We start from the raw sequence: 243793 nt of genomic DNA, 5'->3' as shown, positions 1-243793 counted from the left end.
CCAGCCACATTTCATCTTCAAAGCCCTTGCTGATGGAAGGAGGTTTTCACTCAAATCTCACGATACATGGCCCCATTCATTCTTTCCTTTACACGGATCAGTCGCCCTGGTCCCTTTGGAGAAAAACAGCCCCAAAGCATCATGTTTCCACCCCCATGCTTCACAGTAGGTATGGTGTGTTCTTTGGATGCAACTCAGCATTCTTTGTCCTCCAAACACGACGAGTTGAGTTTTTACCAAAAAGTTATATTTTGGTTTCATCTGACCATAAGACATTCTCCCAGTCTTCTTCTGGATCATCCAAATACTCTCTAGCAAACTTCAGACGGGCCTGGACATGTACTGGCTTAAGCAGGGGGACACGTCTGGCACTGCAGGATTTGAGTCCCTGGCGGCGTAGTGTGTTACTGATGATATGCTTTGTTACTTTGGTCCCAGCTCTCTGCCGGTCATTCATAGGTCCCCCCGTGTGGGTCTGGGATTTTTGCTCACCGTTCTTGTGATCATTTTGACCCCACGGGGTGAGATCTTACGTGGAGAACCAGATCGAGGGAGATTATCAGTGATCTTGTATGTCTTCCATTTCCTAATAATTGCTCCCACAGTTGATTTCTTCAAACCAAGCTGCTTACCTATTGCAGATTCAGTCTTCCCAACCTGGTGAAGGTCTACAATTTTGTTTCTGGTGTCCATTGACAGCTCTTTGGTCTTGGCCATAGTGGAGTTTGGAGTGTGACTGTTTGAGGTTGTGGACAGGTGTCTTTTATACTGATAACAAGTTCAAACAGGTGCCATTAATACAGGTAACAAGTGGAGGACAGAGGAGCCTCTTAAAGAAGAAGTTACAGGTCTGTGAGAGCCAGAAATCTTGCTTGTTTGTAGGTGACCAAATACTTATTTTCCACCATAATTTGCAAATAAATTCATAAAAAATCCTACAATGTGATTCTCTGGATTTTTTTCCCTCATTTTGTCTGTCATAGTTGAAGTGTACCTATGATGAAAATTACAGGCCTCTCTCATATTTTTAAGTGGGAGAACTTGCACAATTGGTGGCTGACTAAATACGTTTTTGCCCCACTGTACGTAAGACAAGTCATCAGAGATAGGGTACGGTGAAGGAGTTGGCGACTGTAAAAAGGTAGCACGGATTTGTATGCCATTTCTGCTCCAGGCAACATTGTACAAGATCACCTTCTCTACGTGGCTTGTCAACTGATACAGCCTCGCCTGTATGTCCCCTTAAAATTCATCAGCTTACAGTATATCAATGAAATGCATCAGTTTAAAGTGTATCAATGAAATTCTGATAATGAGTGGAATATTGTTATATAAAACCCAGGTATTTCAGCAGTGCATTGTACACTACACTGTAATCCAAATGGTAGAACATAGAATAACTGTTTCCACTTTGTCTTATTGAAGCACACTGGCTGATGAGAATGATCCGTATTATTTTGTCAAGGTATGCGTGAAGGGCTGTAGGGAGTCAGGCGCAGGAGAGCAGATAGTTGGTAGTAACAAAGAGACTTTTATTTGGCGAACCAAACGCACATGACACAAACGAACACAAAATATAAAATACGGGCTAAACATAACCCTGCGTGACAGCCTAAAGTGCGCATACATGAACACAGAATAAACAATACCACACAAAGACATTGGGGAAAACAGTGGGTAAATACACAACACATATCATGAGGGAAATGAGAAACAGGTGTGTGGGAAAACAAGACAAGACAAATGGAAAATGAAAAATGGATCGGCGATGGCTAGAAGACCGGCGACGTCGACCGCTGAGCACCGCCCGAACAAGGAGAGGCATCGACTTTGGCAGAAGTCGTGACATATTTACAGCCACATCCATTAGAGGATTTGGTTTTGCCTTCCAACATAAATGTATGCCAAAAATATAGAAATGGACCGTGTTCAGCACTTATCAAACTATATATACTGATAACTGATAACTACTGAACCAAAATGATGCAGTGCCTAGTATATATAGTAGGCACTGCATCATTTTGGTTCAGTAGTTATCAGTTTTGAACCGTTTTTATTATTAAGTGAAGTTGATTGTATTAACAACATTTTACATGAAAATCCTATAAAAAGCGAATATTTCATTTTGAAAAGCAGATGCTTAGATTCAAGTTGAAAGAGGGATTTGGTGCAGTGAACTAACAACTAACTCTCACCCCCCAAAAAACTTTAACAGTGAAGATTGCCAATGCCCAATACAATCAGGCAAGTGTTAATCAGGCATGAAATGTTCTTGGTCTTGTACAAGGGACTGTTCCCAGTGAGAGTGGGTTAATGGGCCATATACTGTATGCAAGTAGACTTAACTACATCCAGATGGCCTTTAGCCAAAACATATCCTGCTCCATGAACTTCTTGCTTTGGTCGCTATGCAGCACGACCGATTAAGCACATACACCAACTTCTTTAGAAATGATGATCTAATCAACATTGCTTTTTTAAACCAACGACTTTGAAATGATGTACTCTTTCAACTACACAAAGAACAACTTCTCAACGCAGGTTCTGTGTGAGGAGTCAACGTGACGTTTCATAGTATGTGGACCACTTTCACCCAACTATTAAGGCCAGGGATGTTTTCTTCAATCCTGTGCTCTGTTCTTGTGCTTTCCTCCAGTCTGGCTCTAAAAGCCACCTCACTCTCTCTCTGCCAGACATTCATTATTGTGGGTAGTGCACATTTGGAAAGTTCCCTGTGGTTTCCTAAGGGTAGAATACTATCCCCATCCACCATGAACAGGAAAAGTGGTCAATTATGCACTACAGGCAAATTTAACACCGGTAATTTGATGTAGCTCTATTCTTCGTCTCTTATCGCCAGGTACAGAGATGCCCAAATCTAAGGCACAGTTGAAAGCAATGTGTGTGCTGGAGCAGAGACAGACAGACTGGATGTGTGGCACTAAACAGTTATTTGAGGGAGTCACATTTTTTAAGAAATTTATTTTTTAAGAAATCTAACAGGCACTTTATTAGGTGCCTGTTAGATGAACAGTGAACCTTCTGCACAATTATTGAAGCGACAAAGAGCGATCTGTAGATTTAGGACAATTATTATAGGGATTAGTATAATCATCTGTGTATTACATTGACATAACCAAAGTAGCGAGTGATCACCAAAAATATGTTGTTATGTCAGCAACATATGAGAAGTGTTGTCTCAGAACAGCCTTTGGAGGACGTGCATGTAAAGTTGACAAGAATAGGAGGGAACGACCAGCAAACTTATTGAGCAACCTAGACTGGATCTGCTTTGACAGCAACAGAGCTGAAATGGGAACACACAACAGCTAAGACAGAATAATGAAGTGACAAGGAAAGAATAGTCAATAATGTGGGCGGTCTGTCTGACCAATGCATTATTCACTACAACGCCTACCTACCTGCAATACATGACCAAAAGTATGTGAACATCTCATTCCAAAATCATGGGCATTAATATAGAGTTGGTCCCCCATTAGCCGCTGTAACACTCTTCTGGGAAGGTTTTCCACTAGATGTTGGAACATTGCTGCAGGGACATGCTTCCATTCAGCCACAAGAGCATTAGTGAGGTTGGCACTGATGTTGGGCGATTAGACCAGGCTCGCAGTCGGTATTTTGAGTTGTTCAATGGAGTTGAACAACTGTTGCCACAAATTTGGAAGCACAGAATTGTCTAGAATGTAATTGTATGCTATAGTGTTAAGATTTCCCTTCACTGGAACTAAGTGGCATAGCCCGTAACATGAAAAACAGCCCCAGACCATTATTCCTCCTCCACCAAACTTTACAGTTGGCACTATGCATTCGGGCAGGTAGCATTCTCCTGGCATCTGCCAAACCGAGATTCGTCCGTGGGTCTGCCAGATGGCGAAGAGGGATTCATCACTCCAGAGAACGCATTTCCATCGCTTCAGAGTCCAATGGTGGCGATCTTTACACGACTCCAGCTGACGCTTGGCATTGCACATGGTGATCTTAGGCTTGTGTGCAGCTGCTCGGCCAAGGAAAGCCCTTTCATTAAGCTCCCGACGAACTGTTATTGTGTTGACGTTGCTTCAGAGGCAGTTTGGAACTCGGTAGTGAGTGTTGCCAGCGAGGATTTTTACACACTACGCACTTCAGCACTCGGCGGTCCGATTCTGTAAGCTTGTGTGGCCTATGACGGTGCTACAGTGAAAGTCACTGAGCGCTTCAGTAAGGCCATTCTTCTGCCAATGTTTATCTATGGAGATTTCATGGCTGTGTGCTCGATTTCATGAGCTGTCAGCAACCGGTGTGACTGAAATAGCAGAATCCACTAATTTGAAGGGGTGTCCACATACTTTTGTATATATAGTGTACCTTCCCTACCTGTGTACTTCTATTTACTTAGCAGATGTAAGCCATTGCCCTAGGAATTCCAAAAAGAATAAGAGGATACTTTGAGTGATATCTTCCCGTTGAAAATGAAATGTGTTTGTTCGGTAATGAATAAAGCATGTGCTCATCAGAGAAGAAGGTGGGGATGCTGAAAAATACTGAAAGAAACATGAGCCAAACATGAATAATTAAACTAAACCTTGACATGTGAAGTCATTATGTTCTGTTGCAGACTCTTGTATGGCAGTGTGCAGGATGTGTTTATGTTAACATGTCTAGAAAATGCCTTGACCTCTCTCTGCCCTGATGCTAGAGTCAGTAGGTTCTGAGGAACATACAGTGGTTCTCAAGCAGTTATGTTTTTGAAGTGTTGAAAAGTACCTGCCATATGTAAAACTAACAGAAATGGCTGAACAGAGAATAGTTGAGTCCATCGAAAGAGAACACAATTGGCACCAAACAGGGCTGTATAGAAGAATCAATAGGACATTTCTGTGGACAGAAAACTGGCGAGAGAGTTGAATTAGTCAAAGTGCATCGACACCCCCAAAAAAACGAACTTGCTTTGCTGAGGGGATTTCTATGTTGCTGATAAGCCCAGCATTGCATTGTCATTAAAAAGGTGTTTTTAATTCGTTTGGAGGATTGGACCAATTTCATTTAACCATCAAAAATCACCACACCCACTGCGACACATCTGTTGTCAAAATGCAACCGCTAAAACATATCTGAGACCAAAGTGTTTTTGATATATGTTGTTATTGAACCATCATTACTGAGCAGGTGCATCCAGCACTGATATCAGGCATTGGACAGTACAGGCTCTGATTAAATCTCAATTACAGATAATCCCTGTGGTGGCTGATAATGGAATTTCAGATGCAGGGAACTTGGCAATCAATGTGGAATGGTCACCATCAGAGAGTTCTGAGAGCTCTTAAAGACATGGAATGAAATTGGATTAGAGCAACAGTTACAACAATAAATCAGGATAATGAAAACAGGGCCGAGTCAATTTAAGGAAAATGTCATCTCCATTGGCTAATCATGCACCATTCTTATCGTAACATTTCCAATATGGTTGAATACTCACCTGATTTATTGTAGTTTAGGTTAATCTAAATATTGATTGTTATTAGGTGGGACTTACGAAGCAAAAGTCCAAACTTTACATCTTCGTCATACTTCTTCTTCTTCACGCTACTCCTCTTACACCATTTAAGCTAGAAACGCCATTCAAACTTTAAAACCTGTGGACCGGTCTGGATTGATTTGCTTACATTTACATTTTTATATATATCTATTTATTTAAAAAAATCAATTTAACCCCTTTTTCTCCCCAATTTCATGGTGTCCAATTGTTGTAATACTATTTCTATTTTTTGTAAACTTTTACTTTACTTGTCACGATCGTCGTAAGAAGCGGACCAAAGCTTCGTAAGAAGCGGACCAAAGCGCATCATTTTAATGGATGACGAAAACAAAGTAAACTGAACAAAACCATAAATGAATAACGACCGTGAAGCTATATACCAAATGTGCTGACACAAACAACTAACATAGACAATCACCACCACCCACAATGACAAAACAGGCTACCTAAATATGGTTCCCAATCAGAGGCAACAACTAACACCTGCCTCTGATTGAGAACCATATCAGGCCAAACACAGAAACAGACAAACTAGACATCCAACATAGAATGCCCACTCAGAAACATACAAAGCAAACTATGGTCAGGGCGTGACATTACTACATTCCTAAAGAAAATAACGCACTTTTTACTCCATACATTTTCCCTGACACCCACATTTTTTCGTTACATTTTGAATGCTTAGCAGGACAGGAACATGGTCCAATTCACCCACTAATCAAGATAACACCCCTGATCCTCCCTACTGCCTCTGATCTGCCTCTGATCTGGTGGACTCACAAAACCCAAATGCTTCTATTTCTATTCAAGTACAGTGCATTCGGGAAGTATTCAGACCCCTTGACTTTTTACATATCTTTTTTAAAACTCTACAGCCTTATTTAAACATGGATTAAATTGGGGGGGGGGGTTCCGCCTTTCCGCCAATCTATGCACAATACCCCATAATGACAAAAAAACACGTTTTTAGAAATGTTTGCACATTTATACAAATAAAATAAAAACGAAAATATCACATTTACATAAGTATTCAGATCCTTAACTCAGTACTTTGTTGAAACACCGTTTTTCAGTGATTACAGCCTTGAGTCTTCTTGGATATGCTTCTTGGACAAGCTTGGCACACCTGTATTTGAGGAGTTTCTCCCATTCTTCTCTGCAGATTCTCTCAAGCTATGTCATATTGGATAGGAAGCGTTGCTGCACAGCTATTTTTAGGTCTCTGCTGCAGAGATGGTTGTCCTTCTGGAAGGTTCTCCAATCTTCACAGAGGAACTCTAGAGCTCTGTCAGAGTGACCATCGGGTTCTTGGTCACCTCCCTGACCAAAGCCCTTCCCCCCTGATTGCTCAGTTTGGCCTGGTGGCCTACTCTAGTGGTTGGGGGTTCCAAACTTCTTCCGCTTAAGAATGATGGAGGCCACAGTGTCCTTGGGGACCTTCAATGCTGCAGACATTTTATTGGGCAAATGCACACTGAATACAACAGGTGTAGATTATACTGTGAAATGCTTACTTACGAGCATGTTCCCAACAATGCAAAGATAAAAAGTAAGACAAATATTTGCTAAATAAAAAAGGAGATAGTAACACAATAAAAAGAGTAACGAGGCTATAATGTGCAGGAGTACGAGGTAGTTGAGGTAATTGAGTTAGTACAGTAAGTTCATGTACATATGGTAAATGTGACTAGGCAATTGGGAATATATAATGAACAGAGTAGCAGCAGCATATAGCATATAGCATTCCTAGGCCGTCATTGAAAATAAGAATTTGTTCTTAACTGACTTGCCTGGTTAAATAAAGGTCAAAATAAAAAAATATGTGAGGTTTGAAAGTGTGTCTATATGTAAGTGTGTGCCGTCAATATGCATGTGTGTGTGTGTGTGTGTGTGTGTGTGTGTGTGTGTGTGTGTGTGTGTGTGTGTGTGTGTGTGTGTGTGTGTGTGTGTGTGTGTGTGTGTGTGTGTGGGTAAAGTCAAGTGAGTGTGCATAGAGTCAGTGCAAGAGAGACAGTGCAAAGAAAATAGATAAATAAATACAATATAAAGGGGGTCAGTTTCAATAGTCCGGGCAGCCATTTGATTAATGTGGTGATTTGGTGTAGCAGGCCAGTGGGAAAGTCTCCAACTCAATCAGTCATGATCAACAAATTGAGATACAGAGAAACAATGATATTGGGCAGACACACAGTTCCCTCTCTGCAGGCTGCAGATCGAAGAATATGCTTTTTTCTCTCTAACAGTATCTATTAACTAATTCACTGGCATGTTCCTCAGATTCTAACCTTTGTAAAGCAATCCAAGTCTGTTTGCTTCAGAAATATTCCACATTGATATGAGGTAGAGAACTAATTCAGATATTAGAATGAAGTATGTATTTTTATTGATGAGTGCACTATTGTGGAAGATCAATCAATAGTTGTTATTTTATCAGGTAAGTTGAGTGAGAACACATTCCCATCTAGGGACTGACCAGGACCAACCCTGCTAGCTTCAGAAGCAAGCCAGCAGTGGTATGCAGGGTGGTATGCTGCTGACTAAACCATGATGTAACAACTCATGAATACTCTACAAATGTTCTGCAATTACGTATTTTCAACAAAAGAGCATGCACTTATCATGAGCAATTCCCTGATAGTACAACATGGAGAAAAATCTAGAATAACGCGTGAAGCAGAAACCAAATCTCACATGTACTAGTGTTGCACCCTTATGAAAGCCATTGACCTGGATTACTCAACATTCATCTGCAAAAAAATGCATAAAATATCAATCTTAACCGCTGAAGACTGAGGATGTGGAAGAGGGCATCTCCAAAGCAAATAATTAGTCTAATGTAATGTCATAGACATGATCATATGCAGTTGAAGTCGGATGTTTACATACACTTCGGTTGGAGTCATTAAAACTTGTTTTTCAACCACTCCACAAATTTCTTGTTAACAAACTATCGTTTTTGCAAGTCGGATAGGACATCTACTTTGTGCATGACACAAGTCATTTTTCCAACAATTGTTAACAGACAGATTATTTCACTTATAATTCACTGTAGGTCAGAAGTTTACATACACTAAGTTGACTGTGCCTTTAAACAGCTTGGAAAATTCCAGAAAATTATGCCAAGGCTTTAGAAGCTTCTGATAGGCTAATTTACAATTGGAGGTGTACCTGTGGATGTATTTCAAGGCCTATCTTCAAACTCAGTGCCTCTATGCTTAGCATCATGGGAAAATCAAAAGAAATCAGCCAAGACCTCAGAAAAAAAATTATAGACCTCCACAAGTCTGGTTCATCCTTGGGAGCAATTTCCAAATCACTGATGGTACCACGTTCATCTGTATAAACAGTAGTATGCAAGTATAAACACCATGGGACCACACAGCCGTCATACCGCTCAGGAAGGAGATGCATTCTGTCTCCTAGACATGAACGTACTTTGGTGCGAAAAGTGCAAATCAATCCCAGAACAACAGCAAAGGACCTTGTGACGATGATGGAGGAAACAGGTACAAAAGTATCTATATCCACATTAAAAAGAGTCCTATATTGACATAACCTGAAAGGCCACTCAGCGAGAAAGAAGCCACTGCTCCAAAACCACCATAAAAAAGCCCGACTACGGTTTGCAACTGCACATGGGGACAAGGATCGTACTTTTTGGAGAAATGTCCTCTGGGCTGATGAACAAAAATTGCCGTAATAACCATCATCATTAAACAAATCATGAAAATCCAGACAGAAAATATTTACACAAGAAGCAATCTAATATCACACAGTCAAACTCTCAGTCGTTTAGTTAAGTTCACCATTCTGCGATTCTCACTGTTGAACATCGCATGGCATTTCAACACAGCGGCTCTTTATGTCATCATTTGATCTGATCAGTCAATGCCTATTTTTTTTCTAAAGTAATCTAGTATCATTTCATTTCAATCCAATAAGCCAAAAATAAAACTGTACCAATCTTCATGTTAAATTACTTAAACTACTTGCAAGTTGAAGAACACCATCCCAACCGTGAAGCATGGAGGTGGCAGCATCATGTTGTGGTGGTGCTTTGCTGCAGGAGGGACTGGTGTACTTCAGAAAATAGATGGCATCACGAGGGGGTAAAATGATGTGGATATATTGAAGCAACATCTCAAGACATCAAGACATCAGTCAGGAAGTTAAAGCTTGGTCGCAAATGGGTCTTCCAAATGGACAATGACCCCAATCATACTTCCAAAGTTGTGGCAAAATGGCTTAAGGACAAAGTCAAAGTATTGGAGTGGCCATCACAAAGCCCTGACCTCAAAGCCCTAGAAATTTTGTGGGCAGAACTGAAAAAGCGTGTGCGAGCTAGGAGGCCTACAAACCTGATTCAGTTACCCCAGCTCTGTCAGGAGGAATGGGCCAAAATTCACCCAACTTATTGTGGGAAGCTTGTGGAAGTCAACCCGAAACGTTTGACCCAAGTTAAACAATTTAAAGGCAATGCTACCAAATACTAATTGAGTGTATGTAAACTTCTGACCCACTGGGAATGTGAATAAATAAATAAAAGCTGAAATAAATCATTGTCTTTACTATTATTCTGACATTTTACATTCTTAAAATAAAGGGGTGATCCTAACTGACCTAAGACAGGGCATTTTTACTGGGATTAAATGTCAGGAATTGTGAAAACTGAGTTTAAATGTAGCTAAGGTGTATGTAAATTTCCGACTTCAACTGTAGCTTTGAAGGCCTCTCTACAGGGCTTCCCTATACGGAGGGCAGGCGGTGCCTGGGACGTAATGGTGGACTGAATCAGCTATGAAGAGTCAGGCAGTGCTGGAATGAAACACTAATTAAGAAATGCAGTCGTGTGTGCAGGCGGAACTAGTCCTAGCTCTGCTCGCAGCATGCCAATGAAGGCTGGCTTACCTCTCTGTGATCAGGTAGCTCACCAGGATCTAATTAGACCATCTATCTGCAAAGGGAATGAGATTACAGGACAGTGCTGGGCACTGCGCTGCATTCGTTACGTGTCGCAGTAAAGGCAGGCGTGTAGGTCATAGCTAAGTCATTACGTCTATTCAAATTGATCAAACTCTGACACAGCGTATGAATAGAACAATAAAAAGACGACATCAAGCAGATAGCTGCCTATAGTGTTATATTCTGTAGCCGATCCACTGGAGACTGTTTTTATGAGACTAACGACCAGAAAACCACTTCATGCTAGACGGATGAATTACTGTATTTATCAGTATCTTTTCACAGTTTATCTCGTCTCCAAATGGCCATATTCAACATTTAATCCACTCTTATGCTAACGGACTGTCAGATGCCTCAGGTCATCCAACAAAACTAACACCCAGGATGCAATGAAGATTCTGACTGGTTCAGCCAAGAAACGCTGGCGAAGCGCTGACATTCATCACGCCAAGGTGGCATCCGCATCAGCCTGTATCAGTAATTTCCTATAACCTACTGGACAGTACCACATCTTCTCACCTGGAAATTGATATGCTGCAGGAGAGTTGATGATCAGAGCCAAGGAAATTGTGTTTTCATGGTTTTTCTCTAACAAAAGGGTGGACTTTTCAAGACTGCAATATGTGTCAACAGTTAAGCACAGCTGCAACTATCAGTGTACTACATGTGATGAATAGCAATATATTATATAATCTAGCTATAATGGCTACAGCCTTGGGGGGGGGGTCAACAGTAACAATGAACCATCAACCTTCAGGGCCCCAATGTCAGTGTGCAGGTCTGCCCATTGAGTCTGTAGTGATAGGATTAGCTAAGAGCCTACAGGGCCACACTGCAAGTAGCCCAATGTCATTGTGAGAGAGCCTGACAGCCTCTGGCTTTGTCCCAGATGGCACCCTATTCGCTATTTAGTGCACTATTTTTTATCAGGGCCCTTGTCAAAAGTACCGCACTAAATAGGGAATAGGGTGCCATTTGGGATGAAGCCTCTGATTCCTCTGCTCCTCGGGACACACTGAAAGGATCCTCACAATGCCAAGGAAGCCAGGCCAGCCAAAATAAGACAAATCTATCAGTCTGCCTGGAATAATGCAGTGTGTGGCAAGGCCAGTGAGCCGCTGTGGAGGTCAGTGTTCCTGTTGGCTTCCTGTCTGTGGGAGACGGTTGAGCAGATCTGGATTGGAATCTCTGATGCAGGGCGGTGGAAACGTGAACCCCCTCCCCATGGATCACCGTTCCTTTTCTTTTGGTGGCTGTGTGACACACTTCACAGTTTCCTCAAAGGTTTTCTTCTTACATTGTATTTTTCCAACAGAACTGAGCGGTAGGACCGTAGGACCCGACTACTTGGCTGTGATGGCGTGTACAGTACAATATCAAGTAATACACAAGGAACGACTGATTCAATACAAGTCTATTTTATTGTAGTGCTCTTCGGCTCCAACATATTTAAGAGGAAGGAGAATGGAACATGTATAACGAACAGTTACTACTCAATACTATCGTCTTTAGACATTATGAAAACGGTCAACTAGCAAAATGTGTTTAGTTATACAAATACTTCATATTTATATCATTTCAAAAAATATAAATATATTTTCCCCCAAAGTAACTACAGTTTGCTGGTTAGCACTATGTAAATGCATTGCAGGTTATGAATGTTAAAAATATAACAATGCTTATGGTGGCTTGTTATTTTGGAACTTAGATCATACTGCATGTAAATAATAGGTAAACATTGTGACAGCCCCACCCTATTTCTGATGTATTTGATACATTTACTATACACAAATAATATAAATATAATCTCATATAATATAATACTGTCTAGTACCCTACTTCACCCATATACCCATTTACAGTAGGCTCTCTGTGGAGAATATGGCCTCAACAAGCCCACGTCATGCCGGGCTGTCCTTCACATGCATCTCATACAAAGGCATATACAAACCATACAAAGCCATTGTCCACTATTCTACTGCTATAGTTTATATATCCACTGTTCTGAAAGCCTAAGGGAAATAGCCACTAACTTAGCAACCATATACATTAGAATTTCCATAATCAAATGCATTATTAAAAAAATGAAATAAGTGCTTTGGGGGAATGTCCTTGTGAGACCTTAGCTCAGATATTGTCCATTTGAAATGTTCATCCCATTGCATGGGCTCCTCTTGATGTTCAGAGTCTCTTGGCCTATCAAGTGAGGATAGAGGCGGGACTTCATTGAGCGTCGTCGACTGTTCCCGGTTGTCTGGTGCTCTTCCTCATCATCTTCCTCCTCCTCAGCGCTGGATGTGTTGCCATTGACCTCAGAGTCCAGATCATTTCTGTTGGGCTCGGGGAAGCTGTCATTCAGGTACTCAATTTCCTCTACACAAGGTGGCTCATCATCCTCGAAGCAGCTGGAGAGAGAAGAGCATAGGATAGGATAGGATAGGATAGGATAGGAGAGGAGAGGAGAGGAGAGGAGAGGAGAGGAGAGGAGAGGAGAGGAGAGGAGAGGAGAGGAGAGGAGAGGAGAGGAGAGGAGAGGAGAGGAGAGGAGAGGAGAGGAGAGGAGAGGAGAGGAGAGGAGAGGAGAGCAGAGGAAAGGTGAGGAGAGGAGAGCAGATGAAAGGTGAGCAGAGGAGAACAGAGGAGAACAAAGGAGAGCAGAGCAGAGGAGAGGAGAGGAGAGGAGAGGAAAGGTGAGGAGAGGAGAGCAGAGGAAAGGTGAGGAGAGGAGAGCAGATGAAAGGTGAGCAGAGGAGAACAAAGGAGAGGAGAGGAGAACAAAGGAGAGGAGAGGAGAACAAAGGAGAGGAGAGGAGAACAAAGGAGAGGAGAGGAGAGGAGAGGAGAGGAGAGGAGAGGAGAGGAGAGGAGAGGAGAGGAGAGGAGAGGAGAGGAGAGGAGAGGAGAGGAGAGGAGAGGAGAGGAGAGGAGAGGAGAGGAGAGGAGAGGAGAGGAGAGGAGAGGAGAGGAGAGGAGAGGAGAGGAGAGGAGAGGAGAGGAGAGGAGAGGAGAGGAGAGGAGAGGAGAGTCAGTTAACCAAGGAAATGGATGGCTTAATGAAGGGAGTGGAGCAGAGTACAGTAAATCAATAACTACCGTTTTGGTGATTAACACCACCAAAAGCTTCCATACATTTCCATCTCCTCTTACACACTGTGACATGTCAGTTCTACCACCTTGCTTCACAGCACAGCCATAGTTCCCCAGTCATTTCCAGTGAGCCTGAGCTCATTGACATCCTTGGCATGAGCCACAGACTCAGGCTGTAACTCATTCATATCCTTAGAGGGGTTATTACAGACAGAAGCAGGATCTGAGTACTGCAAAGCGAGCATACACTGTAGTAAATGCTGTGTTTGGATTGGATGTGTTATCATTGAGATGTCTGATTAGACAACACAATATGTAGTGTCGGGAAAAACGCCACTACTTCCTCAATATCAGAAACGTTGTGTCCAAAAACCACATTAGTGTAATGCTGTTTGAGATTATGCTAGTTGCAATGCAAGCTGAGGTCATGCTGCTGGATTGGTGTCTGTGTGTCAGTGGAAGTTCCTCAGAGGAGGAAGGGGAGGACCATCCTACTCAGTGATTTCAGAAAAATTAAATAGTGAAACATAGATAAAACTATACTATACTCAATCAATTTTTATAGCTACTGTTTACAGGCCTCTTGGGCCATATACAGCGTTCCTCATTGAGTTCCCTGAATTCCTATCGGACCTTGTAGTCATAGCAGATAATATTCTAATCTTTGGTGACTTTAATATTCAAATGGAAAAGTCCACAGACCCACTCCAAAAGGCTTTCGGAGCCATCATCGACTCAGTGGGTTTTGTCCAACATGTCTCTGGACCCACTCACTGTCACAGTCATACTCTGGACCAAATTTTGTCCCATGGAATAAATGTTGTGGATCTTAATGTTTTTCCTCATAATCCTGGACTATCGGACCACCATTTTATTACGTTTGCAATTGCAACAAATAATCTGCTCAGACCCCAACCAAGGAACATCAAAAATTGTGCTATAAATTGACAGACAACACAAAGATTCCTTGATGTCGTTCCATGTCCTTGATGTCTACCCAAGGACGCCAGAGGACAAAAATCAGTTAACCACCTAACTGAGGAACTCAATTTAACCTTGCGCAATACCCAAGATGCAGTTGCACCCCTAAAAACTAAAAACATTTCTCATAAGAAACTAGCTCCCTGGTACACAGAAAATACCCGAGCTCTGAAGCAAGCTTCCAGAAAATTGGAACGTAAATGGCGCCACACCAAACTGGAAGTCTTCCGACTAGCTTGGAAAGACAGTACCGTGCAGTACCGAAGAAACTTTACTGCTGCTCGATCATCCTATTTTTCTAACTTAATTGTGGAAAATAAGAACAATCCGAAATTCCTTTTTGATAGTGTCGCAAAGCTAACTAAAAAGCAGCATTCCCCAAGAGAGGATGGCTTTCATTTCAGCAGTGATAAATTCATGAACTTCTTTGATGAAAAGATCATCATTATTAGAAAGCAAATTACGTACTCCTCTTTAAATCTGCATATTCCTTCAAAGCTCAGTTGTCCTGAGTCTGCACAACTCTGCCAGGACCTAGGATCAAGAGAGACGCTCAAGTGTTTTAGTACTATATCTCTTGACACAATGATGAAAATAATCATGGCCTCTAAACCTTCAAGCTGCATACTGAATCCTATTCCAACTGAACTACTGAAAGAGCTGCTTCCTGTGCTTGGCCCACCTATGTTGAACATAATAAACGGCTCTCTATCCACCGGATGTGTACCAAGCTCACTAAAAGTGGCAGTAATAAAGCCTCTCTTGAAAAAGCCAAACCTTGACCAAGAAAATATAAAAAACTATCGGCCTATATCGAATCTTCCATTCCTCTCAAAAACTTTAGAAAAGGCTGTTGCGCAGCAACTCACTACATTCCTGAAGACAAACAATGTTTACGAAATGCTTCAGTCTGGTTTTAGACCCCATCATAGCACTGAGACTGCACTTGTGAAGGTGGTAAAATGACCTTTTAATGGCATCAGACCAAGGCTCTGCATCTGTCCTCGTGCTCCAAGACCTTAGTGCTGCTTTTGATACCATCGATCACCACATTCTTTTGGAGAGATTGGAAACCCAAATAGGTCTACACGGACTAGTTCTGGCCTGGTTTAGATCTTATCTGTCGGAAAGATATCAGTTTGTCTCTGTGAATGGTTTGTCCTCTGACAAATCAACTGTAAATTTCAGTGTTCCTCAAGGTTCCGTTTTAGGACCACTATTGTTTTCACTATATATTTTACCTCTTGGGGATGTCATTCGAAAACATAATGTTAACTTTCACTGCTATGCGGATGACACACAGCTATACATTTCAATGAAACATGGTGAAGCCCCAAAATTGCCCTCGCTAGAAGCATGTGTTTCAGACATAAGGAAGTGGATGGCTGCAAACGTTCTACTTTTAAACTCGGACAAAACAGAGATGCTTGTTCTAGGTCCCAAGAAACAAAGAGATCTTCTGTTGAATCTGACAATTAATCTTAATGGTTGTACAGTCATCTCAAATAAAACTGTGAAGGACCTCGGCGTTACTCTGGACCCTGATCTCTCTTTTGAAGAACATATCAAGACCATTTCAAGGACCGCTTTCTTCCATCTACGTAACACTGCAAAAATCAGAAACTTTCTGTCCAAAAATGATGCAGAAAAATTAATCCATGCTTTTGTCACTTCTAGGTTAGACGACTGCAATGCTCTACTTTCCGGCTACCCGGATAAAGCACTAAATAGACTTCAGTTAGTGCTAAATACGGCTGCTAGAATCCTGACTAGAACCAAAAAATGTGATCATATTACTCCAGTGCTAGCCTCCCTACACTGGCTTCCTGTCAAGGCAAGGGCTGATTTCAAGGTTTTACTGCTAACCTACAAAGCATTACATGGGCTTGCTCCTACCTATCTCTCTGATTTGGTCCTGCCGTACATAACTACACGTACACTACTGTCACAAGACGCAGGCCTCCTAATTGTCCCTAGAATTTCTAAGCAAACAGCTGGAGGCAGGGCTTTCTTCTATAGAGCTCCATTTTTATGGAATGGTCTGCCTACCCATGTAAGAGACGCAAACTTGGTCTCAACCTTTAAGTCTTTACTGAAGACTCATCTCTTCAGTGGGTCATATGATTGAGTGTAGTCTGGCCCAGGAATGGGAAGGTGAATGGAAAGGCTCTGGAGCAACGAAACGCCCTTGCCGTCTCTGCCTGGTCGGTTCCCCTCTTTCCACTGGGATTCTCTGCCTCTAACCCTATTACAGGGGCTGAGTCACTGGCTTACTGGGGCTCTTTCATACCGTCCCTGGGAGGGGTGCGTCACTTGAGTGGGTTGAGTCACTGGTGTGATCTTCCTGTCTGGGTTGGCGCCCCCCCCCCCCCCCCCCCTTGGGTTGTGCCGTGGCGGAGATCTTTGTGGGCTATACTCGGCCTTGACTCAGGATGGTAAGTTGGTGGTTGACCACCCTCTAGTGGTGTGGGGGCTGTGCTATGGCAAAGTGGGTGGGGTTATATCCTTCCTGTTTGGCCCTGTCTGGGGGTATCCTCGGATGGGGCCACAGTGTCTCCTGACCCCTCCTGTCTCAGCCTCCAGTATTTATGCTGCAGTAGTTTATGTGTCGGGGGGCTAGGGTCAGTTTGTTATATCTGGAGTACTTCTCCTGTCCTATTCAGTGTCATGTGTGAATTTAAGTGTGCTCTCTCTAATTCTCTCTTTCTTTCTCTCTCTCGGAGGACCTGAGCCCTAGGACCATGCCTCAGGACTACCTGACATGATGACTCCTTGCTGTCCCCAGTCAACCTGGCCGTGCTGCTGCTCCAGAACTGTTCTGCCTTATTATTATTGGACCATGCTGGTCATTTATGAACATTTGAACATCTTGGCCATGTTCTGTTATAATCGCCACCCGGCACAGCCAGAAGAGGACTGGCCACCCCTCATAGCCTGGTTCCTCTCTAGGTTTCTTCCTAGGGTTTTGGCCTTTCTAGGGAGTTTTTCCTCGCCACCGTGCTTCTACACCTGCATTGCTTGCTGTTTGGGGTTTTAAGCTGGGTTTCTGTACAGCACTTTGAGATATCAGCTGATGTATGAAGGGCTATATAAATAAATTTGATTTGATTTTGATTTGATTTACTATCTTCACATACCGCCAAGTAACTGATTAGAACACATTTTTTGCAATGAAGGTCTAGAGTAGCCACAACAGCACCCTCCAGGGCAGCACCATGATGTAGCCGTCTCCTCTGGGTACGTTGACTTCAATACAAAACCCAGGAGGCTCGTGGTTCTCACCCCTTTCCATAGTCTTACAGAGTAATTATCACAGTAATTATCCGTACGACATCCTCCAACCTATCAGAGCTCTTACAGTATGAACTAACATCTTGTCCATCCAATCAAATGATCAGAGAATTAATCTAGTACTGAAAGCATAAGCTACAGCTAGGTAGCACTGCAGTGCATAAAGTGTGGTGAGTAGTTGGCTCAAAGGGAGAGAAGAGTTTGGAACAAATTAATTTCTTCCAAAAATTAGGGAGAAGCAGCAGAGAGAGAGAGAGAGAGAGAGAGAGAGAGAGAGAGAGAGAGAGAGAGAGAGAGAGAGAGAGAGAAGAATTTGAAAGAATTTGAAAGAATTTGAAAGAATTTGAAAATGTGCAGTTTTGGCAGCCAAATATGTGTCCTCCTGCCACAACCTGAGGGACAGCCAGTGAGAAGTGCTGAGTGAGAAGTAATGTCGATAATATTTCCCGTTATGTTTTGTCTTTCATACTCTGTCATCTGTCTTCTCAGTCATATTGACACTGGTCTACTACCATTGCTTTAATGTATTGTTGTTCTGATTAATATTGTTGTTGTTAATGGTAATCCCATGTCCACTACTACTATTATTATTGCTGTTGGTCCCACCATTTATATATATATACATATACAGTATATATATTTTATATAAATATATATTTTTCTATATGTATAATTTGACAATGTAAGTAATAATGAACTTGCCATGTCAATAAAGTCAATTGAATTGAATTGAGAGAGGGAGGAAGAGAGAGAGAGAGAGAGAGAGAGAGAGAGAGAGAGAGAGAGAGAGAGAGAGAGAGAAATCCATATCAGGGGATATCTTTTCATGACAAGTTTTTAATATTCTTCAAAATATTTAGAGTTTTGTGGATATGCACCATATCGTGACAAATTCTGAATCCAATTGCATCTTGTGGACATACAGTATGTGATATTGGAATAACTTCGAATATCACACATGGACATTTCCTGTGTCCGGATTAGGACTCATTCAATATCCTGAGATATATGACATCCTATTTTCTCTCATCATGTTGACAAATACTGACTGTATAGGTCGCATAGCTGTGTTTTCTCAGCACATTCAAGATATGAAGCGATATTGTTTCCAGATATGCTTCTCTTGGCTGAGGTCCATATCCTGATCTTGATATGCTTTTTGATGTGCTGAAAATAAGGACTATTTCTGATGGAGTTCTGAGTTTTCAGCACATTATCAATAATTTGACAAACATGAAATCCATATTTTTCTTTCATGCACAAATAAATTCTCGATTCCCTCTGGCTATCAAACATGGTATGGCTGGATATAGACTCCTTAGATATCCTGAGATAGGCCTATGTGGACATCTTGTTTTCTTTATAAGATTACAAGTACTGACAGTTGGCCTACATAAACTCAACAAAAAAAGAAACGTCCCCTTTTCAGGACCCTGTCTTTCAAAGATAATTAGTAAAATCCAAATAACTTCACAGATCTTCATTGGGTTTAACACCGTTTCCCAAGCCTGTTCAATGAACCATAAATAATAAATTGACATGCACCTGTGGAACAATTGTTAAGACACTAACAGCTTACAGACGGTAGGTAATTAAGGTCACAGTTATGAAAACTTAGGACACTAAAGAGGCCTTTCTACTGACTCTGGAAAATACCAAAAGAAAGATGCCCAGGGTTCTTGCTCATCTGCATGAACGTGCCTTAGGCATGCTGCAAGGAGGCATGAGGACTGCAGATGTGGCCAGGGCAATAAATTGCAATGTCCGTACTGTGAGACGCCTAAAACAGCGCTACAGGGAGACAGGACAGACAGCTGATCATCCTCGTAGTGGCAGACCATGTGTATCAACACCTGCACAGGATCGGTACATCCGAACATCACACCTGCGGGACAGGTATAGGATGGCAACAACAACTGCCCAAGTTACACCAGGAATGCACAATCCCTCCATCAGTGCTCAGACTGTCCGCAATAGGCTGACAGAGGCTGGACTGAGGGCCTGTAGGCCTATTGTAAGGCAGGTCCTCACCAGACATCATCGGCAACAACGTCGCCTATGGGCACAAACCCACCGTCGCTGGACCAGACAGGACTGGCAAAAAGTGCTCTTCACTGACGAGTCGCAGTTTTGTCTCAACAGGGGTGATGGTCGGAATCGAGTTTATCGTCGAATGAATGAGCATTACACTGAGGCCAGTAGTCTGGAGCGGGATCAATTTGGAGGTGGAGGGTTCGTCATGGTTTGGGGCGGTGTGCCACAGCATCACTGGACTGAGCTTGTTGTCATTGCAGGCAATCTCAATGCTGTGCTTTACAGGGACAACATCCTTCTCCCTCATGAGGTACCCATTCTGCAGGCTTATCCTGACCCTCCAGCATGACAATGCCACCAGCCATACTGCTCGTTCTGTATGTGATTTCCTGCAAGACAGGAATGTCAGTGTTCTGCCATGGCCAGCGAAGAGCCCGGATCTCAATCCCATTGAGCACGTCTGGGACCTGTTGGATCGAAGGGTGAGGGCCATTCCCCCCAGAAATGTCCGGGAACTTGCATGTGCCTTGGTGGAAGAGTGGGGTAACATCTCATAGCAAGGACGGGCAAATCTGGTGCAGTCCATGAGGAGGAGACACACTGCAGTACTTAATGCAGCTGGTGGCCACACCAGATACCGACTGTTGCTTTTGATTTTTATCCCCCCCCTTTGTTCAGGGACATATTATTCAATTTCTGTTAGTCACATGTATGTGGAACTTCTTCAGTTTATGTCTCAGTTGTTGAATCTTGTTATGTTCATACAAATATTTACACATGTTAAGTTTGCTGAAAATAAACTCAGTTAACAGTGAGAGGACTTTTATTTTTTTGCTGAGTTTAGTAAATCTTCTCAGCACATACAATGCATATGCTCTTGACTAAGGTCCATATCAGGATCTTGATATACATTTTGATATTCTAAATAAGGACAAATCCTGATGCTTTTTTGAGTTTTGAGGCTAGCTAAATAATTTGACAAATATTTAATCCATATCATTCTTTCAGACACTAGCTATACTTTCAGTATTCCCTCCGGATAAAGTTGCACACAAACCAAAAGCTAAAAGCACTGTAACTGATAGAATTCCAATAAGTAAGTAAATAAGTAAATAATGTAAAATAATGAAATTGCCTACACTTCAGGATTTTTTTTTTTTTACCCCCAAGGAGACCTTTAAACATATTTTGTATTCCTGATTAATATAAGCTAACTCCTTTATAGCTTGGCTAGCTAGCTTATTCTAGTTAGTTTTCTTATCATGAATGAAGCAGGTAGAGTAGCTACACTATATATACAAAAGTGTATGGACACCCCTTAAAATTAGTGGCTTTTTCAGCCACACGTGTTGCTGAGAGGTGTACAAAATTGAGCACACAGCCTTGTGATCTCCACAGGTAAAATAATTTGGGAGCTGGACATTTCATGATTTGGATTCAGCCCATTTTTATCAGAATTACAAGGATTAATATTACATATCATGTAAGGATATCTATTGAAAGTATATCTTTTTTTATATATGATCAGGTGATGACTACAGATATGATGCATTTCTGAATATATGCCTAAGTATAAAGGCTTAGATAATAGATGCACTACACCTGCTCGTTGAATATCTCATTCCAAAATCATGGGCTTTAATATGGAGTTGGTCCCCCTTTGCTACTATAACAGCCTCCACTCTTCTGGGAAGGCTTTCCCCTAGATGTTGGAGCATTGCTGTGGGGACTTGCTATAGCAGTAAAGGGGGGACTAACTCCATATTAGTGTCAGATATCTGGAAACATATCGATAAATATATTCCCTGATGTTGACCTTTTTTGCAGTGTTTGTTATTTACCTTTCACTTACTTAGCTAATGCAGCTAATTTAGCCTACTCAATAACCTGACCCAAATAGAGAGGAATGCTATTTATGTTAGTTAGCTTGCTAAGGCTATCCAACACTACAACTCTTTCAAATCAAGGTAATCTTTCGAATTTATACATTTATTGCCACCGTGGATCACCGGTGTAACAGCTAAACTGTTTACTGTAAACTGTACTGTGTGATTGCACACATGGATTGGATTGTGGGATTACTAATGTGCTAGTTCTAGTTTGTTGGCTATAATGTTAATATGGTGACAACGATGTCGGCTGTGTAGCGATTAGCGGTTATGGTATGAAGGTTTGGCTTGGAGAGGTTGGCGCCTGGTCACAGACAGCTGTTGGTTAGAGGAGGAGAGCACATAGAATTTTACAATGAGCGAAGGGATGATTCAGTACGTGGCTGCTGAAAGTAAACTGTGTGTGCCGGTGATCAGGGGTGTATTAATTCAGCTAATTCTGTTGCAAAAATTTTCATAAGCAGAAGCAAACAGTGAATTCTGTGTTTGGGTGTTCAGGGGTATATTCATTTGGCTGATTCTGTTGCAAAATGTTTCTTAAACGGAAGCAAACAGAACGAAACAGGGAGGAACCTACCTGAATTTGTCCAATAGAAACTAATAATTAATCAAATTAAACCAAACAAAATCGTATTTTATTTGATCGAATCAAATTGTATTCATCACATGCCCCAAATACAACATGCGTAGACTTTACAATGAAATGCTTACTTATGAGCTCTTTCCCAACAATGTAGGGTTAAAAAGTAAGAGCATTTGCAAATACATAGAGAAAATAGTATCACAATAAATATCAATAATGAGGCTATATACAAGGAGTACCGTAGAGAGTCAGTGCAAAAAAGGGTAAATGCAAATAGTCCGTGTAGCCATTTGATTAACTGTTCAGCAGTCTTATGGCTTGTGGGTCGAAGCTGTTCAGGAGCCTTTTAGTCCCAGACTTTCCACTCCTGTACCGCTTGTTGTGTGGTAGCAGAGTGAACTGTCTATGGCTTGGGGGGTTGGGTCTATGACCATTTTCAGGGCCTTCCTCTGACACCTACTGGTATAGAGTTCTGGATGGCAGGGAGCCTCGCCCCAGTGATGTACTGGGCCTCCCACATCACCCTCTGTAGCGCCTTGCAGTCTGATGCCAAGTAGTTGCCATACCAAGCGGTGATGCAGCAAGTCAATATGCTCTCAATGGTACAGCTGTAGAACCCGATAACCCGATAGGTTGTGTCAGCCTCGTCGTCGGTGATCAGGCCTACCACCGTTGTGTCATTAGCAAATGTATTAATGATGGTGTTGGAGTTGTGTGAGGCCACGCAGTCGTGGGTGAACAGGGAGTACAGGAGGGGACAAAGCACGCACTCCAGTTGCAGAGGGAGGTGTTTAGTCCTGAGTTTAGGATGAGCTTGGAGGGCACTATGGTGTTGAAAGCTATGCTGTACTCAATGAACAGCACTCTCACATAGTTGTTCCTTTTGTCCAGGTGGGAGAGTGCAGTGGGAAGTGCAATAGCGTCACCTGTGGATCTATTGAGGCAGTATGCAAATTGGACTGGGTCCAGGATGTCTGGAATGTTGGTGTTGATATGGCCATGACCAGCCTTTCAAAGCATTTCATGACTACAGATGTGACTGTCACAGATGTAGCTACACCTCAGATCAGCTAGATGCAGGCAAGAGTCACCTTCATTACTCCAATATGTCTCTCGACCTGTGCACCTACATTATAAACTTTCATTCATAGGCTAGGTTGTAGCAACCTCATGATGGGTACAGGGCAAATTTGAGTATCATGTAGTAGCCTAAACCTATCAATGTTACATTGAACTGGGTGAATGGAATATGAATGATAGTCATCCAATATGCTGTAATAGAAATACGGCCATGCTCATAAAATAAAATTACAAAAATATCCTCCCTTATCTTGAATGGAACAACCTGCTACTGCTGTGAATGTAAACAACATTACCTGTCAAGTTATTCCCATTTTGAAATGCCCACATTAATGCATGCAGAAGCCCATGGTAATCGCTAACGCATAGGCAAATTGTGTTGGCAAAAGTGTGTGTGCAGGCAAATTGTCATTTCTGTGCCGGTTGTAAAGGTGCCAATTGACTCCACCAGCAGTTCAGATGTGTGAAGGATGCTGTGACCTTCAGATAGCCCAACCCTTGATTGACAGCAAACATAAAGCCCTTCTACACTAATCAGATTAGAACACACTGGGATCCACTGGGGACGAGGATGTGACAGGCACACTGATTTACACCTTCTCCACACACTCACCTCTTTATGTGCGTGCATGTGAGTGTGTGTGTTTGTCTGTCTGAGTGCTTGTCTAGTTCTGCTCTGAATGAGAATTAAATAGAAGATAACATATGGTACTGTGATGAGAGGGGCTGTCTGCTTCTCCTAACAGAAAGCAGGATGATTTTTGGTGGGGGAGGAGGGGGGTAATTTCTATTTTCCAAGAGGGCATCAAGAGTGGCAGGGGACCTATGCTTTTAAAACCTGCCGCTTTGAAAAGTAACACTACAATTTTGGAGTTCCGTGGTTGCCATGGCACCGTGAGGTCGCCTTGGCAGAGACCTCCTGTATATTTTATAGATAGCCAAGTGTGTATAGATCTGGTCTGGATTGCATCTATTTGTTTAATTCCCGTGAATTAATGGCAAAATCAGCTTTCTCACGATAGCTAGCTATCGATGCTATCAAGTTAGCTATCTAGTGAATTTTGATTCTAATACACCAACCTATTTTGGGCGGGGGGGGGGTTCTACTACAATGAGGAGGACTATAATGCATGGTGAGCTAGCATTTGCGATTTCATCGGTCAGGAGGTTTGATCAAGCCATGTGGTTCCTTATTGCATAGAAGTTATTTAGATCGTCTGGTAGTCTCGTGTCACTGGGCAGCTCTCGGCTGTGCTTCCCTTTGTAGTCTGTAATAGTTTGCAAGCCCTGCCACATTCGACGAGCGTTTGAGCCGGTGTAATACAATTTGGTATTAGTCTTGTATTGACGCTTTGCCTGTTTGATGATTCATCAGAGGGCATAGTGGGATTTCTTATAAGCTTCCTGGTTAGAGTCCCGCTCCTTGAAAGCTGCAGCTCTACACATTAGCTCAGTGCGAATGATGACTGTAATCCATGACTTCTGGTTGGGGTATGTACGTACAGTCACTGACGTCCTCGATGTACTTATTGATAAGGCCAGTGACTGATGTGGTGTACTCCTCAATGCCATCGAAAGAATCATGGAACATATTCCAGTCTGTGCTAACAAAACAGTCCTGTAGCATAGCATCTGCTTCATCTGGCCACTTTTTTATAGACCGAGTCACTGGTGCCTCCTGCTTAAATTGTTGATAGTAAGCAGGAATCAGGAGGTCAGATTTGCCAGATTTGCCAAATGGAGGGCGAGGGAGAGCTTTGTACGTGTATCTGTGTGTGGAGTAATGATGGTCTAGAATTGTTTTCCCTCTGGTTGCACATTTAACATGCTGATAGAAATGAGGTAAAACGGATTTAAGTTTCCCTGCATTAAAGTCCCCGGCCACTAGGAGCACTGCCTCTGGATGTGCGTTTTTCTGTATCCAGCTCATTGAGTGCGGTTTTAGTGCCAGCATCGGTCTGTGGTGGTATGTAGACAGCAACGAAAAATGCAGATTAATTATTTTTAGGTAAATAGTGTGGTCTACAGCTTTTTATGAGATACTTTACCTCAGGCGAGCAAAACCTCAAAACTTCCTTAGATATCGTGCACCAGCTGTTGTTTACATATATGCAGAGGCCCCCGCCCCATGTATTACCAGAGGCTGATGTTCTATCCTGCCAGCTGTATGTTCTTAATGTTGTCGTTCAGCCACGACTCGGTGAAACATATAGTAACGTTCAAAAGTTTGGGTCACTTAGAAATGTCCTTGTTTCCCATGAAAACATACATGAAACGGGTTGCAAAATGAATAGGAAATATATTCAAGGCATTGACAAGGTTGTAAATAATGATTTTTTAAATTTAAATAATAATTGTGTCCTTCAAACTTTGCTTTCATTAAAGAAACCTCCATTTGCAGCAATTACATCCTTGCAGACCTTTGGCATTCTAGTTGTCAAATTTGTTGAGGTAATCTGAAGAGATTTCACCCCATGCTTCCTGAAGCACCTCCCACAAGTTGGATTGGCTTGATGGGCACTTCTCATGTACCATACGGTCAAGCTGCTCCCACAGCAGTTCAATACGATTGAGATCCGGTGACTACGCTGGCCACTCCGTTATAGACAGAATAGCAGTTGACTGCTTCTTCCCTAAATACTTCTTGCATAGTTTGGAGTTGTGCTTTGGGTCATTGTCCTGTTGTAGGAGGAAATTGGCTCCAATTATGTGCCTTCCTTCTTCAAGATCCCTTTGACCCTGTATAAATCTCCCACTTTACCACCACCAAAGCACCCCCAGACCATCACATTGCCTCCACCATGTTTGACAGATGGCATCAAGCACTCCTCCAGCATCTTTTCATTTTTCTGCGTTTCACAAATGTTCTTCTTTGTGATCCAAACATCTCAAACTTAGATTTGTCTGTCCACAACACTTTCTTCCAATCTTCCTCTGTCCAGTGTTTGTGTTCTTTTGCACATCTAGTGATGGTTGCTGATAATGGGCCTCTGTACGCCTATGTAGATATTTCCAGCTACAATAGTCATTTACAACATTAACAATGTCTACACTGTATTTCTTTTTTTTCTTCTTTTTTAAAAATGTTACCCCCTTTTCTCCCCAATTTCGTGGAATCCAATTGTTAGTAGCTACTATCTTGTCTCATCGCTACAACTCCCGTACGGGCTCGGGAGAGACGAAGGTCGAAAGCCATGCGTCCTCCGAAACACAACCCAACCAAGCCGCACTGCTTCTTAACACAACGCGCATCAAAACCCGGAAGTCAGCCGCACCAATGTGTCGGAGGAAACACCGTGCACCTGGCGACCTGGTTAGCGTGCACTGCGCCCGGCCCGCCACAGGAGTCGCTAGTGCGCGATGAGACAAGGATGTCCCTACCGGCCAAACTCTCCCTAACCCGGACGACAATTGTGCGTCGCCCCATGGACCTCCCGGTCGCGGCCGGCTGCGACAGAGCCTGGGCTCGAACCCAGAGTCTCTGGTGGCACAGCCCTAGACCACTGCGCCACCCGGGAGGCATCCTACACTGTATTTCTGATCAATTTGATGTTATTTTAATGGACAAAAAATTTGCTTTTCTTTCAAAAACAAGGACATTTCTAAGTGATCCCAAACTTTTGAACTGTAGTGTATACTTTTTTTTTTGCTTTCTCTTGGGCTCCCCACTGGCCTGGGCCCAGGACCTTTAGCCCCGTTAAGCTCCCACATTAACACGGCCCTGGGTAGAGTACCTATTGGTGATGACCATTTCAATGTCCACAAAGCAGTAGTTATATAGCAGGGCAGAGATGTAACCCTTGGCCACAGTAATGATCTCTAAGGAAAGGTAGGTCGAGCCACAGCCTGTTCAACCCGCTACCATCCAGAAGGCGAGGTCAGTACAGGTGCACCAACGCTGGGACAGAGAGACTGAGAAACAGCTTCTATATCCAGGCCTTCAGACTGTTAAACCATTTTCATATCTTTCTTTCAGAGGCCAATGTCAGGGCCGCTGTGGCTAAGGGTTACGTGTCTGCCCTGTTGAAGTTGTATGAGGACTGGCATAACAAGGACCAACATGAGACCATCCCCAGCCGCCTGGCCCTGCTCGACTGTCTGCACCAGACCACCCACTGCAATGTCTACACTGTATTTCTGATCGATTTGATGTTATTTTAATGGATTAAAAAAATGTGCTTTTCTTTCAAAAACAAAGACATTTCTAAGTGACCCCGAACTTTTGAACGATAGTGTAAGATATTACAGTTTTTAATGTCCCGTTGGTAGGATATACAGTACATGCTTTCAGTTCATCCCATTTATTTTCCAGCGATTGAACGTTACCTAGCAGGACGGAAGGCAAAGGCAGATTAGACACTCATCGTCTGATCCTCACAAGGTACCCTGCTCTTTTCCCGTGAAATCTCAGGTTTCCTTCTCCAGTCGGGTGTCTGTAGTATATCCCTCCCGTCCAAGTCAGTGAAGAAAAACTCTTTGTCTAATCTGAGGTGATTAATAGCAGTTCTGATGTCCAGAATCTCTTTTCTGTCATACGGTAGGAGCAACATTATGTACAAAACAAGTTACGAACAAAGCTAAAAAACAAACAAATTAGCATGGTTGGTTAAGAGTCGATAAGACGCCAGTCATCCCCTCTGGTGCCATCTTACTTAAGCAGTTTTCAAAATGGATAAGATATACTTTTGCATGGATTTTTCCTCGCTGATTTTTCATTACTTCTTTCTTATTTCTGTCTTCATCCCTTTCTTTGTTTCTTCATCTCATCTGTTCATCTCGTGAGTTGATTAGATGTGAAGTAAGGGGCAATAATGAAGGAGGATGTTAGAGCTCACTGCTAACAGCAAGCCCTGCCAAACCCCACCTGAAATATTTCCCTTAACAAACGCCTACTCTAAAATCCAAAACCTGGAGTTTTTAATGGAGGAGGCTCCATTAAACTCTCTCAGGCATGATGAAAACGACTACATCGACCATGATCCTTAGCGATTTGTTGGTGCCATTCAGCCCCATTCAGCAATATGGCGGCTTCAAATTCAGCGCTACGACTACATACTGGTTTATGGTATACTCAAGTCATGTGAAATACACAGCATTTAGATGAGCATACCCTCCCTGCCTTTTGTGCAGTACAAATCCAGAAGAAAAATGTAATTGCAAACATTGACAACAATCATTTGGCTATAGATTAAGCATGAGCAGCAGCTGATTCCTACAAGTGATCAGTGATAGCAGTTTGTTAACTCTGTTGCTGTTGTAGCCTCTGAAAGTCCCTTTAGCCAAAGTCTTACGCCTTTCCTCATTTTCTCATTTCTTCCCTGCTACCCCTCAGGTTCTTGTTGCCCAGAAGCTGCCTGGCTGCTGCAGTGAGTCAGTAACACAGTAGCTAGTCCAATGTTTACAATTCAAATCCTATTAGCCATGTTGTCAGGAGTGACCAATCGACCGTGAAATCATCATTAACACAAAGGTACAAAAAAAAGAGAGTGGGGAAACAAAACAAAACAAAACATAACAGGCCAACAGATTTATCATTAATAGTTCTGCTACTGGCTGTGTTGGGGAGAAGTTTGCTCGGAGGGCAGCTTGTATGAACAGTATGTCGAAAGTGGTATGCCCATCTACATGAGATCATTACCATAGTGTATCCTCACACATTAATGAATCATACTAAAGTGATTGCTCTACCTATGTCATGCTATCATGTTCTGTTTCATGCCATTAGATCAACAGATACCTACTCCAATGGCATAAGAAAAGGTTCAAAATGGTAGTATGTCTGTGAGCAGTATACGTTGGTAAAACATGATTTGCACACAATCTCTCAGCACAAGGAGAACACACATGAGACCAAGCAAACAATGGACACACAGTGAAAATCCTTTCATCGGTTTTATAATTATGTGCAAATGCAATCTTAATCGGATTATTCATGTCATCCATTCAGCCAGCCGCATTGCAATCAAGCACAGTGATCTGGAGAGATAGTGCAACCTTCATTACTGTACACACAATGGGCTGAGAGAGAAACAGACATCTCATCCCAACATTGCCTCCCCTGACCCCAAGAATAACTAATCCAAGGTTATTACCATTTTCCTTCTGTTTCTCTCTATTTCCCTGATAATGAAAGTTAGCAGTCTAGGCTGTTAACAACCTCGTTTCTCTATTAGGAAAAGGATTTAAACTTACCCTGGTCTGTGGAAAGAAAATATGTTGTTTCTGATGTATTTTAATCAAAAGCCTGCGGGTCAGGATGGAAACCAAACAAGCCAGTCATTTCATTTTCAGTGTAAGGCTTTTCACAGAGCAGTGGGTCAGGGAGCACATAATGCACTACATCGCAATCAGGAATTATATTCAATGGGGAAAAAAGTGAGTACAACTGGCTGTTGGAGTTGAATATTGATTTGAAAATGTATTTTTCACGGTGTCTGTAAGTTTGTCTTTCATATCAACATATTCAGAAAGAATAAGCCATCTTCTGATGTTCAAAGAAGGCAAAAATAAAATCATTATAATGAACTCTAACTTAACTCAGCCCAATGGTTCAGTATATCACCATTTACTGTAATGGCTAAACATACAGTACTAGTGTAACTACCCCCCCCCCCTTGTTTTTACACTGCTGCTACTCGCTGTCACTTTACCCCTACTTACATGTACAAATGACCTCGACTAACCTTTACCCCCGCACATTGACTCGGTACCGGTACCCTCTGTATGTAGCCTCTGTATTGTTATTTTATTGTGTTACTTTTTATTTACTTTTTTACTTTAGTTTATTTAGTAAATATTTTTGTTATCTCTGTTTCTTTACCTGTATTGTTGGTTAAGGGCTGTTGTATTCATCACATGTGACAAATCAAATTTGATTGAATTTGATTAACACAATCTGTTTAAGACTAGAGAAGCACCACCCATATCATCATCAGTAATAATGCTCTGACAGCAGGGGAGTAGGAAGTGTGTCACAGCTCGTCTCTTCTCTTCCCAAACTGTCGAAAATTTATTTTCTGCTGTTGGTGTGAGAGTAATTACTCACTGATCTCCTATTAAATCAGACACACTCAAGTCATGCATGGTGATTATGAGAGCTTATTGATTTGTGCTGCGCCACTCACCCATCAACTTAATTCATTCTAAATGACTTATTAGCTGCCAATAGAAAGGTAAACTCAATATGGCACAGAGTTAGTTCAGTTTTGTCATTGCCGTTTTTTATTAACCCACCACTGTCAAAACCCCAAAAATGTGATTTTGCTAAAAGAGAGGTTTAACAAAATGACAGGGATGTTTCCGAGTAAGCAGGCAGTTGGACACGTAGGTTGTCGAACATTGTTTACCTGGGGCGCCAAAAATAGTTTTAAAGTTACTTTGTGTCTGACAATTTATTTTGTACAGCACAAATTTTTTATTTTAACAATTTTATTCTAATTCTACTTAAATTGTCTGTATCAACGTGTCTGCAGTATTCTTTATCTCTAATTACTCTACAGCAGTAATATTGTGATTTATATGCATGTGCATTCCTTCATTATGTTGAATGCCAAATAAGTTCAGTTAAACTGTTAGAGAGATTAACAAACAGCAACATCCATAATTACTTTTCAAATCCCTTCTTAGACACCAGTGTCACAAGTTCTTCATATAAATCGGCTGATAACACACAATAGTTTTCAGTGGCGAATCACACAAATCTGATATGTTACATCAGTCCAGTTTGGACAATCAACTGAGTGGCAGCTGTTCCAGAAATGTTTAAAATGCTCCACAACATGTAAAATGATAATCAGCTGTATTGAAAATTTTAATGGCATTTGGCGGAAATATGCTCAAATCTATTGATGAAAATACCTCTCACTTCCAGGCCCAGGCTCGTGCACAGAAAGAGGTATAAGGGTGCATGATCACCTGCCCTTTTGCCCTCCTATGAGATAAGTTGCCTTTTCAGATTGGTGGCGTTTTTATGAACAATTTATTTTATTTAACTTATTTAACTACTTTATTTATTTTTTATTTAACTTCTTAGTTGAAAGAAATTGCCCATCAAACTAGCTAATTTCAAATGTTCGAATCTTGGAAAATTCCCCCTCCCAATCCCTTTCACTCATCATGCAGGCAGACACTGCCAGCGCAGGAACGGTAGTGTAGTAGTGGCTACCTTTGAGTTGCATGTGTCATTTCACGGTCAGGAACATGGAAGGCTTCAATTAGACTGTTAGTAGGCCTAAGAGTCAGATGTCAGCAGCAGAACAAACTCCAATCACGGGTAAACCTAGTTAGATTGTTTCAACAGAATAGTTAACTAGCTAGCTAACTAGCTGATTCTAGCTGATAGCTGACCAGTCTTTGGCCCTCTTTGCCCTCTCTTTGAGCAGTAGGCTATAAGCTTACTTACAATTGGATGATGTAATGTCAGGTATGATTCAGCGAACGCAACAGCCAATTGGTGGAGGTCCAGTGTGCCCTTGACCTTGAGCCAAGACTTTCTAGATGTGAAAAAGGTGAAATCAATGCTGGAGCTAAGCAAAACAGAGTTTAGTGTCGCTGGCCAGTTTCTACAGACTGAAATCACCTGCTCTGGCTCCAATGAAGACAAATGGACTACACTTGATATCCTGCTACAATGTTTTGGCCATCTCTCCGCTATGCAACATATGCGACCTGGCCAAGGCTTTCGACTCTGCCAATCACCACATTCTTATCGGCAGACTCAACAGCCTTGGATTGTCAAATGACTGCCTTGCCTGGTTCACCAACTACTTCTCAGACAGAGTTCAGTGTGTCAAATCGGAGCGCCTGACCTCTGGCAGTCTATGGGGGATGCCAGAGGGTTAAATTCTCGGCCAATTATTTTCTCTGTATACATCAATGATGTCGCTCTTGCTGCTGGTGATTCTCTGATCCAACTCTACTCAGACGACACCATTCTGTATATATCTGGCCCTTCTTTAGAAACTGTGTTAACTAACCTCCAAACGAGCTTCAATGCCATACAACTCTCCTTCCGTGGCCTCCAACTGCTCTTAAATGCAAGTAAAAGTAAATGCATGCTCTTCAACCGATCGCTGCCCACACCTGCCCGCCCGTCCAGCATCACTACTCTGGACGCTTCTGACTTAGAACTATTATTATTATTTCCGGCGCCTACAGAGATGGCCGCGTTCCTAGGAAACGATGCAGTATATTGTTTTTTTATGTGTTATTTCTCACACTGTTACCAGAGGAAATCTTAGGTTTTATTACATACAGTCTGGAGGAACTATTGGATATAAGAGCAAAGTCAACTCACCAACATTACGACCAGGAATACGACTTTCCCGAAGCAGATCCTCTGTTTGGTCCACCACCCAGGACAATGGATCGGATCCCAGCCGGCGATCCAAAACAACGGCGCCACAGAAGGGACAGACGGAGCGGTCTTCTGGTCAGGCTCCGTAGACGGGCACATCTCGCACTGCTCCCGAGCATACTACTCGCCAATGTCCAGTCTTTTGACAACAAGGTAGACGAAATCCGAGCAAGGGTTGCCTTCCAGAGAGACATCAGAGACTGTGACGTTGTTTGTTTCACAGAAACATGGCTCACTCGAGACACGCTAAAGGAGTCGGTACAGCCCCCTGGTTTCTTCACGCATCGCGCCGACAGAAACAAGCTCTTCTCCGGTAAGAAGAAGGGCGGGGGTGTATGCCTTATGATTAATGAGACGTGGTGTGATCATAGCAACATACAGGAACTCAAGTCCTTTTGTTCACCTGACCTAGAAGTCCTTACAATCAAATGCCGACCGCATTATCTACCAAGAGAATTCTCTTCAATCATAATTACAGTCGTGTATATTCACCCCCAAGCAGACACATCGACGGCCTTGAAAGAACTTCATTTGACTCTATGTAACCTGGAAACCACATATCCTGAGGCTGCATTTATTGTAGCTGGGGATTTTAACAAGGCTAATCTGAAAACAAGGCTCCCTAAATGTTATCAACATATCAATTGGGCTGGCAAAACCCTGGATCATTGTTATTCTAACTTCCGCGACGCATATAAAGCCCTCCCCCGCCCCCCTTTCGGAAAAGCTGACCACGACTCCATTTTGTTGCTCCCAGCCTATAGACAGAAACTTAAACAGGAAGCACCCGTGCTCAGGTCTGTTCAACACTGGTCCGACCAATCGGATTAAACGCTTCAAGATTGCTTCAATCACGTGGACTGGGATATGTTCCGCATAGCGTCAAACAACAACATTGATGAATACGCTGATTCGGGGAGCGAGTTTAGTAGCAAGTGCATCAGTGATGTTGTACCCACTGCATCTATTAAAACATTCCCCAACCAGAAACTGTGGATTGATGGCAGGATTTGTGCAAAAACAGAAAGCGCGAACCAATCAGGGCAAGGTGACCGGAAACATGACCGAATACAAACAGTGTAGATATTCCCTCCGCAAGACAATCAAACAAGCTAAGCGTCAGTATAGAGACAAAGTAGAGTCACAATTGAACGGCTCTGTCATGACAGGTATGTGGCAGGGTCTACAATCAATCACGGACTTCAAAAGAAAAACCAGCTCAGTCACGGACCACGATGTCTAGCTCCCAGACAAATTAAACAACTTCTTTGCTCGCTTTGAAGACAATACAGTGCCACTGACATGGCCCGCTACCAAAACCTGTGGGCTCTCCTTCACTGCAGCCAACGTGAGTAAAACATTTAAACGTGTTAACTCTCGAAGGGCTGCAGGCCCAGACGGCATCCCCAGCCGCGTCCCCAGAGCATGCGCAGACCAGCTGCCTGGTGTGTTTACGGACATGTTCAATCAATCCTTATCCCAGTCTGCTGTTCCCACATTCCCACCCTGTGCAACTGGGTCCCGGACTTCCTGACGGGCTGTAGGTAACAACATCTCCACCCCGTTGATCCTCAACACTAGGGCCCCACAAGGGTGCATTCTCAGCCCTCTCCTGTACTCCATGTTCACCCATGACTGCGTGGCCATGGACGCTTCCAATTCAATCATCAAGTTTGCAGACGACATTACAGTGGTAGGCTTGATTACCAACAACGACGAGACGGCCTACAGGGAGGAGGTGAGGGCCAGCATCGCCTCTTCAACCTCAGGAGGCTAAAGAAATGTGGCTTGTCACCAAAAACACTCACAAATTTTACAGATGCACAATCAAGAGCATCCTGTCGGGCTGTATCAACGCCTGGTACGGCAACTGCTCCGCCCACAACCACAAGGCTCTCCAGAGGGTAGGGAGGCCTTTACAATGCATCACCGGGTGCAAACTACTTGCCCTCCAGGACACCAACACCAGCCGATGTCACAGGAAGGCCAAAAAAATCATCAAGGACAACAACCACCTGAGCCACTGCATGTTCAACTCACTATCATCCAGAAGGCGAGGGCAGTACAGGTGCATCAAAGCGGGGACCGAGAGACTGAAAAACAGCTTCTATCTCAAGGCCATCAGACTGTTAAACAGCCATCACTAACATTGAGGGGCTGCTGCCAACATACTGACTCAACTCTAGCCACTTTAATAATGGAAGAATTTATGTAATAAATGTATCACTAGCCACTTTAAATTAATGCCACTTTATATAATGTTTACATATCCTACATTACTCATCTTATATGTGCACTGCTCAAAAAAATAAAGGGAACACTTAAACAACACAATGTAACTCCAAGTCAATCACACTTCTGTGAAATCAAACTGTCCACTTAGGAAGCAACACTGATTGATAATAAATTTCACATGCTGTTGTGCAAATGGAATAGACAACAGGTGGAAATTATAGGCAATTAGCAAGACACCCCCAATAAAGGAGTGGTTCTGCAGGTGATTAGCACAGATCACTTCTCAGTTCCTATGCTTCCTGGCTGATGTTTTGGTCATTTTTGAATGCTGACGGTGCTTTCACTCTACTGGTAGCATGAGACGGAGTCTACAACCCACACAAGTGGCTCAGGTAGTGCTGCTCATCCAAGATGGCACATCAATGCGAGCTGTGGCAAGAAGGTTTGCTGTGTCTGTCAGCGTAGTGTCCAGAGCATGGAGGCGCTACCAGGAGACAGGCCAGTACATCAAGAGACGTGGAGGAGGAGGACAACAACCCAGCAGCAGGACCACTACCTCCGCCTTTGTGCAAGGAGGAGCAGGAGGAGCATTGCCAGAGCCCTGCAAAATGACCTCCAGCAGGCCACAAATGTGCATGTGTCTGCTCAAACAGTCAGAAACAGACTCCATGAGGGTGGTATGAGGGCCCGACGTCCACAGGTGGGGGTTGTGCTTACAGCCCAACACCGTGCAGGACGTTTGGCATTTGCCAGAGAACACCAAGATTGGCAAATTTGCCACTGGCGCCCTGTGCTCTTCACAGATGAAAGCAGGTTCACACTGAGCACATGTGACAGACGTGACAGTCTGGAGACGCCGTGGAGAACGTTCTGCTGCCTGCAACATCCTCCAGCATGACCGGTTTGGCGGTGGGTCAGTCATGGTGTGGGGTGGCATTTCTTTGGGGGGCCGCACAGCCCTCCATGTGCTCGCCAGAGGTAGCCTGACTGCCATTAGGTACTGAGATGAGATCCTCAGACCCCTTGTGAGATCATATGCTGGTGTGGTTGGCCCTGGGTTCCTCCTAATGCAAAACAATGCTAGTCCTCATGTGGCTGGAGTGTATCAGCAGTTCCTGCAAGAGGAAGGCATTGATGCTATGGACTGGCCCGCCCGTTCCCCAGACCTGAATCCAATTTAGCACATCTGGGACATCATGTGTCGCTCCATCCACCAACGCCACGTTGCACCACAGACTGTCCAGGAGTTGGCGGATGCTTTAGTCCAGGTCTGGGAGGAGATCCCTCAGGAGACCATCCGCCACCTCATCAGGAGCATGCCCAGGCGTTGTAGGGAGGTCATACAGGCATGTGGAGGCCACACACACTACTGAGCCTAATTTTGACTTGTTTTAAGGACATTACATCAAAGTTGGATCAGCCTGTAGTGTGGTTTTCCACTTTAATTTTGAGTGTGACTCCAAATCCAGACCTCCATGGGTTGATAAATTTGATTTCCGTTAATAATTTTTGTGTGATTTTGTTGTCAGCACATTCAACTATGTAAAGAAAATTCTTTAATAAGAATATTTCATTCATTCAGATCTAGGGTGTGTTATTTTAGTGTTCCCTTTATTTTTTTGAGCAGTGTATATACTCTATAACATCTACTGTATCTTGCCTATGCCGTTCGGCCATCGCTCATTCATATATTTTTATGTACATATTCTTATTCATTCCTTTACACTTGTGTGTATAAGGTAGTTGTTGTGAAATTTTTAGGTTAGATTACGTGTTAGATATTACTGCATGTTCGGAACTAGAAGCACAAGCATTTCAGTACTCTCGCATTAACATCTGCTAACCATGTGTGTGTGACAAATAAAATTAGATTTGATTTGACCTAGATGTCTGGTTAGACTGTAAATTCTCCTTCCAGACTCACATTAACCATCTCCAATCCAAAATTAAATCTAGACTCCGCTTCCTATTTTGCAACTAAGCATCCTTCACTCATGCTGCCAAACATACCCTTGTAAAACTGACTATCCTACCAATCCTTGACTTCGGCAATGTCATTTACAAAATAGCCTCCAACACTCTACTCAGCAAATTGGATGTAGTCTATCACAGTGTCATCCGTTTTGTGACCAAAAGCCCATATACTGCCCACCACTGTGACCTGTATGCTCTCATTGGCTGGCCCTCGCTTCATATTCGTCGCCAAACCCACTGGCTCCAGGTCATCTATAAGTCCTTGCTAGGTAATGCCCCGCCTTATCTCAGCTCAATGGTCACCATAGCAGCACCCACCCGTAGCATGCTCTCCAGCAGGTATATTTCACTGGTCACCCCCAAAGCCAATTCCTCCTTTGGCCACCTTTCCTTCCAGCTCTCTGCTGCCAATGACAGGAATGAATTGCAAAAATCACTGAAGCTGGAGACGAAGTGGGCCTGTTTACGTATTTGGCAAGACAGCTGTGCATGGCTGCATCTCGCTGTAGCAGGATGTAGACTATGTTTTGGTTATTTGCCTTTTGTTTGCTGCATTTGTTTACTGTTAATGTAACTAGCCTAAATATAATGTAGATTGTGTCATATCTTTATCAATCGGATATGTTGTTTCCTAGGCCTACTACTGGACTAATGCAGTTAGATTCCGTTCACATTCGTTCGTTTCCATTTGCAATTGGGTCGGGAATTCTAAGCCAAACTGCTATTTGGTATTTTTGTTTGCATGCATGAATAACTAGCCTACTACTTTCAGCATTTAGTTTGCATTCATTTGGTATGTACAGATGTGTGTACGGCTGCAGTCACATAGGCTGTTTGTAATAGATTAACTGTATCAGAGATGGCTATGATAGCACTGGCGCATGGCATGTCTGAATGAACAACACAATGCATTTGTTGCTTCAAATCACCCAAGATATAAACATTTAAAGGTTGTCCCTTTTCAGGTTCAATTCAGATCCATGACTAAGAGGCTTAAGTCTAACACAAATAGCTCTCACACAGTGGGGAAAAAAAGGAGAGTTGAAGTCCCGCTAATAATTTAATATGCAGATTAAAAGGTGTGCGCAGTGTGTGGCATGTCAGCAGAGTGTGGTAGTCAGTGTGACGGCGGGGGACAGAGATTTAATCAGATACCCCCTGGGAGGGGAGAGAACCAGCGCTACGCCTCACAGCCAGCCTTCACGGGGCTCACAGCTCTCTCTGTCTCTCTCTGTCTCTCTGTCTCTCTCACTCTCTCTCTCTCTCTCTCACTCACTCACTCACTCACTCACTCACTCACTCACTCACTCACTCACTCACTCACTCACTCACTCACTCACTCACTCACTCACAGACACTTCATAAAAGAAACGCCTCCCCAATCCAATGTCCCCAGGATCACATTAGAATCAACACCACTCCACAGATGTATCTTTTCTACTTTTTGCATCTACAATCTTCTTGAAACATGAGAGAAATGCACTGTTAAGCATCACGCCGGGTAAGCAAAGTTTTAATGGGAGGTCTACATGTTTTTCAGACAAATTTTTGTGATGTTATGAAAGTCTGACAAACACTTATAAATATTGCAATGTGCATTTGAATAATTCTACAGTTGAATAAACTTGGTGAGTTAATCCTTCATGTTAGCCCAGTCTGCGTTCGATCCCTTACAGAGCACCAGTTAATTGGTTATCTGCAAAGGACCTCAGATTATTGATAAAATAACTCTACTACAGTAGAAATAGTTTAACAGGAAGGAGCAAGAGAAATAGGTAGCCACTAAGACCAGTCATTATTACGTGTTTCACAGTTACATAATTCATGCAAATTTACCCTTTTTTTTTGCAGAGAAGGTTTTTATTTTGTTTTGCTGCTGAGAGAGCGAGAGGTCACCAGAGGGAGAGGGAGAGTGAGAGGTCACCAGAGGGAGAGGGAGAGTGAGAGGTCACCAGAGGGAGAGGGAGAGTGAGAGAGGCAGAGAAAAAGAGAGAAAGAGAGGCAGAGGGAGAGAGGCCGGCAGAGGGAGGGGCCGAGAGTGAGAGACAGAGGGAGCGAAATAATATAAATGGATGAGTGTTACAATGCAACGTCATAGTTGAAGTAGCATCAATGAATTCATTCAATGACGAGACAGGAAACATGTACACTACATAGACAAAAGTATGTAGACACCCCTTCAAATTAGGGATTCTGCTATTTCAGCCACACCCGTTGCTGACAGGTGTATAAAATCGAACACCCAGCCATGCAATCTCTTTTTTTATGGTCCGGGGCTGTTTTTCCATGGTTTGGGCCCCTTAGTTCCAGTGAAGGGAAATCTTAATGCTACAATCAAATCAATGAAATGTATTTATAAAGCCCTTTTTAGATCAGCAGATGTCACAAAGTGCTTATACAGAAACCCAGCCTAAAATCCCAAACAGCAAGCAATGCAGATGTAGAAGCACGTGGCTAGGAAGACATCCCTAGAAAAGCAGGAACCTAGGAAGAAACCTAGAGAGGATCTAGGCTCTGAGGTGTGGCCAGTCTTCTTTTGGCTGTGCTCAGTGGAGATTATAACATTACATGGCCATTTAAGCCCAGATTGTTCTTCAAGATGTTCAAACTTTCATAGATGACCAGCAGAGTCAAAAATTACAGCGTACAATGACATTCTAGACAATTCTGTGCTTCCAACTTTGTGGCAACAGTTTGTGGAAGGCCCTTTCCTGTTTTGGCTTGACAATTCCCCCATGCTCAAATCAAGGTCCATACAGCAATGGTTTGTCGAGATTTGTGTGGAAGAACTTGACTGGCCTGCACTTAGCCCTGACCTCAACCCCATCGAACACCTTTGGGGTGATTTGGAATGCAGACTGCTAGCCAGGCCTAATTGCCCAACATCAGTTGGTGGCTCGTGGCTGAATGGAAGCAAGACCCTACAGCAATGTTCCAACATCTAGTGGAAAGCCTAACCAGAAGAGTGGAGGCAGTTATAGCAGCAAAGGGGGGACTAACTCCATATAAATACCCATGATTTTGGAATGAGATATTCAACGAGCAGGTGTCCACATACTTTTGGTCATGTTGTGTATCTCATTGCACAATCTGAATGCACAATCAATGTTGCCTAAATATATTCACCTGACTTGTTCCATCTGTTTGAAACTAGGCTTGCCAATGCTCAGGACCCTTGGGCCTCTGTCTTTGTTCTTTCCAAAGGCAGAGCAGAAGGTGATAGTCTTGCAACAAGCCCTACTAATGAACCTGATTTCAAAACAAGCAGTTTGTAAAGCACATCTCAGGAGTTATGAAACTTGTTCAAATGAATTAACGCTCATGAATATTAAGGGTCTGTGCTGGATTTTTTTTTTAGGAAAGCATGCTTATTCACACATCAAGACTGCAGAAGACAGTGGGAAGAACATAGGAAGAACATAAGTCGGAATGCAATTGAAATGACCACTATAGATCTGCTGGGAAGAGTGTTAATATTGTAGAAGACAAAGAGGAGAAGAACATTATTACTAATAATAATTCTTATTATTATGTGCTTGTTGTAAAAAATAAATTGCATTAGCCTATTGCTGTTATTTGTTGGGTCAAACAATACAATGCTTATCTTTCTAAAATATATTATAATCGAAAATGTAAGAATTAGCCTCCTTTTGTACCCTGTATCTGTACAGCAGTAGTAGCCTATCTATATAGTATACAAATAAATCCATGTCGATGTCAGTAACACGGCGCCAGCATATCTCTATCTTTCTCTCAGTCTCTCTAGGGCTATGCCTAAGCTTGTTTCTCTTAATATGAACTTCTTATGGATAGGGGGCAGCATTTTCACATTTGGATGAAAAGCGTGTCCAGAGTAAACTGCCTCCTACTCAGTCCCAAATGCTAATATATGCATATTATTAGTAGTAATGGATAGAAAACACTCTGAAATTTCTAAAACTGTTTGAATGATGTCTGTGAATATAACAGAACTCATATGGCAGGCAAAAACCTGAGACAAAATCCAACCAGGAAGTGGGAAATCTGAGGTTTGTATGTTTTCAACTCAGCCCCTATTGAATATACAGTGGGATATGGGTCATCTTGCACTTCCTAAGGCTTCCACTGGATGTCAACAGTTTTTAGAACATTGTTTCAGGCTTCTACTGTGAAGGGGGGCCGAATGAGAGGGGATTGAGTCAGAGGTCTGCCAGCATCCTCTGTCTCGTGACGAGCGGTCATGAGAAAGTTACCTCTCGTTCCATTGCCTGTTCCACAGACAAATGAATTCTCCACTTGGGACATTATTGAACATTTATGATAAAAACATCCTAAAGATTGATTCTATACATTGTTTGATTTGTTTCTACGACCTGTAATATAACTTTTTGGAATTTTCGTCCGACATTTCCGCTGGACTTGCCTGTGCCTCGTGAGTTTTGATTTGTTTACTAAACGCCCTAACAAAAGGAGGAATTTGGACATAAATGATGGACTTTATGGAACAAATCAAACATTTATTGTGGAACTGTGATTCCTGGGAGTGCATTCTGATGAAGATCATCAAAGGTAAGTGAATATTGATAATGCTATTTCTGACTTATGTTGACTCCAACATGGCGGATATATTCTTGGGTTCTATATGTCGTCTGAGCACCGTACTCAGATTATTGCATGGTTTGCTTTTTCCGCAGTCTTTTTGAAATCTGACACAGCGGTTGCATTAAGGATAAGTATATCTTTAAATCTATGAATAACACTTGTATCTTTTATTAATGTTAGACAGGTTAATATATATCTATTTTATATTAATATCATACAGTGGACCACTAAGCCTATAGGAAAGGGTCTATGCATGCAATGGCCTGATGCATTTAGCGCAACAAAAAATGTGTCTCTCGGATCCGAAACAACACGGGTCTGTTTGTGTCTTTTTCCCACTGTCCTTTTCGGAACAGGTCTCAGTTTTTTTAATTTATTAATTTATGCATATCGGGTAAGGTCTAAAAACCACAGATCCATTTCGGAACTGGTCCAACTTTTTTGACCTGTGAAGACATCTAGTTCCCACTAACCTGGGCCCTGATCTAGTATGCTTTAGTTGACTCTTCTCACCATCATTGCCATGCCAAACACATCCTCCATCAGGTAGGACTACCCAGTGCATGCAGCATACAATAGCTAGCCTGTCATCCGGGTGGTATTTGAGATGAACTCTATCGTATGTGTGAGCAAAGATGAAAGCAGTGCTATGTTCCCTAACATAATGTGCTATCAATAAAACAAATCATGAAACTGTAGGCGCACTGAAGTTTATACAGCTTCATGGAGAGCAAATACAACTAGGCTGTCTGATACAATTTTTCTCTTTATCATCCAAGGCTACTTTTCCATGACATCTTCTATAGGAGAACCCATGTGAATCTACAGATAACTACCAAAATAAAGGAAACGGCAACATAAAGTGTTTGGCAGCCACAAGATTCTAACAAGCGTCTGGAAAAAAAGGGTTTTGGACCCAAAAAGGGTTCTATCACTTGCTTCATATTGTATATGGCATTCCTAAATGTTCTATATACTGTAGAACCGTTCTTCTTCACTGAACCAAAATTGGTTCCATATAGAACCCTTGAGTTCCATTTAGGGTTCTACATGGAACCAGGGGTGGCAGATATGTGAAGCAAGCATAGAACCCTTTTTGGTTCCAACGAGAACCATTCTTCCACAATAAATTCCTAATGCAAATGGTGGTGGAAAACGCTGTCTCAGGTGCCGTTCCATGAATCTCCTTAGAAGTGTTCATTTGGGTTGAGATTTAGTGACAGAGACACAGACACCTTTAAAACCACCTATGTTGCTTTGAGACGCCTCTTTCAAAGTCAAAGTCACTGAGATCTCTTCTTCTAGCCATGGTAGCCAAAATAATGAGCAACTGGGCATTTTTTATCAAAACCCTATGTATGATGGGATGTTAATTGCTTTATTAACTCAGGAACCACACCTGTGTGGAAGCACCTGCATTCAATAAACTTAGCATCTGTCATTTACTCAAGTGTTTCCTTTATTTTGGCAGTTACCTGTAGATCTAGGAGAAGGGAACCTAAATGAAGAGGCTTAGGAGGATTCCTGAAGGCCGATGCTCAATTCAGACTGGACAAACCAGTTAATGCAGTTCATGGTAACCTCTAATGGAATGAGTTTCAAACTGCCAGAATACATGTTTTTCTTCTTCTTGCTTTGTTTGGGATTGTATGAAGTGAACACAAGCTGTAAGAATCTATGAAACTAAGCAACTGACAGAAATGTAATCAATCTGCCAAGTGCACTGTATCAACATTTCTTGAGCTCGCTTTGATACGGAAAAGAGAGTTAGCCTAAATTTGATACAATAACAGAGATAGTGAGATGTGTAATACAGTGCTTCTTATAACTAGTATATTAGACTGATACGATATCGCCTGTTTTTTATTTTTTATTCGGACCAAGGAATGGGTGATGGAGCACAAAGAAGGATTATGGTTGAGAAACAGAACATTACAGAAACCGTTTCTAATCTGAAGATGAGAGATCAGTTTCAGTAGTTAAGCATCTGCATCATTGACCAGCGGGGTGAAACTAACAACTGCACTGAACAATTCACTTAATTGATGAAATATTCATTTTTCAGGGCTGGATCTGGAAATATAAGCTAAACCTCAGGATCGCAGTAAGTAAATCATGGTAAACTGTTATTGCGTGAATTATGTTTGAGGTCAATATAATCTCAAGGGACATGTATTTCATAGAAATCACCATCACTGCTACTTTATGTATATATGTATTCCAGAAACGAAAAAGTCAGGTTTCTTAACAAATGCCAAATAAAACTACTGTTTATTTTCTATTCTCATTGAACACTTTCCTCCTCATTACTCCACCAAATACATAACTTTGAGTTTGCTAATTCATCTATAGACTTATCCATGGGCAGCTCACAAAGTTGTCTGCAATTTACCCAGTATTCTGGACAATAGGAGGAAGTAAGGTAAATACTGTAAGTGTGGTGTGGCTGCTCTGGGCCTGCATAATGTGACTGGTTGATGAGGGAGGGTGGCAGAGAGAAAGGCTTATTTCACAGCAAGGTGAAACCCATCTGTAGACAGCAGCTGTGTTGGCTGTCAGAGGAGGAATCAGATCTAAACTCCAAAACAATAGCTGGAGAAGACATGTCTTTCTTTATAAAGCACAAAAACAGACAACTATACACATACACACCAGTATATACACACACATACACAGACACACCAGCAACGGGTAATGAAAACCTTTTTAAACATGAAGGCTTAGATTGATTTAAGGAAAATAACAGGAGTATGGCATTGTAGATGAATCATGAACGTCACGATCTGAACTTTTAAACCTTTCATTCCCATCACAAGAAGTTTCATGTTAGACATTGGAAGGAGGGACTGAAACTCAATTATATTTCACTTCCAAGTGCAAGAAGCACTCCCAGGTGCGTGTAGGTTTAGGAAGAATTCGTAAAAGCAGTGGAAAGCATGGGCATACAAGCAAGAGAATATATTCAAAATCACCTTCATTCGCAGGAATTTGAATTGGTGAAATGATGCTGCCACAATAAATAGCAGACAGATGATAAACAGGATTATAAAAACAGACAATAAACAGGATATACAGACAGAAAAATTGACAGGAAATACAGACAGACGGTAAACAGGAAATACAGACAGACGGTAAACAGGAAATACAGACAGACAGTAAACAGGATATACAGACAGACAATAAACAGGATATACAGTCAGATGATAAACAGGATATACAGACAGGTGATAAATGGGATATAAAAACAGACGATAAACAGGATATACAGACAGACAAACATATGTAGAAGCAGAGTTTACACAAATCGACATGCAGTATTTACACTATGTACACTGTATATTTTATTAAGTATTTTTGATATGGAACTTTGCAATGTACAGTGAAAATGCTTGATGTGTTTAAATATCATTTGACAGTCTGCCTTTTTAGCTTGGCCTAATTTAAGACAACTTTGTTGACATTTCTGACATCCTTTGTTTTATCTTCATTGATTCATGTCTTTTACTGCCTTTTGTTAGTTTATCTTTCATTTTATAATTTTACTCTAAAGTGTGAAAAGAAAATGTGAAAAGAAAAATACAGTTGAATAAGATGTTAAATCTTGAAATGATGAAATGACAATTATAGTCATATGAATATAGATTTCAATAACTTAATAGTATACAATTCTTGTTAAGATGATTTTCAAATATGTGAACCAATTTCAAAGGCTACCATGCACAGGTTTGGAGAAGATTGCTGCTGAACTGATCGGGATGAATGAGGACAATGGCCAAGGTGTTAAGAGCTATTAGCATGTGTGAAGATCCATGTCCTTCCAGAGCTGATGACTCAGACAGGTGAAATTCACAGAAATTCCAAACTTATGACTGTTGAGATCTGTGTTTATCGTGACTTCTACTTGTCATGATTAGATTAAAGACATCTGGACACACATCTAATCACCCTGAAACAGGCCATTTTACACAGTGTCAGGTGATGTAAATATAATCATAATAATCGTAATTATAATAATTTGGTGGGTACTTATATTTGTCCTGTTTTACACATGAACAAGTGTGTATTATATGCATGTGTGAATTGTGAATGTTTTTTGCATATCCCAACTCCCCGTGAGACACCATCGAAGAGTGGGGTCACGGCCAGAGTCACATATATAATATGCAAATATTAAGGCCACCTTTTCATACTGTACTTTCAACTGCTCTAATGTTATTGTAAAATATGTTGAGTAAAAGGCTAACACAGTGGGACATGGTGTCCTCTCTCTACTACCACACTTGCATAATGCTCCAGGGAAGGAACTTATCAGAACTAGATCCTACTTTTTTAAGTAGTGATGGGTTTTATGAGTGTAAAAACATTTTATATAACCCCTCAAGAGAAAGAAAGAGTAAGAAATGCAATAATCCCGACCAAGTTGTCGATGAGGACAAGACGTACAGTAATAATACAAAATGTTCACAAAACAGAATTGAATTGAAGTAAAAAATCTATAAATCTATAGTGCAGGTTATAATATTCCATTCCATAAATCCAGACAGTAAGTGAATCTAAGACTTGTGGATGTCTGGAAAAAAAACAAGAGTGAAAAAAGGAAGCGTAGCCCTCCAAAATATAAAAAGTTCCTTAAAGCTGCACAATGCTACTTTTTGGGGCGACCCGACCAAATTCACATAGAAATGATGAGTTATAGATCTCTCATTCTCGTTGAAAGCAAGTCTAAGAAGTGGTAGATTGTTTCTATGTGCGATATTTCTATGCATTCTTAAGTTTAGTTTTTGCGTCTTTAACTTTTGGTTTTGTGAACCAGCTGAATATACACTGCTCAAAAAAATAAAGGGAACACTAAAATTACACATCCTAGATCTGAATGAATGAAATATTCTTATTAAATACTTTTTTCTTTACATAGTTGAATGTGCTGACAACAAAATCACACAAAAATTATCAATGGAAATCAAATTTATCAACCCATGGAGGTCTGGATTTGGTGTCACACTCAAAATTAAAGTGGAAAACCATCCAAATTTGATGTAATGTCCTTAAAACAAGTTAAAATAAGGCTCAGTAGTGTGTGTGGCCTCCACATGCCTGTATGACCTTCCTACAATGCCTGGGCATGCTCCTGATGAGGTGGCAGATGGTCTCCTGAGGGATCTCCTCCCAGACCTGGACTAAAGCATCCGCCAACTCCTGGACAGTCTGTGGTGCAACGTGGTGTTGGTGGATGGAGCAAGACATGATGTCCCAGATGTGCTCAATTGGATTCAGGTCTGGGGAACAGGCGGGCCAGTCCATAGCATCAATGCCTTCCTCTTGCAGGAACTGCTGACACACTCCAGTCACATGAGGTCTAGCATTGTCTTGCATTAGGAAGAACCCAGGGCCAACTGCACCAGCATATGGTCTCACAAGGGGTCTGAGGATTTCATCTCGGTACCTAATGGCAGTCAGGCTACCTCTGGCGAGCACATGGAGGGCTGTGCGGCCCCCCAAAGAAATGCCACCCCACACCATGACTGACCCACCGCCAAACCGGTCATGCTGGAGGATGTTGCAGGCAGCAGAACGTTCTCCACGGCGTCTCCAGACTCTGTCACGTCTGTCACATGTGCTCAGTGTGAACCTGCTTTCATCTGTGAAGAGCACAGGGCGCCAGTGGCGAATTTGCCAATCTTGGTGTTCTCTGGCAAATGCCAAACGTCCTGCACGGTGTTGGGCTGTAAGCACAACCCCCACCTGTGGACGTCGGGCCCTCATACCTACCACCCTCATGGAGACTGTTTCTGACCGTTTGAGCAGACACATGCACATTTGTGGACTGCTGGAGGTCATTTTGCAGGGCTCTGGCAGTGCTCCTCCTGCTCCTCCTTGCACAAAGGAGGAGGTAGCGGTCCCGCTGCTGGGTTGTTGCCCTCCTACGGCCTCCTCCACGTCTCCTGATGTACTGGCCTGTCTCCTGGTAGCGCCTCCATGCTCTGGACACTACGTTGACAGACACGGCAAACCTTCTTGCCACAGCTCGCATTGATGTGCCATCTTGGATGAGCTGCACTACCTGAGCCACTTGTGTGGGTTGTAGACTCCGTCTCATGCTACCACTAGAGTGAAAGCACCACCAGCATTCGAAAGTGACCAAAACATCAGCCAGGAAGCATAGGAACTGAGAAGTGGTCTGTGGTCACCACCTGCAGAACCACTCCTTTATTGAGGGTGTCTTGCTAATTGCCTATAATTTCCACCTGTTGTCTATTCCATTTGCACAACAGCATGTGAAATTTATTGTCAATCAGTGTTGCTTCCTAAGTGGACAGTTTGATTTCACAGAAGTGTGATTGACTTGGAGTTACATTGTGTTGTTTAAGTGTTCCCTTTATTTTTTTGAGCAGTGTACAATATTTGGGGTTATGGAAAATATATATCACAGCGATTTAGATGGTACAATGATTCTCTCCACTATCCATTTACATTGCTTGTTTGGTCACAAACTGATATTAGGCAAATTATTAGAATCTTTGCAACCAGGAAATGGCTGAGTGTCTCAAATTGTAATTACTGGAAAGCCAGCAACTCAGATGGAAACGATTATAGCAAGACAGTCAAGCCAATATTTAATTGGTGTATAGGTAAAATGTGGTTGAGTAAGTGGCCAAGATGGACCCTTTCCAGGCAATGGCTTGGCTTCCATACACTTTTAAAGATAGCCCTAGTACTGCTTAATATTATTTAACTGTACTTGGACCGTCTTTAAAAGTGTATCCACTATTAAATGCTTTTTTAAGTGCTTCATCATACAGTAGTATGTAATCAATGAACTCTAAAAATCACTGCTGCCTATCCCACCACAAAACATTTTTTCATTGATCCAATCTAAGCTTGTTTGATTGTGTTTCTCAGGGTCTACTCTCAGCGGCTCACCCTGCCAACTGGGCTGTGTGTGTGCAGTGTGTGTGTGCAGTGTGTGTGTGCAGTGTGTGTGTGTGTGTAGTGTGTGTGTATGTATTATGTGTGTTGGCTTGAGACAGGGGACAGGGGGACCTATGGACCATCAGAAAAGGACTTACTTGCGGGACTTGTGGTCTAGGAGGTTGTCATCCAGGTTGAGCAGGGTTGGCTGGCTGATGACTCTCCTGTTGTACAGCATGGTGTTCCTCCTCAGGGAGAGCAGCGACTGACAGAACTTCACCCCCATTTCCTCCAATTCCCCCGTGCCAGTCTGCATGCCCTAGAACAAACAAGACAACACAGACACGGTCCATTTAAAACACAATAACATCAGGATATGATATGACGTCTTTAGAAAAGCTTCAGGTCTTTCATTAGAAAGAAACAAGATAAAAAGCCTTCTGATTACTGGTATGTAAGCAAACTACTATTTTCCGGACAAGTAGGATTGCTTCAGCTATACATTAGCCTGGTAACTAAATTGTAATACTTCTGAGTGGGGCCATTGGAGTATTTAGCCTACAGTCCATAACCACTGAATGTGTTGTATAGAAAGCCTCTCTGGATAATTGTATTCATATCAAAGTAGCAACTGTCATGGAGAAATAGCTGTAATCTGTGATCTGCTCATTAACCTATCAGCTCTGAATACATAGAACTTGCACCTTCAGGACATTAGCTTTTGTAGGTTTTGCCTGGGAATCTCATAATGTTATAATGATTGCGGATAATTGCTCTACAGGCAACTGCACCTGCTTACTCAACCGTGTTATTAGCACATGCACATGAGAAGCTACTCCTCAAAGGGTTAGGAGAAGACCACCAGTAGCAGATCCCCAGAGGGTGTCATCCAACTGGGCTGTTTGTTTATCTTTTGGCTGTCACCAAACTGATGAAACGTGGCATGCTTTACAAAAGGACGTGGCTATGCAAATATAAGAGTAAATACGGGTGACACATGACATGATGATGACATGTTTTTCAGCAGGCTTGTGATCCTCACAAGTGACTCTCAGCCTGCTACAGCCATGTATCCATTTGGCCTATATGTCACCCCGCTCCAGCATAGTACTCAATGAGACTTCAGAATCACATGCTCTGCTCCGCATGCAGTCTCTTTAGAGCAGGTGTGATGTTTCCATCCACAATCGCCATAATGGCAAAACAAATAGTGTAGCAATTTTCCAGATGACTCTCCTCCTCTTTAATCCTGTGTTTAGGCCATGCTTTTCTTCCATCCAATATCCTTTTCTCCTCCCCTGTAGGAACCATGTCAGAGCAGATAAGTGGAATGCCTGCTCCGTGCGCCGCATGTGCAATGAGACAGGGTAGAGAGGAGAGCTGGAGAGCTGGGTGCTGGTCCCGCAGTAGCTCTGTGACTCATGGGAGGAGACTGTCTAAAGCCATGACACGGAAGTCTCATGGCTTGGAAGTGTGTGTGCGTGTGTGTTTGTGTGCATTGTGTTTGTGTGTGTTTCTGGATCCATACCCCCTGAGAAACACCATATATTGCACTAAGAAGACAGACCAACCTGTCAAAATGAGTGGTACATAGTGTGCAGGGGATAGGTGTTCAATAATTCAGAGTGCAGAAGAAAAGGTTTACATGTCCAGCATGCATAGAGCCCTGGCTGTTTGCTTGGGAAGGAAAATCAATTCTTCCCCTGTTTGCATTGTGGAGGCAACATTGACCATTTCAATTGCTGACTCTGCTCTCACCCTCCTCAAAATGTCAAACTGTTTGGCATGAGGATATGTCATGTAATTAAACCACTATTCCTTTTCTCATGTTGGCTCGTTTAAAGACTGATATGTGATATGGAAATGTGGGAATGTTAATTACACCTTTTTGGCACTAATGCTACGGCTAATGAAAGGAAGGAAGTATCTGATGCATCTGTGAGCACAAGCTGCTTCCTAAATGACACAATACCTTCTCTATCTGAGTATAACACAATAGAGCAATATGAACTACCCAGCAAGCCCCCAAAGGGCATAGTGTTTGGTTAATAGCTCAAAAAAAGAATAGCCTATGAGCTTCCAAGTGTCAAGTACAGATGTAGTATCATAATTTGAGCCAGTTTGCTACAGCAGGAAATGTGAATTATTATTTAGAATATAATTAATGGACAGTTTTTGTAGGGATTGGTACATTTTTCATTTGGCCAAATCAAGTCTGACATTTTAAAGTGGAAATTACTAAATGTAGAAGCCCTTTCAAACCTTGAATACACTACAAGTTTGCAAAAGAGTGCTCAAATGAAGGTCCTACATCTGTACATCAGAGAGAGAGAGAGACTTGGCTCCCTATATCCCCTTCCAGTTCAACTGCATGGTCTGGCATTACACTAATGGTTCACAAATCATTTAATTGTAATTTGTCATTTGATACATTTATTATCGACCAAGTGCCTAATAATGCCGTTGATATGGTGGCCCAGGGACTATACTAAACGAATACAACTATATTCATTATGCTGTCTCATACAGTAGCTATGTCTGTCCTACATATTTCATGGGGTTGTCTATCTATCGTACAGCTGGCCTGCAAACCTTCTGACACACCCCGTTGCTAAATAAAATAATAACAGCAAAATACTGCTAGACTTTAATGTTTGACTTTCTAAATAAATCTATGCCAAAGATCAGACAAATGGCAATAATAATTTAGCATTTGAAACAGTGCTTGAATTGAATGTGTTTTTCATGTGAGTTAACTCCAACCATGGGAACAGAGGGACCTCATTTGCTGTTTGAGGAGAGAGCCATGTGTCCTTGTCCCATGTTGGGATGGCTGATTTGTATAGCATATGTCCATAATTAGATGTGTGGGTTTCAAGCGGACGTTACGGAGAAACGCTTAAAAAGATCTTGTGGCTTTGATGAATCTCTTAATGAACTCCTAGCCATGCATACAGATCTCCATCATGTCAACATGACTTCTCCGGCCCATAGAGACACCATGGTTTCAAACCTCTACCACAGATTTCCCAACATACTCTGTGTAGCCTGTATTGTACCGCCCACTCGATTTACATTTCTGTGAACATTCCTTTAGGAGATATACGGTAACGGAGGATATTTCCTTCAGATTATCATTAGCCTCCTCTCTTTAGCCACTTGTAAATCATATCTCCTTTCAAGCCCCAGGAAATTAAAAAAGGGAGTCTAAACACAACACACACAAATATTTCCCTGCAATACACGATACAAAGCAAGCAGAGAGTCTGGAGCCTCTTGGTCCCTTGTTTGGGGAGTTAGTCTGTGTATCTAGTCCAGTGGTTCTCAATCCTGGTCCTGGGGGCCTTTGTTTTTGCCCTAGCACTACACAGCCGACTCAAATGATCAACTCATCATCAGGCTTTGATGATTTGAATCAGGTGTGGAGTTCTAAAGCAAAAACAAAAATGTGCACCCACTTTGGTGTGGGTGGACATTTCAGGACCAGGGTTGGGAAACAGTTGTCTCCTGATGTTGGTTAGCGTGTCCTTTAACCTCCCTGTAGAAATCACTGTCTATATCCTGTACAGATTGTGCCTTCCCACTGCGGTGGCCACTCATTGGAAACAACAACTCCCTAATGGTCTTGTTAACAGGTTCACGCACCTCAGTCAGTCCTCAAACAGAACACAATAGAACACAGGTTGGCCGGGAGTGTGGTAAGGTGAGTCCACCAAAGCGTAACACACACATGCATGCACACGCACGCACACACACACACACACACACACACACACACACACACACACACACACACACACACACACACACACACACACACACACACACACACACTCCCTGCAACACGGATGTAGTGCAGGAGGATGCTTGCCTGGGATTTGGCATTTGGTGCATCTTTTAAAAGGCTCTCTCGTCATGACTCTTTCATTTGATATTAGACCCTGATGAATATTGGATGGGTTCTGCCTTCCTCAGCGAAAGACTGACCTTCAGAAAATATATTCTGAGGTCACTGCCCTGGGGTTTGAAGTTGATGTGCTGGCTCTCTTGTCCTCTATATGTATGTGGTCCCACTAGGAAAGCTTATTCTGGGGAAGTATGACATCTGTAGTTATTAAACTCGGCTTTAGTAGAGCACCCTGTGATTGTCAGATAATGTAAAGGTGCCAAAAAAACAAACTTTTAAATTTCAAAATAAAAGCCTTTTGAAGCCCTATAAATGAAGTCATCTGCTTCTCCTCTTCTTTATTTTGGAAGCGTATTTAGAAGGAAGGACCATAAAAGAGGAAGACAACTGATAGTTTGTGAGGAAGCGAGAAACTCCAGAAACCTAATCAAAGTATTTTGTGCTCATTTATCTTGGCACTCGTTTGTCTTAATTGTGTCCTTAAGAAAAATAAGACTTGATTCGTTTAGGCGTAAAGAAATGATAACTCAGCAGACGTTCTTCCCCTCTAGCTGGAAATGCAAAGCTAAGGTGATTAGAGGTAGAATCTTTGTGATGCAAATTAGATTCCTTTGAAGATTTCCCTTCTTTTAGCGTAGACAGTCTTACGGCATCAAGCAATAGAAACCCGGTGTCATGGTGGGGAATGGAAAGATGGGAAGGGAAAAGTCAATCTGGCTTTCAATATGCATTTGTCCCAATTCACATAAGCAGTTTTTATGTTGTGGCTGATCTGAAAACCTCATATTCAACAGTTTGTACTTGCAGCAATAAGCACATTAATCTATTCATATTTTGACAGGCTATTATTATGAAAAACAAAGATAATAGATTAAACTGATAGGAGTTCAGTCCAAGGAATCCCCTTGAATTGCCCATACAGTTCTGAAAATAAAAATTCAAGACAAAGGAAATTCAGGATACCAAAAATTATACAAATCCATATGTGAATGAAGTACAGAATATTTTTGGTCACTGTTTAAAAATATTCTCCTACATGTAGAATAAAACCACTTAGTTCACCAAGCCTGCATACCAAACCCAGCGTATTGCTAACTCAGTGGTGAGCTGCTCCCATCAATGACCCAGTCTCTGATTCAGTGACTGTCTGAGAGGATAATTAAGCTTCTAGTCCCTGACGAATCCCACAGCCAATCCCACGTCTCACACAAGCCACTAATTGGCATGAATTAACAGTGAACTGAGGTCATTTCATCAGTGACTGCTCAAGCAGCACATAAAGAGCAGCAGAGAGAGGGAGATATATATATATATATATATATATATATATATATATATATATATATAGAGAGAGCGAGAGAGAGAGAGAGAGAGAGAGAGAGCGAGAGAGCGTGAGAGCGAGAGAGAGAGAGAGAGAGAGAGAGAGAGAGAGAGAGAGAGAGAGAGAGAGAGAGAGTCTGATGGTCTGCCAGACTTCTGACACGGCCTGACGATATTAGTACAGACTTTTTAATCAAGAAACATTCAGGCTTTTTCCCAACCCTAAAGTGCATGTAGCAAACATATGGCCCACCACCTGCTCACTGGGCCATCCTAATGAAAAGTCAGATTTTCTCATCCATTAGTCCATATCACCCACATTCAGCTTCTGATCTGATAACCAACACAGCAACACTTAGTGAGTGTTATTCTAGCCAGCTGGACTCAGTCTTCTAAGTCATTGGCTGTGCTATAGAGAGAGCATAGAGAGAATGGTTTCAAATGACTCTCATACAGTTGAAGTCGGAGGTTTACATACACCTTAGCCAAATACATTTAAACTCAGTTTTTCACAATTCCTGACATTTAATCCCAGTAAAAAATTCCCTGTCTTAGGTCAGTTAGGATCACCATTTTATTTTAAGAATGTGAAATGTCAGAATAATAGTAGAGAGAATTATTTATTTCAGCTTTAATTTCTTTCATCACATTCCCAGTGGGTCAGAAGTTTACATATACTAAATTCATATTTGATAGCATTGCATATAAATTGTTTAACATGGGTCAAACATTTCGGGTAGCCTTCCACAAGCTTCCCACAATAAGTTGGGGGAATTTTGGCCCATTCCTCCTGACAGAGCTGGTGTAACTGAGTCAGGCTTGTAGGCCTCCTTTTTCGCACACGCTTTTTCAGTTCTGCCCACAAATGTTCTATAGGATTGAGGTCAGGGCTTTGTGATGGCCACTCCAATACCTTGACTTTGTTGTCCTTGGGCCATTTTGTCACGACTTTGGAAGTATGCTTGGGGTCGTTGTCCATTTGGAAGCTTTAACTTCCTGACTGATGTCTTGAGATGTTTCTTCAATATATCCACATAATTGTCCACCCTCATGATGCCATCTATTTTGTGAAGTGCACCAGTCCCTATTGCAGCAAAGCACCACCACAACATGATGCTGTCACCCCCGTGCTTCACGGTTGGGATGGTGTTCTTCAACTTGCAAGCCTCCCTCTTTTTCCTCCAAACATAATGATGGTCATTAACGGCCATTTTTGTTTCATCAGACCAGAGGACATTTCTCCAAAAAGTACGATCTTTGTCCTCATGTGCAGTTGCAAACCGTAGTCTGGCTTTTTTATGGTGGTTTTGGAGCAGTGGCTTCTTCCTTGCTGAGCGGCCTTTCAGGTTATGTCAATATAGGACTTGTTTTACTGTGGATATAGATACTTTTGTACCTGTTTCCTCCAGCATCTTCACAAGGTCCTTTGCTGTTGTTCTGGGATTGATTTGTGCTTTTCACACCAAAGTACATTTATCTCTAGGTGTCACGCCCTGAGCTTAGAGAGACGTTTTATTTCTCTATTTGGTGAGGTCAGGGTGTGAGGCTGGGTGGGCATTCTATGTTTTGTATTTCTTTGTGATTGGCAGAGTGTGGTTCCCAATCAGAGGCAGCTGTCTATCGTTGTCTCTTATTGGGAATCATACTTAGGTAGCCTTTGTCCCATCTATGTTGTGGGATCTTGTTTTTGTACAGTTCTTGTAGCCTACAGAACTGTAGGTTCGTTTTGGTTTCACTTTGTTATTTTGCTGCTGGTTCTCATTTAATAAATATGATGACCACAAATTACGCTGCGCCTTGGTCTCATTCAAACAACGCACGTTACAGAAGATCCCACCACAAAAAGATCCAGCAGCGTTTTCTGGAGGAGTGGACATGGGAGGAGATACTGGAAGGAAAGGGTCCCTGGGCGCAGGTTGGAGAGTATCACCGTCCAAGGGAGGAGATAGAAGCAGCTAGAGGGGAACGGCGAGGATACGGGGAATTAGAGGAACGGCAACTATACAAGGGGTCACGGCACGGAAGCCCGAGAGGCAGCTCTCAATTTTTTTGGGGGGGAACAAAGGGAGATTGGCGGAGTCAGGGTTTAGACTTGAGCCAACTCCCCGTGCTTACCGTGGGGAGCGTGTGACCGGTCGGGCGCCGTGCTATGCGGTGATGCGCACCATGTCTCCAGTGCACAGTCACAGTCCGGTGCCCTATATTCCATCTCCCCGCATTGGACGGGCTAAAGTGGGCCTCCAGCCAGGACGAATGGTGCCGGCTCAGCGCTCCTGGCCTCCAGTGCGTCTCTTCGGCCTAGGATATCCTGCGCCGGCTCTGCGCACTGTGTCTCCGGTGCGTCTGCACAGCCCTGTGCGTCCTGTGCTAGCGCCCCGCATTTGCTGGGGGAAAGTAACCATCCAGCCAGGACGGGTTGTGCCAGCTGTACACTTGAGACCTCCAGTGCGCCTCCACGGCCCAGTGTATCCGGTGCCTGCTCCATGCACCAGGATCCAGTGCATCTCCCCAGTCCGGTGAGACCTGTTCCGATTCCACGCACCAGGCTTCCAGTAAGTCTCCTCAGTCCGGTGAGACCTGTTCCGGCTCCACGTAGGAGGCCTCCAGTGATGATCCATGGCACAAAGCCTCCAGTTATGACCCATGGCACGAAGCCTCCAGTGAAGATCCATGGCACGAAGCCTGCAGTGATGAGCCATGGCACGAAGCCTCCAGTGATGATCCATGGCACAAAGCCTACAGTGAGGATCCATGGCCCGGAGCCTGCAGTGAGGATAGTTGGCACGAAGCCTCCAGCGTCGATCCGCTGTCCGGAGCCTCCAGCGACAGTCTACAGTCCGGAGCCTCCAGCGACGGTCCCCAGTCCGGAGCCTCCAGCAACGGTCCCCAGTCCGGAGCCTCCAGCGACGGTCTCCAGTCCAGTCCTCCTGCAATGAAGGTCCCCAGTCCAGGGCCTGCAGAGAGGGTCCCCAGGTCTACCATACAACCAGGTCTACCATTTTTTTACGAGGTCTTGGCTGGTTTCTTTTGATTTTCCCATGATGTCAAGCAAAGTTTGAAGTTTGAAGGTAGGCCTTGAAATAAATCTACAGGTACACCTCAACCTCCAATTATCAAATTATGTCAATTAGCCTATCAGAAGCTTCTAAAGCCAAGACATTTACTGGAATTTTCCAAGCTGTTTAAAGACACAGTTAACTTAGTGTATGTAAACTTCTGACCCACTGGAATTGTGATACAATGAATTATAAGTGAAATAATCTGTCTGTAAACAATTGTTAGAAAACTGACTTGTGTCGTGCACAAAGTAGATGTCCTAACCGACTAGCCAAAACTATAGTTTGTTAACAAGAAATTTGTGGAGTGGTTGAAAAACAAGTTTTAATGACTCAACTGTACATGCGGTAAAGAGGGCAATGGAACGCAGACCTCGGGGGAAAGAACAAGGACGCCATTGGCGGCCATGAAAAAAAATTGTGTGGAAGAAAATGGATATTCATTGAATCCGTCATATACTGTATGTGGTCTAACTGGTCACAATGTGGTTACGAAAATCAGATTTTGATATACTGTATTTGGCTGTTTTTCGCTGCATAATATTTAGAAGTTGTCCTTTTCGGGTTTCTTGCCTGCTAAATGCTAACTCCCGTTCGTATAAGTTGGTAGCATAGCTACACACTTAGAAACAAAGGTTTTAAAAGGGTTCTTTGGGTGTCCCAATAGGAGCATCCTTTTTGATTCCAGGTAGAACTCTTTATAGCTTACACTGAGGGTTCTACATGGAGGCAAAAAAGGTTCTACCTGGAACCAAAAATTTGTTTTTCGAAGGGTCTCCAATGGGGACCGCCGATTTGTTCGAATTCCATTGGTCAGCATGTATTGCTGTCAAAATGTGCTTGCTCTATTCTACAGAGACAGTTCCATCACTTATGGATCTTCTAATCTCATTTAAATCAGGAATTACATGAAACCATGAAGGCAGTTTAACAGTAGATTTATTTGGTGGGGTGTCACGTTCTGACCTTTATTTCCTTTGTTTTGTATTTATTTAGTATGGTCAGGGCGTGAGCTGGGTGGGCAGTCTATGTTTGTTTTTCTAGGTTTTGGGTATGTTACGGCCTAGTATGGTTCTCAATCAGAGGCAGGTGTCATTAGTTGTCTCTGATTGAGAATCATACTTAGGTAGCCTGGGTTTCACTGTGTGTTTGTGGGTGATTGTTCCTGTCTCTGTGTTTGCACCAGATAGGACTGTTTAGGTTTTCGCACATTTATTGTTTTGTTAGTTATTTCATGTCTAGTTCCTTTATTGAAGAACATGAATAACCACCACGCTGCATTTTGGTCCGCTTCTCCTTCACCACAGGAAAACCCTTACATGGGGGTTAAAATAGAGGACTTGAACATGTAATCAACACCTAAATCCTCCTGATATACATATGAAAGTGATCTTTCATTTACTCAACTTTATTTCTTCATGCTCAGGAACACTCTTTATCTCATTCTGAAAAATCTATGCTATAGAAAGTTACAGCATAAATATACCATACAATAAGATATTACCACCAAGGTCAAGATTAACTGTGGGCATAAACGGACCCATGGCACTCATCTAAAGAGGGGAAGGTAGTCTGGCAATGTGCCCACCTATCCACTGGCTGCCTCTGCGGCCCAATTTAATGTCTCTTATTTCTGATGGTCTGAACATTATGTGTAATTTGTTCACCAAGGTTGTTTGCCCACACTGATGATCATAAGTGAATCTTCAGTACTTACTCGTAGTCGAACACTGTTTAAAGATGGATTGAAAAGGGTGAATAAAGGAAGATGATGTGGCTTACTTTTATGTTTATGTGAAAGAAGCATATATATACTGAACAAAAATATAAATGCAGCATGTAAGGTGTTCATGTTTCATGAGCTGAAATAAAAATCCCAGACATTTGAGATACGTACCAAAAGCGCACCAAAACCTCACACAACACAAAGCCACAGATGTCTCAAGTTTTGAGTGAGTGTGCAATTGGCTTGCTGACTGCAGGAATGTCCACCAGAGCTGTTGCCAGATAATTTAATGTTCATTTCTCTACCATAAGCCACCTCCAACAACTTTTTTGAGAATTTGGCAGTATGTCCAACCGGCCTCACAACCGCAGATCACGTGTAACCACGCCAGCCCAGGACCTCCACATCCGGCTTCTTCACATGTGGGATCGTCTGAGACCAGTCACCAGGACAGCTGATGAAACTGAGAACTATTTATGTCTGTAATAAAGCCCTTTTGCGGGGAAAAACTCATTCTGATTGGCTGGGCCTGGCTCCCCAGTGGATGTGCTTGGCTCCCTCCAAGGCCTACCCATGGCTGGCCCCTGCCCAATCACGTGAAATCCATAGATTAGGGCCTAATTTATTTATTTCAATTGACTGATTTCCTTATATGAACTTTAACTCAGTAAAAATGTTGAAATTGTTGCATGCTGTATTTATATTTTTGTTCAGTATATATATATATATATATATTGTATATAAGATAAATAAAGGTTAAATAATAACAATCAAAAATAATTCTGCATCATCGAAAATGCAGGCAAAATTTGTGAAATCACCAGGGAGACATTGCCTAGTAGCTTTTAAAACATGATTACAAAAAACCCCATGTGAACCAATCAGCAGTGCAATAAATGATTATTACCTTCTGCAGGCTATAATGAGGAGACAGAGAGAGGGGGAGGCTTCTCCTCCAATGAGATCATTACATGGGGGAAGTTGAAAGGGGGGGAAGAGATAGGTAGGGGATGTTTGGGGTAAGGTCAAATGGAGGGATCCATGGACACATGAGGATTGCAAAACCTATACTGTTATGCCAACACTTCCCTCCCAAGAAACTACAGTACAGCTAAGGTTAGTGGAATATTTGTCATGGGAGAAACATTGGCACAACTGTAGCTACATATTTTCTTCCATGGACCGAATAACCTTTACTAAGACATTTTTATTTCTTATTGTCTTTATAGGAGAACTACTGTTCAAAATCATAGCACGAGGAGAGTGAAAAGTTCCGCTGCTCATATAAAGACAAATTATTTATAGGTCAAAGAAAACTACTGTAAAAGTGGGTCTAGTTTACAGGCCAACTTTTTAAGACTACTTTAGGAGTGCAAGCCTAATTACCCATATTGCTTTTGGGAGGTGTTCCTTTCTCCCCCTCTTCATAATATATGAACCATTTCTTCTCAAGAGATGCAGCATGAGAAGATACACTAGTATGAGTCTTCTGTTGATATCCACTGTGCTTATTCAAACATAATATTTCTACTCTACTGTTATTTCTCAAAGGAGGTGTGAGTGTTTGTGCCTCAGGGAGGGAACACTGATTGTATACCACTACAATCCCAGAGGAAGCCAATGCATCGGTGCATTCTGAAGAGCTATCCTTCTCTGTCTATTTAGGACAAGGCACTTAAACCAATTATCTTCCACAGCTGACGAAATAGTCCTACTGCACCAACGTATCAATGAACTGGCCCCAACACAGACTCATGAAGCACATCGCAAAGAGTGACGTTGACTTCTACAAACATATACACTAAGCCAGGGCTTATAACAGCGGTCTCTGTGTGCCAACCTTAAAGACGCCCTGGTCACAGCCATTGTAGGTGCTCTCCATGGTGTAGCTCCGGAGCACACCCATCTCCCTCCAGACTACCACCCGGGCTGTGGCCTCTCGGGACTTCTCCACAAGGTAGTTGCAGCTGTTGAAGGAGAAGGCTGGGGCTATCCGGTCCAGAGTCTTAGGGATGGTCTGGAGACAAAGACAGAGCGAGAAGAAATGGGCTTTAATACAGATGCAGGGGTGGGTATTCTTTACACTGTTTAGCCCAAGTAACGTAGATAAAGAAAGGTTGATTACCGTCATGATTCATTGAAGCTCTAATAAATGATTGATAAAGGATTTAGAATATATACATTCATCGTTTTTAACTACATGACAACATTCCCAAGACACATTGTCTTCCCCCAAAACAAAGCTTGATACCGTAGCTAGGTAATGATGACCAAGCGTTAAAGTAATTTTACTTCAAATATCCAGTAATAGCTACCCTGTATCCTGGGTCCTCCTTCAGAGTGGCAGTATTGACAGCAGAACCTGACTGCCACACAGTCTCCTTCACACTACAGCCGTACAGGAACACATTCTTCTTCCGCGAGTGACCATGGTAATCACAGAACACCTGTGGAGGCAACATGACACAGCTGTGATGACGGCCCTGAAGGAACACGAGGTTTTGGGCGTCGTTGAACCTCATTAATCTAACGGGGATCACATAAATGACAAGGTTTTAAGGGCCATTGTGTGAGGTAATAACACAGGGGCTTTAGTACAAATGCAGTCGACTGTCTAGTCAAAGTGGGCATTAACCGCATCAATTCACGTAGAATACACTTTGGTGAGCAACATTTACAACAAAGAGAAGTCAATCACTATCAATAAATTGCATTAGGCACTTGTTTTGTTTAGTGATAATAATACAGTTTCACGCTCATAATTATTTGCAGGTACACTGGGTGATTACGGTAATAATAAACTGTAAATAACGGTTCAATTGATTTACAAATCGAGTTAATTATTTAATTATACTGCTGCCACACAATTGACTTGTTCATTTCCCAACACAGTAAAAAATTATCAAACCCATAGGTGAGAAGGTTTCTGATTCTTTACGTTTACACTGAGGCAGGAAAAGTCATTTAAAAAAAAACTTTGTTTCACTATGAACATTGATTTGACATAATTAACTTATATTTGGCATTTCAAGGTTAAAGACACGTGCAATGCATTTTCAGTTACAGAAATAAACCTGCCAGATTGTCATAATATAAATGAGTTACCTGTAACTGAGGTTAAACAGTTCTAAAACAGTTCAATCAAGTTTGTGGTAAGAAGGGCTGAGAAACCAATTCATGTGCTGTCTGAGTATTTCTGTGAGAGGGTGGGGTAAGAGAGAAAGAGAGAGAAAGTGAGAGAGTGAAAGAGAGCTATCTATTTGTTCTACACTCTTAGAAAAAAAGTGTTATCTAGAACCTAAAAGTTTTTTTCAGCTGTCCCCAAAGGAGAACCCTTCTTGGTTCCAGGTTTTGGGTTTTGTAAACCCTTTCCACAGAAGGTTCTACATGGAACCCAAAAGAGTTATCCTATGGGGACAGTCGAAGTACCCTTTTGGAACCCAAAAGACTGTACAAATGCTTGTGAAGTGAAGTGTGGAGCTGTTGAGTGACATGTCTGACCAGGGGTGTCTTGCCGATGCTGTTGAGGTAGTAGAGGAAGCCCTTGGCATGGTATATAGTAGGGCTCAGAACAGGATCAGGCTTCATCCACTGTCTGTTGAGATCTTCACCGTTCAGAGAGCAGCGGTGACTGTTGACAACACAACAGAGATACATACTGTAATGTATACTGCTGAGTCTTCTTTACGAACATAAAGCTCAACGCCGTTTCAGTGCACTTATCTGCAAAACCCTAACATGTGGTCATCCATACCTCAGGGTTTGCGAGATCAGCACATACAAACAATAGCGATCCGATTCGGTTTGATCTGAGCAGACCAACACAGTAGCAGTCAAGTTGAGTCAAGAGTGTCAAATTATACCCTACATTTTTAGGATTGTTTATGCAATACTGAATGTCTATCCTGTCTATCCTGCAGTGGGCATTGAATCATATGAATGACCTTTGAATGGAAAGGCATTATGTAGAGAGCATTTACAGTACCTGCTGAACTAAACACACAGCAACTCAAATCACATAGGGCCAAATCTGACTAGAGATCTGCACAGCACAGGAGGCTGGTGGCACCTTAATTGGGGAGGACGGGCTAGTGGTAATGGCTGGAGTGGAATCAGTGGAATTGTATCAAATACATCAAACAAATGGTTTCATGGTGTTTGATGCCATTCCATTTGATCTGTTCCGGCCATTATTATGAGCCGTCCTCCCCTCAGCAGTCTCCTGTGCTGCACGGGCAACTCAAGTGATTCAGAAATCTCCTATTAACGTCAATGCAGTACGACGTAAGATTTACACAAAATATCGAGGAAAGGTACAGTCTCATGTACCATGGCGAAAGTATCCTATTGCCATGTTCCTAGCCAGATGAGCATAGCCACAGTAAGATCTGTTTTTCTCAAATCGATAGTTATATGATGCTATAGTCTCAAATGAACATTTATGGTGAAACATGTATCACATCATTTATGATACCGTGTTACATTGCATTTAATGGTGATAACTATCGTCGCTGGCTTTCAAAGTAGCCTGTACTCATTTCCATCTCTCTCAGTCCAGATGAACTATACTGGGTAGACTCATCTGGGGAGTGCCACACTGTCAGGCAGTGCAGCTCTTAGGTTAGATTAGGCACTTCTGCATTTAGTGGCAGACGTTCACTAACACCCGCATACGGGCGTTTTCCGTTTCGAAGTGGAACATTCAGAACATTCTGGTAGAGCAACATGGAGCAGTTTGATTTAACGTTTTATATCATGCTCAATTTGAACATACAATGCACACATAGTAGGGGGGGGGGGGAACAATCTAAATTGTGCTAAATCCACCTAAATGATCAAACTAAATGGTAAACATAAAAACAATTCAGCAGATAACAGCTACACCAGAAGCAAAAACGTCATGTCTCGGTAGCCAGGAGCTTGATCATTTTCCATGACTTATGAGAGGGGCAAATGACGGGTGTTTAACGTGTGATTGCTTGCCAAACTAGAGGGCAGCCTTTCCAATCTTTACTGACAGCCTGTCATGGAGCTGCCAAGGCAGAGAACACTGACCTGGCAGGTTAGATGTCAATTGATTACTGAGTTCTGGACCCTCAGAACTATTGGACTGAGTGGTGAACGAGAACTGTTGGTTGGTATTTCTACAGCACGATTGCAAAACACACAGGGAAAAGGTGGAACAAAGTGGCACGAAGATGTTTATCTAGCCAATCCTATGCATTAAATGGGATCAAGTAACACTCACTAGTATGTTCCTTTCAGAGGAGGCTGGTGGGAGGAGCTATAGAAGGACGGCTCATTGTAATGGCTAGAATGGAATAAATGGAACGGTATCAAACACATCAAACATATGGAAACCACACGACTCTGTTCCATTAATTCCATCCCAGCCATTACAATGAGTCCTATACCTCCAACCAGCCTCCTCTGGTTAGTTTCCATACCTTATGATACTTCAAGGGGAATAAACGCGACATTGTTTTGTACACATAATGAAGCTACCAGTGAAGACCATGACACTGACTGTCTAGAGCAGAAACAGACCAAGGCCAGATTAGATTTGATATGACCAGCTATAATACCTTTGAAATACAGTATGCCCTGCAATAAGCTACAGGCTAGTTTTGATGCACCTAAATATTAGACATCAAAATCTATAGTCATCTCAACATAACAACCTAGCAGTTGAAAGGGCACCTTTCCAAGCTCTCTGGGAGCGACATACTCAAACTGACACTAACCTTTGGAGTGGACATCAACCAACTGCCCGTCTCTGTCGTAAAAGTTATATCTATTCACTTGCTGTACAGAAGACAATAATATCATGTACAAAATTATATTCAAACACAAAAAAAGCTTTGCCAAAAAGAGAGTAGACCTCCTGTTGAGGTATCGTTTCCACTTGGCGAATTATCCTTCTTGACATGCCTACTAACTTCTAATTCAATCTGATCGCAAAGCCTCTGTTGCCAGGCATCTTGGTAATCCACGGCCTTTGCTGAAAATGACACAGAAATGAAAGACTATAACTTTCAGTTTAAAAACTCTGCTTTGTTCATGACAGTAAAAATGTATGAAGACCTTTGAGTTCCCACTCAATGAGGAGCGAGGGCAGCAGAGCATTTTGTTTCCATTTACTGTGTGTTACAGTCTGACAGCCCGTCCCCGTTTCACAGCCTGCAAGATGTCCGCCGGCCATCCCACATTATGCTCACAAATTCAACAAACTGGATGACTAGGAATAGTAAGTGGGTGGGTATGGATCTAATACGTACATGTCATGAGAGTGACGGACATGATGAATGTAGCTCGATCTATCTCATCATAACGCACAGTATAATACATTAAAGCCAGATTTGTGAGCTTTGAATGTTGAACTCTTCATCTGAAGTACATTTTTCAATGCGTCTCATATTAACTACAGTGTGATACAGATCCAATATAGTGAATCTTTGCGCATGTGATTCTTTTGTTCCTCAGTCATTTCAGGTTGGGGATGAAAGAGCAAACTACCGTTACACCAGATACCTGACAAATCTGTGCTGAGATAAATTGTACTCCAGGCCTTCCTAACGTCTCCAAAAAACTTTGCCCAGATATACTGTATTTAAGTTCATGAATGCAGGACTGAGCTCCAACAGATTTTTACCCAAGCAGGAGTAATGTTCTTATAGCATCTAATTAGAAACAGAGTTGATCACGTGTGAATGGATTGGAATATAATGGTCATCTATACAACATCACACTAAATGAGTGTATCTCTCTGTGTGTGTTGGATGTGGGAGTCACTCAGATCTTTCACAGTAACAGCTGGGTCGTTCCACCAATTCAGTGCCTTTTGAGAAGTGTAACTTGGTCAAAATAAAAGTTTGATTTCACTTAATTTTATCTCACTTAACATTCTGTCATGTCCAACTTAATTTAAAAAAACAAGTTTCCCATCTCAAGACGTTAAAAGAAAATGACTATAGTAAATTGCCCATTAAGTGCCAAATAAAGTAACATGATTGACCATAACAGGGTTGATGATTTCCTTTTAAATCAGTCATGAATCCCCTTGTGACAGGGAATGGAAGCTTGTTGTGTACAACAAGGAGAAGAAGTGGCTGAAAATGCATAACATTGATCTTCAACTGACCCTAGAAATAATACTGATAGGAGACCTGGAGAGACCGGGTCAGTCAATTACTAATATACTAATAGTCTTTGTAAAAGGATTTATCTTCAACTCGCAATCTGTGGATTCTATTTGATTAGATAGATTGAAATTGTACGTTAAACATCACAGCATACTTGAAAGATATACACTACCGTTAGAAAGTTTGGGGACACTTAGAAATGTCCTTGTTTTTGAAAGAAAAGCACATTTTTTGTCCATTAAAATAACTACAGTGTAGACAGTGTTAACGTTGTAAATGACTATTGTAGCAGGAAACGGCCGATTATTTTATGGAATATCTACATAGGCGTACAGAGGCCCATTATCAGCAACCATCACTCCTGTGTTCCAATGGCACGTTGTGTTAGCTAATCCAAGTTGATCATTTTAAAAGGCTAATTGATCATTAGAAAACACTTTTTCAATTATGTTAGCACAGCTGAAAACTGTTGTCCTCATTAAAGAAGCAATAAAACTGGCCTTCTATAGACTAGTTGAGTATCTGGAGCATCAGCATTTGTGGGTTCGATTACAGGCTCAAAATTGCCAGAAACAAAGACCTTTCTTCTGAAACTCGTCAGTCCATTCTTGTTCTGAGAAATGAAGGCTATTCCATACGAGTTGTCCTTGATGTTGTCCTTGAGTTGACCCTGCCCTCTAGTTGTCCTTGTTGTTGTCCTTGAGTTGACCCTGCCCTCTAGTTGTCCTTGTTGTTGTCCTTGAGTTGACCCTGCCCTCTAGTTGTCCTTGATGTTGTCCTTGAGTTGACCCTGCCCTCTAGTTGTCCTTGTTGTTGTCCTTGAGTTGACCCTGCCCTCTAGTTGTCCTTGTTGTTGTCCTTGAGTTAACCCTGCCCTCTAGTTGTCCTTGTTGTTGTCCTTGAGTTGACCCTGCCCTCTAGTTGTCCTTGTTGTTGTCCTTGAGTTGACCCTGCCCTCTAGTTGTCCTTGATGTTGTCCTTGAGTTGACCCTGCCCTCTAGTTGTCGTTGATGTTGTCCTTGAGTTGACCCTGCCCTCTAGTTGTCCTTGATGTTGTCCTTGTGTTGACCCTGCCCTCTAGTTGTCCTTGATGTTGTCCTTGAGTTGACCCTGCCCTCTAGTTGTCCTTGATGTTGTCCTTGAGTTGACCCTGCCCTCTAGTTGTCCTTGATGTTGTCCTTGAGTTGACCCTGCCCTCTAGTTGTCCTTGATGTTGTCCTTGAGTTGACCCTGCCCTCTAGTTGTCCTTGTTGTTGTCTTTGAGTTGACCCTGCCCTCTAGTTGTCCTTGATGTTGTCCTTGAGTTGACCCTGCCCTCTAGTTGTCCTTGATGTTGTCCTTGAGTTGACCCTGCCCTCTAGTTGTCCTTGATGTTGTCCTTGAGTTGACCCTGCCCTCTAGTTGTCCTTGATGTTGTCCTTGAGTTGACCCTGCCCTCTAGTTGTCCTTGATGTTGTCCTTGAGTTGACCCTGCCCTCTAGTTGTCCTTGATGTTGTCCTTGAGTTGACCCTGCCCTCTAGTTGTCCTTGATGTTGTCCTTGTGTTGACCCTGCCCTCTAGTTGTCCTTGATGTTGTCCTTGTGTTGACCCTGCCCTCTAGTTGTCCTTGATGTTGTCCTTGTGTTGACCCTGCCCTCTAGTTGTCCTTGATGTTGTCCTTGAGTTGACCCTGCCCTCTAGTTGTCCTTGATGTTGTCCTTGAGTTGACCCTGCCCTCTAGTTGTCCTTGATGTTGTCCTTGACTTGACCCTGCCCTCTAGTTGTCCTTGATGTTGTCCTTGAGTTGACCCTGCCCTCTAGTTGTCCTTGATGTTGTCCTTGAGTTGACCCTGCCCTCTAGTTGTCCTTGATGTTGTCCTTGAGTTGACCCTGCCCTCTAGTTGTCCTTGATGTTGTCCTTGTGTTGACCCTGCCCTCTAGTTGTCCTTGATGTTGTCCTTGTGTTGACCCTGCCCTCTAGTTGTCCTTGATGTTGTCCTTGTGTTGACCCTGCCCTCTAGTTGTCCTTGATGTTGTCCTTGTGTTGACCCTGCCCTCTAGTTGTCCTTGATGTTGTCCTTGAGTTGACCCTGCCCTCTAGTTGTCCTTGATGTTGTCCTTGAGTTGACCCTGCCCTCTAGTTGTCCTTGATGTTGTCCTTGAGTTGACCCTGCCCTCTAGTTGTCCTTGATGTTGTCCTTGAGTTGACCCTGCCCTCTAGTTGTCCTTGATGTCCCTTGTTTTTTTGCATTGTTGATTTCTTTTTTCTCTTTTCTTGGTTGTTGGTGCATTGGAGGGGTTCTTGGGAATGGACACATTATTATTTATTTATTTATTTTTCTTGGGGGAGGACTGTGGGAGGGATCTCGGATGGTTGAGGGGCAGCTCTTGGGGAACTGTGGGGGGGAACTTGGAGGGTTCGGGGCCGCGTTTTCGGCCTTGTGGGAGATCTGTCGACGTGCCCTTGAGCAGGGTGTTGACCCTGGATGCTTCTGTGTGTCGCTCTGAATGGGAGTCTGTTGGATGACTGGTATGGTTGAGTGGCTTCAGTGCAAGTATATTATATTATATGTTTTGGATATTCAATAAAAAAATAAAACATTTTTTTTAAAGAAAAAAACATTGTTGAAACTTTTCTAGCCTGTCTGTCTATAGGTAACAGGGTTGATGTGTTATTCTAGCCTGTCTGTCTATAGGTAACAGGGTTGATGTGTTATTCTAGCCTGTCTGTCTATAGGTAACAGGGTTGATGTGTTATTCTAGCCTGTCTGTCTATAGATAACAGGGTTGATGTGTTATTCTAGCCTGTCTATCTATAGGTAACAGGGTTGATGTGTTATTCTAGCCTGTCTATCTATAGGTAACAGGGTTGATGTGTTATTCTAGCCTGTCTATCTATAGGTAACAGGGTTGATGTGTTATTCTAGACTGTCTGTCTATAGGTAACAGGGTTGATGTGTTATTCTAGCCTGTCTGTCTATAGGTAACAGGGTTGATGTGTTATTCTAGACTGTCTGTCTATAGGTAACAGGGTTGATGTGTTATTCTAGCCTGTCTGTCTATAGATAACAGGGTTGATGTGTTATTCTAGCCTGTCTATCTATAGGTAACAGGGTTGATGTGTTATTCTAGCCTGTCTATCTATAGGTAACAGGGTTGATGTGTTATTCTAGCCTGTCTGTCTATAGGTAACAGGGTTGATGTGTTATTCTAGACTGTCTGTCTATAGGTAACAGGGTTGATGTGTTATTCTAGACTGTCTGTCTATGGATAACAGGGTTGATGTGTTATTCTAGCCTGTCTATCTATAGGTAACAGGGTTGATGTGTTATTCTAGCCTGTCTATCTATAGGTAACAGGGTTGATGTGTTATTCTAGCCTGTCTATCTATAGGTAACAGGGTTGATGTGTTATTCTAGCCTGTCTATCTATAGGTAACAGGGTGGACGTGTTATGCGATCAATAATCTCAATCCATCGATTTTCTGTAAATTCACAAAGTCGATGACTGGCACTACTATCTTGTTCTCATACAACGTGTTTACTTGTAGTCTCACGCAGTCTGATATTTCTTCAGTCACCATTATAACAGATGTCAGGGTACAAAAAGAACCTTCATCTCTTTATAGCATTTGACGGAATTAATTTTCTAAATAAATGAAAAATGAAGGAATTCAAACGGTCTTTTTACTCCTGGACACAGAAGTCTACCTCCTGTCCTTTACAAACAAAGCAATCTGCCGCTGGGTCCACTTTACATCCCAGACAAAGACAGTTCAATTTAGTTTTGTTACAGGGAGTCGCCAGTTCAGGGGGATGAATAGATTTCTATGCCCCGTCTAATGGGGTTACATCCTAGTTTCACCCTCAAATCTCCATCAGACATAGATGTGCACAATGAGCATTTAGTTCGACCTCAAAGTCACTGCACCCCACCACGCCACAGATTCGGATTTAAGCATTAAGCATTGCCAGGATGGAAAATAACTGTTACTGTATCCCAGAGTTTATCATTTAAAACTAATGGAAAACATTGAGCAGATATTGGAGCTCTTATCACTATTGGGAGGGGGAAGCGCTCTGTCTGGCAGCACATGGGTGAGTCCCATTAACTGGTGGAATTGGAAAGTGGAAATTCATTTTCCTTTTGTTTGGAGTGCTCTGATGGCTTCACAGATAGAGGATAGAGGCTCAGGTGAGCAGGGGAGGGAGCAGCCTTGACACCTCCTCCCTCGCTCTCTCCGTCCGTGGCAACGGCTATCACTATGGAGGATGGGCTGGCTTTAAAGGAGATTGTAAATGTGGCTGACATGGCAGACCTCCCAGGAGAGAGTCATGGGTTCTTGGACATACTGTACATTGCGGATTGATCTGACACATCAATGTCCTGTCTGAGCTATGGAACACACATGTCACATGGCTCCTCTTCACAGGAGAAAGCATCAAAGGTTACACATGTTCCATCCATCAACAACACAAATACAGCCCACAGAGAGCAGAGCAGGAGAGAGGTTGATAAAATCATGCGATTGATGGTTGATGCACTCAAAGAGCACAAAATGCCATTTCATATTCAGGTCAATGAGAGAGGATACACTACATGGTTGGTCTCCCCTTTGCTGCCATTACAGCCTCCACTCTTCTGGGAGGCTTTTCACTAGATGTTGGAACATTGTTGCAGGGACTTGCTTCCATTCAGCCACAAGAGCATTAGTGAGGACGGGCACTGATGTTGGGCGATTAGGCCTGGCTCGCAGTCGGCATTCCAATTCATCCCAAAGGTGTTTGATGGGGTTGAGGTCAGGGCTCTGTGCATGCCAGTCAAGTTCTTCCACACCGATTTCGACAAACCATTTCTGCATGGACCTCGCTTTGTGCATGGGGGCATTGTCATGCTGAAACAGGAAAGGGCCTTCCCCAAACTGTTGCCACAAAGTTGGAAGCACAGAATCGTCTAGAATGTCATTGTGTGCTGTAGCATTAAGATTCCCCTTCTCTGGAACTAAGGGGCCTAAGACGACGCACCATGGAAAACAGCCCCAGACCATTATTCATCCTACACCAAACTTTACAGTTGGCACTAGCGTTCTCCTGGCATCTGCCAAACCCAGATTTGTTTGTCGGACTGCCAGAAGGTGAAGCGTGATTCATCACTCCAGAGAATATGTTTCCACTGCTCCAGAGTCCAACGGCGACAAACTTTACACCACTCCAGCCGACACTTGGCATTGTGCATGGTGATCTTAGGCTTGTGTGCGACTTCTCGGCCATGAAAAACCATTCCATGATGCTCCCGACAAACAGTTCTTGTGCTGACGTTGCTTCCAGAGGCAGTTTGGAACTCGGCAGTGAGTGTAGCAACAGAGACAGACCATTTTTATGCACTTCAGCCCTTTTCTGTGAGCTTGTGTGGCTTACCACTTTGCGGTTGAGCCGTTGTTGCTCCTAGACGTTTCCACTTCACAATAATAGCCCTTACAGTTGGCCGGGGCAGCTCTAGCAGGGCAGACATTTGTTGAACTGACTTGTAGGAAAGGTGGCATCTGGTGCCTCATTGAAAGTCACTGAGCTCTTCAGTAAGGCCATTCTGCTGCCAATGTTTGTCTATGGAGATTGCATGGTTGTGTGCTCACTTTTATACACCTGTCAGCAACCAGTGAGGCTGAAATAGCCAAATCCACTCATTTAAAGGGGTGTCCTAAATCTTTTGTGTATATATAGTGTGCATAGCTAGACAGATAAGCTACAACCATATAAATGTTGACATTTGTGCATCAACACAAGTCCATGAATAATGACTGTTTTTTCTATCACAGTATAGCCTATTCGTCACATCAATGGCCTAAAAATGATCATAGCTAGCTGGTATAGTATCTCGTTTGAAGGGCCTAGAAGGCTTTTACTCAACTTGGTGTTAAAAATTTAACATCGGGAGCATTCAACGTGTGGCAGGAAATCATCAAAGCTATGTCAACAATACCAACATTTCTCTGTTACTCACTCCAATTGTGGCAATCACATTTCCCCTGTTTGTCCAGTTGAAAGATTAATCAGCTATTCATCCAATGTTAAAACGTTCTGCTCAATGACTCAAATAAAAAGGTCATTTTAACCAAATTAATGATGTAATTGTGACGCTTAGTACGATTTGGATAAATAATAATGATCTGTCACCTCTGTGGAAAGCATAGACCGGAGCTGATTGGTTCTGACACCGTTGCCTGGTGCTTCATCCCTGTGATGTTGCCAAGGAGGGAAACTTGCATAACCAAATCACCGGAGACCAGGCAGGCCTACTGTATACAGGAAAAAGCATAAACCTTGTGTTCACATAACAAAAAAATTAGGTCATTTCTTACCTCACTGATAACAAACACCTGAAAATCCCTAAATCCTCTTTTGTATCATTTCCCTCCATTTACCTTGAGAGAGATAATAACAAAGCTCCTGCTTGTTACACAAAGCGTGTCCTTCCATAATATTGCCTGATAGCTTTAAACCATTTTCGACTCAGGCATTCATCTCTTCAGATGATGCCCATGGAAACCCTAACAGAACTCTGGCTGCTGCTACGTTCTGTCTGTGTGATTGACGTGTCCCTCGGGATGTCTGAGAGGAAAGACGTAAGTGCAGACGACAGCTGCTGGGAAGATAGTTAGTTTTGAAATGCTCTTAAATGCAAAAACCCTGCTCTCCGTTAAGCTAACGGATCCAGCATCTCCTCCATACCGGAGTTCAAAGCAGTCTCAGAAACCCTCTGAACCGCTTACTGACTGTCTTACACTGATGTACTCTGAGAGCCCAAATATGAAAATATCCTTAGAACTCATATCAGTTATATGCATCTATTCTCCACCATGGAGAATCATACTATTAGAAACACTGAAGCAAGTGGAGACTTACGACACTGGATCTTCAAATAATCTAGAACACCAATGTGACAACTATGCTGATAGGCAGTGCCAGGCAACCTCACTCAGCACCACTATGCAATAACTGCAGCAACACCCACATCATCATGTCTTATTGCTTTACTCTACAGCCATTTGGTCTACATCTTCTCCTGGAACTCTAGATTGGCTGGGCTGGTTCAGACACATTCACCCTGTCCGCCATTGCGCCTGTGCATTATTTACGAGTGACTGCCATCCCACAATCCACCACAACAAGCCTGAGTGGAGCGTGAAGCCAGCAGTTGAGTTGTGTTTCAAGTGCCTACTTCACCCACCCCCTCTCTCCTGGATGCTCTCTCTTCCTTTCAAATCTCACAGTGGATTTAAAGCAGGGTCTGTCAGATGTTTTGACGGAGCTTCTGTTGTGCATGGCTGGGTCGGACTGACTGTATTATCACCTGTGTGCAAAGCATAGAGATGGGGGATGGCTTTGTTTTGAATATTCATTTGTTTGCTTATTCGTGCCTGCTGGGCACAATCATTCTGCCGAGGGAAAAGTCATGGGAGGTTGTTAAGTATCTCCCTTGATGTGGAGCTCTGAGGAGAAGACAAAAAACATTTGGATTGAATATTCAAATAAACAAGACTCATTGTATACATTTTAAAATCCCATTCAAATGATGCTCTAATAAAACTGCAATCAGAACAGCTCATTATATTGCCCTGTTATATCAAATGTTATGATGTACTTTTGTCGAGTACGCATACAGTATAAATTGCAGTATACAACTATGATATGGGATTCGGAATAACATAATAAAATGGAAAACTAAAACATCACATTATTGTCATTATCTGTAAACTACCCTCACGTTGATAGGACATTAGATGAGGGTTGAGTGGTCCTCTCTGACCTGTGATACCGCAGGATGTGGCTTCTCTTTGTGTTATTCCAGACTGAGAGGGAAATGAACTGAACACAACATGAGCAGTAGCTTACTCTGGCTCTGGGAAAACACACACATCCTCATTTCAACACACATGGCCACCTCTAAAGACACACACACACACACGCACATACACACGCACACACAGCCTGTGTCTGAGTAACAAAAGCTGTTCCTCCTACCAATGCAATAGGAGCTGAAGGAAATGGGAGTGTGTCTCCGTTCTATTGCCTGTTTTTGCACTTGATTTGAATAGTCATGTGAATGAAGTTTCATTATCTGCTCTTCAAAGGCTATCCCATTACAGTCCCCAGGAAATTCCTAGCTTTTAAACTCACTTTGTTTATTCATATTTCTGTTCTCATTAATCTCGACATCTTTCTTCCAAAGGCAAAGTCAAACTGTTATTGTACAAATAGCTTCTTTTTTTTCTTACCACCATAATATTTTAAAATATGCTAAATGATTCATCTTCAACACTTCAGAATCCTCTCCATAGAATGGCTCTAGTGGCTGAGATAACATGCTCTCAGCAGTTGGCCAGAGAGCAGTCATGCATATTCACATGCCCATGCTGTTAGGGGCTCTGAAGACACCTGAGCAGGTCTGGGTCCCGGTTCCCAGTTGTGATGTAAGTTAAGCATTACGATGATCGTACCAGATGCTTCGTTATTTACGAGCCAACTTTCGAATATTGTTTCCTAAAGAAGCAGTGTGTCATTGCACCATGTGTCAATACGGATAGGATTGAAAGAAAAACAGTGCTGCTCTCTGATCATTTTTCTCCATTCAAATAGAATTAGAATTATTCAACAATACTGCCTACAGATCAGCTCCTAGAGAGATATTGCCACCTATGCATGGCTGCAAATATTGATGTGGATTATTCTAGTACGCACCCCATAACAATGCACTAAATCAGAGAACTGGCACATCATTGCGTACATGTTATGCTACACATCATGAAATATATTGAAACAAAAATGATAGACAGTAGCCGGGAATTAGCTAAATAGAATTCAATTGAATGAACATAAAATATATTTCAATGTGATCCAAATATAGGGCTATGTAGCCCTATAACTTACACGATCTATCTTATGCAGTCATCTCCGTTTTCATTTTAAGGATTGTTTTATTCTTCACTTTTTTGTAACAATTGCAAAGACATTGGCAACTTTGTAGGCTATTTGTAGTCAACTTCGTTCTGAAGTTATCGGTAGTCACAGAGAGACAGATAAACCTCTTGATTCTGTGTTTTGCTGATATAGCTTCTGTGTAAAAAGAGGGAAGGAAGATGGTCTGGCGGGTAGGAGCATTGGGCCAATAACCGAAAGGTTGTTGGATCGAATCCCTGAGCTGGCAAGGCAAAAGTCTGTCGTTCTGCCCCTGAGCAAAGCAGTTGCCTGGGTGCCGATGACGTGGATGTTGATTAAGGCAGCTCCCCACACCTCTCTGATTCAGAGGGGTTGGGTTAGATTTGGGAGACACATTTCAGTTGAATGGATTCAGTTGTACAACTAACTAGGGATCCTGGGGATCACCCTTTCCCTATAAAGTGATGGAGAAAAGCATCTAACAACACACTTAGTTGTTCTACGAGTGGTCTGAGGCAGTTGGTTAACGAAAAGGGTTTTCAAGTCCACATTTAGAAACAATGTTTTTGGGAAACTGTTAGGCTACTAAAGATACACCGTAAGATGGTTCTAACGATGATGTTAACCCTACGTAGGACCTGTATTGTTGCTGCTGGTGAGGTACGGTACTGCTGCTCATCTGAGAGCTGCTGTCGGTCTATGGCCCTCCACACAGCCCATTGACAACCTGTATAGAGGCCTGCCCGGATGTTAGCTTCATCAATTTTTTTTAACCTTTATCTAACTAGGCAAGTCAGTTAAGAACAAATTCTTATTTACAATGGGACTCCCAAACAAGGCCAGATGTGATGCAGCCTGGATCAGATAGCTGCATGGAGCCCAAGTAGAACCCTAAACATATTGTTTGTTGATGAGTATAAAAATTAATTTATGTTCCGTCTGTCGCAAAACTTTTTTGAGCTGGAGGGTTTTGTTATTACCCAGTTGTATGCTTTAGTTTGCTTTTGTTTAGCCAATAATTCAAATTAAAATAGGTGAAATGATTCAGGAAGTAGAATGAATGCCTCATTACAGAATATTAATATCCAGATCATTAAACATTTAAGTGCAAAGGCTTCAAAACTAGTAGAGGGGCTCAGCCTCCTTCCAGGGCTCTTCCCTCTGGGCTCGGTTCTTGCTGAAATAGAGGAGGCTTTGTGAGACAGAGAGAGTAGCTCTTATGATTGATCTTACCACTCATCAGAGTCTCTTCACTGAAATAAATATTTTGTGTGGATCTACAGTATGTGTCACAGAAATTATATAATTAATTTGTCCTGCCAGTCCTGGATGTTATGAAATAGACATTAAGGCTAAAGTGCACATTGTTAATGTAACAAAAAATAGATTTTAGATTATAATTTAGGGGGCTGCTAGACAAACCCTAATGACCTCTCTAAGGACCCCTATCTACCTTTACAAAGCACAGTTCGCTGTGAGACACAACAAAACCACGCATAACACTCTCTTCTCTCCATTAGAATGTAGTAAACATACACATGTCAGATTTTATCCTTGGCATCCTGGTGGTGCACGTCCCTGATGACAGAGCTCACCCTGGTGGTGCATGTCCCTAATGACAGAGCTCATCCTGGTGGTGCATGTCCCTAATGACAGAGCTCACCCTGGTGGTGCATGTCCCTAATGACAGAGCTCATCCTGGTGGTGCATGTCCCTAATGACAGAGCTCACCCTGGTGGTGCATGTCCCTAATGACAGTGCTCATCCTGGTGGTGCATGTCCCTAATGACAGAGCTCACCCTGGTGGTGCACGTCCCTGATGACAGAGCTCACCCTGGTGGTGCATGTCCCTAATGACAGAGCTCACCCTGGTGGTGCATGTCCCTAATGACAGAGCTCACCCTGGTGGTGCATGTCCCTAATGACAGAGCTCATCCTGGTGGTGCACGTCCCTGATGACAGAGCTCACCCTGGTGGTGCACGTCCCTGATGACAGAGCTCACCCTGGTGGTGCATGTCCCTAATGACAGAGCTCACCCTGGTGGTGCACGTCCCTAATGACAGAGCTCACCCTGGTGGTGCACGTCCCTAATGACAGAGCTCACCCTGGTGGTGCATGTCCCTAATGACAGAGCTCATCCTGGTGGTGCATGTCCCTAATAACAGAGCTCATTCTGGTGGTGCATGTCCCTAATGACAGAGCTCATCTTGGTGGTGCATGTCCCTAATGACAGAGCTCATCCTGGTGGTGCATGTCCCTAATGACAGAGCTCATCCTGGTGGTGCATGTCCCTAATGACAGAGCTCATCCTGGTGGTGCATGTCCCTAATGACAGAGCTCATCCTGGTGGTGCATGTCCCTAATGACAGAGCTCACCCTGGTGGTGCATGTCCCTAATGACAGAGCTCATCCTGGTGGTGCATGTCCCTAATGACAGAGCTCACCCTGGTGGTGCATGTCCCTAATGACAGAGCTCACCCTGGTGGTGCACATCCCTAATGACAGAGCTCACCCTGGTGGTGCACGTCCCTAATGACAGAGCTCATCCTGGTGGTGCATGTCCCTAATAACAGAGCTCATTCTGGTGGTGCATGTCCCTAATGACAGAGCTCATCCTGGTGGTGCATGTCCCTAATGACAGAGCTCATCCTGGTGGTGCATGTCCCTAATGACAGAGCTCATCCTGGTGGTGCATGTCCCTAATGACAGAGCTCATCCTGGTGGTGCATGTCCCTAATGACAGAGCTCACCCTGGTGGTGCATGTCCCTAATGACAGAGCTCATCCTGGTGGCGCATGTCCCTAATGACAGAGCTCACCCTGGTGGTGCATGTCCCTAATAACAGAGCTCATCCTGGTGGTGCATGTCCCTAATGACAGAGCTCATCCTGGTGGTGCATGTCCCTAATGACAGAGCTCACCCTGGTGGTGCATGTCCCTAATGACAGAGCTCATCCTGGTGGAGCATGTCCCTAATGACAGAGCTCATCCTGGTGGTGCATGTCCCTAATGACAGAGCTCACCCTTTAGAAAAGGAAAACCGCACACTCTAAAAGCTCAGATGCAATCATTTATTTCCCAACGTCTCGACATCAAGCTGTCTTCATCAGGGTTTCATGTGGAACACACTCCACACTGCCTGCCACTCAGAAGACCACCATGTCACCACTATGTTAATCACAGTGATGGAGCTAACAGGTCAAACAACCTTGGAGGCAAGCTGAGACCCTCCACCTGTTATCTTTCACCCCTCAGAACCCTTCCTCCTACTGAAACGGCTTAGCCGCAGGGGCACGTAGGCGATGGGATGGACGGGATGCTTTCTACAGCCAATCTGGAGGAGATGATTATGAGAACCTCATAGGGTGCTTGTCTATCACTCATGGTCTTATCTAGTGCATCTCTTTATGAAGTGCCAGTATGAAGTAGGCTGATAATACTTGTGTCTGTCTGCACGGACAGGACAAGTAAAAAGTAATACAAATGTGCTCGATATTGAATGTGTTTCTATGGAGTGTTGAGCAGTGAGAGCCAAGGGCGGGCGCTCTGTGGTATTGATGTATGTAAATGCTCTTGGTCTTCACTGCAGTAGGAGGACCATTGTCACATTGATTGTTATTAGCTCAATACCATATAGCAGCCAGCAAGGAACATTTACACATTTCTAGAAGAGTGAAACAACAACTTTGACTTTTTAAAGGTCAATACTCTAACCAAATGTGAATGCCGTGGATGTCTAGGATTCTGATCAGCATCGTTACTGCAGGAGAAAACACATGCAGAGGGATTATTATTGACTGATCACAGTCTCAGGGAAATCATGTGTTCCACTCGCATTTGGCGTCTGCACATTCCTCTCCAGTTGTTGCGCATATGTTTTCTCGGCCCAGAATAACAATGGTAGTTGAAGCCAGATACAGTAATCAGTTTAGTTAAAAGTCAAGAAAGTGTCGTCCCTCGCCTCCGAGTCTCACCAAAAAGAGGGGAATGGAATGGAAACTATGAGAGTTCTAGCATTCCCTGTCCCCATTCCATCAGACAGACAGAGTGCTCATCTCCTGTCCTGGAAACACATAACTAGGTAATGACACCACTGTCTCTGTCGATGTGGCTCCCGTATGGAAACACAGTCTATTTCCTTTATTTATTCCGCGTCTAAGCCTAGTTCTACCGAACCAGCACTGACCTCCACGGTCTAATTGGCCTGTTTCACTCTGAAATAACTTGGGCTCATCTGAGTAGTTCATTTATGCAGCATCAAATTGGAGCTTCGGAGGGAGAAATACATTGTGAATTGTTAGAGTGGCTGTGGTTTAGCTTGACAGACCAAGGGTACATAAAAGCGTATTCTGATGTTCCCGTATATGTCGAAATGAATGGCTGAGATGACAATCAGAGACCTCTCCTGTGATTGGGGCAGTGTTGTTGGCTACTTGTAAAATAGGTACTGTTTCAGACACAGAGCTAAAAAGATAATGAAATGCAGTTGAAAATTGAAATATTTTGCAGGTTACTGTTGTTATCCATATCAAACAAGCTAACATATTGCCTCGTGTTACACTTCGTAGTCTAATAAGCATTATACACTGGGTGGTTCGAGCCCTGAATGCTGATTTTCTGACGGCCGTGGTATATCAGACCGGCAGCATAGCCTAGTGGCTAGAGCGTTGGACTAGTAACTGAAAGGTTGCAAGATCGAATCCCCGAGCTGACAAGGTACAAATCTGCCGTTCTGCCCCTGAACAAGGCAGTTAACCCACTGTTCCTAGGCTGTCATTGAAAATAAGAATTTGTTCTTATCTGACTTGCCTAGTTAAATAAAGTTGTTTTTTAAATGTAAGACCATATACCACAGGTATGACAAAACATTTATTTTTACTGCTCTAATTACGTTGGTAACCAGTTTATAATAGCAATAAAGCAACTCGGGGGTTTGTGGTATATGGCCAATACACCACGGTTAAGGGCTGTGTCCAGGCACTCCACTTTGTGTCGTGCGTAAGAGCAGACCTTAGCCGTGGTATATTGGCCATATACCACACCCCCCCGGGCCTTATTGCTTAAATATCCAGTGGTGTGCATTAACACCAACTCTATCCCTGCTCATCTGAGTCATTCTCCTGTCTCCTGATTACGTACCTCCGAGGTAACTCTTGAAATCCCTCACCATCTAACACTATATGAGTCACCTGCTGAGGGACTTGCTTAGATGCTTGAACGAAACAGACAATTAGTTGGCTGCTGGTGGTGTAGGCATGTTGATCTACTTCAAAGTGTGTAAGGATGCATTTACTGTCTAGGGATGACGCTAGGTATGGAGTGAGTGAGTTGAGTTGAGTTGAGGTGAGGTGAGTGATGGGGATGAGGTGTGGAGGGTTGATTGTGAGTGAGGAGGGTGGTTGGGGATGACACCAGGTGGGAAGTGAGGGTGTGTGTGGGGGGGTGGGTGGGGAGGTCAGAGGTCAGGGAGCATGAGACAGATTATCAAATCACTAGACCACTGGACCTATTACAGGCCAAAACAGATAATGGTTCCAGAAAACAAATTGAATGCTAGAACACCACAGAGCTCTCCCTGGTGGGCTGTGCCCATTCAGGACGGAATATAATAGAATCCGCCACAGGAATGTTTACACAGTATCGTTGTTTAAGCTGTACACCGGCAAATTGATTCAAAACACTGGAAACAGCAGAGTCTACCTGTCACCGGTAGTATAGATTTAAACAGTCAAAAAAACCAAACACTGTGTGGTAAATGTTAACCATTGCAAAAAGAGCTACTGTGAGAATAATGCAATGTGAGAGCGATTGAATTGAGCCCTGAGACACTGACCAAGTGGATCTCATAATCAAATCAAATCCGATTGTATTGGTCAAATCCACATGTTTAGGAGATGTTATTGCGGGTGTCAACAGTAGTATCTAAAAATTCACAACAATACTTCTGTGAATCATGTACTCATGTACTTTTATGGTAGGATTATTTTGGTTTCTTAAGTATTTCATACAACTGCTCTGCTGCAGAACGAACCAGCAGACTCAGAAATGGAGAAAAGTGAGCCAGTTGTAATGGTGAGCACAAAGGTGTGCCCTTGACTGCCTTCACAATGATACCTCCCATTTCACGTACATTCTGGAATCTAATAGCTGTCTGAGCCTAACTTCTCCCTTCCTGCCTGGTCGTGTTAAGCCTTTGTAAATAGGGTCTGGTGCAGAATGCTGCTTTCTGAACTGCATGAAAGGCTTGGGTAAGCCTGGAAGTGGCCCAGTCATTTCATTCCAGGCACACAAAGCAATCCCTAATTTCTGAGACTGTGTAACCTCGAGCAGGAAGGGAATCAGTCATGTTGTCTACAGAATCCGTTATCTGCCACACCACTTGAATGTTATCAGAATGCATCTGGTAGTGTTTCGTGTCGGTTGGTTCCCTCTTAGGACTCTCACCACCAACATGAATCAATAAGGGCTAGGTAGCTAGCGTGAGCAAGGTGTATCTGTAATGGCCCGTCACTAATAGGGTGTTGTTGTAGTAACGTACATGTGCAGTACATCATTAACAAATAGATCACAGTAAAACAACCCATCTCCATGTACTTTGAAGCAATTCAATATACAGTAAAGATGATGAAGAGAAACGCCTGATATTCACTATAGAGTGGCTGGATGCATAAATGGGTGCATAAAATGGCCTCTAATAGATTAACAATGATGAGGTCACGGGCTTCATGGGCTCCCAGTTATGTGTGGTCCCCTGGGATCCCATTCCCAATGTCTTTGTCAATTTAATCTACTTCCAGGGCCAGGGAGGTTAACGTGACTTCAACACGCCGGCCCAGCCGGCGTCACAGCCAATGTTTCTGGGAGCACCCCAAATGACACCCTATTCCCTATACGGTACACTACTTTTGACCAAATCCCTGGTCAACAGTAGTGCACTACATAGGGAATAGGGTGTCATTTGGGGTGCACACACTGTCTCCAACCCTTACAGCTGACCAGCATGTAACACAAATCTGACATGCATCCGTTTAATAGCTGCCTCTCTGCTCAATGGTACAACCACTGGGTCTTGGCACAAACATACAGGTTGGACGGCGTTCAGTGAGGACAATGACTCTCTCTATCAACTCTGCTGTTAGAGGAATAGTGACCAGCAGATTTCAATGGATCAATCTCTCGATCTCCTCCAATCAACTGCAGCAAACTGGGATCATTCAGGGCATCCAAAGGCTGACAGATATGAAAGGTCATTGTAAGTGACCGATCAACTTCCCAAGATGACCTCGGTGAAAAACGTTTTCAATCAACCTGCTGGGTTGATTGTTCATTGCAACAACAGTGTATCTCTGCTCACATATTGTATTCCTCAATAGTGAACATGTTGACAGCCTCTCAACACATGACACTATGCAGTATGCTGTCAACACACGACAACACATGACACTATGCAGTATGCTGTCAACACACGACAACACATGACACTATGCAGTATGCTGTCAACACACGACAACACATGACACTATGCAGTATGCTGTCAACACACGACAACACATGACACTATGCAGTATGCTGTCAACACACGACAACACATGACACTATGCAGTATGCTGTCAACACATGACAACACATGACACTGAATTTAGGCAACAAATGTATCATCTCATCAAGCACCAGTGTCCAACTAGAGCTATAGTCACTTTTTAATAGTAGGTTTTTATACTGTATTTCTACCTTCATGAGGGCAGGAGATGAAGGCCATGGACAAAAATAACAAGAAGAGGTAGAAGTAATGACTCTGGGCAGATTCATGAAGAACCACTCTAATAACACGAACATTTCTGACGTACAATTTTATGTTTGCCCTTGCTACTATAGTAAGCACACTAATGAAAACATCAACTAATGGACAATGATAAATTGTGAGGCTTTTGTATTCACACTATTGTATTTCTCCATGACTCAAATGCCAGGGTATTGATCTGGACTGGGGAGGCATACCAAAGCCTGGGAGATAGTGACTCATTACCTCCATCCCCCACAGAAAGAGCAGAGGGGAAGGGCCTACTGATAAAACTGCCTCAGAGGAAGAAGAGAACCGTGGGTAAATCTCATCTGCTGGCCCGTCTGAGCAAGGTAGCCATCACCTGTGCCAGAGGGGGAGGAAGAGAGGATGGTATGGGGAGAGTGGACGGGCTTGGCTGTGGTCAACGTTAGCCTTGCTGTGAAATGATGAACAATGTGGATTCTCCTCATTCATCATGGGCCTGTCTCAATCCAGGCTACAGTGGTCTCCATAATACGTCAGTGTCGCATGCTGGACCACCCCCATGCATCAAAACATTTTAATACAGCTCAGCTCCATGCTTCCTCTCGTTGTTCATGGCAGGGAGGCTGGCTGACCCATGTACCTCTCCTGGTTTGATCAAAGACGGGTGGAAACCGTGACATGAATCTTTCATGTCTGCTGCTTTCTACACATATTGTAAACATGCATTAAAGAAAATTACAGACATACACATTTTTTTTATGATTTCAGAAGGGTAGGGTACAGACGTAGGATCTTAATTTGATCACCCTGTTGGAGGAGAACGTTTTAGTGTATTTTAGGTTTAAAAAGGCTTCTGAAGTTTTTAATTTCCACATTGAAATATCCGACTTGATTTTCCCTTACATTAAAATTATCAACCCCTACAAAAATGTCCATTAATTATAATAAAAATGAAGATCGTACACCTGTAGAACATTTCCTGTAACCTCTGAAGAGAAGCTGAGGCAGAACTAATGCCGGTACAGAGTTCTAGATGATGGAGTGTGAAAGAGTGAGGAAATAGACTGCTTTATGACAACAGAAGGCAGGTAGACACAACAGGAGACATTATAAAACACTATAAAATGGTACCTTGTGAAAAAGGACAATAAAAAGTACCTAAAGTACCACTCAACTTGAATAAAAATGTGTTTTTAAAGAGGCAGGTATACACAAAGAATATTCCTCAAGGGTTCTTTGGGACGTCATGGTTCTACTGTATGTGGAACCATAATGACCATAATGAAGAACCATATGAGCCGGTTAATGGTTATTTGCGGTTCAGAAAATAGTTATTTCTTCTTTTAGTGATAATTGAAATGTAGGGGCAATGGCAAAGCTCTTTTTGTGCAACCGTGAGTGAGAGTGTCATTCCAGTTGATGTGATCTGTTGTGTTACGCCATTGTATGTTAAATATGACAATGGCCAGTGATTGTGATTTTTGAAAGACTCAGATATGGCGTTGTGTCAATGGAGAACTGATGTCTACAACAGTGGTTCTCATTTCCCTCCTCAGGGACCCCCAGCCATTCCAGAGCTAGCACACTTGATTCAACTTGTCAAATAATACAATTATAAAACCTTTGATATTTTAACAATAGTATGGCTAACCAGCAAAAAGAACCCTGTATGGTTCTTGAATTAAAATGTAATTTGCAGAACATTTGAGATTGAGAAAGATTCTTTATAGAACCGTTCTCCGTAAAGGTTATATACTGTCACGTTCTGACCTTAGTTCCTTTCTATGTCTTTGTGTTAGTTTGGTCAGGGCGTGAGTTGGGGTGGGTAGTCTATGTTCTTTTTTCTATCTTTTATTTCTGTGTTTGGCCTGGTATGGTTCTCAATCAGAGGCAGCTGTCGATCGTTGTCTCTGATTGAGAATCATACTTAGGTAGCCTGTTTTTCCCCATTTTGGTTGTGGGTGATTAATTTCTGTTTAGTGTCTGTTCACCTGGCAGAACTGTTTTGTCTTCTCTTCGTTGTTATTTTGTGTAGTGTTCAGTTTTACCACGCCTCATTTTGCTCCTCCTCTCCTTCCACCAACGAGAAGCGTTACATATACAGAACCATTAAAAAGGGTTCTATACAGCATCAAAAGGGTTGTACCGCTATCATTTTTTAGAACCTTACGAGCATGGTTCTTTATAGACCCATCCAAAAATGGTTCTATATAGCACAAAAAAAAGGGTTTCGCTATCGCGACAAGCCAAAGAACTGGCACTATATAGAGCCATTTGTTTTTAGTGTGTAGAAACCACCTCTCTCCTAATGAAAAACACAATGACACAAAATGGCTCATACTGACTCCAGTCAAAGAAAAAATTCTACCTTGAGAATAAATGTTCTTTCTGTGTCAGCAATACAAATGGAATGGGGTCAGGCCTTTTTCTGATTCTCTGAGCTAGGGGCAAGATTACTCCTTGTTCAAGAGATGGAGCGAGAGCACCCTACTGAGTCTAATACTGGATACACTCACCTATAATTGAGGCAAACCGATGCTATTGACACAAAAATATTTTAAACCAACCTTGTCCCTGGCTGGCTGGGGTTAACCATCTCCCAGCTGGTCTGGTCCCTCACCCAGAGGTAGGAACTGGGAGGGATAGCATGGTTAAAGCCAGTTGAACAGTTATGGAAATATAACCATCCCTTCTCTGGGGCATTGGACTGTGCTCAAATGTGACCTCCAATGTCATGGTCACCGGTCCCACTCTCACTGCATGTAAAGAGGGAACAGAAATGTAAAAACTCAGTCAAAACTCCCATTTGTTTCATCCATTCATGTCCCTTGTGGCATTAGGCAGGTGGTCTAAGGGCCTCTGTGTTGTGGTGATGGCACCATTGACAATGAATGGTAGTTAAAGAGCTGCCTGGATGCTAACATTCTGTTCGAACATTGCAGGTGTAACGCTGATCAGATAAACTGCCAACGCTACTGTAGCACACCCCTGCTCTCCGCTACACTCATAGAAAAAAGGGTTCCAAAAGGGTGCTGTCCCCATAGGAGAACACTTTTTGGTTCAATAGAGAACCCGTTTTAGTTCAATATAAAACCTATTGTGGAAAGGGTTCTACCTGGAACTCCAAAAGGTTCTGCCTAGAACCAAAATGGTTCTACCTGGAAGCAAAAAGGGTTCTTAAAAATAAAAATAAAGTGTTTTACCTTTATTTTTCTAGGCAAGTCAGTTAAGAACAGATTCTTATTTACAATGACGGCCTTGTTCAGGAGCAGAACAGGGATTTGACCTTTCGGTTACTGGCCCCGCACTCTAACCACTAGGCTACCTGCCTCCCCAATATTTTTGTTCTTCAAAGGGTTCTCCTATGGGGACAGCCAAAGACCCCTTTAAGGTTCTAGATAGCGCATTATTTTATAGTGTTTAAGACAAATACATCAAGGTGAACATACAAATGAATTTTTCCTGACTGTGAAATGTCAATGTCGTGTTAAGGTCTTCAAGTCTGGTTGTGATAACAAGATGAACCACTTTGACAGGTTCTCAAATTTGGCTACAGGAAGTCGTCCTTCCCCAGGGGCTAGTTGATGCAATCTTCTGTTCCTTCATTCCCAAGGTCGGTGTTGGAAATTACAATCTGTTCACACCAGTCAGTCCCCACCTGGCTGGCAGAGTGAGAAACGCAGGTCACAGGTAGGAAGGTAAAGAAGCAGGACAGCATTCCCCTCCACGCACATCGAGTTGTTCTCCCTACATAATTATAGACCAGAGAGTTGTGATAAACATCAATGGTGGAGAGGAGACAGGCTGTCAAAGGCAAGATGTGAGACGCATCCTCAAACTTCTCAAATCAGCCGAGCTGAGACTAGGAGTCCCAGCAGTCAAAGAGACTTGACTTAGGAGGCTTGTCTTGGGTAAATCTCATCCACTAAATCAAACAGACTAAAAATAACATGTTGTCTTTCCCGAGCAACCCCCTGGCATAATGGAAGAATATTATCACATTTAAACACTTACACACACACACACACACACACACACACACACACACACACACACACACACACACACACACACACACACACACACACACACACACACACACACACACACACACACACACACACACACACACACAGGCTGTTCCAACAAAGTTCAATTCCCAACGTGTGCTTGTATCCAACACGTGACAACCCATGAATCTCTGGGATATGTTCTATTGAGTCGAGCTTATTGGTGATTTTGACTCAAAACGAATGTCTGCCTCTGTGCTACTCCACCCAAGCAGAGTCAGCAGCATTTAAAGTATCCAGGACATGTGTGGGTTGCCTTCAGAGCATGGCCAGGTCCGAATTCAAGTGAAAATTAGTACATGGGTCACAAAACAAGTTACATCATTAAAATAGGAACAAAACAATGTAGGAAAAATAGGGCAAAGAAAAATGCTCAGGCCGCCTGTGAAGACAGGATAGGTGCAGTACAGCGAGACAGCTGGAGCCAGGTCTAGAGCTGTATAGAGCTTGCTGCTCCAACACACACTCTCTGATTAAATATGTGGAAAAGCATTGTTGGGGAAGCTACTCTTAAGAAAAATATAGTTTATTTAACTAAAGTTACTTTGAAAAAGTAGTTTACTACATCCAAACTACTTTGTGAGAAATTATCATATATACTGTAAATCTTAAATGTCTTAGACTACAAGTTGCAAGAACAGATCACTTTTGGGTCAGATGTAGAATGTAGAATTTAGCCTATTAAACACAAAAACAATGTTTCAAGTGAGAATTAGGCAGGTCTGATGCCGAAAAAGAAAGGAAATGATTGCCTACTTCACCCATATGTTCTATTCTTTTTGCTAAGAAGTAGTTCTAGTAGTTAGCTACAACGCTACATGGTAAAACAGTAATTAACTACTGAAAACACTACATACTATAGATTTGAATTCAGTTAAACCAATTTACTACAAAATGTAGTTCAATTACTAGTTGAACTATTACTGAACAAAAATATAAACTCAACAAGCAACAATGTCAAACATTTTACTGAGTTACAGTTCATAGAAGGAAATCAGTCAATTGAAATAAATAAATTAGGCCCTAATCTATAGATTTCACATGACTGGGCAGGGGTGCAGCCTTGGGCGTGCCTGGAGGGCATAGCCCGATCCACTTGGAAAACAGAGCCACCCCCTGGGAGCCAGGCCCAGCCAATTAGAATGAGGTTTTTCCTGCAATGGGGCTTTATTACAGATAGAAATACACACCTCCCCCTCCTCAGACGTTTACGCAGGTGAAGAAGCCGGATGTGGAGGTCCTGGGCTGGCGTGGTTACACGTGGTCTGCGGTTATGAGCACAAGGTGCACCTGTGTAATGATCATGCTGTTTAATCAGCTTCTTGATATGCCAAACCTGTCAGGTGGATGGATTATCTTGGCAAATGAGAAATGCTCACTAACAGGGATGTAAACAAATTGTTCCACACAATTTGAGAGAAATAAGCTTTTTGTGCATATGGAACATTTCTGGGATCTTTTATTTCAGCTCATGAAACCAACACTTTACATGTTGTGTTTATATTTTTGTTCTGTACTCCTCAACACTGAACCCTAAGTCTTCATGTCTTCTATCTCCCACTAAAGCAGAGTATCAGAAGTGATAAGGCGCCGTGCAATGCCAACGTCTTTTATCATCACTCACAGAAAACGAATTCAATTTCAGGGACAATTAACCGCTCAGATCTAATGATGACATTTTGTGTCAAATATCTCAAAAGCTCAATGAGTTTTATTAACTGATGCTTAATTCCTTTAACGGAACACATTAGATGTAACAAAGGAACAAAACATCAAGCAATTCCATGGTGTGTGCATGGTGATGTTAGTATTTATGTTTTATTAGACAGGCAGCAGGTAGCCTACTGGTTTGAATCCCTGAGCGGACGAAGTGAAAAATCTGCCAATGTGCCCTTGAGCAAGGCAATTAACCCTAATTGCTCCCGTAAGTCACTCTGGATAAGAGCGTCTGCTAAATGACTAACATTTAAATGAGTTCTCATCTGGCAGTCTGAAACATTGAGCAGCATTCACCACTGAACACATACTGCCCTTGTCAACAATGGACCCCAATGTGTCATGCTCCAACCTCAAATGGCTTGTCCAATATGCTATATTGGAGGAAATCAATACTTCGTCTTTCACAGCGTTGCCCTCAAATGCCCAATTTCAGGGCGCTCTAAATGCATTTGCAAAACCTGTCACTGAAGGTATGAAAAGATACACTTGGTTTCCCCGTCTTCTCAGATTTCACACCAAAATGTCTAAGTAAATAGCTGCTTGCGCTGACATGCCCGGCTGGGCAAGCTACTGCTGCGCAGACCACCGGGGATTCCACACGAAAGCTGTCAGACAGTGAGTGTCACAGTCAGACATAGGGATGTGGCTGTGCATGTGCTATTCCTGGTTTTACACTAGTCGATTCCCTACTGACACACACTACTCTGTTCTCACCTCTTACCGTTTGGTCCCCTGCTAAATACAAGCAGCTAGCATACTGTCATCACCCTCTCTCTTTCTCTGCAATCAGGAAAATAACAGCAAAGCAAAAGGCTGTTAGTCAAAAAGTCAGCTCGGTTTACATCTCCCTCTCCCTCTGGTCAGACCAGCTGTGTGATGCAGATTGGGCTTTCAGACTCATAGCAATTATCATATCTGAAGACCCAATAATTCATGCTGTATGTGTGAGCTGAAAATAGCAGCAGAGACTCAAGATAGTGCACAGTGAAACAAGTTTGTGTTTGTGTTCCCCCGAACGGCAAACAACTTGACACCGCAATCAGTTGCCAAGGGAGATGGATTGTAAAAATGCAAGCGGAAGACGCATTTCAATAAGTCCCAATGTACAAGCCAAAGTAAATGTTGTGTCTTCACGGCTCGATGAACAAAAAAGGAAATTAAAGGATGGTTTAACATGGTCAGACAGCTCTGATCTCAGATTAGCTCTGCTTTATGTGTAGTGGTGAAACTGATAGAAGCAAATGTGATCTTTCAACATAATCGAATCACACTTTCCATTTCAAAAGGGTCATGGCACTTATACATGTATATGTATTCTAATGGTAATACCATATGAGTTTGGGGGATTTATGCATCCAACTTTTAGAAGACCCCTTAAATGTGTATTGTTGCGTTAAAAATCATAATCTTGTACTCTCATTTGCAGTCGCTAATACCTGGACACCGTAGAGAAGTGGGAATATCTTCAGACAACATGACCTACAATACCAAGTTGTTGTCCATATTGAGTTAATCTCTCTCAAGCCCCAAACAAGCAGTATGTAATAGGCTACAGTCTGATCAATGATTGTTCTGCTCAGGCTCACTGAGCACCAGCCTGGTGATAATGAAAATACTGCAGCTCTGACTGGGTCTAGTTCTTACATGGTGTCAGTAAGGAGTGAGGTCAGTGATTTGTACAGAGGGGTGAAGAGGCTTATCGATCACCCTCCAGTCCATTAATAAGACTACCAATATGACGCTGTTGCTTTTGTTAAGTACTGGTACCACTAAACAGATTTGCACTTACAAATGCATTTGATACAATGTAAAGCAAAGGGGCCAAACTCCAAAATGTATTTTCTGAGTTGGGACTTGACTCCAACCCAAACTCCCTTCCTGTTAATTCTTCTTTCTCTATTGACAGTATGACGATGCCACAGACTCACATGACATTGCATACCCACCGTGTCAGTAAGATAACCCTGTGGAAACCTGGACATACAGGTTAGCTTCCTGGACTGCCTAGCTAAATGGCTGTGTACTGGTTAACATGGAGGTTGACAGGTATGGGTCTGAGGATAGAGGTCAAAGGTTAGGGTGGGTGTCAGAGCGCAGAGTACGTACGTGCCGTTGATGACCCCGTCGGGGTTGAGCATGGGGATAATCTTAAAGATGTAGGCCTCCCTCAGTGCCTCAGCCACCGGGTCACTGCTACACAGAAACTCCAGGGTTCCCTTCATCACCCAGCTGGCGTTACTCTCCCCAGGGTGGACCCGTGCTGTCAGTACTACACACGGACGGTTACCTGGGGGAGGGATGGAGGGGGGGGGGGGGGGGTGGAGAGAGAGGGGGAGACAGGGTTACACAGTGAATGCTTGTCCACCAATGTCCACATTGAAGAGGATTAGTGACACTCTTTACAGTAAATAAGTAAATCCTCGAGCCACCACTTCTTCCACATTATGTTGGAGCAAGGCTCTCTACAAACCACGAATCCACATCTTAATGCACATGTATTGTTATGGTTTACTCAAAATGATCACCTGTCCTATTCAGTTTGCCTTGTTTTGAAAAAGATAATCACATTTCTGAAGCGTGTGATATATTCTGTATGCGCTTCTATAGGGCAGAATCTATACAGCAGGTCCTGGTGAAAATGTAGATGTTGAAAAAGAGAGGAGATGGATATGCTTTCAGAGGCACATATCATTTTAATTCAGCCTGGCAATTGCGGCCAAGGCTGCCACTCCACAAAAGACGAAGCCACGGAAGAGACAAATTCCTCTGACTCCTGCATTGATCACACAGTAATGAGTTTCTGCAAGTCCTGTAAAGTGTACACCCTCTTCATGCTTCATTCCGTTTCTATGTTTAATTGAATCCATGTGAGCATGAGCAATCAGGTTTGAGCAATAAGTCATTTGTTTTGTAAAACAAAATGAGATAAAGCAGCATTCTCATACTTTCACCTTAATTTAACCAGCCCTAATTTAGCTGTAGGCTGTCCAGTTCAGACAACAATGATATGTTGTGAGTGAATAGCCGAATGCATAACAATGCAGAGTGAAATGATATGATATATTTTTTTAAACACATTGGAGGGGAGAAAATGTCATTGCAAAGCTTACGATTTATTTGAGGCTTTTGCAAACTGAAGTAGATTGAATGTACAAAGGTGACTGAGCGGGAATGCAGGCATCTTGTGGAAGAGTCCAGAAGATATAATTAGAGTGATAAATATCACATCAGCCAATAGCATGGGGCTCCATTCCCTGCAAGAGCAGCCAGTTTGAGCCTGGAAAAATGTATAAATTAAATTTCGACTCAAGAAGAAGAAAAAGATTCCACAACTCCCTTGTGCTGTCTCTTTCATATACACACAATTTTGTGTGAGGTAGTGTGTGTGTAACCAATCCGTGTTGAGTGTTTGAGTGTTTCCTATTCCTCACCAAGTCAAACCTACGCTACTGAGCTGTGCTATCTTCTGATGGTACAACAGCATAAATTAATCAAACAAGCAGCAACACTAGGATGAACTCCTAACTGGAGAACCACACAAATGACAGGAGGCTCTCACACATTCCTCTCCAGAACTACCAGAACCGTAACCTTGATCCCATTTCCATTTCCATTCATCCTCTCTATTCAGGGCCTAATAACACTTGGCACATGTCAAGTAATAAAGCTTGGAGTGTTCTGAAAGGCATCAAGCGGTCGTCAACAGTTCTCCTTGCCAATCGGGCGCAAGCCAGGCCAAGCTACCTACACTCGCAGCAGTAGGTAGAGAGAGGCATACAGCCAGACCAAGCTACCTACACTCGCAGCAGTAGGTAGAGAGAGGCATACAGCCAGGCCAAGCTACCTACACTCGCAGCAGTAGGTAGAGAGAGGCATACAGCCAGGCCAAGCTACCTACCCTCGCAGCAGTAGGTAGAGAGAGGCATACAGCCAGGCCAAGCTACGTACACTCGGAGCAGTAGGTAGAGAGAGGCATACAGCCAGGCCAAGCTACCTACACTCGCAGCAGTAGGTAGAGAGAGGCATAGAGCCAGGCCAAGCTACCTACACTCGCAGTAGTAGGTAGAGAGGGGCATACAGCCAGGCCAAGCTACCTACACTCGCAGCAGTAGGTAGAGAGAGGCATACAGCCAGGCCAAGCTACCTACACTCGCAGTAGTAGGTAGAGAGGGGCATACAGCCAGGCCAAGCTACCTACACTCGCAGCAGTAGGTAGAGAGAGGCATACAGCCAGACCAAGCTACCTACACTCGCAGTAGTAGGTAGAGAGAGGCATACAGCCAGACCAAGCTACCTACACTCGCAGCAGTAGGTAGAGAGAGGCATACAGCCAGGCCAAGCTACCTACACTCGCAGCAGTAGGTAGAGAGAGGCATACAGCCAGGCCAAGCTACCTACACTCGCAGCAGTAGGTAGAGAGAGGCATACAGCCAGGCCAAGCTACCTACCCTCGCAGCAGTAGGTAGAGAGAGGCATACAGCCAGGCCAAGCTACGTACACTCGGAGCAGTAGGTAGAGAGAGGCATACAGCCAGGCCAAGCTACCTACACTCGCAGCAGTAGGTAGAGAGAGGCATAGAGCCAGGCCAAGCTACCTACACTCGCAGTAGTAGGTAGAGAGGGGCATACAGCCAGGCCAAGCTACCTACACTCGCAGCAGTAGGTAGAGAGAGGCATACAGCCAGGCCAAGCTACCTACACTCGCAGTAGTAGGTAGAGAGGGGCATACAGCCAGGCCAAGCTACCTACACTCGCAGCAGTAGGTAGAGAGAGGCATACAGCCAGACCAAGCTACCTACACTCGCAGCAGTAGGTAGAGAGAGGCATACAGCCAGGCCAAGCTACCTACACTCGCAGCAGTAGGTAGAGAGAGGCATACAGCCAGGCCAAGCTACCTACACTCGCAGCAGTAGGTAGAGAGAGGCATACAGCCAGGCCAAGCTACCTACACTCGCAGCAGTAGGTAGAGAGAGGCATACAGCCAGGCCAAGCTACCTACACTCGCAGCAGTAGGTAGAGAGAGGCATACAGCCAGGCCAAGCTACCTACACTCGCAGCAGTAGGTAGAGAGAGGCATACAGCCAGGCTGTGTGTGTTGTGAGTCTACTCATTGATATGGACCTGTGTTGGGCACACAGGCATCATCAGCCAAGCTGTCATACAGAGAATCGTTTGGAAATGTTTGTGTTTTTGTCTCTCTATCCACTGCTGGCTATCTGAGCAAACACCCTCAAACGACTGTTTTTTCTTTTTCAAATGTGTGTGTGAGTGCATGTGTGATTGTGTGTTTTCCTATGGGTGTGTTCATCTACAGAATGTTTCCTCAATGGCGTCTATACTCAACTGGCGGACCTTGGACCGGATCCGGACCCAGAACGGGATCAATACGGACCGGAAGTCCCGAATGTTTATATATTACTTTTTTTTTTACTCCGTCAGGCTTCGACCCCTGGTATCATATAACACACATAAGACATGGAAGAACGCATAGAATTGCAATAAATTCGCTTAAAAACAGCAAAGAAAATCTCTGCCCCATGCAAAATGTGTAGAATTGCGGGAAATTAGCTTAAAAACTGCTAATTTTTCTCTCCGCTAACAAGAGCGGTGTGAACAGTTTGAGGTCGCATGGGTTGCGAGGTGGGGGTTTGTTACTACGCTGATTACATTATCCATCCGGACCTTTGCCACCCAAGAAATTTGTGTGACCGGACCTAGTACTTGAGAACCCCTGCTCTGTGGTGTACATTTTGACAATGACTCTCCTTTAAGAGTAAATCCACATAGGATTCTAAAGCCTGGACCACTATAGAGTATGCATTTTATTTCATTGTGTTTTGCCTCGTAAGCTATCGTCGAGTAGTGTAGGCAACAGAAACACTCAACAAAGAAAAAACACTTTTAAAATACAATATCCACATTCGCCGTAAAAGCCCCTCGATTCAGTTAACATTAGCTTATCATTCACCACGACCACTTATCCTTACATTATAATGCACTTGACCGCAAACTGCACAATCATCATACTTCTCTAGGGCGATGAATTGCTATGAATTGACTGTACATTAGACTGAACTCGCCTGAAATAAGTGACTTGTTTGTGGAAATGTGAAGGTAACAAGTTGATGTTAAATGTCTGGTTGCCAACTCATTCCCAGGTCCTATCCTTTTCTCTATGTACTGAGTAGTGGTGGTTGTTGGTGCATCGAGCTCTCTGCTACTCACCCACTTGGACAGGTGCATCCGTCATCTCCCATGAGGCGTAAGTGGTGTTGGAGGCTCCATCGAGGGCTTTCTCACTGAGCACCTTGATGATTAAGTGACACACTTTAGTCCCTTTGGGTGACTCTCCAACCACTCTACCAGGTAATAAATCTGGCCCTGAAGCGCTTCCTTTTTAAAACAAAACACAGCATCAGAAAATGCCATATGTGTCCTGGTGTGAACTTCTTGTTACTGAGATGAAGACCAGCTGTACTCAGATGCTTTTGATACACTGTGTAAAGCTTGTCTGGGTAAAGAGTCTGGGTTTTTCCATTAGTACAATGGTCCCCTGTGTTGTGATTCAAAGCTATGTCATTCCCTATTCTCATAAGGATCTTTTAATATCAAACCACTCCATCCATGATGCCCCATCACTTGGGTCCACAATAACAGATCAAACAAATCCTAATACGAAAGACTGCAGCTTTAAAAGAGAGTTAAAAGTCTGGTCTTTCTCCTACGATCAGGTGGTTTCCTATGCAGGAAAAACCCCTGGTTATTAACAACATTTACATTTGAGTAATTTAGCAGATGCTCTTATCCAGAGAGACTTACAGTGGTGCGTGCATACATAACCAGACCTACGGTGACACGATCGTCACAGTTTCAGCCTCAGCAAAATAAAATCATCTCCAGATAGCTGTCGGATGCAGAAACTGTACTCTCAAAACATCCAGCTGGTATGTTGTGCACCACCTGAGGTGAGGAGGAGGCAACACGCTGTGAGTGAAAGTTGCTGAAACTTTAAATTGAAGCAGTCCCTGATCAAATGGCAGTTAGTGAGACAAACACGATATTGGCAGAGAGAGGCTGCCTGCCTCACGTACACATGTACGCAGAAGTACAAAGGGGGCCTTGAGCAATCAAAACCAATCTCTGTTATCCTTTCCTGTATATGCAAATCAGGTTTAATTAGTACAAATCAGGGTTGTCCATTTATAATCATAAGATGAATTTTCCCCGCAAAGCTTATGAAAATGCAGCTTTAATTTTCCATTTTATTAATTAAAAATGTTCCAGTGCAATTGCACTCAGGCTCATTTCAGAGGTTGTTAATTATCAAACATAATCTCAATTACCATGACAGTGTGGCTAAAAGCTATCTAAAGGGAGGTAATTTAAATAAAAAAAATCTCTCCGTGTGAAAGTGAAATGTGCCTGGTTGTTGGGACTGGGAGGCTTGTGTACCAATATCATTAGTCAGACTAGTTTCACTCCAATAGCTTCCAGGAGTCAGACCTCGACAAACTGTTATTGTTTATTTATCAGGGTTAAACGAGAGCCAAATCAGTTGAGATTGTACTTCATACCAACGTGTTCGATCACCAGTATGAGTTCAATGCAGTATGAAAGACACAATTCATGTCTGAATCAAGCTACAGGACAAGAAAAGGGAGAATAAATTGACCTATTCAAAGAGCTATTATAACATCGCCTAAAGCTTAGATCTGAGCCCATTTCAGCCATTCTAGAAAGCAGCATTCTGATTGAGTTCATCAGTCATTGAGTTCGTATGGTATCACTCCATTGTATACACCTTGAGAATGACGTTAGGACGGAAAATCACCTAAAGCATAGTACATTCAGAGAATGCATTTACTAAATTGCGGCACCAAAGTTAGTTCTTCAACTGCTGACTGTGGTGACAGTGTGTTTTGAGGGTGATGGGGGTGTCAAGTGGATCATTAATGTGATATCAAAGTAATTATCTTCACCTAATGTACCTCGACCAGGCTATCTGACCAATGGGGTGTGGTAAATGTGAGCGTCATGACGGACTTGTCAAATATCAGGAGACATACTGAGCATCAGAGAGCAGATGGTGAAAATAACAGTGTATAAAGAATGTATTGCAAACAGAAGGGACATTTTCTATTTAACATTCCAAGCTCAACAACAATACTGTGTATTTATTTACCAGTACATGCCTTAATTTGTTTCACAATTGTGCACATTTCAAACCCGATTTGATTAGATTGAAATTAAGTTTAAATCAGATACATAATGAGGCAGTAGTAACCATGTTGACAAAGACAAACTATTCTCACTCCTACAGTATCTTTCCCATAGATATAGAATGAATAGAATGGGCGTCCCCATCCAAGTCAATTATGGCATAATGGGTGGACTGGTGGCCATCGCGAGTTTACCCATAAGTGCAAAGCAGGAAGTAAAAACAGGAAGTGTACCCATGAATCTGACATTACACAAAATACATTCCATTGCATGAGTCACATCACTTAGCATAATTTGAATGAACATTTTACATTACCATGGAAATGATTGCATCACAATACCAGGCAGCCATTGTGAGCGTACCCATTCATTTACCAGTCAAATTGCCAGGGTCAGACGTTACAACCCCGTTCTATTCATTCTATTTCTATGATCTTTCCACCCACCCAAACATCTTTTTCCTATGGAAACAACTCTGTGTTTAAAGCTATTTCAGATTGGCAAACAAACAAGAAACCAATTCAACTCTAAACTCACTGCTATTTCTCACATTATTAACCCAGAATGTTTTTACAAGCATTTCACTACACCTGCAAAAGCATCTGTTAAATATGTGTATGCGACCAATACAATTGGATTTGATTTGTTTATAGTCATCAAGCTACTCTTATCGCCGGACTCTCCATACACAACCACACCCACACCCACACTTGACATGTCACAAAATGAAATGACCCTATCTCACTGTGACAGTCATCAATCTGTCTTAGGAGGAAACACAAAGCTTTATTACATTTAACACCAAGCAATTATTCATGACCTACACAAAATATGATAATGATTATATCAGATTACAAATTAGTCTTCATTTGCTTGTTGTGATGGGTGTGGGAGACAGCGGAGTATCATTGATTTAATATCAGCCCTAATGAAATAAAACCACCAAATGCAGCTGAAGTTATAGCCGACTACTATCTGCAGTGCAACTGACTTGCATAGTGTTAATTAGGGCATAATTATAAAACTAGTTTGCAGATGTGTTACATAACAAAGAAATTAAGGTGTGTACAGGAGTTAGAACCGACCAGCTGAAATGCCTTCCTCCTCCCCTCACAAGGTTGTCATGGGAGCACCACAAAACATTAACTTAATGTACTATAGGCCTTAATACAACTTAAAGGCACTAAAATGCAAAAGGGGCAGGTCCCTGTTTGAAAGACAGTGAATGACAGCACTCTTAATATCTCTAATGGGAATACGTCCATGGCGTTGCTGCTGAATCAGCCGATTACAGACTTTCCCGCCCTAACATGGCTGGATTAATGCACCGCACTGCAGAGTGATGTGTTAGTAGAGTGGCAGGGGGAGGACAAAATAACTGAAGATGCATGTTGGTAAACATATTCCTACTATAATATAGGATTTACATTAGGGAATGGGGATACTTAGCCAGGTGTACAACTGAATCCATTCAACTGAAATTTGTCTCCCAAATTTAACCCAACCCCTGTGAATCAGAGAGGTGCGGGGGACTGCCTTAATCAACATCCATGTCATCGTCACCCAGGGAGTAGTAGTTCTTGGGGGTTAACTGCCTTGCTCAAGGGCAGAATGGCAGATTTTTCCACATTGCCGGCTCAGGGATTCAAACCAGCGACCTCTCGGTTACTGGCCCCAACACTCTTATTAACCGCGAGGCCACATATCATGGTATGGTCATGCTGCACTGAGGAACAACTGAGAAGTTCTATTATTTGTCTCAGGCTGACAGAATGTATAGAGGAGTAGTGTATCTCCAGTCTACATTTAACTTGGAAGGACTTTATTTTAGGGGGCAACATTTAGTAACGCTATAATAGTAATGCTATATTCTAGGTGGTACAATATCAGCACTATTCTAGACAGGAGCTATTATTCAGCTTTTTATGTGACTTACTATGGTGTTATCTTTATAAGTAGCAGTAAACATAGCTAAGTAGCTACACAACCCTTTCATACTGTTATATTTGCAGCTACTAGTAAACAGAAGTAGCAACGCTAACCTCCTTTTGATCACCATGAAGGCAGCTGGTACCCAATCAAGGGTCACAATCTTTCTCCCTTCGAGGTTTCCACCGTCATCACGAATAGTACAGATCTGAGAAGGCCTCTACAGTCAACCATATGCTAGCAGGCTGGCTGTGGGGGGGCTACCCTAAATATTAATCAGCAGGAGCCGTCGGGAGGCTGGGGAGGATGGGGGTGATCGGCAGGTGGGGAGAGATGTGGAGGGATGGGAAGGCAGGGGAGGGTGGAGAGAGGCTGGTGGGGAGGTGGGGGGACCGGTGGAGGCTGGGGTGGGTGTGGGCAGGATGGAGACAGTGCTCCCCTCCCCGGTGGCACGGCCTTGGTTGTGTCCCAGAGCTAGGTCAGCTTGTCCCTCCCTCCGTCTCCCCACCCCACACATCCATCACCATCCCCCAGCCTCTGTGTGTCTCTATCTTTCTCTACCTCTTTCAAGCCAAGCCAGACACACAAGCTCAGACTGCTCCTCTCTCATTCATACAGCATCATCATCGCCTGTAAAGGAATCAGCCTAAACTTAATAAGAATGCCCAGAAGGCCATGACGAAAGCCCAGACATAAACACACTGTCCTTCAGCGGGATTACATGTCTCACTTCAAAGCCCTCTCACTCACCTTCTATCTGGCCCATTTGTTTGACTTGGATTCAAAGCAATGTAACTATGAGTGTTATTTATTTCCTCCTCTGACTCCAGCAGTACATGTATCATGTGGTGAGTTCAACAGTTGGCACTGGCAGTGAGTCTATCACCTTGCATTCTCCACATCACAACTCCAGCTCTGACAGGAGCTGTCTGTGTTATATCTGCTGCTAGGAGTTTCTTAGAGAAACTGCACTCTCTCTCTCACTCTCTCAATTGAATTTATTGACATGGCAAGTTAAATTACTTACACTGTCAAAGTATACAAATAAAACATTAAAAAAAAAATATATATATATATATATATATAAATGGTGGGACCAACAGCAATAATAGTAGTAGTGGAAATGTGATTACCATTAACAGCAACTACAACAACAATATTAATGAGAATAATGATACATTTAAGCAATAGTAGTAGACCAGTCTCAACATGACTGAGAAGACACATGACTTGAAAGCCAAAACAAAACTAAATGGGAAATATTATTGACATTACATTGCACTTTTCACTGGCTGTCCCTCAGGTTGTGACAGGATTTAGGCTTTTCACCCAATAAATATTTGATTTTTTTCTTCATCTTTTATATTTTCAAATTCTTTGTATTGAATTATTCTCTTAGGTCTGAGTATTTGTCACAGTGTAATAGGAAATGCAGCTCTGTATCTACCTCTCCCCTGGAGCAGAGTGAGCACAGCCTGTCCTCTCTGGGCAGCCAGGTTTGCCTGTGACGGCCGGTCTCTATAGCCAGACTGTGCTCACTGAGTCTGTACCTAGTCTGTGTTTTCCTCAGGTTTCTATCAGTCACAGTGGTCAGATAGTCTGCCACCATGTACTGTCTGTTTAGAGGCAAATAGCATTGAAGTTTAATTCGATTTCTTGTGTTGTCTTTCCAATAGGTGATATATTTTAATTCTTGCTTTGTGATGACTTGGTTAGGCCAGATTTCCAAGTGCTGTCCTGAGGCTCTATGGGGTTGGTTTGGGTTAGTGAACTGAGCATCAGAACCATGTTGCCTTGGGCTGAGGGGACTCTTCTCTTATTTAATCTCTTGACATTGTAGAGCTGTGTGATGGAATGTTTTGGGGTCACTTGTTTTTTGATGGTTGTTCAATTTGATTGCTATTTTTTTCTATTCGAATGAGGAGTGGGTTTTGGCCCAATTCTGCTCTACATGCGTTATTTTGAGTTTTCTTTGCACTTGCAATACAGTCTTGCAAAACTCTGCATGCAATATTTCGATTGGATGTTTGTCCCATTTGGTATATTCACTGTTAGAGAGTGGACCCCATACTTCACTACCATATAGAGCAATTGGTTCTATAACTGATTGGAACATTTTGAGCCAGATTCTAATTGGAATTTTGATTTTAATGTTCCTTTTAATGGCATAGAATGCTCTTCTTGCTTTGTCTCTCAGCTCAATCACAGCCCTGTGAAAGCTACCTGTGTTGCTGATATTTAGTCCTAGATACGTGTCATTTTTGGTGTATTCTAATAGAACTGTGTCCAAATAGAATTTATATTTGTCATCCTGATTGCGGAATATCATTATATTTGCTTTGATTTGTTTAGATTAACGGTGAGAGCCCAGGTCTGACAGAACCTGTGCAGATGATCTAGGTGCTGCTGTAACTCCTCCTTCGTGGGAGACAGCAGCACCAGGTCATCTGCGTACAGCAGACACTTGATTTCAATGTTGTGTAGGGTGAGACCAGGTGCTGCCGATTCTTCTAATGTTTTTGCCAATTTATTAATGTAGATGCAAACAGTGTTGGACTTATTGAGCAGCCCTGTTTCACTCCACGTCCCTGAAAGTATGTTCGCCTGTTGCCACATTTTAACCACACATTTGGTTTTAGTGTGCATTGATTTAATAATATAACATGTTTCCCCTCCAATGCCACTTTCTATTAGTTTATAAAAAGACCTTTGTGCCAAATTGAATCAAATACTTTCTTGAAATCTACAAAACACAAGTAGATTTTGTCTTTGTTTTGGTTTACTTGTTTGTCAATTGGAGTATGGAGGGTGTAAATGTGGTCTGTTGGATGATCATTTTTTAGAAATCCAATCTGGCTTCTGCTCAGGACGTTGTGTTCATAAAGGAAATGATGTAGTCTGCTATTTATGATACTGCAGATATTGCAGATACTGCAGATAATTTTCCCCATGTTGCAAATTCCTCTGTAATTATTTGGTCAAATTTGTCTCCATTTTTATAGATTGGTGTGATCAATCCTTGGTTCCAAATATCGGGGAAAATACCTGCAGTGAGGATAATGTTAAAGAGTTTGAGTCTAGCCAATTTGAATTTGTGGTCTGAATATTTGATAATTTCATTTAAAATACCATCAGCACCACAGGCCTTTTGGGTTGGAGCGTGCATCGTTTTTCCAATAATTCTTCTTCTGTAATTGGGGTATCCACAGGACTCTGAAAGTCTTTGACTGCTGATTCAAGGATTTGTAATTTTTGTTGTAAATCTTTTTGTTCTGGGCTCTTTGTTATATTGCTGTAAAGGTTTGCAAATTGATTTCTCCACATATCCCCATGTTGGAGAGCCAGTTCCTCCTGATGAGGTTTGTTTAATGTATTCCAATTCTTCCAGAAGTGGTTTGATCCTACGGATTCCTCAACTCCATCCAGCTGATTTCTTAATGTTCTGTTCCTCTGTTCTTAGGGTGTGTTTGTATTGCTTCAGTGTTTCCCCATATTGAAGGTGTATATTTTTGTTGTCTGTTCTCTGTGTTTTTGATTAGATATATTTCTCAATTACTTTCTTAGATTTTTGCAATCATTATCAAACCATTTCTCATTATCTATTATTTTTGGTTTGCTCTCATATTTATTTTGATTAGCCAAGGAGGCTAATTTGTTAAATATAAAGTTTATGTTCTAAATGGCCAAATGTACACCTTCATTGCTGTAGGAGAATGTTAAGGATAAAGAGTTGTCCAGGAGAGATTGTATTTTTTGGCTACTAATAGCTTTTTGGTAGATTTCTGTACTGTTTTCACTGCATCTATAGGCCTATTTAGTACCATGTAATTTATTGGGCCGTGATGCTTCATGGTTGGGTTCCGCTCTTCTCAGATACACTGTGATTTTACTGTGGTCTGAGAGAGGTGTTAGTGGGCTGACTGTGAAGGCTCTGAGAGACTCTGGGTTTAGGTCAGTGAGGAAGTAGTCTACAGTGCTGCTGCCAAGGGATGAGTTGTAGGTGTACCTACCAAAAGAGTCCCCTCTCAGCCTACCATTGACTATATATAGACCCAGTGTTTGACAGAGCTTCAGGAGCTGTACTCCATTTTAGTTTTTCACTTTGTCATAGTTGTTTCTGGGGGGGTATGTGGGGAGGGAAAGGTTATTGCTTCCTGGTAGGTGTTTATCCCCATGACTGTTAATAGTGTCTGGTTCTTCTGCTGTTCTAGCATTCAGGTCTCCACGTCGCCTTGGGCCTGAAAGTGACTCATCTCCCCTCTAGAATGGAGAAACTCTCTTCATTGAAGTAGGGTGACTCTGAGGGGGGAATGTATAAGGCGCAGAGGAAGACGTTTTTATCTGTAAAGATAGCCTCCTTGTTGATTTCTAACCAGATAAAGAATTCTCCTGTTTTGATCAATTCGATTGAATTAGTTAGTTCAGATTTATACCATATTAGCATTCCCCCTGAGTCTCTGCCTTGTGTGATTCCTTTTCATTTGGTGGATGGTAGGATTATCTTCCTATAACCTAGTGGACAGCCAGTGAAAACATCACCTCTGCACCATGTTTCCTGTAGTACTACAATATCAATATCATCAATTTCTTTCAGGAAGTCCGCGTTTCTGCTCTTTAGCCCAAAAGCAGAGGACTTCAATCCTTGTAAATTCCCCAATGCAATGTAAAAAGATTTCACAACAGTTTTTTCTTTACCTTCTAAATGAGACAAACACTCACAATCCAACAAGAACTATGAAAATAGGATTTTTCAATTAACGTAAACTCTTATGATGCAAATGTGATTTGTTTATCATTTAAGATAGCATTTGTGTCATGCCACTTGGATGGATGTAGTGTGAGGATGGTGGAGTTCTTGTGCTCATCTTACCATGACCCCCGGCCTATCACATGTTAGCATAGTAGACTCAGCATGTGTTTAATGTCACTCATTTGGTTGGTGGGGGCTGGGCCAGTTGCTCCTCTCACAGCCTGTGCGTAGCTCTGCCTGTGACTCCAGGTGTGGGTCTGCGGTGGGGAGGAGGGGGTTGGTAGGCCTCGTCTGGGTGGGTCTGAAGCTGGGCTGGGGTGGCCTGTACTGCGCTGGCTGTGGTGGGCATTGAGGTTGGCGGTGCTGTGGTCGTGGCTGGGGGGGTCCAGGGTGCTGGTCCGGGGTGTTGTCTCGATGATCTCGGAAGGGTGGAAATTGCTCCGCTGTTCCTGGGTGGAGAGGTCGGGCTTCGGTTTAAAGCAACATCCTTGAGAGTCTTGGCAAGGATGGGGACTGTCTCCCTGTACAGGTGAACATGGTCATAGAGACAGTTCAGATCGAGGGTGGGATGGTGAGCCAGGTGTACATTGGGTCGCAGGGCACAGTCCCGGGAGAGGCTGGCGTTTATTCTTTGGATTGTGGCAGGGTGGAAGTCCTTCCTCTGTAGAAGGGTTGACACCACAATCCTTGAGTTGGAGAAGATTGCAGAGGCCTTCTCAATCACTCCCAGTAGTGAAGTCTCCACCCTCTCCTGAGCACGCAGGTCGTTGCTTCCGGTGTGTATGATTATGTGGCTTGACGACCAGAGCTGGGCCTTATCAAGCAGCTCCATGGCACTCTGCGTTGTTGGGCACCACACCTTTCTCATTTTGTGTCTAGGGAAAAGTGTATTCTCCTGAACCAACTTCCCATTTGAGTCCATCAACAGGATGATGTCAGCCAGTGTTTCTTCTGGACTGGAGGGGGTAGAGGGGGGGCTGGTGGGTGTTGGAGCTGGGGTGTGGCTGGTCTGTTTCTTCTGGACTTGAGGGGGTAGAAGGGGGGGTGGTGGGTGTTGGAGCTGGGCTGTGGCTGGTCTGTGCCGGTGCCACTGTCTGTGGGAGGCTGGGGGGAGGTGTGCAGCAGGCAGGGCTGGGGATGCCTGGCTGGTTGAGGTGGGCTCCTCTGCTGTGTGAGGCCAGGTCATGGTGATCTAGCTTCTCCTGCAGCCTGTCCTCTGTTCTCTTTCTCTCCTGCAGCCTGTCCTCTGTTCTATTTCTCTCCTGCAGCCTGTCCTCTGTTCTTTCTCTCCTGCAGCCTGTCCTCTGTTCTTTCTCTCCTGCAGCCTGTCCTCTGTTCTTTCTCTCCTGCAGCCTGTCCTCTGTTCTATTTCTCTCCTGCAGCCTGTCCTCTGTTCTTTCTCTCCTGCAGCCTGTCCTCTGTTCTATTTCTCTCCTGCAGCCTGTCCTCTGTTCTATTTCTCTCCTGCAGCCTGTCCTCTGTTCTATTTCTCTCCTGCAGCCTGTCCTCTGTTCTCTTTCTCTCCTGCAGCCTGTCCTCTGTTCTTTCTCTCCTGCAGCCTGTCCTCTGTTCTATTTCTCTCCTGCAGCCTGTCCTCTGTTCTTTCTCTCCTGCAGCCTGTCCTCTGTTCTATTTCTCTCCTGCAGCCTGTCCTCTGTTCTTTCTCTCCTGCAGCCTGTCCTCTGTTCTTTCTCTCCTGCAGCCTGTCCTCTGTTCTCTTTCTCTCCTGCAGCCTGTCCTCTGTTCTTTCTCTCCTGCAGCCTGTCCTCTGTTCTTTCTCTCCTGCAGCCTGTCCTCTGTTCTTTCTCTCCTGCAGCCTGTCCTCTGTTCTCTTTCTCTCCTGCAGCCTGTCCTCTGTTCTCTTTCTCTCCTGCAGCCTGTCCTCTGTTCTTTCTCTCCTGCAGCCTGTCCTCTGTTCTCTTTCTCTCCTGCAGCCTGTCCTCTGTTCTTTCTCTCCTGCAGCCTGTCCTCTGTTCTTTCTCTCCTGCAGCCTGTCCTCTGTTCTTTCTCTCCTGCAGCCTGTCCTCTGTTCTTTCTCTCCTGCAGCCTGTCCTCTGTTCTTTCTCTCCTGCAGCCTGTCCTCTGTTCTATTTCTCTCCTGCAGCCTGTCCTCTGTTCTATTTCTCTCCTGCAGCCTGTCCTCTGTTCTATTTCTCTCCTGCAGCCTGTCCTCTGTTCTCTTTCTCTCCTGCAGCCTGTCCTCTGTTCTCTTTCTCTCCTGCAGCCTGTCCTCTGTTCTCTTTCTCTCCTGCAGCCTGTCCTCTGTTCTCTTTCTCTCCTGCAGCCTGTCCTCTGTTCTATTTCTCTCCTGCAGCCTGTCCTCTGTTCTCTTTCTCTCCTGCAGCCGGTCCTCTGTTCTCTTTCTCTCCTGCAGCCTGTCCTCTGTTCTATTTCTCTCCTGCAGCCTGTCCTCTGTTCTCTTTCTCTCCTGCAGCCTGTCCTCTGTTCTCTTTCTCTCCTGCAGCCTGTCCTCTGTTCTCTTTCTCTCCTGCAGCCTGTCCTCTGTTCTATTTCTCTCCTGCAGCCTGTCCTCTGTTCTTTCTCTCCTGCAGCCTGTCCTCTGTTCTTTCTCTCCTGCAGCCTGTCCTCTGTTCTCTTTCTCTCCTGCAGCCTGTCCTCTGTTCTTTCTCTCCTGCAGCCTGTCCTCTGTTCTTTCTCTCCTGCAGCCTGTCCTCTGTTCTTTCTCTCCTGCAGCCGGTCCTCTGTTCTCTTTCTCTCCTGCAGCCTGTCCTCTGTTCTTTCTCTCCTGCAGCCTGTCCTCTGTTCTATTTCTCTCCTGCAGCCTGTCCTCTGTTCTTTCTCTCCTGCAGCCGGTCCTCTGTTCTCTTTCTCTCCTGCAGCCTGTCCTCTGTTCTTTCTCTCCTGCAGCCTGTCCTCTGTTCTCTTTCTCTCCTGCAGCCTGTCCTCTGTTCTCTTTCTCTCCTGCAGCCTGTCCTCTGTTCTTTCTCTGCTGCAGCCTGTCCTCTGTTCTCTTTCTCTCCTGCAGCCTGTCCTCTGTTCTATTTCTCTCCTGCAGCCTGTCCTCTGTTCTATTTCTCTCCTGCAGCCTGTCCTCTGTTCTTTCTCTCCTGCAGCCTGTCCTCTGTTCTATTTCTCTCCTGCAGCCTGTCCTCTGTTCTCTTTCTCTCCTGCAGCCTGTCCTCTGTTTTTCTTTCTCTCCTGCAGCCTGTCCTCTGTTCTCTTTCTCTCCTGCAGCCTGTCCTCTGTTCTATTTCTCTCCTGCAGCCTGTCCTCTGTTCTTTCTCTCCTGCAGCCGGTCCTCTGTTCTCTTTCTCTCCTGCAGCCTGTCCTCTGTTCTTTCTCTCCTGCAGCCTGTCCTCTGTTCTATTTCTCTCCTGCAGCCTGTCCTCTGTTCTTTCTCTCCTGCAGCCTGTCCTCTGTTCTTTCTCTCCTGCAGCCTGTCCTCTGTTCTCTTTCTCTCCTGCAGCCTGTCCTCTGTTCTCTTTCTCTCCTGCAGCCTGTCCTCTGTTCTTTCTCTCCTGCAGCCTGTCCTCTGTTCTCTTTCTCTCCTGCAGCCTGTCCTCTGTTCTCTTTCTCTCCTGCAGCCTGTCCTCTGTTCTTTCTCTCCTGCAGCCTGTCCTCTGTTCTCTTTCTCTCCTGCAGCCTGTCCTCTGTTCTATTTCTCTCCTGCAGCCTGTCCTCTGTTCTATTTCTCTCCTGCAGCCTGTCCTCTGTTCTATTTCTCTCCTGCAGCCTGTCCTCTGTTCTATTTCTCTCCTGCAGCCTGTCCTCTGTTCTCTTTCTCTCCTGCAGCCTGTCCTCTGTTCTCTTTCTCTCCTGCAGCCTGTCCTCTGTTCTCTTTCTCTCCTGCAGCCTGTCCTCTGTTCTATTTCTCTCCTGCAGCCTGTCCTCTGTTCTTTCTCTCCTGCAGCCGGTCCTCTGTTCTCTTTCTCTCCTGCAGCCTGTCCTCTGTTCTTTCTCTCCTGCAGCCTGTCCTCTGTTCTATTTCTCTCCTGCAGCCTGTCCTCTGTTCTCTTTCTCTCCTGCAGCCGGTCCTCTGTTCTCTTTCTCTCCTGCAGCCTGTCCTCTGTTCTTTCTCTCCTGCAGCCTGTCCTCTGTTCTCTTTCTCTCCTGCAGCCTGTCCTCTGTTCTCTTTCTCTCCTGCAGCCTGTCCTCTGTTCTTTCTCTCCTGCAGCCTGTCCTCTGTTCTCTTTCTCTCCTGCAGCCTGTCCTCTGTTCTCTTTCTCTCCTGCAGCTCCTCTATTGTGGTCAGATCATTATTACTGCTCTGCCTGTCTTTTCGGATCTCTCTCACCTCATTTGTTGGATCAGCCAGCTCTCTCTTGAGTCCGTCTCTCTCTTGCTGAACCTATTTCCGCTGTGTTGCAAGGCTGCTGTCCTGCTCTGTCCGCACCTTGGTTAAGAGCTCCTCTAAGGTGTGGTTGTCTGGTTGCTGTTTGCTCACACTCTCCCTCAGCAGAACTACCTCCCCCTCCAGAACTCATCCCTCATGGCAGGCATGGTGGTGAGGAGGGCCTGAGCCTGCTCTGCACTGAGGGGGTTGCTCTCTTCCTGGGGCGTGTCTTCCACTATGGTGGGAAGAGAGGTGCTGGATGTGCCTTTTTGGGTGGGGATAGTAGGGGTGAGGGTGGTGCTGGTGGAGTTTGTCTTGTGGGAGGGAATGTCACTGGTGGTGTCCTTCTCTCTCTCCGCTCTCTCCTTAATGGTCTGAAAGTCTGTTTCAATCAGCCTAAGATTACCTTGCACCATGACAGTCCCAGTCTTGTAGAGGTTGATTGTTATCATGGTGCTGTCAGGGTCGTCTGTCTCTTTGACTTTCAGCTTCCACCCATTACAGATTCCCTCTTCTTTATGGATGGGTAGTGAGAGCAGACTGCTGAGCGCCATGCATTTGGCTGGTCAGTGAGAAAGATGAGATTACTCACATCACCGTTTTTGTAGAGGTCTGTGGAAAAGGGTTTCTGGCCTCCCCTTTAGTAGTTTCTGTTTAAAAGCTTTCCTCGTTGTGTCATTTTTGGCCTCTGGAGGGTAGAGAATGGATTCAGTGCTGAGGGGGAATGGGGACATGGTGCCTGTGAGCTCTGCTCCTACTGTGGCTCTGTTCTGCTGTCCCATTGCCATGGCAACCGGTTTGTTTGTCTGCTGCTGATGCTATATTGCTCTAATTTAGTTTAAAAAAACAGCAAAAAAGTGACAAATCTTTACACAAAAAAAAAACAACTGAAGATATGTTTAAAGTTAGTCCGTGCTCCTTTTTGGTTTACTCACTCAGTTCGGTTGTTTCATGTAGCTGTATTAACTCCCCTTGCTAGGTTTGTTCTAGCTCATTCTTTCTGGCTAGCTAGGTTTTTTTGTTGTGTAGCTAGCTAGCTAGAGTCAAAATTTCTTAACTTGAGGCACAGTTACTTTTTTTCTATTCTGATTGAAAAGAGTTGTTGTTCATCACTTCTTGTCTGGAATATATATCAGGAGCCCATGTTGAGAATGTATCTCTCTCTCTCTCTCTCTCTCTCTCTCTCTCTCTCTCTCTCTCTCACTGGACAAAGCATGATGGGCGCACACACACACACGCACACATGCATGCTCGCAAACATAAACACGCACAGCAAAGGTGCAGCGGGACATGGTTTTGTAGACTCACGCAGCTGATGCAAGTCCTTCCAGCTTTTGGAGGAGGGGCAGGCAGTGATAGTGACCAGGGGACAGGGGTTACCAGCCAGTGTGTTGCACAGACTCTGCTGGCGGAAAAACAACTTGCGAGGGTCCACTGACCGCTGCAGCACCTGCAGGTGACTCTGAAACACAGCGATAACCACTGGCCTGTTAAATAAACTGCCGTGATGCATGGGGTATAATGCAAATAGATCATACACACACATCCAAAATAACCACTCTAGACACATGCTCTGGAAGGAGAATGTCAAGACTACCTCAAGGCTGGTGTGGGTGTACGTACACACACACACACACACACACACACACACACACACACACACACACACACACACACACACACACACACACACACACACACACACACACACACACACACACACACACACACACACACACACACACACACACACACAGCAGGGTGTTGAGTGCTGTACCTGGAGGGCAGAGTAGGTGTAGGGGTAGTGATAGGCCAGGTAGCACACGTCTTCATTGTGTTTGAAGGTCACGGTAAAGGTCAGGGTGTAGAAGGAAGAGCTCTTTTGGCCTCGGCTCGGACAGAAGCTGTTTCTGCAAAAACAGCATTACTCAAGTTACAAAATGTTATGCCATTTGGAGAAGTCCACTGCAGGGGCAGTAACATTGTGTAAGCACTGTTAGCTACAGAACAAAGCAAACTCTAACAAACAAGCCATTAAAATCTGCTTGCAATGAATATCAGTAAGTATATAAGGGTGTGTTCACGCACCAAATGACATGGCAAATCTCACTCTTCTAGCTATCGTTAAAAAAGTATCTGCAGCCTATTTGAGTGATGGTAGCATAAATGTTGTGTTAGTATCCTCCTGTCACTCACCTGTAGTAGCAGACCTCAGTTCCAGTTCTGAGCCAGTTGGGTCGTCCCTCCAGAGCCTCTCTGACAGAGTACAGTACAGGCTGCATCCCTGGGGACAGACAGAAAGGCATCTGTTAGGTAACTAGAGACGAATGAACCGATTGATAACAATGCAACATAAACCACACAGAACGTTGCACCGTTAGACGGGGGCACACAGTACAGGGAGAACATACAGTATTATTTATTTATTTATCCCTTATTTTACCAGTTCACTAAATCTATAGAAAGTAAACTCCCTAAAGGACTTTTTTCCAATTACACATTTCTAGGGAGTACCATTGTGGCCCAGGCCCACTGCTGAGCTCTAGAACGGACGAGGATGAGAATGAAGGAGCCCTGTGTGTGGGGGACTGGGAATTGGCACATTGAGGGGGACTGAGGACCCCCAACGTGTGGACAGATCAACAACACAGGGGTCCTAAAATACCTAAAATACCTACTGACAATCCTCTACCTCGGTGCTTATCCAGTGAGGTGTCATTATACTGGCTATCTGTGCTTACCGTAGTTGAACTGGCTGTTGGCTTTCTCACAGTTGATGATGTTGAAGCGATAGGGCACGTTTGCCGCCATACCGCTGACCTCGAAATAGAACCACTGGTGGTGCTGGGAGCAGTTGGCGTCCGCGTTCAGGATCAGATCGTACTCGTGACTGAGGAAGAGGGAGGAGGTTGAAGACAGAGATTACGTATGAATCCCAAAAGGCACCTTATTCCCTGTATAGTGCACTTACTTTTGACCAGAACCTGTCAAACATAGTGCACTATAAAGGGAATAGGGTGCCATTTGGGACACACCCTACACCATGAAGAAAGAAGTCTTTCCCTCTATGTTGTATTCTAACTGTTCTACAGTGCAACGGTTTTACAAAGACTTAATGTATTATTCAAAGGAAATTCCAGTCCAAGTATAGACTAAACCTTTAATTTGATCTGAAATATGTCAACGGGACACCTTCCTTACAGAAGCAAAAGGAGAGGTTTGAGAGACTCTGTTTGATTTTCAATGCAGCGTAAATGAGCCCCGAGGGGAATGTGCTACTTGTAGTCAGGTCTCTGCCAGGAAGCAGGAAGGAGCTGGAACAAAGCGGAGAAGCGTACCTACGGACGTGAACGGCTTTGCGCAGGTTCCCGCACTCAAACTTGGAGAAGAAGCTCAGGGAGTCGGAGTGATCAGGAGAGCCCTGGGAGCTGGGGATGGATGGAGGGGGTACATTAATACAGAGTACCTGACTACATCAAAAATGACTAGGATGGTAATGGTCACTTTGAATTAGCTTTTGTACTTCAGTGACCGGACCCATCCATTATCAGTCTGACCAGATGCAGAAAATGGCACCTGAGGTTTCTCATTATGCACATAATCTAACAGAGTGCCTGGCGATGCTCTGATTATCAAGCATGCCGTAAGAACACAACACCAGCCAGGATGGTGTAGCTGCTCTTACAGTATCCATGCTATACCTCTGACATCCTCCATTACCACAGCACTTAAAAAGCAGTTCTGCAGTCAACTGACAAATCAAAGCAGGTGATTCTGCAGCAGCAGAGCCCAGAAATATCTCTACTCAATGTCCTCTTTCCATTAGACATCCACCTACGCACTCAAGTGTTCTGCTGTTTCAACATTTTTCTATGTAACAATCAAGATATTTCAGCAGAAATGTCCCCGTCTCAACCAACTATGGCGGACATCCATGAACAGTCCATAGAGGATAGGAACATATGATAACTGCCTGTGGAGAGGCGTGGCTTCCGTCCTAGAGAGAGTGGCTGATTTGTTAACACTCACCTGGGGTCCTCCAGGTCAAACACAACTTCATCAATAATGTCCTCCGGGTTGAGGAGACGCTGGACGTCCTCAAACACCTTCTTCCTGTACAGTACAGAACATGTTCACCAAGGGTCATACAGAATCGCATTAATTGCGTATGTTGCGTCAACTACTCTCTTAGATTTGCTGATAATGGCCTAAATATTGATTTATTACCATAATGAATTGTACAAATAGTACAGCATTTTGACATCTAAAGCTGATAGTCTCATTGATTTAAACAATTCCATTAGAGTTCATAAACCCTGGAAGTCAGCCTGAAGCGGGTATATACTGTAAATGTACACTGTGTACAAAACATTAGGAACATTAGTTGGGGCATGGACTCCACAAGGTGTCGAAAGCGTTCCACAGGGATGCTGTGCCATGTTAACTACAATGCTTCCTACAGTTGTGTCAAGTCAGCTGGATGTCCTTTGGGTGGTGGACCATTCTTGATACACAGGGGAAAGTGTTGAGCATGAAAACCCCGGGCACCTACTACCATTCCCCGTTCAAAGGCACTTCAATCTTTTGTCTTGCCCATTCCCCCATTGAATGGCACTCATACACAATCCATGTCTCCTCCCCTTCATCTGCACTGATTGAAGTGATTTAACAGGTGACATCAACAAGGGATCCCATAGCTTTCACCCGGATTCACCTTGTCAATCTGTGTCATGTTTTGTACACTCAGTGCATGTGGCAATTCGACTGGACATTTCTATATTTCCCCAAACTAAATCTAAAATGCCTCCAACCCCATGCAGACCTAGTTTCTCTGTGTAGTGGAGTGGTGAGTCAGCACAGCAACAGGCGTACCATATACAGGACTTCCTTTCTCTCAGCACTGTAGCTAGAGAGAGACTCTGTGGTGCACTTCACTCTCTCCTCTCCTCTCACTATCCCATCACCACCTCCCCAAGGTCCCTTATCACTCCCCAAATTAAGAGGAGAGGCGAGGGGCACAGAGGAGCACTGCATCAAACCGCCATCCCTTTCCTCCTCTCTCTCTGAATATAGAATTACAGGGCGAGGCAGGAGAAAAGTTTCCAGTGCAGCCACAGAGCCCTCCTTCATCCCCGTCCAGGGCGCTCTGACTCAGAGAACTCTAAACAAACACACCAGAGGACAATCAGAAAGGCTGGGAGATCACCGGGAGGCTAGGGGGACACAGGCCGCATGAAGCCTGAGGGTGTGATCTATCCCACCGGGTCCTGAGGGGACAGAACAGCCAGTAACCATCCCACTGAGTTAGAAAGAGTTCGAGAGAGGCTGAAAACACTTTCTCAAGAAAGCAGTGCCCCAGCGGACGGGATGCCCTTCAAATGAAATGAGTCGACTTGTTTTTTCCTAAAAATATAAACTTTAGATGTGTTTTACATTAGGGAAATCTCAATTTACATACACTTCTGGTGAAAGCTGAATGTAAAAGTATTTAAAAGTATTTAATGTGAACACAGACTCCCAAAAAGTAAAGCGCCTGACAAAATTGCATCTGTGCAACCTAAATGTCACAGACTGTCAATCACTTTAAGTCCCGAAAAATGGCTTTTGCAGAGAAGACACTAAATAGAGCTAACATAGACTTATCTCTTCCCAGGGTGAGCACAATGAACTGTGAAATGACTGAAATAAACTTCCTTTCCACACAATCTGCCATTTGCACCTTGAAAAGTTCTCCAAGAAAACAAGTTTTGGTCCGGGCAGCCGCCACATAGCCTAATTAGATTACTGAATAAGTGTTTAATAAAAGGTTGGCACTTTGGGATGCATTTGGGTTGACTGACTTCAGTAGGGAGCAGTAGAACGAAAGGGACTGACAAAGATCCTGTGCACTGACAAATTATACAGCTTGGCTGCTTGAGATAACGACACGTGAAAGGTGGGTACCTATCCATTATGGATTACACATGTCAATGACACTTAAGCGTTTGTTGAGACTCACAAATGATCCCAAACCTTCAGAAACAAATGACCAAAGCATTCTCATGAGAAGGATAAACAAACGTAATAGAATACAAAATACACTGCACAGACTGTCTTGCTTGTAAATAATGCCAAAATCAGATGTGGAAAACGTTTCAAGACGAGCTACGTCCTATCTTTCGGTGCATATTCTAGTGTAGGAAATGACATGAATAATGCCTTTGACAGGTTTGAGAAGTCTAAACTTCTACTGTGTTCTCAGCTCAAGTGTGAAACACTACAGGTCAAAAGAAATCTGCATTTAATATGCCGCTTCAATGACATGCTATTGTTTACAATATTTCCGGTATTTCACACTGAAAAAGAGACTCAGATGCTACAGAATAATTTGCCAGTTACAATCAACGTAACACTGTAATGCTGTAAGCCTATATTACTCACTCTGCAGAAAACAGCAGCAAACTATTTGTTTCAAGCACAGAAACATCTCCCACTGTTGTGTATGGCCCCTCTAAATGACTAACTATATTGACTACTCTGTAGTAGGGTGTAGAAGTATGAGCTCAAATATTCAACCATGAAAAGTGTACAGTACAGTAAGAGGGCTGGGAATTGCCAGGGACCTCACGATACAATGTTATGACAATACTTAGGTGCCAATACGATATGTATTGCGAATTTCACGGTTCTATTTTCTTGCGTTTCGATGTTCCTAACATATTGCCCCATCAGGTCTGCTGCAGAGAGACAAGAAAGAGCATGAGAACATTTGTTTTGATCAGTCAGGGAAATAAAAGGGCAAAAAACAAATTGGCTCCCTATTTAAAAAGAAGATGGAGAAGCTGTGAAGGAAAAACACTGGAGTTTTGGTGGAGGTACAGCCAACTAGAGCAAAAAGAATATTGCGATATTGTCAAAACAACACGATAATATAGGCAAAAATAACATCCCGATATGTAACTTTTATCGATTTCTCCCCCCATCACCAGTAACAAACCCGCTCAAACATTCCCAGAGTGCTGAACACTGTGTTCGTCTCAATGAAGGGAGTTAGACTGTTAAACCACTACAGTGAGGTGACCATCCGAGAAGACAGGGAAAATTTTGCCATGATTCTTAATCATGCCGGCATGTCTGTTTCTTCTCAAAAATTCTTCTAGCAATCACTTCCAGAAACCTGCTTCCATCAACCACTTTCCAAAGGTGGCATACACCAAACATGAAATCAATCCGAGACAATTGACAGGATGAATGCTATCTGTGCTGTGCCATCTGTGACAGAGAGGAGCAACAGCCGACAATACAGAGAGAGAAAGGAATCAAGACAGTGGGGAAAGCAGGAGGACCAAGCTTATATTTGACATCTTCCTTCCTGACATGCTTCCCACACGCTCCATAAACTCCTTCTTTAAATGGGATTTATGCAAATGAAGTGATGGGATGGGTCTAATGGGTTAGTACCACACTGAGACAAGGCCTCCCATCATGCCATGATGAATACATCAACATGGCTCGATCATTCCCACACTCATCAATCACTGCAATTTAGTTAGGGGGAGCCACAGCAGTGCTATTTCTTCTGTCCTCAATGGCATTTTTCCTTCAACTTACATAAATATAAAACCATTGGTTGACATATGGAGACATCTACCTACCTTTGCACATTGGGTTTCCTTCCAGCCATTGGCTCTTTACTCTGTGGGGGCAGATGTCCCCAGAAGTCAGGGAAGGCTAAGATGGAATACTCAGGGATGGACTTGGTGAGGGCTGCTGCTGCGGTGTACATGCGTGGGTCATGGTGGGGGATGCAGGCCCCGTGTTTCTCCAGCAGCCTGTCTACCATGCTAGGGTGGCTGTCCTGCTTCACACTGGCGCTAGACAGGAAGTGGCTGTGGAAGTCACAGGCCTGCAGATGGTTCTCTGGAGGTTCTCCTTTGCCATCCTGGTCTCCCTCTACTGTTGAGACTGGGTGCTCCAGGGGAGAATGGGACGGAGAATCTCTGAGATTTACTCTGGATCTTCCATCAGTCCTGAAGTCCTCATTGAGTAGACCCTCCTCATCGGAGCTTGAATCTACCTCAGAGTCCGAGTCCAAGTCCTGAAAGACATGGTACTCTGTAAACCTAAATGGGGTTAAAGGTGGTATGTTCTACCCTCTTCGCCTCTGGTTACATTTAAAGTGCACAACAGTCATGATTAGCTAAATATACTGTCATCGGAACAACTCAATGCAAATAATAAACTCAAGGGATCTTATCGAATGAAAAAGGAACATTCAAATGCACTCATTAGTAAAAACAGAAATACATCTTAAGGTCAATAGAACATAAAGAACACCTCTGATGGTGCCCCCAAGGATATATATTTAACGTCCCATTCCCAGTGACATCAAAATGGTGTTCAGTCCTTTGATATTGAAAGCAGATGAGGTCTAGCAATGACAGCAGCTGACAAGCAGAAAATATGAAGCATCATTGGCCCCATCCTTGGCCCCATCATTGGCCCCATCCTTGGCCCCATCATTGGCCCCATCCTTGGCCCCATCATTGGGCCCATCCTTGGCCCCATCATTGGGCCCATCCTTGGCCCCATCATTGGGCCCATCCTTGGCCCCATCATTGGGTCCATCCTTGGCCCCATCATTGGCCCCATCATTGGCCCCATCATTGGCCCCATCATTGGCCCCATCATTGGCCCCATCCTTGCAATTTCGCAACTTGAATATCAATTTAAAACCTATGCATAATTGTTCTACGGTTCCACAGAGAGGAGTCAGGAGACTCATTCCTTGAAGCTTGTGAAGCTGTAAGAAAGTCGATGTGTCAACGGCTAGTGTTCACTGGCACAGGCATTGATTAGCATGTAAAAGGTTAAGTAAAGCATGTGGGAATGTCTGGGAACCCAGATTTTTTTACAGTGTGTTCTTTGTATCTCATAAGCTCTAGCCCTCAGCAGTTATGCTAAACTTATGAGTTTGGGAGTTTTTTCAGTGTTTGCACTGCACACTTGCTGATTCACTTCATTTCACATCGTATTAGCATTAAAATCAGAGCTGAATACCAACGGATATGTACAGTATAATGCAGAAATGCATACTGGTTAAGAGTGTTGGGCCAGTAACCGAAAGCTTACGGTTTGAAACCCTGTGTCGACTAGGTGAAAAACCTGCCGATGTGCCCTTGAGCAAGGCACGTAACCCTAATTGCTTCTGTAAGTCGCTCTGGATAAGAGCCTCTGCTAAAATGTTTTGAAAAATCACTCTAGGCACTATGCAGTCAAAGCAGGGTAGTAGGTTTCAGGGGAAAAAGTTGACGGCATCATTCTTCTTGGGCTTTAATAATGCATGTTTGGCTTCATGCACTCAACAAAGCAATGTGTACCATGTGAAACAAAACTAAACGAAATAGCATATAAATTTGAACAGCTCGCTTTCTCGTAGCGCAGGAATAATGTGACTTATCCTTTTCATTTTTAATGAAAAAGGCCCCATAAACAAACCCTATAGATCGAATCTCTAGTGTCAATTTGATGACTGAATCCAGCAAATGAAAAGGGACTGTTGAAAACATGATTGTGCTGTTTGCAATTTCCAGAACATCATCATTAGAATCTCTCTTGATTAAACCGTCGATATGATGCAGGTGCAGGTTCGGAAATCGACGCTCACATTCTAACGTCTCATAATAATCAAAGCCATAATTAGAGGAACACCTGGGAGTTGTGCTGCAGTGAACGTCTTGAAGATCCTGGGATAGAAGTGGAGAATGGACAACCAGGGTCTCACTGAGGTGTTATACAAGCAGCTCTTATCAAAATAAGCCACAGTCTCCTCAGGCATCTGACCGTAAGGGGGAGAAAACCCCCCTGTCTGCCTTCCCCTCCCATACGCCAATACTACAGTCCCCAGGGCCGGGAAAGCATATGTCTTGGACTCGGACAAGATTAGAAAATATATACGGAAACAGATTGAGGATTTATAAATGAACCATGGTTATTTTACCTTGTGGTCACACGCTGTATCAACGTACTGTATGCCTATTATTGTGTTTTGTTTGATCATGGTCAGGTAGAACTTCAATAATGGATAAGTTATGCCTACTGTACATCGCCTGTCTAAGCATTGCAATGGTTTTCTCTTTTTGTAACACAACCAATCCTCAGAGAAAATGAACTTCCAGTGCTGTGTGTTCAGAGTCCTATTTCCACATAGAAGTCAAACTGTAAGCAAACGCGAACACACTGTAGTAAGCCAAACTAAAATGCACATCCAGTTCGTGGGAACAATGAACGTGGAAATGCATTCGACCTTTCTGTGTAATCTCTGCCCCCTCTCCGAAGAAGGGCATTCTGGGAATGTAACTAACCTAATTGTCTTGTTGTTTCAAGGCATGCTGAATTACTACATCAGTAGAGAGAGAGAGAGAGAGCCGCAAATGAATTGGGGAAGAAGTATTTTTCAGCAGAGGCAGTTAATCTTGTGATATTATTGAAATGAAGAGAGTTGCACCAGGAGGAGACACATTCCCACAGGCTTGTTGGCATTTCAATTAGCCTTAACTCAACAACAGTCTAAAGTCTACCACAATGTCATGGGGTATCACACTGCCTGACACATGTCAGTCAAGTTATAGGGGCAATTTAAATGCCAACAGCTCACTTGTGAAATTAGATACCCTATTAGTATTACCCTGATAACCCTACAGAAAATTGTAAAGAATAATACATGTTATTATTCACATCAGGAAATTTGACACAAATAGAATCCTTCTGCTCCCGAAACCCTGTTACCCAGAAGTTCCATAGAGGTTAATGATTTTGAGTGTTGCCCTGAGAACAATTTGCTTATCAGAGGATAATAGTGGCTGTCATACCCTGCTACCAGCTTTCAGCCTCTCACAGTCAGACCACTTCCCAGATTCTCTGGGTCTTGCTGAGTAGAAAACGTTTACCTGAGAAGTGGGGTCAGCACTTAGATTGACTTTTAGGATGGGCATAATGCACAGTCATTTTAGCAGATGCTCTTATCCAGCGTGACTTTGTGATTCCACACATTTTCATACCTGTCCCCCGTAGGAATCAAACCTACTACCCTGGCAATGCAAGCGCCATGGTTTACCAACTGAGCTACATGGGACACTCATCTAGTATCCACACATCTATCCACCTTAGGCTGGGCTCTTGGAGCCTTGCTAGAATCAACAATTGATTAAACACATTCCACAATGTACCAATAAATGAGTAGTTATGGATATAAACTGCTGAGAGTCAGTCAGGCATTTGCTGTGATGTGGTATTGATAACATCTTTTTTAGAGCATCAATGTCTGACACTGTACCTGGACTCCTATGGGAGAGATGGAGGGATAGGGCACAGGAGAACAATGTTTACCTGGAAGTCATGGTGGAGTTCAGGACACAGTCTGACGTACTGACCCAGCTGCTCCAGGGGCCTGTCAGGTTCTGGCCGGGATCGCAGCTTGTTCACGTCTGACTCCAGGTCATCATCCTGCCAGGGCGATACACACACATGCATACACGCGCACGCACGAACACACACACACACACACACACACACACACACACACACACACACACACAGACACAGAGCTGTAACACACATAGAGCTGGGTGATATGGACAGAAATCCATATCACGACAAAGTTAATGAAACATTAATAACATTAAAGGGGAAATCAGCAGTTGCATCATACTTTTTCTTACTTATAAATGAATGATATTTACCCATTGATTCTTGAAGAATATAACTTATACATGCCACATGAGCTTAGTTGAACTGACGTACCCCACTGTATAGCCTCGACATGGTTAAAACTATCATTTTGGTATCATGGACGGTCAGTCTTTGCATCCATAGCTCTGTCTTTGAATTTGAGAGTGGTTTCATTTCTCCAGCCCCAACCCCACCACTTTCTACTGAAACAGTGGTGGGGAGTACGCTATGTTATTGCTTCAACAGCTGATTGCCTCTTTAATGTGCACAACAGTTTAAAAATATATATATTACCCTTAAAACCACAACTGCTACTTTGAATGTTGTAGCTATCGATTGTCCCATTAACAATCACCCATAAATGCAAATGTATTTCATTTCAAACTTCACAAGTATTCAGTAGTTATTTATGTAAGTCACAACATGAGCAAAATTAGCTATAATCTTCATGTAAGAGACCGATTTTCGGGTTATCCTCCCAGCTCTACCGCCAGATCAGCACTGCACACAGACACACCTGGTGCAAACATCCATTAATCAGAAATACACTAAACCTTTGACTCTGGAACTCCAGAGGGAGGAGGCAGGTAAACAAACAGCTGGCGTCAGGCTCATCAACAGACAACAACAACTCCTCAGACACATACTGTCCTGCACTGAACAGTCCACTAGCAGCATGATAAACCCATTCACTCGATAGAGAGTTGGGCTATATCCGATTACGTGGGTGAGGCCATTTAAGGACAGTGTCTATCTGCTAAAGAGCCCTATCTCTGACAGTGTCCAGCAGCAGGGCCTGGATGCTAACCACTAACCAGCACACAGCGCTCAGACCTAAAAACAGCAGTAACTCAGTAAAACACAACACTCCTGCTGCTTTACATACACAAATGTGTCAGATAATAGATGTGGCTGCTGGTGTTTATCAGCATGCATCTGATACCCTGGCTTTGCCTTCCTCCTCTCCCTCTACCCACAACAAGTCGATTTTGCAACGTGCAAAATGTTGCTATTCACAAACAGCCACAGCCGCGCCTAGCCTAGCCCCTGGCCACATCAGATTAGGTCCATACAATGAAATGGATATGTTAGGAGGGAGGAGGATAATGTGGGCTTCAGTGTGTTCGAACCATAGACGTTAAAATCTGTAGATAGTGGCAGCGCTGACAGCATCCATGTCTTCCTATGGACAACTCCCAATGGTGCATGAAGTATGCACCATACTACCGGAAGTATTTGAATTTGAAGCACGCCATATTGCTGAATGGGGCTGAATGGCACCAAAAATGGCTAAGATTCACGGTGAAAGTGGCCATAACTACCAAAGGATCATGGTCGATGTAGTCATTTTCACCCTGCCTGAGAGACACGTGCAACGAGTGTGCATAATGGCGCGAGCCTCCTTGTAACCTGCCGGCCCGTGATTGGTCTGTGTCAGCACGTGGTCCTGTGTGATGACAAATATATTAGTCAGAATGGATCACTATTTATTTCAAAGCGAACTTTCAAATTATTCACCTTGGGTGATCTAACACATTTTAGATCCCCAAAACGGCCGTCAATTTATTCTGGCAATCATTATTTACATTTCTAAGGAGGACCAGGGCTTTTGGCACTGCCAGTTAGCCGACGAGCAGAGCGTGGGACTTCACGCTCCAGATCGAACACTGGGGGTTTGAACGAAAGCAGCGAGGTGGCATTGATTTCTGCCTCCATCAGAGGTCCTGTTATTGAAGTAACGTGAAGGCAGGAAGCAGTTCACGTCAAGCTCACGGCACGCACAGATCATCTTCCTTTTCACAAAGTAACGGATCAGTCAAATATACTCCCATTTACTCATTTAGGAAAAATTACAGAGGAAAATTGCATGTGTCAGATTGCGTCTGTGCGAGTGTGACTGGGTGCGAGTGCTTGAGTGAGTGAGTGTTTGCATGTGTGTATGTGTGCGCATGACTGCCGTGTGCATGTGTGTATTGCCTCCAAGCGAGGATCACAAATCACTCACATATTCCTTGCCGCAGTCAGCCTCTTCATTTTCAATGTCGTCGTCACTATCATCTTCGAAGCTGACATCTAGGGAAAAGAAAAGACACAAAGACGTAAATGTCAAAGGCTTTTGCACTATTTGTGTTGGATAAAAACAAACTGGTCCGCGAGAAATCTGTTCCTGTCTGACATGTGATGTATTTGTGCATGACTAATATGCAAAATGTGAAATGCACAGTACAGACGTGTGGCAGGGATCAAAGCAAACAAAAACCTATGACAGCTTCGATGTGTTCCTGTATCTTCTATAGCCTACAAAGTCCAATCACGTCTGTCTCATGTGGATATTACAGCAATGTGCCTGAACTTAAAACGCAAAAACTTGATCTTCTTTTGTTTCTGTAGACCTGTCAGCCTGATGTTCTAGTCTGCTAACTGGACTGGCAGATGAGAGAGGTGAAGTCAGGGCTATCTCAGCAGACAGATGAAAAGAATGCACCAGAATGAGCTAGGAACATGGAAAAATGAAATCTGCCTCGTAGCAACGGCGGCCATATCAAGGTATTTCAATTTGGAGGGTCATTACTGAGAGGGCCGTGTGGCATCGGTAGCTGCAGGGGTCTTAAAGGAACCATTGCCCTCTAGCAGATTTTAGAGGTGTGTCCCCGTTGATTTCACCGGAGAGACACTCCATATCAACGTTGCAGGCGGATCATGTTGATGTGCGGCACTGCAGACAGTATCCCATTTCGAAAACTGTCAAATATGTCCCTGTTGGTCCCTGTATATATAGATCTTCAAAGGCTTTACCGATATTTCTCACATTGTAAGAGCACGTGCCAGTTTGTAGTTCAGCAACACGTACAGTCATACATTAATGCATGGCGCATGCCTATTCTTTCCTGTGGATGGATCATCCTGTGCTCCATCCTGTTCTCACAGAGTTTCACTGCCGCCTGCTTATAGGCAGATCAGATGAAGTGTGCCTCATCACTAAGAGAAATGAGGTGGGCATCTAAAGAGTCTGCCTCAGAGACCCAGGGTTGCCACGGTAACCAAGCCTATGCTCGCTGAATGACAAACATGGCAGGAAGACTTTATCACTGCCGACCACTGCCAGTGTGTTCACAGTGGGATAATGTCGCTCATCATATTCTCGCAGTTACATCAACATTTTAAACATCACACGCCTCCCAGTATAGTATCCGAGAGAGTGTGAGACAGAGAGAGAAACAGAAGCAGAGAGAGAGAGAGAGAGAGAGAGAGAGAGAGAGAGAAGATGACAACAGAGATAGGCAAACAATACCTTGGGGTCCTGGAGCAGTGTCAGTAGGCCTCCCAGGCAGGGGGAAGGTATAAACACTCTGATCCGAGGTCAGAGGCAGGGGACATTTTGGATAGCACTTCCTCATCAGCTGGACAGCAGGCTCCACCAGAGATTCCAGACCGTTACTGGCCAGGCAGGTCTTCAAAACAGCAACACAAACAGAAATACAGCCACCTCCTACATATATTTAGGATTTTTTTTAACCCACATTAGCATGCATTATCCAGCATTACAATCAAGCTCTGTATTATACGCAAATAACTTGGCGAGGGCAATCCGAATTGCCAGGCAATACCAACTCCAATTATAAAAAAACATTATCATTAAAGCAATTAGATCTGAGAAATTACAAAGGAGTAAAAAAAAGCAATTAAAGTAAGGGATATTAATTATGGCTTATAAGAGTGACTGGTAGATTGTGAAGCTATGTGTGGGTATACCTGTGTGGTGTGGTAGAGGAGGCTGATGCCCCCCTGCGCCACCAGAGCGTCCCGGCCAGCACTGCAGTGGGTGGTCTGGTGCAGGCAATGGAGCAGGGCCAGGCGGATGGGGATGGTCTCATGGTCCGGGTCCTTGTTATGCCAGTCCTCATACAGCTTCAACAGGGCAGACACGTAACCCTTAGCCACAGCGGCCCTGACATTGGCCTCTGAAAGAAAGATATGAAAATGGTTTAACAGTCTGAAGGCCTGGAGATAGAAGCTGTTTTTCAGTCTCTCTTTCCCAGCGTTGATGCACCTGTACTGACCTCGCCTTCTGGATGGTAGCGGGTTGAACAGGCTGTGGCTCGACCTACCTTTCCTTAGAGATCACTACTGTGGCCAAGGGTTACATCTCTGCCCTGCTATATAACTACTGCTTTGTGGACATTGAAATAGTCATCACCACTAGGTACTCTACCCAGGGCCGTGTTAATGTGGGAGCTTATCGGGGCTAAAGGTCCTGGGCCCAGGCCAGTGGGGAGCCCCAGAGAAAGCACATTTAAAAAAAAATAAGTATACACTACCTTTCAAACGTTTGGGGACACTTAGAAATTTCCTTGTTTTTGAAAGAAAAACATTTTCCCCCCATTAAAATAACATCAAATTGATCAGAAATGCAGTGTAGACATTGTTAATGTTGTAAATGACTGTTGTAGCTGGAATATTTTATGGAATATCTACATAGGCGTACAGAGGCCCATGATCAGCAACCATCACTCCTGTCTTCCAATGTCACTTTGTGTTAGCTAATCCAAGTTTATCATTTTAAAGGCTAATTGATCATTAGAAAACCCTTTTGCAATTATGTTAGCACAGCTGAAAACTGTTATCCTGATTAAAGAAGCAATAAAACTGGCCTTCTTTAGACTAGTTGAGCATCTGGAGCATCAGCATTTGTGGGTTCGATTACAGGCTCAAAATTGCCAGAAACAAAGACCTTTATTCTGAAACTAGTCAGTCCATTTTCTTTTTGAGTATAGAAGGCTATTCCATGGCAGAAATTGACAAGAAACTGAAGATCTCGTACAACGCTGTGCACTACTCCCTTCACAGAACAGTGCAAACGGACTCTCTAACCAGAATAGAAAGAGGAGCGGGAGGCCCCGGTGCACAACTGAGCAAGAGGACAAGTACATTAGAGTGTCTAGTTTGAGAAACAGACGCCTCACAAGTCCTTAACTGGCAGCTTCATTAAATAGTGCCAGTCCCCAAGTCAACGGTGAAGAGGCGACTTCTAGGCAGAGTTCCGCGGTTGCAACACTCACTACCGAGGTTCCAAACTGCCTCTGGAAGCAACATCAGCACAAGAACAGTTAGTCGGGACCTTCCCGAAATGGGTTTCCATGGCCAAGCAGCCGCACACATTCCTAAGATCCCCATGCGCAATGCGAAATGTCGGCTGGAATGGTGTAAAGCTCGCCGCAATTGGAACCTGGAGCAGTGAAAACACATTCTCTGGAATGATGAATCATGCTTGACCATCTGACCGACTAATCTGGGTTTAGCGGATGTCAGGAGAACACTACATGCCTGAATGTATAGTGCCAACTGTAAAGTTTGGTGGAGGAGGAATATTGGTCTGGGGCTGTTTTCATGGTTCAGGCTAGGCCCCTTGGTTCCAGTGAAGGGAAATCTTAACCCTACAGCATACAATGACATTATGGACGATTCTGTCATTCTGTCATCTGAACGTTATGGCAACAGTTTTGGGAAGGCCCTTTCCTGTTTCAGCATGACAATGCCCCTGTGCACAAAGCGAGGTCCATACAGACATGGTTTGTTGAGATCGGTGTGGAAGAACTTGACTGGCCTGCACAGAGCTGTGACCACAACTCCATCAAACACCTTTGGGAGGAATTGGAACACCGACTGTGAGCCAAGCCTAATCGCCCAACATCAGTGCCCGACCTTACTAATACACTTGTGGCTGAATGCAAGCAAGTCCCCGCAGCAATGTTCCAACATCTAGTGTTAAAGCAGCAAAGGGGGGACCCAACTCCATATTAATGCCCATGATTTTGGAATGAGATGTTTGACCAGCAGGTGTCCACATATTTTTGGCAAGTTTCAGCACTCAGCGGTCTGTGAGCTTCTGTGAGCTTGTGTGGCCTACCACTTCGCGGCTGAGCCGTTGTTGCTTTTAGACTTATCCGCTTCACAATAACAGCACTTACAGTTGACCGGGGCAGCTCAATCTGGGCAGAAATTTGACAAACTGACTGGTTGGAAAGGTGGTATCCTATGACGTTGCCACATTGAAAGTCACTGAGCTCTTCAGTAGCCATTCTACTGCCAATGTTCGTCTATGGAGATTTCATTGGCTGTGTGCTCGATTTTATACATCTGTCAGCAACAAGTGTGGCTAAAATAGCCAAATCAACTAATTTGATTATATACTTTTGTATATATAGTGTATTTTTGTTTGTTTGGGCTGTTGTTTGTTTGAATTCAAGACCAGATTGAACTCAGTTTGTCAGTGTCAGTGTAGCCACTCATTCCGGTCAGTATGTGGAAACAAAAAAGATTCAGCTAATGCTTTCTGTCATGACCCTGCAAACAAATGTTCCCCATGTGTGGAAATGCTAAAAACACTTCTGCTCAACTGTAGCCTATGCCACATCACAAATGTTATTATGGCTTTATTATAAAGGGCCTTTTTGTGGGGGCTCACTGTAATCATGTTTACATTCTGTATTACCCACTTTATATGTATATACTGTAGTCTAGTCAAGGCTAAATCTATATAACTACTGCTGTACACACCTTTTCTCTTCATATACTGTCCATAATATCTATACACTCTAATTAAATATATATATGCACAAACACACACACACACAGTCACACACAAACTCTTTCCATGACATAAACTGACCAGGTGAATCCAGGTGAAAGATATGATGCCTTACTGATGTCACCTGTTAAATAAATAAAAAACTATGATCAGTGTAGATGAAGGAGAGGAGACAAGTTAAAAAGGGATTTTTAAGCCTTGAGACAATTGAGTCGTGTATGTGCCATTCAGAGGGTAAATGGGAAAGACAAAAGATTGAAGTGCCTTTGAAGGGGTATGGTAGTAGGTACCAGGCGCACTGGTTTATGTCAAGAACTGCAACACTGCTGGGTTTTTCACGCTCAACAGTTTCCCGTGTGTATCAAGAATGGTCCACCACCCAAAGGGCATCCAGCCAACTTGACACAACTGTGGGAAGTATTAAAATCAACAAAACCCTCATTCATATGGAAAATTTTGGACACCTTGTCGAATCCATGCCCTGACGAATTGGAACTGTTCTGAGGGCGAAAGGAGGGGGGTGCAACTCAATATTAGGAAGGTGTTCTTAATGTTTTGTGCAGTGTATACTCTGGACTCTGACATTGCTCATTCTGATAACTCTTATGTGTGTATTGTTATTGTATTGCTTGATATTAGTGTACTGTTGGAGCTAGAAACACCAGCATTTCGCTGGACATGGGATGACATCTGAACATCTGCGTAAGCGACCAATACATTTAGATTTGATTTCTTTAAATACAGTGCATTCGGAAAGTATTCCGACCCCTTCCCTTTTTCCAAATTTTATTAGGTTTCAGCCTTTTTCTAAAATGGATAAATACTTTTTTTCCTTCATCATTCTACGCACAATACCAGATAATGACAAAGCGAAAACAGGTTGGTAGAATTTTTTGCAAATGTATATATAAAAAACCTGAAATACCTTGTTTACATAAGTATTCAGACCCTTTGCTATGAGACTTGAAATTGAGCTCAGGTGCATCCTGTTTCCATTGATCATCCTTGAGGTGTTTCTACAACTGGATTAGATTCCACCTGGGGTAAATTCAATTGATTGGACATGATTTGGAAAGGCACACACCAGTCTATATAAGGTCCTACGGTTGACAGTGCATGTCAGAGATAAAAACCAAGCCATGAGGTCAAAGGAATTGTCCGTAGACCTCCGTGACAGCAATGTATCGAGGCACGGATCTGTAGCATTGACGGTACCCACGAACACAGTGGCCTCCATCATTATTAAACGCAAGAGGTTTGGAATCAACAAACTCTTTCTAGAGCTGGCTGCCTAGCCAAACTGAGCAATCGGGGGAGAAGGGCCTTGGTCGGGGAGGTGACCAAGAACACAATGGTCACTCTGACAGAGCTCCAGAGTTCCTCTGTGGAGATGGGAGAACCTTCCAGAAGGATAACCATCTCTGCAGCACTCCACCAATCAGGCCTTTAAGGTAGAGTGACCAGACGGAAGCCACTCCTCAGTAAATGGCACATGACAGCCCGCTTGGAGTTTGCCAAAAGGCACCTAAACATTCTCAGACAATGAGAAACAAGATTCTCTGGTCTGATGAAACCAAGATTGAACTCTTTGGGCTGAATGCCAGGCCTGAAATCTGGCACCATTCCTACGGTAAAGCATGGTGGTGGCAGAATCATGCTGTGGGGATGTTTTTCAGAGGCAGGAACTGTGAGACTAGTCAGGATCGAGGGAAAGATGAACGGAACAAAGTACAGAGAGACCCTTGATGAAAACCTGATCCAGAGTGCTCAGGACCTCAGACTGGGGTGAAAGTTCACCTTCCAACAGGACAATGACTCTAAGCAGGAGTGGCTTTGGGACAAGTCTCTGAATGTCCTTGAATGGCCTAGCCAGAGCTCGGACTTGAACCCGATCAAACATCTCTGGAGAGACCTGAAAATAGCTGTTCAACAACGCTCCCCTTCTAACCCGACAGAGCTTGAGAGAATCTGCAGAGAAGAATGAGAAAAACTCCCCAAATACAGGTGTGCCAAGCTTGTAGCGTCATACCCAAGAAGACTCAAGGCTGTAATCGCTGCCAAAGGTGTTCAACAAAGTTCTGGGTAAAAGGTCTGAATACTTATGTAAATGTGATGTTTCTGGGTTTTTATTTTAAACATTTGCAAAAATGCAATTATGGGGTATTGTGTGTAGATTGATGAGGGGGGGGGGGGACAATTGAATCCATTTCAGAATAAGGCTGTAAACATAACAAAATGTGGAGAAAGTCAAGGGGTCTGAATACTTTCCGAATGCACTGTAGTTGTACTATAGTATATATTTATTGAGCAGCTATGCTTAACAATGCATTCTTGGCCTATTTATCAAGCCCACTGCGGTAATGTCAAGGATCTTGATCCTATGGCCAATGAGTGTTATTACTTTGACATAGAGAACTGTCTTTCTTGAAAGATGTGGAATACTGCATAACACACAGCGTGAGATGTCATGGTTGGAAAAATACATACTATTGCATTCAGTATCTGCAGGGTAAGCTTTTATCACAGCTCTCTAGAGATTTTTCTACCTGGTTTAATAGCAGTAGAAACACCCAAGTGTCCTCATTTCCAGCCTCATTACAATGAAACACAACAGAATGAAATAAACTTGAAACGTGAAGCACTTCCTCCTGTTGGCATCACTTAACTACCTCTCTGAAGCCCCTCTACTTCTCTTCAGTTATAATTTGGCAAGGCCTAACAGAAGGCAAAACATAGTATCCATCATATGTCCTCCAGATAGGCTTGACTGCTAAATGGATTCAAAGTATTGAGGGAGTTTGCAAACCTTTTTCAAATATTTATTCACACGTGACCTTTGCATCAATTTAGGTATTAGACACCACCTTAGTGTTATAGAAAAAGCTGTGTTGCATTTCCATTTCGTCTCTTGTCTGTTTACTCTCTAAGTCTGGGTAAATGTTCACTACAAGCAGCTGTATTAGCTATTCATATTCAAATTGATGCCGGCTGGTGCTTTTTTCCTCCGTGTCATGCTTCACCGTGCTTTTATTCAAATAACACAATAAGAGCATGCATCATCTTGGCACTGAGAGGCCAAATGAACAATAGTATAATGAACTGAAGTGTCGAAGTCCGATAAAAACACGATGTCATAATGATGCATTTTTTTGGGGGGAGAATAGATGTGAAATGCAGGAAGACTGCTTCAAAAGGGATGAGATGAGAAACTCAATGAGACGAGGGCAGTTTGTGTTACAATGCATGTAGGCTCCGTGACGATAGCACTGGGTAGAACAACTCGTTAAGATGAAGAATATGGTAAGAAGTCCAACTGGTATGATAATTAAGGTCTAGTGAGTGCTACAACGGCTACATAATTGAAGGAAAGACTGTTAGTCTAGCCAGCACTTGTGGAATGAACATTTTATTCGTAATCTAAGTTTAAAGGCACAAGCTATATAGCAATACTCTGGTTTTGTTTAGTTTCTGTAGCTAGCTGCGTGTTCAGTCTGGATGGTATAAACAGAAGCGTAAGTACATCTACTATTCACAATGGCCGTGAGCCTTTCTAGTGTTCAGTGAAGGGGAGGACAATGTGTATACTCCCATTGACACAGCTTGCTGATCTTTTAACAGAATGCATCCTTGTATCTGATGAGGAAACTGGGGCCTGGCCAATACCAACGCCAGAGCCAGAGCTACACTGATAGAGAATCTACAGTGCCACTGCAGTAGTCCACAGAGGACTGAGCTAGCGTTGAAGGTCAACTTGACATGGGTACTGTGACGTATGCTGGACTGGGGCAGCATGGGAAGTGCTCAAGTGCATCTCCCCACTACAGTGTCTAACAGATGATCACAGGAGATGGAGTGTAGTGTGGGGATTCTCTCACTAGTGCAAGAGCTCCCCCCTCTCTCTCTCTGTATCTCACTCTGGCGAGCAGGTAGCCTAGCAGCTAAGAGCTTTGAGACAGTAACCAAAAGGTTGCGGGTTCAAATCCCTAAGTCAGCAAAGGTGGACAAATGTTTTGTTCTACCCTTGAGCAAGGCAGCTAACCCTGAACAACAACAGCTCCCTGGGTTAAAATGATGTAGAGTAAGGCAGGCTTCACATCTCTCTGATTCAGAGGCGTTGGGTTATATGTGGAAGACACATTTCAGTTGTGCAACTGACTAGGTATCCCCTTTCCAACTCTCTCTCCCTCCTATCACCTCGATCTAGCCCTCTGCCAAACACAGCTTTCTGAAATGTTTTTTCTTTGCTCTCCCATGGGACAAGAGATCCACTTGGGGTGAAATGCATGCAGATGTATAGGAGCGGATAGGTAGGTACTGCATACAACAAAGCTAATTCACATAACTCCAATCACAGCCACAGGGACAGGTATGTATGCAAGCAATATGTCTTGCTGTAGGCCTATCTCATTATCCTAGAAAGGTTTATAAAAGGTTTGGTTTTCTAATCATATGGGGAGAGTATCATTTGAATTGAGATACTGTGTCAGAACAGCTGCCCAGAAATACCACATCAACGCATAGACTATGCGTAAGAGTGGAAGCAGCTCAAGCCTAGTTGAAATGGTAAAACATTGAAAATAAAGCTGCAAATTTTTTTTTATCTGGGACCTTCCTTTTCACATGTCAAGCCATCATTTGATACAGAAATATATTCTAGCCTACGACAACTAAATGTGTAGCACTGACTTAAAATGCACAGCCAACTGATCGTCAAACCATACCAGGAAGAAGGAGGTGAATTGTTCGATGGTTATCGACTACCTCTGACATCCCCCTTGAGAGAACAGGAAACCAGGAAAGTCAACAACAAAAAAACATCACAAAGAGTAATAAAGCTCCCTGTGGACTGCATAGACAAAGAGCAGCGACTGCACACTGGAAATTGCTGCTGAATGAAAGAGAATTAATTGCACCATCCCCGCCTAGGCGCACATCTTTAAAATAGGCTTCAGAGAGAACCAGGAGCCTAATGTTATTCACAAGTAGAATCGTTCAGCAACTGCAGTGCATCAACAGGTGCAGAGCCTGTATACACAAAGAGAGAGCTGAGGAGCTGAGTGAGGCACAGAGTCACACTGCCACCCACAGGTAGACCAGAACACCTCTCCCTGGCTGTTAGAACAGCTCAGAGCTGAGCAACCTCTCCCTGGCAGATTAATAGCTGAGCTTGTGTGTTTTTCATGCCTTTATGCATTTTGAATGCCCAGAGAAAACAGAATCTTAATTTTGTTGGAAGGGGGGAAAAAATGCTTCCCTCGATGATTAAAGGAAATAACGGTTCTGTTAAAGCACACAGGGAGTAATATTAACGTGATTTTTAACATTTACTACAATATCAATAGCTAATATAGCTTGTGTTATGAGCAAATATCCAGTGAGGGAGATGTGATATTAAATCAGTGTCTGACAAGCTGTAAAGTTGTGGAGAACCTCTATGTAATCATGCTATACTGACTGTGATTGTGTTTCAACTGAGTGAATCCGACTGGGAAGGGGTGCAAGACAACAAATCAATTCAATAATTTCATGAAGATGATCACTCTGAGGGCTAACACAGACATGGAGATTGGATGTGCACTATTATCACCCAAGAAGATGTGAGCTAAGTGAAAATGAAAAAGACTTGATCCCAATAGCATTGCTTGTCATATATGCATATTTCACCAATGCCTCTGCTAGTAGAATTGCTAAAACTGGTAATACATTTCATATCCATATTCAAGCCCCGGTCATAAAACAACTTCTTGGGTACTACAGAAGAACAGTCTCCTGTGTGCTCATCATTTTGAAAAAAGTAAATTGCCTGGAATATTATCACAATTATGTACAAAATGGCACTGAGCTAATTCACAGCTGGCTTCCCTATATCACTAAACCATATTTTGTGTATACGCTTCTATGCTTGCATAATATCAATAGTTATAAAACAACAATGGCTCGTAAACAGACTCGATAAAATGACCACGTTTGACCAGTTAATTAAGGGGTTTGATATCGAGAGAATAGATTCATTGTGTGGTCAAAACAAAGCCTGTGGCACAGATCATCTGGCACATTACCCGGCTGGAGTCGAGGCTCTCCAACACAAAATGCCACTCAATATTCCTCCCCATTATGATCCTGATTACTCCCATGGCCTTGAACTAGATCATCTGAGACAGCCAATAGCACAGTCGATTGGGATAGAACTATTCCAGACTGCTAGTATGGAAGGTAAGAGTTTATAAAGGGGAAAAAGGTATGAGTGAGAGGGGCTGAAGAATACTTACTTGAACATAAAAGTGCTGCCAGTGCATCGATTGCTGCCCTGCGAAAGAAAAGAGAAGTCATTTTTACATACAACAGTGATTAAGGGGCTGCTCTCCTTCTGCAGAATAAAACCAAGAAGATGGGCACCTCTCCAATATCCCAGTCAGCATTTTATAGTTTACATAAGCTCAGAGGCACCTGCTTTAGTAATGTCGAAATCCCTGTCACTGCAATCATAAGCATTTATTACCAGCAACAGAACTGCTGATTCAGGGTTGCAGACATATATTCTGCCACAACAGTGTGAACATAGATTAATTATGAATGTGGTTCTCTCTACATCCACATAAATCCTAACGTATAGCCCCCTGAATTAGGATGATGCAGTGGTGTGTTCTGTTGATCTAGAGCTGAGGTGAAGGGCATAAACAAGCCAAACAAAAAACAGTGTTGCATGCCGTCGCTGGGACACAGGAAATGTCATGCCAGTGAATTGTTGTCTGTTGATTGTCTTTGATCCACATTAAGAGGACACGTCTCCTGTGACATGTTCCATTATTAAGGATCAGCAGTGTGTGCTTCCCCTCTGATGAGTCCACATCAATGCCATTCACACAGTGTGTCATATGTAGCCTATTAAATTAATCAGTTACCATGCTCTCAGTTTTCCTAATACGCCACACCGTCTCCCTGTCTCAGACTCAAACTGAAACAGTTTAACACAGGCACCTAGCAGTGCTGTATATTAAAGAGCCCATGGGGATATCTGATCGGAGCGGTGAAAACGAATTATCCGGGCGATTTCTTCTACCTCGAAATCACATGAAAAATGGGACTAATTTCAGCCTGTTTGAACAAGGGTCATAATAAAGTTGTTCCTCACAGCTGTGGCTGTTGTTGTTTCTACGGGGAATACAACATGCCTCTGGACAGATCCATGATCACACACACACACCCTCTCACACAGAGGTGATCCTCAGAGGGGGAGAGAGTCTTGTTAATTTTGTCCTTGAAAAGCTTCTTGGTCATTAAGGCTTAGCTCATAGCCAAAGGTTAGCCCTGCGGATCGCCTCTCATCGACTACAGCTTGTTGTGTTGAAACCCAGCTGGCTGTGACATTGTCAGCCCTCAGTAATGTGGTTGCCATGCAGCCATACAGCACTGGGGCTCTCCCTATGGGTAAAAAGTGCTTATGGTGCACAGTCAACACTATCGGCAACAAAAAGGGAAATCTGGATATATTGCGTTTTCAATACCATGTTGGAGAAAGGCTATGAGGCCCAGTTCACTACATACTTGACTGATAAGCTTCTTCCTATTCCAACATGTGAACAAATAATGACATGTGTCAGAATTCCCATCAGAATCCAAGCTGGGAGCAGGGATCTCTGGTGCTGGACTGTTGATAGCAGGCACTACTAACAAATGTGTGTGTGTCTGGGTGCGTGTGACTGTCGCTTGTGTGCCTGTGTTTGTGCTTGGCCTGTGTGTGTTCTCTTGCATGTGTATGTGTTCGACTGTGTGCGTTAGTGTTTGCAAAGTATTATAACATTATGTCAAATTGAGTGAGAATGTCAGGTGTTCAAAATACACCCCCCCCCCCCCCTGCAGCCAAAGGCGGTAACAATTTACTTTCCATTTTACTTTCCACAGAAAGTGACTGCCAATACATATGCTCCCTGCCGTGATCCAACTCCATTAAACATGAGTAACCTACTTCCCTCTAAATGAGCTGCAGTGGAAAGTTTTGATGAATGCAGGTTCAGCAAGTTCCTCCTCTGCCCGGCGGACTCTCGCTTTAAGGCACACATTTAATTACAAACCTGAGCCAGGCAAACGTATGCAAATTGTTCAATTTGTGCAGACACGAAAAAGGTTTCGCTTTTTCAGGGATTCAGTTTTTAGAAAATGTAAAACCTCTCTTGCTCGTAGAGGGTAAAACTATTTTGAAATAAGACAAAAATAATGTTTGAATCTATAAGCAACAACACACCTTCTGTTTTGGGCTCTTGGCTTCACGGTGGCACCACAGTAGGCCCATGCACTTTAGCAGTACTCCTGAGTGAGGCTATACTTTGTTAAATCATAAGACACAGTTAGCGTAGATAAATTAGGAATTGAACTGTCCAAGTATACTACACTCAAACGTATGTATAGTACGCAAGTTCATGTTGAAATTGAGTGGTGGTCCATAGTCTGCAGTCATGCAAAGTGATGACAGAGTGAGTGATTTTATAGCAGTATCTGTGAACTAGACCCACTGGGCGCACACTGGTTTAATCAATGTGGTTTCAACATAATTGGTCAACATGTTGTGATGTGGGGCAGCAGGTAGGCTAGTGGTTAAGAGGGTTGGGCCAGTAAGTGAAAGGTTGCTGGTTTGAATCCCTGAGCAGACTAGGTCAAATATCTGCAGATATCCCCTTGGACAAGGCACTTAACCCTAATTACTATTGCATGTCATTCTGGATAAGATGACAATACGTTGGATTTGTTAAGGAGCCTGTTGGTCCTAGACTTAGTGCTCCGGTACCGTAGATGAAGGGGAGAAGACAGGATAAAGAAGGATTTTTAAGCATTGAGACATAGGTTGTGTATCTTTGCAAATCAAAGGGTGAATGGACAAGATAAAAGATTTAAGTTCCTTTGAACTGGGTATGGTAGTACGTAACAGGCGCACTGGTTTGAGTGTGTTAAGAACTGCAAAGGTGCTGGGTTTTTCACACAACAGTTTCCCTGTGTGTATCAAGAATGGTCATCCAGCCAACTTGACATAACTGTGGGAAGCATTGTAGTCAACATGGCCAGCATCCCTGTGGAACGCTTTCAACACCTTGTAGAGTTCATGCCCCAACGAATTGAGGCTGTTCTGAGGGCAAAAGGGGTGCAACTCAATATTAGCAAGGTGTTCCTAATGTTTTGTACACTCAGTGTATATTGGGTGATTTAAATTATTTTGTAATTTCATATTTGATTAGGCATATTTTATTTGACCTTGGTTCAATGCTGACAGTAAAACGGTATTTTTCAATTAACAGCATTGTTTCAACATCATGCCATAAACCCAAATAAAGATTGAAGTAAGTAATAAAAAGTGTCGATAGATTCCTGCCTGAACAGTGACTCCGACTGGTATACAAGGGGTAATACACTGCAGTGAGAACAAGTCTACCATCCAGATGCCTACCTCTAAGTATCAAATCAAATCCAATTTTATTGGTCACATACACATGGTTAGCAGATGTTAATGCGAGTGACATTATTTAAAGTGACTAGTGATACCTTAATTAAGTTTGTTTATTTAAGTGGCCATAGATTTGAGTCTGTATGTTGGCAGCAGCCTCTCTATGTTAGTGATGGCTGTTTAAAAGTCTGATGGCCTTGAGATAGAAGCTGTTTTTCAGCCTCTCGGTCCCAGCTTTGATGCACCTGTACTGACCTCACCTTCTGGATGATAGCGCGGTGAACAGTCAGTGGCTCGGGTGGCTGTTGCCCTTGATGATCTTTTTGGCCTTCCTGTGACATCAGGTGCTGTAGGTGTCCTGGAGGGCAGGTAGTTTGCCCCCGGTGATGCGTTGTGCACACCACACTACCCTCTGGAAAGCCTTGATGTTGAGGGCAGTGTAATTGCCATACCAGGCAGTGATACAGCCCGACAGGATGCTCTCAGTTGTGCATCTGTAAAAGTTGTGAGGGTTTTAGATGACAAGCCAAATTTCCTCAGCATCCTGAGGTTGAAGCGGCGCTGTTGCGCCTTCTTCCCCACACTGTCTGTGTCGGTGAACATTTCAGTTTGTCCGTGATGTGTACACAGAGGAACTTAAAATGTTACACCTTCTCCACTGCTGTCCCGTCGATGTGGATGGGGGGGTGCTCCCTCTGCTGTTTCCTGAAGTCCACGATCATCTCCTTTGTTTTGTTGGCATTGAGTGAGAGGTTATTTTCCTGACACCACACTCTGAGGGCCCTCACCTCCTCCCTGTAGGCTGTCTCATCGTTGTTGGTAACCAGGCCTACCACTGTAGTGACGTGTGCAAACTTGATGATTGTGTAGGAAGCGTGCATGGCCATGCAGTCATGGGTGAACAGGGAGTACAGGAGAGGGCTGAGAACGCACCCTTGTGGGGCCCCAGTGTTGAGGACCAGCGGGGTGGAGATGTTGTTTCCTACCTTCACCACCTGGGGGCGGCCCGTCAGAAAGTCCAGGACACAGTTGCACAGGGTCTCATGCTTAATGATGAGTTTGGAGGGTACTATGGTGTTAAATGCTGAGCTGTTGTCAAAGAACAGCATTCTGACATAGGTATTCCTCTTGTCCAGATGGGATAGGGCAGTGTGCAGTATGATGGCGATTGCATCGTCAGTGGACCTATTGGGGTGGTCAGCTAATTGGATTGGGTCTAGGGTATCAGGTAGGGTGGAGGTGATATGGTCCTTGACTAGTCTCTCAAAGCACTTTATGATGACAAAAGTGAGTGCAATTGGGTGATAGTAATTTAGTTCAGTTACCTTAGCTTTCTTGGGAACAGGAACAATGGTGGCAATCTTGAAGCATGTGGGGAAAACAGACTGGGATAGGAATTGGTTGAATATGTCCGTAAACACACCAGCCAGCTGGTCTGCGCATGTTCTGAGGATGCAGCTATGTATGCCGTCTGGGCCGGCAGCCTTGCGAGGGTTAACACGTTTAAATGTTTTACTCACGTTGGCCACGGAGAAGGAGAACCCACAGGCTTTGTTAGCGGGCCGTGTCAGTGACACTGTATTGTCCTCAAAGCAAGCAAAGAAGTTGTTTAATTTGTCTGGGAGCAAGACATCGGTGTCCGCGACGGGGCTGGTTTTCTTTTTGTAATCCGTTATAGACTGTAGACCCTGCCACATACATGTTTTAGCCATAGAATTGCGACTCTAATTTGTCTCTATACTGACGGTTTGCTTGTTTGATTGCCTTGCAGAGGGAATAGCTGCACTGTTTGTATTCGGTCCTGTTTACGGTCGCCTTGCCATGATTAAAAGTTGTGGTTTGCGCTTTCAGTTTTGTGCAAATGCTGCCATCAATCCACGGTTTCTGGTTAGGGAAGGTTTTAATGGACACAGAGGTTGTGACACTTGCTAATAAACTCTCTCACCAAGTCAGCGTATACATCAATGTTGGTGTCTTAGGCTATCCGGAACATATCCCAGTCCATGTGATCGAAGCAATCTTGAAGCATGGAATCCGATTGGTCAGACCAGCTTTGTATTGACCTGAACATGGGAGTTTCCTGTTTTAGTTTCTGTCTATAGGCTGGGAGCAACAAAACGGAGTCATGGTCAGATTTGCCGAAGGCAGGGCGGGGGAGGGCTTTGTATGCGTCGCGGAAGTTCGAGTAGCAATGATCCAGAAAGCTACCAGCTCTTGTCGCGCATTCGATATGCTGATAGAATTTAGGAAGTATGGTTCTTAGGTTAGTTTTGTTAAAATCCCCAGCTACTTTAATGCAGCCTCAGAATGTATGGTTTCCAGTTTACTAGAGTCTAGGGAAGTTCTTTCAGGGCTGACGAGGGATCTGCTTGGGGGGGATATACACAGCTGTGACTATAATCGAAGAGAATTATCTTGGAAGATAATGCGGTCGGCATTTGATTGTAAGGAATTCTAGGTTGTGTGAACAAAAGGACTTGAGTTCTTGTATGTTATTGTGATTACACCATGAGCCGTCAATCATAAGGCATACTCCCCCGCCCTTCTTCTTACCAGAGAGATGTTTATTTCTGATGGTGCGATCCGTGAAGAAACCGGGTGGCTGTACCGACTGTACTGACAACATATCCCGAGTGAGCCATGTTTCCGTGAAACAGAGAATGTTACAATCTCTGACGTCTCTCTGGTTGGCAACTCGTGCCCAGTTTCGTGCATCTTGTTGTCTAGAGATTGGACAGTAATATGCTCTGAATCGGTGGATGGTGTGCTCGCCTTCTGAGTCTGACCAGTAGGCGGCTCCGTCTGCCTCTCCTGCGGCAACCATGTTGTTTTGGATCGGCCTCTGGGATAAGATCGCATGTCCAGGGTGGAGGTCCGAACAAAGGATCCACTTCAGGAAAGACATATTCCTGTTCGTAATGATGGTAAGTTGACATCGCTTTTATATCCAATAGTTCTTCCCGGCTGTATGTAATAACACTTGAGATCTTCTGGGCTAACAATGTAAGAAATAATACATTTAAAAAAATTATAACTGCATAGTTTTCTAAGGAACTGAAGCAAGTACCATGCTCAGCTTTGGAAACAAACTGCGCTCAATTCAGCTGAGCTATCATGTCAGCACATTTAGACATTGATTAGCTTCCATACAATTTTGCATATACTACCTAAATAAAATTGAATCATTTAAAGTACTTCCTATAAATTTTCTTCAACAATCTACATGTGAAAGTACATTTGAAATTAAGTTGCATTTATGAACGCTAAGTTCATCTGATTTACTGTCATTCATCCATGGTTGATTGGATCTTCGGAAGATTAGAAGTAGTTACCATTAGCACTATAAATAGAATGCCAAATTCATGATATTATTAATAAACTTTTACCATGAGTAAATCTTCAATAAACATTACACCTCTCGTGCGACAATCATTTATTAGGCCAAAGCCTATTGATAAGGACACTAAGATTGTTAAATATTGCCTAACCACAGAGAATAATTTACAGCACTTCAGCAGAACTTATGGTTAAATCTTGGGCTATAAATCATATAGAGTACAGTATTTGATTCACCCAGCACTTGGTTAGTCTCATTTTCAGTGCGATCTGATCCGTCCGTGATATGTGTAGTGCTTAGAGAATGCAACGGTGGGTATACTGTAGAGCTCTGGCTGTAGCTGTGGCATGTCTCTGGCACAGCCAATGACAGGTGGACATGATATACGATACTCACTTGACGGTGCGTTTGTGCCTCGTAGTGTGAGGGGGTATCAGTCTGAATATAACGTCCAGGCCTCGGTTTTGTCCCAGCAGCGTAGCTGTGGTGACTGAAAGAAATATAAATGCCATTGATAATTGCATTCAATGGCTAGTGCTAATTCATGACGTTTCTCCCTGTTCAATTCCTTACGAGTCCAGAGTGGAAATCTACTGGCTTCATGGGAATTTCAAGAGACTTCAACTTCAACCAAAATTCTAACTTCCACCACATAGTTTAGGTTTGCTTACTGACAAAACTGTTCTATTTACAGCGCCTACTGAAAGTCTACACACCCCTTGCAGAATCTTCCCACTGGGCACAGATGTCAGTTCATCGTCCAGTTTGGATTTACATTTGGTTGTCGACAAACGTGAATTCAAAGTGAAATCAACCAAAAATGTCACCTCGCCATTGGATTTAAGTTACAAGTTGGTTCAGCATAAACACATTGAATCTTTGGGTTGAAACAACGTTGAATCAACCAGTTTTTGCAGAGTGTGTTCACATTTGCTGCCTTAAAATGTTATCAAAAAGAGATGAAATGGTTTTCTTTTTTCCTATCAATCTACACAACCTAGTCCACATTTTCAAACTGAAAGTAAAATGATATAATGTTTCCAAATGATTAAGAAATACAAAATGATGATGCATGTTTTCACAGCCCAGAGTTAATATTAGTGGGAGCACCATTACAGCTGGGATTAATTCTGTAGGCCTATGCCCTTTAGCAGTACTACGAAGACACTACAGCCTCTCCTGAGTGAGACTCTTAGGACATCATATGTCCATTGTTTTTGAAAAATTGCTTAAGCTCTGTACATTTGGTTGGGAATAAGCGATGGGCAGAAAACCTTGTCTCTGATTTTCAGCTCATTTAAGTCAGGACTGAGATGAGACCACTCAGGAAAGCTCAACACCTCTTGGAAAGCCATTCTGGTGTGTCTTTGGCATGAACATTTGTGTAATTGTCTTGCTGAAAAATACAACTCCATCCCAGGGTTTCAAAAGACTGAGGCTGGTCTTCCTTGATCTTTTTACTGGGCTTTGCTCCTTCCATATTTATTTAGATCGTGACAAGCTCCCCAGTCCCTGCCAATGACAAGCATACCCTTAACATGATGCTGCCACCATAATACTTAAAAAAATACATATATCCATCATTAAATTCCCAAACAAATGTACTGAGCTTGAGCAATTTTGATGAATAAAAGGACATATGTTGCCTTAAGAGTTCAATTCTAACGAGAGTTCAATTCTAACAAGAGTCCAATTCTAACAAGAGTCCAATTCTAACAAGAGTCCAATTCTAACAAGAGTCCAATTCTAAATGACTCACAGCTACAATGGCTGCCAAAGGTGCTTCCACCAAGTGTTAACCCTGGGGTGTGAAGACACACGCAATCAATAGTTCCTCCTTTTGTATATTGTAGTAATTTGGAAAATGTCCTATCATTTTTCTTTCCCTTTGGATTAGGCTGGGTAGATCAATAGGGGAAAAACTCTAATTGAATCCCTTTCATAATTACATTTTAAGGCAGCAAAATTGGAAGATTGTGGAGAGTCTGGACTTTCACCAGCGACAGTATAAGCGACTCACTGACAGTTTACAGTCATCATAAAAATCAGACCTTGTGACCATGTTGTTTCATCATTTCACATTTCACTGGTCAATATTTGGATACAGTATGGTTTCATTAAATCGTAATTACTATCCTAAATGAAGGGCACCAGCACATCTGCACTCAAGTCAAATATGTGGCGCCTCTTCAGAATGTAGACCTCCTCCATACTCCCTGAACTCACAGAGTCCCATAGAGATCGTTGTATTAATTCTGGATACTGTTGACATTGAGAGTAAATCACAAACCAGACAAAGCAGTGAAGTGTGATTGAAGCTTTAAGGGGTTATTGACCTACCAGAGGAGCAGAAAACCTGGAGGACCCAAAGGCAGGCTGCCGTCCTCCTGGTGTGTTTTACATTCTGTTTCAGCAGAGTCAGAGTTGGCAGCACAGCCTCCGCCTTCTCTGCCTTCATCCCAATACGACGGTCTGATCGAGACACACATAAACACCACAGACAAGCAATCAGTAACCCTCAGATCTAATGATAACTGACCACCCACTGACACTGTTTACACCAGTGCAAATGTTTGCACAGTTATTTTTCAGAGAAAATGAAACATTCTATGAGGTAGAAAAACAGATCAAATGAAGATAAAGATTTGATTAGTATAATTAAAACAGTTGTAGGCCTATGTGGTTTGCTTATTTTATCCGCCACTTAAAAATAACAAGAAAACACTTCTCATTGTGAATCACCATAATGAAATGAATTCATGAATAAAAGCTGCTTGGGCGCACGAGGACAATATTTTCACTGAATGATATGCAATCCAAATACGCTATTAGATTGTCTATCTGCTTGAATGATTTCTCACTGCTTTTACACATGTGAATTGCCTGGCGGTTTGTGGAGTGGAATAGATCTGGTATGATTTTCTACTAATCACTGACACACAACCATGCTTAACCAGGCACACAAATCCTAGTTTATGATACAACATTACAGCAATTACAGTGGAAAAACCACTTAGACCAACGTTCAAACGCGTCACTGGCTTTATTGGATATTGCATCAGCATTCAAAGCTGGCATTTTAGTGATCGGAGGACACCCGTTAAATGTGAAGAGTCCAGTCAAAGACACCCATTAGATGACTGACTGCACTATGCTCTATAGAGAAGAGAGAAAAGGCTCACCGGGCCCTGAAGTACAGGGCAAAGCTTGGCTTTTACTGGAACGCAGGTGAGACCAATACAACTATATGTGCTGTTTAGCAGTAACATCATGAAGCAGGTGTGAAAGTAAAGAGTTGTGGGATCTAATTCAAGTAGTAATACAATCACATTGATCGATTATATTGCACAGCACCATATAAATTGACCATTGCTTCTCATTCTTGTCAAAATAGCTTGAGACCAAAATGGGTTTTTAGAAACCAGCTGATGCTGTTGATACCGGTTACCATAAATCCTTCATTAGCTTGGGTGACAATGAACATTGCAATGTATATGAATGGAGAAAGCTTCTCCTACTCATACAAGTGGCCACATGCCACTTGTGACGATATGAAGGTATGCATCCATGTCAGTGAAGCTTTGTCAGATAATGGATAACACGGATAACAGTCAGATGGACCTGTCGGCCTTTCTATTAAAAGCTGACGGACACCTCGGCCAAGGAGGAGAAAGCCATGATATCTCCATTATTTGATGTGGACTCACTTCCTGTTGACATTCTAAGACGGTAACTAAGAAAATCATCAAGCTACCCACTGTGTTGAAAGGTTGAGATCTACAGACCGTTTGACAACCTCTTACGACAACATGCAGTATAACTGAGACAAATAGCCATGTACTTTCATGACAACCGCTAAATAATGACATCTCCAAATATTGTATCACTTCACGTTCTTGTAAACTATATTTCCACTCCGATCTGTCAGTTGGAGCCTCACCTCTGTGTCCGACCTTGGCCAGGAGGTGTAGCAGGGGGAGGAGGATGGTGAAGTTGGGGGAGAAGGTCCTGGCTGTGGTCACCAGGGCGCTTAGGAGGGCCTCGCTGCCCCCCTTCGAGATCATGTAGGTGATCCGTCTGTCTGTGCCTGGAACACACACACACAGACACACACACACACGACACACACACAGACACACACACACAACTAAACCAAAGAAGGGTAGTAGACTGTAGCTCTCTAGGGGGAGTAGACGTACCGTAGCATTTTATCTGCATGGAATTACTATGAATCTGAATCAACAACAGAGACTCACCAGCTGAAAGCAGCTCATCCAGCACATTGAGGATATTGAGGGTGCTCTCAATGTCCCCTGCATTCTGTGGGGAGAAGAGATCAACACTATGTCAAAACCTCAGCCAGGCTGCTGCTGTTGTTTTCTGTAGTGTTGGCTGTAGAGTGGCAACTCGAACGAGAGAACTGTCATTGGCATTGTTGTTATATTTAACTATGTGACCATGCTCTCGACTGGCAATGCAAATGCATTTCCCAAGACCCAGCTGGGGAGCTTTGACTCAGACGTCTAATTTTGAGGATGAATTAGGTGGTGAGATCACTTAGGTCACAACAACACAGCGTGGGTCCCAAATACTGCAGCAGGCCCAGGTGCAGGAAACCGAATGCCCCAAGCCCAGCAGGGGCTGTGGTGCTGTGTTTAAAAGCAGCAGCAGATGACAGCCTTTCTGTATGGGGGGCACTAATCCCCAGAGAGAAGTCCCAAATCGCACCCTTTCATTATATAGTGCACTACTATGGGCCCTGGTAGTGCACTACATAGGGAATAAGGTGCTATTTGGTATCTCTGTAGACAGACAGCACCTAAACAGGCATGGTGATGAGGTGCGAATGGATCACCTACACGATTCAGGCCCAGACTTTGACATTTATAGCTGAGAGAATTCCTGTATGATAACAGGCAGGGAAAATATCGGCCTATACCGTATGTGCTGAGAAGGGCTAACTTTGTTAGACAGGTGGCAGTATTATTATTTGATTGGGATGACATATTTACATATGGACAGGGATAAGGTGGAAGCTGCGGACTCAAAGCTTAATAGTTGACGAGGTGTCGACTGACGGACTGGAAAACTGGAAAAATCTAAGAACCGTAAAGAAGGCTGAAACGCTGGTTCTTCAATACGCAAAGGAAGACATTATTGAAGGATTGTACAGTATGTATGCACCTCTTTAAAAGTACAGAACCGAAAGAAATGAAAACAAATCACTAATCAATATTCCGAAAATAAACACTGTGAGTACAGCATTCTGAAAAACTACAAGGGAAGACAATAACAGAACATATGAAATGATCTAGGGAAACTACTACAATGACCTTGACATTTAACAGTGCAGAAGATAGAGTCTCTGTTGGCCTTTCTGCGTGCATACTCTACGACAGGTGTTGTCACAGAGGGAATAAGAGACAGGACCCAACACCCAACAGAGGTGATCTATTACAGCTGAGCTGACATAAGGTGTAGCTGTGCAGAGCCATGTCTTTCTGTCACATGCACTTCAGAAGACCTTAGAATTGATGGTTGGTGGCCATTGGTTTCATTAAGAACTACTGACATTGGCATACTGTTACTCTCCATGTCTCTATCACATCAGATCAGACAATTATTTGTTTTACCTTTATTTAACTAGGCAAGTCAGTTAAGAACAAATTATTATTTACAATGATGGCCTACCCTAGCCAAACCCTAGCCCAGACAACACTGAGCCACCCTATGGGACTCCCGATCACCACCGGTTGTAATTCAGCCTGGAATTAAACAAAGGTCTGTAGTGACGCCTTTAGCATTGAGATGCAGTGTTTCACCTGTCCTTGTGCTTGTCTCCACCCCCCTGCAGGTGTTGCCCATCTTCCCTTTTATCCCCTGTGTATATATACCTGTGTTCTCTGTCTGTTTGTTGCCAGTTCGTCTTGTTCGTTCAAGCTTACCAGCGGTTTCCTGTCAGGTCCTATTGTTTCCCAGCCTTTCTTTGCTGGCTCTCCCTGTTTTAACCTTTGCCTGTCCTGACCCTGTACCGGCCTGCCTGACCTCTCTGCCTGACCCTGAGCCTGCCTGCCGTCATGTACCTTTGCTCCACCTCTGGATTACTGAACCCTGCCTGTCCCTGACCCTGAGTATGCTTGCCGTCATGTACCTTTGCCTACCCTGGATTTTCGTCCCCTGCCTTCCTTGACCTGTCTTTGTCTGCCCCTGTTTGCTACAATAAACATTGTAGCAAACAGGGGCGGCAGGGTAGCCTAGTGGTTAGAGCGTTGGACTAGTAACCGGAAGGTTGCAAGTTCAAACCCCCGAGCTGACAAGGTACAAATCTGTCGTTCTGCCTCTGAACAGGCAGTTAACCCACTGTTCCTAGGCCGTCATTGAAAATAAGAATTTGTTCTTAACTGACTTGCCTAGTTAAATAAAGGTAAAATCAAATAAAAAATAAATTGCTACTTTGACAGTCTGCACCTGGGTCTTACGTTGATCCTTTATACTCTTACTGAACAAGAATATAAACACAACATGTAAAGTGTTGGTCCCATGTTTCATGAGCTGAAATAAAAGATCCCAGAAATATTTCATACTGTACACACAAAAAGCTTATTTCTCTCACATTTTGTGCACATATTTGTTTACATCCCTGCTAGTGAGCATTTCTCCTTTGCCAAGATAATCCGTCCACCTGACAGGTGTGGCATACCAAGAAGCTGATTAAGTAGCACGATCATTACACAGGTGCACCTTGTGCTGGGGACAATAAAAGGCCACTCTAAAATGTGAAGTTTTGTCACACAACACAATGCCACAGATGCCTCAGGTTTTGAGGGAGCATGCAATTGGAATGCTGACTGCAGGAATGTCCACCAGAGCTGTTGCCAGCTGATTAAACTGAGTATTTCTGTCTGTAATAAAGCCCTTTTGTTGGGAAAAACTCATTCTGATTGGCTGGGCCTGGCTCCCTAGTGGGTGGACCTATGCCCTCCCAGGACCACTCATGGCTGCACCCTTGCCCTGTCATGTGAAATCCATAGATTAGCGCCTAATGTATTTATTTCAATTGACCTTCTATGAACTGTAACTCAGTAAAGTCATTGAAATTGTTGCATGTTGCGTTTATATTTTTGTTCAGTATATGACATGAATATATTAATTACTGGTGCTAGCAATACAGGCACCAACAGCCGCACACCAAGGCCAGTGTATTTGTGAGACTAGCCACTTAATGATAACAGTTGGTGACTGCTACTTTGTGGGGGGCGACACTTTGTCTCCGGCTAAGCATTGGAATTAATGGTGTTGTCAGTGTGCTCTATCATAATTCATTACCAGATCAGGATACATGGCTGGGAAGTGGATCAGATATCGAATTAATATTTATTACTTAAATTAAGAGAGAACCTACTGTCTACTTCGGTCAAAATAAAAATACTGTTTCTACCAACAAGCATGGTAAACATTGTAATATTAAAAAAATACAAAGTTGTCCATTTTTATATAAGAATACAAAGTTGTTTATGTTTATGTTGTTTATGTGTTGTTTACATTTGAAATACAGTTGGTTATAACGCAATTCTATTTTCATACTATTTTCTATTTTCATACTATTTTCTATTTTCATACTATTTTCTATTTTCATACTATTTTCTATTTTCATACTATTTTCTATTTTCATACTATTTTCTATTTTCATATAACATATAACAGCTTTGATATAATCTAAAATGTAATTACTTACAAACTCGTGGGGGAAAAAAACAAATAGTCTACCAACATGCTTGACAACTGTGGTTCAACAGAACCAAATGCATCAACAGCACCAACAACATAACATTATGAAACTGGTTTTAAATGTGGATCCTGACAACCGCAGTACAGAGGGATCAGCTGCATTCACTGGGCTGTAGATAATATCTCACACACCATCCGTTCTATATTGTAATCCTCTGCTCCTCTCCCACCAGAACAGCTACAGTATAGCTAGCTATCCCCACTGACATCTGCCCGCCAGCTTTCTGCCGGCCTTCATACAGCTGGTCATGCATTTCACTTCACAAGCTTTTTCATACACAAGTTAATGTCATGTAAACTGCACAAACTGATTTATGAACTAGTTTAGCTACTTTAAATAAAGTGGGCACAAACCAATATTGGAAAATGTTTTTCACCATTTATTTAATTCAGTTAGGAGTGTATAAATTACAGGATTCTCGACACTGACTAACAGTACACTAAAATACTACGACTATACAATATACTAACATTTAAATGGAAATGTGTTTACCATCTCATAAAAATGATTTGAACACAATCTAAATTTACACAGTAAGCTACATTATTAGCTGTCTGTGTAATACTAGAGTGATCTATGCCCGGTGCTAATTTATACGAACAGTAGCTGTTTGGCAAGTGAAAGTTGTGAACATGTTTCCAGGTAATAGTTTCTGGGTATTGATGCTTATGATCACCATTCTGAGACCTTGGAACTATAAGGTTCTATCTGCAAAAATAGAATTCTGAGATAATTGGCCTTAAAGTTCCCGAACCCTCATTGGTTTGAATGGTGTCAGTGATTTGTATTTAGTATTCTTTTGAACTTAACAACATGAATTGGGGGGTTTAGAGTACTATATACAGTAGGTAGAGAACATTGAACAGAACAAGGCTATGTCATTAACTACATTTTGACAAAAATGTAGATAGAACCTTATAGTCCCAAGCTCTCCATTTATCTTCCTCTTTCAGCTCTACGGAGAAAGTGCGTGCTGCTAGCCTAGCGTCCCTTTCCCGTCAGTCAGCAGATCCCCCTGCCCACTTTATTTGGAGCGTTCCACTTTAGACTGCCATATCAGCGACCGTGAGCAAACAGAGACACAGTCACACAACGTGACAGGCACACACATACACAGTCCCAGACCCAGTGTGTTCCTACCTGCAGAGTAGACAGGAGAACCTCTAGTCCGCTGGAGCTGCCGGGGGCTGCCATGCTGGCCCGTACTCGCTCTGAAGGTACACAGGGGAAACAGAAAGGAAGATCAGGCTAGAATCAAGCCCACCTCACACACACACACAGACCCAGCCAAGGAGACTATCAGCAGTAGCAGCGACACACAGTCTCCTTGTGGCTTAATTTAACAAGGAAGCCTAGTGGAGCTGTGAGAGAGGGGCGTTCAGCTGCAGGCTGAAACTCTATCTCCACGGATAAATCCCTGTGCTCCATTTGTTGCTGGACGTTGAGATGAGTTTCCTATAAAAAAAAGGCCTGACAAGACTCAGGGATTAAACAGAGCCCTGCATTCCACAGGAGGCCGCCCTAGTTTAGGAAAACACACAGGGGCTAGAGAGAGGAGTGTGTGTGTAGTTAGAATGTTTGGGTGGAGGGGGGTGTGTGTGTTGGGTGGAGGGGGGAGCTTGACCAGACAAATGGGAAACAAAACAAAACACAACTGTCTATCATCCATGTTAATAGTTAGTGTTTCGTCAGATGCATTTAAAAACTTTCAGGATGTTGGTTAGTAACTATAGACTGCCACAGAGTCATAATACCCATAAAACCTGGCGGTCTAACAGGGAAATGGTTCAAATTGTTTTTCCACCATTAACATTTCCCATAAGGGATTTTAGAAACACTTCAAATAAGGGCTGTGTTTTGTGTAGGCATGGTGTTTTGATAACCATGTAAATCTCTCTCGTACAAGGTGACTTTTATCAACATATTCGGCTGTACTTGTGCCTCAAAAAAACGAAATACTAATTAAGTGCTAATGTGGCTATCATAAAGAACTATAAATGCCATGATGATCTGGACGAGACTGCTGAATCAAGGCAAAGGTAAGAATCTCTGGATTAACTATCTAATGTTAGCTAAATGTAGTAATGCATAAATTAGCTACATTTCATTAAATGGAACATTCTGTAAACTGACCTGTGCAAGTTTTAAATTGACCCAATACCTGTGAGCAAAGTTGTCAGATAGCGATGACGTGCATGAGCTTGCAGGGATTGTAGTTTTCCATGGTGTCTACTTTGATGCAAATTAGTATTTTTGAATCTGAGAGAGCTGAATATATTGATAAAAATCACTTTGTCCGAGAGAGATTTATTTCCCTGCCTGACCGCTAGGTTTTATGGGTATTATGACACCTCCACTGTGGGGCTCTATTGAAGCTAACATGAATGACACAATGAGAACATGAAAGACATTACACCTACCCTTTCACTTTGAAACTATGGTAAAAGCGTCAGTTTTGTTTTCAAATTTTGCAACACTAATGAACAATAGGTCACACACATCCAGTGGTAACAACTATTTAATAAACAGCCACACAACCAACACATTAAGGTTTAATAGGAGATACAAACGCCACACGGTATTTAACTGCTTATTATAATGCTTAGTCTATTCACACTTACAGGGGATAAATGTCTCACATGCATAGTGGCATTTCAAATTTTCCACAGGCAGAGTGTGATTGGCGTCGGATTATTTGTGTTTGGGAAATATCATGTAGTGTGAACGGCGTCATGGGGATAGAGTGGTCGAGCTAACCACAGCAAACAACAAGGACACATTACAGTAGCAGATAGTTTATTAAACAAACAATTTGCTTAAATTGGAGATAGTTGTTAGGCAAGGGAAATCAACAATGAAGGAAAATTATTCCTCAATATTGTTTTCCATTGCTGTGTTAGATGAATTCATTTGACCTGATTCAAATTTGATCTGCTGGTGTCAACCTATTTATGATTATCCACATAATGCAAGGTCTCTGCATACCTAACTCTTTAACAGAAATGTGAGTGACACATACAGTGACATACAGAAAAAGACTGAGAACGTTCTGCTTTAAGAAACGTTGCAAGCAACACATTCAGTGCTAAATGCTGTTCCACAAGTGGGCCAACAGGGCCAGCAGGGCCCTCGGTGAAGATACTGTTACGAAAGCCCAAGCTGGACACGTTCTCATGAGAACGATCATACAAAGGTGAAGTGTCCTTGCTTTTGAAAACTGATACTCTTCTTCTTTAGGTTTCCCTTACGTTTACAGTGGTTGGGATTGACACGTCTTTGGCTCAAGCCCTAGTGAAGAGGGCAGCGTCTGGGTAGAACGAGGGGAGGGGAGCGACAATGGAGCCAATCAGGCAAACTCAAGCGCAGTTGGTGGGCTGACAGAGAAATCATCGCCTCAAATTGTACACACTGGCTTCTTCTAAAAACAAACTCCCTTTAAAGGCCCACAGGAAGAGAATTCTTTCCCTATGACATTGGCCATCCTCCCCAAGCCCTGGATCATCTTTATAGAGCTCATTAAAATGTCATATAACGATGGTGTTTCATCAAATCATATGACAACACTGTAATGGGTCCTATTCCTCCTCAAAACCCCATCAGTGTTTGGCTATGGAGAACAGAGTGAGTATGTATGAGCTGAGCTATTTTTACCGTGTGGATTCGAGAAAGGATGGACAGGAGAGGCTGTAAATTATGAGCGATGACAGCAGGGTATGTCAAGAGGAACTTTCTGGCACTAACGGATGAATGGAACATGGTGTTCACTCTGAAGGAATATATGCAATGCTGAGGATAATAACGATCTGCTGTTAGTTTAGGGAAACCCACTCACCAGTTCTAGGACACAAACACAACCAGAACAGAACCGTAAACAAGGCCGGTTCTAGGGGGTTCAGGGTTGGGCATTGCCCACCCAAAATGTCATGTTGCAGTAACCAAGCATGAAACAGACAAAAAAAATGTCTGACTGCCCACAAGGATTTATCATCCTGACTGTAAATTATGCAATGTGACACAACGAACGGCACGTAAACTTTCAAACGTACTATCATGTCACCATCTTCACTCTCTCTCTCTCTCTACCTTTCAGTACCCCGGTTTTCACATTTGCTGTGTTATTGAGTGCTGAGAGAGGTCTTAGAGCATAGTATTTAGCCTTTATTGAGTATAAGGCCTTTGATACTTTGAGCTATCTAACAACCCACATGGTGATTCTTCACGAAACCAGGACTAAAAAGGACCATGATTTAATCCATAGAATGGTCCTTAGAAGGAAGGATTGCTGACCTATACTTGACATTTGTATCTAAAATCATAATTAGGAAATATTTAATTGAAGTTAGAATATTTCTGACATTCTGGCATTACCCAGGCCTCCTTCAAGACTTCATAATGTTTCCTATGTACTGTATGTGCTACAAAGTAAGTATTGGTGTCATATGAAGCTTGCTCTGTAACATGAGTAGTATGTCGATTTCACAAACAATTTTCTTACATTCATTTCTGAATATGGACAAATCTAAATAGGAATCCCCCCATAGGCCTACCGTTGATGTGTCATTGGAGAGCACACAAAGAATCAACTGTTTAATCAACTGCTTTTATCTCAGTTGTTTGACTGGCTTTAGAATTGTTTTTCTATGACCACTGTAACATTGAAGGTCAACCTCTACGTCCAGACTTGAGTTTTTTTCAGAGCTACTGTCACAACCACTACAGTACACAGCACAGTCATGATCTCCTAGAAGACATCGTCCAGACAGACCGATGTCTAGGGAAACAAGGTGCTGTGTGCTCTGATAGCGGTGACCGAGATCCAACTCAAGGCTAGAGGATGTGTACGGCGCTGGCTGATCAAACAGGGAGGCTTAGCTTACCCATCCTCACCAAAGATGAGTGACGAATGGCTAAGATGTTCTATAACGCCATATGGATTTCAGCTGTTCATCAGAGGGTACATTTCCTTAGATGTTGCTTGTTATTGAGCTAAAATAAGACTTGAACCAATGATGTCAGTCATTATGGTCAATGTTTAATAGTCTTTGATGGACCACTTTGAATTTGGTGGGCATTAGATATCAAATACTTTTCTGGATTGGCATTAGATATCAATAGAATAAATCAGAGTCTAAAAACCTATTGTTAGCATGTCAAACCTTATGATAATGTCCTGAAGAGTGGCTCTTCTGGGTTTACCGTTTTTTTCTATAATATATACAGAACTTTAGCTGCTTAACTTAGGAAATTAATACGAATTTATGGAAATTATTTAAATTATCAAACTGTGGACAGGTAGTATTTATAGTATTTCAGGAGGCGTATAAACTTTCATATCCATTTTCTATTTAAAAGACATGTCATGTCTTGGGAACACTTTGCATAGTTTCACAGTGGGGGGCTTGGAATGCTCGTATGGCTTGCCCATATGGTCCCTATTGTACATGGAACAAAAATATAAATGCAACATGCAACAATTTCAAAGATGATTAGGCCCTAATCTAATGATTTCACATGTCTGGGAAAACAGATATGAATCTGTTGGTCACAGATACCTTAAAAAAAGTAGAGGCATAGATCAGAAAACCAGTCACTCCTCTTTCACAGAGTTCACATAGAGTTGATCAGGTTGTTGATTGTGGCCACTGGAATGGTGTCCCACTCCTCTTCAATGGCTGTGCGAAGTTGTTGGATATTTGTGGGAACTGGAACACGCTTTCATACGTGTTGATCCAGAGCATCCCACACATGCTCAATGGGTGACATGTCTGGGAAAGTTTCAGCTTCCAGGAATTGTGTACAGATCCTTGCGATATGAGACCATGCATTATCATGCTGAAACATTAGGCAATAGCGGTGGGTGAATGGCAATGTGTATCAGCATCTCATCACGGTATCGATAAAATGCAATTGTGTTCGTTGTCCATAGCTTATGCCTGCCCATACCATAACCCATAGCATGGCCTTTTATTGTCCCCAGCACAAGGTGCACCTGTGTAATGATCATGCTGTTTAATCAGCTTATTGATATGCCACGGCTGTCAGGTGGATGGATTAACTTGGCAAAGGAGAAATGCTCATGAACAGGAATGTAAACAAATTTGTGCACAACATTTGAGAGAAATAAGCTTTTTGTGCGTATGGAACATTTCTGGGATTGTTTACTTCAGCTCATGAAACATGGGACCAACACTTTACATGTTGCGTTTATATTTTTGTTCAGTACTGAAATTGCGTATGGTGCACGCAGCCCGATCTAAACACTAGAGGCCAGTATACCTTTCCTTGCTCAAATCATGGGGGTAATAAACTGGTAATGCTATAGAAGTGTTGTGTACAGATTATACCAACTTTGTTACAAAAAGTGTGTACCATTATCCAACATGGGCAACTTGGGATGTAGTTGTTTTGTAAGTGTCTTCATGTGTGTACACCAAAATAAACATTGTGTACTGTGAGGGACCACCTGTCAGAGAGCTCTGTTCAAAGTGGGTGCTGATAGCAATATCTGTGGAATAATGTTTGCAGGACTACAGCGATTATATTGTTAACAACACAGATTTTACAAGCCATCACAATTTGTATTTCTGTCATCATAAGAGAGTTTCAATTTAACATTTGATGAAGTCATAGTCAATCTGACTGGCTCATTACCCAGCTGATAAAAGTTGTACAGATTGTAAAACTATCCGTAAAAGGCATTTTGCTCTGATAAAACAGACAAGGCAAATGACTGTGTTAATACAATTAGGTTTAGTGAAAATACAGTTGACTGAGCCGAGTGAGGATGAGTGATTCCACGGTTGGGAATTGACTTCCCTGCAGAGTAGTGGACTATACAGAGACATGCCTGATCTTGCTGGGGTCGGCTGCGTTGGGTATACAGCTCCCCCACCACCTCCTGCATTAACCCCCTTTTACACTCGTCCCAAAGACAACGGATACCCCACAACACCCCCCTTCTTCTTTTGAACCATTCAACTATCCAACCAAAGATAGCGCCCTAAATCCAACGTGCTGTTGACCTGCTGCTGAGGGGACGGAGATCATTATTCACACACCTAAAATACTCTCTCCGCTATGCTAAGCCACATCCATGTGTTGACGGTCTTCAGAGACCAATCCCAACTGCCTGTTGGACCTGTGAGCAGGGTGCTCAGCAGACAAACTCAGACAGACGGGAATCCTTGGGCAGAACAGAATGGGTTGAATGATGTCAGGTTGGGATTACCACTGTGAATTTAACGGGGATGCAAAGGGCACTGTGAAGTTCATGGGCTAAAGAGTTGGCCGTAAGGCAGGTGGGTGGCAAAGGGAACCAGCGGAGAGAGCCAAGGCTCCACAGACCACAAGGGGTCAGGCTGAAGGACGGGACACATGGCTTGATTTCATTCCCCACCCCCCAAAAAAACCCTAATAGAAGCACCCTGTGTTTAGACTTTCTCTCTCCCCTGTTGTTGTCTAGTCAAAGTGCTATGATCCCTACAGGCAATACAGTCTGGATACAACTCTACTGTACATAAAACACTTCCTATACTGTAAATAGAATCCATTCATCTTAATATAGCATATTCAATAACCAAATAACATTTTTTGAAGCATTATCTAGTTGTAAGCTTTTTTAAACATAAACGGTTAACACAACAGCAAATAATGCAATAGAGAGTTCATATTCCTTTCTACTGTATAGTGAAAGGTGCAGGGATGTAACCTTGCTAGCCATTGACTTGCAAATGCAGCAATAAATCAGAAATAACTTAATGAAAGCAAACAGATGGAAAATAAATGAGCCACTGCCTAATGCCAAATGAGCCAGAGAAAGACCGGCTCCAGAATGTGTCGATCTGAGGGAGAGTGGGAGGGAGCAAGAGAAAGAGAGGGTGTTTTGCGTGTTTGTATGTGTGTCTGTGTCTGTGTCTGTGTCTGTGTGTGTGTGTGTGTGTGTGTGTGCTCGCACGCAGGTGTTTTAAGTGTATAGCCTATATGTGCTTGATGTATAGGCCTCCTGTACGTGTTGGTGGCGTCAGAATGGAGACGCCATTTGGGTTGAGAACCACCATGTTTCACCCTGACCCTCCTCCTGGCGACACAGTCCAGGCTGGCAGGGAGATGAAACTGGCCGGAGATGGAACCAGAGAGGAGAGCAGCCAGCTGCTAGGACCAGATATAACCTTATTACACCACAGCCTTCAGAGTACGGACCAGGTACACTTTTTCTCACGTCAAGGGGACCAAGGAGGCCATATCTACAATGAACCTGTATGTGTCACGTCCTAACCTTAGGTCCTTTTTTATGTCTCTGTTCAGTTTGGTCAGGGCGTGAGTTGGGGTGGGCATTCAAGGTTTTTGTTCTAGGTTTTGTATTTCTGCTTTTGGCCTGGTATGGTTCCCAATCAGAGGCAGCTGTCAATCGTTGTCTCTGATTGAGAACCATACTTAGGTAGCCTGTGTTCCCACTATGATTTGTGGGTAGTTGTTTTCTGTTTTGTGTATGTCACCTGACAGAACTGTTTAGTTTCTTCCTTTCACTTTGTTATTTTGTTTTGTGTGTTCAGTCTAATAAATTAACATGGACACTTACCACGCTGCATATTGGTCCGATCCTTCCTACTCGTCACAGAATCACCCACCAAAAAAGGACCAAGCAGCGTGGTAACCTGGAGCAGAGGGTTCTGGACTCCTGGACTTGGGAGGAGATTTTGGACGGTAATGGACCCTGGGCACATGCTGGGGAATATCGCCGCCCCAGGGAGGAGCTGGAGGCAGCTAATGCCGAGCGGCGGCGTTATGAGGAGTTAGCACGGCAGCGCAACAGGGACGAGAGGCAGCCCCAAAAATGTCTTGGGGGGGGACCTGTCAGGTAGGAGACCTGAGCCAACTCCCCGTGCTTACCGTGGCGAGAGGTGGACCGGGCAGGCACCGTGTTATGCCGTGAGGCGCACGGTGTCACCGGCGCGCAGGCATAGCCCGGTGCGCTACATCGCAGCTCCTCGTATCGGCCGGGCTAGAGTGGGCATCGAGCCAGGAGCAATGAAGCCGGCTCAGCGCATCTGGTCTCCAGTGCGTCTCCTCGGCCTGGGTTATATGGCACCAGCCCTACGCACGGTGTCCCCGGTTCGCCAGCACAGACCAGTGCGGTATTTTCCACCCTGCCACACTTGCCGGGCTACGGGGAGTAATCCAGCCAGGAAAAGGTTGTGCTGGCTCGGTGCTCGAGACCTCCAGTGCGCCTCCACGGTCCGGTCCATCCGGTGCCCCCTCCACGCACCAGGCCTCCTGTGGCAGCCCCACGCACCAGGCTGCCTCTCCGTCTCCTCCCTCCAGGTGCTCCCTCCTGTCCAGCGCTTCCAGAGTCTCCCTCCTGTCCAGCGCTTCCAGACTCTCCCTACTGTCCAGCGCTTCCAGAGCCTCCCTCCTGTCCGGAGCTGCCAGAGCCGCCGTCAGTCAGGAGCTGCCAGAGCCGCCCTTCAAAAGGAAAAGGTTGTGCTGGCTCGGTGCTCGAGACCTCCAGTGCGCCTCCACGGTCCGGTCCATCCGGTGCCCCCTCCACGCACCAGGCCTCCTGTGGCAGCCCCACGCACCAGGCTGCCTCTCCGTCTCCTGCATCCAGGTGCTCCCTCCTGTCCAGCGCTTCCAGAGTCTCCCTCCTGTCCAGCGCTTCCAGAGTCTCCCTCCTGTCCAGCGCTTCCAGAGTCTCCCTCCTGTCCAGCGCTTCCAGAGTCTCCCTCCTGTCCAGCGCTTCCAGACTCTCCCTACTGTCCAGCGCTTCCAAAGCCTCCCTCCTGTCCGGAGCTGCCAGAGCCGCCGTCAGTCAGGAGCTGCCAGAGCCGCCCGTCAGTCAGGAGCTGCCAGAGCCGCCCTTCACTCTGGCGCTGCCAGATTCGCCCTTCACTCCGGTGCTGCCGGAGTCGTCCTTCACTCCGGCGCTGCCACAGTCGCCCTTCACTCCGGCGCTGCCGGAGTCGCCCTTCACGCCGGCGCTGCCGGAATCTCCCGTCTATTCGGGGCCCGCTGCAAGGGTCCCCAGTCCGAGGTCAGCTGCGACGGTCGCCACTCCAAAGGCGCCACTTAAGTGGGCCAAGACTATGGTGGAGTGGGGTCCACGTCCCGCGCCAGAGCCGCCACCGCGGACAGATACCTACCCAGACCCTCCCCTATGGGGTTAGGTTTTGCGGCCGGAGTCCGCACCTCTGGGGGGGGGGGGGGGGGGGGGGGTACTGTCACGTCCTGACCTTAGGTCCTTTTTTATGCCTCTGTTTTAGTTTGGTCAGGGCACGAGTTGGGGTGGGCATTCAAGGTTTTTGTTCTAGGTTTTGTATTTCTGCTTTTGGCCTGGTATGGTTCCCAGTCAGAGGCAGCTGTCAATCGTTGTCTCTGATTGAGAACCATACTTAGGTAGCCTGTGTTCCCACTATGATTTGTTGTTTTCTGTTTTGTGTATTCACCTGACAGAACTGTTTCGTTTCTTTCTTTCACTTTGTTATTTTGTTTTGTGTTTTCAGTCTAATAAATTAACATGGACACCTACCACGCTGCATATTGGTCCGATCCTTCCTACTCCTCCTCAGACGACGAAGAGATTCGTTACAGTATGAGCCTACAATGAACGTGAGGGGGGCTGTAACGAGAAGGCTGCACAGTGTAGCCTGTGGGGTAACGTACTGTATAATTAAAGTGAGGAAGCAGATTGAAATGAAGCTATTCTTTGCCAAATTATGTCTGATAGGAAGACAATTACATTGAAAATAGACATGAGATAACAGGGGGATCCAACGAAAAGATCATCTGCTGTGATAGTGTCATAGAAACCTGGTACAGGACATTACACTAAATAAGTGGTGTGCTCTTATCCATGAAGTGTGTTCTTACACCTTCTAAATCTAAAGGCATAATTTACCCATCAGGTCTTCAGACGTTTGAAAAAAGAAAACATATTCAGGGTAGGAGACTATCTAACAGAATGGTAGTTTATGAAACAGAGTAAAAAGTGTACCTTTGCCCCAGTGTTAACTTATCGGTTACTGACACAGATGCAAAAGGATTTGTTGTGTTAAGATTAAACATTATAGTCTGACAATTATTATTAGTTTTCTTTGCTACAGTGGGCAGCCAATTTGTGGTCATGCATCAAAGTATGACCTGAACATTTCAACAAAACATGAGTACTTTATATGTTGACATCTAGATGTGCTCCGATTACAGTTTGGCCTGTGAAATGTGTGAATGAAATTTGTCTTTATCCCCCTTATACTAAAAGGACATTAAATACAGTAATCAAGTACTGTATATGCAGGCAATACAATATAATGGTTACATTAGTTGCATAGATGTTTTAGGGGCCCTAAGCAAGATTTGGTTGGGGGCCCCCCCACCTTGTGGGCAAAACGTTTTAGTGGCCCTGCTATTGGCAGCAGAGAGAAAAATGTACAGCTTTTAAGTAAATGTTCTGCAAATCTACAAATTTTGCCATGGGGTGTAGAGAAAATGTTGCTGTTTTAAAGCACATTTTCTGCGATTCAAAAAACAAAAATTGGGGGTTGGGGGGGGGGTGAGAGAAAAGCGTGCACATTTCTTGCAGTTCTACACATTTTATCATTGGATGGAGAGAAGATTTTTCAGTTTCAAGACTAATTCCGTGCAGTTCTATACATTTTGCAATTACTTATGCCATCTTCATATGATATCAATTAATGGGGGCCCCTGGAGGTCAGGGCCACTTGGCATGTGCCTTGAGTGCCCAGTAAGTAATTTAGCCATGAGGTAAATTAGTCTAGCCAGCTTTCTAAAACTTGTAACAATTACAAGGTTTAAATAACTAGCTAGCTAACTTAGCTATCAATTGAGTGACTGAATGGCAGTGATTGACAAAACATGAGAAAAACTGCCGATCAAATCTGGCCAAGTGGCCGTGGGGCCCTAAGCAACCGCTTATGTTGGTTATGCATAGAAACGGTCCCTGATGAGCTGTAAAATTCAAACATGTAATAGACTGTAGAGCCAAGTTGTCCCTATAAAGCTTCATTCATGCATCACAATAAAATAATGTTGTCCAACTAAAGTATGAAGCCTAATATTTAACATCATTTTGAGCCATGTAATAGTCGTAGCTCAGTTAGCGTTTTAGGATGCTGGCGTTCAGATAGTCCCTCTGCCCTCATTGCCTTCCGGTGTGTAGGTTGTCTCGTCATCTGAAAAGTTACGGTCTGAAAGGTTACACCATCTCCTGGGCTACTTCTTTTTTGCTGTGAAACACGTCTTGGTGGCCATTACATCCAATTGTACCATTTCAACCATCATCGATATACACTCTACAATAACAGCTAAGACTTTAATCACACTAATGTTTCTTAACGATGGACATAACACACTAAGGGCTCTATTTTCGGGTGGCGGTAAAGGAGGTGCAAGTGTCAAACGCCGATAGTTTGCAATTTTGTTTGCAATTCCTTAAAAACCTGCACCGATATGCCAATTTCAATGTGCACAAATAGATATATTTAAGACCGTCCAAAAGCTGGTCTTAGCGATAACGCAGTTGGTTATGGTATTAGTAGTAGCTGCCTTGTGTACATTGCCAATGTATTATTAAAATATTACAAGCAGCAAACCACTCATTCACCTTTTTTATTTCTTTTGAACGTTATTTTTATTTTTTTCTGTGAAAGATTTGGAATCATTATGTGCAATACCCATTGCATGAAAGGTGTCAGTAACTGTAGGAAGCCTGCTAAGGAAAATTTTATTTTTTAAAGACTGCTTATTGTTTTTAGTTTAACACTTTGTCAAAAAGGAATCTTCCATTTACCTAACTGTCAAATCACAGGAATTCCGATAGCTGCCCCCGTGGTGCTGAATCCACTTCTAGGCTATATTTGCCTGTTTGTTTGTTTACCTTTTAAGTGGCAAAGTCACTACTGGCCATGTCAATGGTGATGGTAGGCTATAGCTATATATATTTGGGGGCAGTAATGGTGAGTGGACATTCCCCTTTCTCTTTATATTGGATATTTTTCCAGCTCATGTGGAAAGTTTGGATGTCTGTCTACGCTGTCTTAGGCCCAATTTGATATGCCCACAGGGAGCAATAATGGTTCCTGCAACTATATTTAGACATAGCCTATTTAAAACAAGTTTATTTTATTCAAATCTTTTTAGGCCTTATCAATCGTGAATTTAATCTTGCTTATTGACAACGTTTGGCTTGTCTATGGCTCATACATAATGCATTCTACAATAGGCCTATATCAGTGCAAAGGCTATGTTAAAAATATAATGAAGCCATGTAATTAGAGTTCAAAAACAAGTTCAACATATTTAACAAATATGGGATAGGCCTACATTTGGTTATTTTGGTACTGTAGGCTATTTAACAAACTAGGCTATAACAGACTAACATTTGAATTGGAGTTGATGATAATGTGATACATAAAAGACCATAAATACACAACTTGAAGCAACCACATATTTAGCCCTTCTGATTGGCCAGTGAGGGGTCAACACACCTTCAAATAGTTTTTTCATCGAAACCCAGCACTTTCGTGCTACCACCAGCTACTGCGCCCATAATTCTGGTTGTGACAATAGTAGACCCACAAACCTATAGCACTACTGCCAGTGCATAGAATTTGGTTAGTTAAAATAGACCCCTAAAAAGACAGGTATCAAATCATAAAGGATGTCCACTCCTAAATCTAACCTACAACCTGTGTCTGAGATCTTGTAGGAATTTGCGCGGGGGGTTGCGGCTGTAAACGTCAAATGACTGCTTACTGCTTCAGAAATTGCTGAAAGACGTCCTGTATGTTTAGTATTGGATGACTATAAAATAGGGGTTAAACATCCAGTTCCTCAGGTCAAAATGTCAACTGATGACAAGGTGACCAGATGGTAATTTCTTGTTTTGGCTCCAGCAGCTATATTTAGGTGGGAGATTGAAACCTAGTATGTCATAAAACAAAGCTGAGGACGAATGCCGTGGCATTATGGGAGCCTTGGCTTCATTAAGTTTCACTGGCTCTCTGACAGGTCCAATATCAGCGAATATCAACACCCCAAGATAACCCTACTAATATTTCAGAAGCAAGAAAGTAATTTGTCCCTTTAAAGCATTGTTTCCTTAGGTGACTAGTCCGTTGTTGAAAATAACTCAAGGAGGAGGAAGACGGTAAACTTGACCTTGAACTTCAGAGGGAAATTAGAAACCACCTCCAGGCTGTGGAGACAAATCTTTCCTCACAGAAGCACGAGCCAGGGCTATTGGACCTATTAGTCCACAGTTGCAAAGAAGCGCGATCACATTGCTAATCTGCAGAGCCACAACAGAGTGACATCTTTGTCCAGTTAAGGTGCATGAATTAGAGGTAACCTAAATCCTAGCTAATTAGCACATCACAGGGTAAACCAGGACTCAAATGGCTCATTCGCAGTGGGATAGGATGGTGAGACCGAAGGCATCTTTCATCAAACAGATTCCTCTCAGAACGACACAGAGGGATAACTATGGCTCTGTGAATAAGTTGCTATTAATAAGAAACAATTTGACCCTGGAGTTGAATTACCCCCGCACTGGTGTTCAGCGTCTGGTGACACACAAGTACTGCCTTTTGGCTTTTACACTAAAGCTACCTAAATCCCTCTGTGGCACAAGAACAACAGTCATGTATTCAAATGACTCACTACTCAGTCAAAGCTAAAATTACCACGCTACCAGTACTATGCTCTAATCATGAAAAGATACATTCCTAGAAGGTATCAAACCAATTTTTCCCCTTCTCATATGGTCTTTGCACTAGCAGCTTCAAGCTAAATACCAAAATGAATGTGAATTTAAAATTGAATTGCTGAGATCATTTAAATCTCAAAACATGTCTGCTGTCAAGGCTAGATGCCATTTATGTCTTTCTAATATGAAATGAAGATATGTTGAAGATTCAGTGTTAAGTTCAACGTGTTTTACTGACAGACACACACAAACTCACACACACGCACAACTGAATTACTTCTTATTGAGGAGGAGTTGCTACCATTTTATATAGCTCTCATCCCTACAGCCTAGCGAATTAAGCAAGGTGACTGCCTGTCACAACAGAACTAAATTCTCTCCCTAATCCACACACATACATGGTGTATGAGTTATGACCTACACCTGTGGGACATGTAGTTCTTGGCATTTCTCTCTCTCTCTCCCCCACCCTCTCGCTCTGTCTCTGCTGAGTCACCTCTCTGCTGATATCTTTCTCTCTCTTGATCCCCACACAATATGTTCAACTGCTCCTAAACACTGTTTTAATATACTTGACTCATGCCGTATAACCTAGTATAACCTATTTGTCACTTTACAACACACAATATGGAAACAGATATAACCATTGAATATAACATTATCTTATAATGAAAGGGATAACGCCATAGAAATGACTGGGTGGAAAGGAGAAGTAAAGGGCATTTGTATAGCAATTGCTTGCCATTGTCAGCTTGCTACTCAGGTGCATCTAAAAACTGAGCTCCTGGTGAAATGAGTTCACAGAAGCCTCCTTAATGCATGGGCCTGTAAAGACCCCAGACAAGATGACATACCTTCCTATACATATCCAGTACACCGAAGCGAGCAAAATGGAGATTCTGTATATAGTCCCAAGTGTATCTCCTAATAGCAACACACCATGATACTGCTGTTGTGCTATCGTATTGGGTTCCACCAAAAGGTTAATCAAGTAGAAGGTGTTACAATAAATATTTCCAAGTAGGCCTAATAGCCGACACCATACTGTATATATACTGCAATGTATGTATCTGTTCCTATAGGTAACAGAAAGGATGTTGAAGCCCAACTTTGCTGCATTGGACATATCTTGGTATTAGCTTGGAGGATCCTGTACCATCCTGCACCTGCCTGCCTGCACCACCATTATTCAGATGAAGCATTTGTAATGTGGCAGAAAGAAGGAAGCATTTTTGTATTTTAACTTCAACACACAATATTAATTAGGTAATCAACTCTAATTGACAAGATTTTCATTGAAACTACTAGGCTAGATATCAGTAAGGTAAATATATTTTTGCAAGACCCGTGGTGGTTGTTCATTGTGGAGACAGAAGGGGGAGAGGCAATTGGATGCCGAGTAATAAAACTGAACTCATGCATGAATTAGAATCACAGCCTCTAAAAAAGTAGCATGCAAGACAGTGTGAAATTCAAATCTATGATGGGATCCATGTTTGCACTGATACTAAAAATAATAATGTCTCTGACATAAAAAAATAAGGTAACACTGTACAGTGTTAACAAAAAGGATATGCATGCAATATTATTGCATAAACCGAGAGCTTTGCATGTGTAAGTCAAGCCCTGACTCTCACCACTTCTCAATGAATGATTCGAGACCTGCGCCAAGTGAGGGATTTCAAAAGCACATTCAAGACATATCAAGGATGCATACTGTATCAAGGATGCATATCCTGCTTACCACTGGAGGAGTAGTTACCCAGCTCTTTCAGGGTTCCGTTCCAGGTAAAGTTACTGCATTTGCTGTAGTGGTGCATGGTTTGTGCTGTGTCTAACCCAGAAGGGGAATAAAGGATACATGTACAAGGGGGGCTCGGTCAGCTCTCCTTCCTCTCACTACTGTCTGTCCTCTAAGTGTTTCTCAGGGGCAGCCCACCCGTTGATCTCTGACTGGAGGAATGTGCCTGGCTGTGTTTTAAAACGCCCTTGTCCGTTAACTCCCCCATTGGACCTCTTGTGCGTCAAACAGTGACATGGATAAGTGAACTCTAGAGTGTAAATCACCCCAGCACTCCCTTGTCATCAAGATCAGCTTGTGGGTTCCAGGTTGTAGCACACTGCTACGGAGCCTCAGTTTGTGTGTGTGTGTGTGTGTGTGTGTGTGTGTGTGTGTGTGTGTGTGTGTGTGTGTGTGTGTGTGTGTGTGTGTGTGTGTGTGTGTGTGTGTGTGTGTGTGTGTGTGTGTGTGTGTGTGTGTGTGTGTGTGTGTGTGTGTGTGTGCGTGCGTGCGTGCGTGCGTGCGTGCGTGTGTGTGTGTTTGGTGAGATTTCTAATATTTCTAGTATGCAATGTGAGTAGACAGGCAACAAATGTTTCCTTTGAACTCCAGCTGTTTAGAATAGATTGTTGTAAATATTTGTACAATTTCCATCAATCATAATGTAAGCGTATTCAATCCAATGCATATGCAGTTTGTTGATTAGGTCTATCTATACCAGTGAATTGTGGCAGCTTGCAAAGGATATAACCATGACAACAATCAAAACAAACACGACACTAATGCACAAAACTATTTGTCCTGAACTTTCCATAACCAGCAGGGCGATCGAAGAAGACCATGGGCCTGTTCCATTCAGAATACATCTACACTCTTTGAAAAAAGGATTCCAAAAGGGTTCTACCCGGAACGCAAAACTATTCAATACTGTAGTTCTTCAAAGGGTTCTCCTATGGGGAGAGTCGAAAGAACCCTTTTAGGTTGTAGATAGCATCGTTTTATTCTAAGAGTGTACGATTGAATCAGCCCTCAGTGTGAATGAAGTGAATTCTTAAAGCAGTGCTGCCTCAGTGACTAAACAGACACAGACATAGATCATAACTCACTGCCATACCACAAAGCTTCATTACGGTCAGACTAGGTGCCAGGAAGCAGTGACAACAATGCTGGGAACGTAACGCAGAGCAAAAACAATACAGTCATTCAGTAAATGTAATGAGAATACCTTGACTGAGAGGTCTAAAGCAAGACAACATTGCAGCTCTAGCTACTTTAACTATAGGCAAAGTGTTACAAACAACTGCATGTCCTGAAGTCAGAGAGCTGAGCAGTATATCTTTACCGAGAGACCTCGGACCACAGATTTACGACTGGCCGGCTGTCTCTCAACCTGTTAATTAACACTTTACATCCTTAGAATGACTGGGCCTGACTGACATGGATGCCATGAAAGGAACCAAATCTCTCTCGCTATTTACATCATTCTCTCTCTCTCTCTCTCTCTCTCTCTCTCTCTCTCTCTCTCTCTCTCTCTCTCTCTCTCTCTCGATTTCAATCACATTCAATTTATTAGCCCACAATTCTTTGACCTGTATAATTGGAGAAGGTTTTCCTTATGAAGTAGTATCATACAGCAGGTCAGGCTGATGACCCATGATGTTACAGACCTCCGCTGTAGCAAACAAGGTTGAGTAGTCCTTTCAGATGACTGTATACTGTATGCTAGAACGTAAGGCTGTCCTTAGCCCTGAAGGTTAATAAGGCTCCTGGGCCTAGTCAGGTGCCAGTAGGGAACCGGTAAACAGTTTAATCCCTGCTGCAGAGAGGCAGAGCAGAGCGATGGATGGATGCCCATGCGTAATTATGTCCTCCAGGTTTTCCCTTTTACACCCAATGCTACTAGCCTTCCAGACAGATTAAACTTCCAGCTAGCCATGGATGTTTGGTTACACTGTGTGCCTCCTGCATTTGGCCTCATGGTGGAATTACTTTAATATTTTTCATAATTTCATAATTAATAAACATTATTTATTTATTTTTCTGAAAATCTGGCATTTCTATTTCAAACGGTTTTGTTGTTTCAGTCTTCTGTGATGTATATAAATTGTAGTATTGGGATGGAAACTCAACATATACATTCAACTCTATATCTGACATGGTCTTCTTTTTTGTAAGCCCACAACCATGTGTGTGAGGTGTAGACTTTTATTTCAAAGTAGATTTGTTTAAGATTACCCACTTCAGTATAAGGTTAAATAGCCAAATACACTCATATTCTACAGTACTAAGCTGGGGAGATCAGGCCGGCTTGAGAGGCTAAATCCTCATACCAAGCACCAGTACTCTTCATATATAAATCAGAGGAGTGTGCAAGGTCGTGGGAAGGCTATACACAACTCTCATGTTGTACTACGAATTATCCAGCTTTAACATTCATAAATCAGTAGCAGCATAACTACAGAAATAACAATCATCAACCTCCTATAGGGGAAATGCTTTACGGTTAAAAATACAACAGAGACCAGTTCCATCTGTTATACAAACTGTAAGCAGGAACAGCAGCAAATGAATGGTACATCGATGCAAGGACATTCAAACACCATTTGAAATCTTTGACAAGTTTTGTATCAAAGTAATACTTGTATTGCTGTGTCCTCATGGACAAACCACATCCTCACCGACAGACATACTGTAACTCTGTATTTAAAGGCCTTCACAAGCTAGTTGCAATGGCTGAATGTGGGGAGACATAAATGGCTGGGTTTATTTCTCTGTCTAGAACTAAACTAGAGGCAATGGTGGAAAAAGTACTCAATTGTCATACTTGTGTAAAAGTAAAGAAAATGACTAAAGTGAAAGTGAAAGTCACCCAGTAAAATACTACATGAGTAAAAGTCTGAAAGTATTTGGTTTTAAATGTACTTAAGTTTCAAAAGAAAATGACGAATAGCCAGGGGCACCCTGCAACACTCAGACATCATTTTCAAATGAAGCATTTGTGATTAGTGAGTCCGCCAGATCAGAGGCAGGAGGGATGACCAGGGATGTTCTCTTGATAAGTGTGAGAATTGGACCATTTTCCTGTCTGAAATGTAATAACACTTTTGGGTGTCAGGGAAAATGTATGGAGTAAAAAGTACATACTTTTCTTTATGAATGTAGTGAAGTAAAAGCAAGAGTTGGCAAAAATATAAATAGTAAAGTACAGTAAAAACTACTTAAGTAGTACTTTAAAGTATTTTTACTTAACCCTTGAGTAGTCTTAACATTCTGTATACTCCCCTTGTCCTTAAGGTAAAAAAATGACCCGCCTTCACTAAACCCCTAAAGAAAAGCAGCTTAATTGAATTTTAAACCCCAAATCTATTTTGCATGAAGAAACAACCTGTCATTAATCACAAACTTTGTGAATATCTGGGTTTTCCCTCTTCACAATGCAGAAAGATCGCATTTAATCAGTGGACACCACTCGTTTTTATTACAACACACCTGTCATAATTGTTTTCTTTACTAAAGTAGAGGTTTATTATTATTAGTATTAGTGCTAAAGGTACCACATACAATTTTTAGCAAGAGATAGCACTTGTATAGCCCAAGAAAGTAGCATAAATGTGCAGAAAGTAGTTTTGAATGCATTTTATTGAAGGGAAACAATAACAGTCTTGAACTTTTTTGGCAACATGGGGATATATTCTTATATACTGTACAATGAGGAATTCAACTACAAAATACTAGTCTTCTCCCATTTTTTAAACCATTGCCCCCACCTACAAGGTGTATAAACAACAACAATAAATAAGAATAAAATAATAGATACAAAACAAAAACATGAACATAAATCAATCAACACTAATTAGCACAATTAGGACAGTATGCAAGTGTGTGTGCATGGACTTTGCAGATGTATCTCACATGTGCAGCACATAGTATTTATTTTACAGTTCTTCTTTGGGGTGGGGGGTAGAATTGGCATCTCCTTCTCTTGCTTGCCCTAGCTGCAGCCTAAGGTGGATCAGGACAAGATTCAGCCCCCTGAACAGCTTTCACAAGCACTGAAGAGGCTGCTGTGCAGAGGAGGTGCTCCCCATTCTTTGAATGTGTGGGGTTACAAGTGCCTTTCCCAGCTGCTCCAGGAACACCTTCCTCTTGTTCCACTTATCAGGCATCCAGGTAGGGTTGATCTTGCTCAATATCACGATGGCATTGTATAAGGCCAGCGGGCAGTCATCCTCCTGCAGCTGTAAGTTCCAATCACCATGTCCAGGTTGTCTACGCCTCCTTTGTTGTGCTTCCTGTCCTCAAGATCATTGATCTCAGCCGTTTTGTGCAGTGTGCTCAGGAGGACCACATAAGAAACTAGAGTGGTGGTGGGGTGAAGGCAAACTTTGATGAGAAGGCCTCTCTCCCCCTTGTTGTGAGGAGTGCAGGGGGGAGCTCAGGCTTGTTCTTTCTAACTGTGCCAACCATGGGGATCTTCCTCTTCAGGAGATGCTGACTGAGTTTAATCAGTAGCACACATAATCTCAATTTCTCATTGTGTGCGTGTGTGTGTGTGTCTTTGTAGTTTTTGTGGTGTGTAAATGATTTTATAACTCCTGGGTCAAAAATGACCCTAAGACAATCTTTGTACTCTGGTGGTGTACAGCTTTCATGGAAATATGAACAAAGGCAATGTTTCACTTTTTCTAATGTTGGGATCACTCTAGGAAAAGTCATGAAATTTCAAGTTGAAAAAATATAATTTAAGGGGTTTTCTCTGCTGTTAAACATAGTGGTGGGTCATTTTTTTTTACCCTTAAGACAACACAAGGTTTAAGTACATTACACCAGTGACTAGAGGTAATGCCACAGTTGCTCATCAATAAGTTAACTGGTCAGGATAACAATGTTGTTAATTCACATTTTGAGGCCTGTTTTATTCTGTGTTACAACACATTCCCCATAGCACAGAAAGGATACTGAGATCCTTGAGAGGGCATACTTGTCAACCCTTGAGCTTAGCGAAAGATAACCTTGGTATGCCATGAATGCATGATCTGCTGGATTAAATTATTTCAACCGCTCTCAGTGCTTTTGTTTGGGAGGGCTTTCTGAAATAAAAGTCACATCTTCCTTTACTCATTTTATAAATCCAAAGTCCAATTAAGTCCAATGTGTTAGAACAACATTGCTGTTGCTGATAATGAAGTGAAAATGACAGTGTGTGCTAGGATGGACAGGACAGCCCATCTGATCTCAAGTCCATTCCTGCCTACTGTCCCTTTGCACTGGAGACAGTAAGAAAAACTCCTCTGTTTTCATTTGGGAAGATTTATTCCTTTTTAGCTCCTAGTTGACAAATGGCCTCAACAGCACTTCTCTATCAAACCGTTATGGGACGTTTTATTATTTGAAGTGACCATTATCAGAATTGGTAGCCTCGCAATTACCAGACTGATAACAGAATGTAAGCTCGCGAGACGTCCGGATGGTTGTACGAGGTTATAGAATTGGGGCCATCTTTTTCCCCATTAGCCACCCAGAATGGTCTATGTACCTTCAGTTTCATTACCCTTGTAACTGGAGCTTGTGATGGTCGGGGTAATGGCTCTGCTCTGTTTTTTTCCATGGAAGAGAGAGGAGATTTATGGAGGGGTGGAGGGGTTCAGGCAGCCCTGTATTCTGACGTTCAGAGCTGCTCATCACCCGGGATTGTAACGTGAGCAATCGGCCCAACACAGGACTTGGCATGCTCAGGATGGCTGAAATAGCATTTTCCATAAGGCATGAAGAGAGGGCCATGAAATCCAACCACTCTCTAGGCGCTGGGCCAAATGCTCCTCTGGCGCACTGCACCCTTCCCTCCTCCCCTGCAATCTTCCCCCACACCACCCCTCTACACCGACAACTATTTCACACACACACACACATATACTCCACCTCACACAAACTTTGGAACATGTGCAGCGAGGACTGAAAACACACAGAGCCACTGAAATGACACCCTCTCTCAGGCCACTTTATCAAGAGTATCATAGGTGCACACCTGTTCCTAGAGGAATCTGATATACCAGAAGCATTGGTTATGCCATTTGATACAATTTGATAACATTTAAACAGAAATTGCATTCTTTCTTTCTTTTTAAGTGTGAACTCTAAACTCAATTTTCTTTTAAATAATGCATGATTTGAGAGCAATGTAATGGTATACACAAGATTCTACAGTATAAGCACTCAGGATTCAAATGGGTTAAATAGAAGGATTAAAATAGATGTCATATCAGTTGCAATATTTAGAAATGGTTTCATTCACATCAGCTGAATCGGTTAGTTAGCCATTGTTTTCCAATCGAAATCACATGTACCATACGATCTATTCAAGGGATGGGCAACTGACGGCCCTTTGTTGAAATTTGGTTGTGCATCAGTTTTTCTCTTGTCCGTGACTGTCAGTTGCTCAATTAGCCCATGTCAGCTAACATTTTTTAGATTGGTAAGTTAGTCTAGCCAGCTATCTAAACTAATAGTAATAATGGTCGAATTACCGACCATGAGCACCATTGATTTTGTTAGTCACGCTCAAAAAGATATCATATTAAAAACTGCAATAATTTCTCTCCACCCTATGGCAAAATATGTAGAAATGCATGAAGTTAGTTCAACATTTTCTAAATCTTCTCTCCACCCTATGGCAGAATTTCACTTGGGCCCCCTAAAGGCTAGAGCCAGATCTGACTGCATGTGTGGGTAGGGATGTGGGTACGCAGGCCCCTGAGCCACTGCAGCCCCTCATGATGAGTTAGGATTTTTTGTGACCCCCACCCCCATCAAAGTTGCCCATCCTTGTGCTAGACCATAAGGTATGAAATAATAGACCATATTAAAGTGATACTCATTTATTGGGATATTGGAGACACATTCTTTAAATGAACATTGACCAAGCAATTAGAATAGTTCATGAAGATTTAATTTCAGCTTTTCTGTCATCAAGTGTTTTACAGGTATTATTTACTCTGATTCTGCAGCTATAGAGCGTTGAGACTTGCAGGGTATCAAAGTCACAGATGTGCATGAATAGCATGGCTTGGCTGGCATATCACAACTCTTGGCTCAAGTCAGAAACACGCACCACATATTGGATTTGCACTACACTAAACACAGCAGAAGGGAAACTAATGCTGTATATATCTCCTGCTGAATACAAAAGAGTCGATCCTCATTTCAGCAACCCACCATCTCAGATTGTTCTGAAGTTTCTGTAGCTAGAAAGAGATTCCCTGTGAATCTGGTGGTGGTTATTTTCCCCTGTTCAAAGAAATTAATAATTGAAGTCACTTGCATTATTTACTATAAAGTAGTGTGAAAGTGCCATGTTTCCTGCTAAATTGCTACACTTTTCTACATCGCTACACAGCTGGTGCACAAAATCTAATATGAATGACTTTAATGCTGGGAAACTTAAATCCGTTTTACCTCATTTCTACCAGCATGTTACATGTGCAACCAGAAAATACTAAAACTGCATTGTTGGTTAAGGGCTTGTAAGTAAGCTGTAAGTGTTGCGGAACTGGTGGCAGTAAAATCAGATGTAGGAGAGCAGAAATAGGTAATCGCCGGAGCAGTTTAATTTAAAAACCAACGGAAAATAAAAAAGAACCTACATGGGTACAAAACCCGACGCGCACCAGTAACATAGTGCACAAGCACTTACAAACAAACAATTCCACACAAGGACATGGGGGGAACAGAGGGTTAAATACACAACACTTAATGAGAAACCAGGTGTGTAGGAAAACAAGACAAAACAAATGGAAAATGAAAAGTGGACCGACAATGGCTAGAAGACCGGTGACGCTGACCGCCGAACACCGCCCGAACAAGGAGAGGAAACGACTTCGGTGGAAGTCGTGACATAAGCATTGATTTTTTAATCCACTTTTGTAACATTGACACAGGGAGTCAGAAAGCAGGTGCAGTTAGTGAGCTTAAAAACAAAGAACATGGAATGATACAAAAGAAGAGAAGTGTCTGACATGAAACACAAACAATACTGCCTAACTACTACTAACAGAAGAGTGCTATAAGAAGGCTAAGTAATCAAGGAGTAATGAGGGCCACGTGTAACTGACGGGATGCAGGTGTGCGTAATGGTGGTTGCCAGGACCGATGGTTAGTAGACCAGCGACGTCAAACGCCAGAGGGGAAGAGAACGCCACAGGGGAAGAGCGGGAGTAGACGTGACAAAAGTCTCTTGTGTTTATTAAATAAATCACAACATTTAATTTGCAACTTGCGGTAGAAAATCAATAGATTTGGCTCATGATGAAAATACATTGTGTGGTCATCCTTGCAATTCAAGCCAGTCCTTCATTAAAGTAATTCAGTTTGTCCTAGTCTTACACTAAATCTGTGTCCATGAAATTTCCCCCTTGTGTGTGGTGTATTCCCTTAAAAAGGGTCTAGATTAGTTACTGTTAGACCATTCTTGGTGAACAAGCAAACCATTAGGCTACAGTAGTTCTAATGGTTGCAATGTTATGGTCTCTAATGGTCTTCAATGGTAAAAGTCCCAAACACACACTGTATAGTGTTTTGCAATGGTAATGACATTGGGTTCTATTAGGGTTGTCATAATATTTTAGTCCCAAGCCCATTTCTCCATCAACGTTTTGGGCTTGTGGGAAAAGTCTTCATGTGAGAATTGTACCATGTGGATAGCCCTCTCAGAGAGCTGCCACTTGTTGGACTATTCAAGGAGAGTTGGGTTGAAGCATTAGGTTGCTAAGAGAAGGACACATTTAATTGCTTTCATAGAGGATTGGCTTGAATTGTGAGGATGACCAGACAATAACTTTCATAATACTTTTCAGTGACTAATTTCTCTGAACAGGGGAAAAAACATTTCAGATTCACAGGGAATACATTACATAGTATGAGGAAGCAATACTACAAGCCACAACTTCATACTACTTATAGGCACTACTTCATACTTCTTCTCAAATATAAACAATTGATACTGGGTTTTTTCACCCACCATGTCTTACTCATTGGTAGGAAGAAGTTTGGTCCAAATCCAAAGGGGGAAAGTGACCCTTGTTATACAACCATTAAAGGAAAGGATGTACTTAGAAAAAGGTCAAAGGTGTGCAATGCGCCTGGACACATTTTCAGTGGTCATCTATGATGATTCTTCACATTTTCAGAGTAACTCTGTCTCAATGCCTCACATCTTTCACCCAAACCTTTCTCTACTTTTCTTAAGGGACAGAGCAACATAAACAACACCGGTTGGCAGGATACAGAGCAACATAAACAACACCAGATGGCAGGATACAGAGCAACATAAACAACACCGGTTGGCAGGTAACAATCCACCTGTGAATACTTTCGCAAGGCACTGTACCCTCTAGTCTACTGAATAGATTGGTAAAGGGATATTGTCCCTGTGTGTATTTAACCCAAAAAATAATATACTGGTAAACAAAATGTGTTGATAAGGCAGAGTCAACATATTGTACAGAATAATCATGGATAACCAGAACGCCATTGTCAATCACACATATGAGAATCTGCTCACTAATCTGCTCACAAACCATGAGCCGTGTCATGAAGCCTTTGCGCAATAAACATTCTGTTCTGCAAAAAAAAAAATTGGTGCCAAATCGGCTGTATAATATGGCAAACAAGCAACTGAAGGTGCAAATACCACTCCCAGCTGTTCAAATCTCTGCCTACTTTCATAGATGTATTTTAATAATCCATCTGGTGCCAGATCACAGGCTGTTCTCAACACATTATTCAGTTTCACTGATAGCTATCAGACATCTAAATATGGGACTGCTGCAAAACCACAACGAGCTCAATGACCTGACATTTGCTAATTTACTATCAACTGTGAGAGACAGCCCACTCAGCATATCTAACCTAACCTGATACAGTATGGGAGCACACCTAAGTCTGATCCTTCAGAACATGTCTTGTGTTGTTGCTCCCACCTCCCTCTAGCAGTTTCATCAGATCTGCCAACAATAAAGAGTTGTGTCCAAGTGAATGGGCTAATGTCTGATTTGGGACTGGCTAACATACTTTGTCTCTATGTCCTCAAATGTATCCTCAATCACTGTTTTTGTTATGCTATAATGGCCAAACAACCACTGAGGTTTGAAAATGACTTGGTTGTATGTGTCAGTTTTCAGTTTTCATATTTCCCTAGCTTATAATACTGATGTTGAAGAGCTTCAGTAAAGAACTGCTGACAAACCAATATATTTTCAGATTAAGAGGAATCTCAGTACCTTCAGAAAGTATTCATACCCCTTGACTTTTTCCACATGTTGTTGTGTTACAGCCTGAATCTACACACAATACCCTATAATGTCAAAGTGGAATTATGTTTTTAGACATTTTTACAAATGAATAAACAATTAAAAGCTGAAATATCTTGAGTCAATAAATATTCAACCCGTTTGTTATGGCAAGCTTAGAGTTCAGGAGTACAAATGTAGTTTAACATGATTGTTTAATTTTATCTTGAAAATTAAAAATATATATATTGTACAATCCAGGTGTGCAAAGGTCTTAGAGACTTACCCAGAAAGACTCAAAGCTGTAATCGCTACCAAAGGTGATTCTAACATGTGTTGACTCAGGGGGTTGAATACTTATGTAATCAAGATATATACTAGTGTTAAAAAATGTGTTTATTTTTATTTTTTACAAATGTTAGCATTTTTCTTACACTTTGAAATGACAGAGAATGTTGTGTTGCTTGTTGACAACAAAAAAAGACAATTAAATGAAGGCACTGTACCTGCAGCAGTACAAATCTCAAGTGTACTTAATTAGCAAGCACCAGTATTAGGTATGTTTCTCTGTTGCCCTCTTGCATTCAATAGATACTGTTTCATTTCAATTCTATACTAGTTCCTCCTAAAACTTCATTAGAGTTTATTATCTAGGCCTATCTCTATTGGACTGCATAATGTACCTTGCTTGCTTATACCTCCTTTTGTAAGTGACTTATTAATTCCCTTGAAAATGGCTTTTCTGTGGACAAAGTGACGTTTTATTTACACTATATGCAAAAATGTATGCAGCGGGGTACAGTTGTAGGCCTAGTTCCACTAGAGGGAACTCTACACTAGGTAAATGCAAAATGATAGATGAACCCACACCACAAAAAAGGCTATATCAAGTCGCAGTGCAAAACATGAACCGAATAAAAATACCTACCAGATTAACTAACATGTTGTATTTTTCCTTGTTAGATGGTTTAACTTGTTCCTTTTCATTTTTGAGTTGATGTGGCATATTTTGTAAAAAGCCTTGTTTTTCGAGTAATATCATGGCTAGGGAGAGAGTGCCCTAACATTTGTGGGAAGACATGAGAAAAACAGTAATTTAAAACAAATTATAGAGGTTGTGGCGAGCGTTCTTGCAAATTACTGTATCTCTGTACTGTAATTAATTGTCGACGGGCGTGCTATTGTTTTGCTGTTACTGTCAAGAGGAAGAGGGCGAAACCCACTTCGTCATTCAATTCGATTGGTGTATTAGTTGTCAAAATCGCGCCCATTTCCAGAAAGGTCTACTTTTATTGGCTGTTTTGCAGATTTGCATGAAATAGGTTAACGGGATTGGGTGAGGACACGTCAATCACTTGCAAGCGAGACCACTGGATATGAATTTTTCTGATTTCCCACCTCAGACAGAACTCAGCTGCAGACAAAGTGGCTTGAAAGGACCTCAACTACTAGAGTGAAATTTAAATAATGGCTTTAGCAATTGACCAGAAACTGTACACCTCTTGGGTTCCCGTCTAACAACCATATTTATGTGAGTATACAGTCAAGCGTTATTACTTTACAAATGTTCGTTTATGTGGATAATGTTTGCTAGCTTGTCTGACTAAAGTCTTGACAGAACAGGGGTAACATTTAGCTAGCTAAAGTTGGGTTGTTTGCTAGCTTGCTAACTGTTAGCCTAGCGAATTGCCTGGTTAGGCTGTTGAATAACTTATTTGCATAGTATAAGTAACTAGCTAGCTAGGTAGATAGCTAAAACAAGGTTACTCTTGTTTCCTTGGTGCCAATTTGTGGTCACTCTAGACTAGACCCCCCCTCCCCAACAAACTAGCTAGCTAATGTAACAGGCTACTGTAGTTAGCTTGCAAAGCGGTTAGGTAGATTACGTTAACTAGCTGGCTAACGTTACTCATTTACAAAACCATCGTGAAAGCGCAGACCAGGTAGTTTTTATATTTTCAAAATAAAACGATGTTTGGCCGTGGCTATGTCAGCAGCCTGGTTAACTTCCCTTACCAATGTGAGCTTTTCCAATCATAATCAGACTGAAGCTATCCTTCAGTGCAACGTATTGGGATGCTTTGACGGTTCGGTCCAATAGCATGTGGAAGCTTTCTAGCCAAGCCAACTAGCTAAGAAACCACATTTGGATGTATTCAACTTTTAGTACTTTTTAGATGTTTTAATACGGACTAATTCAATTGACATCCCCACTCAATAACAAAACTGAAAATCCATTAGCATCTAACGTTACCAGTAATTACTGAATCATTGAATATGACTAATTGAAAAGCCATTGAAATCTGAAGGATTCTCCCCCCCACACACACCTTTTGTTTACACTTTTTGTTTTCATTCTACCAAACGTTAAAACTGCTGTTGGCTAGAGGTCCCTGAGCTGTTTCAACAGCAGTTGTAGGCTAGGTGATATACTTTGTTACCATATTATTTATCAGACATTAGTTTTATTAGCTAGCAGATTGTAACGGGCTAATGTGATGTCTTTGGAGATACTGTCTAAATTCTCGATTCGGGTTAACATTTCTTAGAAATGTCTGTGTCCAGTTGCAGGTGGTTCGACAAAAACCAGATAACTCATAAAGATATTCAAGTGGAAATTACAGCATTTGAACTACTTTGCAGATATGAAACGCACACAATCATAATATCACATTCACAGTTTATGCTACAAAAACCACTTTTATAAGAGGTTTTAAAAATAGGTTATATTTGATTAAAAATTCCATGACAGAGTAAGGCATTGATGGTAGAATAGATGGATGCAGTTCAATGCATGATTAATATAATTGACCAATGCATTTCTTGGTAGTCCAAAAAATATTGCTGTCAGGTTGTAAATCACAGCTGGCCTGGTACATTGTTTGCTGCCTCCACCCATAATGGATGCACTGTTTCAGTTGAAATGACTCAATATTTTGGACAAAAACGGACAAATGTAACTAAGGCAGGGAATGTCAATACAATCAAACTAGCAAAGGAAATGATCACAAGTCAGTCATAATGTGGCTAATAGGCTAGCGTATCTATTTATGTAGCTATTTATTTAACAAGTTAAAAACACAGAGCTTAACGTTAGCTAGCTAGCTGCTGGGAGGATGACATGTCATTGCAGGAGTAAGTGATTGAGTGACTAACTTTTTTTCAGTGGCTACAGCTAGATACAGGTATCATTTGGTTAGCTTGCAAAAAATGTAAATCGCTTTGCTAGCTAGCTATGCTGAACTTATGCTAACTGTGGATAACAGTCGTTCATCTCTTGTGTTTGTAAATTCACTCCGCCTATCTACTCCGATTTTAGAGCACTAACGTCTGAGTGTACCAGAGTGCAGATTAATTGATGAATTTACGAACATGCAACACCTGCTGAAAGTGTCTGGTGTCAGTAAACGTCAGCAAAGAAAGTAATCCAATTGTTGCCAGCAGCACAGTTAGTCACTAACATTCTACATAACATGAAAACAGCCTAACCAGCTCGGGCTAGGGCGAGTAAAATGGTCAGAGTGAGGTGCTCTCTCATTTGTGTCTGGAAGTAGCTAGCAAGCTAGCCAACTTTAGCCAGTTAGCTTGTGTGCTTGACTGCCAATAGTGAGGAACCCTACTCCTCGGCCAGAGCGTCCTGCTATTACAGCCTCCACTCTTCTGGGTAGGCTTTCCACTAGATGTTGGAACCTTGCTGCGAGTACTTGCTTTCATTCAGCTAAAAATAGCATTATTGAGGTCAGGGCTCTGTTCAGGCCAGTCAAGTTCTTCCACACCGATCTCGACAAACCATTTCTGTATGGACATCGCTTTGTGCACGGGGGCATTGTCATGCTGAAACAGGAAAGGACCTTCCACAAACTGTTGGACCCACAAAGTTGGAAGCACAGAATTGTCTAGAATATCATTGTATGCTGTAGCGTTAAGATTTCCCTTCACTGGAACTAAGGGTAGGCCCGAACCATGAAAAACAGCCCCAGACCATTATTCCTCCTCTACCAAACTTTACAGTTGGCACTATGCATTTGGGCAGGTAGTGTTCTCCTGGAATCCACCAAACCCAGATTTGTCCTTCGGACTGCCAGATGGTGAAGCGTGCTTCGTTGCTCCAGAGAACACATTTCCACTGCTCCAGAGTCCAATGGCGATGAGTTTTACACCATTACAGTCGACACTTGGCATTGCGCATGGTGACCTTAGGCTTGTGTGCAGCTGCTCGGCCATGGAAATCAATTTCATGAAGCTCCCAACAAACAGTTCTTGTGCTGACATTGCTTCCAGAGGCAGTTTGGTAGTGAGTGTTGCAACCGAGGACAGACAGTTTTTACTCACTACAGCCTCGTGGCTGAGTTGTTGTTGCTCCTAGATGCTTCCACTTCATAATAACAGCACTTACAGTTGACCGGAGAAGCTCTAGCAGGGAAGAAATTTGACAAACTGACTTGTTGGAAAGGTGGCATCCTATGATGGTGCCACATTGAAAGTTGCTGAGCTCTTCAGTAAGGCCATTCTATTGCCAATGTTTATCTATGGAAATTGCATGGCTGTGTGCTCTATTTTTATAGACCTGTCAGCAACGGATTTGGCTGGAATGGCCAAATTCACACATTTTGAAGGATGTCCACATACTTTAGCAATTTTAGTTTATCTAATTGCTCCGTCGTCCGAAAATGTTTTTAAAAAGATATTCTACCTGGGAGTGTATATGAACAAGTTTTAAGATTTCATGTTGCAAAAATACTCTGTTCTACTTTAAATCCATGTTTTGTACCATATTTTTGCATGGGTGTAGATCTTTGTATTGCTAACCTGTCCCGGCTAATGGAGCGTCGCATTAGCCTGTTACAATCTGCTAGCTAGGTTTGGATGGGAAGTTAGGCTAGCTCCCACCACCCAGGTTTTGAAGATGATTCATCAGCCTAGCTACTTCTTGATGGCTGGCATATAGGGATGTCATTTAAGGTCTCTGTTTAATAATGATCATAACACACTACATTTATTTACGTAAATAAGTTGTTCTAAGAAGAAAAATAGATGTTATTTGGCTCCCTACTGCATAATTACAGGTCTACAGAATAATAGACTAGGAGCGAACTGGGACCTTGGAGACTCAGAAACTAAAGCTAATATTAGTGCTGCAGTAAAACTAAATAGCCTCATTAGTTGTAGAAAATTGTTTCATTTGCAATGACCAATGGCATTGACAACACGACTTGGGACAGGGATTTTCCCAGTCGCACAAGTTCGCAGACCCATTATTAAGTTGGTTCCACTTTAGATAGGAGATTCAGTCCAGAATATAATTATTTCTGTTTTAGATTGTAAGTGCCGCTAATATCCTGCTCTAGTCTCTTCTTGCTTTTAGTGTTTGGCTTTTCTCTCTGGTCCATTGGGAACAAGGAGGGCAAAGTGGCCTCTATAACCATTGTTTCTCAGCCTTGAAGGATTAAGTCCCTCCCAACTCCTCATACCCCCACCCCCAAAGATCACCTCTATTCTACTCAGGAGAATCTCATTTTTGAAAGCTGCTGGCTTGAATGTCCCTGACTCCCTTGAGCCATTATTTCAAACACATTTTCATTAGACTCACTCACTGGCTGTCAAAGTAGCGTGATGGTTTGAACCCACATGGCCTCAGTTGAACAGATACCAGCCATTTCCCAATGTGCCGTTGGTTCCTGGTCGAGTCCCTGCAGATTGATAGAAGCTCTTGGATATTAGGACAGACTGCAAGCCAGCTGGTGATCCATTAAGCATTACTAACGCAGAGACAAGTTGCCAGCTTCTGACTCGCCCTGAAAAAGCCCCCCGTCCTCCTCCATCCTCCCTGTCTCTGACATGGAGGAGTAGCACTGGAATACCAACACTCTCTGTGAAAAGATCCTGGAAAGGCATTCAGTCAGAAGGGCTGAGATGTGTACGGAGGGAAGAAACAAGATGGAAAATAGGGACCTTTGTTTCCAGGTTGCCTAGTGGCAATGTAATTTAAAGGTCCCATTCATGTGTGAATGTCCTGGAGGTTAGGTCTAGTCTCACAGTGAATGATTCAGCAACGTCCCGATCCCGCTGGGGTTGACTGACAGTTACTATTGGCAATAACATCAACCACCACAGGAACTCCTTTGGCCATGTTATGGTTACCCGGCCTAAGTTATGTCCGAACACAAGCTGTATTGCTTTTTCCCTTCTGACTTAAAATGCTTAAAATACTTTGTTTACTGTCTCTGGACGATATGGGCATAAATGTATATCATAATGAAACTGCCGCTGTGTTGGAAGTAAGCTGAAATCCGCCAATATAGACCTGTATTGCAGTTGTCCTTAATGTGATATTGATTTATTTGACCTTCTGTTAGAAAATAACTTTTCTTAGGTTGAATAGACAGACGAGAAGCCAGTTAGGCAACCCCACAAAGAAAAACCACAATGGAAATCATGTGTTTTTATTTCAATTTTTTTATAAATATTTTTTTTTATCACCCCTCAGACGTCACAGCAGCTCTATCAGCTCAGCCTCTAGGGGGACCACTTTTTGGGACCGATGCAGACCCCCCCTCAGATCCTCACTGTCAGTGCCTGCACCTGGGTCAGCAACTTTTGCCGGCGTAAGTGGTACAGGACAATTGGCTGCACGTCCCCCTCTTCTAGCCCCCCTTGATTTTGGCAAACCCCAACTGTCCACCCCACCGTTCCATGCGTCCCCCTTCCTCCCCTCTGCATCTGCACGGCTTGCTGTGTGCCCCATCTTTTGTGACTGACCCATGCATTGTGTTTCCTGTCAACCTGACATTGTGAATCACCCTGCTGATATATGTATGTATGTGTGCCTGCCTGCCTGCTCCCCCCAACCTGCCACAACTGACCCCAAACCCCTCTCCGCTGCGGAATTCAAACTGCATGTCAGCACATCGACACGCTGCACGATTTGGACAAAATATTTAAATGCATTTATTTATTTTCAGATATTTGCAGTTACGATTTTATGAATTGCGATTTTCAAACAATTGGTTGAAAACTTGGTAATTCCATCAGACATGGTTTTAAACATGTCAGGGTAGAGTATAGAGGTCGACCGATTATTGGAGGACAAAAAAAGCAGATACCGATTTAAATAATAATATTTTTATATATATATATATATATTACACACACACACACACACACACACACACACATATTTTGGTAATAATGACAATTGCAATAATACTGAATGAACAATGAACACTTATTTTAACTTAATATAATACATAAATAAAATCAATTTAGTCTCAAATAACATGAATGATTGTTGAAAACAAACTGTAATTTCTATATGCAGGAAATCCTATTTTAATAATGGGCATGGTAAGAATTTACTACCACAGTGCGAGTCATAATTCCCATGACACCTTCAAGCAGAATCTGAAAAGCGGTTCCTTCATTAATTTATTCCATAAGATATTTTTAGATTCACTTAAAATAAGGTCTGTGTTTCGTGTAAGCTTACACCACCTTGCCAATTGTATAGCTGTGTAGATATCCATAGGACAAAGTAACTCTGATCAATATTGGCTAAATATAAGCGAAGATAAAAAAATTTGTAGAGTGGATTTATGAAAATATTTTGACAAACGTTACCTTATCCTAGTGAAATTTACACGGGTATCAAAACGCAGAGGCGGTTTAAGAATGCACGAAACACAGACCTTATTTGAAGTAGATCAAGACATTCTCTACGGAAGACATGAACGGTAAAATAACGAAGGAACCCCTTTCAAGTTCAGCCGAAATTTATTACAGGAATTATTACTCGTCTGCTATTTCTCTCTAAACCATATACCTTTGACTATTACGAGCCTGCTGCTGCCTACCACCCCTCAGTCAGACTGCTCTATCAAATCATAGACTTAACTATAATAAACACACAGAAATACTAGCCTTAGGCCAAATCCGGTAACAATCACCTCGAAAACAAAACGTTTATTCCGTTCTGTATTTTATCTAACGGGTGGCATCCATGAGTCTAAATATTCCTGTTACATTGCACAACCTTCAATGTTATGTCATAATTACGTAAAATTCTGGTCAATTAGTTCGCAAAGAGCCAGGCGGCCCAAACTGTTGCGCATACACTGACTCTGCGTGCAATGAACGCAAGAGATGACACAATTTCACCTGGTTAATATTGCCTGCTAACCTGGATTTCTTTTATCTAAATATGCAGGTTTAAAAATATACTTGTGTATTGATTTTAAGAAAGGCATTGATGTTTATGGTTAAGTACACATTGGAGCATCATATGTTATACATATGATGATAGATAAGGTTATTACACCTACATACTTTTGTATATATAGAGTATGTGGACACCCCTTCAAATGAGTGGATTTGGCTTGTAGAAAAAGAGGAGGAAGGGAAGCGCTGCTAAGGTACACAATAGTAGATCTTGGTAGACACAAGGTGCTCTTTGTTAAAAGTTGTAAATTGGTCATCAAAAAGAAAGGAGGACCAAGGCACTCTTCATATAATTAATTCATTTTAAAACGCCTTTATTTGTATGGCATGTTCAATGGAAACAGTTTTTAATTAAAAAATATATATGTTTCGGCTGCATGGCCTTCGTCAGGGAATGGATTTGTCTATTTCAGCCACAGCTGTTGCTGATGGGTGTATAAAATCGAGTACACAGCCATGCAATCACCATAGACAAACATTAGCAGTAGAATTGCCTTACTGAAGAGCTCAGTGATTTTCAAAGTGACACTGCCACCTTTCCAACAACTCAGTTCGTCAAATTTCCTCACTACTTCACAGAAGAGTTGAGGCTGTTATAGCAGCAAAGGGAGGACCAACTCCATATTAATGCCCATGATTCTGGTGAGTAGGTGTCTACATACTTTTTGTTATGGTGTGTATTACCAAACTTAAATGTTTAACATGATCATGGAGGTATTGGGTCAGTGTACCTATTAAGCCCACCAAAATCTAAGTTAAGACATTTCTAACATGTACTGCCCTCGAAAACAAATGTGTTTAAGTAGAGGTAAAATAATAGATGAATCTTTTTTTTTTTTACTTTAATGAACCTTTTTTTTTAATAAGACTTAATCTTTATAATATTAAATATATATAAAAAGTCTGGGCTGGGCTTAATTGGTACTGCTATTCTTGTTAATTAGTACAGCGTGTCTTCTTAAAGCCTATATGAAGACTGTGTCAAACCTTATTCTTCTCTCTCTGCATCAAGGACTACCTGTCCACCCCAAAAGTCTTGGAGAGAGTACAGAGGTTTCCAATCTTGGTAATCGTACCATAGCTAGATGCATAATGTGTCACTGTAGTTTGTGTTTTTAATCAACATAAATCTGAACAACAAAATTATGCTCTTGATCATTGAATATTAGGGATATCAACACACTATCCCAATTTGTGTCAATACAAACCAGGCCTAATAGGAGCATACTGGGCCTGATAGGAACAACTGTGATTATGGTGAATAGCAAAGTTTACTCCTAAACTATTTGGAAACCAGTGGTTTGGGGTATACATAAACACTACAGACTACAATATTATGCACAGTTAGTTGTGATCATATTGAACAATGTTTATTTATTGTCATTTACATTCAGTATAGAGGGAGTGCTTTTTGTGCTACTGTACCCTTTAAAGCCCACCTGAAATAAATGTAATCTATATAACAATGCAAGGTTAATTTAACAGTAAAATAAGACTAAATATATTAATGTTAGCTATGAATGCCTGAAATCTATCTTGTTGTAGTTCACCAAGTTATGATGCCACTGTGTGACTGTGACTAGGGGTGTTTTGGGGACCGTATTACTGCCACACTGGCGGTCACGAGTCATGATGGCAGTCAAATTCCATTTGAACGTTTAGTTACAGTAATTAGGCTTCTCCAAGCTCTGATGCTGCTGAGGGTCATTAGTAGCCTACCAAACATGCTAACTGCCTGGTACTCAGCACTCTGACACCAATGCAAATCTAATCAATCATCTAAACAAACACTTCATGAGAGTTCATGTTGCGCAATATTTCTATAGGATGTGTAGTGGTTCTCAATCCTGGTCCTGGGGGAACATAGTTTTCATCCATGAGCTAGCTAGCTTTTTTTTAATGAACAGCACTGTAGGTGTGCGAGACAACTTTACCAGCATCATAGCATACATCTCGATGAATCGTTGTGACATATGAGTGACAGTGTAATCAATGTGTAATAACTATGTCAAATGTATGAACACATTCAATTATGATGTGCGGTCATATTCAGGTCCTGATTGGTCAACAAGCTTATTTGACGTGTCATAGTGTTATTTGACACGTTTAATAGTATATTGCTTGACACGCAAAGACCCAAACAGCGTTCCATAGAAATCCTGGTTGAGAATGAAGTGACTGAACAACAAAACAGCACAGAAAGTAAGTGCTAGAAAGACATAGGTTTTGATTATGTTTTACTGGTAATGGGGACATATGTAAATGCCAACAAAATAACTTTTTGGTGTGTGAGAGACCTTTATTTTTAACTAGGCAAGTCAGTTAAGAACAAACTCTTATTGACACTGACAGCCAAACCCGGACGATGCTGGGCCAATTGTGCGCCGCCCTATGGGACTCCCAATTACGGCCGTATGTGATACAGCCTGGATTCGAACCAGGGTATGTAGTGACGCCTCTTGCATTGAAATGCAGTGCCTTAGACTGCTGTGTCCGTGTGTGTGTTTACTATTTAACTGTACTAGAATGCTTAAAAGGCCGCTAAAATGTTAAGTATCGGTATCGTTTTCTTTGGGCACGGAAAATATCTGTATCATCCAAAAATGTCATATCGACGCATCACTTGTGAAGACGATTAAATCAAGAATAGTGTAATGGTTGACAATATTAGCCTATCACTTGTAAAATACACTGCTCAAAAAAATAAAGGGAACACTAAAATAACACATTCTAGATCTGAATGAATGAAATATTCTTATGAATTACTTTTTTCTTGACATAGTTGAATGTGCTGACAACAAAATCACACAAATGATCAATGGAAATCAAATGTATCAACCCATGGAGGTCTGGATTTGGAGTCACTCAAAATTAAAGTGGAAAACCACACTCCCGGCTGATCCAACTTTGATGTAATGTCCTTAAAACAAGTCAAAATGAGGCTCAGTAGTGTGTGTGGCCTCCACGTGCCTGTATGACCTCCCTACAATGCCTGGCCATGCTCCTGATGAGGTGGCGGATGGTCTCCTGAGGGATCTCCTCCCAGACCTGGACTAAGGCATCCGCCAACTCCTGGACAGTCTGGTGCAACGTGGCGGGCCAGTCCATAGCATCAATGCCTTCCTCTTGCAGGAACTGCTGACACACTCCAGCCACACATGAGGTCTAGCATTGTCTTGCATTAGGAGGAACCCAGGGCCAACCGCACCAGCATATTGGTCTCACAAGGGGTCTGAGGATCTCATCTCGGTACCTAATGACAGTCAGGCTACCTCTGGCTAGCACATGGAGGGCTGTGCGGCCCCCCCAAAGAAATGCCACTGCACACCATGACTGACCCACCGCCAAACCGGTCATGCTGGAGGATGTTGCAGGCAGCAGAACGTTCTCCCCGGCGTCTCCAGACTCTGTCACGTCTGTCACATGTGCTCGGTGTGAACCTGCTTTCATCTGTGAAGAGCACAGGGCGCCAGTGGCAATTTGCCAATCTTGGTGTTCTCTGGCGAATGCCAAACGTCCTGCACGGTGTTGGGCTGTAAGCACAACCCCCACCTGTGGACGTCAGGCCCTCATACCAGCCTCATGGAGTCTGTTTCTGACTGTTTGAGCAGACACATGCACATTTGTGGCCTGCTGGAGGTCATTTTGCAGGGCTCTGGCAGTGCTCCTCCTGCTCCTCCTTGCACAAAGGCGGAGGTAGCGGTCCTGCTGCTGGGTTGTTGCCCTCCTATGGCCTCCTCCACGTCTCCTGATGTACTGGCCTGTCTCCTGGTAGCGCCTCCATGCTCTGGACACTACGCTGACAGACACCGCAAACCTTCTTGCCACAGCTCGCATTGATGTGCCATCCTGGAGGAGCTGCACTACCTGAGCCACTTGTGTGGGTTGTAGACTTCGTCTCATGCTACCACTAGAGTGAAAGCACTGCCAGCATTCAAAAGTGACCAAAACATCAGCCAGGAAGCATAGGAACTGAGAAGTGATCTGTGGTCACCACCTGCAGAACCACTCCTTCATTGGGGGTGTCTTGCTAATTGCCTACAATTTCCACCTGTTGTCTATTCCATTTGCACAACAGCATGTGACATTTATTGTCAATCAGTGTTGCTTCCTAAGTGGACAGTTTGATTTCACAGAAGCGTGATTGACTTGGAGTTACATTGTTGTTTAAGTGTTCCCTTTAGTTTTTTGAGCAGTGTATATTATCACTTGTGAATGATACCCAGCTTAATGCAAACAGTGCATGCTTTTTTCTTTTTTGCTACTCTTTCAAATCATAATCACACCTCATGTAGCCTAGCTCATAGGCATATATGTTTCAATTAGGGTTGTATCACAACTAAAGTGGCCAAATAACTTCTTCAAATTAAGCACATTAATCCACTTTGCAATGGGTGTAGAGCCTAACTGGCATACATTCGTAGAAAGTCAGTTTCAAGTTTGGGGAAGATAATTTTCATAATAAAAATGCACCTTTGTAATAAAAGCAGTACTAGCAAAATTGCAATTGTGGTCACTTGAGATGGGTGTTTTCCTGCTAATGGAACATTCGTATTTATAGCCATGTGTGCATTGCTGCGCTTATAATGTGAAGAAATAGTCTTATAGTTGATCAACATTTTAAGCTTAAACGTTCTGTTGCATCAGGGCGCATTGCTTAAAGCAGGTTTTTTGATGCTAGTGGTTGTATTAATTATATCGCATCCCACAACTGTCCCAGACTGTTTGGAATATTTATTTATTGCACGGAATAGAATAGGGTGACTTTTGTGCTATGGGGGATAGTAGATTGACAGGCTAGTACTTTTGCTGTTCGTTAGACCTACTCAGCTTGTTGGCTGATGAAAAGTAAACGTGGACAGTTCTTCCAATATCTTCAATATGCGCCTCGGAAATGGATAAGGACACGTGTAGTTGCTTCCCGGATGTGTGTCTTCTCTTGTAGCCTGTTAGAAAGACCTGATCACGTGACTGAGAGCTATGTGAGTGAGAGGTGCTTTTTTTAGGGGGGTTATGGCCTCACAAAGGAGATGCAGCTGGGAAATTCAAGGCATTATCAAGTGCTTGACAAATTGTGAATGAGAGACTGATGAAGTGTGTACAGCCTGTGCAAAAAAAAAAAAAAAGCAGAGCTCATGAATTTCATATTACTTTTTGGAATCATCATTAGTCACATCATGCAGCCTTAGAATGTATTAAAAATCAAAACATATAGCTCAACATTTGTATCACAACTAATTTTAGATAAATAAATATAAATAAATAAATAAATAACATTAAATAAGGAGTAGCTGTTTCTTAACCGTTCAACAAAGAATTGCTGCATGTGCACACTGTCTCAAATAGTTTGGAGAAAATCAAATATAAATTATTTCAGCTATGTTTAATTGTTTTCTTCGTACTATAAAATAATGCCACGGAATTCTAAGCAAATCCTGTCTGCTTAATGAGCTAGTGTAGCCCACAGCCATATGGCATAGCCAGATCAGGACCTAACATAAGGACAATGCAGAGCATGCTTTTCTGTTCCTTTTCTTCATAGCATATTTCTTTAGACCTGTCTAAAATAAATCATGGATTCATTGTGATGGTGTAGGCTATATTACATGGATTTATTAGACTTTTTAAAATGTAGATGTTCCAAAGGACTGCATCAGTGGCTTGTAAAGGCTATGTGTGGAGGCCAGGAGATGCTAAATGTGTTTATGTTAATTAACAGTCAATTCCCATGAGACCGGCAGTTATTTGCTTGACAATCACTGGCTGACAATTTCATGACTGCCACAGCCCTAACTGTGACATGCAGGCACAACTGCTAGTGTGAAAAACACATTTTTAATTGGCAAGAAATAGTCATTAATGCCCATGAAATATGCTTGCATGTCTATATATCAGCACAATAAAGTATTTTTTACTTATCTGAGAAGGTCCAAACAATATCAGGGAAATATGTTTATCTGAGTTTTTGGCTGAAATTCTTTTTGCAGCTTTGAAATTGGTCACTAGTGGGAACTTAGACAGTTGTGTAACTTAAGAATAAAACATCTGATTGGCTTAGAATAAAAGCTGTTATGGATACAATAACCAGATGAATTGGTTGAAACATTAAACAGCATAAATATTCTTTTATTTGAATCCAAAGATGGAAGTGGGCTTAATGGGTACGCTTATAAGCAGAGCACAGCACTTAATTAATTAATTAATAGCATGAGTTCATATTTCCTTTTTTTACCTTTTGAGTTCTTAAATAACCTAAGTAAATTATTTATTCAGGCAGCCTTAGTCTGCAGATGGAATAGGAAGCTTTTCCACGTTTGCGCCATTATCAATATATACACTTGCTGCTCCTCATTCAGGCTCCAGACAGCTAAAGCTTCTCTCAACCCCAGAGCAATGTTTTCTCCCGTTTTGATCCCAGGGGAAGTAGCCTATGATGTTTGCAAGCACCAATCTTTCAGTTGAAACTTCTCATCAATAAAGTGTACTTTCAAACGAATGTAGGGCTTGGTTGTTCTACTAGACCAAAGGTCTGTTGTAGTCGCGTAATAATCATGTGTGAGCTCGGTTTCAGCTAATCCCTTCATTTTGTTAAACAAGCTGTACTGTCCCAACACTGTATATCATCATCTTGAAGTCGTCTTAGAAATCATCATCTTGAAGTCGTCTTAGAAATCAATCTATCATATAGCTATCACCTATGTGTCTATGGGATGTTTTTTCGCACTTCAACGCATTGGTAACCAATGCCTGCTTAACATAGGTGGCTACTATGGCTGACGGTCTTTGATGCTGTTGGGTGCTTTATTTTCACCATGCAATTGTTGTAAAGTGGTGGATGGTTCATCAAATTAATCAATAAATGTGTCTTGTTGTCACGATGACTCTGAGGCACTTTTTGCACAACACTTGTATTTGGTCTATTCGTTTGCCTGTAACCAAAATACTACCATAGCACCGGAAATGCGCCCATTGGCACCAAATCGGCGTTCTCATTAGCACTAGCAGCACTCATGTTTCCGACAGTCTGTGAAGCCAGTGTTGCCAACAATTTTTCAAGTAAAGTTGTTGGTTGCTCCATTTGTCGCTAGAAGCCCTTTCATGACATAGTAACGTCATAACGTTAATTTGCGCATGCGCATTAACAAATATATATTTTTATGCTTATGCTAGTGTTCAGTCTCTCATGCAATGAGAAATTGTCCAATGCAAGGAGGCGGAGCTGTGGACCAGGAGCAGAATGCAGAGAACAGCACCGCAGTCGCTAAATCAACCAAAAGTAGCTGGGGCAGCAAAAAAAAAGTAGCTACATTTTTACCAATAAGTCACTGGAGGGGTTGGCAATGCTGTGTGAAGCCCTTTCTCTCTTCACTAGCATCTAACTGCACGTGCTAAGCAGGGACGATTCTGATTGGCCAGCATGCCATGCAGATAGTGAAAGTGCCTGCTTGTGATTGGTCAGCATCCTATATGCATGTAGGAAGTGGATGTAAGGAGTCTAGTGCATTGGAGGAGGTACCATAGTCTAGTTTTTGTTGTATTAAAGAAGAAAATCTCAGCCTCTTGCAATATGGATATTGCACATTCCATCTGAATTCAATTAATTTTGTAACACACACACACTGAGCTGCTGCTATGAAATTCAGTTGATGAAATGGGGCTTTTATATACTCTTTGTTGTCTGATGTTTGTTTCCAGGGCCTTTAGTTAAAATAACACTTGATCCTGTGGGGATTTGAGCGTCACAATGAGGTAGAAGTACTAACAGAGTGAGAAGCAGTGTACACCCCACAATATTTCCCCTCCGTTAGGCTACAGGAGGAAAAGCAACCCATTCTAATGAATATTGAATGCAATATCTGCTTGTCTCGTATTAGAATGACCTCAATAATTGAATGCTCTGTGGTATAATGGTTTGAAAGCTCCGGTTTGTATGAATGAATGTTCCACTGCATGGTGGATGTTGAGAGCAAGGGAGAGAACCACAGTTTTAAAAGGGATGCTAACTGTTGACCATTAATCAACTGTCTCAAAACTCAAGTTTTGCTGATATGCTCTGAAACAAGTGCCAAGGAGTTTGCTAAATAGAATTTAATATGCTTGGAGGCCATAGGTGAGACATTAAATAGGCTGGATAATGCATCTCCTACAATTGAATGAATAGGATAAGGCTACTTTCAAGTCCCTCCCACAAACTCTTAACAAGGCTGTGCTTTATGAAGGAGATTCATCAAGTGGATTGATAGCACAGAATAGCTGAGTATCAGTTTCTGCTAGGCTTGTCACAAAAAACAATTTTACAAACGATACATTACCAGGACAAGTATCACAATACCGAGTAGTATCGAGATACCACAGTGGAGAAATTCAGTGGCCTAGCATCCAGCTCGCCCCGTCCCCCGGAAGCTTGTTCATGTTTTCTAAACGTTCTCCAAAAACCTGTCATTGAATTCACACTTCTACTCAGTACAGCACATTGAATTCCGCTCCAGCCATTACCACAAGTCCATCCTCCCCAGTTAAGGTGCCACCAACCTCCTATGATAACATGCATAATGATCTGCATATCCTTGTGTTGGTAAGGGGAAGACACTGCACAAAACCGGTTTCACTCTTTAGTTAACACTCTCCCTCCCTTCCTCACACACTCTCTCCCTCCCTTCCTCACACACTCTCTCTCTCCCTCCCTTACACACTCTCTCTCTCCCTCCCTTCCTCACACACTCTCTCTCTCCCTCCCTTCCTCACACACTCTCTCTCTCCCTCCCTTCCTCACACACTCTCTCTCTCCCTCCCTTCCTCACACACTCTCTCTCTCCCTCCCTTCCTCACACACTCTCTCTCTCTCCCTCCCTTCCTCACACACTCTCTCTCTCTCCCTCCCTTCCTCACACACTCTCTCTCTCTCCTCCCTTCCTCACCACTCTCTCTCTCCTCCCTTCCTCACACACTCTCTCTCTCCCTCCCTTCCTCACACACTCTCTCTCTCCCTCCCTTCCTCACACACACTCTCTCTCTCCCTCCCTTCCTCACACACCTCTCTCTCTCCCTCCCTTCCTCACACACTCTCTCGCTCTCCCTCCCTTCCTCAAACACTCTCTCGCATCTCCCTCCCCTTCCTCACACACTCTCTCGCTCCTCCTCCCTCCCTTCCTCACACACTCTCTCGCTCTCCTCCTTCCTCCCCACTCTCTCCCTCCTTCCTCACACACCTATCGCTCTCCCCTCCCTTCCTCACACACTCTCTCTCCTCCTCTCCATCCCTTCCTCACACACTCTCTGCTCTCTCTCTCTCTCCCCTCCCTCCACACACACTCTCTCTCTCTCTCACCTGCTCCTCTCCTCATCCCCCTCCCTTCCTCAACACACTCTCTCTCTTCTCTCTCTCTCTCCCCTCGCTCTCCTCTCCCTCCTTCCACCACACACTCTCTCTCTCTCTCGCTCTCTCTCTCCTCCCTTCCACACACACCACTCTCTCTCTCTCCTCTCTCTCTCTCTCNCCTTCCACACTCTCTATCTCTCTCTCCTCTCCCTCCCTTCCACACTCTCTCTTTCTCTCTCTCTCCCTCCCTTCCACACACTCTCTCTCTCTCTCTTCTCCCTCCCTTCCACACTCTCTCTCTCTCTCTCTCTCTCCCTCCCTTCCACACACACGCTCTCTCTCTCTCTCTCCCTTCCCCTTCCCAACACTCTCTCCTCTCCTCTCTCTCCCCTCCACTCCACCACACTCCTCTCTCTCTCTCTCCCTCCCCTTCACACAACTTCTCTCTTCTTCTCGCTCTCCCTCCCTCCACCACTCTCTCTCTCTCCTTCTCTCCCTTTCTCACTACTCTCTCTCTCTCTCTCTCTCTCTCTTCTCCTCTCTCTCTCTCCCTTCCTTCACTTCTCTCTTCTCTCTCCGCTCTCTCTCTCTCTCTTCTCTCCCTCCCTTCTCACACTCTCTTCTTCTCTCTCTCTCTCTCTCTCTCTTCCCTCCCTTCAAACACACTCTCTCTCTCTCTCGTCTCTCTCCCTCCCTTCCAACACACTCTCCTCTCTCCTCGCTCTCCCCTTCCCTTCCACCACACTCTCTCTCTCTCTCTCTCTCCCTCCCTCCAACACACTCTCTTCTCTCTCTCTCTCTCCCTCCCTTCCACACCACACTCTCTCTCTACTCTCTCTCCCTCCCCTTCCACACACTCTCTCTCTCTCTTCTTCTCTCCCTTCCCTGTCCACACACTCCTCTCTCTCTCTCGGGCTCTCGCTCCCTCCCTTCCACACACTCTCTCTCTCTCTCTCTCTCTCCTCTTCCCTCCCTTCCACACACTCTCTCTCTCTCTCTCTCTCTCCCTCCCCTTCCACACTCTCTCTCTCTCTCTCTCTCTCTCCCTCCCTTCCACACTCTCTCTTCTCTCTCTCTCTCTCCCTCCCTTCCACACACTCTCTCTCTCTCTCTCTCTCCCTCCCTTCCCACACTCTCTCTCTCTCTCTCTCTCTCCCTCCCTTCCACACACACTCTCTCTCTCTCTCTCTCCCTCCCTTCCACCACAACTCTCTCTCTCTCTCTCTCCTCCTCCACACTCTCTCTCTCTCCTTCCACACACTCTCTCTCTCTCTCTCTCTCTCTCTCCCTCCCTTCCACACACTCTCTCTCTCTCTCTCTCTCTCTCTCCCTCCCTTCCACACACTCTCTCTCTCTCTCTCTCTCTCCCTCCCTTCCACACTCTCTCTCTCTCTCTCTCTCTCCCTCCCTTCCACACTCTCTCTCTCTCTCTCTCTCTCCCTCCCTTCCACACACTCTCTCTCTCTCTCTCTCCCTCCCTTCCACACACTCTCTCTCTCTCTCTCTCTCTCTCCCTCCCTTCCACACACTCTCTCTCTCTCTCTCTCTCTCCCTCCCTTCCACACACTCTCTCTCTCTCTCTCTCTCTCTCTCCCTTCCTCACACTCTCTCTCTCTCTCTCTCTCTCTCTCCCTTCCTCACACTCTCTCTCTCTCTCTCTCCCTTTCTCACACTCTCTCACTCACTCACTCACTCACTCACTCACTCACTCACTCACTCTCACTCTCACTCTCTCACACACACTGCTCCCAACGTTTTAAACTTTAGGCACCAAAGAGCCCCAGAAATAAATAGTTTAACTAGTTGATGCACCGATATTACATTTTTGGCTGATATCAGATATTTTCCTTGCCAAAAAAACCCCACATTTTAGCTGCCTTTTAAGCATTCTAGCACAGTTAAATAGTTAACACACATGGACACCGTGGTCTTAGACACTGCATCTCGGTGCAAGAGGCGTCACTACAGTCCCTGGTTCGAATACAGACATAATCAAAACCTAAGGATTAGGCACAATAGTGGACTTTGTGTTTAGCTTTCAAAATAAAAGTGGCATAATTCTACTATTTGTATTCATTTGCATCACTGTCAATTAGCCACTTTTATTTTGAAGGCAAACTGCAAATTCCACTGTTGTGCCTAATCCTTATTGTGGCTAGCTTCACAACACATAACCTGGTCTGGTCGAGCCTCACTAGCCAGATGAAGCTAGCTGGCTGCTTATAACGGAAGCTTTGGGCAACAGGGTTAAATGGCTCGCTAGCTATTTATTTTCATGGACTGAACCACAAGTGGCAACCTAGTTAATAATTACTCAAGGATTCTGGTCGTTGCTAATAATTACTCAAGGATTCTGGTCATTGCTAATAATTACTCAAGGATTCTGGTCATTGCTAATACTTACTCAAGGATTCTGGTCATTGCTAATACTTACTCAAGGATTCTGGTCATTGCTAATACTTACTCAAGGATTCTGGTCATTGCTAATACTTACTCTACTCAAGGATTCTGGTCATTGCTAATACTTACTCAAGGATTCTGGTCATTGCTAATACTTACTCAAGGATTCTGGTCATTGCTAATACTTACTCAAGGATTCTGGTCATTGCTAATACTTACTCAAGGATTCTGGTCATTGCTAATACTTACTCAAGGATTCTGGTCATTGCTAATACTTACTCAAGGATTCTGGTCATTGCTAATACTTACTCAAGGATTTTGGTCATTGCTAATACTTACTCAAGGATTCTGGTCATTGCTAATACTTACTCAAGGATTATGGTCATTGCTAATACTTACTCAAGGATTCTGGTCATTGCTAATACTTAGGGATTCTGGTCATTGCTAATACTTAAGGATTCTGGTCATTGCTAATACTTAAGGATTCTGGTCATTGCTAATACTTAAGGATTCTGGTCATTGCCAATACTTACTCAAGGATTCTGGTCATTGCCAATACTTACTCATGGATTCTGGTCATTGTTTTCAGGCTGGTTGTAATTGGTGCTAGCTAGGTACTAAGCTAAAGCTAGCTATCCCAGAAGTTGCGTTTGAACAAATTATGCATTATTATCAACTCTGTATTGTAAACATCGCTCTGGGTCGGTGTTTGTTTGTTTGCAGACTTTTCTTTTGTACAGCTTTGACAGTGCTACTGTATTATTATTTTTTTACACGCAAAGACCCAAATGGCATTCCATAGTATGTATATCGTGAAGCTAATAGAAGTGACGCTATTACTATGTAACTCCAGTAGGGCAACATCTGAAAAATAGCGCACCTGGTAGTGTGTACTGGTGCTCGACCAGTCGGTGAAAGCCAACATCACCCACGACAGAGAACGGTTGATTGTCAAGGGCAATACATTTCATTATCTTGGCTTTAATGGATTTTGCCTTTGAGTTGTCTCGCTGAAATGTTGTTACTCTTTCAAATGACTGCTCGACTTGTTGACTGCTCGATCCACATAGCAGACATTGTGGGCTAGGTTAGGAATGCTGTGTTGCGCGAACTTTTGGGTGCCGTTATTACGTCATGTCCCTGCGTTAACAGTTTAACATTGGCGTTAAACTAGACATCGGGCCAATACCGATGTTGGCATTTTTAGCTAATATTGGCCAATTCCGATATGTTCACCGATATCATGCATCCCTAATGTTAAGCTTACATTCGGCCTATATGAATCCTTTTTCTATTGTATTATTGACTTTGTTTGTTTACTCCATGTATAACTCTGTTTGTGCCGCTTTGCTTTATCTTAGCCAGGTTGTAGTTGTAAATGAGAACATGTTCTCAACCAGCCTACCTGGTTAAATAAAGGTGAAAAAAAAAATGTATTAATGCATCAAGATAATATTGTAGACAAGCAAGATATGAGATGTGAATAGGCAACATTTTTATTCTGAAGTTGGAGTGTATTTTCTCTTGCTTCAGCTCAAATAATGTCCGCCATTTGGTTTCTTGAAAATGTGCATCCATTTTTACATGGTTGCGTCATATTTCGTTGCATACTTTCCGTTGAAGTTTGCATCGATGCATGTTTCAAAATATGTACAAACGACTCCGAGATGCTGGCCTTCTAGGCAGGGTTGCAAAGAAAAAAAACAAAGATTAAGATGGGCAAAAGAACAGATACTGGACAGAGGAACTCTACCTAGAAGGCCAGCATCCCAGAATCGCCTCTTCACTGTTGATGTTGAGACTGGTGTTTTGCGGGGTACTATTTAATGAAGCTGCCAGTTGAGGACTTGTGAGGTGTCTGTTTCTCAAACTAGACACTAATGTACTTGTCCTCTTGCTCAGTTGTGCACCGGGACCTCCCACTCTTTCTATTCTGGTTAGAGCCCGTTTGTGCTGTTCTGTAAAGGAAGTAGTACACAGCGTTGTACGATATCTTCAGTTTCAATTTCTGGCATGGAATTGCCTTCATTTCTCAGAAATGAAGAAAGTTCTTTGTTTCTGGCCATTTTATCGAACCCACAAATGCTGATGCTCCAGATACTCAACTAGTCTAAAGAAGGCCGGTTTTATTGCTTCTTTAATTAGGACAACAGTTTTCAGCTAACGTAATTGCAAAATGGTTTTCTAATGATCAATTAGCCTTTTATAAACATAGGTTAGCTAACACAACGTGCCATTGGAACACAGGAATGATGGTTTCTGATAATGGGCCTCTGTACTAGTGGTCGACCGAGTGATTTTTCAATGCCAGTACCGACTATTGGAGGACCAAAAAAGCTGATACCGATTTTTAATTGGGCGATTTTTAAATATATATATTTTTTTTTGGGGGGGGGGTAATAATGACAATTACAACAATACTGAATGAACACTCATTTTAACTTAATATAATACATACATATTAATACAATACAAATAAATAAGGAAACATGGTTTAAATAATGCAAAAACAAAGTGTTGGAGAAGTAAGAGTGCAATATGTGCCATGTAAAAAGCTAACGTTTGAGTTCCTTGCTCAGAACATGAGAACATATGAAAGTTGGTGGTTCCACGAGTATTGCCAGTGTAACAGTATAGCTTCCGTCCCTCTCCTCGCTCCTACCTGGGCTCGAACCAGGAACACATCAACAACAGCCACACTCGAAGCAGCGTTACCCATCGCTCCACAAAAGCCGCGACCCTTGCAGAGCAAGGTGAATAACTACTTCAAGTCTCAGAGCGAGTGACATTTGAAATGCTATTAGCGCACACCCAGCTAACTAGCTAGCCATGTCACATCGGTTACACCAGCCATTAGGCTGATAGGCTTGAAGTCATAAACAGCGCTGTGCTTGTGAAGAGCTGCTGGCAAAATGCACGAAAGTGCTGTTTGAATGAATGCTTACAAGCCTGCTGCTGCCTACCATCGGTCAGTCAGACTGCTCTATCAAATCATAGACTTAATTATAACATAACACACCGAAATACGAGCCTTTGGTCATTAATATGGTCGAATCCGGAAACTATCATTTCAAAAACAGAACTTTTGTTATTTCAGTGAAATACGTTACCTTTCTGTATTTTATCTAACGGGTGGCATCCCTAAGTCTAAATATTCTTGTTACATTGCACAACCTTCAATGTTATGTCATAATTACGTAAAATTCTGGAAAATTAGTTCGCAATGAGCCAGGCTCCCCAAACTGTTGCATATACCCTGACTCTGCGTGCAATGACCGAGAAATTACAGAATTTCACCTGGTTAATATTGCCTGCTAACCTGGATTTCTTTTAGCTAAATATGCAGGTTTAAAAATATATACCTCTGTGTATTGATTTTAAGAAAGGCATTGGTGTTTATGGTTAGGTACAGTCGTCCAACGATTGTGCTTTTTTCGCAAATGCGCTTTTGTTAAATCATCCCCCAGCGTTGCATCGATTATATGCAACGCAGGACACGAGTAACTCATCAACCATGTGTAGTTAGTTAGAACTAGTGATTATGATTGATTGTTTTTTAGAAGATAAGTTTAATGCTAGCTAGCAACTTACCTTAGCTACTACTGCATTCGCGTAACAGGCAGGCTCCTCGTGAGAGGCAGGTGGTTAGGGTGTTGGACTAGTTAACTGTAAGGTTGCAAGATTGAGCTGACAAGGTAAAAATCTGTCGTTCTGCCCTTGAACAAGGCACCTAACCCACCATTCCTAGGCCGTCATTGAAAATAAGTGTTCTTAACCGACTTGCCTAGTTAAATAAAGGTATAAAAAATATTTTAAAAATCGGCGCACAAAAATATTTCCGATTGTTATGAAAACTTGAAATCTGCCCTAATTAATCGGCCATTCCGATTAATCGGTCGACCTCTACTCTGTACGCCTATGTAGATATTCCATTAAATCTGCCGTTTCCAGCTACAACAGTCATTTACAACATTAACAATGTCTACACTGTATTTCTGATAAATTTGATGTTATTTTAATGGACAAAAAATGTGCTTTTCTTTCAAAAACAAGGACATTTCCAAGCGACCCCAAACGTTTGAATGGTAGTGTATATCTGGGGAAAAACATCAAGCAGTTAGTTCCATATCTCATTTATTTTTCTGTTTTTGTTTTTTCTTTAGTTGGAGAAATTGAGACGAGCGACTCCCTGGGTCTGGAGATCTCTGAAACCATGTCAGTCACCGTCCACGAGAACCGAAAGTCCCGGACCAGCACGGGCTCCATGAACATCTCTCTGTTCCATAAGCCCTCGCATCCAGACAGTGTGCTCACCCACCTCAACACCCTCCGAAAGCAATGCATGTTCACTGATGTGACACTGTGGGCGGGGGACCGCTCCTTCCCCTGCCATCGGGCCGTACTAGCTGCATGCAGCCGCTACTTTGAGGCCATGTTCAGTGGAGGCTTGAGGGAGAGCCTGGACAATGAGGTGAACTTCAGAGACAGTGTGCACCCAGAAGTGCTGGAGCTGCTGCTTGACTTTGCTTACTCATCACGCGTCATCATCAATGAGGAGAACGCAGAGTCGTTACTCGAGGCGGGAGACATGCTGCAGTTCCACGACATCCGAGACGCTGCCGCAGAGTTCCTGGAGAAGAACCTGCACTCGTCCAACTGCCTGGGCATGATGCTGCTGTCCGACGCCCACCAGTGCAAACGGCTATATGAGCTCTCCTGGAGGATGTGCCTGGTGCACTTTGAGGCGGTGCGGGACACAGAGGACTTCTACGGCCTCAACAAGGACAAGCTGCTGGACCTGATCCTCAGTGACGAGCTGGAGATCGAGGATGAGCAGATCGTGTTCAACGCTGTGATGCGCTGGGTGCGATATGACCTGGATGGCCGCAGAGACTACCTCCCTGAGCTGCTGCGGGGCATCCGCCTGGCCCTGCTGCCCTCTGAGTGTCTGATCGAGGCGGTGGCCTGCGAGGAGCTGGTGATGTCAGACAAGAGGAGCCGGCAGATCGTGGAGGAGGCCATGCAGTGCAAGAAGAAAATTCTGCAGAACGATGGGGTGGTCACCAGCCCCTGTGCCCGACCCCGCAAGGCAGGCCACACACTGCTCATCCTGGGAGGACAGACCTTCATGTGTGATAAGATCTACCAGGTGGACCACAAAGCCAAGGAGATCATCCCCAAGTCTGACCTGCCCAGCCCCAGGAAGGAGTTCAGTGCCTGTGCCATCGGCTGTAAGGTCTACGTGACTGGGGGGAGGGGTTCTGAGAACGGGGTGTCTAAGGATGTTTGGATCTATGACACGGTCCACGAGGAGTGGTCTAAAGGAGCACCCATGTTGATAGCACGTTTCGGCCATGGCTCTGCTGAACTGGAGAACTGCCTGTATGTGGTGGGCGGCCACACTGCCATAGCAGGTGTCTTCCCTGCCTCCCCCTCAGTCTCCCTCAAACAGGTAGAGCGTTATGACCCGCTTACAAACAAATGGACCATGATGGCACCACTTAGAGACGGTGTTAGCAATGCAGCCGTGGTCAGCGCCAAGCTGAAGCTGTTTGTCTTTGGTGGCACCACCATCCACAGAGACAAGGCCTCCAAGGTGCAGTGCTACGACCCTCTAGGGAACCGTTGGGCCATCGCAGCAGAGTGTCCGCAGCCGTGGAGATACACGGCCGCAGCTGTTCTAGGCAGTCAGATCTTCATCATGGGTGGAGACACTGAGTTCACCGCCGCTTCTGCCTACCGCTTTGACTGTGAGACCAACCAGTGGTCTCGTGTTGGGGACATGACTTCCAAAAGAATGAGCTGCCATGCTGTGGCCTCTGGAAACAAACTGTATGTGGTGGGGGGCTACTTTGGGACGCAGCGTTGCAAGACACTAGACTGTTATGACCCCACGTCCGATAGCTGGAACAGTATAACTACAGTGCCTTACTCACTAATTCCTACTGCGTTCGTAAGCACCTGGAAACATCTACCAGCCTAGCTGCCTCTCTACAAGAATAAGGAGAGGTCTCCAGAACTGGGTGAGCAATAAACATATTGTTTTATCCTAGTAATAGATGTTGGTAAGAAATGTCATATTTGTAAGAATTCCTATGCAAGCACGTGCACCGTGTACATCCTTTGACAATATTAATAGAGCACTTTGCATAACATGTCCTATATTTCCCCAAACACTGACTGTCTTTTCTCACTCAAATGCTTTCAAGTGAAAGAGCCTCAAGTCTGCTAGCTTTTGACGTACACACTCAGCAGACTAGTGTTGCCCAGTACCGAAACTTCTGTACTTTTTCAGTACTAGAACATGAAAAAAACGGTTCGGTACTATAATTTGTTACTTTCGGAACTTCTGTCAAATCTGTCTCGAGCATCGAGTCTATCAACGCAGCCGATGTCTCCTTATAGCGTGAACGTACCGTGCCTGCTCACTTACTCAATGCTAGCTCTAGCCTGTACTAAGGAACCACTGCACTCACTCAGTCTGGGCTGCGTCATGTTAGCGCCCCACTCACACACTTGAATAATGGAACACGTTATGTGGAAAGGTTGCAACTGTTAATTACTGTTGCAAAACAATGTCCATTAGAGGCTAGAACACTTTACAATGGAAGAAGATACCGGTAGCTTTCAGCTTTGTAGGCTAACTTTCCTTGCTAGCTTACAGCTGAAGCTAACATCAATTCACTACCCTATAGGACTGTGGTGGTCATGACAATTTGTCCACTGGTTAGTGTCATGCTAATTTAACTTTTCCCATTCCGGAGCGAGTGTGCATATGAAGTGGCTAGCTAGATTTAGAGTTATTTGGCAACTTTAGTGAATGATACACACCTTTTTAGAATATCTTATAAATCAGGCTACAGATGCTGGATCCCCAGTGTGGCTGCACTACCTCCCTCCACAGCTGGGAGATGCAGCAGCTGGGCTGCCTGAAAAGACAGCAGCGCAGTGGCTCTGGGACTACCCAGAGGAAGCAGGTTCTTACAGAAGCAAAGTGAAAACGGCATTGTTGTCATCAACATTGTTGCATGTGCTGCATTGACCATGCAACATGTGCTCCTTGAGTGACAGGGGGCGGAGCTAGGTCTAGAAAGCAGCATGGAGAAAGAGAGGGCAGCGAAAGATGTAGAGCGGTAAACTATAAAAATGGACGTTACACACAGCATATCACATTTAACAAACCAAACATTCAAATACTGTTATAGAAGGTAAAGTAAAAACCCAAACCGGTCTGTCCATCAATACCGGACAATGGAGAACTGAGTACCAGGCGATTAGCGACCTGACAGTCACTTCCAACGCATGTCCAGAGGGCATAAGAGGAGATCACGTGGAATTTGACTGCGGTCATGACTCATAACGGCCGTTGTTGTGGTAATACGATCACCGCAACAGCCCTCGTGAACACCTTACTCTGCTTATCTTAATCGGCGTTAGGTCAAAATTGAAGTAAGCATATGCCGATTAAAACACCTGGTTTTCTGCGCAATGTTTCATATTATAAAAAGTATTATTATTAGGACAAGTAAACACCGTCAGCGTTCCAACAGTGTATTTGATCTGTGCCAGCCGAGCCAGCCTCCCTCTTTAGCGCAAGTGAAGTGAGTTCGGAACAACTGAACGTTTTAGAAGTAGTTTTCACTTGCAAACTTTATGTCCGAACTCCGAATCAAATATGCTTCCCAAAATTAACATGGTAGAACGTTTATTGTGCTTGCCTGATTTCAGATGTGTCCATTTAAACATTATTATAACATTATTATAACAAATTATTTTATATAGTTAGATTTGTAAAACAAAGTCAAATGTATTGTATGATTTAGATTCATTAATTTATACATGGCTATCTGAAAAATGGACATAAATGTAATAATATTGAACTCAAAGATCAAATCTGGGTCAAGTGCCATTCTCTGACTTTGGCTAATATGCCTTAATTTTTTTTTGCCTTGGTATCGTTTTGGAATTGAGTATTGTGGTGGTATAAGCACAAACACTGCAGAACCTCTCATGATGGCTTCTGGGAGTGGTAGTAAAAGTAAAGTTTATCTGGAGGAAATCCCTGTGTTTCTCAGTCGGGATCAAAGTGACACATCCCACCCAGTGGTGCAGTACGGTGGTAAGCCACTCAGACATTGATTTGTGTTCTGCATTACAGAGACTTTCCAGTCAATTGGCTATTAGCACACTAGCTGGAGAACACACTGGGGCTCAATCAGTGTAATTACACAGAGACTGGAGAGACCACAGAGAGCTACTCTAATGGGGGGCGGGGTGCCGTTGCCTTGTGAAAGCCAGGAGGTCCCAAATGTACCGTTACCCATTACATTTATATAGAGTCTAAAGTACACTGTAATGGTTTCCTAAACTGTTGACATGTCCTGTTTTTATCATTAATAATTAATGACCAGATAAGCCCAATGCAGGCATTTTAAGGTTATGCTTGTGCCTCAATTGTTCAATGTTATTGAGCATAGCATTTGGTTTCCTATAATCTATGGTTATCTTATCTGAGAGGTAGGTGTGTGTTTGCTGGAGCTGAGCTACTATAAAGGGGGTTAGGGTATTGCTTGGAAGATGTTGCCGCGAGGAACAGGGAGGCTCAAGTCCGTGTCCAGGCATCAGCCACTAGGGTGGTGAGAGTAGCAGACATATATAAGTTCAGAGACACAACCTCAGCTCACAGCACAGAGGTGGAGTATCCCTTCCTCTGAAGGGTTAACCCAATTAGTCCCACCATAACATCGGTGCGTTTTGGACTTATAACTGCCTTTTTTAAAACATTGTGTGTTTGAGCTACAGACCAAACAATAGTCTGTGATTTAAGGGGGCTTAGCTAGAGCAGTGTTCGTGAGACGAGGGTGGATTCCTTAACCTCTAGTGACTCCCAAACCCTCATGCGGGAGCGTAATTATCGCCTGAAACTAATTAGCATAACGCAACGAACATAAATATCCCTAGAAAATATTCCTATTCATGAAAATCTCAAATGAAATACACTGCTCAAAAAAATAAAGGGAACACTAAAATAACACATCCTAGATCTGAATGAATGAAATATTCTTATTAAATACTTTTTTCTTTACATAGTTGAATGTGCTGACAACAAAATCACACAAAAATGATCAATGGAAATCAAATTTATCAACCCATGGAGGTCTGGATTTGGAGTCACACTCAAAATTAAAGTAGAAAACCACACTACAGGCTGATCCAACTTTGATGTAACGTCCTTAAAACAAGTCAAAATGAGGCTCAGTAGTGTGTGTGTGTGGCCTCCACGTGCCTGTATGACCTCCCTACAACGCCTGGGCATGCTCCTGATGAGGTGGCGGATGGTCTCCTGAGGGATCTCCTCCCAGACCTGGACTAAAGCATCCGCCAACTCCTGGACAGTCTGTGGTGCAACGTGGCGTTGGTGGATGGAGCGAGACATGATGTCCCAGATGTGCTCAATTGGATTCAGGTCTGGGGAATGGGCGGGCCAGTCCATAGCATCAATGCCTTCCTCTTGCAGGAACTGCTGACACACTCCAGCCACACATGAGGTCTAGCATTGTCTTGCATTAGGAGGAACCCAGGGCCAACCGCCCCAGCATATGGTCTCACAAGGGGACTGAGGATCTCATCTCGATACCTAATGGCAGTCAGGCTACCTCTGGCGAGCACATGGAGGGCTGTGCGGCCCCCCAAAGAAATGCCACCCCACACCATGACTGACCCACCGCCAAACTGGTCATGCTGGAGGATGTTGCAGGCAGCAGAACGTTCTCCCCGGCGTCTCCAGACTCTGTCACGTCTGTCACATGTGCTCAGTGTGAACCTGCTTTCATCTGTGAAGAGCACAGGGCGCCAGTGGCGAATTTGCCAATCTTGGTGTTCTCTGGCAAATGCCAAACGTCCTGCACGGTGTTGGGCTGTAAGCACAACCCCCACCTGTGGACGTCAGGCCCTCATGCCAGCCTCATGGAATCTGTTTCTGACCGTTTGAGCAGACACATGCACATTTGTGGCCTGCTGGAGGTCATTTTGCAGGGCTCTGGCAGTGCTCCTCCTTGCACAAAGGCGGAGGTAGCGGTCCTGCTGCTGGGTTGTTGCCCTCCTATGGCCTCCTCCACGTCTCCTGATGTACTGGCCTGTCTCCTGGTAGCGCCTCCATGCTCTGGACACTACGCTGACAGACACAGCAAGCTCGCATTGATGTGCCATCCTGGATGAGCTGCACTACCTGAGCCACTTGTGTGGGTTGTAGACTTCGTCTCATGCTACCACTAGAGTGAAAGCACCGCCAGCATTCAAAAGTGACCAAAACATCAGCCAGGAAGCCTAGGAACTGAGAAGTGGTCTGTGGTCCTCACCTGCAGAACCACTCCTTTATTGGGGGTGTCTTGCTAATTGCCTATAATTTCCACCTGTTGTCTATTCCATTTGCACAACAGTATGTGAAATTTATTGTCAATCACGTGCTTCCTAAGTGGACAGTTTGATTTCACAGAAGTGTGATTGACTTGGAGTTACATTGTTGTTTATTTGTTCCCTTTATTTTTGTTGAGCAGTGTATATTGAGACACAGCTTAGCCTTTTGTTAATCACCCTGTCATCTCAGATTTTCAAAATATGCTTTACAGCCAACGCTAGACAAGCATTTGTGTAAGTGTATCGATAGCCTAGCATAACATTATGTCTTGCTAGCAGCAGGCAACCTTTTCACGGAATTCAGAAAAGCAATCAAATTAAATCGTTTACCTTTGAACTTCGGATGTTTTCACTCACGAGACTCCCAGGTAGATAGCCAAAGTTAATTTTTTCCCAAAATATTATTTTTGTAGGCGAAACAGCTCCGTTTGTTCTTCATGTTTGGCTGAGAAATCGCCCGGAAATTGCAGTCACGAAAATGCCGAAAAATATTCCAAATTAGCTCCATAATATCTACAGAAACATGGCAAACGTTGTTTAGAATCCATCCTCAAGGTGTTTTTCTAATATCTATTCGATAATATATCCCTCGGGACAATTCGTTTTTTAACTTGGACCGATTGGAGTAATGGCTACCTCCTGTATTTTACGCGCAAATCTCTCTTGGAGTCACCATGTGACCACTTACGCAATGTGGCCGCCTACGGCTATTCTTCAACAGAAATGCTTTAAACTACATCACAATGCTGTGATTGGGATTTTGGCCCAATGTACTGGAGAAACAACTGTAAAGCAGTGTTTTTTTACCTGATAGCTAGACACTGTGAATCACAGATCGAGCAGTCTCTCACATCACAAACACCTTGGGGAATACGTAGAAAGCGTAAGCTCGTTGATGGTACATTCACAGCCGAATAGGGAGTCATTGGAACGCAGCGCTTTCAAAACCTGGGGCACTTACGGATTGGATTTTTCTCAGGCTTTCACCTGCAACATCAGTTCTGTTATACTCACAGACAATATCTTTACAGTTTTGCAAACGTTAGTGTTTTCTATCGAAAGCTGTCAATTATATGCATATTCTAGCATCTTTTCCTGACAAAATGAAAATACTGCCCCCTAGCACCAAGCGGTTTTAAGGGGCCTGGTCTTCTTACAAAAAACGTCTGTCGAGTCCGAATAGTTTCAGCTCCAAACTATGAATAGTTATCTATGAAGAGCGGAGACTTACAAACAAGCACGTAACATGTTTTGTTCTATGACGTTCATATGCTAGACGCTTAGATAACTAAGTTCTAATACATAGATCATAGGAAATCCCAGGACAAAGTGTCTATAAAACTGTTATACTCTCACATTGTTCCTGTCACAAACTCCAAACTCCACACCATTGTCACCGACTAGTGAGCAAACAATTTCTGTACTTCCAGCATATAAATTGTTTTTGTTTTTTGCTTTGGCTGACATTTTTTTTGTTATTGACATTTGTCAATAAAACTCATGAACTGTTTGTCAAGTACTTTTGTCTTCTACTTGTAGCCCTGGTTGTCCTGAAAAGTAAATGGTAAAACACTTCATTGTGAGGCTAAATATAAGGGCTGAACAAATGAAAAGAAGATTTTTGCTGGGGTCTCGGGACTGATAGGGTTAATGACTGTTCCTGTGTGTAATCATTAGCACCCACCTCAAAGCCAACATCACAGGGCTCCATTTCACAGAGGAGCAGGTGGCCCAGCTTCATAATTAGCTGCTGCGGGCCAGGCTATAGAGGCTAGATCCCCAGGGTGACTGCCCTTCCTCCCCCCTCGGCTGGAGGATGCAGCGGCTGGGAATCCTGTTTTAGCCCATACATTTTTAAACAACTGCAGCAGGCGGAAGAGAGAGACTACCTGACTGCAGCCTGCCACATTCCACCAGTTTTTCAAGGGTCTCTCTCTGGTACTGCACCTGAACTTTACCACAGCGCCCAGGCAATATTTATATAACCTTTATTTTTGACGGGGAGTCCTGCTGAGACCAAGGTCCCGTTTAAAGATGAGCCCTGTATACACATCAATTTACACATTGCTACTCAGATCAATACATTAATAACTAAACACTATCATAGACAATTATTTAATATGACAATAATAGGATTATTATTATATCAACAGTGGACAGACTCCCACATGTCAGTCGGTACATTTTATGTCAAGCATGTGTATCCTTATCATTTTAGACTCCACTGGAGTCTGGTTCCTCTTTTCAGAGACATATATTTTAGTACTTTGAAAGGGCATCCCAAGCTCCTCTGGCCATTAGCCTAAAGCTGGGCATTAGCCTCTTACACCTATCAAATCTCAGGGCTTGTGAAACACAAGCTAACACATTTAATGTGGGCTTAGCAATAACCTTATCTAACCTCGTTGTTCCCCTGACTCCTGGCCAGCACACGAGGAGGATTAGGGTTACAATGTGGATGGATATGGGTCGTCGAATAGTCAGGCTTATTAGGCTAATCCAGTACGACGACTGTTTTCTGAAGTATTATTCATTGCATTTAGAATCATCTGGTCCATTATATACATTCATGGCATTTTTCACGCCGTCACATTCTAGCAGGACAAATTAATCATATCAGTACGGCAGATAGTTTCTATACAGTGTTTCTACAATGTTGGTCTCACAGGCTTCCCCCCCCCCCCCCCCCCCCCAAAGCTGTCGTTTTGGCTTTAATGAATGTCCAAAGGGAGGTGTCTGCCTATTGGAAAGCTCTCTTGGCACAGCGTCATGCCTCTAATCAGCTGTCACAGGGGTGACTCTGCTCACTCCTGACATTTGTTTGTTGACAACACAGTCACACACAGGGACTTTTCTCCCGCTCAGGCTCTGTTATGGAATAATCTGTGGGGCTGTGTTGTGTCAACAGGATAGGTGGAGTGTCAGAGGACACAGTAAAAACTCCACATTGAGCCGATTCATTGTGTCCGAGCTGCTGCTGTGGTCTGGAGGAATGCAGTCAGAGGAGGAATGCCCCTTCACTGCTCCTTGAGAGAGACCTTCCTTCCACATCCACTGGCCATCTTCTCCCCCTGCCCACACTCCTCACTGTTTTGCAAGGCCTTAATGAGACCCTACTTACAGCAGCACACAGATCCGCTCAACACTGTTTGCAGTGGCTGACTTGAGCTGCGATGATTTTATAATAGGCTTGAGTGTAGCTTACAGCTGACTCCTGTACAATATGAAGTAGGACAGCGGTTGGTTATGGGAGGAAGAGGAGGGGAAGAGTCCAGGCAATGAAGAGAAAAGATGTGTGTCTTGGCTTGCTTGGCGACAGGGAGTTTTCCTGCTCTGTTATACAATGACTTCAGGTTTGATTGAATTATGTCCAAGCAGGAAATAAGAACATACTACTGTAACATCATGATCTTTCACTCTGTCAGCAAACCAAATATTAGCCTAGATTCAGTATGAATCAAGTCACTGCACTGAAGGTCTTCTGCTCCCATCCTATGCTATTATATTTTATAGCATGTTTTTATGAACCCATCAGACCCAGAGGCGTCAATGTAATGATGGTTGACCATAACATTCTGAACAGAAATACAGTAATGGTGTCTTTCTATAATGAACCAGCCTGTGTGCTACCCAGCAATACCCTGGGCAATTTGGCAAAGTGGCAGCAGAGATGTGTGACTGTCTGGGTGCCAGGGGTCTCCTATCAAAGACAACATCTGAGCTACACCACAGTCAATGGGCCAGAGAGTGGGAGCCTGCCAGGCTGCTACACACCTCAGGCTACAGTCTGCCTGCTCGCTCACCAGAACTTTCCATCTGAAACTGCAACACTGTAGACAAGCCTTAATGGGTGTAGTAAATGGGGAATGTTAGACATGACCATTTCCTCTGCTTTAGAAGGGAATGTAGGCCTAATGCTAATGGCCTGGGTGTTTTACTGTAACCATTTATCAGATACAATGGGGGGTCTCTGAGAAACGATGTTGTGCTGTTTTATACCACTCTAGCGAATGTTGACTATGTAGCCTAATCTACACAGATCCAGGCAACTGAATCCATGAGACCGCATTGCTTTAGCCTCCAAGCCCTGGTGACATATGTAATTTGAATCATTTTACACAACGGGCAACTCCTTTGAGGAGGGGAAAGAAAACATTTCATTAGGTCGACATTTAGATTTACTAGAAACTAACTCTGCTGTGCATACAAGGATGGCATTATTCCTTGCCGTTGTCCCAGGTTTGACCTCTCGTTGGTCTGACCTCTCGTTGGTCTGACCTCATTGTAGTTGTGGAGATGTCAGAACTGGGGCGACTTCTGCTTTTACAAGCTCTACAATGACAAGTATCAATTTGTCAATAAACTCTGACAATACTGTGAATGTTTTCATAGCCATCCATTAAAAATTCATCATGGCCTTTTAAAAGTTATTACGTTCAGCTTTGCCTATGTTATGGCTGAAGATAAAGTCTGGGTGTGTGGCTTTTTGGTAATAAATAGTCATCATGATATATTTGTCTGATATTTTACTCATGGCACTGGCAGAGCTTTGCCAGTTAAAGTAATTGCTGTGTGTGTGTGTGTCCCAACACGTGACATTGTTTTTGAGTTGGGTACACTGGATGTTACTCCTTCTCTTGCCTCCAGTCCAGAGGGATTGTGTTGAGCAGCTGCATTCGACTGTGCCTCAGTAATCCAGGTAATTTGCCAACAGTTGGAACAGTCCTGACCCCATGCCAACCACCACCCCCTGCTTCCAGAAAGACTAAACCAGCTAATTGTGTCAATGTTGCAGAGGCACTAAATCGGATTGTGTGGATATTCATCTGATCTCTCTTTTTGGCACAGTACATGGTACTGTCGCAGGAAACATGGCATTTTGGCCCAATGTACTGGAGAAACAACTGTAAAGCAGTGCTTTTTACCTGATAGCTAGACACAGTGAATCACAGATCGAGCAGTCTCACTCACTCACTCACTCACTCACACAACAGAGAAACATATTCAGACAGACTACATATAAACACACAGCTTCCCCTCTCCAGAATAGTAGGGCTAAGCTTTGCTTGTTCGGTCTGCCCTGTGTAAATTGGCAGTGGATTTAAGCAACATTCTGACATGCCATTGCACTGGACTTCCCTTTCCTGGAATCCACTGGCTCATTGCTATCTCTATCCGCCCTGAAATTTCCAACTTTATCATCATCGCATTAGGCCGCAAAGCTGTGTTCATTCTGCTCCAGTCTAGACTGGTGTCTCATGTAGATAAGAATATCATGAGCTGTTATACAGCACACTGTAATTAAAAAATCTGGCTCCTATCATACAATTCCCAGGAACAGGGTGATATGCTATTGTGCTTTCTCTTGTTTTTTTCTGCAAATAAAATTGCCTTTCACACTTAGCTATTACTTTTCCACTTGAACATGTAGTTTTAGCCCTTTCCATTCATGCCCTTATACAGGTTGAACATGGCAGATCAAATTGGGGCACTAATAAGCACCTAAATTGGGACGTAGTGGCTGAACAGTAAAATGCTATATGTGACATCAGAGTGCTAGCGCTGTATGGGTTTTGACTGACAGCTTAGGGGTGTAACGGTACCCTTATTCATACCGAACCTTTCGGTATGGGCACCACATTTCGGTCCGTACTGTGAATCCGAATGAATACATAAATATATTTACAAAAACTAGGGATTCAAATTTTGTAAAATGTTGCTGCTGACTAACTGACCCTCATTAACCGTTTTTTTAAAAATAGTATAATTACGTGGCCAACAGAAAATACTATCAGAGATCTGTATATAATGACGAGATGTTTATTTCTCATCCCTAACAATGTAGTAGTCGTCCCAAGGCAGGAAGGCAGGCGACATAGAAACACATTGGGCTTGGTTTGGACAGATTTTGGAGAGCGTGAAAGCTCTCGCTGCATACATACACAGACCGGACTTTTTTCATTAAGAGCTTAATAGAAACATGCAACGATGGCAAGCCTATTGTGTTAGTCAAAATGCTATAGCCTACTATTGAACTTTAAAATTTACCTAGGCAAGTCAGTTAAGAACAAATTCTTATTTACAATGACGGCCTAGGAACAGTGGGTTAGCTGCCTTGTTCAGGGACAGAATGACAGATTTTTACCTTGTCAGCTCGGGGATTTGATCTAGCAACCTTTCAGTTACTGGCCCAATGCTTTAACCACTAGGCTACCTGCATGCAACTCCTGTAATGAATCAGGGAATAAAGTCATTTTCAAACATTTTGCCAAAATACAATTAACTGGAAAACCAAATGCAAGCAGTTGTGCCAGAGATGAAAATCTCCATTAGAAACTTGGGATAAATAAGATACACGACGACTGACATACATCGCGCACCAGCGACTCCTGTGGCGGGCCGGGCGCAGTGCGCACTAACCAAGGTTGCCAGGTGCACGGTGTTTCCTCCGACACATTGGTGCGACTGGCTTCCGGGTTGGATGCGCGCTGTGTTAAGAAGCAGTGCGGCTTGGTTGGGTTGTGTATCGGAGGACGCATGACTTTCAACCTTCGTCTCTCCCGAGCCCGTATGGGAGTTGTAGCGATGAGACAAGATAGTAGCTACTAAACAATTGGATACCATGAAATTGGGGAGAAAAAAGGGGTCAAAAAAATATATTTTTTAAAGAAATTTCAAAAAAGAAATCTAAATATTTTAGCCGTTGGCAATGCAGACGCGCATGAGCAGTGTGGTCGGCCTGTTTAGTCTACAAGCACGAGTTGGTTTGCTATGGTTGGTTGCCGTCTCTCTTCCCTTGCTCCCTTTGTCACTCGCACACAGTACACACACACTGCAAGGCCCCTCCACCTGCTAGAGAGGCACCTCTTCTTCTTCGTTGAGGTTTTACGGCGGACTACATCCAAAAGTTGTATTGCCGCCACCTACTGTGCGGATGAAAATAAAAGATCACAAAAGACAAAATAGCACCGCGGTATTGAAAATCATAACGGTATTTCGAAATACCCAAGTATATGGTATGTCACCCATGCCTAACTCAAACTGACTACCAGAAAGTCACTCAACATGCTCCTCTACTGTTAAAAGCAATAGTCCATGTCTGACCCCTACACAGGCTCAGGAGCCTGGGACGGTGGCACATCTTCCGTCACCAATAACCCTTGCAGCTTTTCCACTGTGAATTCCTGAAGCCTCAGATACTTTCCTACCGCAGGCACAATTATGTCCAATTTCTTTGACTTCGTTGCTACTTGAGCCATGCAGTTTATCACAGTTTCAATGTACGCCACAAAATCCACTTTCTTTACATACAGCATGTCTGGTTCTCTTAGTTGACAAACCTTTACCATGGACTGTGGTGCATCCAAAATCTATTATTTTGATCACCTCCGTATAGGAGATCAGATGGACCGCCCTATCTTTAGCCACCTCAACCTCGGACAGGGTACTCTACAAACTCTGGGACACGATTCCCCCCACAATTCCAACATGGCCGTTCTTCTCTATGATCTTCCATATGCTCCTTCCGTCTGCACACATTTTGAAACGTGACCAAATCCTTTACAGTTTTGTGTGTGTACACTTTAGATGTGTCGGGAGGTATTCATTGTAAAAAAAAAAATTTAAAAACAATGTCACTGAGAAACTTTCTTCCTTTCTTCCATTCACCATGCATGCGGGTCAGGTGTCGGGCCTTAACCACATCTGGGATTCTTGTCGCAAGGATTTTCTGCTTTATTTCCACTGTCACCCCAGAACAGGTGCTCTACTTCAGAGGTCAAAGAACTACACTTCAGATGGCCCAACTCTCCCAAATGCAACTGTTGGCATTTAATTTTCCCGCTGTACCGTAACCCCAAAATCGCAATACGTACTGCTCTGAACATAAACACAGCACGCGATAAGAAGTTCCTCCCAGTAATTGGGCAACTTTGGCCCATTTTTTGTTGTTGTTATTTTCATCAGGGAACTGCTGTAAGTTTAAGAGGACTCAAGAGGATGCATTTTGAAAGATGAGACATTGAGAGTTAGAATAAATACCGCTTTGATGTAAAACAAGCAAGCCAAACACCCATGTGCACTTCACAATCCACGATTGTGCACACCATTGTCAGACATGCTTTTTAGTTATGTACCCAGTAGGTCCCTCAGGTCCTCTGGCACTGGCCTTTTAACTTTCCCAAAGCCTTGGACCAAGAGGCATGGAGAGGCAGCCTTTAAATACTATTCCCCCAGCCTTTGGAATAGCCTGCCAGAGAACTTGAGGGGGGCTGAAACAGTGGGCATATTTAATTAACAGATCTTTTTAGGTACCTTAGTGGTCTTTCAGTTTTTGTTATTCTTTCTTTTTTTTATCCTCTCTGTTGTGTAGTAACTAATTAAGTTTTGTCATTGTTTTTTGTTTGTTTTCTCCTGTGAAGAGCATTGCATTGCATCCATATATGAAATGTGCTATATATACACTGTATGACCAAAAGTATATGGACACCTGTTCGTAGGACATCTTATTCCAAAATCATGGGCATTGATATGGAGTTGGTCCCCCCCTTTGCTGCTATAAGACTCTTCTGGGAAGGCTTTCCACCAGATGTTGGAACATTGTTGTGAGGACTTGCTTCCATTCAGCCACAAGAGCATTGGTGAGGTCGGGCACTGATGTTGGGTGATTAGGCCTGGCTCGCAGCTGGCATTCCAATTCATCCCAAAGGTGTTTGTTGAGGGTCAAGGATTTGTTCTGTCAAGTTCTTCCACACCAGTCTCGATAAACCATTTCTGTATGGACCTCGCTCTGTGCACAGGTGTAATGTCATGCTGAAACAGTAAAGGGCCTTCCCAAACTGTTGCCACAAAGTTGGAAGCACAGAATTGTTTAGAATGTCATTGTATGCATTAAGATTTCCCTTCGCTGGAACTAAGGGGCCTAGCCCGAACCATGAAAAACAGCCCCAGCCCCATTCCTCCTCCACCAAACTTTACAGTTGGCAATATGCATTCGGGCAGGTACCGTTCTCCTGGCGTCTGCCAAACCCAGATTCGTACATCGGACTGCCAGATGGTGAAGCGTGATTCATCACTCCAGAGAATACATTTCCACTGCTCCAGAATCCAACTGCGGCAAGCTTTACACCACTCCAACTGACGCTTGGCATTGCGCATGGTGATCTTAGGCTTGTGTGCGGCTGCTCAGCCATGGAAACCCATTTCATGAAGCTCCTGACAAGCAGTTGTGCTGATGTTGCTTCCAGAGAAAGTAGCGGTAGTGAGTGTTGCAACCGGGAAAATATTATTTTTACGCGCTTCAGCACTCGGTGGTCCCGTTCTGTGCGCTTGTGTGGCCTACCACTTCTCGGCTGAGCCGTTGTTGCTCCTAGACATTTCCACTTCACAATAACAGCACTTACAGTTGACCTAGGCAGCTCTATCAGGACAGATATTTGACAAACTTACTTGTTTGAAAGGTGGCATCCTATGACGGTGCCACGTTGAAAGTCACTGAGCTCTTCAGTAAGGCCATTTTACTGCCAATGTTTGTCCATAGAGATGGCGGTGTGCTCAATTTTTTTATACACCCATCAGCAATGGGGTGGCTGAAATGGCCGAATCCACATATTTTGAAGTGGTGTCCACATACTTTTTATATATAGTGTGTGTATATATACAGTTTGATTTGATTCACAATTCACCAGGGCACACACACACACCTGAATGCAGTCATGACTCCTTCTATGCACACCACAATTAGTCTGTTTCTCTGAATAGTCTTGTGAAAGCCAACACTGTAAAATCAAATTTTATAACTTAGCTAGTCATGTTTGCAATAGAACAGGCTTTCAAATCATGCCCACCTGACCCAGATTGCGATTTTATAATGAACCGTTGGATTGGATTGCATTAACAACGGCATTAACAACGGCAGTCATTGTGTGCTGGCAGAGATGCGGGGTTGTGTTAATGTGCTTGCTCTAGTTCTTGAACAGCTAGTAGAGCTCAAAAAGTACCTTGTAGTGGAAGACTCTTCTTTGAGTCATAAACGTGCATTGAAATTGCTTAGGAACTGCACACTGGATAGGTTTGGGCCACTTTGAGACACCAGTTGGTCGTCTCACTCAGACCCTTGCAATGTTTTTGTCTTATGTTGCACCGACCCTACATTTTCCAGGAATAATCTTATGTTACTGAATGTGTCCAGAGTGTTTTCAGATTTGATAATCAACAGAATGTGGCGACAAGTACAGTAAATGTAAAATCAACAGTGTAATGTTTGGATTGTCTTGTCAGGTGAACTGTTGTCCTCAACTTTGGTCAAATAATTTTCCCGAACTTTCAATTGCTATCATGGTTATGCTTTTCATATTTCTTCTGTAAGAAACAATGAAATGTAGCCCTATCCACATAGGCCAATTCCCACGAGTGTAAAGGGTTAAGACACTCTCTGTATGGGGTGTAAGAGCAGGATGTGCAGAGATGTTGCCAACACAAAGTTTTGGTAGACTTAATGGAGCCTTGTTGGTCTCCACTTCCAGGGCTTGTTGCATCTTGTCCAAAAGCGACACAATCGTAGGCTGATGCAGAAGGAATTAAAAGATAATTGGGCTTAATTGTCTGTCTTCTCCCTTCACTCATTTGTTAGTAGAGTCCTTTACAGGCTTTGAAGGTTGATACTGCAGGATTACTCATAAATATTATTCCCTGTTTAAAGTGTTTTAACCCCTTTCATTACCAGCGAAGCAACATTGTCATCGTAAACTGTCATTTTAGCTGCCTTTAAGCTACTTAATGCAGCAGCAATTTTGTACGTAATTAAAACGACTTCAAGATTCCTGGAATTTCATTTCATTCCACATGGATCATAACATTTTCTACAAAAGTATTTTTTCTCTGAATTTGGTTTGTTTCTTGGATGACAGCCGCACAGAAGCTAAAACCTTTTTTTCCCCAGCTGCCCTTGATAGGAGGGGGATGATAACTCACTTTTAAAACTTCATGCTGCATGCTATGCTGCTGTTGTCCAATAAATATGCAAACTTGAGAGAGAAACCTTATTGCTTTATTCATGAGTCCCAGTGAACAGATGTGAATTACTTGAAAATGTTATCTTTACTATGTGATTTAGTGACTTCTGTAGTGATGATCAAAGAGGTGTGTAAGCACAGCAGTGCACTGTGTGAATGTATCTTTTCCCTTGCTACCTGGATGCACCCATAGTATCCAGTACACCGGTATGTTCTGAAATGGTTTGATTGCTGCTATTTAATGCCTCTGCACTCTCAAAGGGAAAGGATTAGCATTAAATTGGAGTGCAGTGAAAACATGTCAAGGTGACGAGAAGAGGATTAACGGTGCTTAGCTCGGAGGGCCGCAGAGGTGGGACGAGGGGTTTCTCTTCTCCAAATCCTCTGGGTAAACACTCTGCTCGCGGCTGCTGCTACTGCCGAGAGCGGATCACAGAGGAGCAGAGGAAGGGAAACGTAAAGAAAGCTTAACTTCAAATCCCTGCCTCACTCTATAGGACCAGGAGAAAGAGAACGGCTCAGAGGAAAGGCTCTCACCATTTCATTTAATCCAGATGCATTCTAATTCTTAATGCAAAAAAAAAAGTCTCGCTGGGGGATTTTGAAACCAGTTCTACCTCTAGTGGGATTTCTCAGCCTTGCCAGAAGTGTGTAGGCCAAACTTGAATTAGAAACTGTACGCATGGCCTAGTTCTAATACCTGTTTAATGTAAGCACTGAGCAGCCATGCTGCCTGTCCTCAGGAGTCTCCATACTGTAAATCCTGTAAAACCATGTCACGCATCAGTTAACACAATAAGCATGTTTCCACACCGGTTTGGTTTATCCTACCTCTGGGAGTTGACATTGCCCATGAAAAGGGATGTGATACCTGACCTATAGTAACTGCAGTAACTCCTTTGTAAAAAAAAATGTTTATATATATATACACACTGCCATTCAAAAAATGTGGGGTCACTTTGAAATGTCCTTGTTTTTTAAAGAAAAGCACATTTTTGGTCCATTAAAATAACATCAAATTGGTCAGAAATGGTTAATGTTGTAGCTGGAAACAGCAGATTGTACACCTATGAAGATATTCCATTAAACATAGGCCCATTATCAGCTACCATCCCTCCTGTGTTCCAATGGCACGTTGTTAGCTAATCCAAGTTTATCATTTAAAATGGAATTCATTTTGCAATTATGTTAGCACAGCTGAAAACTGTTGTTCTGATTAAAGAAACAATAAAACTGGCCTTCTTTAGACTAGTTGAGTATTTGGAGCATCAGCATTTGTGGGTTCGATTACAGGTTCAAAATGGACAGAAACAAAAATACTTTCTTTTGGAACTCGTCAGTCTATTGTTGTTCTGAGAAATTAAGGCTATTCCACGTGAGAAATTGCCAAGAAACTGAAGATCTTGTCCAACGCTGTGTACTACTCCCTTCACAGAACTGCACAAACTGGCTCTAACAAGAATAGAAAGAGTGGGAGGCCCCCGACAAGTACATTAGTGTCAAGTTTGAGAAATAGAATCATCACAAGTCCTCAACTGGCAGCTTCATTTAATAGTACCTGCAAAACACCAGTCTCAACATCAACAGTGAAAAGGTGACTCTGGGATGCTGGCCTTCTAGGCAGAGTTGCAAAGAAAAAGCCATATCTCAGACTGGCCAATAAAAGATTAAGATGTGCAAAAAAGAACACAGCCACTGGACAGAGGAACTCCAGGCCAGCATCCCGGAGTCGCCTCTTCACTGTTGACGTTGAGACTGGTGTTTTGTGGGTACTATTTAACGAAGCTACCAGTTAAGGACTTGTGAGGCTTCTGTTTCTCAAACTTGACACTCTAATGTACTTGTCCTCTTGCTCAGTTGTGCAACGGGGCCTCCCACTCCTCTTTCTATTCTGGTTAGAGCTAGTTTGTGCTGTTCTGTGAAGGGAGTAGTACGCAGGATCATTTGCACAATATATGGAATGCTAACAACAGGGGGATTGGTTGCTGGGGGGGGGGGTTGCCTCAAAGCCAAAACCAGAGGAATACAACAGCAGATGTACAAACTGTGTGCACCCGTTTCCCAAGAGAAGTCATGCCTCTGTCAATTCTGTACACTTTGTTTATGGGGGGAAAAAATGCATTTGCATGACAAGGATCTGCTTGAAAAACAACTGTTGAACTGCATGATTATTGTACAGTAGTCTTACTGTGAATCAATATTTTGCACGACATGAATGTACAGTAATCATCTTGCGCTTACACAATCCAGAACTGACATGGCTTGAGTCTGTATTTCTCATTGGAGCTGTTGTGTCGGTTGCTGTTTTCTCCCTCCTGAGACTTGGGTTTCACAGTTGTTTTTCCCCCCCCATCCTTTCTGTTCACAGGTGTCACATGTTTCTGACCGTAGTGACTGGCAGAGGCTTGCTAGGGCTTGCCTGCCAGCAGCACAGCGTGACGTGTGTCCATCGGGTGACGGGTGTGGCTCCGCCAGCGTCGCCCATTCCTGCTCCAACTAAAAACACACCCCGCCCCCCCCTCCCCGTTCCAGATGATCTGAACACAAGGTCCTCCAAGAGGGATGTCATCAGCTGGCTCTACTCCTTCATAGCACAAAGAGACATCCACACCATGCTTCCAAACAGTCTTATCCATGACCATGGAGAGCGAGAGAGACACTTTATAGACAGACCACTGACTTGGGTTGGGTTTATTGCTCAGTATTTTTGACTGAGGCTATTTTTGAAACGTGTTTTTCTTTTGAGGGATCCACTACTAGATCATTCCACCTCTCAACCCGGGCGAAATGGCCTCAAGGGCTGATGTGTTTTTGTAAATGACAATTGATAAACTACAGTAAGCAGGAACACTATCCGTTCCATCATAGGTGGTGCTGTAGGCTCTCAGCACACAGGATTTATGAACTCGGCAAACGCTCATATCCAACAAATAGCCTACAGTGCAAGTCAACTTTATAAAACAATGAGATATATCAAAGAAACACATTGTATCATTGACCTTTCAAAGGAAATAGTTGTTTTTTTACATGGAAACAACATTGATTCAACCAGTTTTTGCTCGGTTTGTTGATAATGGGTCAATGAGGGTACTAACCTTTTGATACTAAGACTTTTTTTCTCTGAATTGTGTTTTATTTCTGGAGTTAGTTTGTGAGATGACAGCCGCACAGAAGCAACAACCTTTTTTTCCAGCAGTTCCTGATAGGAGAACTTAACAGGAACGTTTTAATGATAAGGACTCACTTTTAAACTGCAGTTTTCCATGTGAGGGGTGCCTTCAAGGACTGTAATAAGGCCTCTTTGTGAACTGAATTCCTTGTGCCTAATACTGGTAGGAAGGTTTGTCATTTCACTCTGAAGTGTTTGAATAAATGACTTTTTGATGCATGTTGACTGGTTCCATAAGTACAGGGAAATGGCTTAAATAAGTGCCTCAACTTGTCGTCTTGATTTGTGACAACTCTAATGCAAACATTCCAGAGGGCTTTGAAGTAGAGAAAATCAGCTTATGATAATAATTTGAGTTGGCTTAAAACCAGTGGGGATTTATTCCAGAATTGTATCCCTTTTCTGACGTGGTTACTCTGATGAGAATGTTAGGTCACTCAGAAGTGTTCTGCTAAGTCAGCCAAATGGTAGAAACGGTAATAAGTTCACTTCAACAATGCAAATAATGTTCTCATGATGAATTATTTAATGCAAGGTTTTTTGGAAGCACACTTCAGTCCATATTTTATTTTGCTATAGGAAAACACTAACTATTGCAGTATGCAACCTCAAATGACTCCTGTACGTGTATATACAATCCTTCCTTTATGAGCACCAATATAAAGACCCCAAGACAAACCTAGCGAAGGCAACGGTAAGTTAGCCTGGCTCTGCCTGCTGAATACATTGTCTGCGTAAATGAATGATTTATAAGGTTTTATTCATAACTCAGTTTGCCTAACGATCCTCTCCTCCCCAGGATACAAGGGTCTTCTCCTGTAATGTTTGCACTGCCGCAGTGAGAAGCTATTAGCATGACACATTAGGATGGGAGTGACTGGTGTGGACGCAGACCACATCAGTGACATTTCCTGCTTCTTCATGGCCCCTCGGGGGTTAATAAGAGAAACACACGTTTGATTCTCTCAGCTTTTTTTTTTAGCTGAAAGGAACAACTCTAATCCCTAGGCTCCAGCCATTAAAAAAAAGTTTAAATGGGTATATTGCTTTTGACGTTCACTCATCCTTATGTTTGTCCAAATAACAACCACCCAATGTCATTTAGTCAACCACCCATTCACCAATCAGTGACAGTATGGCCACAAGGTTGTTGCGTTGCTGTTTTATAGCCCATTACAGACATATTTTCCCCTCCCCTCTAATCAGCCCAGAAGCTTTAGCAGGAGTTCCAAGGGCACAGGCAGGCGTCGCCAGGCAGCATAGCAAGCCCCCTGGGCAGGTGGAAGGTGAGTCCTCTGCCAGGAGACTGTCCGACCTGCGTCTCAGCTGTCTGGACAGACCACCTGCTGCCCTATGTCATCACTGATATCACATATCATCCAAGAACACCCTCCTAACACACATACAATGCCCTTAGGGTTCTACAAGGGAGTGCTACCATTGCACTCCTTTTACATTATGAACAGTTAAGATTGTATGTTTTCAATGACCTAGTAGATCTCTGGGCTTGTTCTGCATAGGAACTACAGCCAGGTGTTGAATTGGGATGGAACTGATCCCCCCCCAAAAAAAAAAATATATATATATATATGAGTTGCTTTTCCATACTTATTTTACTGAGAAAACAGAATTTGCCCATATAGGCCTATGCTGTTTTCCATTCTAAGATGATGGCAGAGGTGTATCACTGTACTACATAATGAGCTACTCCACCTATCTGCTTTCAGGCTGCAGCACCTCCAAACTCCTAATGGGATAGTCTGTGTATGACAGTAATAGCATGCTAGCATTCACAGGGAGCTGACTCATTGAAATGCAGCAGCAGAGTTGTTCTGTTTTTTTTTTCCTTAGCTGCTTCATGATTGAGCAATCTTGGCGCATCCTTGCTCATGTATATTTGAGCATATCCACACCTCTCTTCCCAGTTCACAAAATCCCTCAAGCAATACTTAAATCTCGCTAAACTTCACAGTAGTTCAAAGTACAATGAAGTGCAACAATTTTATTTTCATGAAAGTCTATTACATAGTACATTGAAGTCTTGTTGTCTACTGTTTTAAATAACTAAATATCCTTTAGCCAACAGCTTTTTTACTGTTCCCGAAAAGAGAATAAAGAATGCCTTGTTTTTTCAAGCTCATTTCTTGCATTTTCTGCATTTACACAATCACTACACGTGACAGTTCATCCCCAACAATAAAATAACCAGCTAGCAAAAAATACATATCTCTCGATGTCCAATTATGTAGGAACATTCATCCACATCCGTTCTCTCTTGTCTCTCCTTTAGTGTTGCCATGTGCATCACTTTGAGATAACTGACATCTAGTAAATCTCTTCTGAAATTATACTGTTCATAAGGCTTGAACATGAACAATCCCTTACCCCTGCAAGCTCCATGAAGCTGTTCACAACTCTGGAACTCTGTCGACTAGAGCTATTGAAATTCTGAAATGCTTTGGTGTTTTAAAAGGCTTTTGCTTTCTGTAAACTTGAGTATCTCTCAATGAACAAGGAAAAGGATCCGACATATACAGTGAGCCACACTGTGTGACCACCATACTGTGAGCTATACTGTACATATAAAAGGCTAATAACCTGGCAGCTTCCCAGAGAGGTCATGGACACAGTACAGGTGAGTGGAGGAGTAATGCATGATGGTCAGAAAATCATCCCATTAAGAGCACAGTCATTCACACTCACTTCACGCTGTAATGCCAATCATAGATCAGGGCCTGTCTGATGCTCCACCAACTCATCTTTTATATACCGCTGATTAACAGACGTGAAAAAAAACAAGTTCCATTAGCCCCGTAAGTCTGTGTCATAATAGGTCAACAACATGAGCAGCTCATCTCCCTCCCCACCGATGGGATTGGCAGTGGTCTGCTGCTCTTAACCTCAATTGCTTAGCATGCAGTTCTGTTCTGCAGGATGTCTTATCGACCTTCTCTCTGAACGCCTTGGATACACAGACTCTCCTGGGGGGTTGAGAGGTCAGAGGTCAAGCTGATGGTTGGCTGCAGCTGTATTGTGTGTAAGGGGTGGCTGGTGTTTCTGTCGTTGTGGAGAAGAGAGCAGCAGGATTGGACTGGCCTGACTGCACCACTGGGACAGACAGCTGATAAACAGGAACTGCAACACACCTCCACTACGGACAGTACTACAATTATAGTGTATTATATAGCTATTATGAGAGTTTATCTTAAATGTACTCAACCTACAGGTACCAAGTTCCCAATGGGTAAAACAAAATATTTAAAAAAAGGTGTGCTGCATAAGGTTGAAAAGCCTTTGAAAATACAATATTGTGCAATCTTTTTCAACTATCCTTGGACTTTAAGCTGAGCTGGAATTCAGAGCTAAATATTGTATTGTAAATAATGTATAGCAGCCATGGTTTTAGATTCTAGATTATTTTTCCCAAAAAGCTGAATTTATTCATTAGTTCCTATTTGCAGGTTTTCACATATCCAGTTTTCATGAATGTCTTATTAAATTTAGGATCAGGAATGTGATATTGGAATTTTGAGCCTAGTAGCTATTCATGCAGAGGAATGGAGAGGGGAATGTCTAGTGGATGGATGACTTAGATCACCTTCAAAACAACCCAATCAAGCTTGAGAATGGAATTATGATGTGTCAAGTGAAGAGCGATGGGCATCTGTGAAGCCCCACACTGCACGAGCGATAGAACAGCAGAGTATGTTTTGTGAATGCATTTTCTCACAGTGCTGGAGGCGCCTCTCCTACATTTCATAAACAAAACAAAAACAATAACAAATGTGCTGGGGCAAACGGTGGTGTTTTATCACTTAATGCAGATTCCAGCTTTAATGGACATTTGTGTAGGGATTGATACATTTTTGATACATTTTTTGATACATTTTTAGTTAGGGCAAATCAACTCAGACATTTTAAAGTAGATATTACAGACTTTAGAATCCTTTTTAAAGGAAGTTTCCTGCAACAACAGGGTGGTCAAATTAAGATCCTACACCTGCACCTGTTCAGCGAATCATTTTATCATTATTTACCGTTATGTGAATCATTTTATGTAAACCTGCTGAGAACATCCTCATCTGACAAATGCTGTACTGTTTAATTCCAAAAAGAGGGGAATGTAGGAGAGAATATTACACATTCTACAGAAATGTGTGTGCTTTCCAGTCAAGCTGAGACACGCTCCACCTAGGTTCTATGGAAAGCCCGACTCCTTAAGATTTTAAGTTTACATAACGGAGTCTGGAGCTGCAGTACAGGTAAGCCCAGGGCTCGCCAACCCAGGTGCTCTGTCTGCATTACTCTGGGGTGATGTCATCTTTCTGTCTGGTAGTACAAGTGCCAAGTGTAGGAAGAAATATGTGAAAAAGGCTACTGTAAAATTGGAGGTGACCTCCCAGAGCAGTGCTGAAACATGTTAGCTGCAGCAGCAGTGAAAAACTTGGCAATGACAACAAAGCTTGTGCCGGATGCCACAGACACACACTAATAAGCCACGCGTACGCACACGTGCACGAACAGATCCACACACACACAAACTACAATATACAGTGCCTTGCAAAAGTATTCATCCCCCTTGGCATTTATTTGTATTTCATGTAATGGACATACATAAAACAGTCCAAATTGGTGAAGTGAAATGAAATAATTACTTGTTAATTATTTTATTTTTTTAATGGTGCATGCATATGTATTCACCCCCTTTGCTATGAAGCCCCTAAATAAGATCTGGTGCAACCAATTACCTTCAGAAGTCACATAATCAGTTAAATAAAGTCCACTTGTGTGCAATCTAAGTGTCACATGATCTCAGTATATATATACACACCTCTGAAAGGCCCCAGAGTCTGTAACACCACTAAGCAAGGGGCAGCGCCAAGTAAGCGGCACCATGAAGACCAAGGAGCTCTCCAAACAGGTCAGGGACAAAGTTGTGGAAAAGTACAGATCAGGGTTGGGTTATAAAAAAATATCTGAAACTTTGAACATCCCATGGAGCACCATTAAATCCATTATTAAAAAATTAAAAAAATATGGCACCACAACAAACCTGCCAAGAGAGGGCTGCCCTTCAAAACTCACAGACCAGGCAAGGAGGGCATTAATCAGAGAGGCAACAAAGAAACCAAAGATAACCCTGAAGGAGCTGCAAAGCTCTACAGCGGAAATTGGAGTATCTGTCCATAGGACCACTTTAAGCTGTACACCACACAGGGCTGGGCTTTACGGAAGAGTGGACACAAAAAAAGCCATTGCTTAGAGAAAAAAATAAGCCAATATGTTTGGTGTTTGCCAAAAAGCATGTGGGAGACTCCCCAAACATATGGAAGTAGGTACTCTGGTCAGATGAGACTAAAATTTAGCTTTTTGGCCATCAAGGAAAACCATATGTCTGGCGCAAACCCAACACCTCTCATCACCCCAAGAACACTATCCCCACAGTGAAGCATGGTGGTTTTTCCATCGGCAGGAACTGGGAAACTGGTCAGAATTGAACGAATGATGGATGGGGCTAAACACGGGGAAATTCTTGAGGGAAACTTGTTTCACCTTCCAGTAGGACAATGACACTAAGCATGCTGCTAAAGCAACACTCGAGTGGTTTAAGGGGAAACCTTTAAATGTCTTGGAAAGCCCAGAATCTGTGGTATGACTTAAAGTGAAACCCATCCAACTTGAAGGAGCTGGAGCAGAATGGGCAAAAATCCCAGTGGCTAGATATGTCAAAAGTATAGAGACATACCCCAAGAGACTTGCAGCTGTAATTGCTGCAAAAGGTGGCTCTACAAAGTATTGACTTTGGCGGGGAGAATAGTTATTCACGCTCAAGTTTGCAGTATGTTTGTCTTATTTCTTGTTTGTATCAAAAGAACAAATATGTTGCATCTTCAAAGCTCTGTAAATCAAATGATACAAACCCCCCAAAAATCAATTTTAATTCCAGTTTGTAAGGCAACAAAATAGGAAAAATGCCAAGGGAGGTGAATACTTTCGCAAGCCACTGTACAACTCTTTAATCTTTGCCAATCCTTGAGAGATAATCTTCTAATGCACATTTCCTGTAGCTGAGTGGAGGAAGCAGCACGCCAGGGGAGAGCAGTGTTCACATGTCCACAGCTCACAGAGGAATGAATCTGAGCACAGGGATTTAGCCACTTTGCTGCACTACCTTTCAAAATAGGACTCTGTTTGTTTGTTGTCGTTGTTTGCGTTGCTGCTTCCATTGTCTCAGATGTGAGAGGCACATTACGCAATTATGTTCACTGGTTAAAGACGGGGAGAGGGGGGGATGTAAAGATTGCAGGAGGGAGGAGGGTTGGAGGGGGGAGTAGTTTCTATCCTCACGCCACATGGAAGAAAGCTATTTTGGAGGCAGTCATGTCAGGCGTGTGAATGGAGCACAGTGGGGGGTTTGATGGGTCCTCCTAATACTCAGAGAGAGCATAACCTGTAGCAGCACAGCCTGCTGTCTTTCTACCCCCCCCCCCCCCCCCCAGAGGAATACTATACAGATAACATGGCATCAGTCATCATTTATTTGTATTGTTCCTTTTTATACTGTGTTCTTGTTCTATAGATTCCCCCAACACATTTTATACTGATGCAATTGTAATACTTTGCTGTTCCATAGTAAATGTATCACTGTGAAATATTTTCTCTAGATACACAAAGGTGGATGGAAGGTCAAAGGCCTCCCACCACTTCCATCCCTGGCAACATTGGTGTGACAGGGCCCGTTGTTAGTCACAAGAGGTGCAAGTGTACAGTGCGGGCAGGGAGCAGGCACCAGGTAGAGCACTGGGGCTCCCAGGGGCCCTATGTACAGATGTGGTTAAGACAGTAGAGGGGAGGAGAGGAGAGAGGTGTGGTCCCCTGGACAGATGATTCCTCCCACCCAGGGCTCATCCATTTTAACAGCACAATTAACAGCCTGTGTATTGCTGGAGTCCTGGCCTTTTGGAGGGAGATCTCTGGTGTACGGAGCAGTGAAGAGAGGAGAGGAGAAGAGCATCTACCTGTCTCCTCTCTGCGAGGAGTCGCTCTACCTCTCTATGGAAATCAATAGCAGGCAGCCATGGGGTCAAAGCACAGGCAGTGTGAGTCAGAGACAGGATGTGCAGTATAATGGACCTTACCTGGCACTCCGGTCCTTTATCGAATCACTCTGCACTTTAGAACCCAACCCTGCTACCCTGCTATATGCTGAATCACTCTGCTGCACAGAGGATTAAAGGCACCATGCCTCTCAAGAATACAGTAGGATACCGGGTCATAATACAATATAACAATAAAAGCTCTTTAACTATGTTATATTACAAGTCACTGCAAAGGAGACCTTAGTTTCAAGCTTTGATACAACATATTATCCAGTTATTTCCTAGATATAGTACATGGTAAGGTGTTGTGACAATAATATTAGATTTTCGTTCCAAAACAGTAATTTACTTGTGTTTTTTCATCAGAAGTGATTGCTTATCATCGCCTTCATGTGTGTGTAAATATTGCTGTTGTGTTTTAAAATGGGTTATGTTCCAAAACACTATATATCCATTGTTTAGCTGGAATAGAATGCCTGTATCCTGTATATTTGACTGTGATATGTGGTTCTCTCACCTAGGTATCTTAAGATGAATGCACTTACTGTAAGTCGCTCTGTATAAGAGTATCTGCTAAATTACTAATATTTTACATACAAATCTCATATTACTATATTGATTTATAAAATTTGAAACAGTTCTTTGCAACAAACTTTCTGAAATGAAACCTTCAAGTGACAGATTTCAAACACATACATGTCTGTTATCGAACAACCCCATAACATGAATAGATGGTGAAAAAGCACACCAATCTCTTTCAGAAGTTCTTTAAACAATAAAAGCTAATTTACCAACATTTTTGAAAATGGATATATAGAGTTTCAGTATGAAACTGTTATGAAAGGTCACGGTTGGTGCATAGTAATCTATTTGCCCTGATATTATACCCAGATAGCATAGCAGCCAAACCTCTGTTATTCTCTAGTCTAGTCTTATCTCCCCTGCTCTCTCCTCTTCTCTGAGTGGCCTTTCCTCTCTCCCTGGTTTCCCCTGACAGTACTGCAGTGAAACACATAACTCTGGTTTCCCCTGACAGGACTGCAGTGAAACACATAACTCTGGTTTCCCCTGACAGGACTGCAGTGAAACACATAACTCTGATTTCCCCTGACAGGACTGCAGTGAAACACATAACTCTGGTTTCCCCTGACAGTACTGCAGTGAAACACATAACTCTGGTTTCCCCTGACAGGACTGCAGTAGAACACATAACCCTGGTTTCCCCTGACAATACTGCAGTAGAACACATAACCCTGGTTTCCCCTGACAGTACGGCAGTAGAACACATAACCCTGGTTTCCCCTGACAGTACTGCAGTAGAACACATAACCCTGGTTTCCCCTGACAGGACTGCAGTGAAACACATAACCCTGGTTTCCCCTGACAGTACTGCAGTGAAACACATAACCCTGGTTTCCCCTGACAGTACTGCAGTAGAACACATAACCCTGGTTTCCCCTGACAGGACTGCAGTGAAACACATAACCCTGGTTTCCCCTGACAGTACTGCAGTAGAACACATAACCCTGGTTTCCCCTGACAGGACTGCAGTGAAACACATAACCCTGGTTTCCCCTGACAGGACTGCAGTAGAACACATAACCCTGGTTTCCCCTGACAGGACTGCAGTGAAACACATAACCCTGGTTTCCCCTGACAGTACTGCAGTGAAACACATAACCCTGGTTTCCCCTGACAGTACTGCAGTGAAACACATAACTCTGGTTTCCCCTGACAGGACTGCAGTAGAACACATAACCCTGGTTTCCCCTGACAGGACTGCAGTGAAACACATAACCCTGGTTTCCCCTGACAGTACTGCAGTAGAACACATAACCCTGGTTTCCCCTGACAGGACTGCAGTGAAACACATAACCCTGGTTTCCCCTGACAGTACTGCAGTGAAACACATAACTCTGGTTTCCCCTGACAGGACTGCAGTAGAACACATAACCCTGGTTTCCCCTGACAGTACTGCAGTAGAACACATAACCCTGGTTTCCCCTGACAGGACTGCAGTGAAACACATAACCCTGGTTTCCCCTGACAGTACTGCAGTGAAACACATAACCCTGGTTTCCCCTGACAGGACTGCAGTAGAACACATAACCCTGGTTTCCCCTCACAGTACTGCAGTCGAACACATAACCCTGGTTTCCCCTGACAGTACTGCAGTAGAATACATAACCCTGGTTTCCCCTGACAGTACTGCAGTAGAACACATAACCCTGGTTTCCCCTGACAGGACTGCAGTGAAACACATAACCCTGGTTTCCCCTGACAGTACTGCAGTGAAACACATAACCCTGGTTTCCCCTGACAGTACTGCAGTAGAACACTTTACTCTGGTTTCCCCTGACAGGACTGCAGTAGAACACATAACCCTGGTTTCCCCTGACAGTACGGCAGTAGAACACATAACTCTGGTTTCCCCTGACAGTACTGCAGTAGAACACATAACCCTGGTTTCCCCTGACAGGACTGCAGTGAAACACATAACCCTGGTTTCCCCTGACAGGACTGCAGTGAAACACATAACCCTGGTTTCCCCTGACAGGACTGCAGTAGAACACATAACCCTGGTTTCCCCTGACAGGACTGCAGTGAAACACATAACCCTGGTTTCCCCTGACAGTACTGCAGTGAAACATATAACCCTGGTTTCCCCTGACAGTACTGCAGTAGAACACTTTACTCTGGTTTCCCCTGACAGGACTGCAGTAGAACATATTACTCTGGTTTCCACTGACAGTACTACATTAGAACACATAACCCTGGTCTCCACTGACAGTACTGCAGTAGAACACATAACCCTGGTTTCCCCTGACAGTACTGCAGTAGAACACAAACCCTGGTTTCCCCTGACAGTACTGCAGTAGAACACCTAACCCTGGTTTCCCCTGACAGTACTGCAGTAGAACACATAACCCTGGTTTCCCCTGACAGTACTGCAGTCGAACACATAACCCTGGTTTCCCCTGACAGTACTGCAGTAGAACACTTAACCCTGGTTTCCCCTGACAGTACTGCAGTGAAACACATAACCCTGGTTTCCCCTGACAGGACTGCAGTGGAACACCTAACCCTGGTTTCCCCTGACAGTACTGGAGTAGAACACGTAACCCTGGTTTCCCCTGACAGTACTGCAGTGAAACACATAACCCTGGTTTCCCCTGACAGGACTGCAGTAGAACACATAACCCTGGTTTCCCCTGACAGTACTGCAGTAGAACACATAACCCTGGTTTCCCCTGACAGTACTGCAGTAGAACACATAACCCTTGTTTCCCCTGACAGGACTGCAGTGAAACACATAACCCTGGTTTCCCCTGACAGTACTGCAGTGAAACACATAACCCTGGTTTCCCCTGACAGTACTGCAGTAGAACACATAACCCTGGTTTCCCCTGACAGGACTGCAGTGAAACACATAACCCTGGTTTCCCCTCACAGTACTGCAGTAGAACACGTAACCCTGGTTTCCCCTCACAGTACTGCAGTAGAACACATAACCCTGGTTTCCCCTCACAGTACTGCAGTAGAACACATAACCCTGGTTTCCCCTCACAGTACTGCAGTAGAACACATAACCCTGGTTTCCCCTCACAGTACTGCAGTAGAACACATAACCCTGGTTTCCCCTCACAGTACTGCAGTGCAACACATTACTCTGGTTTCCCCTCACAGTACTGCAGTAGAACACATAACCCTGGTTTCCCCTCACAGTACTGCAGTAGAACACATAACCCTGGTTTCCCCTCACAGTACTGCAGTAGAACACATAACCCTGGTTTCCCCTCACAGTACTGCAGTAGAACACATAACCCTGGTTTCCCCTCACAGTACTGCAGTAGAACACATAACCCTGGTTTCCCCTCACAGTACTGCAGTGGAACACATAACCCTGGTTTCCCCTGACAGTACTGCAGTAGAACACGTAACCCTGGTTTCCCCTCACAGTACTGCAGTAGAACACATAACCCTGGTTTCCCTCACAGTACTGCAGTGGAACACATTACTCTGGCTCAAGTTGCCACCCTGTCGTGTGCAGGGTAAATACAGCTGCTCCTTACCTCCCTCCTGCAGTAGGTTATATAGGCTGGCAGAGCCAGCTGCTGGGGCCAAGGGGAGTGACAGGGTGGGGGTGGGATGGGCTCAGGCGGTCAGTGAGGGGGCTCCGCCACATGCTCCTGTTGCCTGGGAGTCACCTTGTTGCTGTATGTTTGTGTGACATTCTTAGGACACTGTGACTAGGTGGGGGTGGAAAAGGGTATAAACCCCATGTTTAGAGGGGTAACCATCACTTATGTCTGGGAGAGTTATCCCCCTGAGGTGGTGCAAGCTGTAATTTTGGTCCCGTAGAAGCTAGTGAATGACAATGACAGTAATCACAGCCAAGGCTGAGATATTAGGTTTCCATGAAGGGCAAAGGAAGGTGTTTGGGCAGGTGTTGGGTTAAATATATGACACATTCTCATGAGAAAAGGAGAGAATATAGGAAAGGCACACGCAAACATTGAGTGACAAAATAAGGTCGCTAAGAGGACACTTTCTAGTAGAGACTTTCTGTCGTTTCACAAGTTAGGTGTTAAGGATTTCAGCACAGGGTGTTACAAATCCCATTTCACAGCTTCCCGATTAAATCAGAGAGAGAGAGAACACGCTGTACTGTCAGAGGGAGGGGGAAACAGGGAAACAAGGTGAAGGATTCACCATAAACCTGTATACACATCAAAGATACTGTATTACTGGTCTGGCATGTATGTTAGATTCCCTCAAAGGTTACTCAAAGGTCATGTAACACAATGAAATTGATGTCTGTCCTCCCTCAAAGCTTACCATCTTTTATCCATGGGGATCAGAAGAGTATATATGATGGATATAAAAGATTCCTGTCATTCTATCATAGTACCACTAATTCTTCATTAATTCAGTGCCATCCATCAGCTGTTACCATTCCAGCAGAAATCTAAAGTACCATGACAGTATCATTAAGAAGCAGTCAGATCTGACAGATGGATGGAACATTCATGTGCGGCAATTATAATCGGCAGAGAAAGAGCACGCTTCTATGTGTCACTCTGACTGACTGTACAAGAGTGGTTGTGTAGCCTACTGTATATTTGAAATTGTCGTTAACGTATGGCCAAAAACATATTTGCGTCAGTAATACATTCAAATTGACAACGTGACATGTAAACTGTTTGAGCAGGGGTCTGAAAAGGAAGACAGTACTTTTATGTTGTATTTATTTAACCTTAATTTAACTAGGCAAGTCAGTTAAGAACAAATTCTTATTTACAATGATGGCCTACCAGAAGGCAAAAGGCCTCCTGCGGGGACGGGGTCTGTGATTAAAAATAAAAAAGGAGGACAAAGCACACATCTCGACAAGAGAGACACCACAACACTACATAAAGAGAGACATAAGACAACAACACAGCATGGTAGCAACACAACATGGCAACAGCACAACCTGGTAGCTAAGCATAATGCTAAACATCCAGATATATACAGCATCAGCACAGTAGCTGGGTTTGGCTGTTTCTATGTGGTGAGTGTTCCATCACTGTTATAAACCAAATCAATAATATCATATGCAACAGCAACAGACTGAGAATGACTGCTAGGTTAGCCTTGAGCCCAACCATTGAACCTATCAGTGATCCTTATTGATCTCCAATAGGTCATCATAAATGACCATCAGAAAGATGGATAAAGAATGGGTGGCACTGTATGGGTTCTTTCTCTCTCTCTCAGGAATTTTGTGGTCAGTGTGCACATAGACTGTCTTCTCTTGAGAGCCAGGTCTGCCTACGGCGGCCTTTCTCAATAGCAAGGCTATGCTCACTGAGTCTGTACATAGTCAAAGCGTTCCTTAAGTTTGGGTCTGTTTAGGGCCAAATAGCAAATCAAATCAAATAAAAATGTATTTGTCACATACACATGGTTAGCAGATGTTAGTGCGAGTGTAGCGAAATGCTTGTGCTTCTAGTTCCGACAATGCAGTAATAACCAACAAGTAATCTAGCTAACAATTCCAAAACTACTACCTTATAGACACAAGTGTAAGGGGATAAAGAATATGTACATAAAGATATATGAATGAGTGATGGTACAGAGCGGCATAGGCAAGATACAGTAGATGGTATTGAGTGCAGTATATACATATGAGATGAGTATGTAAACAAAGTGGCATAGTTAAAGTGGCTAGTGATACATGTATTACATAAGGATGCAGTAGATGATATAGAGTACAGTATATACGTATACATATGAGATGAATAATGTAGGGTATGTAAACATTATATTAGGTAGCATTGTTTAAAGTGGCTAGTGATATATTTTACATCAATTCCCATCAATTCCCATTATTAAAGTGGCTGGAGTTGAGTCAGTGTGTTGGCAGCAGCCACTCAATGTTAGTGGTGACTGTTTAACAGTCTGATGGCCTTGAGATAGAAGCTGTTTTTCAGTCTCTCGGTCCCAGCTTTGATGCACCTGTACTGACCTCGCCTTCTGGATGATAGCGGGGTGAACAGGCAGTGGCTCGGGTGGTTGCTGTCCTTGATGATCTTTTTGGCCTTCCTGTGACATCGGGTGGTGTAGGTGTCCTGGAGGGCAGGTAGTTTGCCCCCAGTGATGCGGTGTGCAGACCTCACTACCCTCTGGAGAGCCTTACGGTTGTGGGCGGAGCAGTTGCCGTACCAGGCGGTGATACAGCCCGACAGGATGCTCTCGATTGTGCATCTGTAGAAGTCTGTGAGTGCTTTTGGTGACAAGCCGAATTTCTTCAGCCTCCTGAGGTTGAAGAGGCGCTGCTGCGCCTTCTTCACGATGCTGTCTGTGTGGGTGGACCAATTTAGTTTGTCTGTGATGTGTACGCCGAGGAACTTCAAACTTACTACCCTCTCCACTACTGTTCCATCGATGTGGATAGGGGGGTGTTCCCTCTGCTGTTTCCTGAAGTCCACAATCATCTCCTTAGTTTTGTTGACGTTGAGTGTGGAAACAGGAACAATTCTTGGTTGGTGAGAGGACCCCAGACCTCACAACCATACAGGGCAATGGGTTCTATAGCTGATTCAAGTATTTTTAGCCAGATCCTAATTGGTATGTCGAATTTTATGTTCCTTTTGATGGCATAGAATGCCCTTCTTGCCTTGTCTCTCAGATCGTTCACAGCTTTGTGGAAGTTACCTGTGGCGCTGATGTTTAGGCCAAGGTTTTTTGTGTGCTCTAGAGCAACGTTTTTATGTGTGCTCTAGGGCAACGGAGTCTAGGTGGAATTTGTATTTGTGGTCCTGGTAACTGGACCTTATTTGGAACACGATTATTTTTGTCTTACTGAGATTTACTGTCAGGGCCCAGGTCTGGCAGAATCTGTGCAAAAGATCTAGGTGCTGCTGTAGGCCCTCCTTGGTTGTTGACAGGGGCTTAAGCTTGATCCCAGTCTCACCCCACAGCCCTGTGGAAAGAAATATGTGTGTTTTTTTGCCAATTGTAAACGCAGACTTGTTGTTTGTGTACATGGATTTTATAATGTCATAATGCCAACACCACTTTCCATCAATTTGTATAGCAGACCCTCATACCAAATTGAGTCAAAGGCTGTTTTGAAATCAACAAAGCGTGAGAAGACTTTGCTTTTGTTTTGGTTTGTTTGTCAATTAGGGTGTGCAGGGTGAATATGTGGTCTGTCGTACGATAATTTGGTAAAAGGCCAATTTGACATTTGCTCATTACACTGTTTTCACTGAAGAAATGTACAAGTCTGCTGTTAATGCAGAGGATTTTCCCAAGGTTGCAGTTGACGCATATCCCACAGTAGTTATTGGGGTCAAATTTGTCTCCACATTTGTGGATTGGGATGTAAAGTCCTTGGTTCCAAATATTCGGGAAGATTCCAGAGCTAAGGATGATGTTAAAGAGTTTAGTCAATTGGAATTTGTTGTCTTTATATTTTATCATTTCATTAAGGATACTATCAACACCACAGGCCTTTTTGGTTTGGAGAGTTTTATTTTGGTCCTTAGTTCATTCAAGGTAATTGGATAATCCAGTGTGTTCTGGTAGTCTTTAATAGTTGATTCTAAGATTTGTATTTGATCATGTATATGTTTTTGCTGTTTCTTCCTTGTTATAGAGACAAAAAGATTGGAGAAGTGGCTAACCTGTGCATCTCCATTTTGGATAGATAACTCTTTGTGTTGTTGTTTGTTTAGTGTTTTCCAAATTTCCCAGAAGTGGTTAGCGTCTATGGATTCTTCAATTACATTGAGCTGATTTCTGACGTGCTGTTCCTTCTTTTTTCCGTGGTGTATTTCTGTATTGTTTTAGTGATTCACCATAGTGAAGGCGTAGACTCGGGTTTTCTGGGTCTCTATGTTTTCGGTTGGACAGGATTCTCAATTTCTTTCTTGGGTTTTTGCATTCTTCATCAAACCGTTTGTCGTTGTTGTTTCTTAGGTTTTCTGTTTGAAATTTTTAGATTTGATAGGGAAGCTGAGAGGTCAGATATACTGTTAAGATTTTCTACTGCCAAGTTTACACCTTCACTATTACAGTGGAACGTTTTGTCCAGGAAGCTGTCTAAAAGGGATTGAATTTGTTGTTGCCTAATTGTTTTTTGGTAGGTTTCCACACTATGTTCCTTCCATCTGTAGCATTTCTTAATATTAATGAGTTCCTTTGGCTTTGATGCCTCATTATTGAGTATTGCTCTGTTCAAATAGACTGTGATCTGATAGGGGTGTCAGTGGGCTGACTGTGAACACTAAGAGACTACAGTACTACTACCAAGAGATGAGCTATAGGTGTACCTACCATAGGAGTCCACTCGAAGCCTACCATTGATTATGTACATACGCAGCGTGCGACAGAGCTGCAGGATTTGTGACCCGTTTTTGTTGGTTATGTTGTCATAGTTGTGCCTAGTGGGGTATATGGGGGAGGGAATGCTGTCACCTCCAGGCAGGTATTTGTCCCCCTGTGTGCTGAGGGTGACAGGTTCTTTTCCGGTTCTGGCATTTAGGGCGCCTTTTGGGGTTGCTCGTCTGTGGGGTTGTATAATGAAAAGTCTGGTCTTACCCGTTCGGGGTTGGGGTATCTTTCTCAAGGGAGAGCTTCTCCTGCTGAGCTATTTATTTGATTAGGGGAAAGTCCAGCTGAAACTGTTTGGGGTTGCCCTGTACCAATACTGTTCCAGACTTATCGAGATTTATATTAGCTGACTCAGAGTCCTCGTTGTCTACTATCCTGAGTTTCCACCAATCGGTAACACCCCCCCTCTTACAGAGGGCTGGTGTGCTAATATAGCACTGTGCCATGCCAGGGGATGGTGTGTGTGGAAGATAAGGTTGCTTATGTTCCCATTTTTATAATAGTCAGCAAAAAGTGTCTCTTGATTTTTCATAAGGAGCTTCCTTTTGTATTTTTTTTGTGTCTTATTATTCTTTACATACAGAGGGTACTGTATGTTAATTAGGCTAGGCAGCTTCTAAGGCCTCTCCATTTGGCTGGGGCTCTGCTGCCATTGTTGGGCTCAAGGGCTTGGACACCTCTCGCTTCACACGTCAGTGCTAATTGATGTTGTATATTTTTGTCCTAGCAAGCTTCGTAGCCTTAGCATTCAGTCCTTATAAAGTCAAATGTATCATTGTAATGTATTTTTCTTCTTGGCTTTTGAAAGTAAAACATTCCAGGTTGGACGGAGTTTTCATTTTTCTGTTTGTTTGCCAGAACATTCGCTGTATAGCTTGGGAATAATAATCCTTGGGTGTAGGAAGCGTTCCAGGTGATACCAAGTAATTCCGTCCAAAATCAGGTTGATAGCGGGATCTGCTATTCTGTGAAAAACAGCAGATCCCGCTATCTACAGTATCTAAGTTGCTGCCATTAGGATGAATTCTTCACACAACCACAGGAAAGTAAGTATGTTCAAGCACTTACTGTAGCGGAACCAGAACCAATATGGCCTACTATATATAGTCTGATCTAGTCACATTTCCTGCGGAGCAGATTAGCCTGCAACCTCACATACAATGTAATCATTAAGAGCAGAATTAGACGTTCACAGCACTTCTCTCAGACGAACATGGACAAATAACACAATTAAACTACAAGCAATGAAAGTATACTTTCTTTCATGAATGAAATGCATTTACCTAAGCCTAACGAGGTAAAGAGAACCAACGGAGAGACCTGAAAACAGGTGTGGGGGTAATCAACGCTCTCAGGAAGAGGACAGCTGGTTGAACTACTCAACCACACAGCTGTGTATCACTCACATCAGTCATAAGTCACTGCCTTGACTCTTACAAGGTCAATGGCACATCTAAAGAGTTATTTTGATGCTGCCTGGCAGCATGACAGCCTGATTGGAACACACAAACATGACCTGACAGCAAATGTTGGGCCCTTATTTGATGTTTTGAGGTTCCCCTCTCCACACTCCAGTGCTCAGTGTAATTACACCCTGCTTTCTATTACTCACCTGCCAACTTCCCTCTGTGCAAAGGACTGTAAGGAGAGCAGGTTGGGGGAGAGAGAGAGGGGTTGATGGGCATGGTACAATCATTTTGGAGGAACAACAATCTAATAAATACAGTAATCCTTCCACTGTGACATGGGGAAAAGTGTTTCATCTTTATCAACATCCAGCTTAAAAAAAGTACTCGGGGAAATCAAAGGCTGACCATAATTAAGCATAACGTTTTGACACTCTGGTCTCTGTTTGTACTGAGACACACTCTCTGTCTGGATTTACAGTCCAAGAAGTAATTAAGGGAATGGAAACACATCCGTAATCACAAAGGCACCCAAAGCGAAGAGACAAAAGTGAAGCAGTAAGAGAATGCCATTGTTTAGTAAGGCTCTCCAGAATGAACTCTCGTCTTCAATAGTCACACCATATTAGCCGGCTTAATTACTCCTGTCTCCCAGGTGTAATCCATCACGCTCTGGACACAGCCTGGGATGGGAGAGGACTGGCTTTAATGCCTGTGTGACCAGACTGATCATTGTAGATGATTGTAGATGATCACGTTCTAGATATATGGTGTCAGATGCATTTCAATGTCTACAGTATATGCAACGGACTCACTAATAATAAACTCTCTCAAATACAACGTTTGATTCTGAGCTGCTGCAGGAGCTATAACGACTTGTCTTCCACCTCTGTGGTGAACCATAGCTTATATATAGAGCACATTATAGCATGTACATGTATTACTGTTGGGTAATTACAGCCAGCTCTGGCCTCAGACCAATAAGGGTTTCAGTCAGTAGTTGTGGTATAGTATTGGACTGAACAGTGGGAAGGGTTGGAACCCTCATAGCCTGTGTCTGTCTGGATCACTATAGCCAAGAGATAAATCTGATTCCACCACAGATCTATAATTAACAAAAATATGAACGCATCATATGAAGTGTTTCATGAGTTGAATTAAAAGATCCCCAACATTTTCAGGAAGCACAAAAAGCTTATTTCTCTCAAATTATGTGTACAAATGTGTTTGCATCCCTGTTAGTGAGCATTTATCCTTTGCCAAGATAATCCATCCACTTGACAGAGTGTCATATTAAGAAGCTAATTAAACAGCGTGGTCATTACATAGGTGCACCTTGTGCTGGGGGAAAATAAAAGGCTGTTTTATTGTGTGCAGTTTTGTGACATAGATGTCTCCGATTTTGAGGGAGCGTGCAATTGACATGCTGACTGCAGTAATGGTCACGTTTGATGGCCACTGACACATTGGAGAAGTGAGCTCTTCACGGATGAGTCCAGGTTTCACCTGTACTGGGCAGATGGCAGACAGCATTGTGTGGGCGAGCAATTTGCTGATGTCAACATTGTGAACAGTGTGCTCAATGGTGGTGATGGGGTTATGGTATGGGCAGTCATAAGCTATGTACAATGAACACAATTGCATTTTATTGATGGCAATTTGAAAGAACAGAGATACCGTGACAAGATCCTGGGGCTCTTTGTCATGTCATTCATCTGCCGCCATCACCTCATGTTTCAGCATGATATGGCACAGCCCCACAATCGCAAAGATGTGCACAATTCCTGGAAGCTGAAAATGTCCCAGTTCTTCCATAGCCTGCATACTCAGACATGTCACCCATTGGGGTGGCAGGTAGCCTAGTGTTTAGAGTGTTGGACTAGTAACCGAAAGGTTGCAAGATTGAATCCCAGAGCTGACAAGGTAAAAGTGTGAGTAAAATCTGTTGTTCTGCCCCTGAACAAGGCAGTTAACCCACTGTTCCTAGGCCATCATTGAAAATAATAATTTGTTCTTAACTGACTTGCCTAGTAAAATACATTTTAAAAAATGTGCATGTTTTGAATGCTCTGGATCAACTTGTATGTCAGTGTGTTCCAGTTCTCGCCAATATCCAGCAACTTTGCACAGCCATTGAATAAGAGTGGGACAACATTCCACAGGTCACAATCAACAACCGGATCAACTCTATGCAAAAGAGATGTGGCACACTGCGTGAGGCAGTGTCACACCAGACACTGACTGGTTTTCTGATCCACATCCCTACCTTTTTTTAAAGGTATTTGTGACCAACAGATGCATATCTGTATTCCCAGTCATGTGAAATCCATAGATTAGGGCCTAATGAATGTATTTCAATTGACTGATTTCCTTATATGAACTGAAACTCAGTAAAATCTTTGAAATTGTTGCGTTTATATTTCTGTTCAGTGTACTACTGTAACAAAGACACAGACAGTGAGTTCCATAAGCGTGAATACACGGATAAGCGTAGCATATGAACAGAAACAATACTCTCCGATGGGTGATAACAATGGAGTGCTAGACAAAGGGTAAATAATCAGGGAAGTGATGAAGTCCAGGTGTGTCTAATGATGAGGCACAGGTGTGCGTAATGAAGGTTGCCAGGTGTGCATAATGATGGGTTTGCCAGGACTGGTGGTTAGTAGACCTGCGAGCGCCGGAGAGGGGTAACGGGAGTAGACGTGACAATTACCTACAGATCTACAGCCTCAGGCACAAGTTCTGAAACACAGGCCTGAGGGAACTTCTGGAGCTTCGGGCAGAACATTAGTTCACCAAACCCTTTCAGGAGTCCAAATAATCATAGCCCTATACATTATATATCAGGACTCCATCTTGTCTGTAGGTTGCTGTGTCTATAAATGTCGGATGTAACTAATAATGGAGTTTCTAAACTCACAGGAGAAACCACATCTTCTTTTTTAAAAGCGTTCCTGTGAGTCTAAGTTGCGAGAGTTCCAGTCAAGTGGAATGGGTGCAGGAACTGAGCGGAGGAGCTATTTTCAGCCAGCCAAGACCCAGCAGTTGTCCGTCCTGAGCACAAGCACTTCAGCCGTCTGAAAACTCACAAGAACCCTGCAGCCCACTGGGACTGATCACTTTATCAAACTGTTTCAAGATATGCACTCTGCATGCCATAGGGTTCACTGACAGGAAGGGGATATAGCAGGAGCAGTGTACCCTATAGGGACAGTTTTTAATGACTACGAGACTTACATAACAGAAACAACTTGTAGCCCTTTCCTGCAGTCAAATTACCTATGAGTGGAATGTTATTCATATTTTTCATCATTTTATAATTAATAAGCTTTTTCTTTTTAAACCTGCAGATAATCCGGTGTTTCTATGTCAAACGGCTTTGTTTTAGAGCTGTCTTCTGTGATGTGTATAAAGTGTAATCTTGGGATGCAAACTCAAAAATACATTTCAACTCCATATCTGACATGGTACAGGTGTCTTTTTTTTTTGTAAGTCCATAACCATGTGTGTGAGGTGTATACTTTTGTTCCAAAGTAGATTTTGTTTAAGACTACCAAGAAACACTCTGTGTGACCCTGATTTATCCCACTGTAGTAAAATGTAACAGCTAGTTTTGAATTATTATCTAAGGCTATAACTAGGTCACAGAGGTTTTTTCTGGTTAGTTTTCACGTCAAAGAAACATTCCTAGCCCAATGGAGAGACCTGTCCATAGTGGTTGTAGCTGGTCATTAAAGTTCCTGTCTGTGACTCTGGCATAGACTGAGTTGGGACGTCACATTGAGACATCAGAGTCCCAGCTTCCTCCCACAGCTCCCCCAGTGAAGGTGACTCCTCTCCTCGCTGCATTCCATTCCAAAGCATTCAACTGTGAAGTTCAGCAAAGTGGACACTGATTGGCTTGAACCAAGAGCAGCTTTTAACCCTATTTTTTCCCCCCAGAAAGGGCCTCTGAAAGTTTACCAGTCAGTCAGGGAGCACACTAGAACTGATGCTCTCAAAGCAGGGCCAAGTGGGGGTTTTTCTCCTCTAGATTAGCATTTGAAAGAGCTGGAGGAGGCTAGGGCCGAGGAGGGGAAAGCTAGGAGGACTTTGCCGGGTGGTGAGAAGCAGAGGTTTCTCTCACAGCCGAACTATTCTCCTGCCTCAGCCTTTGAGGGTGGCTGAAAAGGGCCTTTTGTCAGTCAGTCTCACTAACCTTATTCATCCCTATTATATAGAGCAGGGGCCAAGGCCTCTCTGTGCATCACTTCATCTCCCCTACTTCATCTACCTGTCACTACATACTGTATAGTACCCACACATTAATCAACAGGTTTCACTTTGAGTTTCAAGATAGTTTGTCGGGGATCCCAACTGCAATTATTAAGCATGAAAAAATGTATTTCTTGAAAGAGAAAGGGGAGACTACCAGTGTATACTGTACATACTGTTAGAATTAATACAATGAACAATCCCACTAGTTCATTTGTTTGTGTGGTGACCTTCTGACGTGCAGAAGACAATTTCTCTACCCCTTTCAAAGTAGGCTAAAACACTTTCTTTCTGGTCGAATGCCTCATGATGAGATGTCTCGAGTGGTCAGACCATTGAAATTCCAACTGACTAGTCAAGGTGCCCTACCCTGATTATGGCTCTGGCCTCCAGCCAAGATTCCCCCAAACTACATGTCTTCTTTCCCTCCTCTTTCTCATTACAGGGCGGTATTTGCCAACCAGCTGTCACTGAGGAGATGTCGGCCGCTGTGTGTCGACAGCCTTGTAACCATGGAGGTATGCCCAATAGGAAGCATCTGAATCACAGCCTACAAAATATTCACATTCACATCTTTTGGCTGTGGTCGACAAATGTTTGTCTTAGACAGAGGCCCTACTTACACTGAACAAAAATTATATACGCAACATGCAACAATTTCAAAGATTTTACTGAGTTACAGTTCATGTAAGGAAATCAGCCAATTGAAGTAAATTCATTAGGACCTAATCTATGGATTTCACATGACTGGGAACACAGATATGCATCTGTTGGTCACAAATACCTTAAAAAAAAGGTAGGGGCATGGATCAGAAAACCAGTCTGTATCTGGTGTGATCACCATTTGCCTCATGCCTCATCTCCTTCTCATAGAGTTGATCAGGCTGTTGATTGTAGCATGTGGAATGTTGTCCCACTCCCCTTCAATGGCTGTGCAAAGTTACTGGATACTGGCGTGAACTGGAACACACTGTCGTACGCGTCAATCCAGAACATCCCAAACGTGCTCAATTGGTGACATGTTGGGTGAGTATGCAGGCCATGGAAGAACTGGGACATTTTCAGCTTCCAGGAATTGTGTACACATCTTTGTGACGTGGGGCTGTGCAATATCATGCTGAAACATGAGGTGATGGCGGCAGATGAATGGCATGACAATGGGCCCAGGATCTCATCACAGTATCTCTGTGCATTCGATAAAACGCAATTGTGTTCGTTGTCCATAGCTTTTGTCTGCCCATACCATAACCCCACTGCCACCATGGAGCACTCTGTTCACAATGTTGATCAGCAAACCGCTCGCCCACACAACGCCGTACACGCCATCTGCCCTGTACAGCTGAAACCTGCATTCATCCACGAAGAGTACACTTCTCCAACGAAGGTGAGCATTTGCCCGCCGAACTGCAGTCATTTCAAGACCCTGGTGAGTATGACGAGCACACAGATGAGCTTCCCTGAGACAATTTCTGACAGTTTGTGCAGAAATTCTTCAGTTGTGTAAATCCACAGTTTCATGAGCTGCCTGGTTGGCTGGTCTCAGACGATCCCGCAGGTGAAGAAGGCGGATGCGTAAGTCCTGGTCTGGCATAGTTACACGTGGTCTGCAGTTGTGAGGCTGGTTGGACGTACTGCCAAATTCTCAAAAACGACTTGATAGTTTATGGTAGAAAAATTAACATTCATTTCTCTGGCAAGAGCTCTGGTGGACATTCTTTCAGTCAGCATGCCAATTGCATTGTCCAAAACTGCACATTTTAGAGTGGCCTTTTAATGTCCCCAGCACAAGGTGCATCTGTGTAATGATCATGCTGTTTAATCAGCTTCTTGATATGCCACACCTGGCAGGTGGACGTATTATCTTGGCAAAGGAGAAATGCTCGTGAACAGGGATGTAAACAAATGTGTGCACAACATTTGAGAGAAATAAGCTTTTTGTGCTTATAGAAAACTTCAGGGATCTTCTATTTCAGCTCATAAAACATGGGACAAAGACATTACATTTTGTGTTTATTATTTTTGTTCAGTATAACATGTCTAGACAGAGAAGGAGTTTCTTCATAGAACTATATCAACAAACTGGTGGAAAAAATACTTTCACATAATTAGATTACAAACAATGTCCTGTGAGTGGGGATGAAAAAGCTGACTACAGCGTTTGCGGCACAGTTGTTTTTGTACTCAGTCCATGGACTGTGGCGTTCACTACTCTATATGCAGCATTCTAGGGGTTTCTATACATCTGCATTAATCCACAAACCCATTACTGAAGCCAGTGCAGCACAGTAGCAAAAAAAAACTATTAGGGTAGAGTGGGGTAAGTTGAATAAGTGGTATTTTTGCCACCCCTTGTTTCTAGGAAACCATACACAGAATCATGTGACCAAATATTTAGAAAGAGGTCATCCTTTCATGGAGTCTGTGAAGGAAGAAACCACATGGAAAAAGTGGTAAGCAAGTGGTAATGCTTGTATCTAAACCAATGTAGATCATTTGATATAAGCTACAATATGAGGTCCTAAACCTAGAATGAAAGTTCATCCTTGTGGCTGTGTGGTCTAATATAGTCAAAACGCTTGGGGTAAGTTGAGCTAATAGCCATGGGGTTGGTTGAGCCTATGGCCACAATACCCCATACAAATGATTATTTCATTTTGTCAGTTTTATGTGTCATAAAATGTGTCATACATATGAACTCAAGATATTGAATTGTTACTGTTACAAAGCCAACACCATCATGCCAGTGTTTACAACTGTAAAACAAGCAGGGTTCCAGTCCCCTTGAGACAGCGGCGTAGCCACGGGTAGGCCTGTAATAATAAAAAGTTATTATTATTATTCAATATACATTTTTATTTGTATTTATTTTATTACATTTTTGAAAGAAATGCATGTGAGATGTATTTTCTATAGGTAATTTTAATATAATGTAATAAATAATTTTTAAAAAATTCATACGGTGGTTTACCTGAACAACGTCACGTGGATAAACTTTGTGGCGCATAAGTTAGCTAGCTCTACCACGCTAGCTTACTCGAATTTACTCACCAGCTAAGGTAATTTAGTAGTTCTAGCAATGGCAAACCAAATGTCGATCGCTAGGTTTTTCCCAAAAAAAGACGTCTGGAGGAAAAAGAGTGGGTGCCAGAAAATGATTTGGATCAATCTACCGATAGCTTCCAGAATGAGACAGGATAGAAACAACCGCAATCGTCATCACAACCACCAATACCATGTTGAGCCAGGCATTCTTGCCTACCCCACTGTCTCCTCTCGATCTTGATGCTGCGGGCAGGGGGTGAACCTGCAGTAGGTCCACCGACAGATTTGTCTGCCGTTGATGAATCCAGCCTGTCAACCAAAGTTAGTAAATTTCCCTTTGAGTATGATAAATGGCAAATCACGCTGCTTCTCTTCTCACTAGTTCGTGTGGATTGAGTATAGTAAAGCAAAAAGATGCAATTCATTGTAAGTTTTGTAGGCACTTTCCTGGGGCAAATGTGAAATTCAGATTTGTACGAGATAGATTTAAGAACTGGACACTCACAAGAAATGCTTGCTGCAAACACAAGAATAGAAAATTACATGCTAGCTAACTTTTTTAGAAATCTTACATTTCATCTCAAAGCATGACTCAGAAATACAAAACAGGCTTAATGAGCTACCTCGCAATGCCACGCTTATTATGAGCCCTGAAATTCAGAACGAGTTGCTGGAGTGTGCAGCATCATTGTTACTGTGCAGGATAAAAGATGAAGTTCATTCTGCTCCTTCCACGTATTTTGCCAAACTAGCAGATGAATATAAAGATCAATCTAAACGAGAACTTATTGCTGTGTCCATCCGATACATTAATGCTGGAATGATTAAAGAGGTCATAGAAAATCTTTGGAGGGAGTTGAAAGTCCGTGTTGCACATCAACAGCCCCAAAACATCACTGCTCTAGATGAGATCTGCATGGAGGAATGGGCCAAAATACCAGCAACAGTGTGTGAAAACCTTGTGAAGACTTACAGAAAACATTTGACCTCTGTCATTGCCAATAAAGGGTATATAACAAATTATTGAGATAAACATTTGTTATTGACCAAATACTTATTTTCCACCATAATTTGCAAATAAAGTCATTAAAAATCCTACAATGTGATTTTCTGGATTTTTTTCCCTCATTTTGTCTGTCATAGTTGAAGTGTACCTATGATGAAAATGACAGGCATCTCTCATCTTTTTAAGTGGGAGAACTTGCACAATTGGTGGCTGACTAAATACTTTTTTGCCCCACTGTACATTGGATTATTGTCACGGCCGTCCTCCTCTTCATCTGTCAACAAACATAGACTGCCCACCCAGCTCACGCCCTGACCATACTAAATAAATACAAAACAAAGGAAATAAAGGTCAGAACGTGACAATTATGATGAAATCATCACCATATTCAACTCAAAGCCTCGCCGTCTGTACCTTGTGATGTAGGTCACGCCTTATGACACGTCTACTAAAGGTAAGGTAACTTTTTATAGTACTACTGCCCGCCGTGGTATACAGTTGAAGTCGGAAGTATACATATACTTAAGTTGGAGTCATTAAAACAAATTTTTCAACCACTCCACAAAGTTCTTGTTAACTAACTGTAGTTTTGGAAAGTCGGTTAGAACATCTACTTT

The 243793-nt window shown here is 43.0% G+C and overlaps 2 protein-coding genes across 3 annotated transcripts; one reads left to right on the top strand and one right to left on the bottom strand.

The window, feature by feature from the left end:
- Positions 1-11900: 11900 nt before the first annotated feature.
- agbl1 (AGBL carboxypeptidase 1) lies at positions 11901-162801 on the bottom strand. Its single transcript, XM_020456014.2, has 24 exons — positions 162634-162801; positions 147311-147381; positions 142638-142701; positions 142322-142468; positions 140722-140853; positions 138778-138871; positions 131881-131918; positions 122776-122984; positions 122315-122474; positions 121028-121095; positions 118681-118797; positions 114948-115390; positions 111343-111426; positions 110652-110741; positions 110055-110203; positions 109510-109597; positions 109091-109223; positions 108622-108775; positions 90228-90408; positions 62008-62137; positions 60822-60953; positions 60347-60523; positions 48656-48816; positions 11901-12903 (listed from the first exon to the last, which is right to left on the bottom strand). The coding sequence occupies exons 1-24, from the start codon at positions 162707-162709 to the stop codon at positions 12621-12623; spliced, it is 3381 nt and encodes a 1126-aa protein (XP_020311603.1). The 5' UTR covers positions 162710-162801; the 3' UTR covers positions 11901-12620.
- Positions 162802-174181: 11380 nt separating this feature from the next.
- enc2 (ectodermal-neural cortex 2) lies at positions 174182-217701 on the top strand. 2 transcript variants are annotated; one of them, XM_020456569.2, is made up of 4 exons: positions 174344-174483; positions 179440-179557; positions 197049-198908; positions 216682-217701. In XM_020456569.2, the coding sequence occupies exons 2-3, from the start codon at positions 179494-179496 to the stop codon at positions 198866-198868; spliced, it is 1884 nt and encodes a 627-aa protein (XP_020312158.1). In that variant the 5' UTR covers positions 174344-174483; positions 179440-179493; the 3' UTR covers positions 198869-198908; positions 216682-217701. The 2 variants fall into 2 exon arrangements, with proteins under 2 accessions (XP_020312159.1, XP_020312158.1); XM_020456570.2 differs by lacking the exon at positions 179440-179557 and having other exon boundaries at positions 174182-174483.
- Positions 217702-243793: the final 26092 nt, after the last annotated feature.

Source organism: Oncorhynchus kisutch, linkage group LG22 (genome assembly GCF_002021735.2).
Source record: "Oncorhynchus kisutch isolate 150728-3 linkage group LG22, Okis_V2, whole genome shotgun sequence".
Classification (NCBI taxonomy): Eukaryota; Metazoa; Chordata; class Actinopteri; order Salmoniformes; family Salmonidae; genus Oncorhynchus; species Oncorhynchus kisutch.
This window is presented reverse-complemented; position numbering and strand designations above follow the sequence as displayed.

Bases quoted from the DNA above. Each gene is read 5' to 3' on its own strand.
- agbl1 (XM_020456014.2), bottom strand. From the start codon at position 162,709: ATGCACCACTACAGCAAATGCAGTAACTTTACCTGGAACGGAACCCTG. The intron at 142,469-142,637 runs GTGAGTCTCTGT...TGTGTGTTCCAG, and splicing joins GGATGAGCTGCTTTCAGCTG to GCACAGACAGACGGATCACC. The intron at 60,954-62,007 runs GTCAGACATGTC...TTGCCTCCACAG, and splicing joins GCATCGGCAAGACACCCCTG to GTGTTCTGTGATTACCATGG.
- enc2 (XM_020456569.2), top strand. From the start codon at position 179,494: ATGCAGACCCCCCCTCAGATCCTCACTGTCAGTGCCTGCACCTGGGTC. The intron at 179,558-197,048 runs GTAAGTGGTACA...TTTTTTCTTTAG, and splicing joins GGTCAGCAACTTTTGCCGGC to TTGGAGAAATTGAGACGAGC.